General features: G+C 39.5%; 1 protein-coding gene and 2 pseudogenes across 4 annotated transcripts; 2 read left to right on the top strand and 1 right to left on the bottom strand.

The window, feature by feature from the left end:
• Positions 1 to 74500: 74500 nt before the first annotated feature.
• Positions 74501 to 237370, bottom strand: AUH (AU RNA binding methylglutaconyl-CoA hydratase). Of its 4 annotated transcripts, XM_019936294.3 has the most exons (10): positions 237075 to 237370; positions 218877 to 218944; positions 218680 to 218767; positions 182103 to 182189; positions 152902 to 152994; positions 151171 to 151227; positions 85698 to 85885; positions 82366 to 82416; positions 80769 to 80816; positions 74501 to 76566 (listed from the first exon to the last, which is right to left on the bottom strand). In XM_019936294.3, exons 1-10 carry the CDS (start codon positions 237331 to 237333, stop codon positions 76489 to 76491), a joined length of 1017 nt encoding a protein of 338 aa, XP_019791853.1. In that variant the 5' UTR covers positions 237334 to 237370; the 3' UTR covers positions 74501 to 76488. The 4 variants fall into 4 exon arrangements, with proteins under 4 accessions (XP_019791853.1, XP_073661978.1, XP_073661979.1 ...); XM_073805877.1 differs by lacking the exon at positions 82366 to 82416; XM_073805878.1 differs by lacking the exon at positions 182103 to 182189.
• On the top strand, positions 188930 to 189018 carry LOC117312841 (small nucleolar RNA SNORA70; annotated as a pseudogene).
• On the top strand, positions 189072 to 189161 carry LOC117312838 (small nucleolar RNA SNORA70; annotated as a pseudogene).
• Positions 237371 to 288358: the final 50988 nt, after the last annotated feature.

The raw sequence follows: 288358 nt of genomic DNA, 5'->3' as shown, positions 1-288358 counted from the left end.
GTGCACCGCGATGAAGAGGGGCCCCCGCTTGCCACAACTAGAGAAAGCCTTCGCACAGAAACGGAGACCCAACACAGCAAAAATAACTGAATTAATTAATAAACTCCTACCCTCAACATCTTCTAAAAAAAAAAACAAAAAACATACTAGTGTCCTGAACAAATTTAAAAGGCACTGTGCCTGGCGCATCCCTCTGCTGATGGCGTTGGGCTGGGCATTGGCATATATAGATGCATGGGCTTTAAACGTAATGTTCCTCTTCATGCTTTCTTCAGTTTGCCATATGTCTTGGTGTTCACTACATGTATGTATGTATCTTTTTCCTTAAGTGTGCGGAATACAATTTACTTAACATTTCTCCTGTGGATGAACATTTAGACTGTTTTCAATCCAATGGCCAAAAACAAAAAAACCCCAAACAAATTCTCATTTGAATATGCAATTCTCTGAGACTAGGTTTTTTTTTTTTTTTTTCGGTACGTGGGCCTCTCACTGTTGTGGCCTCTCCCTTTGCGGAGTACAGGCTCCGGACGCGCAGGCTCAGCAGCCATGGCTCACGGGCCCAGCCACTCTGCGGCATGTGGGATCCTCCCAGACCGGGGCACGAACCCGTGTCCCCTGCATCGGCAGGCGGACTCTCAACCACTGCGCCACCAGGGAAGCCCGACTAGGTATTTTTATATATGTTTATTAGCCACCTGTATTTCACTGTCTGTGAATCACCTATTTATCCTGCATATGTTTCTATTTCATTGTTTGCATTATTATATTACGGTTTCATAGGCACTCTTTATATATTCTAGATACTGATTCTTTGTTTACTAAATATTTTCTTCCTATCTGTCACTTGTCTTCTCCAAATGTTTCAGAACAGTTCTTCTGCACTTTCTTTTAAACATAAAGTTGAGATTCAGCTTGTCAATTTCAACCAAAAACAAAAAGAAACTTACTGGGATGGGAAGAACTAAAATCTTTATAATATTAATATGTCTTTTGAGAAGAAGGGTATGCCTCACCAGGTATTCAAAATTTTTTATGCTCTTCTTTAAGGTTCAACTGTAGATTTCTGAGAGATGGCCTCTAAGGGTTAAGCAAATATTTTCTATCAAGTTAATGAGGATTGTTTACTTAATTAGGAAAGAGTGTTAAATATTTTAAAATATGTTTTACATCCATTGAGAGAATATACAGTTTTCTCCATGTCCACTAAGGGGATAAATCATATCAATAGATTTTCTGATACTGAACCATCCTTACATTCCAGGTATACACCCTAATTTTTTCATGATATTTAACTTCTTTAATACTCAAGTAGAACCTGTGAACAAGTATTTTATTTAGGATTTTCACATATAGATTCATAAGTGAAGTGTATCTGTGAGGTTTTTTTTGTATTGTCTCTACAGTTTTAGATAAAGATTATACTAGCTTCCTACAATGAGTTGGGATGCATGTCTCATTCTCCATTTACTGGAAAAATATACATAAGATGGAGATTATTCCTTGCAAGTTTGGTAAAAACCCACATGTACCATCTGAGTCTGGGGCTTTTTGGTTTTTGGCAAGGGGGTGTCTTAGTCCATTCAGACTGCTGTAACAAAATACCACAGACTGGGTGGCTTAAAAACAACAAAAATTTATTTCTCACAGCTCTAGAGGCTGAAAGTCTGAGATCAGGGTGCCAGCGTGGTCAGGTGAGGGCTCTCTTCCAGGTCACAGTCTTCTCAGTGTATCCTCACATGGCAGAAGGGGTGAAAGAGCTCTGTGGATCTCTTTTATAAAGGCACTAACCCCATTTATGAGGCTCCACCTAATGACCTAATCACGTTCCAAACGCCTGCCTACTAATACCATCATATTGGGCATTAGGATTCCAACATGAATATTGAGAGGGCACAAACCTTCAGACCTTGGCATGTGGTGCCCTTGAAAGGAGGTTCTCGTAATAATCCAAGTAGTCTAGTAGGCCACTTTCTTTTATACTTTTTCCTGCTTCCATGATTTAAAGTGAATATTTACTACATGTCAGTAGTGTTTTTCCCCAAATTTGCTTATGACAAGTGTACCTGTTGCAATAATCTTATTTAATTTACTATTATATAAGCCAATGGAAAAAGTACAAAAAAAAGAGTTTTCATTTTTATGAAGAATAAAGTAAAGCTTTAGGAGGACTAGATAGAGATGAATCACTAAGATAAATGGTTCAGATTTAAATGTGCTAATACAACTAGAAATGATGGGTGGAGGCAGAAATACCAAACATCATATCCTGGCTACTCAAAGTGTGGTCCATGGACCAGTAGCAGCAGCATCACCTGGAAGCCCATTAAAAATGCTGACTCTCAGGCCCATTCCAGACATACTGTCATACTTGGCATTTGAACAAGATACTGAAGAGATGCACAGATACAGTAAAGAAGCTCTAATGTCAAAGGATTCCACAATCAGATTACATTTACTGTCTTAACATTCTTGCTCTGTATTTTAAAAATTGAAACTGGAAATTGTTGACAGTGAATTACAGGTGTGGTTTATGTAAGAAAGATGATGTCTATTTCCACTCAGCAGACCCATTTTCAAAGAAAAGGCTGTGGCCCTACATTAAAAGATTGGTAAATGAATACATGTTTTTATGTTTTCAATTAAAGTAAAATATTTGTGGTTTGACAATTTTTTGTTTCTTTGTTTTTTGGGTTTTTTTTTTTTTGCGGTACGCGGGCCTCTCGCTGCTGTGGCCTCTCCCGTTGCGGAGCACAGGCTCCGGACACGCAGGCTCAGCAGCCATGGCTCATGGGCCCAGCCGCTCTGCGGCATGCGGGATTTTCCCAGACCGGGGCACAAACCCGTGTCCCCTGCATCGGCAGGCAGACTCTCAACCCCTGCACCACCAGGGAAGGCCCGGTTTGACAATTTAATGATTCCTCCCATTAGCACATTTTTCTCACTTAGCCAACTGACTACAGGTCTGGACTGTGATGGATAAAAGGGATTCTACTATAATTTATGTTTTCTTAGATTATCATGACTTTCATCTAGAGTCTCAAAAATGTTGGCATAGACTTTTATTCAATTATAGTCTTTTTCTTATGGATGCTTTTCCACTTCTATTTATATGTATCTTGTTTTTGCTGTTTTGGGGTTTTTTGTTTGTTTGTTTTGTTTTTGTTTTTACTTGTTCAGAGTGGCCAGAGATATATTTAAATTATCTTTTATTTTCAAAGCACTATCTTTCATTGTTTTTTGTTTGACTTTATAATTCTTTTTCTGTCTCTCCTATTTTCTAATGCCAGGATTGAAACCTAGACATTTTCCTCTGACATTTTCCTCTGATGTTTTCACGGACATTCACTTCTAAATCCACAGCTTATAGATTTAGTTTTTATTTTCTCTTTATTTAAAGGGTATTTTTAAATCTAAAACAAGAACCATTTTGCCAGTCTTTTGATTTCAATGCCTAATTTTTTTTTTATTTTTTCTTTTTATCTTTTGCAGCTTGTTCAGATAATGTGGCCTATGTAATTTTTGTATTCTGGAATTTATTGAGATGTTCTTTGTGTTCTACTTTAGCTACAATTTTTGTGAATGAGCCATTTGTGTTTGAAAAGAAGGTATGATCTCTTTTGGCGTAAAAGCAATGTGTCTGAGTGCGTAGATTTATATACAGAGCTAATCAAGCTTGTTAATTAGGCTATTCCAATCTTCTATTTTTCTCTACCATAGCAAACACAGTTAACTGCTCACCCAGCCATTCCACTCCACTTCTATTTGCCCACATACCCTGATTTTTCTTTGGGGGGGGTGCGGATAATAATATGCCCAGGCTAGGAGATGAGTCATGAGTAAGTCTAAGCTAGCATTTCTCAACAGAGGCTTTGCTGACATCTTTGCTCCTGCTTTGGATGCTAGTATAAGAACATAAGACCTAGGGCAGTGGCAGACACTTTGTGGCCATCAGGCAACTTTACACATTATACAAGTTCCTTTGCTCACCACTCCTTGGATAGTGTTCATGTTTCTCTTGTGTTTATTTTTATTTGTTCTGGTGTATGTTTCTTTTTTAAAGAATCCCTCATAGATGGTGGTCTGTTTTCTGAGTCCTTGGTGCCTAACAATGTCTATTGTTTGCCTTCTGTTTCACATTATACTGACCTTGGGCATGAGCTCCCTAAACCCTCCTGTCCTCACAGCATCTTCTGTATTTGTGTTGCTTCAGTTTTGTTTTTCCCTAGCATCTGATACTGTCTGCCCATATATGTCTTTCAGAATTATTCCAAAGCTCTCCTGCACTCATGGCACTCTTTTGTTTTCCTGTATTATTAAGAATCTGTTCTTTTAAAAATTTCTTTTTTACCATTTTGTGGGAATTGAGGCTGAAATGAGGGTAGATGTGTGAACTCAGTCCATCATCATAATTCAGTATCAAAATTTTGGCACGGAAAAATCAATAATTCATTCTTTAGAAATTTGTAGGGAAATAATAGTCACCAAATGATACCACCATTTGGGCTCAGGGATATACTGATGGCAGTTCTGTGTTGTTTTGGGTTTTTTTTTTCTCCCCCTCAGCTATGTTTTACATTCCTTGTTCTGTGGACTCTCTTCTGGTAACATCGAAAATGTATGCTTTCTTCTGAGCAGATCCTCAGCCTAAACAAAGGAGAAAAACACAAACACACATCACACCTGAGAATGGGCCAGGCTTGGTGCCCAGAAGCTCTTCAATACAGATTTGCACGGCAGTCCACTGGACAAACTGTCCCAATTCCCAGGCAATATTATCTTCAAGGAAAAATTTGATCTCACAGGTGCATTCCAGGCAGCTCTTGTTCAAAGGAGAGACTATTTCGAAAGTAAATGATAGAGCCACGATGTAACTCAGGGGAGTGAGACCTGTTTCCTGGTTCTAAGCAGAAAGCCCCAGACTTTACGGTCAGGGCTTAGAAGCAGTCTCATTAAGCAGGCTAGTGGCTCAGAGCCCACGTCCCTCCTCCCTGTGTGACTCAGAGCACACTGTGGAGCCTCTCCAGACCTCGTGGCCATAACAGTGAGACGATGAAGTGGTAGTCTACTTCATGGAGCCACTGTGAGGACTAAATTGCACACACAGCACTCAGAGCTGTGACTGCAATCACTGCCTGTCCTTGTGACCAGCCTCAAATTTCAAGCTAAAGCCTAGAAGCTTCTACCTTCAGCATGTGCCAGGATCAACATGAGCCCTTACGTAAATTTAAGTCTTAAAATGCAGCTGTTTACAGGTACACAAAACACACGTACACACTCCTCAAACTACATAATGGTATGTGTGTGTCCATGTCTTAGGTGTACCTATGCTTCTATACAGGTGTTTGTGCTTATACGTGTGTGTGTTCATGTCATACATGTATATGTGCTTATATATGTGTTTGTATGTGTGCATAGATGTGTGTACATGTATGCATATGTATGTAAATGTGTATAAGGGCATATATGTCTGTGCGTGTTTATGTACATGTGGGGAGAGTGTCTCCTTCCTACAGCCCAATCTATGTCTCATGAAGCTTCTTGCTTTACAATAATCACTGTAACTCTTTGTCAAGTGTAGCTATGCTGATGCTCACTCACAGTGTCCAAAGGGATGTTCCCGCTGTCTTTACAGGGTTTGCATTAGAATAAATATTACATTTGTGGGACTGTTTAGAACATGCTTATCTCTCAAGAGACTCTGCAACACGATCTTGAAACACTTAAGTCTGCCATATGTGTATCATATTTAAATAAAATACAGAGACAACTTCATTATGTGAATGACAGCAGGGCAATGGGAGGCACAGATTAACATTTCTTCTAAAAGAAAAACAGTTATTCCTAAAATATTTATGGATTCATTTCTTAAATTGCTTTATAATTTATAGAGGAAGTTGTCCTTTAAATGTCTTCCATAATATTAATGTCCTCCTAAAGCCATAATCAATTTTCCATCAATTTCATCAATTTTCCAAGTTGGCATGAGATAGATACTCTCCCCTAAGCTCTTCTCTCTCCCCAAATTATTACAATTATGATCTAATATTCAGTGCTCTGTGTAATTGAGAAAGCTGAACATAGAAAGTCAGACAGAAATTTGAGTATTAGCTTTATCCTCTATATAGTGACACAAGCTTTCTCAGCAAAGCAGGTATATTTTAATTGTAAGTGCAACCCAGATCATCATACAAAGCAGGCAGGTGTATGTGAGATGCCATAGTCTTGTCACTATTTTAATGTAGCTCTCCACCTCCTGTGCATATATATAACTTAATGTCAGTAGAAGGTACTGTCTTACTCTGTTTCGGCTGCTGTAACAAAGCCCCGAAGACTGGGTGCTTATCGACAACAGAAATTTATTTCTCACAGTTCTGGAGGGTGGAAGTCTGAGATCAGGCAGAGAGAAGCAAGCTCTCTCATGACTCTTATAAGGGCAGTAATCCCATGGGGTGGGGGGGGGGGCACCCTCCCGAATGACCTTGGCTAATCCTAATTTTCTCCCAAAGGCCCCACCTCCCAATCATCATTACATTGGGGGGTACAGTTTCAATATGTGAATTTGGGGGACACAACCATTCAGCCCACAACAGGTTCTAGGTGTGTTGTGGTGTCTATGTTGCAAAGAGCAGCGTTCACTCAAGCCACCTCAAGTAGGTTTGGATGTATGACAAGGTTAGTGGGATAGCTTCCAGAAGCAAGCTGCCTAACCTAGCCTGGCAACGGAGCTGCTGACGCCTCTACAGTTAAGAGTCAGAGCACACTGCCCCATCTGGAAGCCCTGACTAAGGCTGCCAGCTCCCGGACATGCTGCACTTGCCATTGTCTGCAGCTACAAGATGGACAACACCCTGCCCATGACCCCAGGGAGCCAGCACCAGATAAGGTGACCTTCACCAAGATTGCCACAGAAAACCAAACTCTTCCCTGCTGGCCAGCAAAAATGAGAGCTCACTTCACTTCTGCTTCCAATGCTGTGAGAGAGCCTCTGGACCCCCAGGTGCATGGGCACCTAGGGAATGCAGGTGTTAGCCTCCCAGCCTCTGTCCTCCATGGGAGGATGGAGTGGAGGTCGATGTGGATCCATCCTACTCACCTTAGCTGAATTCTGGAAGCCACACAGAAGTGTTGCCCTCCAGGAGACCACCCACTCCTACGTGGATGCCACTGTAACTTCCAGGAGGGAGTGCTCAGTCGAGAGAATCTAGAATCACGGTGCCCATGCACTAGCTGCTGGCCACATGTGACCTTGTGCACCTAAATGGGGATGTGCTCCAGGTGTTACAATACACGCTGGACCCCAAAGACTTGGTACAAAACAAAGAATGTAAAACATCTAGTTAACAACATTTACATTGATTACGTGTTGAAATGATCATATTTACATGGCAACTGGGGTTAAATAAAATATATTCTTAAAATCAATTTTACATCTATGGATGAGTGGATGAAGAAAATATAGTGTATCTAGACAATGGAATATTAAAGAGAATTAAAGGGAATATCCCATTCCCTTTAAAAGGATGGGAGTTCTGGCACACGTTCCAACTTGGATGTACCTCGAGGACAATATGCTAATGAAAGAAGTCAGAAACAAAAGGACAAACACTGTATGAGTCCACTTAGATGAGGTACCTGGAGTAGTCAAATTCATAGAGACAGAAAGTAGAATAGAGGTTAGTAGTTAAAGAGGGGAAGATGAATGAGGTACAGAATTTCAGTTGGGAAAGATGAAAATAAGTTCTTCAGATGGATGGTGGTGTTGGTTGCACAACAGTGTGAATATTTAACAGCACAGAGCTATACACTTAAAAATGACTAAAATGGTAAATTTTGTGGGATTTTTTATCACAACAAAAATAATCAAATTCACCTGTTCCTTTTTTACTTGTATATTTTTTACTAGCATATGTATATATTTAAATTAAATTTTATATATCATTTACATATATATTAAGGTTTTATAAATATTCTACTAGAACATTTAAAATTATCTATGTAGCTTGCTTATTTCCACTGGACAGCCTGGGCCATCCAGGCTAAGACATCCAGCACACGTTTCCTTAACCAAATGACCAAGGTTAACATCACCAATAATAACACATGGTGACATCATGTACCCCTGATATGCTGCCCAGAGGACAAGATATCACCTTTCCGTCAAATCATAAGAAAACATCACACAAATTGAAACTGAAGGACATCCTACAAAATAACTGGCCAGTGCTCTTCAAAAGTGTCAGGGCATGAAAGACAAGGAAACACTGAGGAACCATTGCAGATTGGAGGGAGTGAAGGAGAAAGAGCTAAATGCAATGTGGGGAACGAGGAGATCTGAATAGTCTGTAGTTTAGTTCACAGCGCTGTGCCATGTTCTTTCTTAATCTTGATCATGGTTATGTAAGATGTTGACATTAGAAGAAACTGGGTAAAGAATATACAGTTACCCTGAACTATTTTTGCTACATTTCTGTTAGTCTAAAATTATATCAAATTTTAAAAGTTAATACAAATAAAGTCACCCATGTCAGATGCACTCAGGTAAGCTCTCTCCTTACCTGCACAAAGCCTGAATCTACATTCTCTCCATCCCCTCCTCACACCCCAGGCTTCCTGGGGGCTCCAGCCCAAGGTATTGAAATGAGACTTTTTGTTTGTTTGAGAGGTACATAGAGAGGTTGTTACTGGATTGTGTTCAATGATGAAAGTAGTGTGTGTTTATTGTAACAAGTCAAAGAAAGAGCATGAATAAGGGAAATGGCAACAAATAATTCATTTCTCCCAACACTTCATTCCCACCCCAGAGGCAACCAAGTAGCAACTGGATGGCAGCATCTCTGTCTGTCTCCACGCTCATCAAACAGGGGTACACACATTTCTGTGGTTTTCTTTCCTACCTTTACAAAGGAATAAAATCATCTCATAAGTGTTACTCTGAAACTTGCTTTTTTTACTTAACAATTCATCATGGGTATTTCTTAGATATAGAGATATATAATTGGACCTAATATTTAAAGAGCTACATAATATTCCAACATTCTATATTATGATTGTACTATAGTTTCGTCAGCCATTTTCCTATTGATGGATTCATATCATTTCCGATTTTTTTTGCCATGTAAACAGTAACTATAGCCTTATCTGTTGGTACTCTTCTTTTTGAAGAATAGTCTCTGAAAGAAAGGGATGGCTAAGACAAAGGACATAAACATTTTTTCTTTCATTGAGGTAACATTGGTTTATAACATTATATAAGTTTCATGTGTACCACATTATATTTCTACTTCTGTAAACTCTACACCATACACACCACAAAAAATTTATTTTCCATCTATCACCACACAGTTGATCCCCTTTGCCCATTTCACCCACCATCCCACCCCTTCCCCTCTGGTAACCACTTCTCTGTTCTATCTACATGCTTGTCATCTAGTTTGTTTGTCGGTTTGTTTGTTTTCTATATTCTACAAATGAGTGAAATCATACAGTGTACGTCTTTCTCTGTCTGACTTATTTCACTTAGCATAATACCCTCAAGGTCCAACCAAGTTGTTGCAAATGCCAAGATTTTATCTTTTTATGGCTTAATAGTGTTCCACTATATATATATATATATATATATATATATATATATATATATATATATATATATATATATATATGTATGTATAGTATCTATCAATATCTGTCTATTTTTCTCACACCTTTTTTATCCATTCATTCATTGATGAGCACTTAGGATGTTTTCACATCTTGGGTGTTGTAAATAATGCCATGATGAACATGGAGTGCATATACCTTTTCAGATTAGTGTTTTCATATTTTTTTGGATAAACACCCAAAAGTGGGATAGTGGAATCATATGTAGTTCTATTCTTAATTTTTTGAGGAAACTTCATACTCTTTTCCACAGTCATTGCACCAATTTACATTCCCACCAACAGTGCACAAGGGTTCCCTTTTCTCCACATCCTCACCAACACTTGTTATTTCTTGCCTTTTTGATAATAGTCATTCTAACAGGTGTGAGGTGATATCTCAGTGTGGTTTTCATTTTCCTAATAATTAGTGATGTTGAACATCTTTTTCATGTGCTTGTTGATCATCTGTACATCTTCTTTGGGAAAATGTCTATTCAGCTCCTCTACCTACTTTTTAATCAGCTTATTTGTTTATTGTTGAGTTGTAGGAGTTTTTATATTTTTTAGATATTAACCCCTTATTGGATATATCATTTGCAAATATATTCTCCCGTTTGATAGGTTGACTTTTTATTCTGTTGATGGTTTCCTTTGCTGTGAAGAATCTTTTTAATTTGATGTAGTCCCATTTGTTTATTTTTGGTTTTTTTTTCCCTTGCCTGAGGACACATATTCTAAAAGATATTGCTAAGATCAATGTCAAAGAGCATAATGCCTATATTTTCTTCTAGAAGCTTTATGATTTCAGGCCTTACATTCAAGTCCTTAATGTAAAATTTGAGTTGATTTTTGTGTATGGTGTGAGATAGTGGTCTATTTTTTTTACATGTAGCTGTCTAGTTTTCTCAACATTTATTGAGACTATCCTTTCACCATTGTATATTCTTTGCTTCTTTGTCCATGTATGCATGAGTTTATTTCTGGGTTCTCAATTCTGTTCCATTGATCTATGTATCTATTTTTCTCCCAATGCCATGTTGTTTTGAGTACTATGGCTTTGTAATATAGTTTGAAATCAAGACGTGTGATACCTCCAGATTTGTTGTTTTTTCCTCAGGATTGCTTTGACTATTCTGGGCCTTTTGTGATTCTGTATAAATTTTAGAATTTTTTGTTCTATTTTTCTGAAAAAATAGACATTTTGATATTTTTGACATTTTGATAGGGATTGTATCTTGTCTTTATCTGGTTTCTCTCACTGCCTTGTTCTGAGTACGGCCAAGGAGTCTGGAGCTAAGAGTGGTGTTTGTGCTCCAGTTTGTGACTATAGGATTCTAACAGAAACCTTGTTAGAAACGCACAGAAAATGAACTAAAACCAACCCTGAGAATGAGTATCAGAAGGGTATCTCCTCTGATTGAAAAACAAAATGCACAAAGAACGGATAAAAAAGATGTGGTGTGTATATATATATATATATATATATATATATATAGTGGAATATTACTCAGCCATTAAAAAAGAATGAAATAATGCTGTTTGCAGCAACATGGATGGACCTAGAGATGATCATACTAAGTGAAGTCAGACACAGAAAGACAAATACCATATGATATCACTTATAAGTGGAATCTAAAAAAAAATACAAATGAACTTATTTACAAAACAGAAATAAACCCACAGGCATAGAAAACAAACTTATGGTTACCAAAGGAGATGGCGGGGTGGTAGGTGAGGAGAGATAAATTAGGAATTTGGGATTAACATATACACACTACTATATATAAAATGGGTAAATAACAAGGATCTACTGTACAGCACAGAGAATTATACTCAAAATCTTGTAATAACCTATAATGGAAAAGAGAATATATAAATTATATATATATATGTATATACATATATATATACACACACACACACACACACACACACACACATATATATCTGAATCACTGCTATACACTTGAAACTAACAAAACTTTGTAAATTAACTATACTTCAATTTAAAAATATTGATATGAAAACAAAAAGCAAATAAAAAAGAAAGAAAAACAAAATGCATAGACTTCAGGACATGGATTTTAGTGACATTGATTTGGTGGCTCAGATGACCTTTTTGGACTCCTACTTGCTTTTGGATAATTAATTTTATTCCTAAGTGAATCCTGGGTGAGTAAATCATTTACTATTTGCTTAAAGAGTACTGGTTCGTTGCCATATCTTTGAAGTTCTAAAATTACTGGTAAAGTTCATATTTATTCCTTTTTTCAGAAGACCTTTTCCTAGACCCCTCTAACACTTTTCCAGTTGCATCTCTTTCTTGCCCTCCATTAATTGTCAGCAGATCCCAGCTATTTTTTTCAAGGGCTAGGTTTTTTTTTTTTTTTTATATATGTCTACTTATTTTTTTTAATTCAAAAATTACCGAGGGCTTCCCTGGTGGCGCAGTGGTTGAGAGTCCGCCTGCCGATGTAGGGGACAGGTTCGTGCCCCGGTCCGGGAAGATCCCACATGCCGCGGAGCGGCTGGGCTCGTGAGCCACGGCCGCTGAGCCTGCACGTCCGGAGCCTGTGCTCTGCAACAGGACAGGCCACAGCAGTGAGAGGCCCGCATACTGCAAAAAAAAAAAAAAAAAAAAATTACCGAGCACTGGAAAATCATGTGGGGGTAGGAGGGAAGCATCATTATGTTAACCACGAATTTCAATTTCCTTTTCTGAATTTTTCTGGATTTTAATTTTTTTAATGAGTATTGATTGTTTATATGATAAAAAAAAAGTAATAGAAATAATACTATGGTCATGGCTCCCAGGGTCAGCTTTAATTTTGATTCCTGTATAGTGTAAATAATTGGCGTCTGATCATATATCACTCCTCTAAAATGTTCAGATCTTCGTTTATTCCAGACTCTAGGGAGCTTTAAGAAATGGAGCAGAGCTTAGTTGACAGTAGGAAGTTATACAGCAGGGTTGCCACTCAGAGCAGGAAGCAAGCAAGTACTGAGTTGAGTCCCACTCTGCTCTGTGTCCACTGAAACACAGACAGAAACTGTGGACCAACAGTTTTGAGAAGATATGTACATGCTGACATGTGTGAAGGGCAAAGGAGAAGATACATGAAACGTGCTTATGGAAAAATTCAGTACCCTTATTAAGGTAACACACTGAGCCTCTGATCAGGTACACCTGGAAGCTGTCTTAAACGATGCTGAGAAAATGCTCTCACACTGGAAATCGGCTTTCTTCTGAAACCCTAGGTCTGGAGCTGAGCTAATGATCATGGTCTCCATCCCTGGCATTACACAGGCCAATTATTTACCTGTTGACTCTCAATCCTTTCCATCCTCTTGTGCTGGCCTCTGTGGCTAAAGGGATGGAAGTCTGCAGACCACCTGTCCTGGACACCTGCCAGCTGGCTTCCTGATGAACCATTGGTGGGAGATCAAAAGGAAAGGGGAAACAAAAGGCCCTTTTGTTCTGCTCCTGGCAAAACCTTTATATGGGTTGAATAGTGTCCCCCTCAAAATTAAAGTCCACCCAGAACCTGTGAATATGACCTTATTTGGAAATAGGGTCTTCAGATGTAATCAAGTTAAGATGAAGTCATGCTCAACTAGGGTGGGTCGTAAATCCACTATGACTGGTGTCCTTATATGAAGAGGGAAATTTGGACATAGAACCACAGAGAGACACCATGTGACTATGGAGACAGATTGGAGTGATGCCAAGGATTGCTGGCAACAACCACAAGCTGGAAGAGGTAAGGAAGGATCCTTCCCTAGAGCCTTCAGAGGGTGCATGGCCCTGCCGACAGCTTGATTTCTGACTTCTGGCCTCCAGAACTGTGGGAGAAGAAATGTCTGAGGTTTTAAGTCACCCTGTTTGTGGTACTTTGTTCTGGCAGCCTCAGGAAACTCAGCCTCTCACAGCAGCATGGCTCAAAGCAGGACTCCAGCTGTAACTACAGGTGGCTGCACTCAACAGCGCTGGGGAGGTTTCAACAGCAGCTGCTGGACTGTGGGCTCCTGGGCACATGAGCAATAGCAGTAGATGTTCAGGACAGCTTGTAGCCCATCAGCGACCAGCACAACATTGGCGTCTTGGGAACACCCTTCCTTACAGGTGATAACTGAAGTTCAAACAGCTAAGCAAGTCAGCAAGAGCCCCCAGGTAAGTAGAGCAGAAGTGTGATGCAAAGTCCACACTCTCACCACCTTGCCATGCTGCCTCTGAAAACACTGGATGCAAATGTAGTCTCACCCACAGTGTAGACCTCCAACAGTAACTCACATCTCAGAAACCCTTGGTGTAGCTAAAAGGTTAGTACACGCTTGTTGCCACTTAGTCAGTCAACAACTGATGGCACATTTATGAAGTGACAGACATTTTGCTAGATGCTTGGGCCATACAGATGAATCATTTCAGTTTCTGCTTTTGAGATGCTCATGGATGAATTTAGTTAGTAACTGCAGGTACTAGGCTAGCCCCTAGGATCAAACCAAGCAGGTAGGGATCAATGCTGGTCATCAAGTATATCCCCAGCTCTTACCCTGGAGCACATGTTAGGATGGCATTTCTTGATCCCTCCTGACCACTCCTTGGCGATGGCAGCATTGAAACAGTGGCTGTCCCATCAGCCTAGGTGACCAAGTGACTGGTCACAATGAACAAAGTTCCCCTTTAACCTATGGTAGACATGCAGCATGAGCCATCTGAAGTGGCTAAGACTTTGGGCTACTTGTCACCGTAGCATAACCAGCGTATTTGACTGGCCCAACAAGTGAGATCAGTATCTGCTTTATAGATGCTCACGGTCTGTGAAGGAAAATGTACTCCTTTATTCAACGGGAGTCAGTAGACATTGCAGTCACTGGCATAGCAGTCTGCTGGAGAGAATGGGATAGCATTGCAGGATCAGTCAGGAAACTTCTAGAGGAAGGTCCCACTCAATGGACCTGAGGAAGAGGCAGACACATGAACCACCAATTGCAATACAAGTTGATGGGTGCCAGAACAGAAGGACAGGCAGAGGGCTGTACTGCCACAGATGGAGCATGACGCTGTCCGAGAGGCAAGGAAAAGTCTCCTGGGGACCAGCATTGGACCTGGGTCTCAACAAGCAAGCCATGAAGTTGAGGCAAAGGGGAAAGGACACTGCACTGCACCTTTTAACTGAAATCGCTCCACTGTCTAGCAAGGTGCCCGTAACGTAGAAAGTGCTCACTAAAGTTTTGCTGGCTGAACGCATGGATGGAGCGTAGGCAAATTTCAGAGAGAAGAGAGACGTGTGTGAAGAGCTGGGGCCAAGAATGGGTGTGACTGTTCAGGGAAAGAGCGACCTTCATCTACAGACCTCTCAAACTCAGACCTTTCTTTAGTGTGTTCTGGGCACCACCCAGGAATCAGGACGTGAGGTTATTTCCTCCTTGATCCTCACCCTCCCTCTGATCAGCGCAGGCGCTCCAGAGAAACAGAGCTAATAGGAGATCTATATCTGCATCTATATCTGCATCTCTTTCTATATCATCTATATCTATATATAGATATATAGAGCCATATAGAGACATACATATATATATGTATATGTATGTATATGTATGTAAAGAGATTTATTTCAAGGAATGAGTTCACAGGCTGGGAACTCAGGCAGGAGCTGACACTGCAGTCTTGAAACACAATTTCTTCTTCTTTGGGAAACCTCAGTTTTTACGGCCTTCAGTGGATTGGATGAGGCACACCCACATATCAAGGGCAATCTCCTTAAAGTCAGCTGACGGTTGATGCTAACTACATCTCCCCAATACCTCCACAGCAGAACCTAGATTGGTGTCTGATTGAACAGATGATACTTTAGCCAAGTTGACACAGGAAACTACCCACACACCCTCCAGACCATTTCTCCTGCTTCCTCCCTAAAACCCCGGCTCCTTGGACAACCACGCCATCCCTTCCCTTGCTGCCCACACGTGACTAATGCCTCCTCGGCTGTCCACAGCAAGACTTCTGCTCCTGGCTCTCTACCCTCCTCTCCATGCCTGCTCTTGCCATGATCCTCAGATGGTCCACAGTGGTGCTGGCTGAGTCACCCAGGTGCCGGTTGAGTCAGCTGTCCAGTCCATAGTCGCTTGTTTCCAGGCTCCTTCCCCCACCACAGAGGAGACCGTAGAATCAGACTAAACTTTTTGTTCCTGGATGCTTCCCATCAGCTGTGTATCAGTGCACATATACAAGCCACAGGTGGTGAGCTGATATCCTAGGATCTCTAACTAGATCAGCCTCAAAAGCCTAACCGCTCACACTTCAGAAGCCAAACCAACAATAAATAGGGTCCCAATACAATGACGACACTCCTGAACTGCCTAAACCCCAAAAGGGGAACTCTGGGGATATGCCTGAGCTTATACTATTATGAAAGGGAATCCTAACAAAATAATTATCTTTGAAGAACTTAGTTTGGGTATTTGCCTCTGGGGTGAGACTCACCAAACTAAACCCTGAATCCACCACAGGATAAATATTTTCGGCAAAAAATTTAGAGTTGATTTTTCAGGCTTTTGCACGTTTGGAGGGCTGGGACACAAATCAGTAGGTAAGTTATTCATTCATTTTATAGGAGCCAAAATATCTAGGATTAATATACACAGCTGTATATAGCTGGATCTAGATCTACTTATATCCAGTCATCCATCCACCCATCATCCCTCCATCCATCCATCTATGCACAAACATGTCCTTTGGCTCCAGTGCTGTCTTACTTGCCAATAAAAATAAGGTGTTCATATTTTACCTCGTTGACACACCACATAAAAATTATCTTCTACTCAGCAATACAAATAAAACCTCACACTTGCCCCAAGGCTTGAGGCAGTCCCCACCCCTCAAACTCAGAATTGTTAGAGGTATCTGAAGGCCTTTCTGTCACTCTTCCCGGTCCAGACTTGTTTGGCCCAACTCAGAGGAGGACTGGGGCCCTAAATCACCTCCAGAAGACGCCAGCTGCTCATCTCTCCCCACTCCAGAGGCTTTGGCAGCACCTTGCTGCTGTCACAGAGCCAGCCCTGCTTTTCAAAATATACAGAAGGGCAGGTTCTTGAGTCACGTATCTCCCCAGACCACAGCCAAGGGCAAAGTAGCGTTTCACTTCTGCTGCAAGTTCTGCTGCTGTAGACCATGCATGTGCTGGGTACTGGGCACACAGTATAGGCCCCCTGCCAGTTTCCAGTGTATGGAACCAAATGTCTAGTATGTTCTGAGAAGTAAACGCTTTGGGGGTCAACGTGACAGCGCCCAGTTAGGAGCGTGACTGAAGACGGGCACTCCCAGCTGAGAGAACAGTGCAGGCAAAGACCTGGCAGAAATAGCAACAGCATGATTTCAGGCCGGTGGGAGAGGCCAAGCATGGCAGGCCCGGTGTGAGGGACAGAAAGGCGAGGCTGTCAGCAGGCCAGGCCAGGCCAGCCTAACACATTAGGACCCTGAGGCCTCTGAAGGTTTCCAGTCCTAGGAGCAGCAGGCTTTCTTTTGCATTTTATTTTTCCCCCAACATTTTACTGTTATATAATTTCAAGTATACAGAAAAGTTGAAAAATAGAACCCAAAGACTATGTGAGTGTAGATTCAATAACTGCTTACATTTTCCTGCATCTATTTTTGTGGGCATTGGGGGTGTGGGGGGGAGGTATCTGTTTGTTTGTTTGTTTACTGTCATTTGCAAGTAAGCAGCAGACATCACGGCCATTTACCTCTTTTTTTAAAATCTATTTTATTAAAGTATAGTTGATTTGCAATGTTGTGTTAATTTCTGCTGTACAGCAAAGTGATTCAGTTATACATATATACGCATTCTTTTTCATATTCTTTTCCATTATGGTTTATCACAGGATGTTGAACATAGTTCCCTGTGCTATACAGTAGGACCTTGTTGCTTATCCATTCTGTATGTAATAGTTTGCATCTGCTAATCCCAAACTCCCAGTCCATCCCTTCCTCACCCCCACCCCCCAACCTTGGCAGCCATAAGTCTGTTCTTTATGCATGACCATTTACTTTAAACGCCCAGCACGTGTCACAGAAGAATAAGGAGCTTCTCCCACCTTAGCACTCCCCGCTAACATTATGCTGCCCAGTCCATGTTCAAACTTCCCCAGCTGTCCTCAGAATGTGCCTTAGAGTTAAGGAGATGTGTTTCCAGGATGCCATCTAAGTTCACCCACTGCCTTTGGAGGTCACAATCTAGAACCACACTCTTATCCTAATACATTGACTTCCTGAAGAGTCCAGGTCACTGGAACATAGAAGGATGCACCACATTCCGTCCCACATTCTGGATATTTCTCACCATTTTCCCGTGGTGCCATTCGGTTTGTTTCTTTATTCCTTGTATTTCTTATAAACTGAAAGTTAATCTGGAGCCTTCATGAGATTCAAGTTAAACATTTTTATCCAGACCACTTCATAGACGATACCGGAGCCTTTGTGTCACGTCATTCCAGAGGCACACAATGCTGGTGCCACTCAGTGATGCTAACTTGATCAGATGGACAAAGAGAGGCCCCAGGACCGCTGTGTAGTAGAGGAGCATGCCCTTGTAAGTTACAACAGTCATGGTTGGGATTCTTTGGCACTGAGTGACCATCTGATCCACAACGTCACTTTCACAAATGGTACAAGCACCCACTGACAACCCAGATTTGCCTTGAGGATGAGAATTCTGCAGCATGGCTGGAGGATGAGATGGGAGGAAAGGAAGCCAGTGTGGCAGCCCGGCATCCTCCGCCAGAGATATGATGTTGGTCCAGGCTGGGGTGGGGCTGGGCAGAGAGAAGAGGATGCATTCCGTGAGGGACACCAAAGAGGTGAAAGAATGAGATCTGGTGAGGGTTCAGTGGAGATGGAGAGATCTAGGTTTGGGTGTGAGCAACTTGATGGATATTGTGGACTTCTTGCCAAGTGGGAGAAGGCAGGAGGGGAAACAGGATGGCCAGAAAGAGGTGGCGCTCAGATGCAGACCCCTTTGGGGCATCCAAGAGACATGCGTGAGGCTGCTGGATGCGTGGGGCTGGCCTCCCGAGAAAGGCGGGACTGGGGGACTCCGGGGACTCAGCTCACTGGCCAGGATCAGCAGGCCAAGAGCAGAACTAGAAAGGGGAAGACAGCCCAGGAAGAATCCTTGAGCACAACATGGAAGGAGAGAGTCAGAAGTCCAAGCTTGCCCATTCTAGGAACTAGGGGGAGAGCACCCGAGAGAGAGAAGATACCGGAGAAAATGAGAGAAGAGAGCATCTCAAGGTACACAAAGCTGTAAGACTATCTCTTTTAGAAACAGATATTTTTATTTTTGGGGGGTGTACGCAAGCCTCTCACTGCTGTGGCCTCTCCTGCTGCGGAGCACAGGCTCCGGACGCGCAGGCTCAGCAGCCATGGCTCACGGGCCCAGCCGCTCCGTGGCATGTGGGATCTTCCCGGACCGGGGCACGAACCCGTGTCCCCTGCATCGGCAGGCGGACTCTCAACCACTGCGCCACCAGGGAAGCCCTAGAAACAGATATTTTGATACAATGTGATAGAGATGATGATTGATGGAGAAAGCAGAAAATGTTAAGACAAAAAACTTACCATTAGGCAGTCTATTGTTTTTAATTTACTTAATTTGTCCCCAGTTTTATTGAGATATAATTGACATACATCACTGTAGAAGTTTAAGATGTACAGCATAATGTTTTGGCTTACATATATTGTGAAATGATTACTATCATAAGTTTATTTAGTATCCATCACCTCATAAAGGTATGAGAAAAAGAAAACAAAAAGGATAAAAATGTTTTGTCCTTGTGATAAGAACTCTCAGGATCTACTGTCTTAACTACTTTCCTACATATCACACAGCAGTGTTAGCTCTATTCATTATGTTGTGCATTACATCCCTAGTGCTTATCTTATAACTAGAAGTTTGTACCTTTTCACCACCTTTCTTCAGTTCTCTCTCCCTCTACCCTCTGCTTCTGGTAACCACAGATCTGATTTCTTTTTCTGAGTTTGGGGTTTTGGGGCTTTTTACTTTTAGATTTCACGTATAAGTGAGATCATACAGTATTTGTCTTCTCTGTCTGACTTATTTCACTTAGCATAATGCTTTCAAGGTCCATCCATGTTGTTGCATATGGCAAGATTTCTTTTTTTATGGCTGTTTAATATTCCATTGTATATATGTATATATGTGTATATATATATATATATATATATATATATATATATATATACCACAACTTCTCTATCCATTCATCCACTGATGGACATTTAGGTTGTTTCCATGTCTTGGCTATTGTAAATAATGCTGCTGTGAACATGAGGGTGCATATATCTTCTTAAGTTAGTGTTTTTGTTTCCTTTGGATATATTCCCAGAAGTGGAATTGCTGGATCATATAGTAGTTCTATTTTTAATTTTCTGATAAAAAATATAAAAAATAAAAATAATTAAAACTTTTATTTTTAATTTTTTTTAATTTTCATACTCTTTTCCACAGTGGCTGCACCGATTTACAATCCCACCAACAGTGCACAAGGGTTCCCTTTTCTCCACATTCTCACCAGCATTTGTTATATCTTGTCTTTCTAATCATGGCCATTCTAACAAACAAGAGGTGTTATCTCATTGTGGTTTTGATTTGCATTTCTGTGATGACTAGTGAAAATGTCTATTCAGCTCATAGCCCATTTTTTTTAAAGTCAATCACAGTCCACAAATTAATTTCATGGCCCATTAGTGGATCCCAATCCACATTTTGAAAAACACCACTGTGATAAGTCCCCAGACCATCAGTAAACTCTGTCTCCCTCCTGAAGCTCTCCCATGAACACCACCCTCCCACTTGGGTAAATCTGAAAAAACATGTGAGTCCTCTGGCTGGGTCAGGTGGGCACAGGGAGGAAAGATGCAGAAAATGAGAGACCATAAGAGGGTGTGCCCACAGGGGTGGGAGGACGATCCAGGAACGGGGGTGTGTCCAGGCTGATCCCTAGGTCTCGGGACCCCTTCGTGCTGTTGTTTCACCTGAGATCACGAGTCATCCTATATCACATTCACCAGTGTTCCCCAAGTATGGCAAGCCCCTTCTCCCAGTCACCCTGGGAGCCTGTTCTCACTCCAAGTCCTGGACAGCAGGGACCCTCCTGTACACTAGAGCTCGACTCCCTTCTCTACCTCCACCTGGCTCAGCCATCTGCCCAAACCTCCTTATATAAAAAGCAAAACAGGAGTTCATGTACTCCCTAACCCCAGGCAAATGGGCCTTCTTACCATATTTTTTAGCTACAAGGAAGGTATAATGGCTCCTTTGCAAGACAAAGGTGATCCTTCTGCCTTTCTGGTTGGTTGGTTGGTTGGTTTTTAAAAAGGCTTGCTGTTGATCTATAAGAAAGTTTTGGGGAGATTAAGAGCAGCATGGAATTTAGATGTTGGCCTGATCTTTAATGCATTACAGACACACAGACACACACGCACACACACACACACACACACACACACACACACACACTGCATGGACATGACAGCCAGCAACTTGGGAACCACTTCAGAAACTCTTCTGTGAGGCACAAAGTGCTCACCAGGCAAGAGATGAATCATCAAGCATCAGAAATGATCACTTAAGATTTTCAGTTATACTTTCCTGCGTTCCATGAAGGTAAATGTGTTCTAATAAGTTCATGTGTGAATGTACTCATGGGGCATCCAGGATATGTTTCAGTAAAATACCTAGGATCTGCTTTTCCTTTTTTTTCCTTCTCTCTCTCTCTCTCTTTCTCCTTTGTGCTAGTGTTCTTTCAGGAAGGAGCATTTGATCCAACTAGGAGAACTAGGGAGGACTTCCTGGAGGAAGGGGCATTCAGGTTGGGATTTGGAGAATCATCTGCAAATGTGGGAAGTGACTGGAGGCTTGGACTAAACTTGAGAAAGCAGAAGGGTTCAGGATCCTTGGGGAATACTGAAGAGTCCAGGGCAGCATCAGCATGCACTGGAAGGGTGGGAAGGCAAGTAAAGTGGGGATACAGAGGGCCTGGAGCACCAACCTCAGATGGAGCCTATGTTCAGGTGGTAAGGAACAGTTAGGGATTTATCCAAAAGGGAGCGGCATGATCCAGTATGTTATAAAACCAAGCACATAGATGGCACTGCAGTGGTGGGGGGACAGCTGGAGGCTAGTCAGGTGAGACTTGTGAAACAGTGCAGGCAAGAGTCAGGGGGCTTCCCCAGGAGCCTAGAGACGCTTAGCCCTCTAACAGCTGCTCCTTGGACACCTTATTATCCACACACTAGCCTGGGGCACTGAGTAACAGAGGTGAATCAGGAGGAGGCAGAACACAAGCAAGGTCCATCTGGACCCCAACAAAATACGATTGTCAGGGAGGCCCAGAGGGCTGCAATCTCTGAGCGTAACTGTCACCTAGGGTTTCTATTTCCTGTATCCAAATACAAAAGTAATCAGCTAGAGGAAGGGGCAGACAGGACAGCATTCTCACCATGAAACTGGGTGATCTAAGGTTCTTCCACTTGGTAGTGTAGCACTTAACGGTCATCAAGCCCTGGAGTTTTCATTCTAGTAACTCACAGTAAGCAACACATGCCACAGGCTTAGAGAATGCTCATTCAACAGGTGAATTCTGTTCCTTGGTTTAAATATGAGGATTGCACATACCAATGTTTCTTTACAATCAGTCACCAAGGGGGACCCTTGCATCTCCTTGCCCCTGGGGAAGTGTGCCTCCAGGGATGCCCAGGGACCCTGCCCCCTACCCCCTGCAGTAACCCCCCCCCCCCCCATGAAGGCGGGCTGTGCCAGAGCCCAGCCCAGGCCAAAGAAGGCTCATCGGTGTCTTCTTTCATGTTCTCAGGAGTCCTGGGTGACCGTGTAAGAGAGGAGGCAGCAAACTACGGCCCCTGCTAAGACTGCCCCCCCACCTGTTTTTGTAAATAAAGTTTTATTGTAACAAAGTCATGCCCATGTATTTATGCATTGTCTTTAGCTGCTTCTGCTACAGAGTACTGATGACAGAGGCCATGTGGCCAAAAGACCTAAAATATTTACTATCTGGCCCTTTACAGAAAATTTGCCAAATCTTGATTTAAGAAGTCCACCTGGGACTTCCCTGGTGGTGCAGTGGTTAAGAATCTACCTGCCAATGCAGGGGACACAGGTTCAATCCCTGATCCAGGAAGATTCCACATGCCACGGAGCAACTAAGCCCATGGACCACAACTACTGAAATCCACACGCCTAGAGACCATGTTCTGCAACAAGAGAAGCCACCTCAATAAGAAGTCCATGAGTCGCAACGAAGAGTAGCCCCCGCTCGCTGCAACTAGAGAAAGCCCATGTGCAGCACTGAAGACCCAATGCAGCCAAAATTAAATTTAAAAAAAAAGTCCACTTACCCACTGGAGAGACCCCACGGAGGGGCCCTGAGGCCACAAGGAGAAAGAGAGGCCCAGCTGTCACATGTCCCTGTCATGTGATTTGCCAGGTGATTTGGCCATGAGCTGCCAGCACAGAGGTCCCAAGGGAGGTGGCAGGAGGACCTTGCGGTTGGCCCTGGCCAGCTCTCAGGGCTAGTTTAATAGAACGGTGGATTTAAGACATCGAGTTTGGGGTGATTTGTTACACAGCAATAGATAACTGAGATCTGCTCCCCCCTTTCTCCAAAAATTGTTGGGCTGTGACCATGAGGATGGAACAAAAAGACAGAGTACCACGAAGATCAGACATGAAACCACGGCTGAATTAGTTCCTGAGGCTGCCCAATAGCAAAATGTAACTGACTGCAGAGTTTTTCTGGAGAAATAACATCACTCATCATGAAAACAGCTACCAAACCACAGACTTCTGTTTCCTTCACCTCGGACGTCACCTCTACTTTTGGCAACAGTTTGACCACATTTGAGTTTGTGGGTTTTTGCCTTTTAAATGAATCTTATCCTTACGAAGGCAATGAGCACTGGAATGGTCCCCCAGGACAGGAACTTCTCATCCCTCTAATGCACACTGTCCACACATGTGTTCTTTTAGACACAGAGGCTCCTTGTGCTGAATTCTAGTGTCTTTCTAAAGAGGCAAGCCTGTCCTTTCAAAATAGCTCGAGCTTGAAAGAGATGAGGCACGCTGTGAATCCAGCCATGACTTTCATGATTTGCTCATCGAAAATCCATCCGTTATATTTGTTTCTCAGGGAAAGTGAACATCAACACTCATTCTGTTTGTCACATTTCCTCAACTGCATCTTGAGAGAAGGCTCAGTGCCCTCTTCCCCCTTCTACTGGATTAACGGCAGGGTCGTGGTAGATGGTGCAGGAAACTCCCCTGTAGAGGCCAGTCAGTGCGGCTGCCTCCCAGACAAGCAGATGGAGGAGGGAGAGGCAGAAGGCCCCCAAAGATGTCTGCAAATGAGTTGCACTGCATGGTGAAAAGGACCCTGTAGGGGTGAGTATGGTTATAGACTTTAAGAGGGATTAGATCAGATAAGAGATTGTCCTGGGTTATCCAAGCAGGCCCAATCTAATCACATGCGCCCTTAAAAGCAGAGAATTCTCTCTGGCTGGAGGCAAGAAGAGATGTGGCTGAAGGTGGCTTCAGAGAGATGGGAAGCATGGAAGGACTTGGTTTGAAGATGCAGGTGACAACATGAAGAAGTAGGCGACAGGCCTTCAGGCACTGAGATAGGTTCCAGCCTGCAGTGGACAAGGAAGACCTGAGCTGGGCTGGGGGCTCCCAGGAGTACTTTCCCCCAAGCAAATCTCAGTCAGCTTTATTTTGGGGAAGTGAAGTCTCACTACCCCTTCATCAGGCTGAAGAAAACCTTCACTGTTGGAGCATCCTCCTCTCCTTCCAAGGAAATCCAACCTATTCCTGTGACTGCAAGCACCATTGCTTCTGGTTCTCATGAACTGGCCTCGAAGGAGTGAGTTAGTTCTTTTAAGAAAAAAAAAAGAGTGCCGGGCTTCCCTGGTGGCGCAGTGGTTGAGAGTCTGCCTGCCGATGCAGGATACATGGGTTCGTGCCCCCGTCCGGGAGGATCCCACATGCCGCAGAGCGGCTGGGCCCGTGAGCCATGGCCGCTGAGCCTGCGCGTCCGGAGCCTGTGCTCCACAACGGGAGAGGCCACAACAGTGAGAGACCGCGTACCAGAAAAAAAAAAAAAAAAAAAAAAAAGAGTGCCAAACTTCCCTCTTGCTGCTGCACACCCACCCACTGAAGCCTTTGCTGCCCACGTTCACCTGCTCACCAAGGTGTTCCCTCTTCTAGAAGTTTCCATCCTACATTGTGTATAAATGTCTCAGCTTTCAGTCAGCAGGTGGTGGCCACGCCATCACTCGAGGGGATCAGCACTTTTCTGTGGCCCAGGGGTGCCATTGCCGGGACAACCAAGAAGGACTCCAGAATGACTCAGGTCCCACCTGTGCTTCTCCAACCATACGGAGGGCATCCAGATCCCTCTACACTTCTCCACCTGTTGCCTTTGTCCTCTTCCACTCTCTGGCTGCCCTCACACCCAGCTGTCCCTACCGGCCCGTCCAGCCCTGCGCCAGGGCCTCAGTCCTTACGATGCCTCTCCATCCCTCCCTCCTCCCCACCGTAGCCCCAGGAACCAGGCAGAGCAGACAGGAGATGGAGTGAAGGCAGCAAGTGGCCCAGGGAGGCAGGCTCAGTATTTCGTTTATCACAGGGGAATCTCCTCTCCGATGCTAAGTGCTCTGCCCCCCTAGCCAGCAGGCACGAAGCTTCCCTAACAGCTGTTCCCCAGTCTTGTGTCTGTAAACATTTACCCAGGCCTCGCCCAGTCCTGCACTGAGCTCCAGGTTGTAGGTGCATTATTTCTAATCCTTACAGTGGCCAAGTAAGGGGTTCCTCAGTCCCCTAGTAGGAAACTGAGGCAGGAGGGGCCGAGAGGGATGGAGGAGACAGAGTTCGTTATTTGCCGGAGCCACACAGCTGATGGATGCAGTTAACACTGGGTTTTACTGTGGTAAAAAATGCTATTATTTTACTTGAAAGTATGTGCTCATTAAAAAAAAAAAGTTAATTCCTATAATAAAGTACTGATGAGAAAGAACAATTAACCTCCTAAAATTGTAGTACCTCAAAATGCATCCAGTCCAAGAAGGTCTGTTGGGCAGATGCCTGCAGGGCTGTGTGCCAGCCAGCGAACCTTGGCTCCGTACCACCCCCGACGCCAGGGCACCTGGCAGACCCTGCTCCGATCTTCCCGGCTGACCCACTCTTCCCACCGCAGGAGAACCGGGCAAGGACCACCTGATGCTGCAGCAGCCCAGGGTCCCGGCAGGGAGGGGCGTCCAGTAGGAACCAGGAGAGGAGGGAAGCCTGGACATCAGAAGGGCCTCCAACCTCCCTGGGTGACAAAGTGTTGTCTGTATGAGAGCTGGGAGAGAACAGAGCCTGGGGTCTGCCGTGTCTTGCTGGTCTCAGCCAGACAAGCCTTGAAAGATGCCAGTTATGTGGAGGCGCCCATGTCCGGCTGCACCATCGCTGCACGCCCAGCAAGGCCTGTCTTCAGGCTGCGGTCATCAAGGGCACAAGTGGCCCCAGCCCCGAGACTTACCCCTCATGGTTATCCACAGACTGAAGGGGACAGAGGGGTCCTTCTGGCACAGGAGGAGAGACCCCACAGTCTGAAGTAGAGGGAAGAGAGAAGAGGTGTCGTGACCGGCCCTGACAGCTGAAGCCGGGGCCTCCGTCACCCCACATCGGGCAGGTCAGCCACATTCCACATTGCACCTTCCAGAAGTTTCACCAAAAGTGTGGAGAACCCAGAGAGGAGTGGATCTCATATGTCTGGTGGGAGGGGAACCTTGTTGGTTGGGTGAGGAAACCAACAGCGGGCTTCAAGCAGCATGTCTTGGGTCAAGAGCAAATTCCTTAAATGACTCCACCTAGGCCATATAGCATGAGTTCTTAGCTGTGAAATTCAGAGCGAAAAGGGTCAGTGTAGGCTGACGTCTTCATCCTCCACCGCACATTCACCCAACACGGGGACCCTAAAATTCTCCAGTCCTGGCCCCAGACCATGATGTCAGAAGCTCTGCAGCAGGGACCCGTTTCATAATTTTACAACGTCCCCTGGTGATTTTAAGAGGCACTGAAGCTGAAGAACAACTCAAGAGTGATGAGTTTCCAATGCTACATGCCTACGCCTCCCTCGGGATCTTGTTAAATGCAGCTTCTGAACCTGGGGCCTAGGGGCCACTGAGCTTCTGCATTTCTAATCAGCACCCTAGGCATAGCTGCTGCTGCTGGTCTGTGGACCACACTTTAAGCAGCAGGAAAACAGAACCATAATTCTCAGTCTTGTCTTGTCTTTTTTTTTTTTTTTTTTCACTCCATGCCTCCCACCGATTAACATAAAAATCTCATGTCTTCCTTTAATAAGATTTAAAGCTAGCACAGGATGTAAGTGTTACATCCAAGCCAAGTCTCAGTACGCGAGGATAAAGCCCTGCTATGTTTGCACATCACACCTCTGTGGCCCGCCAGGGGAGGTCCCCTCACACCCAGGATCTGGGGAAACAGCCTGGTGCAAAAACAATACGGAGGCTCCAGCAGCTGGGTGGCCCAAAGCCCACGTACCCTTGTGGGGCCTTGCTCCCCCCTCACCAAACAAGGGAGCAGCCAGGTGACCTTGAAGGGCCTTTCCAATGTGACTGGAACTTTTGATCTTAAATCATCTTTTAATATTTTCCATCAATGGCCAAAGGATCTTTGGCCTCCTCTGTGACTTCCAGGAAAGAGGCAGGCCTCCAGGGGTACTTTGTACCAGGGGCATCATGCCAGGGGACTTTCCCGACAAGAACAGGATCAGGTACAGCGGGGTCAGAGACCATGCCATAAAGACCAGAAGTATCAACTGCCCAGACCAGGGTCGGAAACTCTACTGTTAAGCGCCAGATGGTAAATATTTCAGGCTTTGCCAGCCTTAAGCTTTTCGTGAAAGAGGTAAGGGGGGCTTCCCTGGTGGCGCAGTGGTGAAGAATCTGCCTGCCGATGCAGGAGACACGGGTTCGAGCCCTGGTCCGGGAAGATCCCACATGCCGCGGAGCAACTAAGCCTGTGGGCCACAACCACTGAGCCTGTGCTCCACAGCCCAAGAGCCACAGCTACTGAGCGCACGGGCCACAACTACTGAAGCCTGTGCGCCTAGATGCCATGCTCCGCAACAAGAGAAGCCACCGCAACAAAGCGTAGCCCAGGCTCCCAGGCTCACCACAACTAGAGAAAAGCCCACATGCAGAAACGAAGACCCAAATGCAGCCAAAAATAAATAAATTTATTTAAAAAAAGAAAGAAAGAAAGAAGCGCAGGAAGAGCCATAGACAATGTGTAACAAATGGGTCTGGCCGTGTCCTAATAAAACTTTATTCAAAAAACCAGCAGTGGGCAGGATTTGGCCCACAAGCTGTAGTTTGCCAACCCCTGGCCCAGAGCAGTGCTTCTCAAACTTTCATGGCTGCAGATCGCACAGGGAGCTTGCTAAAATGAAGGTTCTGAGCCAGGAGGTATGCGTGTAGTGCTGTCCAGTAGAAATACCATGTGAGTCACATGTGTAATGTAAATTTTCCTGGTGACAATATTTTTTTAAGTCAAAAGAAGAAGATGAAATTCATATTAACAGGATATTTTATTTACCCTAACATGCCCCAAGTATTATTTTTCCCTTGTGTGGCATGAGCCAAGTGTGGCTGGCAGCTGGGGTCATGGATGGCAGAGTTCAGTGCAAGGCCTGAGAATCTGCATTTACAACAAGCTCCCAGGTAAAGTTCTGGTTGGTTCCTAAGAGCACCATCTTCTACCTGGGCAGCCTTGACACAATTTTCTGCAGAAGATTTGGCAAACTGTGTACCTATTCTAAAATGCTTGAAGTCATATCTTAAGGAATATCCAGCTCCAAGTTTATTGATACTATAATTGTATGTTATTATCAAGTAGTGTTTCTCAAATGCTCTCACCTGTTGGTTTTACATAAAGGCCAGTTAAACAGAGGCCCTGGCTCCTCTGCATCCTACAGAGGAGAAGCTGTGCATTGATAGAGAATGCAGGAGACAAAGATTATGATCATCTGTGTGGCAGACCCTATACCAGACCCTTTACATCATGTATTTTTCAGGATTCTCCAGAGAAACAGAACCCACAGGAGACAGGTAGATAGATAGATAGGTAGATAGATAGATAAATAGCTAGCTAGCTAGCTAGAAAGATAGATAGATAGATACATAGATAGATAGATAGATGATAGATAGATAGACAGATAGATGATAGATAGATGATAGATAGATAGATAGATAGAGGTACGATTTATTATGAGGGATTGGCTCATGTGATTATGAAGGCTGAGAAGTCCCCCATTCTGCCGTCTGCATGCGGCAGACGGGAAAGCCAGTGGTGTTCTTCTGAGAACCCAAGGGCCAGCGGTGTAAGCTCCAGGGTGAAGGCAGGAGATCGATGTCACAGCTCAAGCAGGCAGGCAGACAGAGGGACAAATTCTCTCTTCCTCCACTTTTTGTTCCAGCCAGGCCTTCAACTGATTAGATGAGGCCCACCACACTGGGGAAGGCAATCTGCTTTACTCCGTCTACCAAGTCAAATGCTAATCTCATCTGGAAACCACCCCACAGACACACCCAGAATCGTATTTACCAAATATCTGGGCACCTGTTGACCCAGTGAAGTTGACACATAAAATTAGCCACCACTCGTGGTTCTCTCAATGAGCTTCACAGCTCTGTGAGGGAGCGCTATGAATATCATGGAGGAGAAAACTGATGTTCAAGTTTAAGAAGCTGCAGCTGACAACAGGCAAAGCTATGCCTGGGATCTGTTTCCATTCCGGGGTCATACCCAAGGGGTGGGGTTCACATGCAATTTTTAGGTGAGAACACACAGAGGTTGTTATTTCAACAATTTTAATAATATATCTCCAGCTTGGCTATCTCCATCATATCAAGCTTAAAATATCTCACAGATAGAATAGGAAAAGCTGAGGTTTATTTCAAGAGTTTGTTTAAAAGTTATTTTTCAAAAAAAAGGTTAAGTGATGTCACCCTGTGGCAAAGTGTGCAAAAATGACACTCAGAAAAAAGACAGAAAGAGCCAATAGAGGCTGGTGTCCCCAAACAAACAGTGAATGTTCCTTGGTCATTTCAGCCTTTTAGAGCCTTGCTCTAAAGACCGTAGTCAGTTCCCCCAGATTCACATGTCACTGTCTGCCCAGAGCCCTCCCTGACTTTCACTTTGGCATTTCAAATTTGCCCATCCCAGAGGAAATTCTAGGAGCCTCTGCTCTCCCGTCTCGAGGAACGATCGCCCACACCATAACCCTAACCCAGTTTCTCAAACCAGAAGCCAGTGGCCTTCCTGGACCTCACCTTCCTCCCTGCACCCCCGCCTCCAAGTCTCTTCCTGCTGCCTCCAACAGGAAGCCCCCTCCACGGGCCCTCCTCACCCCAGCCACCCTGCCACTCCTGTCCTCATCCAGGTTCTCAGAGAATTCCTTGTGGGAGGAGATAAGTCATATAACGCCTGCCCATCACACCCGGGGTAAGGGTGTGTCCTGCGTCCTGCCTCCCTCCCTGATGGCATCTAGCCCCACCCCCACTGGGGTCACCCGACTTCCAGGTCACTCCCTGGCATCGCCCTTGCACATTTGTCACCTGTGTGTTCGCCAGTGAACCCCAATTAATGTGCTGTCTTGCCTCCCTCAGGGAGGCTCCCCCACCCCCAGCTGAGCTCTGCACCACCCCTTCCCCCCATCACTGTTTTGCTGCTGCCCTTTAACCCCTCTCAGAGTCTGTAATCACCCTAATTACAGGCTTAATTATTAACGTATGTCCTCCCTTTGTGTCTCCCACCAGAATGTTAGTGTCAGGGGTGCAGACCACGCGGTATCTCAGTGTCCACCCAGCCCAGCCTGGAGAGGGGCGAGTGCTCAGCGAATATTTGGGGACAAATTCAGGTACAGAGTAGGAGTGAACAAACAGAGACCCAAAGCCTGAAGCAACAGTGAAGGGTGGATCCATCCCATCCCAACCGACTCATAAAAGCAGTTATCCTGCTTTGAAAAGCTAGAAAACCTTTCGGCAAGGTTTTATCCATAGGGATTTTGACACAAAGAAAAATATCTGACAGCCTCTGGCAGTAGCCAGAGTTCTGCTCGAGGCAAGAGGCCTGAGAAATAGTGAGTATTTCTATTCTGCCCACCCAGTGAATAACCTGCGCCACCCCAGGTTCCCTGTGCCTCGGATCTAGAACACCCCTGTCCCCAGCACACACCTTCCTGAGGAGGCCTGTCCCCCAGCGCCTGGCCATGCTTGGCCCATTCTCCTCTCACTGGATTCCTCTCAAACTCAGCCCAGGCCTTACACTACACTGTGTCTGCAGGACCCCAGGGCACATCCTCACACGTGAGCCTTTTGCATCCTGCCCTCCCTGGACATGCCCTCTCTGCCCACTTAAAGCCACTGTTTAGGGCTCTTCTAGGTCCCCCTACAAGGTCAGGAGCAGGGCTGCCTGAGGTTCCCCAGGTTCCTCAGCAGGTCCTGAGATAAGGGTGCATGTAATGAGGCAGGGCTCCCAGGAGAGACTGTGACGGGAAGGCAAAGCATAGCATAGACAAAGAACCAAGCTGGGGGAAAATTGGGCCAGTCCCCAGGGAACGGGGGAGTTTTCAGCCTGGTCCTTGGAGACCCAGAGTAGAAGTGGCACCCCACAAGCCAAGGGCATGGGCCAGGGAGGGGTAGAAATGGAGACCGCAACTCCTGGGCCCTTCCAACAAAACATCTCCAGCGGCCCAAGGGCAATTCAAGAAGAGCTCAAGGACAACCTCTCCCAGGAAGTGCTAACCAGGAAAGCAAAAGCACACAGAAGCCCAGAACAAGGAGCAGAAACAGTAGTGCAGCCCAAGGGACCCTGACTGGAGTAGCCACGGTCAAGAATTTCCCAGGCCTCTCAGCACAGCAGTAACTCCATCATCTGGGGACCAGAGGAGTCTGGTCATGGCCGCTGCACTCTGACCCACACTCAGATCCCAGGAGCTGGTGGCTCATCCGCCTCCATGAATATCCCTCTGTGAGCATCAATATCTAAGCCTGCGCCATGCCCCTCATTGCGTCACCCCTCTGATGTCGATGTCACGCTCCAGAGAACTCAGTTTCTCATCATCAAATATCTTTATCTCAGCAGAGGAATCAAAACCTCTCCTCCTGGTAAAATGCTCCATAGAAAATATCAGAGTCTTATATTGATGTCACCCGGGGAGATGACCACGTAAGATGTGGTCAGTGCTCGTGGCTGGGCTGCCCCTGCCTGGCTGTCCTTCTGGACAGGGGTAGAAAGGAAAGCCACCCTCTCCCAGGGTTTGGGGGACCCAGATGCCCCCCAAAACCGGAGGGTGCTGCGCTGGGCTGAACCTCCCCATGCCCTCCGCTCTGCCAGGTAGCCTCTCTGTCCCTCCCGTCACCGTTTAATGTTGTTCATTTACTTCTCTGCCCTTGGGGTCTCTTCCTTCCCTATCTGCAGCTGGACTATGGGTCTCAGGTTGCCAAGGGGAGCCCAGGGCAGGAGGACAGCAGGAGTAGCCGGCAGGGGGACAGGCATGGGCCTCCCACCCACCTCCCAACACCAGCACACCAAAAACTCTGCAATCTGTGAACCCCAGAGTTTAGGGCCCAGGCACCTAGGGGCCCCGATTCTCAGGGGCCTGCAATTATTTGGTATTTAAAAAAAAGAAAGGAGACGCTCCAAGCCCTGGGATGGATGTCACGCTGTAGTTTCAGGGGAGGAGGTGATGGCGGGCACGTGGGGCCAGGTTCCCACCCTGTAGAGGCACCCAGTGGGCTTCCTGCAGACTAAGGAGCCTGACGAGGGGTGCATGCTGGGGACACCGTAACCCTTGAGGGTTGACTGAGGGAATGAACATGTTTATAAGTGAGAAAAGTGGAGGAAAGGGGAAAAATGGATGGCTCCCTCTGAATGTGACTCGATGATCTGGAAGCCTTTGCCTGTCCCCCACCGACCCAGGATTCGTGGGACCCATGGAGAATGTCACCAGGCACTGGGCTGGTCATCGGGGGCTGCAATGTCCTGCCTGAACAGACTCCTCAAGCTCGGGTGGCTGCTTGAGAGCAAGGCCTACCCCACACACCTCCTCTGTCAGCAGGAATTGGGAAGACACACCCCACCAAAAACCCTTGTTTAAAAACTGGGTTTCTTGCCATCCTTCACTGTGCTGGTAAACGGCTCTCTGAGAAAGGAAGGGGGAAAAAACGATTTGATTCCTGGTGTTTGCTGATTTCCTTGGGGTAAATATTGACACTTGGCTCATCTGGAGCTCCCCCGTCTCAGGAGTAGGAGGACGACAGCTCTGTGCTTTAGGAAAGATCTCTATCGTGGGCGTTACTGATTCATCCTCACCTCACTCAGGACGACTAGAGTTTCACAAACATTTACTGGATGTTAAAGAATTCTTTGTGGTTGATTTCCTCAAATACAGGAAGCTGACTTTTCTCAGCAGTGAACTTCACTTACCAACCTGACCAGGGAAATGATCTTGGCAAATGAGAAGTTAATGTCACCCATCACTCTGCACAGCTGGCGGCTTATTCTCTACTCAGGCAAAAAGAAGGTTTCCTTTACTCTCTCTCTCAGTTACTAATTCTCCATAGATGGTCATTTGGCATCCAAGCGGCGGAGGATTCAGATCAAAGACAACTCCGTGTCTTTGAAACAGTATGGTTCTGGGAAGGACACTGGCGTAGTGCTTACTGACTCTCGGCTGAGAACAGAGATTGCCCTGGGTTTCCTGTCTCTTTGTCTCATCAGAAGGATAGCACAGGTGCCACCTCTACCTGCTAGAGTCCCTGTGAGATTTTAAACAGCCTAACCCGAGAGAAAGTTAACGTGTTAGCCACGAGGCGCTACACCTCGTACCTATTGATTTTCTATCAGGTGGAAATAGAGGGAAATTCAGAGCTATTTGTTGATGCTGTTGGTAACAAAAATCAAAGAATAAAAAATACAAACTGCTATTAATTGAGCAGTTGCCCTATGTCGGGCACCATGCTATGGGCTTTATATATAACATTACACTTTTAATCTGCATAAACCCCTGCAGACCCCCATTTACAGATGTGACCACAGAGGCTCTGTGAGGTGACATGTATTAGCTTGGCTTTTGCCTGTGAGGTCCCACAGCCCTTGTTGACAGAGCAGAAGGGCCAGGAGAGAGTTCTTCTCATTTGAGTCCAGTATTCCGTCTGCTCTAGTGTCTATCCTACCTTCTCCCCTCCCCCACTCCAAATCCCCTTTCCTTTGGGATTTCTGGAGGTTATCCCTGGGGCTGCCCCAGCTCACCAGCAGACCCGGAAGCTGGAGCTGACGCTTTTTTTTTTTTTTAAACATCTTTATTGGAGTATAATTGCTTTACAATGGTGTGTTAGTTTCTGCTGTATAACAAAGTGAATCAGCTATACGTATACATATATCCCCACATCTCTTCCCTCTTGAGTCTCCCTCCCACCCTCCCTATCCCACCTCTCTAGGTGGTCACAAAGCACCGAGCTGATCTCCCTGTGCTATGCAGCTGCTTCCCACTAGCTATCTATTTTATATTTGGTAGTGTATATATGTCCACGCCACTCTCTCTCTTTGTCACAGCTTACCCTTCCCCCTCCCCATATCCTCTAGTCAATTCTCTAGTAGGTCTGTGTCTTTATTCCCATCTTGCCCCTAGGTTCTTCATGACCGTTTTGTATTTGGTTTTTTTTAGATTCCATATATATGTGTTAGCATATGGTATTTGTCTTTCTCTTTCTGACTTACTTCACTCTGTATGACAGACTCTAGGTCCATCCACCTCACTACAAATAACTCAATTTCGTTTCTTTTTATGGCTGAGTAATATTCCATTGTATATATGTGCCACATCTTCTTTATCTATGCATCTGTCGATGCACCTAAGTGTCCGTCGACCGGGAGCTGACTCTTGTTTCTTCAGCCCTTCCTCCCCTCCTGCCTTCCTACTGCTTAAGGAGAAAAAAAAGTGTGATCTGATTCCCTTTCTCTCTTGCCCCTCTTACTCTTCTGCCCGGCCCTGTGTCTTTCTCTACAACAGTGACGACAGGGGCCTCACCAGCCACTTCCTGGAGCTCAGGCTCGCCGTCCAGAGCAGCCTGTGGCCTCGGACCTCTGTTTCTGGAAGCTGTGGTGTTTCCAGGGTGGGATTTTCCCTTCTGATTGAATCACCTCCAAGTCCTTCCTTCCATCGCAGACATCTGGCAGTGCAGATATCTTGGGTGACCCCCGAAACCATCTCAGCCTATAAAAAGGGGAAGAGACTCAGCAAACGGGCCATGTCTGGCAGTGGGCACCAGACTTCCCACAAGTCCTCCTCCCCGCAGCCAGGTCCCCTAAGAGAGGTCCGTCACACAAAGGCCCATCTCCAGCAGCCCTCACGTTGTGAGAGGCCTGTGCTGGAGGACAGTCCAGGCTGAGTTCCCACTCACCTCCCATCACGTGTGGGCACCACAGAAGAGAGAACAGGACACAGCCTGCCAGCATTCAGAAGGGAGGGCAGAACCCACGCTCTCAAACCACAGCCCTGTTCTAGGAGCCGAGCGGTATATTTAGCAAAGCAGGATGTTTGTGGGTAAATCAACATTTTGCTGTAAATAAAATTCTGCAAACTAGGGAGTTTAAGCTGAGGATGGCAGAAACTTATTTTACCACATTCTCCTAAAACAAGCTCAATGTGACCCTTGTTTCAGAGATGCCCTTCACGCTGAGGGCTTGGGTGAATTTTGGGTACTGTCAGGGGCTTGAACCAGAGCTTGGAGACCTTGGAGAAGCTTCTCCCTGGGTAGACCAGCAGGCCAACACTGTTCCTCCTCGCGTCCGTGGGGGGTGCCCCCACTGGCCCACCTGGACTGCAGCATCCTGGCTGAAGTCTTTTTGTGACAGGCTGCCACTCCAGGATGTCCATTAATGGAGTTCACAAGTCCTTGGAATCAGGAGCTCCTATAGATGGCTGACCCCAGGCTTTGGGGCTGACCAGTGAATGACTCTGCCTTTACTTCAAGCCTTGTTACATACACAATAAATACACATCACACGTAAGGTTCTTCTGTGTGTCTCCCACTGTGCCTTTCCCCCGATTTTGCTAAACTGTATTCTGACTCATTCCAGCAGCCAACAAATATGTGTGAGCAGGTGCCGGGCACTGTGTTTGGAGACAGCCCTGAGGGAGATGGCCCACAAGCTGGAGGGGATCCTCAGTGGAGAGACGATTGTGATGACCATGGCATGTGGTCCCATGTGTGAGAGGAAACGTGGCTGCATGTTCTTTGCTGCTCTCACCACTGAGAGGTGGGGTCCAAGTACCCTCCCCTTGAATCTGGACTGGCTTGTGTGACTCGTTTGACTAATAGAAATGAGATATATGTAACCTATGGACATTCTAGACTAGGCAAGAAAAAGCTTTGAGGCTTCTGCCTGTGTCTCTCAGAACACTTGTCTCAAGACACCCCCTCCTAGAATCCAAGCACCATGTGTGAGGAAGTTCCAGCCATGGAGAGAGGCCAGCTGTGGGTTCTCCAGTCAAAGCCTGGCCTGAATTTCCAGCCGCCAGCCAGCAAGGTGAGGGTACCCTTGTGGGTGGCTGGCTCAGTTGATTCTTTAGGTGGCTGTAGTCCCAGATGACATCTGCTACCTCTCCATGGGAGAAGCCAAGTGAAAGCACCCAGCCCAGCCCTTCCCAAAGTCCTGACCCAAGGAATCGGGAGCAAAATAAAATGGTTGTTTTAAGCCACCCAATTAGGAGTGCTTTTGTGCTGCAACAGATGACCAAAGTACCATGGAAGCAAATACCAGGGGCACCTCACTGGGAGGCTGGGAGGGGAAAGTCCAGGAGGGCTTCCTGGAAGAAGTAGTATCTCAGGTGGTGAGATGGGAGGGGTTTCTCAGGAAGAGAAAACAGCGCCTGTGAAGGGTCAGATGTGAGAGGGGGTTCAATTTCCCTAGGGATGGGTAGTCTACCGGAGGAGAGAGGAGAGACGTTGAAGATATTAGCAGAGATGAGCTTATACCAGAGATGCTCTGACTCACAGCCCTTGGAATTCCCCACTGGGCTGACCACAGCACACATGTGAAAGAGCCACCCGTGCCATCCCCGTGCCCTCTATGAGGACCACTGAAGAAAATATGTGAAGGCCTGGGAGCTGTCACAGTGGGACTGCTTGTCTCTGGCTAGCAGAGACCACAGCTATCAGCAGCAGCAGCTGGTGACATGTCCCACATGCTTTTCTGAGGTGCTCCTCAGATACACACAACTAGGGCTGGGGGACATTGAATTCCCCTGAGAAGGAATTCTCACAGGAGCTGGAACACACAGGTCCCACTCCAGTGGACAGGATGCAGCACACAAGGTACAGGTGCTGCTCGGGTGTCATGACTGAGACTTAGATCCTAAAGAAGGTTCAGAAGCCAAGAGGAAAACTAACTAGAATGAAAAGTCTCTTGTGTAAGAGCCCAGGGATTCAGACCCAGGTGCCAGAGTAGCACCACCATTGGCGGGGGGTCTAGGTTCCAGACTTGGCCAACAAAGGTGATAATTGGGGGTTTAGAATCCATAAGAGGGCTTCCCTGGTGGCGCAGTGGTTGAGAGTCCGCCTGCTGATGCGGGGGACACGGGTTCGTGCCCCGGTCCGGGAAGATCCCACGTGTCACAGAGCGGTTGGGTCCGTGAGCCATGGCCTCTGAGCCTGCGCATCCGGAGCCTGTGCTCTGCAACAGGAGAGGCCACAACAGTGATAGGCCCGCGTACTGCAAAACAAAACAAACCAAAAAAAGAATCCGTAAGAGCCACACTCTGCAACTTCAGGGCAACTGCTTCTCAAATTTTAATAAACACCATCTCACCTAGGGATCCAAGGGAAGTGTAGATCCTGCGTCCGGAGGCCTGAGAAGCAGCCCTGGATTCTGAGTTCCTAACAAGTTCTCAGGTGATGTCTGTCCTGCTGCTGGTCCAGCAGCCACACTTTGAGCAGCAAGAATTTAGAAGCACTCTCCCAAGAAGATAGACCATAATTTACCAGCACGCTAGCAACAGCTTAGAAAATGGACCTTGTCCACAGCCAAAAAAAAAAAAAAAAAAAATAGAATCACTTTCATTATTCCATGAAACAGCAATAAAACTGGGAACAAATTTATTTATCAAATGATTTATTACTGTGATTGGGTTATCATTGCTGTGTATTCGGGTTCTATTACTACATAACAACTAACCATGAACTTAGCAGCTTCAGGCCACACCCATTTATTATCTCTCAGCTCTGTGGGTCAGAAGTCCAGGCGGACTGGTGAGCATCTCTGCTTATTGCCTCTTGAGGGCAAGGGCGCAGTCAAGGCTCTTACCTGGGGGCGCTGGGAGGAATCACTGCCAGGCTCATCCATTCCTTGCAGCTGCAGGACTGAACGCCCTGCTTTCTTGCCGGGTGTCAGCAGAACTGCTCTCAGCAGCTAGAACCCATGCCCAGGTCCTTGTCCCCTGTTGTGTCATCTCAAAGCCCCCAACAGGGAACCTCCCTCACGTCAAATGTCTTCAACTGCCCCCCTCCCCAGTGACCAGCCAGAGAAAACTCTCTGCTCTTAAGGCTCTCAGATTAGTTGAGTCCCACCCAGATAATCTATTTTCAGGTAAACTGATGAGTAACTTTAACTATATCTGCAAATTCCCTTTTTCTATGTAAAGGACCATAACTCCAGGAATGACATCAGGAGGCTCAAGTCCTAGAACCATCCTAGAATTCTGCAGCACAAACTGGAAATGGTGGTTCCAGCAAAAACTACCCAACAGTAATGCAAAAGCAAAGGAAAGTGGGCAATGTTTCATCACCTGATCAGAAAAGACCCAGAGAATAATTTCCCACTCAACAAAGAGAAGCCAACAAAAGGTAGGTCCTCTTACTTTAGCAATGCAAACCAAAAGCCCAAGGTCAATTTGCATGATCCTTAGAATGTACTGGCAACTTTCCCTGAGATGCCAACTGAACACTTAAAGAGATGCAGCTTTCATATCCTTTCCTGATTAATTGGTTTGTACCATTCTGAGCAAATCCAATGGAGGAAACCGAATTCAAAAAGAAAATAAGTTTTCTTTACAGAAAAAAAAAATCTCTATTGAAAATTTGTAGGAATTATCCTTGACCTAAAACACTACTCAGTGTAGTTCATTTCTGACAGTTAACAAGGATTTTTTCTTTTTTTATCAAGGTATGAAATTGACATATTAAAGTGAGTGAAATACACTGGTCTAAGTTTCCACCCCTGTGGATCCGTGTATACATAACCATGCCGCCACCACCCAGCTCTTCCAGGGTTCTTGTTCTACGTTCCAGTACTCGGTCACCCCCAACCTGAGGCAGGGCTGCTTTTTCAAAACTTGATTGAGGATATGATTTACATCCAATAAACTGCACCCATTTCAAGCTTACAGTCTGAGGAATTTTGACACATACCGTCTCAGAACCATAGCTGCCGTCGGATACAGGACATTCTCAGCATCCCCAGAAGAGTCCTCAAGCTTCTCTGAAGCCCCTCCCTTCACCCTTGGCTTCAGGCCACCACTGATCTGAGTTGTGTCACTACAGATTAATTTGCAAATTAAAATCTGTATATCAAAGGAATCATAAAGTATGTACAATCTGGCTTTTCCCACTCAGCAGTAATGAGTTTGAGATTCACTCATGTTGCATCAATAGTTCATTCCTTTCTTTTTTTTTTAACATCTTTATTGGAGTATAATTGCTTTACAATGGTGTGACAGTTTCTGCTTTATAACAAAGTGAATCAGTTATACATAAACATATGTCCCCATATCTCTTCCCTCTTGCATCTCCCTCCCTCCTCACCCTCCCTATCTCACCCCTCTAGGTCATCACAAACCACCGAGCTGATCTCCCTGTGCTATGTGGCTGCTTCCCACCAGCTATCTATTTTACGTTTGGTAGCGTATATATGTCCATGCCACTCTCTCACTTTTTCCCAGCTTACCCTTCCCCCTCCCCGTATCCTCAAGTCCATTCTCTAGTAGGTCTGCATCTTTATTCCCGTCTTGCCCCTAGGTTCTTCTGATCATTTTCTTTCTTTTTTTTTTAGATTCCATATATATGTTTTAGCATACAGTATTTGTTTTCCTCTGACTTACTTCACTCTGTATGACAGACTCTAGGTCCATCCACCTCACTACAAATAACTCAGTTTTATGGCTGAGTAATATTCCATTATATATATGTGCCACATCTTCTTTATCCGTTCATCTGTTGATGGACACTTAGGTTGCTTCCATGTCCTGGCAATTGTAAATAGAGCTGTGATGAACATTTTGGTACATGACTCTTCCTTTCTGTTGCTGAGTAGTTTCCCATTAGATGCATATACACGCGTACCTTGTTTTACAACTCTTCACTTGATTGCACTTCTCAGACATGTTTCTTACAAATTGAAGATTTGTGGCAACCCTGCATCCAGCAAGTCGATCTGCACCATTTACCCAAAAGTATTTGCTCTCTTCTTGTATCTCTGCACCACATTTTGATAATTCTCGTAATATTTCAGACTTTTTCATTATTACTGTATTTGTTATGGTAACTGTGATCAGTGACCTTTGATGTTACTATTATAACTTTTTCATTTTGTATTTTTAAATTAAGGTATGTACATTGTTTTTTGAGACATAATTCTATTGCATGCTTTAATAGACTTCAGTATAGTGTAAACATAACTTTTATATGCACTGGGAAACCAAAAAATTCACATGACTCCCTTTATGGTGATAATTGCTTTATCAATCTGGAATCAAACCCACAGTATCTCCGAGGTGGGTCTATAATACAGAATGATGATCCATTCAGCTGTGGATAGGCTATTGTGAATGAAGCTGCTAGGAACATTCACATACAGGTCTTTGTGAGGACATGTTTTCATTTACATTGGGCAAATATCTAGAAGTGGAAAAACTGGGTCATCTGACAGGTATATTAAGAAACTGTTAGCAATGTTGACACCACTTTACATTCCTACTAAGACTGTCTTAATTTTAGCCATCTTAGTGGGAGTGTAGTGGTATCTCACTGTAGTTTTGTTTGCATTTCCCAGACACTTGATGTTGAACATCTTTTCGTGTGTTTATCAGCCTTTTATATGTCATCTTTGAAGAAGTGTCTGCTCAAATCCTTTTCCCATTTATAATTGTATTGTTTTCCCTTTTAGTATTGAGGTTTATATTCTATTTGTAAAATATGTTTACAAGTCATGCATCAGATAAGCCTTGCTAATATTTTCTCCTATTCTGGGACTAGCATCTTCATTTTCTTACTGGTGTCTTTCGAAGACCAAAAGTTTTAAATTTTGATAAATCCTGTTTACGACTTTTTAACGTTTTATGATTTTTTTGTGTGTTCTATGTAAAAGTATTTGCTTACTCAAGGTCTCAAAGATTTTCTCCCAGGAGTTTTATGTCCATGATCATTTCAAGTTCATTTCATGTATGGAACAAGGGTAGATGTGGGTTTTTTCCCCCAAAGATATCCAATTGTTAAAAAAACCTGTATTTTCCCTATTTAATTGAGTGGGCATATTTATTAAAAATCAACTGACCCTCTGTGTGCGGGTCCCTGTTATGTCCAGTTTATGGACCGGTCCATCCTGGCTGCAACACTGCACCACTTGCTTACAGCAGCTTTGTAGGAAGTTGAAACTCAGGTACTACCTATCTTCCAACTTTTAAAAAATTGCTTTGACCATTCTAGGTCCTCTGTATTTTCAAGCAAATTTTAGAATTAACTTCTCAATTTCTACACAAAACCCTGCTGCAATTTTTATTGGAATCACATTGAAGCTATAGATCAACTGGAGAAGAACTGATGTCTTGGTACTACTGAGACTTCCAATCCATGAACATGGTACATCTCTCCATGAATTCAGGTCTTTTTAAAAGTCCCTCTCAGCAATGTTCTGTAGCTTTCTGTGAACAGGACCTGTGCATCTTTTGTTAAATGCATTTTAAATATTCTATTTGGTATTATAAATGGATTTTTTTAATAAATATAATTTCCAGTTGCTCACTGCTAATATATACATAGGCAATTAATTTTTTATATTAACCTGTATCCTGCAACTAATGTGAGTGGTTTTGTAGATTCCTTGAGACTTTCTATGTAAACCATCATGCCATGTTCAAATAGAGAGCTTTATTTCTTCCCCACCAATTTATGTCTTTCACATCTTCTTGTTTTACTGCCATAGCTAGTTTCTCAGTGCAACACTGACCACAAGTGATGAGAGAGAACGTACTTCCTTATCTTGTTCCTGATCTTAGAAAGTATTCAGTATTTCGACAGTATAGACAGTATTAACTCTAGGTTAACTCTAGGTTTTACAGAGATGCCCTTTATCAGATGAAAGAAGTCCCTTTCTCTGCTTAGTTTGCTGGAGAAAGAAACAATCATAGTAAGAGATTTTACCATTCCTTTCTCAGCAATTTATTAATCAATTAGAAAAAAATATCAGTAGATACAGAGAGGAGCTGAACATATCATTTGCCTTAACCTAATTTCTATTTATATATCATTAGATAGTCTTTGCAAGTGACATAGAAAATTACACATAATGCAAATCTCAAAAAATTTAAGACTTGAAAATTTATGGTGCAGTTTCTTTGACTGCAAAGAAATTAAATTAGAAATCAATAACAATAATATAAACAAGGAAAACTCCAATATTTAGAAAGTAAACTACCCACTTCTCAATCATGCATGTTTCAAAAAAAATCAGAAATAATTTAGAAAATATTTCAAACTGAGTGATAGTGAAAATACAACATATCAAAATGTATGGCATACAGTTCAAGCAGTGGTTAGAGGAAAATTTACAGCTTTAAATATTTACGTTAGAGGGCTTCCCTGGTGGCGCAGTGGTTGAGAGTCCGCCTGCCGCTGCAGGGGATACAGGTTCGTGCCCCAGTCTGGGAAGATCCCACATGCCGCGGAGCGGCTGGGCCCGTGAGCCATGGCCGCTGAGCCTGCGTGTCCGGAGCCTGTGCTCCGCAACGGGAGAGGCCACAACAATGAGAGGCCCGAGTACCGCAAAAAAAAAAAAAATACTTACGTTAGAGAAGAGGAAATGTCCATCTCAAGAGGCTAAAAAAAGAAGAGCAAAGTAAACCCAAAGTAAGTGGAAGGAAAGAAGTAATAAAGAGCAGAAATCAACAAAATAGAAAACAAACAATGCCAAGAAATCGTAAAGCTAAATCCTGGTATTTAAAAAACAACAAAATAGATAAACCCTTAACTAGACCAATTAAAAAATCATAACAGGACACGAATCATTAATATCAAGAATGAAAGACTGGTTATCACTTTAGATATTATAATAGATATTCGAAAGATAGTAAGTCAATTTTGTGAACAACTCTGTGCTGATCACTTTGGCAACTGAATGAAACGGGCAAATTCCTTGCAAAGTACAACTTACCAAAATTTACACAAGATAAAGGAGAAAATGGGAATAGCCCTATATTTACTCATGAAATTGAGTTTCATCATAAACCTTCCCAGCAAGGAAACTCCAGACCCACACAGTTTCATAAGTGAAGCCTGTCAAATATTCAAAGAATTAACAACATCAACTGTGCACAAACTCTTTCAGGAAATAGAGGGGGAGGGAGCACATCCTGACATGTTTTCTGAGACAAGCATGACATCAGCACCAAAACATAACAAAATATTACCCCCCCCAAAATGACCACTTTTTAAAGCACTAAAGTTAACAAGCTAACACTCTCATGAGATCTCAAAGTCGAAGTCAGCTCCATTGCAATAGAAATGACTAATTCAAGCCAATGAGAACCAACTTCAACTCCCATCATAATATTAAACTACATTCCATGATGTCTTTCAAGAGCTTGCCATATTTGGTAATAAAACATTGTTTTAAAAGAAAAGAAAAATGAACTCTGGTCAAAGAAACACAGAAAAGCAAATTACTGGTTTAGCAGAAACCCCAATATAGTAACTAGAACCCTGGAAAAACTATGTGTGTTGGGAAGGGATTTGTAGAATGATATAGAAAAATCCAGGAGGAAAATGGGCTTATGCTCCTTGTAACTGGCATGTGCTGGAGAACCTTATAAATGTGTAAACGTGAATTCTTTGAAGAAAGCATTGTAGTTTCTATTTTGACAGATGTTCTTGTGGTTTCCACTATGTAGCTAAGTGACCTTCCTGTTCAGAAGATCTGTGATAATGAGAAATGAGAACTTCTTTAACTAGTTATTAAGAGCCAGCGTGTTACCTAGAGGATAAAACTCAGTTCAACAAGTGACTGACCAACTGAATATCCTCAGGGACCACAAGATACCCAGGAGTCAACATGGCCAAGCGTCCCTCCACAGAATAATTTCATTAGGAGTCCCCAGAGAGGGAGACACACAACAGCTATAGGAAATCAATGGTATAACCACATTTCCCGATTGAAAATTCAGGGTCTATGGTCTGACAAAAGACTTTGTGGCTGACAGCTTGACAGCACCAGTAGTTTATAAGAACAACAGAAAGCTTGTTCACGAACATGCACAGAGAATCTGGGGTGTGGGGCTGCCAGCGCCACCCCAGTGTGGTCTGTGGCCCGAGGTCCATTTGCAAACTGCCCACCCTGCTCGATGACTAGATCCCTGAAAGCAGAGAGTGAGGGTTTAGAACCTTTACAGCAATTTGACACTGCAGCATCATCCAATGTGTGCCCATTTTCTAGTAATTCATGCTTATTGCCTCTTACAAAAGTACTAGTCCAAGAGAGATTGGGGAACAACCCAGAAGATCCGGTCCTTCACCAAAGATTGCGTGTGATGCACTGTCCTAGAAGAGCAGCCAGGAAGTGTGATTTTACCGCCGTCAGTTCTGGAGGGAGTTGCAGGTAATTAGCTACTGATGCAGGTAGTGCTGCTGACACTCAAAGTGTCGTACTTCCCAGCTGATGTTTAAAATAGACATGAATGGGGAATTCCCTGGTGGTCCAGCGGTTAGGACTGCCGTGCATTCACTGCTGAGGGCATGGGTTCAATCCCTGGTCAGGGAGCTGAGATCCAGCGGGCCACACAGTGCAGCCAAAATAAATAAATAAATTTAAAAATAAACTAGACACGAATGAATGCAAGATTGTCTCTCTGCTGATCTGTTCACACCCTTCACCTTCCCCTGTGTTTCCTGAGAGAAAAGTGGGGCTGGCATCTCAGTCTCTGTGCCCAGAAATGCCAGGTCCGGGACGTGCCTGGCAGCTTGACCTGAGTGTGAGATCATTCCTGGAGTGATGACAAAGTGGGAGAAGGATTCTGGCCCAAGGTGAGGAACAGGGGCATTCCCACAATTCCAGGGCTGGGGAATTGTTTGTTTCGGAGCAGAAGCCCTGCTAACCGTTCCTGAGCGTTTGCTGGGCTGGCAGCAGTGTCCTCAGTGGGATGCTGAGAGCACAGAGGCTTGGCTGGCCTCAAATGTTACAAGAGTGCTTGAAACTCCTCTGTTTTTCTGAGTCAGCCCCAAGCTTCACTTCAATGTGGTTACTTCCAGCAGCAAACTGGAAATAACATGGCCCTTTCTTCTTTGGCAACCTCCACAGTGAATGTGTACGAGCCCCGTGTCCTAGAATCCTATCCCCACTGGTGATTCGTTTAATTTTCCAGGTCCCAGAGGTTTTATTTTACAAAGTTAACAGTCTGCAACCTGCTTACACTGCTCTGAAACAGGCCGACCCCACTTTACTTCACATTTTCAAGGACAATGAAAAAACCCAGTGAACTTCAGTGTAATACTTGATTTCATGATAAACCCATCTTTGGGCTCGTCAAGTTTGCCTGCAGAAGGTGTGTTTGCCAGGAAACAAGCCAAGTATTGTTTCTGTGGTTTGGCAGGGGAAATTTCTGAGCTGGGTGAATTTGGGAAACGGGGGAACAGAGTTCAGGCCATGAGTGGGTCCAGCTGCATAAGAAAGGGTGCTGAGGAGAGGTCTGGGGCTCAGAGAGGCAATGCAGCAGCCAGCAGAGGTGTGGGTAGCTGCTGGGGCCTGGCCAGAGACTCTGGACACTACACAAATGCTCCTCAGGAAGGTCCTGGCTGCATGGCTCTGGCCCCCATTCCCATCAGCCCTGGGCTAAACACCCCCAGAGGAAGGAAAAGCTGAGCTCTTCAGGGTGTGAAGTGGGCAGAGGGGTAGAGGCGGCCAGCTAACACCGGCCTGTGTCCCTTGGGACGGACACCTGCCTCATGCCCCACCTGACACTTGGGATTTGCCAGTTACCCCTCCCTCACCCCGCTGGGCATCTCGGGCCTGTCAGGGTCCTTGGGGTGGTGCACGGCCACACCATGGGGCCGTTTCAGCAGAGGCAGGCAAGTTCCTCCTGCTTCCCTTGGCAGAGGGCCAGAGGTCAGGTCAGTCCATAGGCAACCTTGTTTGTGACAAACTGGGAGCTACTGGGTGTGGCCCAAGGCTTACCGTTGTCTAAGAGCAATCAGGGATTGGACCAGAGCTGCTCAAAATCAACATTATTTGTGTAAAGTTCTGCAGACAAAGTGAGCTGCCATGTGGAGGATGGGCTGTCACTTGCAGTCTCTGGGGGCTCTTGGACCCCCCTCACCACTGTGCCATCTGAGAACAACTGTGCATTCCCCTGCACAGGGGTGGCTCTGTCCCTCGCCCTGACGCCCAGCAGCTGGCCCGCTCGCCACGCACCTGGTAAGACTTCAGCAGTGCAGGTGCAGGGCAGGAGGGGGCACTGAGGGGTTGACAGAGACATGGGTTTGTTTAGACATGGTCCTCAAGGAGCTTAGAAGGGGAAATCCATCACTACCGGTGGTCACAGGATGGGGGGTGGAGTAAGAAGCCTCAAACTAGCAGGTGGGTCTCATGGGCTGTGCCCCGATGGCTTGCTGAGGACCACGTGGGCCAGATTCCCAAGGATCCAGGGTCAGGCTAGTGAGCTTTATCCTCCCAGTGTTTATCCAGTTTGGTCCCTCTTCCCAGTCATACCGTCGCCCCCAAGTTCACTGTCACCTGTTAGGCGTTCCTCCTCCAGTCTCTCTGGCCCTGGACTCCACACGGCCCCCGGCCATGCTTGCCCACTCTGCACGATCAGGTGGGAACAGTCAAGGTCTACACGTCCCACCACTCTGCGCTGCAGCCAGCGCTGTGTCCCTCACTCCGGCCACCCTGGCTGGGATAGAGTTCCCCACAAGGACCCACGCCCTCTGCAGAGTGGCCGACACTGCAGAACTAACCGGTGCAGATCTGGCCAGGTCAGCAGCGGGTCAGCTTGACTCTCAGCAAGGAGTGGGCCGTGGGTGGTGTGTGCTGCCCTCTTTGCCTGGAAGCCCCCTCCCACCGTCCCTGCCCAGAGAATCAGTACATGTCCATCCAAGGGGTTCCCACCTATGGTCAGCTGAATAGCCCCCAAAGATATCCATGTCCTAAGCCTGGGACCTGTGAATGTCACCTCATATGGCAAAAGGGACTTTGCTGATGTGATTAGGGATTATGGGGTGGGCCCAATGTCATCACAGGAGTTCTTACCCGGGGGATACTGATGGCAAAACAGAAGATGGTGTGATGATGGGACCAGAGACTGGAGTGATGTGTTTTGAAAATGGAGGAAGGAGCCAAGAGTCAAGGAACACAGGCAGCTTCTAGAATCTGAAAAAACAAGGAAATGCGTTCTTCCCCAGAGCCTCCAGAAGGAGCCAGCCTTGCAGACACCTTGGCTTCAGCCCAGTGAAACTGATTTCAGACTTCTGGCCTCTAGAGCAGTAAGACGAAAAAACTGGTGTTTTAAGCACCAAATTAGTAACTATCAGTAACAGTGGCCCCAGAAACTAATACACTGCCCATCTCCATCCTCAGAAGCCCTGCCGGCTCCTACAAGCTGGGCGTTTCCCCCAGGACCTCCTGGCACCTGTGCGGAGCGCGTGTGTGAACCCCCTTCCAGCACAGGCTCCGTGAGAGGAGGGTGAGGCCTTCTGCCACCCACATGTCGGTGGCCCCATGGCTCCCCACAGGCCACGGGGACCACTGCAGTACTGGGCTTTGCAGACCCCTGTGACCTGGTTCCCTGTTCAGGGGGAGGCCCTGAAGATGTGGAGGATTAAACCTCAACCACACGGTTCAGCAACAGCTGCCCCCTGGAAGCACGGCTGGCTTGGTGACAAGTGCCACCCATTGGGCCATGGCTGCTCTGGTCAGAGGGAAAGGCCTCGGCCAAGGACAAGCCACTGAAGTCCCTTCCTGGGGTGTTTCAACTGGGAGCTGAGGGCGCAGAGCCTGCCCTCACAGATTCGTGCAGGAGACAGGCCAGGGGCCTGGCCCAGACCCAGGGCTGGTCCCTGCAGGCCTCCGGGTGCCCCTGCAGCCTGGCTTGCCCTCACCAGACTCAGCAAATCCCAAGACACTGGCTCTGTGTGTACGGATTCAAAGCAGCACGCCTGATGAGTAGGTGCACGATCACACGCTTCCTCCCTGGAGCTTCTCTCAGAGAACGGCAGGAGGGGCGGGCCTACACCCGGGGGCTGGGCTTCGCTCTCTCACCCGGATAGAGAAAAGCTCCGGTGCCTTGAGGAGCCATTGGCCCATCATGCCTTCTGGCCTCCAGGGCATCTGGAGGGGAGGCCCATCTGCCCACCAGCCCACCTGTCCTCCCTCACAGCCCAGGGGTGGAGGTGGGGGACAGGAAGCAAGTCGGGGGCCCCAACTCAAGGCATCATGGGCTCCAGCCTAGAGCAGCCACCTCCTGCCTTGGGGCCCTGATCTCAGTTCCCACTTGATCTAGGATCTACCATAAATTCCACACAAAAGGGTTTTTAAAAAATTTGTTTACTGATGTAATCTAAAAATCCAAATACATCATGACCTTCACACAGATAGGGGCTCAGTAACCAGTTTTTGAATGAATGACTTAATACGTAATGATTTGGTTTATAGAATGAGCACTTCAAAACTATTACCATTGGAAACAATGTTAAAGTTCCAAGTTTAGAACTCTTCTTTACCAAAATGTGCTAATTCGGCAAATAACAGGTTTGAATAAGTTGTGGATTGTCTGTACATGTTTCTTTTTGTTTCTTTGTAGAAAAAGGATCAGCTATAAAACAAACCGTGAAGGCCAAAGAATATATTGACATTGTTCAGAATGGTGTTTGCACGTTGCACAAGACAAATGAGAGGGCATCACACAAATAATAATCACAGAAATGCAAATTAAAACAAGGACAGTGCATTTCTCAACGACTGGGCTGGCAGAGTGCAGGGCCGTGTCCACTCCCATCGGGAAGTGGAGAGAGAGGCCCCCGCTGTCAGTGGGAATGCAAACTGACACAAATCTTGGTGAGCAGCAGTTAAAATTGTATATCCCCAACCCAGGCCAAGCCTTGCAGCAGTACGTGTGTGGCAAGAAAACCTCCGAACAACCGCATGTCCACCGGGAGAGGAGAGGCAGCCCCAGAGGAAGGCGGATGTTGCTGACTGGGAAAAATGTTCATGATTATTGTGAGGTGAAAAACAGAGCAAGCTGCAGGCCTGCACGGAGATTATGATGCTATTATTTGCGGGAAAATGTGTGTGTGTGTGTGTGTGTGTCCACAGGTATGTGTGTGTGTGTCCACAGTTATGTATGTGTGTGTCCATGTATGTATGCGTGAGTGTGCATGTGTGTGTAATTGTGCACGTGTCTTTGTCACACACGTGTGTGCATGTGTCTGCTTTTTTAAGCGTAGGGTGCAGTCAGGAATAATCATGATGATGATCATAGTTAACTGAATTCCACCCTGTGCCAGGCACTGTTCTGAACACTTTACACATATTCATGCATTTAATCCTCCTAACCATCTACAAGGGGGTTACACTTGTGACCTCCACTTTACAGATCAGGAAACTGAGGCAAGGGAATAGCCACATGACCTACCTAAGGTCCCACGGCTCAAAGGTGGCAAATCTGAACCCAGGTGACCCGGTTCCAAAACCCAGACCAGAATCCCTTTGTTCTGCTTCCAAGCCCAAAATATGAAAGGCAGGGCAGATTATGGAACATTTTAAGTAGTGGGATGTTTTTCACTTTTCTTTTTTGTATTTTTAAAGTATTTTAGATTTAAAGTTATTCCTTTAAAAAAGGAAAGGAGTGACAAATTTTCCTTCAGGGTAAAACAGTGCTGTGGGATTTCTCCTCCTCCGCCTGAGATGATGTAAGTGAGCTTGATGAAGAAACACAGGTAATATCATGCAGTTATGCAATCAGGTGTACATTTCACATGAATTACAACGCACCTGGAGACACTGATGAAATCCAGGATGCCTAGAGCTGTCAAATGCGGTTTTTTAAAAAAAGGAGTACACCAGCCCACACCCTGACTTCACAACCTATAATTAATTCGGGAAAAAAAGAGAGATCTGTCTGGTTTCGTGACTTCAACTTTCCACCTCAAATATAAAGTTCTAAGAATATCATTTGACTTTGCTCCTTGCTGCCTTTTCTTCTCACTCTCTCTAACTTTTTGATTTCTATTTTCAGTGCTGCTACCAAAATGAGAATGCAAATATATTCTGCATAATTCATAAGCTATACTATGAATGTTCAAGTGCTACTACTTGTGTCACAGCCACAAACGTAAGCACAAGTGCGTCCAGACAGCTGCTCTGTCTCTCGCTCCCAAGCCAGCCAATAGTGCCTAGAGTTAAACCCAGAACGTTTGTCCGCAATTCTGGTCTCAAATTCTACGTTTACTTAATTAACTAGAGAAGGCTAAGCTGTTCATCTCATGTGCTGAAAAATTGTGAAGCACTTTTCTAGGGAGCCTGGCTCCTTTGCTGGTGGAAAACACAGGAATTCTCTCACTATGCTGGCACCCCGTATCCTGTACCCCTTCCCATTCCCAGTACCAGTACCTTGTTGTCTACAGTTAGGTTTTTTAAAAATACTCATTGATTGAAATCCTAGCACATGTTCATTCACTAAATCAATGACTGTTATTTGTGGCTGGACCAGGACAATAACTTGCATCCTACCACCAGAGACCCTTGTCTAAGCTGCTTGGGTGGGCTCAGGCATGTGGATTTCAAAAACCTCCCAGGAGACTGCTGTATGCAGTCAGGGTTGAGAGCTTCCACACAAAGGGCTCCGTGAACAAACCCTGTCCTCAGAACCTGGCCTCTGCAAGGCTGTTTCCTCTGCCCTGAGCTCTGGCCCTTCCTCCAGGCAGCCACCGGCCTCTCTGGACTGGGTGGGAGCCCTGGGATGCCCGCCCATAGCGCTTGGTCCAGGGGAACAGCTTCTCGTGTTACCAGCAGCCACCCGAGACCCTCAGGGAGGACCTGCCTCTATTCAGGGAAGCCCCTAGATGCACCCAGAGAAAAAGAGGGCACTGCTGGGGAAAGGGTGATGGGTAATGCACCTTTAGGCAATACACAGGCCAAACTACCCTGCCCAGAAAATGAGGGGCCCGTGGGAGGGGGAGTAAAAAGGACGAAAACTCAGTCCCACAGAGACAGAGAGCCCTGGTGGCTGTGTGGTCTCACAACCTTTAAGGACCAGGATATCCATAGGTCCCTGGTTCTATGACATCACTGCCACTCCAGATGCTCTGGGGCTGTTGTGCACTCTGGGTGGCACCCTCGAGTCCGGGAGGATGAGGGATACAGTGTGGGTGGTGCCCCACTGCAGCTGTGCAGAGAGGCAGCCTCAAGGCACACACCTGAGCAAGGTCACTGTGCACATCTGCAGGGCTGGGGGTGGGCAGGTGTCCTGCTAGGATGTGTGTCCGTACAGACTGAAACATTTCAGGGGAATTGGGGTCCAGAACGATTTCAGGGATTTGCATAACCTGGGGGGCCAGGATCTGGCCTTCCTCACAGTGTGGGGTGTGGGCTGCATTGTTTCTTGATTTCAAGGGAACGAGAGGTACCACGGATGTGTGACCATGCCCACCAAGCACACTCTGCACGCATGCCACGTGCAAGCTCCCTAGGACAGGGTGGACACAGGGGACCACCCTGAATACCACCTGAGGACCAAAGGGCGTCACAGCAATGCAAATGGCTGCTGTGTAGGGAATACTGACCAATACTGGCACATGCTGCTCTTTATCCAAACGTGACCTCATTGCATCCCTGCTCTGGCCCACAGGCCTAGAGCCACTTCCTCTCCCCTTGAAACTGGACCAGGCTGGCTATTGCTTTGACCACAGACTACAGTAGAACTGACCTTCTGAGATTTTGCATCCAGTCCTTGAGAGGGTTTGAGCATCTACTTTCTCCCAAGTAGAGAAGGGGCACTGTGTTGCCAGGAGGTGCAGGCTGGACACATGATTGACCAGTGGCCCCTGAGGAGAGGCTCTGGAGACGGGACACCTTCCAGGACATTCCAGCCGGTGGAGTTCCCAGCTGAACGTAGCCCCACAGGCACCACCCCAGCCGATGCCACCGGAGAAGAGCTGCCCCGCTGAGCCCTGTCCAAACCCTGATCCACAGAATTGCAAGAAATAAAAGGTTGTGCTGTGCTGAGCACCAGATTTGGGGATGGCTTGTTTCCTGGCAATAATTGAACCACACGCAGGCACCTCTGTACTACAGGGGCTCTGCTGACCCCGAGTGCCCAGAACACAGGCACGCATGTCCCTTGAGGAGGCTTGCAATGTGGAGGTGTCCTGGGTGACATTCTCGAGAGCCCTGCAGGTGAGCGAGATGGCAGCACAGGGGTGACCTTCAGAGGGAATGGCTGTCTCACCTTCAAGATTAAATGACAGAAAACAGATTTTGACTCTTAATAGGACTGGTTGAAGCTTGAAAAAAAGAAAAATACTGCTAAACTCCTTAAACTCTGGGGTGGAAAGAGAAAAATCCCAAGTGCTTTATTTTAGATATACTATTTTTAAAATCCCACAACAAAAAGCAAGCCCCCAAAAGGGATTCATAAAACCACTTAAAATATGGAATTAGCTGCTCTCCTAAGTGTACACAGCAGCCTAGTTTCTATGAAGCCAGCCTGGGCCACAGCAAAGGGCCTCATCCTGTGACCTCGGGGTTGTTCACCACTTGCCAGGGCACAGAGCTCACTTTTCTGTCTTCCAGGCATCCTAGACATTCTCAAAGCCGCTGTCTCAGCACAGTCATCTGGAAGGGCTGAAGGTTTAGGCACCAAGGCCGTCAATGGCTTTCGGGCAGGAGGTTACCTTGGGCCACATCACAGGTGGGCTTCTCCACTGACAGAAGGAAGTGGCCTTGCGCTCAGCAAGCCAGGTGGAGGGGTTCCCTGCCCCTTTGCTTCAAGCCTCTGTCTGGCTCAGCAACTTTATATACATGTATTTAATGTCTGCAAAGCCTGAGTGTCTCCAAAGAAAAGCCATTTCTTCCCTTCAGAGGCAGGGCTTTCTGTTAGTAAGAGTTTGAAATGAATTTAGGAGCAGCCTTGTACCCCCTCCAACAGAGAAATCATACTTTAAGGACTAGAGTTCCATCGATGAAGTGAGAAATGAGAAAACACAGCTTCTCTGGTCGAGAAGATGACCCGGGGTCATGGTCAGTGTCCCATCTTGGAAGTGCTAGGTTGAGCCAGATGCTGGGACTTTATTCACGGAATGATCTCCAGCAGCCTGAGGTGATGTGTCCTCACCCCACCAAGGTGAAGAGCCACTAGGGACCAGGCAGGTATGCCCTGGTCTGGACGTGCACCTGTTCTCTGATTACCTGGACCCCAGACCCATTTTCTGTCCTGCTTTGTGTCCCCAGAGGCTGTCCCACGGAAGTCTTGTGCTTTTGTGCCCCCCGGCAGGGTGCATCAGTAAGTGGCATGAGCAGGAGATCGGAGGGCCAAACACGGCATTCTAAGGAGCCCTTTGACCACGGAAGAGTCACAGCTCTGCTAAACCCTCAGCGTCCTCTGCCCTTTCCTCCTCGGACTAGGAAGGGAGTGAGAGTAGTGGGTGCAGCCCAGAAACCCACCGGGGGCCATGAAGCTCTAAGGAGGGGAGGCCTCATCTCACCCTGAAATGGTGCACACTTTGAATTCCTCAACCCAGCTTGGCATTGACTGGGCGGAGACAGAGGGGCGTCTCTAACAATGTGCTGGTTTTGTTTTCTAGTGCAATGCTCTGAGGGGCTTATGACGACACCTCTGCGGAAGGCCTGTTGGGGGGTCTGAACAGCATCTTACCAGCAGCGTTTACTGCCACTAGCAGAAGAAACTCTCCTGGAGGATACAAGAGGGAAACAGGTGTGCCCAGGAACTGCAGACCCAGTTAAGTCATCACTCTAGTCAAACTCAATAGACATACATTTCAACCTCACCTGGTTTCAGGAAATACAGAACCTTTTAGGAAAACAAAAATAAAATAAAACTGCCTGACCAATCAAGAACCTAGAAATGGAAAAGCCATGATATGAAATGAATGATGATGAGATCGAATTAATGTCCATTTAGAACTAGAGCTGAGAACCATAGGATTTATGGTTACAGAAATGAAAGTGAATCTTTAAAACTGGGAGGAAAACTAATACAAAGTGCCCAGAGCCTCCTGCTTTTCTGGGCTCTTCTTGGCTAATTACAGTAAAGTACACGTGTTGTGGTGAGCAGAATACCGGTATCTGCTCTAATCTTGGGAAGATGTCTGTGCCCTAATCTATGGAACCTGTAAATACATTAGGTTACGTGGTAAAGGGGGTAAGGTAGCAGATGAAATGAAGGAAATTAAGATGAAGGATGCTAATCAGCTGACCTTAAAATAGGGAGGTTTTCCTGGACAGCCTGGGTGTGTCCAACTTGGTCCCAGGTCCCAGCTGTGGGTGAGGAGGACAGGAGAGACCACAGGTGCAGGAAAAGAACTTGACCTGCTGTTGCTACTCTGCAGAGGCGGGTAAGGATGCGAGCCCAGGAGCGCAGGCAGCCGCCAGCAGCTCGAAAGGCAATGAAGACAGCCTCCCCTGGAGCCTCCAGACAGAACAGCCATACTGACACTATGATCTCAGCTCCGGGAGACCCACGTCAGCCTTTGGAACCACCGAACCGTAAGATAACAAATGTGTGTTGTCTGAAGCCACCAAGTTTGTGATGATTTGTTACAGCAGCAATAGAGAACTAATACAACTGTAAAAAAATTGGAAAAGGTATACGTATCGTTATGTGAAAACTGGATTATACTGTGCCAACTGAATTGTAACTGTTTTTTTCAACGTAACAGCACACAGTAAACATTTTTCCGTGACAGTTATATACATACTTCTACAACACGATCTTCAGTACAGGGAGTGCAAGTGCTAGAATGTATTTGCCCCATCTTCCTATTGTTGAGGGTCGTTTCAGAGATTAACATTCTATGCGCACATCCTTGATTGGTTTCTCAGGACGAATCCCCAGGACTTCAATTGCTTTGCCAGAGCACAGGATCTTCTTCTTTTTTTTTTAACATCTTTATTGGGGTATAATCGCTTTACACTGGTGTGTTAGTTTCTGCTTTATAACAGAGTGAATCAGTTATTCATATACATATGTTCCCATATCTCTTCCCTCTTGCGTCTCCCTCCCTCCCACCCTCCCTATCCCACCCCTCTAGGTGGTCACAAAGCACCGAGCTGATCACCCTGTGCCATGCGGCTGCTCCCCACTAGCTATCTACCTTACGTTTGTTAGTGTATATATATATGTCCATGCCTCTCTCTCGCCCTGTCACAGCTCACCCTTCCCCCTCCCCATATCCTCAAGTCCGTTCTCCAGTAGGTCTGTGTCTTTATTCCTGTCTTACCAAATACCGTATGCTAACACATATATATGGAATTTAAGAAAAAAAAAATGTCATGAAGAACCTAGGGGTAAGACAGGATCTTCTTTTCTAAACGTGTGGCTTTAGATATCTAACATCATTGCTATGCAACCACTCCCTCAGCCCTGGATCCTCGCTGACACAGGGTGGTGACCATATACTTACATGACATTTTAGGGGGCTCAGCGAGATGCTTTCTTCTGAGAGGTCCTCCTCCCATGCCTCCTTGTTTCATTGCCAGATACTTTCTCTTGGGGATCCCATTGCTGGGGGCACAGCCGGGTGAGCTGGGGTGCAGAGCTCTCTGGACCCCAGGAAGCAGCCCAAGGGTAAGACAGTCCTTCTTCCAAGGTTTAAAGGCCATTAAGTTTCATCTGTCTGTTCCACTTAATTTTTGAAGTACTGCACCCTTCCTATTCCCTTTAAAACTTCATTCCCTTTCCAGACAATGCATCTGGGCCCTAGACTTGTCACTAGCACCCTTTCAAATTATTTTGAAACAGTCAAAACCTTTGATTCTCCAAAGTGCTTTTGGCCAGAAGAAAGTGCTGTAAGAATTGTCATGCAGGGTCAGAAACACACACGCAAGTTCACCATGGTCTTTCTTAGAGTCCCCTGCTAAAAGCCGGGGAGTGCACCCCTTAGTGTCCTCGGGAATCTGGAGCCTCTGTTTGGCAAATGGACTGATGCTCCCTTTGAAAAAGTGTGCGCACAGTGGAGAGGCGGGGCAGTTGCGAGGGCTTCCGTCCCAGCTCAGCCTTCGGGGAAAGTGCTAGTGGGAGTCTAGCCTCCCCCCTTAGCACACACAGGCCACATTAATTCATGGGCTATTGAGATCGTTTCATCAAACAGAAACAGGCCGGAAAGTTTCCCAGAGCCTCCAACAGTGTCCTGGTCTGACCATCCCCTGCACCCTCTGTGACAGCCTGATGGAGCCGGGCTGGAGGTTCTTAGAGCCCCTGCAGTCCTCTGACACTGGCCTGCCCAGGCTTGCTCTCTCCATACCCTCCCGCCCCTGGGGAGTCTCGCTCGTCTTCCTTTTTCTCCTCTGATACGTCACCATCCCCATCCCCAGAGAAAGCACTCTTCTCCTCAGCACAGAGTGTGTGTGCGTGCATGTGTGTGTATATGTAGAGTGTGTGCTTGTGGTGCGTGTGTGTTTGGTTTGTGTATGTGTGGTGTTTGTGTATAGGGGGTATGCGTGTGTTTGTGGTGTGTGGGGGCCACTTGTGAGGTAAGAACTGGGAGATGTTTCCCTTATTTCGAGAAAGCATGTGCAGGTTAAAATACAGTGAAGACTGAGCAGAGAAAGTTTCTCAGCAGCAGAATCCCAAATCCTATTGGTGAGTAGTCTGGATTTGGGGGAAAACCGTTTAAAAAACTGCTTGGCATTGGGAAGTGCATGCTCAGTGAGCAGAGGCCGAGAGGGCTTCCTGGAGGTGTCCATTCCCTTCCTGCGCTGGCAGAGCCTGCTCCCTGGCTGGGTACCACTCCCTGGGGACCACAGCGAGCGCTCAGCAGGGATGCACAGCCCCAAGAGCCTGCGCTTGCTTGGGCCTAAACCGAGTCTGGGGACCACCAGCACAATTCTCCACCAGGAGAGGTGCCGTTTCCAGCTTCATTTTATTTCTCAGATTCAAGCCGGTCCCTCCCAGGATGAGCAAGGGCTCCATCCACCCCCTGACTTCTCTAGGTTTTACATCACCCTGTTAGCGTGAGAGTCATTTTACAGACAACAGTGCTGCACAGGGGCGTGGAGAGCCTCTACAGGCCTGGCGCACATCGCCCACCAGGCAAGGCAGCACCAGGTACTTTGTGAGGGAGGCTGAGCGCTTGGCGCATCCCCTCAAAGTCCAGTGCTCTGGCCATTTCTCCCTAAATCATGACAGGCATCAGGCCTCCCCAGCCACCTCATCTCCAAGCCCAGTGTCTTCACCGAGGGGGTGACTGCTCCCGGCATCAGGCTTCAAGGGTTCTGGCTGACCTCGAGATCCTGCAGCCAGCCCCGCCAGGGGCACAGCGCTGGTCCCCGTCCTCAGGCCCCATTTCTCAGAGGGGCAAACGCTTGCCCCCAGCTTCAAGCTAGGAGCAGGACTCATCAGCTTGAAAGTCTCCAGAACAACAGATGGTAATTTGTTGAAACTGAGAGATTTAAGGGGACTCAATTGCAGTCCTACTGAAAAAGCTTTCTCTAAAATAAGAAAGCACACAGATTCCTCAATGCACAGAAATTGCTGACAGCTTTGTTTTCAACCCAGCAGGAGTAAAAAGAAGCTGACAACTTATTTTTGCAGGTTATACTCATTCAAGTCTATTTTTAGATCTTTTTCCTAAGTAAGTGCACCAGAATAGCATTCCGTTTGAAAAATCACCATCTGTTCCGAGCAGTAAGCCCCGTCTCATGGGGTCTGGGGTGGGCATGCCTGGCTGATCAGGGCCGTCCCCGTGGACAAGAACAAAGGGTATTTTTTGTCCCCAGAGTGGTGCGGAGAGAGCGCCCTGGCAAGAGTCACTGGCAGTCGGCATCGTAAATGTCCATCAAACAACCCCTAATCTATTTTATTTATAAATTGAGCACCACAAAAAATGCCCTTGGCTTTTAAAAAGAAGTTCAAATAATCCTTTGTATTTAAATAGATTTCTTATGAAAAGACCATCCAACCTTATCTTGGTTGTTAAGATAAAAATTAACCTATGGAAAAAGAGCCAACGCTTGATGCTATAAAAGGCCCCTTCCCCGCCTTTTTCCGGTTTATGAGATCCGTTCCCTGCCTCTCTAGCCGAGTTCTTTCTCGAAGCCCCACTTGGGAGTGACTCACGCTTTTCTGTGGAAATGCAGTTGGTGCATGCAATAACATCACGACAGTGGGAATCTGACATATGAGTAACGGGCTCTGGAACCAGTATTGGCATGTGGCACGTCCAGGGAGGGCCAGGGTGACAGCAGGCAGTCCCCAGGCCCACAGGTCTGACCAGGCCGGCTGGTCTCTGGCTATTTTTAGCCTCCACTGGACTTAGCTCACTCCACCCTCTGGAATAACCTAGATCTAAATGCCATTTTTCTCCTACAAGCCAGAAGACATCTGCAAGGACTGTAGATATAGGTGGTCAGTACAGGCGTGGAAGGCGTGACAGCAAAGATGATAAACCCATCCCAGCGAGCCCACCCCATGGGTTCGGGGACCCCGTGGTCACCATGCAGTGGCTCTTGCGGTTTCTCAGCAGGACTGCCCATGTGCCCAGCACCGAGGGTGCTGTCTGTCTGCACAGAGACCCCGAGACCCGCACGGAGCACAGCGAGGAAGCCCCCTTGCTGGTCATTATTTTTGGCCTCTCTGAACGTTTTCCAAAATAAATACTGAAAGGAAGTCATGCTTGCTCACATACACTCCCTTTCTCTCTCTCTCTCTCTCTCTCTCTCCAAATACTGAGTCCTTCTTGGGGAAACCAGCACTCAAAATCCTAAGTGCAGTAGTTATGACATAGGATTTCCTTACCCACAGTGGAGTTCAACTGAAACTTAAGCACAGCAAGTTGCCTCTTATCAGCACCTTGTTCCAGGAAGCAGCTCTGTCCTTGTCACCACCCTCTCCAGAGACGCCGGGCACGTAGGCAGCATCAAGGCAGCCCGGGGACCTGCTTCTTGTACCTTTGCACTGGCTCCGGGATGACTCCTAAGTCAATGTTTACCCACCCTCTCGGCTTTCGATGAAGCCAGAGTGTGGGAAGTCGCATGGACTGGAACCTCTCCGAAGCTCGATTGGTGGACAAATGCGTCCCCTTAGCAATGAAGCTAAAACTAGAACATGCCAGGCTCCCCAGCTGAAGTGGAAAGAAAGGGCCATGAGAGCAGGGCTGTAGCCTGAATTTCACACAGCGCGGGTCCCGTCTGCATTAAGACACTTGCCTGCCACCGCCATCCCGTGAAGCGAAGAGAACAAGGTTATTGTACCAACTGCTCTTCGCAGAGAAGGGAATCAGGGCTTTGGAGGAGAGTGTATGGACAGTGGGGAGGCTGCTAGATTCCTGCTTCACCTCCCTTTCCCTTTTCTCATTTTTCTCATGAGAACATGTGGCTGCACTGTAGGCTAACTAATCTTACATCCCTTCTAAGTGTCTCATCAAACATGCAGGCACTGTGTAAAGTGTTCAGGAGAAAGAAAACCAAGCATTCTCTTCTTTAGAAGTTTTATTTACAGAACAGGACGTGTGATTTATTTATTTATTTATTTCTCTCTCTCTCTCTCTCTCTCTCTCTCTCTCTCTCTCTCTTTTAAATTGAAGTACAGTTGATTTACAATGTTGTGTTAATTTCAGGTGAACAGCAAAGTGATTCAATTATACATTTATATATATCTGTTCTTTTTCAGATTCTTTTCCCTTGTAGATTATTACAAAATATTGAGTATAGTTCCCTGTGCTATACAATAGGTCCTTGTTGGTTATCTATTTTATATATAGTAGTATGTGTATATTAGGACGTGTTATTTAGAAAAAATCCACTGGTGTTGCCTAGTCATCCTGCAGCAGAAAATTGTAGAACTGCTCCAAGTGCAATAAAAAACCGGGGCTCCTGTGTCTCTGAGTGTGGACATCATCATATTTTGAGGAGCCCTACATGAAAGTAACTGGACATTTATCATCCTCTTAGAAAACAAATAAAATGACGAATAACAAATGTGGATTAAGTGGTGACTTAAGATGAACCAACTTACGATGAACCAGCACTTTCTTAAACACAACAACTCTTGAAACACTGGGGAAGCATTGGCATATCTGTGCCAAGCATATTTACCCAGTTGGTGGCAACATGGATTTGTAGACCCTTGTAACAACCAAGTGGTTTCCTGGGTGTTTGACCACAGTGCAGGTGCAGAGGTGAACAAAAAAATGCATTAATAATTGGAGACATAGTCACAGGGACCTGCCCAATGATACTCCACATGGCCGTCTGCTGTCATTAAAACCAAGTGTGGTGGGGTTCTCCTGCTTTGTCTCCCCGACTCCAAGCATGGAGTCCTAATGAGGGCTCAAGTCCTTCCCAAAATATCTTCCCAAAATATGGAGGTAAGATCACCCTCCACTTTGGTAGAAAGGCTGGGAAGATGCAAGCTGGGGACCACCAGGGGCACATCCTCTCCTGCATGGAGAACCAGTTGGTACGGGAGAGGGAGAGACCAGAAGAGACTGAGACTACAGGTCTAGTCGTCACAGAAGCTGTCTGGTCAGCAGATTCTCTTTTCCTGTCTAGTTTAGTTCAAGCTGTGTTTGTGTTTCTTGCCACCAAAAGAGTTCTGACACAGGCCTGGGTGTCTTATCCCGACTGAGCCCCCTCTGTCACCTGACCCCTTTGCCTGCCAGTAGATTGTGTTCTTTACCTACCTGGCTAATTTAGGTCCTTGCTGACAGGGCCACACGCTGGAGCTCGTTAGTCACCATCACCCTCTCCCAAGCCTTTGATATGCTGTTGGTCTAAAGCAGATGTCGTTAAGCTGAGGTCTAGAGAGAGCAGAATCCCCAAGCACACAGCTTAGGAGGCAAAGTCCTTAGATTCCACCCAGTCCAGGTCCCAAACTAGTCATTTGACCAGGATCATGTTATGAGTTATTAATGGACTGCCTCCCCTGCATTCAATCTATGAAAAGCCAGACGCAGTCTTCAGGGGTCTATCCCCAGCCTGTGACAACCTCCAGGACGCTCTACAACAGCACTGACAAAAGTGAATCAGTGAGGGATAAAGACCCCCATGATGTTCTCTCCAACCATCCTTCAGGAGAAAAGCCTATCGGGAGGAACCTGGTGGGAAGATTGCCTAAGGGGCTTAATCTACTGTCAGGGAAGGGGGTCAGAAAATGGACGTCTGAGACCTGTCAGCCCCGTTATGTCCCCCCTGTGACATAGATATTGTGGGGATAGAGAGCTCAGTGTGCTTTGTCCCCATTTGTAAACGGGTTCCCTCCCTCACTGGGTACAGTGTGCTGAGGTGGCTGAACAGTATGGAGGCCACAGGCTACCTGGTTCTGTGGAGCCAAACCTGACCTCGAGAGCAATGGACGTGACCTAGAGGTAAGAGGTTAGAGCTGGGCGCAGCTGCTGGGCAGAACCTGGGGTTGCTCTTAGCAAGACACCTGCGTTTGTGGACACACAAGGAGGAATGCTTTAATATAAATTGTAGATGTAAAGGAGAAAATGCTTTAAGGCAAGTTGTGGATTGACAAGGAGGAAATGCTTTAAGGTGATTTGGGGGCATCATGGTGAACGGATGACCAGTTGGGTCAAGGTTGACCCTCGGTGGCTGCTGTGATCTTTTGGGCCAGACAGCAGCCCTCCCTTCTGTTGGAGAGGTCCCCCTCACCCACTCATAATGCCCACTTCTGTGGCCATAGAGAGTACATGTGATCTGTGAGGCCCAGCAGAGGCCACTCCTGGGAGATTTTGATTTGGAACTGAGCAAAGAGGGTTCCTCTTCCTCCCTGGTGGTAAGGTCAGCAGCCTGGAGCTGAAGTCAGGCCCAGAGGATGAAGCCACATGCCCGAGGACACTTGATGAGAAATGGAGAGTGTCCCTGCAGCTCTGAGACCCTGGCTCTCCTGTCCTGTCCACGCTGAGAGCCACGAAGCTCCCTTGTGCCTAAGCAACTTCGGTTGATTTCCTGCCACTCACATCAAAGAGTCCTAATACACCAAGCATGTCATACTGTACTCAACCAAGATTCGAAAATCTTCAACAAAATGTAAAATTTTAATTTACCATTTTAGTCATATGAAATCAATAACAACCATCAGAGTAACACTCCATCATGCATGGGGATATAAGAGGCATAGCTTTGTGGCCCAAAAATGTTGAATAAAAGCAACTGTATATTCATACTACTATATGTAAAATAGATAATCAACAAGGACCTACTGTATAGCACAGGGAACCCTACTCAGTACTCTGTAATAACTTATATGGGAAAATAATCTGAAAAAGAATAAATATGTGTATATGTATAACTGAATCACTTTGCTGTACACCTGAAACTAACACAATATTGTAAATAAAATACACTCCAATATAAAAAATAAAGAAAAGTAACCTTATGTTCAATATTGAGCTCACAGGATGGAGTACTATAAAGTAGATCTGACTTTTTCCACAGCCAACTAGAATACATAAAGTTAAAATTAAAATATGGTAGAAGAGTATTCACACATGAACCAATCTCACGAAACCCCCAATCCAAACAAAAATCCCAAATAGGTTTCTCTGTTTTACTCAGTGGCTTTAAAGCAGTTGTTAATCACGGACCCATTAAGGAGCCAAAACACATTTGGTTATTTCTGAAGCACATGATCTTGGAGCTCTGTTAGAATCTTCCATAGTTGTATGATGAGAGTTATGTCACAAAGTTAATCATTCCCAGGATGCTTGCATTCAGGGTAATGAAAAACTTCTTGTGCAAGCGACCATGAATCAGTGAGCATCACATTGCATAATGGGCTCTGAATCACGTGTCAGGGGATCCGAGCCCACGGCTGCACAACGCAGGCCAGGGTTTGTGCCTCTTATTGACATTTTCTGAAGCAGAACTGGCACCACGTGATGCAGGCTTCCTGCCAACCGTCACTTATTGCCAATAATTAAGTTGGATGATATGGAGAAACAGTGCTTCAGTTCCTTCAGAGTTCTCAAAAGAAGACTCTTTGAAGTCCCTGGTTTCTAGCACAGTGTTGTGGCTGGCTGGGATGTGTTACACTTGATCATTGTAAAAACTACCCAATAAAATGAAAATCAAATATTTTGCTCAAATAGTTCCTGGCATTTGTGTTAGAAACAATAGACATAGCCCCACCATAAAATTATTTTACATGTGAGAAAAGTAAAAGGTCAAAGATGCCAGGAGCCAAAGACATACCCGTAATACATCAAATCTCAATCCAACATGTCTGATGTTCTTGAGAAATACTGTTAGCGAGAAACTATTACTTAATCTTGCCAGTATTATCCAAAGAGAACATTTGTGAAATACTCAAGACAAATAAGCTGTAATTACTACATGAATAAAGAGTCTGTGTAGCCTAAACTGTTTCTGTAACATCAACGCAGACTCTAGTGGAGCACACCAGTAATTAGCCACATTAACAACATTGGCCAATGTGTTTGAGGAGCTCTGAGAGTTAACAGTGCCAGTGGAGGTGTGAGGACTCCGCGAAATGACCTGTTGTTCTCAACAACACCGTAACTGAAAAATTCTTCTGAAACTTAACTGAGGGCCAATTATGCATTCTAGGAACCAGCTAGAATATATCTGGCTCCCTAGCCTATATTAGAAATAGTCAATCATCAAATTTAATCTTCATTGTTTTCATTTTACTTTTTTCTTTTTAAGAAAAGAACTCTTGGATTCCATCACTAGCAAACTCTTACTGTATTTGAAATCCTGCCCAAGATCTCTAACAAGTTCAAATTAATAAACTGTTTTGTCATCATAGTCTTCATGTCCAGCAATGGAACATGAATTTAACAGCATGGAAGAAAAGTTTATACTTCTAAAACATAAAACACTTATAAATGCTAGGACTATAATAATTAACTTCTGATTTTTACTCCTTCAATTCTGCATTTATGGATTGATTTGCTTTGATCTATGGCTTTTAGTTTAGCCACTGGTGGTTGAATGAACACAAATCCTCCACAGACCAAGACAACCTTATGACTAGGCAGGGGCAGCCTCAGCTGGAGCAGCAAATTTCTGTTTCCTGGGTCCACCCTCAGAGAACACATTTAAAAGATAACACAGCAGTAAAGCCTATTCTTTTTGGACTAAAAATAAACTTTACATTTTGACTGAAAATATTTTGGGCTGTAATAATAATAAATTTTATATTAATAATAATTATTAATATATTATTTATATTAACAATTCATGATCTCTCTCTATATTTTTGGCTATACTGTGCAGCTTGTGGGATCTCAGTTCCCCAACCAGGGATTGAACCCAGGCCACAGCAGTGAAAGCTCAGAATCCTAACCACTAGGCCACCAGGGAACTCCCTGGTAGAATAATAATAATAAATATTATATTAATAATAATGATAAATATATTAGTAATAATTAATGATCAATATATTATCATTGTTCTATTATTACCATTATTCAACAAACATCAGTTTATTCAATAGACATCAGTTCTGATGTACCAGAAGTCAGAAAGCTACTCTGAATACCTTATTTATCAATAACATCCCATGATACACATGGTTGCACTAGAATCAGCTGGGTGTGTGTCATCAGTGGGAATGGTGCAAGGAGAATCTCCAAAAACCTGCTCCTCTATGTAAGCAATAATTATCAAAATCAACTTTTACAGAACGCTGGAATTCAACCAAAAGCTTGTAACAATCTAAGGAGCATTTATTCAAGAAAAATGACTGAATCTCAATAAGAACATCAAGCTCTGTGGTTTTTTAAATTGCTGTATATCGAGCCTCCTTTCCAAACTTCTTGTACAGCTTGAAATCCAACAGCCTCAAAGTCAGTGTAGCCATGACCAGACTACCACCATGACAGAGCTCCCCACAGCTCTATTCCTAGGAATTTGTCATTATCTGACCTGTCTGGCAGCTCCTTGGAGAATCAACTAGTGGGAAAACCCCATTCAAATCAAAGGTCTTGCCTTTATCTGACCTGACTCAGAGCTCCCTCACTGTGAACAGATTTGTCTCTAGAGTATTTGTGGAAAACAACCATTGACAATTGTTTGGCATCCAAATTGTCTGAGGCAGTGATTACAATTGGCATAAACAAGAAGCTGACCAAAACACTGAAAAGGAGAAAATGGGGAATGAGATGTCCACAGGGGCTATGAAAAGCTCTAACATATTCCTAGGAATCTAGAAGGCAATATGCATGTGCAGGGCTGTATGTACACTCAGGAGAGACCTGAAAAGGCCCTAACTCTTACCTCTGGTTGACCTTGAGGCTCTGAACAAATAGGAAGTGAAGACTAAACCAAGGTTGCCAATTCCCTGAAGCATTGATGACATGCCCCAACATGCACACAGAGCCCTTCTGCAAGAGCTGGAGACTTACTGGTTCAAGGAATTTAAAGGAATATCAGTCCAGCTAATAGCTGACCACTGAACTAACCAAGCAGAGATTTCAGTGACCACACATAACAAAGAATACATTATTATTTCAGTCAAATCTATAAATAAACAAATAACAACAATAATGGACAGCAACTATAAATACGGGAAGGGGATACAAGGATCTGATTTTCAGAGTTGGACATTATATGATTTTAAATGTCCATAATTCAACAAGATATTATGACATGCAAAGAAATAAGAAAGTGTGACCAATACAAGGAAAAGAAGCAACAAATAGGAAGTGTCCCTGAAAAAGCCAAGACTCTGAACTTACTAGAAAAGATTTTAAATCAGCTCTTTTAAATATGTTCAAAGAATGGAAGTATGAGAACAATGTCTCACCAATCAAGGACACTTAATAAAGAGATATTGTAAAAAGGGAACTAAAGAACCGTTCTAAAGTCAAAAATATAAACTGAAACAAAAAATTCCCTACACAGTTTCAAGAGCAGTTTTGACACAGCAGAGGAATCAGTAAGCTTGAAAACATATCAGTAGAAATCATCAAATTTGAAAAGTAGAGAGAAAAATATCAAAGAAAAATGAACAGACTCTCAAAGACCTGTGGGATATCATCAAATGTACTAATATATATATAATGAGAGTTCCAGAAGGAGAGGATAGAAAGGGATAGAAAGAATATTTAAAGAGATAATGACCAAAAACTTCTCAAATTTGACAAAAGACATGAACTACACATCCAAAAAGCTCAATGAAATCCAGTTAGGATCAACTCAAAGAGATCCACACCAAAACACATTATAATATGTGCCAAAGCCGGAGAATCCTGAAAGTAGCAAGAAAGAAAGAACTTGCCATTTACAAGGGGTTCTCAATAAGATGAACAGCTAATTTCTCATCAGAAACCATAAAGGCCAAACGGCAGTGGCATGACATATTCAAAGTGCCGAAAAAAAAGACTGTCAACCAATAACCCTATGTCTAACAAAATTACACTTCAAAAATGAAGGAAAAATTAAGATATTCCAAGACAAACAAAAACATAGATAATTTGTCACTAGCAGAACTTTCTTATAATAAATATTATAAAGGGAGTCCTTCAGGTTGAAATGAAAGGATACTAGAGAATAATTCAAATCCACATGAAAAAAATGAGGTATACTGATAAAGTTAATTACATACATAAAAGACAGTAGAAATGTATTTTTCATTTGTAACTTTTTCCCTCCAATTGGAATTCAAAGACAACTGCATAAATTAATCATTATAAAGCTATTCTCACAGATTTATAATGCATAAAGATTTAATTTATATGATAATAATAGCACAGAGGGAGGGAAGGGTACAAAGCTACATTAGAGCAAAGTTTTTATGTACTGTTGGAATTAAGTCGGTATCAATCCAAAATAGATTTATAAGTTAAGATGGTAATTGTACTTCCCCAAAAAACCATTAAGAAAACAAGTCCAAAGATATATACAGCAAATGAAATGACCAGGGAATTAAAATGTTACACTAGAAAGTATCTGTTAAACACAAAGAAGTAAGAGAGAAAAAAGAGACGTGACATGTAGAAAACAAATAGCAAAATGGCAGATGTAAATACTACCTTATCAATAATTACATTAAATGTAAATGGTTAAACTCCATCAAAAGGCAGAAGGAGCAGAATGAATTAAAATAATATAATCCAACTTTGTGCTGTCTACAAGAGACATGCTTTAGATTCAAAGATATAAGTAGGTTGAAAGCAAAATGATAGGAAAAATATGCCATGCAAAGAACAACCAAAAGAAAGTTGGAGTGTCTACACTAGTATCAGACAAACCAGATTTTAAGATAAAAACAGTTACTATAGATAAAGAAGAACATCTTATTATGATAAAAGTGTTAATCCATCAAGACATAATAATTATAAATATATACACATAACAGCAGAGTCCAAAATAAATGAAGCAAAACTAACAGAATTGAAGGGAGAAATACACAATTCAACAATAATAGTTGCAGATGTGAATACCTCAGGGGAGCTATTAACATCTGACAGGAGGGGGAGGAGGGGGAGGAAGAGAGGAGGAAGAAGGGAACACTTTCACACTTTCTAAATCATTCTATGAAGCCAGTATTATGCTGACATCCAAATCAAAGTCAAAGACATCACAAGAAAAGAAAACTACACAATAATATTCCTTATTAACATAGATCCCAAAATCCTGAACAAAATACTAGCAAGACACATCCAGCAACATAAAAAAAAAAAAAAAAAAAGGGGGTATATACCATGACCAAGCAATTTATCCCAGGAATACAAGGTTGGTTTAACATCTGAAAATAAGTCAATGTAATAACCATATAAATAGAATAAAAAACTGTAACCACATGATCAAATGAATAGATGATGGCATAAGGAGAGGCAATGAAATAGAATTGAGAGTTTAGAAATAAACCCTTACATTACAGTTAACGTATTTTTGGCAAGGTTACCAAGATAATACAATGGAGGAAAGAACAGTCTTTTCAACAAGAGTGTTGGGACAACTGGATATCAATATACAAAAAAGGAAGTTGGGTCTTACGTGGTATACAAAAATTAACCAATGTGGGTCAAAAATCTAAATGTAAAAGCTAAAACTATAAAACTCTTAGACAAAAACTTAGATCTTCACCACCTTGTATTGGCAATGGTTTCTAGATATGATACCACAAGCACAGACAAAAGGAAAAATTGATGAACAAAACTTCATCAAAATTTAAAACTTTGCAATGTTAAAGGACACCATCAAGAAAGTGAAAAGGCAACCCACAGAAGAAAGACTTACTTACAAATCACATATCCAATAAGGGACTTATATCCAGAATACATAAAGAACACTTACAACTCAATAATAAAATGACACATAACCCCATTAAATATGGGTAAAGGGTTTGAATGGACATTTCTCCAAAGAAGATATATAAATGGCCAACAAACACACGAAAAGATGTTCAATATCATTAGTCCCTAGGGAAATGCAAATCAAAAGCACAATGAGATACTACTTCACACCCACTAGGATGGCTATAAACAAAAAGGCCGATAACAAGTGTTGGTGGAATGTAGAGAAATTAGAACCCTCATATATGCTGGTAGGATTGTAAAATCATGCAGCCACTCTGGAAACCAGTTTTGTAGTTCCTCAAAAAGTTAAACGTAAAGTTGTTTTATGCCCTAGTTAAACATAAAGTTGTAAACAAAAAGTTAAACATAAAGTTGTTTTATTCCACTTCTAGGTATATACCCAAGAGAAGTGATAATATATATCCCTACAAATAGTTGTACAGATAGGCTCATAACAGCATTATTTATAATAGCCCAAAAGTGGAAGCAACCCAAATATTCACCAATTGATGAATGGATAAAAAAAAATGTGGTATATACATAAAGTGGAGTATTTTCAGCCATAAGGAGAAATGAAGTACTGATACATGTTACACCATGGATATGCCTTGAAAATATTATGCTGAGTGAAAAATGCAAGACATTAGAAGGCTATATCTTGTATAATTCTATTTATATGAAATATTTAAAGTAGGCAAATCCAGAGACAGAAAGTAGATTAGTGATTGCTAGGGCCTAGGGGGAGGGGCAATCAGGGTTGACTGGTAATGGGTACAGAGCTTCTTTTTGGCGTGATGAAAATATCTACAATTAGATAGTGGTCATGGTTGTACAACTCTGTGAATATACTAAAACCACTGACTTGTACAGTAGAAAGGGTGACTTTTTTTTTTATTTTTTGAAAGGGTGACTTTTATTGTACGTGAATTATAGCTCAAAAAAAAAAAAAATTTACCAAGGTGGCTTTTATCTCAATAGCAATTTTAGGGCCCCAAACACAGAATCAATTCAGAAGTTATGGGATGGAGTCCCAAAATATATCTTGAGTACTTTTTCCAGGTGCCAGCAGCTTTGAGAATCCCTGCCCTCAGGTTAATGAATAGACAAGATGAGGTCTTTTTTTTCTTATAGATGTGGCCTCCCTCCATTCTGCGTCACGGCCAGGTAGGACTGGTCCAGGCCAGGACTTGGCTGACTCCTTTCCCTGGTTCTCTTAAACACCACACTCCTCCTCACATTCACTTTCTAAGACTAGCTTTTCCTGGGATAGATTAAAAATGTCAAGTCTATCGAGTTTTTCAGGAAATTCAACATATATTTTCAGATCTACACAGATGAACTTTTTTGTTTTAATACACACATAGCGAATGAGAGCTCACGCACTCTACCTGAACTCAGGAGTACCAGGCCTGCGGATGGTCAGTCTTTTTAGAAGAGTGGTTGGACAATCACAAGTCACATACACATTCCCACAAAGACCAGAGCAAAAGAAAGTACCTTTCATGTTATGTGCAGACTTCTGTTCGTGTTCTGCAAACATCTCATAGTCACTGACAGGTAATACGAATAAATATACCAATTACACCTTTCCAATAATTACAATTTCTTTCCACCAAGTCAGATGTGGGCTGTCATTTCCTGTGTTTTGTGGCGCATCACACATTTCTTGTATTTTTAAAGCACTCAAATTAGGGCCACTCATGAGCAAGTTCTAGGCTTCGTAAAAAGTCCGTTTCAGAACAGTGTTAATAGACAACTCAAAAGAAATGTTACTCAGTGTAGGAGAGGCTGAGGAGTTGGAACTTTTCTCGGTTGCCAAACCGCTCTTCACTTTCTGTAAACTGCACAAAGATTCATTTAACATGCTTCGGAGGCTGAAAGTGAAAGTGACTCAGACTATTTTCAGAAAGGTCAAGAAGTACATTTGCCCATCTTCCAATTCCTCCGAAACCTTGGCCTGTGAACATCACAACTAAGAGAACACAGTTCCCTCCTGAGCTGTCACTCAGTGCCATGGTGATTTTACTATTTCTCTCAGAAGAGTTCAGGCCCCACTCTGTGAAATGGGTTCACGAGTGTGTGATGTGAATGTGTTTGGAAAATGTGTTGGAAGACATTGGACGGGCAGTCTTTGGAAATGTATTAGGACCGAAACTTGGCAGTGAGATGTGGGGAGCGGACGGTGCAGGCAGCCCACCTTGTTCCTGGCCTGGTCACGGCTCACTTGCCACAGGGGCTGCATCCTCCAGCATCTCCTCTGGGACAGGGAGGCCACCAGGCAGCCATGTGAAAGCCAACAGGGTGATGAGAAAATGGGCAATCCTTCCTTCCCACCCCTCAGAATTGGTACCATAAACATGGCATTCAGGCCTAAGGATAATTTTTCTTAAAATATTAAAAGAACTACTGCTTAAACTATGGATTATCCCAAGGACCAGAGCTGTTATTAACCACAGTCCCACTTAAGCAGATTACTGCTTTCTGCGCTTCTTTATGACCCAGCCCAACAAGTGAGCTGCCTCTGCAGCCATGTATTTCCCATCTATTCAGCCCGTGTGGGAACTGAAGGGGTGCGATCTGGATGACTTCAGGGACAGAGATGAGTTAGAGGAACTGTCCTCTGTCCCACCCCCTTGCCCACTTTCTGCTTCAACCTCAGTGTCAGGGAGCTGCTCCTGGTCCTGGGAGAGTGGAAGCAGCTTCCCCTACTGACCATAGCCCTCATCTCTGTTTGTGGACAGACACAGAGCAGAGCAGAAGAGGGGTTTTGGGAGTGGGGGGGCCTGTGTGGCTTCTTCTGGCCCCTGGCAGCCTCGAAGTTTCCAGTTTCACACTGTGGTCCTAAAAAAGACAGCCACCAGGTTTCCCCTGACCTCTTGTCTCCTGAGTGAATGCCCAGGTTCCTGAACATGGCCCCAAACTGGACGTGGTTGTGAGACCCACCTCCCTGTCCCAACAGTTCTCTTCCAAAACATGAAACAAGTAAAACATCACCACCACTTCTGTAGAAGGCGACCTTACTGATTCCAAAGCCCTTTTGCCTGGACACATCCAGTCTGTCTTTGCAGTTATCACAAATGACTACGATCTCTTTACAGATGAAGAAACAAGGCTCAGAGGGAGGAGATGCTTTACCTGGTCTCATCACTGGTTTCGGAAGAGTTGAAACTTGGGCAAAGAACACCTGTGTGACTGGAGAGAAGCCCGAGCGCTGCAACTAGAGAGAAACCTGAACAGACCCCCAGCTGACCTCGCACTCTAACACAAAAGGATCCCGCATGCTTCAACAAAGATCCCGTGTACCGCAATGAAGACCCAACGCAGCCAAAAAATATAACGAAAAAAAAAAAAAAAGAACTCCTGTGTGCTTTCCAGAAAAGCACAGAGGGAATCTACAGCCACCTGGAACTGTGACATTGAGAAGTGAATACAAGACTGTCGGTGAGCCTGACCAGTGCAGAATAGAGCAAGATGCACATTATGCTTCCCCAAAAGAAGCTTGGGGTGCTCTTCACCCACACATGCTTCCTTTCTGATGGATATCCCTGTCAAACATGAGTCCTCAGACTCACTGCTCACAGCTGCCAAGATTGGCTCTGTATTCTCCAGGTGTCGTGATGAACGTCGGGGCTCTGAATTCAGAATGCCTGACACAAATCCAACTCTGGCCTCAGCTTCTTAAGCTAGAAAATGACAAACCCATTTCCTAAGTTTTTTGAGTATTGGATGTGAACATGCAGGCAAAGGGCTTGGTTTAAAGGAGACGCTAAGCAGGCATCGCTGTAACTGTCACACTGCCTGCCCATCATCAGATCATTCGATACGCACACTATCTCTTGCCAAGTCATGAGAAAACTAGAACCAATCTGGGCAAAGGTTGACATACACATGTATCGGTAGCCTTTGGCTGTGTTGTTCAGCTGTTTTCAGGCTTAAGAGTAATGACAGGTCAACAGCTCCAGGTTCAATTCCTGACTCCACCACCCACCTATAATCAGGCTATGCTCCAGCCTCCTGCTCTAGATCCCAGGAATAACCAGTGCCTCTTCTTTCCTGGATGCTATGAAGAAGAGTAAATACAATAGCGCATGGAAACACCTGGAAGTATTTAGGGCTTCATAAATGGTAGTCATTATCATCATAACAATACCCAACCCTGATTCTCTCATTGTATTCACATCAGTATCTTCAATGATATTGTCAAAATGTTCTCGTGATCAAAACATATAATACTGTGTTTTCTATACTTTTAAGATAGGATTGACAAGCTGGTGGCTATGAGCTCACTTTGCTGGTTCCAGGGAATTGTCAGCTGAGGAAGGGCTGTATTCCTACCTTGCCTCCTTTAAGCTGGTGTGTGGACGACTGTCATGAGGGCTGGCTCTGACCACTCGAGAGGTGCCATGTCTTGGTCTGTTCTTGGGGTCCTTTATTCTGTCAGGTGCCCAGCTGGCTCACACTGCCCTGAGGATTGGTTTAGGAAATATGGCACACCAAATTGTTTGATTAGGAGCTAACCCTCTGAGGGGTAACTGAATTTTGGGAGGTTCCCAAAGAAAAGGCATTTCAAACAGTGAGTTTTTAGGGCTTGAGACCCACAAATATTTTGAGCAGAGTGTTTGATCCCCCTATCTGCCAAAATACCCCCAACCACAATCTGTAGCATCTCATCTATGCAGAAGAGTGGCTCTCATTTTACCAAAATATTACCAAGTAACTTTAAACTGCTCTATTTTTTCTTTTGTGACACATGTACACATCCTTGTTAAATATAAGAAAATTTCTACTGTCTTTTGATAAAGCCCAATAAATGCTGACATACATTATTTAACTAGGTAAGTAAACAAATAATAACGTCAGGATTAAACATTTAAGAAGTCTGCCTGCCTGCCAGGATTTTTGGACCCCAAATCAGAGCAAATGCAGGGCCTCACTTAACCAGAAGAGAGAGTTAAGATTAAGTGAGGAAAAGGGTCAATGGGTAGCCAGCTATGAGTCCATATGAAAATTAAGCATTTTCTGTAAGTATGGTATACATGAAATGACACCCCACTAACCTAGTCCATGTCCAGAGTGCTATTCTAAGTATCGTCAGAAAAGTAACACTGTGTGACAAGCCAGATTTCTTGACAGCTAGAGGGGAAAAAAACCCCAGGAAAACCATGTCTATTTTTTATTGAAAACAACACAAACTGGAAATGACCCTTTAAATCACAGAAAATGAATCACAGGAAATCTGAGTCTTCTTTTGGCCATGATTACAAGTCCTCTCGACTCAGAGTCTCTGTCACTTGGAGACCTCTCTTTCTTTCAGAGATAAGTTATAAATTAACCAGCACTACATTACCTCAAGACCAGTAGGTCTCCTGCTCTGAGGTAACATGAAATATTTTTCCCCTGAACTGTAAGTGTGCCCGGTTAATCATCCTCCCTCTTGGTCGCCTTTAACTCATCTGAACATATGGATACATCCACTGTGTTACCAGCTTGCATCATGTGGTTTCAGTGTGAGGACTCGAAAACACTCCAAGCCTGGGAGGAAAACAAAAGGAGCTGCTGGCCCACGTGCTGGTGCAGGCACTCCCTCAGGGACGAGCACCCTCCCCACCCCCGCCAGCACCCAGTCACTGGGCTTCGACCCATGGGGTGTGTTAGGACCACCCCCCCAGCAAGACTGCCCTGCTGAAGAGAAAACCAAGGGAAAGGCAAACATCTATACAGACAGCTGGGCAGACACGTTGAAGTGACTACAGGATGAGGTCTTTGCTTTCAGATACACTCCATTGACTTAATCACTCCAGGGACTTAATCAGAACTTGTTAGGAAATTAAATGGCGTTCAATCAGCAGCAGACTCCGAATCCAAGTTAGGAGAGACAAGTCACTCAGCACACTCAATATTTTTCCCCGTGAACATAATTATTTCCTACTCAGAATGGAAGTGGAATTTGCACATGTCACGGACAGAGCCAAGGGGTCCTGAAACGTCTGAAGGATCATGAAAACAAGGACCAGCACTTTATTTGCAAATTATCCTGCAGGAAATGAATGGTACAAGTTTATCAGCAAAGTGTACACACCATCAGATACAATCACCACAGAGCCCAATGTAAATTTTAATAAGCTCCTTTCATATGATGGCGATCAGCTGAGCAAACATCATAGTCTGCACAGTGTCAGCAGCAAAGGTGACAAAGAGCACAGCACTTGCTGTAGTACAAGGACGCACACAGTAAGCAGGCCTGCCCCCTGGCACGGTGCCCATCAGCTGAGGTTAAGTCCACGCTTACCTCTTTCAAGGATTTTAGAATTGAGATTAAGAGTTCAATTTCTCAAATTAAAAAACAAAAGTTTCGGTGATTTAACAAATTCCAAGTCTATATCCTTTAAAGAGCAAGGAGGCTGTGGTGCAGAGCATGGGAATGCATGAAACAGGCAGTCACCCATGTGTCGAACTTGACTTCACTGCAATGAAGCACAGCTGCAGCGTTTGGGGACAGTGGGGGACCCCTGGAGCTGGAAAATAACAGGCGCGGGTCCTGGAAAAGGGGGACTTCTCCAGCACTGCTGGACTCAGCCCTGGATGCAGCCTCAAAAGGCAGTGTGGTTTGATCAAATGAACACAAAATAAAGCTAGCCCAAATTCTTTCAGGGAGCTGTACTGTTCCGCTCCCTTTTGCACACTGAATTCTACAGCTATTTCCCACACACTTCCTATCTGTCCCGCAGGCAAGGCTATATAAACTCACATACCCCTGGAGCACCTCCATTTCTAGTTGCTTGCCTGGCCAGGGGTAGAAAGGCATGACGTTTGTTAGAACGGGGAGAGAGGGGTGATGTGTTCACCTCCTTTCCTTACTGAAATCAGCTGCAAACAGCTTGGGAGAAGGAAGCAGAAAACAGGCTTCACTTCACCCTTAATCCAGGACGAAGCCACTTCTAAGGGCCAACCTTGGCTGCACCATTTTTTTTTTTTTTTTTTGCGGTACGCGGGCCTCTCACTGTTGTGGCCTCTCCTGTTGCGGAGCACAGGCTCCGGACGCGCAGGCTCAGCGGCCATGGCTCACGGGCCCAGCCGTTCCGCGGCATGTGGGATCTTCCGGGACCGGGGCACGAACCCGCGCCCCCTGCATCGGCAGGCAGACTCTCAACCACTGCACCACCAAGGAAGCCCAGCTGCACCATTTTATTTCTGGGTTAGGCCAGGGGGCCAGGCCACTTGCTAGGAGGGCTTACAGGTACAACAGTTCCAGGCCTCCAGTTGGCCTCCACAAGGCCTTTGGTCCCAGTCTCTGACTGGATTAATTCTCCACCATCCATACTGTATTCTAAGACTGACTACGTAAAGAGGTCACCTGACAGAATCAGCAATGGAAAGGTGGTTTCTTCTAAAATCCAACATGCAATGATTTACTCAATACAAAAAGAACGGGGTAAGAGAAAAATTTCCACATTTCCTTTTCACTAATTTTACTTATATTTGATAATTTTCACTCAGAATTCTATCAGCTCCTTTTTCAGTATGAGATGTATGTGTGTGGGGGCATGTGTACAATCCCTTGAGAACTTTATTTGGTATAACTTCACATTTTTGGTACATGGAAATAATTTTATTTTCATACTGCAGCACAAGAGACATACAATCAATATTTTTTCCTAGCGTGTGCAATATATAAATTATTCACATTAAGAAAAATTAAGAACAGAAAGCTTCATATGCAGGAGGTATTTAAAAATGTATACCTAATTTTGAATTGGCGTTTTTGACAGTATACACTATTAGCTTTATAAATCTGAATGAAAATGACGATATACATTTGAACAAGTACACACAGGGGTCCACTCCAGATACTTAATTCAGTATATGGATAACTCGCTCTTCACTTTGGTCGCTGGGATTCCAGATGCTGAGGCATACGTGAATCTGAAAGATACTTCCAGAAGTATATTTATTACACTGGCATTTTGAAGATTTCTCTTTCTTCTACTCTCCTTTATAACGAGGGGTCCTTTTCTCTTTAAAAGCAAGAAGACCTTCAAGTCTGTCTTTTGTTGGAATAGTCTAAGAGAAGCAAAACATTGTTATCTATGCCAAACAATAAAGACAATTGTAAAAGTTTAATAAGCTTTAACTAAGGAAACTAATTGGAAGACAATCTAAAATTTTGAAATCATTTGAACAATTTAAATTATGTGACCAAATTTATCATTCTAACTCTAAGATGCTTTTTTTCCCATTTCAAATATACTTGAATAAAATTGACTTTACTTTTTTTAGACAATTTTAGGTCTACCAAAAAACTGAGCAGAAAGTTCAGAGTTCCCATATACTCCCTCAAGCCCCCCCACTGTTTCCCCTATTATTAACATCCTGCATTAATGTGATACATTTGTTACAACTAATGAGCCAATATTAACACAATATTATTAACTAGTCCATAGTTTACATTAGGGATATTCCATGGGTTTTGACAAATGCATAATGTCATGTATCCACCATTACATTATCACAAAGAATAGTTTCACTACCCTCAACATCCCTAATGTGTCGCCTAGTCATCCCTCATCCCCCACCCCACTGTCTTTTCCAGAATGTCATATAGTTGGAATCATATAGTATGCAGGCTTTTAAGACTGAAATCCTTCATTTAGTAATATGTATTTAAGGTTCCTTCCTGTCTCTTCCTGGTAGGATAGCTCATTTCCTTTCATTGCTGAATAACACCCCACTTATACATGTACTACAGTTTATCCATTCACCTACTAAAGGACATCTTGGTTGTTTCCAAGTTTTGCCATTAGGAATAAAGCTGCTATAAACACCGGTGTGTAGGCTTTTGCGTGGACACAAGTTTTCAACTCATTTGGATAAATATGTAACAACATGATTGCTAGATCATGTAGTAAGACTATGTAAGAAATGGCCAAACTGCGGTATCTTGTTTTTATTTGCATTTCTTAATGACATATGATGTGGAGCATATTTACCTATGCTTATTTGCCATCTGTACATCTAATTTGGTGAGGTATCTCTTCAGACCTTATACCCAGTTTTTAATGGGTTATTTTCTTACTGTTGAGTTTTAAAAACTCTTTGTATGTCTTGGATACATGTCCTTTATCAGATATATGTTTTGCAAAGATATTTTTCCCAGTCTGTGGCTTGTCTTTTCATTCTCTTCACAGTGTCTCTTGCAGAGTAGAAGTTAATCTTAATAAAGTCAAACATCAATTTTTTCTTTCATGAATTACACTTTTGGTGTTATATCTAAAAAGCCATGGCCAAACTCAAGGTCTAGAATTTCTACTATATTATCTTCGAGAAGTTTTATAGTTTTTCACTTTACATGTAGGTCTATGGCCCATTTTGAGTTAATTTTTGTGAATGGTGTAAGGTCAGTGTCTAGATTTTTTTTTTTGTAGTTGAATGTCCAGATGCTTCAGTACTATTCCTTTTTAAGACTATCTTTTCTTCATTGAATTGCCTTTCCTCTTTTGTCAAAGATCAGTTGACTATATTTGTATGAATCTACTTCTGGGCTCCCTATTCTGTTCCATTGATCTATGTGTCTTTTCTTTTGCTAGTACCACACTATTTTGATTATTGTAGCTTTACTGTAAGTCTTGAAGTCAAGTAGTGTCATTCCTCCAACCTTGTTCTTTAATAGTGTGTTGGCCAATCTGGGTCTTTGGACTTTCCATATAAACTTTAGAACTGGTTTGCCAATATTAAGAAAATAACTTTCTGGAATTTTTATTGGGATTGCATTGAATCTATGATCAAGTTGGGAAGAAGTGACATCGTAATAATATTGAGTCTTACTATCCATGAATATGGGATATCTGTTTTTTTTTTTTTTTTTTGCAGTATGTGGGCCTCTCACTGTTGTGGCCTTTCCTGTTGTGGAGCGCAGGCTCCGGACGCGCAGGCTCAGCGGCCATGGCTCATGGGCCCAGATGCTCCGCGGCATGTGGGATCTTCCCGGACTGGGGCACGAACCCGTGTCCCCGGCATTGACAGGCGGACTCTCAACCACTGCACCACCAGGGAAGCCCCTGGGATATCTATTTGTTTAAATTGTGATTTCTTTCACCAGAGTTCCCTCTTTAGCCTGTTGATATGATGAATTATATTAACTGACTTTTGAGTGTTGAACAAGCCTTGCATATCTGGGAAAAAATCTCACTTGGTTGTGGCATATAATTCCTTTTATATATTGTTGGAGGCAGCTTGCTAATATTTTGTTGAGGATTTCTATATCTATGTTCATGAGAGATAATGGTTTGTAGTTTTCCTTTCTTGTAATGTCTTTAGTTTTGTTATCAGGCTAATACCGTCCTCATGGAATGAGTTAGGAAGTATTCCTTCTGCTTCTATTTTCTGGAAAAGATTGTAGATAATTGGTGTAATTTCTTCCTTAAATGTTTGGTAGAATTCACCAGTGAAACCATCTGCACCCGGTGTTTCCTATTTCGGAAGTTTGTTAATTATTGATTTAATCTCTACAACAAACATAGGACTATTCATATTATATTTCTCCTTGGATAAATTTTGGTATATTTTGTCTTTCAAGGAATTGGTCCATTTCATCTAGGTTATCAGATTTGTGGGCATATATAGTTCACAGTATTCCTTTATCTTTTCAATGTCCATAGAATCAGTAGTAATAATCTTTCTTGCATTTCTGATATAATTTTTATCTTCCTTTTTCATTGATTATCCTGACTAGAAGTCTGTCAATTTTATAGATCTTTACAAAGAACCAACTTTTGGTTTTGTTTTCTATCTATTGTTTCCCCTTTTTCAATTTCACTGATTTCTGCTCTAAAGTATTATTTGTATTCTTCTGATTTGGGATTTAATTCGATCTTCTTTCTCCACTTTTGAAAAGTGCAAAGTTATTATTGATTTTAGATCCTTCTTCTTTTCTAATATATATATTTAATGCTATAAATTTCTCTCTAAACATTGTTTTTCATATATTCCCACAAATTTTGATAAGTTGTGTTTTCATTTTGATTTAGTTCAAAATATATTTTAATTCCTCTTGAGACTTTCTCTTTGACAAATGTTATTTAGAAGTATACTGCTTAACCTTATTAAAAAGATTACATCTCACCATTAATAGGTGGGGTTCCATCTATCTTTCTGTGATTGACTTCTAGTTTAATTCCATTGTGGTCTGATGGAATACTTTGTATGATTCCTGTTACATTTGATAAGATGTGGCCAAATATGCTTTTAAATATTTTCTTCAGACTCTAAGGTTGTCCATTTGTAAGAGGTTTGTAATTTAGTTCATTCATGGTATGTGCTCATCAATGACAGGTGGTAATTTATATATACAGACCAGGCGCAGAGTAACACTCTAGCTGTTGCTCCTAATTCATGATACTGCCATGCTTAAATGGGAGCTGACACAGTTTCCAATTCTCAGAAAAGGTAGAACAAAACTCTTTTGCTACTTTAGATGCCTTAAAACAAGCACCTAAAGTATCTTTCATTTTAAAAAGGATGGAAGGGGCTTCCCTGGTGGCGCAGTGGTTGAGAGTCCGCCTGCCGATGCGGGGGACACGGGTTCCTGCCCTGGTCCGGGAAGATCCCACATGCCGCGGAGCGGCTGGGCCCGTGAGCCATGGCCGCTGAGCCTGCGCGTCCGGAGCCTGTGCTCCGCAATGGGAGAGGCCACAACAGTGAGGGGCCCGTGTACAGCAAAAAAAAAAAAAAAAAAAAAAAAAAAAGGATGGAAGAAAGGAAGGGAGGAAGGAAGATTTGTTCCTCTATAAAAAGCCCTATTAATTTGTGAACAAAAAAGAAAACTGTATACGTAATCAAACTAGTGAACTTTCAGTGGGTAGGAGGAAAGGCTCAGAACATCAGGAAAAGCCAATGAGTCTCAAATACTGACGTTTCCTGGAGGCACGTGCTCACAGCTGCCGTCTTCACACCTCTCTACCCTGGAGTGAGGGTTCAAGACCACACCCAGAAAATACAACATGAGCCAGAGAGACAGCTATAGCACAAATGGTACTAACTTAACTATTCTAAGCATTTTCTAAATTACATAGACAGGAGTCATTAGTATGTGGAACAGAATCAGTCATAACAGCTGGTAACAGTCAAACAGCAGAAATAAATAATTTCAACCCATCTGTATGATTTTTTAATAGTGTATATATATCATGGTTCAGTGATATGTAATTTAGTTGACTTATACAGAAGGTAAGGGGTATCTGCATTGAATTTGTGGTTGTATTACATACCTGAGCATAACAAGCTTCTTCTATGGCTAATCCTGTTAGTAAATCGACCTGAGGATAAAAATATAATTCATTTCAGCAAGAATTACTTTTAAAAATATGGTATACTCATAAATATAAATTCAAATTTAATAACTTTTTTCCAAAAGAACAGAATTCTTTGATGTAATACAGCAAATCAGAAGTACGACCAGCACGAGAAACTCTGGAACCAGGTTGCCTGGGTTCAAATTCTGACTCTACCATATGGGAGCTGTGTAACCTTGGTTACCCAGGTTATTTAACCTCTCTTGCCTCGGAGAAGTGTATCTGAACAGGGAGTTAATTACAGTATGTATCAAATGGGGTTACTGTGAGGATCACATGAGTTAATCTAGGTGAAGTCTTTATAAACTACATAAGCTATACATTGGGTTGGCACATAGGGTCATATAAGGTTTTTGCTATTAGCATTGTTACTATTTTCTCTTTTTAGAGAAGTTTTTTAAATTAATTCATTTTATTTATTTTATTTTTGGCTGTGTTGAGTCTTTGTTGCTGTGCGTGGGCCTTCTCTAGCTGCGGCGAGCGGGGGTTACTCTTTGTTGTGGTGCATGGGCTTCCCATTGCCGATGGCGTCTCTTGTTGCGGAGCACGGGCTCTAGGCGCGTGGGCTTCAGTAGTTGTGGCACGCAGGCTTAGTTGTCGTGGCTCGCGGGCTCTAGAGCGCAGGCTCAGTAATTGTGGTGCACAGGCTTAGTTGCTCCACGGCATGTGGGATCTTCCCGGACCAGGGCTCGAACCCGTGTTCCCTGCATTGGCAGGTGGATTCTTAACCTCTGCACCACCAGGGAAGTCCCAGCATTGTTATTACTATGTAAGAATTTTTAAAAAACAAATACTTTGTAAATTTTTAAAAATGTATTTATTACTAACATATTTAACCTCTTTTTACTGCTGTGAAGGCCAGGAAAATATAGTGGCTCTGGGTCTGCAAGGAAGAAATATCTTTCTTCAAAATTCCTGTAGTTAATTTATCCAAAATACAACTGCTGCAATGAAAAGCCCAATGTAAATGGGTACCTGCATTGCTCCCTTGCCCTGCTTACTTCTCCCCTGTCCTGGGGCCTCCACTCCTTTGGAGCTATCTCTCCAGAGTAACCCCAGGGCCCCCTGCAGGGTTTATGTGTGTCTCACTGCAGAAAGCACATCAAGAAGTTAAAGATGGTCTCCATCTTTAGGAGGAGCTTTGAGCCAGGAAGTTCTCCTTAGAACATTTTTTTATAATATGATACTGGTGCTGAGAATACACAAAATGCCCTTTTCCTTTGGTTTTCTATGAACTACTAGCCAATAAATCTATTAACTCAATGGCATAAATAATAAGCATGTCATATGCTGCAGTGCATCAGTGAAATTACTGAATTCTGTGATTATGATACTGAAGCAACAACAGATATAAGCAGAATGCAATCACTGATGTAGCTAAAAAGAACCTCAGTAGCTTTCAGTAATCACAGCAGTGAAACAGCTATATTTTAGAATATTAAAAAATAATGGTTCATTTAAGTTAAATCTCCACTACCTATTCCAACAAGAAACTCAAACTTAAGGCACTCACCTCCATCCCTTGATTAATTGCTAATTTTGCCACTCTCATTGCAACAGGTCCCTAAAATTCAAATTAAAGAAACATATTTTAATTATTTATGCAAATCATGTTGTACATCTCAAATTCAGAAATTCCCTTTGCTGGATCCATGGCATAGAGGCAACAACGGCTGTAAGATAGCTGACGGAAAATTTATTTTAGGAGCCTTGCAAGGCCTTAATTAAACAGCAATTGTAATAATCTATTGCACCAGCATGTTACACAGATTTCACAACATGCTGTAGCACAGCAAACTATATGCTTGGAGGTCAGCAGGTGGTATGTGTCCAGTAGGGCTTTTAATTGTTCAGCAAATTTCCCTACAAGTTAAGTAGGAAAAAGAAAAGGAGATAAAGTGTTTGGCACAATAATACACCCATGAGTGGTTCGACAGAACCCTGGGCTTGAGATGAGGCTGACACTATTGATTAACATGGGATTCAGATATCATCTGTTTCAGGCAGTGGAGCTGTATCTTTCTTCCCTGAGCATCAGTAACTAACCACGATGATGATGTATTAGTAAAGATGCGTCCTCCAGGCAGTGCTCCCACACCACACAAAAGCTTCAAGTCCAAATAAGTCCTTCAGGATCTGTGAGGGTCACAGAGGAAAGAATTGGGAGTCCTCTGCGAGAAGGGACAAATAACTTTGTCTTAGAAACCATAATCCTCCAGATGGAATTTGATTATTTGATCACATTTTAAATCCCTGATAATTGTTTATTGGGTGATGAATTAAAATTCAATGGCATGTTTTTTTTTTGTTTTTTTGCGGTACGCGGGCCTCTCACTGTTGTGGCCTCTCCCTTTGCGGAGCACAGGCTCCAGACGCGCAGGTTCAGTGGCCATGGCTCACGGGCCCAGCCGCTCCGCGGCATGTGGGATCTTCCCGAACCGGGGCACGAACCCGCGTCCCCTGCATTGGCAGGTGGACTCCCAACCCCTGCGCCACCAGGGAAGCCCCAATGGCGTGTTTTAAAGCATCTTTTGAATTAAAATGCAAGAGGCTCTAAATAACAGGCACAACAGAGGACTCCAATAAGTGAATGGATAAATGTATGATGGCATGAAAAATGCCATTTTTTGGTTATCTACTTTAACCTATCTAAATTCTCTTCCTAAATCACATGATGAAAAATCTTTTTCAGAGACTGCAATTTTCCGAGCCTTAGGCCTCGGATTCTTAGTTAGAATCCTTCCAGATGTGATTTGTATGTATGTTACACATACTAGTTTTTTTTATTTCTTTCAAGATCATCAATTCATTTTTTTTTTTTAACAGAGTGCTCCTCTCACCAAGAAACTTATCCATTCACTTTTATTACCAGTTGACCCAGACAAGTGCTAGTCAAACTTCCATATGCACACAACTCCCCAAGCCCCTGGTTAAAATGGAGATGCAGATTCAGGGGTCTGGCATGGGCCGGGGATTCTGCAAGTCTAACATGTTCCCAGCGGATGCCTGGACTGCTAGTCCACAGACCACACTTTGGGCAGCAAGGTTTATAAAACTGGAGAAACAGGAAAATGAAAATGCTATTAGATATAACGATTAATTAGTTTCTCTTTTAAAATAAAAAACCAGTGCCTCTTCTTTATATACAAACTTTTTTCCTAAGATAGAAAAATGGAAGTAACATATAATACAGAAATCACCTAGAAATACTAATTTTATAGAAGCTTTCTAATTATTTAGAAGACTAATCATTTAGTAACAAGGTCTGTAAAAATGAAGATTATTCCACCTCAAATTCTGTTTTGTAACTTTTGTATACAGTTTCACAGTTACACATTTTCCAAAGTCATTTGACATCTCCCTTCACCTGGGGAAAAATTGATTTCAGCAATTAATGTTCTCAGAGGCATGTCCTTCAGATGAAAGAGACGATGAGTTCTGCCTGGTTCACCACGTGGTAGGGTGCAGCCAGATGTCAGGTTGGAGGTGGGGAGAAGGGGGCTCTCGGTCGGGGTGAGCTGTGGGCAGTGATGGCATTAACAGCGCTGCAGTCACAGGAGAAAGAGCCAGTTCCCAGGAGTGAGATAAGGAACCTGAACCACAGAGGTGCCAAGGGGCTAATGAGCCACCTGGGCAGAGCTCTGGAATAGGGAGCTGAACGCTCCCATCCGAGGATCAGGAGAGGCTGTGAATCTCAGAACTCGGGAGCTGTTTTTTTTTTTTTAAAAAACTAGTAAAAATCTTTTCTACTTGCTCTCTCTCCATCAATTCAGAGTATAAGACTCTGTGTTACCTCATATGGGGAATAAACTATATTATATAAGGTCCCTGCCCTGAAAGAGCTTATAGCTCATAACTTAACTGAGAAGGACTGAGGTAGCATCAACAGCAGGCAGTGTGGTTTTAGAAACCAACTCAAATGAGAGGACCCGTCTGACAGCTCTCAGGGGACAGGTACATCACAGCAGCCCTGGGCCTTGTCTTACAACAAAGAACTCCAAGGATGCCTCCCGAAACTGGATGCGAAACTCCAGACAAATGTGGAGGGTGCATGCATTTTTCTAGAGAGAGATTTCATGAGATTTCCCAAAAGGACCCATGGCCTTCGGTTACAAATACTGAGAGGTTACAAATACTGTTTGAGTTAGAGAGGAAGTAATTTTGACTCCAGAAGTTATAAAACTTTACACGCCATTAGGAATAAAGACAAGTCACTAATTGTTTACATAACAAAAATCCTTTAATCCATGATTTCAGAAGAAAGGAATATTTGAAAAATACTCCTAAAAGAGTGAGAGAACCAAGAAACCCCTAATACAGGCCCCTAGATGCGCTGTTATTAATATTACTCATGAGGATTATGATCTGTGAGTAAATGTGCAGTGAGTCCCAGATTTGAAGTCTAATTGTGAGGAAGCATATTGTGCACAAAGGAGTTAAAACAATGCCTACATCACCATAAAAACAAACACAATAAGACACACAACTGGTGCTGTTCAAGCAGGTTATCTCAGGTTATGGGATCTCAGTGAAAGCTCACTTGGCATAATCGACTCTGGGCTCCTTACTTGTGTTTCAGTTTGGGGGCGATCCAGTGTGACAGCCCATCCGTCACTGTTTCTCTTCACGTGTACAGTCAGGTCAGAAGGGCTAACTTAAGTTGCTGGCAAGTTCTGTCCCACGTGATAAACATGTATGTGATATATTATCAACGTATGGCTACAATAGGGGACTCAGATTATCTTCAAATCTTAATTTTAATTCTGAAGGCTCTTAACATTAACCTAGTCAATTTGTTATAAAGTTATCTAAAAAGAGTAAAAGAAGGAAATGCAATTAAAGTACCTGAGGTAAAAACTCTCTTGCTAGGTCCAAGGCCTTTCTATAGGCAGCATCACCCTCCTCGTTCTGTTCCAGAACATGGCTGATCAAGCCCACTGCTTTGGCTGCTTGGCCATCGAGCACACGTGCAGAGAAGATGAGCTCTTTGGCCAGGGACATCCCAATGGCACGTGGCAGTCGCTGCGTGCCCCCTGCACAGGGGATGAGACAGAAAATGCAGGCAATGATTTGTCACCCTTTCAACACTTCAATGTTTCATTTCTTCTTTTATAAAAACAAACCAGGGCCAGAAGTTTATATGTCAAAATTAGTAACTGGAAAACTATTTCAAGACAGAACCTAATTTCTTAATTCGTTTATAAAATTATTAATATCCCAAAAGTACTTAAGAACCTTATATCATTATTAAGTGATCCTGACACTGACCATTACTTGCACCATGGCTGGTGTGTTCCTGAATCCAGTCCACAATCATTACCAAGTCAGGAACCACAGGGTGCACCGCAGTTGAGGGGGTCAGGGGCTGGCGTTTTCTCTCCCTCAGAAGGTTCACCAGAGGAATGACAGGTCCATCAAGCTTGGTATTTCGCTTTCAGTTTAGATAAAACATCAAATTCTGAGCAATTCAACTCATGTGCTTTTGAAGACTCATTTACAATTTACAGTAAATGAACCATAAACTAATTTTAATTTAACGAAAATAAAAACAGATAATTACTCATGAAAATAGGCTTCGTCCCAGGGTTTTATTTTTCCGTGCAAGTGCTAATCATCCCCTGATGCATTAATCCATTAGATCCATCTATCTGCTCACCCCAATATCTTTGAGTGAAGAGATGGGGATCTCATTAAATAGAAAGCTGGACAAAAGCAGGTAATATTCTGACTCGGAGCTTCAATTTCTACCAATAAGAATATGAAAATAGCTGCAAATCCTAAATCTTATCTTATAAGTCTTATCCTTAAAGTGGCGGCTGGACTGCCCAGAAGGCCAAAGAAAAGCTGACTGCGAAGGTTCAGAAGACAAAAAGCAAACTGATGGCCAAACATCGGAACAAGCTCACTGTGTTTCTCTGGCCCCTAAAGTTTAAACTTTTTTTTTTCTGCACTAGTTACCAACATTTATAAACTGGATGGGTAATTTCATATAAAAGCTAACTTGTACCTGGAAGTTAACTGCAGCTGCACCTTTTAGATGCAATGCACTCGAGTCTGCCACAGCCTCCACCACTTCCTGCTACTCCAGTACTACAGACTGAGAAGTTTTGATTTTCTTTAAGCAACACTAAAAGGCAGGCAAAATATACTCTTATTCACATCTCAACCAAAAGTGGGGGGGAGACAAGTTTCAAGAAAGCATATTTCCCTTCAATAATTAAGTACATTCCTACATGTTTAACAAACAAAGCATGCCAGCATTGGAAGAACATAGCTTATGATGCTATTATTAAGCAACCATGTTGAGAACGATGACCATGTTTTGAAAATATAGGTGATTAGAAAAAAAAAAAGAAACAAAAATAAACCTCAAAAGGATTGACATTTTCAGTAGGGATTGTTTTTGAACATTAAATGAGTACTGCTTCTGTAAATTGCAGTTACTTACTGCTCACACAGCCCAAGCAGTTATAGATGGTAAGTTTAAAGGTATTTTACACAACGTGGCAACAAACACGTGTGAAAAAATGAAGCACTAACAAATTTAAATCTAACTGTAAACAATGATGTTGCTCAGTATAGTAAAGATAGGTCTGAAAACTTACGGAACAAGCTATATGGAACAGACAAGTTATTTACAGTGTTTCCAATGGCAGCTGATTAGAACAGAGATATAAATAATACAACCCAGATAGCTATATTTACTCATGGAGCTGATGAGGATTTTCATGAGACTAAAGTACTTACGGATATAGTATTCATGATAAGCACATGTTAGGAAATGATTCTCTGTTGTGTTCTGTGAAAAGTTTAATGTAGATTGGTCGAAATCAACAAATGTGACCCTCAACAGTCATTGTTAGTGCTGCACTTTTTATTCAAAGGAAACTCAATATTTTGCAAGTCCACTTAAGCCCATTCATCATATTATTTTGTTTATGGAATGATTCTCCAGGAATAAAGATTGTATAAATATTTAACAAAGGAACAGTCATGAAACTAACACCATGAAACAGAGCTGAATGGCACTGAACTCTAAGCTTTGATGGATGAAATGGATGCAAACCTAACTGTCTGCTGCAGGGCATGATGTGAGTGTGAGAGGCTTGGTGCTGAAGAGACCTTTCTGTTCTGTTGAAAACCCTGCATCATAGGATCCAAGGAAAAATCCTCAACTTGGCTCACCAACTAACACTGCATCCAAGATTTGGCTTTTTTGGTTGACATCACAAGCTATCTACTCTAGGAACCTCATGTAAGTGCAATCATACAGTATTTGTCCTTCTGTATGATGGACAGAAGGTATGTGTCAGAACTCCATTCCTTTGTAAGGCTGAATAGTACTCCGTTACACGAATATGTTTTGTTTATTCTTTCATCTACTGAGGAACACTTGGGCTGCTTCCATCTTTGGCTATAAGGAATAATACTGCTATGAATACGTGTACACAAACATATCTTCAAGACCCTGCTTTCAATTCTTTTGAGTAGATACCCAGAAGTGGAATTGCTGGAACATACAGTAAATGCATGTTTAATTTTTCTGAGAAACAGCCACACTGTTTTCCATAGCAGCTTCACCATTTTATACTCCCACCAATAGGGCACAAGTGTTCTAACTTCTCCACATTCTTACCAACACTTGTTACTTTGTGTTTGTTTTTTGATGGTAGCCATCCTAATGGGTGTGAAGTGGAATCTCATTGTGGTTTTTGATTTGCATTTCCCTAACAACTAGTGATACTGAGCATCTTTTCATGTGCTTATTGGCCATTTGTATATCTTCTTTTTAATTGGGTTGTTCTGCTGTGGTTGAGTTGAAGGAGTTCTTTATATATTCTGGATATCAATTCCTTATCAGATACATGACTTGCAAATATTTTCTCCCAATTCCTGGGTTGCTTTTTCACTGTTGACAGTATCCTTTGAGGCATGCAAGTTTTTAATTTTGATGAAATCCAATTTATCTATTTTGTCTTTTGCTGCCTTTGCTTTTGGTGTCACGGCCAAGAAATAATTGCCAAATCCAACGTCATAAGTTTTTCTACTGTTTTCTTCTAAGTTTTGTACATTCAACTCTTACATTAAGGTATTTGATCCATTTCGAGGTAATTTTTGTATATAGTATAAGGTAAGGGTCCAACTTCACTCTTTTGCGGGCAGAAATCCAGTTTCCCTAACCCTACTTGTCAAAAGGGACATTCTTAAATAGTTACACAAATATGTGATTTAATTTGCTCATTCTTACCAAAACTTTATCTTTAGGAAACCTGTTTGGTAAGAATTTATCTGGCCCACTTTCATATGCTGCATTCAGTTTGCAGAAATCAAAGACTGATAGTTTGAACTATATTTTTACTTTATGGAATTAAAGGTAACTGACCCTTCACTGGCTCCAGGTATATAATTTCAACCTTTATAAAAATGATATGACCTGTTCAGTTTGCCTTTGTCAATTAATACTGATAGTGTGAGCAACGAGCCGTACAAATGGAAGTTACTGAACTGCAGCGCAATACGACACAAAAAACTGAATATGATTGATGTGGAATCTCAGACTTCTACAACCATCTCAGGAATAGTTACTCCAAACAGAAAATATTTTTATGCCAACATTCCAGTCCAGTTTGGAAGTACCTCTGCTTATGAACAGCTATTTTCTATTATGAAATAAAGCAATTAGCTCATTAGGGAAGCAAGGTTCACTATAGCATTGCATCCTGCAACTCGAGAGACAAGATGTGCCACTGAGACCTGGTGTGGAAGAAAAGGCATCAGATATTTTAAGTTCCAAATACAAAAAGAAGTACTAGAGAGAATTTATTTCAATTCATCTATTATTAATTCTGAATACTAAATTCCAATATTAGCTTTGAGTTAGGTAGAAGTGAAGACAGTGTGCTGTATTTCTGTTGGTTGATTTCCTTACACCAGGCCTGCTTCTATAGATCACACAACCTGCTTAGTTCCAATAGGGATTTGAGTTCAGGATCACTAAAGTGCCATCTCTAGATACAGTCTTGATGATGGGAGAAATTAACCAGTAGAACTAAAAATAGGGTTGTCCCCAGTGGAATTAAAATCATTCCACTCTGACAGCCACCCTAATGTATTCAAAATCACACAGGTCTGAGACTCTACTCAAACTTACACTGGTGTCCATCCCAAGAGCTTCCAGCATGGAGCCCTGACTCCTAGTTGGGCCCTGCTCTGAGACTCACAGAGTTTTAGTAACTTGCCCAAAGTCACAAAGTTAGGTTGTAGAAACAGGATCCAAACCTACCTCTGCCTGATTCTTATCTACTATGTGGTAAGACAGTAAAGAGCAACTTATGAAATAAGTTTGTAAGCTGCTTGATAAAAGGTATGGTATATATAAGTAGGTACATAATCTAAGTAGGCATATACATATATCAAATGTATCTAGAAAGTTGTCTCTGTGGGATCAGCTGATAGATAATGATTATTTTTTATTCATTTTGCCTGGTTGTATTTCAAAACTGTTCTGCAACAGTAATATGACACTCTAATAGGAATAAAAGTGCTACACTAATTTTGAAGAGCACAGTACAAGGAGACAAAGAGCCAACCACCAGGTAAAAGCCTCTCAAGCCACTTCCTGCCTGTGTCCCCAAGAAGTTCTCCAGGATCTGGGAAGCCTCAGCTCTCCTGGGTTGCAATGTTAACACTAAGGGACCATGGTATCAGGAGGTCATACACTCCCGTGACACTCTTGGCAGGTACCCCACAGTACTACCAAATACGAGAAGTATGAACGGAAGCTGAATCAGCTGTATTTCTGTCAGTTTTCACAATAACTCACAAGGCTCCTGCTAAAATACAAGTAATTTAACCCTTTCCAGGGGCAGTAAATTCAGAGCATGTTTTGCTTCCACAAAAAACAACTACTGTTGAGTCACTTCATCATCTACCAGAAAAAGGCATTCTGTGGTGGCCCATGAATCCTCATGAAGATCCATCGGAGTAATAAGCAGAAACAGCGTGCCAAAGCCACATTACTAGGAAGAGGAAGCATCTTGGACACTGACCCTTCCCTTGCTAATGTGGGAATGCTCAGAAAATGCCAGTTGTTTTCTAAGGCTTTTTGCTTTGGCTCTGTCATCAAGGAGATTCTGATTCCGTGGGTTCTGCTGACCCACTGCTATAAAACATGAGGTAGGAGATGATTCATTTTTAATGAGGCAACAGAATTTACATAACCAAGTGAATATGCACCATTTCAGAATAGTCCCCCCAAACGCTGTATACTTGTTATTCAGGACCATTTTGGAATTCCTCTTTTGGAACTCATTTCCAAAATGACACATTTATTCACTCATTCAAGTAGTTATTGCAGCTTCCTGTTCTGGGCAGATGGATACAGCTGTGAACTAAACAAACCCCGGCTCCCAGGAGCTGACACTCCTGTGGGGAAGCCCACACTAAGCAAATAAATACATACTGTTAGTTGGAGAGTAGAGTGTATCAGGGAGTGTGTGTGGGGTGTATACAGTTTAGACAGGATGGCCAAGGAGGGGCTCGGAGGAGGTGACACTAGAGCCAAGAACAAAAGGAACCAAGGAGTGGATACTGCACAGGTCTTGTGGAGACCATGTCTGACTCACAGAGCAGCACAGGGAGACCAGAATGGCTGGAGCAGGCCCAGATCCCATAGGTCCCCTGGGCCTGGAAGGACCTATGGACTACTGTGAGGATGACAGAAAGCCACGGGGCATCTGAGAGCATCTTCTGAAAACAGTGGTGTGGGAACATCAATCACTAGTGAAGATTTGGGTTTGAGGACAAGCTATGGTCATTATGAGCCACGAAGATGGAGGAGGTAGGTAGATGTTCACTACTTGTGGCAGGGCTCCAACAGGCTCAAAGAGAAATTTCAGAACAACTACCCACATGCTTTCGATGTCTGTCAAGTTTCGGCTGCCCAACACCCACTGCCCCCATTAAAATCCTGGTCTTGCTTTTGGAGAACACTCCCCCACATACACCCTGCTGTATTCAACCTGGGACAGTAAAGAATCCCTCCAGTGGAGACCAAGATCCTCCTTCTCTCTGCCCTGGAACAGCAGGGCAGGCATCCGAGTCACGTTTGGTCCACTGGATGTTATTTCTCAGGACTAGGAGTCCTGAATGGGTGATCTTGTAACATGGAGACTTTCTATGCTTACAGGCAATGCAGGGGCAGCGATGTGCCAACCTGGTGATTCTTGTATTGTGTTCTTGCAATGGTGCAGACTGTGTGTTTCCAGGGCTCCTAAGGTCTAGTTTGGGCTCTAAGCCTTATTCTCTAGCCAGCTATTGATTCTGGGAACCTTGCAATAAATTTCCTCTTCATGTAGGGTAGCCAAAGCCAATTTCTACTGTGTGCCTTCCAATATCATGAATGATACAGTGACATACCAGGAGTTTTGTTTTTCTCTCTCTTTCAAAAATAGTTAGATGAAGCTGGATGGGAGTTTATTTGTTCTGCTTTTCCCAGGTAAAATCCATTCGTTCAATCTCTTAATTTATTGGTCAAGTGACCCAGTATGTGCCAGACGCTGTCTCAGGTGCTGAACAAACAGTAGTGAACCAGATAGGCCGTCCTAGATCTTACAAAGCTTACATCTTACATAAAGAAAGGGAAGAACAAGAGCAATAAACAAGCACATGGACAAGAAAGAACTGAGGTTGTGGTGAGTGTTACGAAGAGAATTTAAGGCCGGGAAAAAGGTTCTGAGATAATCATAAGATGACTAATTTAGATTGGGTGGTTGGGGAGGCTCACGTCTGAACGCTAACAGGGCAGCGACATGATCAGACAGAATACCCAATGATGAGATCAGCCATGCAAGGGCCCTAAGGGGAAGCCAAGCTCAGCACTGAGGAAGAGAAGGAGGCCACTGTTGCTATGGCAAGAAGGCTGTGAGGGAAGTGGCAGAAGTGAAGTTGGACAAGCAGGGTTCAGATCACACAGACGCAGTGTAGTTTTACATCTTACTCTATGTGTTATGTAAAGACACCGGAGCATTTTGAGTGGAAAGTGACATAATTCAATTTGTGTTTTAAAAGATCCTTTGTAAGGCTGGCAGAGAACAGACTGTAGGGGCAAGATCAAAGTGGGGTGCCCAGTTGGAGACTACTGCTGTCCTCCGAGTGAGGTATGATAGCAGCTTGGACTGAACTAGGGTAGCATAGGCAGGGAGAGGGGGAGGGATTTGCGGTGAGTGTCCAAAACTGCCAGTAAAATGGATGTAGGGAGAAAAGGAAATCAATCTAATGCCTACATTTCTGGTTAGAGTGTAATTAGTAAGCAGTGCCGTTTACTGACACTGGGAAAAAGGAGGCAGCAGGGGTGTACTCTGGCCATGTTAAGTGTGGGGTGTCTTTTACATACATAAATGGAGCAGTCGAGCATGTGACTGGATATGCAGTCTAATGTTCATTAATAATCACTATCATACAGATGGCATTCAAAGCCAGGGGCCTGGATGTCACCTAGGGAGACTGTTTAGATAGAAAGGAGCAGAGGAGGAGTCAGCAAGACGCTGAGAAGTGCCCACTGAAGTGAGTGAGGTAGCAGAAATGCAGGAGGAAGGTGGTGCTCTGCTGGACACCTACCCCCACCACTACTCCCGAGCCTTCTTCCACTGAAGTCAAGTCTGTAGGGGTCTTCTAGGAAAGACTTTCCTCACTGAAATAAAGACTCCCAGGAATAAACAGGCCTTCTCCCAGTATGCTTCCATGTCTACATGTGACACCTGGAGCAATGACAGCCACCTTGTGACCATAATGGAAGCCAGCAAGGGCAGAATCATCAAACTAAAGATGGCACAGCAGAAAGACGTCACTAAGCTGCTGAACTTACCAATCCGGAGACTGCCCTATGCTGTGACTTCCTGTGATATTACACTGTATTTTCTTATTGTTTAGGCCTCCTGAAATACGGTTTCCTGTTATCTGTACCAAAAATGTCTGCAAGTGTAGATGGATTAAGCAAAGAGATCTGAACACACATTTTGGAGAGTAGAAAGCAAACACACTAGGGAAGTAATGGCAAGACTGCTGGGCAAAACCAATTACACACTGGAGATTTGTGGCCATGAGATGACTAGCATGTTTTTTTCTAGAAACTCCAAGCCGACTGGGGGCAGGCACAGAGCAGGCATGTAAGCTGGAGCTTCACGAGACAAGTAGAAGAAAAGACGAGCTAGGTCATAGCAATAGTTGACATGTACTGTGCAGACACTATGTAATAATACCAGGTCAACTGTCCTAAGCACTTCATAGGTATTTAATTAGCTCATTTAATCCTTATAATTCCCCTATGAGGTGGGTGCAAAGGTAGTTAAGGTCATTTGTAAGTAAGTCATGCCACAAAAGACCATGAAATCTAAACTGGATGAGGAGAGGAAGGACTTGGCTGAGAGTGAAAATGTCCATGGACGTGATGATTCGATGAGATCCAAAAAGAACTGGAAAGTTAGGATGTTGCAGAGTGACATGCAGGGATCTAGATTCAGAATGGAGCCATTACTGATGATGCTGAAATCTAGGGTACAACCATGAGGGTACTGGGCTAATAAGATAGATGGTAGGAGGTGAGTTAAGAGGTAAGTTGGGTCGTGACAGGAGGAAGAGCGAGAGTCACTGCTGCCACCTGATGAGCGTGGAGGTCAACAACAGCGTGCTGATGACGAGCAAGCAGACCTGCAAATGCCTGGGGTTTGTTCACGTGCAAATCTATTCTCTTTTTGGCACTCAGATTTGGGAAGCAGGTAGCTCTGAACCACTGTCTGAAGCCACAGACAAACTAACAGGATGAAAACACTCAAAATGGTGTCTGTCATATCTTTTGCATGTGACCTATCAATAATACAAAAATGAGTTTTCAAGATCAAAAGGCGGTTCCCTGGCATCCTCCAAAGGTGACCAAGAAATTTTTAATCTTTGAAACCACCACAAAACTGACAACTTTTAACACAGTTGAAGTATTAGACTCCACTGCAGTTTTTAATCTTTACTGATGCTCAAACTACCCCATCTTTGGTCAGTGGGAACTTACTTAGATTGGCTCTAGGGTCCTACTGACATGACCTTAATAGTCTTTGATAACTTGTTACTTGGTATCACAAAAATGTTCTAAGCTCAACTTGAACATCTCCTCCCCAGACCTTGAATCAGTCACTTTCCCAGAGCCCTGATTCCTTTCAGTGGAGCTGCATTTAAAAATTTAACACTTCTACTCATATCGTGACCAAGCTTACCTAAAATAGCCATGATTTCATATGCATGTTCTGTATATTCTTTTAATGATTTTGCATTGAGTTTCAAGATTCTGCTTCTTCAAACAAATGAGCATCAAGGATGAGCATTAACAAATGAACACGGGAGTGAGTTCTTTGGTAGTCAGGAATTCGCTATGAATGCTAACAGATCTTTAACATTTTCACTGTCCACTTTATTAAAGCCAGCCTCTTTAAAAAGAGCTTTAATTTTATTACTTTGATCTAACCACTTCCTTGATACCATTAGAAGTCAACCACAAAACCTGGGGGCCAGTTTTCTCAAGGCTGCACTTCTTGCGGAGTGTTTGCCATCGCATAGGGAATAAAACTGGGGCTCTATTATAATGAAAAAATGAAAATGGGTGCTAACTCAAGTGGTAAAACTGTTTTAATCATGTAACAAAATGTTTTCATCTCTATGTATTATTTAGACAGAATGAAAATATATTTGAAATATCATATTCCTTTTAAAAAAATTTCCATCATTTTAATCTATCATTTTGAGAAGAACCATCGCTCCCCCCCAACCCCGCCCCAGGCAAGGTAATCCCCTCCTGGGATTATAGCACTTTTATTAAAATAAGCTTAAAGTAGCAACCTCTATATCAGCAGTGGCTTAAACACAGAAAGCCTGTCTTTGCAGAGAAGACAAGAAAGGAAAACTATCTGGTCTCCTCCCACTCCTCTGTATTCCCTGCTGGCAACAATCTGGGACTGCCACCCTTTTCCTCCCAGACCAAAGTTCTAACCTGATTAAGCCAAGTACAGATGCTATTTTCCTTCTGCATATTTACATGTATTTAAATAATTTAAAGCAAGCTTTGACATTTCACAATCAATTACAATGTAATATGTAAATAACTGAACATAATTTATAGTTTTGGATTATAAATTATGTTTTAGTAATATGTACAAGGTAGAAAATTCCAAGTTTTTTTGTTTTTGTTTCTGGGTTTCCTTTTAGTCTTTGTGTTTCCCTCCTCTTATGACTTCATGGAGAAAGAAGCCATGCTAATAAAGGGGGATGCTTACAACAAATACTTTAAGTTGAAAAGTTATATAGATACTGCATTCAGGGCATTTTGTTGATACAATTAGAAGTGATCTCTGACTCTTACTTCTTAAGTAAATATCGCTTTTGATTTATTTCTAAATCCCCTCTCATAAATAGGATGTTCCACTTAAGGTTGTATTTTCCTTGAATTGTGGAGGAAACATTACAGTAAAATGTTAACTTTGGATTAAAATGCCTGTTTCAACTGATTACTGTGGAACTCTGTCAGAGGGCTTTAGGCAAGAGCTTTCTTGACAGATCTGGGCTAGATGCTTTACAAAACTGACTTCCTCTCACTTTTACAAAGAAAGAGAAGTGTGCTATTGAACAAACATGGCATGATTACTGGTCTCATAATAGATCATGTCACAATCATAAAAAAGCATAAAAATATCTATTCTTCAATTTGTGACCAATGTTTAAAGTGTTGTAATACTTTGTTTCCTGAGGCTTTTTACTTTTTACCATGTTGCAAAACAATAAGAGAACACACACACACACGCACACACACACACTCTCACACACACACTCTCTCTCTCTCTCTCTCTCTCTCTCTCTCTCTCTCTCACACACACACACACACACACACACACACACACACACAGAAACAAACAGACAGGAATAAATGAGAAGGAAAACCTGACTGGCTAAACCCCAGCAGAACCTACCTAAAATACATCGGCTTGAGCTCTGCTTGGCTTATGCTAAAGGAGCACTTAGCAAAATCTTAAAGACTTTTTAAGAACTGGGGCACAGAAAGAAAAATTGTACATCAAACATTTTTTTTTCCAGAGCAAATTAAGCTGACTAGCAACAAATTAAAACCTTTGCGATATAGCTTTCATTAATATTTATTCTAGAAAGTTTTCTTGACTATTATCCCATTCACTGTTAGAGAGACAGATTAAGAACAAAACTTTATTTTTAAATGTTTATATATACTTTTTTTTTTTTTTTTGCGGTACGCGGGCCTCTCACTGTTGTGGCCTCTCCCGTTGGAGAGCACAGGCTCCGGACGCCCAGGCTCAGCGGCCATGGTTCACGGGCCCAGCCGCTCCACGGCATATGGGATCTTCCCGGACCGGGGCACGAACCTGTGTCCCCTGCATCAGCAGGCAGACTCTCAACCACTGCGCCACCAGGGAAGCCCTACGTATACTTCTTACATCAAGCATCTGAAGCATTATTATATATTTTTTAACTTCCAAAGAATATATTGTTATATACTGCATGAAACAAAGTACCTTACTTTTTAAAATGACTTGCCCATTTTGGGCCACGCAGTGTCCACCAACAGTGCTGCATGCTCCTCTGCCACTCTCTGCAGCTGCGGAGGTTCTGAACTCAGGTCCCCTGGTGGCTCCAAGGGGGTTGCCAGAGGCTTCCTTTACAGGAAACTGTCTCCCACCCCGGCATAGACAAGGGGTAGGCAAATGACTTAAGTCAGGCCAATCAAATTATCTCTCACAACTTGGATCACAAATGGAGCAATGGAAGAATGGAGGAAATGGTTGGATACATCAACTCAAGCAAAGGCTTCCAGGCAAGCTTATCTAAAGTTGTGCTGCCAGATATAACTTTCTGTGATGATTCTGGGCTGTCCAACATGGGAGTCACTAGCCACACATGGCTACTGAGCACCTGAAACGTGACTAGCTTCAATTTTAAGTTTTAATTTTAGTTCATTTTAATCAATTGAAATTTAAATAGCACATGTGGTCAGCAGCCACAGTACTGGAGAGCCCAAGTATAGAGTTTCCTGCCCTTTAGCTTCTCCTGAGCTCATTTTTGGTTGCAATATTTGTTTCTGTTGCAAAACCAAAGGAACTTTGATACAATCTACGGTTCATTGCAACATGTACAGAGTCTTAGTGACTGCAGCTAACGTGCAAGGTCTGCAGACTTCCCCACAGCTCACCTTTCCCACAGGAAGAGAAGAGGTAGCACATGGCTAGTGAAAGACGTGTGTTCTACAGTCTAGGTAACCTCTGTCATGCCAAAATGAGCCAGAAACCAAATGATTCATCTGTTCTTACAATGCTGTTGAGCCGTATGCAAGAAAAGTGGGTATCACAAATGAGATTGAAACAGATATATTGCTAACAGCCTTCAACATAAACCTATCCTAGGCTTGATTAAAGTTAAATACAGTAATTGCTCAGAGAAAATAAAACTAGAAGAAAGAAGTGATCCAATGAACTCTTCCGTATTTTGATTTCCATCTCGTGGCATACATTTATTAGACAATTTACTGTTGCCACAGTAACAGAAATTTCCTACCTATAGTAAAAATTTTGTGCCATAATATGCCACTTATGCATGACTGTTCTATATGTAATATATTTTCTATTTTATCCCTAGTTATTTGTATAAGTATGCTTTATATATTATATATGATAAATATATTCTATTTGGTTTAGCCATAATAGTTATTTACAAGTATATCACAAGGATTATGACTAGGCTGGATATCTCCTCCCTCTTGAGATTACTTATAAATATATGTATATAATCGTGGTATCAAATGAATATAAATACATATATATATATATATGTATATATGTGACAGCCTTAAAGAAAATTCTTGATTAACTTTCCTTAATACAGTGATATTTACTAAAAATACAATGTTTTACATTTACTTCAGTGGATGAATCATGTAATATAAATTAAATCAAGTATAAACAAAATCAAATTTAACAGCTTGATATCTCTCAAACACTGAAAACAAACCAATTACGCAGTAACGTTCCCTAACCCAAATGGATGGTGACTATGGTAAAGCATAAACCAGGTAGTCTGCATTTAAGAAGACAGAGTTTCATCATCTCTAATGATTAAATATAGACTATATTAGTTATTTCACGTGCATTGCAAGTCACCTCAAAACTCAGTGGCTTAAAACGACAAACATTTACTCTTTCTATGGGTTAGGACTGGCTCTGGGTCCCTCGTGAGGCCGCAGTTCTCTGTTTCCAGGCTCATTCACGTGGTTGTTGACAGACTCCCTTGGTTCCCTCTACATGAGCCACTCCACAGGGCTACCTTTTGACAAGGCAGGTGGCTCCACCCAAAGTGAGTAATTCAAGAGAGAGAATGCACAAGATAGAAGCCACAGACTTCTAATAACCTACCTGAGAGGTGATTTCCCACCTCTTCTGCCATATTCTATTAGACAGAAGTGAGTCGAAATGCCCAGCCTTCACGAGGAGAGGAATCACACACGGCATGAACATTTAGAGGCTGCCTACCACAGGGTCTAAGATTGATTGAGCAACACACATTGTAAAAAGGTCATCTTTTCTTCTGCCCATCTTTCCTTTACCAAAAAGCAGTTTTTTCCCAGAGCACATTCAGACCATTTCCCAAAACTTTAAAATCATCTTTCATTATTTCAAAATCAAGGAGATGAACAGAACATGTTAACCATTATCTTGAAAAAAATAAGGGGGGGGCTGGGGAATAAGGAGAGTATAAAATGGAAGATGTTCGTTCTGTAAAGCTCACTCCATTAAAAACAGTCTCTGCCAACTACGATCAGCAAAGAAAGTGACACCCACATATCAAAGGTATTTCTAGACTTTCTAAAATGCACTGATTTATTAACTGATCAGCAAAAAGAGTGGACACTCTGTACTTCATAAAAATTGGACCCTGACATTTTCATTAAATGGGGGGGGATCTAATAAATGGCTTAAGATCTTCAATAACCAGATGTTTTCTCTCTGGATAACAGAAAACTTCTGGACAAGTAAAGTAGAAACTTATTGATAAAAGAAACAATATGTATAAATATTTGACTAAATGACTAAACAATGGAGTGAACATGAAGATCTGAATACTTTTGATTTTTCTTATCAAAAGCAGGTCACATGATAAAAATTTGAAGATTCTGGCACAGCAGCACCATTATTTACTGAGAATTTACTACGTACTATGTAATTTAACAAATTGTTTCTTATAATTTTTGCAAGAATCCTAAGAGGCTACTACTATTACTATTCTTATTTGATAAATCAGGAAATCAGAGGATCAGAGAGGTAAAGTAACCAGCTCATGCCCACTAGAAAACCAGTGGGTGTGAGTGAATTAGGTATGTCTGATTCTGCAGCCCACCTGCTTTTCCTAATGGCAAGCTACCTCCCCCTAGAAGAGACCAGATGCACAGCTCCTCAAATAGTTATCCTTTGGTAACGCAAGGCCTTGGTGGGAGTTAGTCAGCGTAACAATATAACTGGGTAACTGGAACAAAAGGAAAAATGAACCCACTGGGTCTGGTATCAGAGGCAATGAACAATGGCAGAAAGCTTCAAATCAAAAGCACCACACAGTGGTCAATTCCCAGTGGGAAAATGTGGCTGAAGAGAAACTAATTACAACACAAGGCCCACAGGACGGAAGGCACACACACTTCTGCCATCCTTCCATTTTGGTGGCAGATCTTCCTCCCCCTCACTCTCTGCTCTCTGATACTGGCCTGTCTCTACTTTATCCTGTGTTTTTTAGGGCTAGTGTTACATAGGAAAAGGCCAGAGGCATAAAAGATGTGGAACTGACCACAAGGCACAAACCCTGAGATGAAGGTGCATCGGCCAGTGTGGCCATGCCTCCACCCTGGCCCTTTCTGAGGTCTCCTGTAGGGAACAGCCCACTTTTTTTTTTTTGTTTGTTTGTTAAACTGAACAGAAAAAAAGCATAATGAGCAAAATAAATTAAAAAAAAAAAAGATATTTCATAGTGGCTAAAACTATAAAGATGAACTAACTAGCATTATTCCTCACTGGGAGAACCACGAAACATTTTGTGAAATGACAGTATAAGATTTTATTATTTAGAGAACTAGTCAACAACTGTTTCATATTAAGAAAGTGGGATGAACCATTCTTCAGAGCATATCCAAGCAAGATGAAGCAACTCTAACTTACTGGAAACAAATTACTTTTACAAAATATATCCAACATCTAGTCAGTTTTTCATAATTCTGAGTCATGTCGCAAGAAAAACAGAAAACCTGTAAAAATAAATAACCTTCTCCCCACACCTGAAACAAAATAAAACAAACATATGCTATAAAACAACTAAAATCCCTCCCTAAATGAGGGACAGAAACTACACACAACATATTATAATAACAGATATGTATTCACTCACATCTATTGCTTTTTCATGTCCAGTAGGCTAATTTACAATTATCTGATATGTACTTTTTAAATGGTCACTATATAGGATCAGTAGAACGTCAATTAAAATAACAAATCTGTCATAATAAAATACTGGGGAAACCCCCAAACACTGGCCACCTGTAGACTTCTTGGTTACCCATCTTGCTCGTAGTTACTCAGCTCTTTCATAAATGAACAAAAACCACAGCTGCAGTTTTAATAAACATGTTTTTTACATATTAAAAACATATTAAGTTTCATATTTCAAACTACACTAAGGCACCGCTGGGTGTAAAATATATGTGAAATTAACTTGTCTAAAGGCTGACACTCCTTTCCTTCTTACCTGCATCTCACAACTAGCTTCTTATGTGCACTGCTGAGTATGTGGGCAAATGACCAGGATGAGACAGGTTGGCCACTGCCCTTTACTCCCTCTGGCATGTCCTGATTACATGCCCACACATGGGAGGCTCCAGAGGTAACCTCTGTCCTCTCCCTGTTCCAGGAGAACATTTGAAGGGAACTTTCAGACAAAACAGGTATTAACTGTTGCCATCCCAGCAAGAACAATAAAAGTTCTGTCACAACCACTCTACAATACGTGGCTTATGTCAACAATGGATTGACACAGGTGTTGTTCTGAAAAACTAAGTTTGGGATACAAATATTAAAATTAAGCCATACTGTCAGTATTTTAAATGAAAAATTCTATACACACTGGAGATATAATATGCATTGATTACAAATTAATATACATTGCAGATTTTTCTAGGGTAGATATTTGGCTAGCTCAGAGTTAATTCCTCAACTCTCTTTAAAAAGCAACAAAAACAGTTGAAAACCAGTGAGGGAGGGAATGAGAAGTGGGAATGGAAAGACCAATGAGAGAGAGGAAGTGGCACAGTCACTGAAAAGCAGAGGCCAGGCAATGCACACTACAGATTTCAAGTATGGCCGCAGCAATGGTGGGACTCTGAACAAATCTCAACATAGAAGCCATGTGGGGCAATGACGGCAAATGGACAAAACCTTGTGTCAATACTACCACAAACCCCTTTCCCATTAGAAGAAAAAGCACCCCAAGAAAATTTTAAAAATCTAATAAGCACTTTTTGAGGGACAGGGTCCCTCTTCTCATCAGGCTATCCTACAGAATAGGGAGATAGCCATTTTGGTTTTTATCTGATAAGAGGAAAGCTGGAGAAAGAAGGCAGGAATTATCATGCTCATCTAACCATTAATCACCTTCAACAATTAGCAAGGATTTAGTAAAAAGGAAGGCAAAAGTGAAAATAAGATCAGAGAGATCAGGATAACTGAGTAGGAAAAGTGCCGAAGTGAGAAATCTATGAGATATCAATTTCAGGTTTACCGGCTATCCAGAAGTAGAGTGTTCCCATGAGACCTCTCATAAGCCAAAATGGCTTCATAAAGCAAAGAAGCAGTTACCTTAGGACACATTATGCTAACGGATGCACAAAATCAATCAAGATAAAGCACAGATGCTCACAGACACAGCTGAAAGCTATGGCAGCTTGATGCTGAGTGAGGTTCCTGAGGAAGGAACTTGGCGGGGCCACTGTCGCTGCTCGGGGTACATGCCACCTCTGTCACGACTGCTGCAAAACAAACCCTGAACGCTATTTTCATTTTTCACCTTTTTTCACAAAAGTGAAAACCCTCTTCAGATTTCTTTTTGGTGAGTGAAAACAGGTACTAATGTAGGTCTTTCATAAAAGTGAAGTGGCATAAATGGAACTTTCAAAAAGTGGGGTATACCTGTACTTGGAGTTGACACCTGCTCAGAGCAGCAAACTCTGGTGTTTAGTGACTTACAGGTATTATCTCATTTAATCCTTCCAACCTCCTTATGAAGTAGGACTATCATTATCCTCCATGTAGACAGGATAACAGAGGCCCCAAGTCAGGGCTAGTAAGGCAGGAGTCAGAAAGTAAACCTGGGCAGCTGTTCCACCTACAACCCTCTCACTCCATGTTATCTCACTCCATGTGCACATGTGTGGTTTTTACCCATCCTCTCTATCTCAAGCTGGAAAGAGAGTACACACAGGGTCTGGGGGTGGAGAATGGGGACAGGAGCAGAGCTGGTGTACACCGGGGACCTGCTGTCCTAAGATTCCAAGGCCCCTGTCTCTAGCTGGGGAACAAAGGGTGTATCTCATGGGAAACAGTATGGCCCTGAGTAGGTGGAGGGAGCCCTGGGAAAGGACTTTTATAAAGCTGCATAATGGACTGCCTCCAGCCCCTGGTGGGTGAGTCCTGCCTCCCCTCATCTTCTCCTTTCATTCTCTGAGATGAAAGGAAAAAACAAGCAATACTCAGCCCTCAACCCACTGTGTAACCGAACAACAATCCTGATAGAGACTCATGATAAAAAAACATGTGGAGATGAAAAAGACATGGCATTCTAACAATACAAAAACATACCAGCATCCTCACTGCCCAAAGGAAACCAAACAAGCCACCTGTGGAAGACAGCAAAAGCACACAGCATGCTTAAAGACACAGTCTTTAAGGAAGCCCGATGCAAGCACTAACGGAAAGTTTAGATAATTTAGAGAAGACATGAAATCAACAGATGAGACTCAAAGAACGATGATAAATCAAGAGACTGGAAATGAAAAGTGAGATTGCAGAGCTAAGAAAAATACTGAGGAACAAAATTAACATTATTACAGAACAAATGCATTAGAAATAGCATCATAAAAGAATTAAGGCTAAAGACATATAGCTAAAGGCAAAATGCTTGCAAAAAAGGTAGTATATGCACAAGAAGAAGTTAGAAGCTAAACAAATAAATGTAGACAAATATAATAGTGTCTAAACAAATAGACAGTATTTAACAAAGAAAAATGCTGTTCCTAACACAACATAAGACAACGAGGCTATGGATGAAAAGCCACATGATGGTGGCAAAATAGAAAGCTGGAACAAGTGTGGAACCTCAAAGTCATCCATAAGCAGCTGAACGATGCCACCAACCGCCTCCCCCAAACTTCTTACATGAAAACATCTAAGCCCTCATTTAAACCAGGTTCTCTATCACCTGACTGCTCCTCTCAGCCCTCCCCACTCCTTCAGCCTCCTCACACTGTTCTTCCTTTCCATGCGGCTACTCTTCCCATTGCCAGAACCCTTCAGACACATTCTTGCCAGGACCCTTAATCTTACTGTAAATATTCTCCTTAATCTTGCCATTCCCTTAATCTTTCATTGTATCCAACTGGCAACTCTCAACTGCGCTCTAAGCCACCCTGTTACCTTCTCTGATTCTGCATCTGAACAGTACAACACCCTGCACGGAATCATGAGATCTATGGAATGGTATTCAGAGTTCAGTCCCCAGTGCCAGAGAACAACCCTGGTCAAGGGAAGTCCCGGTGGGCAGCTAACTCTCTTGTTCCTTTACAGATGGACCCACATAGCACCACTCCCTTACCCCGCCTCAGCACAGGCAAGCATCTCTCATCTCTTCTCTCTGGTCACACACAGACCCCGAAGGATCTCCTCCCTCCCTCTTGGTCACACACACACACACATGCAGGCAATACTTCAATTCCCGGCTTCTCCATCTCCTGCCCCTTTCCTCATCCACCGACACCACTGGTCTCAGAAGGAGGAAGTACTCCTTCTCCAGTCTAAAAGGAATCCCTCTATTTCCTCCAGGATCGGAGACCTAGGGTCACCATACTGGAATTACTCTCTCTGTATTATCGACCCCTCCTGCTTACTGTGTCATCCTTCTCTGACGGTAAGCACGGTCCCTTCATTTCCACAGATGAAAGATTTGCTAAAGCACTGTCCTTCAGTTACAGGAAACCTGATACTTAAAACATAATGGCACAAATCAACATTTCAAGAATGATTTTTGCTTGTCTACCTGACAGCAATATCACACATTTTCCTTTAAGTAAGCTAATTTACTAAACGCTAAATTCACGTGTTTTAAATGTTGATTTTAATATATGATCTGTCATGATAACAAGACACATGAAATATCTCAGGTTGAAAGAAAGCACCTGTTTCAGGGACAGGAAAATGTTGGCTAAAAAAAAAAAAGTTTGTTTTTTTGTTTGTTTGCTTCTTGCAGTACATGGGCCTCTCACTGTCGTGGCCTCTCCCGTTGTGGAGCACAGGGTCCGGATGCGCAGGCTCAGTGGCCACGGCTCACGGGCCCAGCCACTCCGCGGCATGTGGGATCTTCCCGGACCGGGGAACGAACCCGTGTCCCCTGCATCGGCAGGCAGACTCTCAACCACTGTGCCACCAGGGAAGCCCCCGTTTGTTTGTTTTTTTAAATTAGATTTCTCAAATAATTCTGAAAAGTTTTCCCTCAAAACAAAGAAGTATACCAACAATTAACTCTGGATTAAAAGCAAGAATGGTGTAAAAGAAATGTTTAATAAGGAGTGTCCAAGTAAAAGAAGTAAAGTAAAAGAACTTCGGCTGCTATCCTGAGGGTCTGAGTCCAAGCGCCACACCTTCCCCACCTACCCCCTCTGCCCTCCACCCCAGGCAGGGCCAGTCCTGTGACCTACATTGGCCAGTGGTGCAGAAAGCAGGGGATTCACGAGCACCTGCAGGTCTCCGCCTACACTCAGAACATGCTGGAACCAGCCAGCCTGCGGAGGATGGAAGACGAAGGATGGAGGGGAAAGACTGAGTCACCCTAGTCATCCCAGGGGGGCCATCCTGGACCAAATAAGTGGGCTAGCTACCAGGCATGTGGGAGGGCCTGCAGGATCAGACGTGCCCAAGTCTCCCAACCTAAATCACTCACGCGCATGGGCACATGAGCTAAATAAATGGTTATTGTTCTGAGCCACTTACTTTCCAAGTGGATTGTTACACAGCATTATTGTGGCAAAAGACAGCTGGAACACAGATAAAATCTCTTGGAGGAACAATCGCTAGATATAAAGAGAGGCACAACTGTATTTAATTTTTCTGAAACGTACTGAGAATATAGAGAGTAAATCCACAGTAAGCAAGGGAAGTTTTGATCCATCCTATCAGAAGCCAATAGATGAAGAAGACAAAACACTGGTAAGGACATAGACAGAGTCCCGATCTTCACTGCCACCTGCTTTGAACACTTTAGTCTTACTGGGACACAGTCACCATTAGCAGCTGAGACAGAGACTGCATGGCCTGCAAGGCTTGACGAATTTACCACCTGGTCCTTCACAGAAAAAGTCTCTCCACCCGTGATATACATCATTGGAAAAAATACAAATAACAAGTTTGATCCAAAGAACACTGCACCCCATTTATTACTTTCCAATGTATAGGCAATATGTATGAAAACTAACTGTATGCTAGGTCACAGAGAAAATCTTATAAAATACAAAGTAATTCATACTAGACAGTCTGTATTCTTTCAGAGATCAGATATCAAACAAAAATAGCCTCCAAAGTCATCTACAAAGCATACAGATACACTAAATGACAGCTAAGTATAATAAATAAGACAGTTAAAAGCCATATAAAACTTCTAAACAACTGACTTACGTACGAGAAAGTACCTAATATGGTGATATCTCAATCCTTCTAAAATTTATCTATAAATTTAATAAAAAAACAAATTTAAAAAGTATAACAGGTTGACTATAGCTCTGAGATAGGAACTAGGTTATTTGGATCAGACAATTTTCTCAAAAAAAAACAAACACACAAAGATGTTAGGTTTCCGGTTAAAAAAAAAAAAAAAAGATTATCAAGTTAAAAGCACTGGAGAGCCAAAAGAACAGCAATGAACTTTCAGGCCATTTTAGGGATGAAAACCAGGAATCACAGAAGTGAGCAGAGTACAGGAGCCCCCAAGTCACGTCTGTCTCAGGTAACTTACAGCTATTACAGTTCAGGCTCTGGTCCCAAGGTTCCAGGGCCACAGGGATGGGGAAGAAGAGAAGTCAGGGCTCAGAGCCTGAACAAGGAGGCTAGAGGAGACCCACCCACTACAGAGGTGGGACTTCAGAGGGTACTGTTCCAAGGGGAAGGTAAACCAGATCTCTATCCTTATAACCACCAAGGACTGCATAAAAGGCTGCCTTGGTGCTGAACGGAGCAAGAGAGGGAGGGGAAAAAGAAAGAGAGAAAAAACTCCCTGCCACTGTGTAGTTCTGTATACCAGTGCCACAGAACTTGGATACTTGTGTACCCTGAAGAACTGAATGTGATCTGAGGGATCTAACTGGCATTGTCCTAGGGCAAATGGCAGAACAGATGCAAACCTCTGGGAGGAGGGGAGGACAGGGAGACACACATTCATTCTCCATCAGAGAGCCTATGAGTAATTTTTCAAGGGGAATGGTCAGCAAGCAGTATAAAATATTCAGACACAGAAAGAAGAAGATATGAATAAGAACCAATAGAAACAATAAACGGAGTAAAAAGACTAACACACACTTCAGAAACTCAATGATCAGATACATACTTTAAAGCAACTACATTTATCATATGTAAATAAATGACAAACTTGAACATATTCTTAGGGAACAGAAAACTAGAAAAAGTGACATGGCAGATTTAAAAATGAACCAAACAGAATTTCTAGAAAGTGAAAACTTAGGAACCAAAATGAAAAACTTGACAGATGTATTAGGCAGCAGACAGAACACAGCAAAACAAAGCATAAATAAACTGGAAAATGGATCTGAAGAATTATCTAAAATGCAGCATAAAGAGAAGAAAGAAAAACAGTGATTAGGTCTAACATAAATTTGATCAGAGTATAGGAAGAAATGAAAGAAGGAATAGGCAGAGACAATAATTCAAGAGATAATGGCTGGCTATTTCCAAAACACTGAAGGATACCAATTCGCAGCAAGAGTGCCAGTGAATTAGAAGCAAGATAAATAAAATGAAAATCCACACCTTAATAAATAAAATGGAACTCCAGGAAGGCAGACATGGAGAAAAAAATTGTTAAAACAGCTAGGCAAAAAAAAAAAAAAAAAAAAAAAAAAAAAAGGTAGATTATCTTCAAAGGAACAAAAGCTAGACCAGAGCCAACTTCTCTGGTATGGTAGGAGCCAAAGGAGAGTGGGATATCTTCACTGTGCTGAAAGAAAATAAATGCCAACCTAGAAGCCTATACTCCATGAACACATTCTTCAAGAATGAAGGCAAAAACATGAGAAGAAAAGATAAAACTGCATTGATTTCTCTCAACATGTATCAGGTTAAATTCCAAATAGATTGAGATCTAGAAGTAAAACATGAAGCCAACAAAGGGCTAAAAAAATAGGATGAATTATTAATAACCTGAGGCTATATCTCAATATCTATAGGTAATAAAAAACATTACTGCGTTAAAAAAAAAGAACTTCATAAGGAAAAAAAGAAAAGAGAAAAATCCTAAGGAAAGTTAAGAGACAAATGGCAAAAAGAGAAAAATAATATTTGCAATTGGAAAAAAAATCACAGCTAAAGAGCTGATTCTTAATAAAAATCGAGACTGATAATTTAATAAAGGAAAAAGGCAAAAGTTAGACAATTGAAAATTCAAATGGCCTGAAGGAAACCAGAATATACTACTCCAAAATATGTCTCTTTGACATAAGGACTATTCTGAGCTGAAGGCAACTGAGGAACAGCAGACGTAAGAAAGATCTAAAAATAAAGCGCACGTTTTTCTTTTGCAAAGGAAATGTATAGTTATAAAGGAAATTTCCATTTGTAAAGATGCTTCCCTCTCCAGTACCAGGAAAAGGAGGACCACCTTTAACAACGCTTACCAGTGGAGAAGGCACAGACTTAAATATGCATTATGAACCTGACCAAACAACCTCTGTTTACCACGCATTTCCTGATCACTTTCCATAACCTAACCCCAGCCCCCACCAGAAACCCCAATCCCCTTTTCCTTTTTCTAGGAAATAAAACGAAAATCCACACCTTAAGAAATAAAATGGAACTCCAGGAAGCCAGACATGAAGAAAAAAATTGTTAAAACAACTAGGCAAAAAAAAAAAAAAGTACCATCTTTAGGCTAAGATGGTACATATGTCCCCAAATTCTAACTGCCTCCCTGAGTTACTCATCACTGAGTTTCTCCTACATGTATGTGTGCTGCACATGTTAACAAACTGTTTATTATTATTAGAACTGTTTGTTCTTATTAATCTTTTATTAATTTCCAGGACCCTAGCCAGAGAACCTAGAGGGTAGAGGAAAAGTGTTTCTCCTCCCCCACAGGCCCTTAAACATGTGAAAACTACCAACCCTGCTTATAAAGAGAAATGCAAGTTACACAGCCTCAAAATGCCCTACCTCACCTGTCTGACTGGCAAATATCCCAAAGACCAACAATTCCGTTAGTGAGGGGGGGTTGCTATCCTGCAAACTGTTATAACCCCTATGACAGGAAGGTTTGGCAATATCTATGAGTAGCTACCCTTAGCTCCAGCTACTATCTCACTTCTAGGATTTTACTCAAAGACAGTCTAATAAAAATGTGAAATGGCATGACATATGCATGAGGTTTTTCATTGTGACATTATTTGTAATTACAAAAGAACAAAAACAAGCTAAATGTTTATCAATAAGGCACAGGCTGAATGGATTACAGTACACATACACAATGGTGGGGAAAACAGGAAGACATCAATGCAGCTGCAAAAATAACAGATATATATATATATATAACTGCTATCATGTCTTACCATATGGGTCATATGGTAGGTGTATACTTAACCTTTTAAGAAAATGCCAAACTGTTTTCTAAATTGACTGTACCATTTTTTTACATTCCTATGTGTGGTGTATAAGAGTTCCAGATGCTCCTCAACCTTGTCAACACTTGGTATAGTCTTTTTAATTTTAGCCATTCTACTAGGTATTTAATGGTGTCCCATTATGGCTTTAATTTGCATTTCCCTTATGACTTTGAACATCTCTTCATGTGTTTATTTGCCATTCATACATCTTTGGTGAAGAGCCTTCTCAAATAACTTGACTATTTTTTAATTAGGGTGTTTTGTTTTCTCACTATTGAGTTCTGAGAGTTTTTTTACATATTTTAGATACAGGTCCTTTATCAGATATATGATTTGCACATATTTTCTCCCAGTCTGGGACTGGACTATCTATGCTATTAATGGTGTCTTTTGACAACTAATACTCTTAATTTTGATCAAGTCTAATATTTCTTTTTTTTTCTCATATGGATTGTGCTTTTGGTAACTTCCCTAAGAAATCTTAGATATTTAACCAAGAGCATAAACCTTCTTTTCCTAAATTTGTTGTTGAAGTTTTATATGCTTAGTTTTCATATTTTGGTCTATGATCCATTTTGAGCTCATTTTTATATATGGCAAGAGATATGGATTGGAGTTAATTTTTTGCATATGGACAGTCAATAGTTGTAAGACCATTCTTTCCTTCGATGAACTGCCTTTATACCAAGCCTTATTTTTAAGGGTTTAGATTTGTATTATTTATTATTTTTGTCTTTAAGGGGCCTACTGAGAATGTCTCAAATACATATCTCCTTCCTAAAAATGTGTAGAAATATAGTAATATAAGAAAGAAAAACTACAAGCATAACTTCTTAACAATGTTGGATTTTTGACAAAGGACACCCTAGCCTAAAAGCTATAATAAAAAGGACACCTGTGGGAGTTGGGAACTGCTCCAGAGGTAGTAGATATGTAGCCTAGGACACTGTCAGGACTATGGGTTAGGACACAGGAATTTCAAGAGCTGCCAGGTAAGCCTTACGTTTTGACCGCCTCTCACACAATACTATTGTCTTCATTGCTTCACATTAAAATGTAGCTATACACTTGTACACGCGTGTTATAATTAGCAGGCTAGCATGGCATTTTTTTGCTCATGGTCAATAGTGTAACAAAGCTCTATGCCTGTAGTGGAGAGCTCCATGTAACTGATGAAAGAGAGAAAAATAGAAATAAGTAAAGAACGCAATACTTCTGAACACAGGCCTAGAGTTCTGTAAGAGCTCTGGTGGCTCTGGGAAGACTAAAGCCACAGTGGCTCTGTGACACAACTAAGGAAACAATATCTCACAAACCATCATGTCAATCCCCCTCTTCCTGTTACCTTACCCCTGAGGCTATTCTTTCAGCTGACTACACAAAAGCTGTTTGTTCAGTAGATTTTTTTCCCTAGCAGTAACATAAAATCAGCAATGTAACAAATATATTAATATATACTTAATGCTCAAATATCTTTTATATCTTTGCTCATGATTATGACTGTGACAGATAAAAGTATGCTTAATGACCATGTTCAAAATATGTTTATCAACCACTCTTTTTCTTAATTTTAAACAAGAAAGTTATTTAAATTTAAAAAAAAATCAGGGGTTCCTTGGGAGTTGCAGTCCCCACTAACCTCTTCTTTCAAAAAGTGGGGAAATAAAAATATTGTCTCCCTGAGAAGGTAGGCAATACATGGCCACCCCACCACGCGGTGACCCAGGGCACCCTTCAAAATTCAACCTCCCCAATGTGCCCCACCCCCTCCTCAGGACTGGCCTAGCTCAGCCTGTCATGGTGTACAGGTTTTCTCACTCCTCTGTAAAATTGTTTTAATACCACAATCATATCAAAGCATTCTACAAAGGGACATAAAGGTTACTGTATCACTTAGCGAACATTTATTAAGTTTTTAAAGTTCTTTCTCTGCCAGGTCTGGTGTAAGGATCAGAAACAACAGGAGAACTTTCTCCTCACTGTTTCCACACACAGATGCAGTCGAATCTCCTGATAACCAACCCCCGCTCTCCCCCACTCCCCTCTCTTCCCCCCCGAGCTGCCAGATGCCTGACCCATGCTTAAAGAGTATGTGATTTTAAATCACTAAAAATCTAAAAGAGAATGTTGATAGCATATTCATTATGCTTTTTTCTCTCTGGAAAACAGTATCTGTAACTTTAATCGCATTAAACAGGATACAATTGCAAGTTTCCAGTATCTAATGAATCACTGATTTTCTCCTCGATGGCAGACTGACAGTCACCCCCTAAGACAAGCCTATCAGACTGTGGACTGACTGTGGACTGACTGTGGACTGAGATGTGCTAACATGCCACCCAAGAGCTCTTTGTTTCCATCAACTCAGAAAGGGATACAGATTTCAGTTCTAGAGGACTCCTAATATGATACATCAACATGCTCCTCTGGGTGAAGGCCAAGCTGTGTCTCATAAAAAGAAGAAATCACTAGTAAACAAAATGATGATTTTCCTCAGTATATGGAGAAGCTGTGAGCTCATCAACGTGTCTGCAATGACCTAAGTGAAAGGGCACTGTCCTGGGGTCTGGGGACAGGGGGTTGCAGGGTCCCCGAAGGGATGGCATTTTACTTTAGTGAATCTCAGTTTCATCATCTTTAGGGGAAGAAGATGGATGACCCTGCTGCTGTAAATATTTTGCAAGATCAAACACATCGGCTCCTGGCCAGTCACCCTAAGTGTAGCAGTGGTGTTCCAAGGCCCCACAGCAACAGGAAGGGTCTCGCAAAGTTTGGGGTGCACCAACACACGTGTAAGTGCTGGGCTCTCAGCCAAAACATGAAAGTGAGTTCTTCTAATTCCATCTCCAGTACAGAACTTTCTCCTCCTCTCATAGGTCCTTCTATAATGCAGAGGCTGCCAAGGTGTCATGCTTTTTGGAGTATGAATACTCATAGATATACTCATGTTGGATCTTTACTACTTACAAAGTAGCTGGGTTTCTGAGAGGAGTCACTGGAGAATGGGAAATACAAGTCAGTCACTGGCTGATCGTGTATTCACTATAAAAGCCAGAAGCTGTGGTTTCCACTGATATAAGCTCCCAATGAGCCTGTAAAAGAAAAAGGAAAAGGGAGCCAAATGTCGACTGCAGGCCAGGATAGAGTCAACTTTCCCTGTGTTTCTGCTCCTCCTCAACATTCGACTTCTTCCCTGATAATCCTACAACCCCCGCATACATTCCATTCAGTAAATCTTTTGATAAATTCTTATACTGCTCAAGCAAAGAATATTTCACACTGCCCCGCTAAGTGCCATGATTATGCAACTGTAATTGGTAAGGGGTTATATAAATATTGTCACTATTCCAGTTCCTTCAAAGTCCTCTGTGCTCTTACTTAAATGGTTCTCTGATGGCTAGGGGCTATTTCCCTATCTCTTCTGTGTCTATCATGGCCACAAAGACTGGGCAGCTGTCCTCGCTGGTCCGATGGGCTGCAGGAGCACAAAGGATAGAGGACACCTGAGGTACCAAGGAGGTCACATACTGGAAATAAAAAGCAAAAGAATATTTGAAGTCAACATTATCAGGAATAAGATACCACTGGATATGGATATAATACATGTTTTGACTAAATTGGAACAAAGGTATCATAAAACCCTAAAGGCAAAGAAATAAAGCCATTAATATTGACCTTTTAATATGGAGGTAGCAAAACAATCTTTTACTTTTCACATTTTTACTACAGGACTATACTTTAATCACATATGGTACAGATGAATATTTAATGAGAACAGTCAAACTTTTTGTTTCTATACCAGTTTTTATTACTAGTCGTTTTTTTGTTATTTATTTATTTATTTCCTTTAAATCCACTGTACGATTTATAATTTTTAAAAGTATACCAGGGTCTATTACTCTTCAGAAAATAATTCATCATACAATTCCTTAAACAAGGTCCTTTTCATTGCTTGAAATTATTAAGTTTACAAAGACTACAACAGACCTTCAGAAATACAGAATGAAAAGCAAGCCTGTACTGAATGAACATTTCAACCTCAGGTTACATGTAAGTGATTTCTTCTCCAAGAGAAATTTGGAAAAATGAATTTGGCAGGCACCATTCTCATGTTCCACAGAATGCACACGTTAGGGCTCTCCACATGGTATAATGTGAAGTGAGCAATCTACAACTCTCAGAATTTATCAGCTATTTTGATTTCAGATATTCATACTTATCAATAAATCATGACTTATACCTCCTAAAAACTAAGTCTGTAAATAATATCTTCCTCTGTATTATGTTAAGTTTATAAACACATTTCACAGAACATCTGTCAAAGCAGAAATAAGTTATGGGGTATGATCAAAGATGCAGTAAGACGGAAATCCGTGAAATTATTATTAACGGGATGGAGATGGCCCTGTATGCCTTATCACAGTGCCTCCTCACCCAGAGCAGGTATCTCTCTGCTTCAGTTGAACCAGATTCTTGTCAAGTATGGTGAGGAGTTGGCTTTCGGGACTTTGTGGCTCTTCTGTGATCCTAAATCTTGGCGCTGGAGAGCCAAGGAGGACTGCAGGCAGCAGGCAGCAGGCAGCTTTGTAAGCTGCTTACTAAAGCAGTTTCCTTATCCCCATCCGAGCTGTGTGTGAATTAACACTCAGAACCTCTTTTCTGACCAGCCCATCAAGGCTGTCTAAATACATCACTATACACTGGATAATCTTTGTGTTCCTTAAAGTTAAGTACAAGTAATTCTCCTGCATATAAATCACATTTCAATAGTATTAAATAAAGCATAATTCAGAGAAACAAACTATAAAGATGTAAAAATATTAGCATAAGAAAGTCAAGAAGCTAAAGAGTGAAAAGAATTACATTTCAAACTAATTAAAATGGAAATAAAACTAATGTCCTTTTTGGTATTCTTAAAGGTCCATACACAAATAAATTAGTGGAAAGGAGGTAACAAAAGAAATGTGGTTTGCCTTAAGTGCACAGGCCTATAGTAGAAACCAGACAAGAAAAAAGTGCAGAAGTGTGAAGAAGGTAATCTCTGGATGGTGTGCACACACTTATTCTGTTTACCTTAATTTCCTAGATTTTGTGATTTGGAGCTAAAATTATTAGGTACTCTAAGAGGTATAAATCAAGCGCTATGTCAGGGAGCAGGGAAAATCTTCCGGGAGGAGGGGGCAAAGGGGCTGCGCTGACATGGGGAGCAAGGAGGGAGGTCATCCACCTGTAGCTCAACTCAAGGCCCTCCCAACAACAGGTGAGGTCTCACATGGGGCACAGATATGGGATGGGAAGGGCAAAACTGAGAAGCAAAATTCAAGTCTTCAGTGCCAGGATGAGTTTCTCCTTCCTTTGATTAAGCAATGTGAGGTACTGAAGGTTTTGGAGTAAAATTAATCTGCCAAACGTCATATGGACATAAACATACCAAAGAGAGGCTAGAAACCCAGAGACTAATTACAAAATGCTGGATTAGCTCAGGTGGCAGGTAATGGAAATCTGAATTAACAGAGCAGCAGCAGAAACAAAAATGAATTAAAAGATGGTTAATCTAAAATAGCAAATTGTTCAAGTTATCTCTTCAGTTAATACAAAAAGTAAAGACCTGTCTATATTGATGACCATTTATGGGCTGTCAATGCAGTATGTTTCCACTGTGAAGATTATTTCCTGAATATCGGAGAACTTCTCTTAACTAACAACAATCCTAAATGATGGAGTGAGGTAATCAATACATTTACTAGGATCAAATATCCTTAATTAGCTATGTGACCCTGGAGAAGGTTCTAAGATTCAGTTTCCACATCTATGATATAGGAGTAATTTACCTCTTAGGCTTGATGGAGAAATACGAGACAATGGGATAATGCCTATCCCATTTGTAGATGCCACAAATGGACCTGGAATCTAGCACAAACTCAAAGGTCAACTAAATCTGATGTTTATGCAAACAGTAATGTTTCAAACTGTCACACAAAAGTTTCCGTGAGATTTTAAGTTTAGGCTTATAAAGAGTTTATATATTCTAAAAGTTCCCATTTGGGCCAAAGGTTTGGAATTTTAGACTTCTGACAGTCTTATAAATTCACTAAATGTATAAACTAATATGTATACATTTCTCAGTATCAGAGTAAACTAATTAAATGTTGGCATGCTATTAACTCTCAGAATAGTAGATACAGTCATAGTTAAACCCAGCATAAGAAGTTTCATGGTGGAAAGCACCTAAGAGTGATAATACAAAATCCTGAGTATATCTTTTGTTATGATTAAAAAAAAAATATTATCTTCAACTTAACTGGCCCGAAAGAGTAGTTTTTCCAGGAAGGTATGAATTATACTGACATCATGTATTTCATCTAGTTCTACAGTTTACTTGCCTTTAATTTGCTGCCCAAATGTGTAATATGAGTGATGGCAGCACTACAAAAGAATGTAGTTTTTAAAAGAAAAAGCTTTACACAGCTGCTTGTAATAAAATAACAAAACCTCCCAGCAAGGGCTGATTAGATAAAGATAAATATAGTAACACATGCATAAGTCCGAAATAGATCTGAGAAAAACTGTTACAGAGGACATTTCCATGACTATCCTGACAAGCAATTTTTAATGATTAAATATGCCTATGCATGTATATGTACATATTTTGTACCTAAAAGCTATTTATAATGCTCCCTTACAGAATCATAAAGTAGAATTTCTTATTTTAAACTATCAAATGCTAACTTGATACATGTTGAAGTTATCATTTAGAAATAACCTTTATTATTTAAAACCAAAAGTATAATGTGACAACTTAGAAAATGTCCTTTTTTAATTTCCCAAAACAAGTTAACTGCTCATGAATTAAAGCACTATAAATTATGCAGCTCTATTTAAAAAATAAATGAAAGACAAGTTCTAAGATCTGGCATTTTATCTGCTGTTTTACAGAAACTAAATATAATTAAATTTAAGTAATGTCATAGATACATTTTATTTCACTTTCATCTTATTTTAGAAACAATAAGGATTGATCATTTGTAATATATGGAAGTATTTGAAATTGCTTTTGGCTAGTCTATTAAGTCAGTTAGTGAGGCTTAAACTGTAAAACAAATATACATCTACCCAGACTGCAGCAATTAAGCTTATGATTTATTTAGTGGAATAAAATAACACTTCATAAAATCCATCCTAAAATAACATTTGCTAATAAAACTATGACCAAGATTATTCTGAAATTCTACACTTCTTATAATGAGATGACAAGTGGAACTTCTATCGCTGCCCCTCCCCACTTCTGTTCCCTGACCATGTATGTGTGAGTCTATTTCTGGAATTTCTATTCTGTATGTCTGTTCTCATACCAGTATCATGCTGTCTTGATTTCTTTATAGTAAGTCTTGAAATCAGGCAGTGTAATTCAGCCAACTTTGTTCTTTGCCTTTCCATATAAACTTTAGAATCACCTTGCCATTTTATTAAAAAAAAACAAAAAAGCTGCTAGGATTTTAGCTAAGATTGACCTAAGTCTATAGATCAATTTGGGGAGAAGCGACATCAAAACAATACTGCATCTTCTGATACATGAACATGTTATGTCTCTCCATTTACTCCAGTCTTCTTTCATTTCTCTCTACCATATAGTTTTGAGTGTACAGATCTTACATATACTTTGTTAAATTTATTCCTAAATACTTCATGTTTTTTGATGCTACTATAAATGGGAGTGATTGTTAAATTTCATTTCCCAATTGTTCATTGCTAGTATATAGCACAACTGATGTTTATATGTTGATCTTATATTCAGCAACTCTGCTCAATTCGATTACTAGTTCTAATAATGTTTTTGGTAAACTTCTTAGGATTCTCTCTGAACATGATCATACGGCACCTCTGAATAGAGAGTTCTTCTTTCCAATCTGTATGCCTTTTATTTCTTCTTCTTTTCTTACTGTACTGGCTAGCACCTATAAGTACAATGTTGAATAGAAGTGATGAGACTGGACATGCTTGCCTTGTTTTCATTATTTGTGGGAAGGGGTTCAGCTTCTCATCATTGAATATGTTAGCTATAGTATTTTACAAAGGCCTTTTTTCAGAATGAGGAAGTACCCTGCTATTCTAATTTACTAAGAGTTTTTTTTTTAAATAATGAATCAATATTGAATTCTATCAAATGCTTTTTCTGCAAATATTGAGATGATCACAGAATTTTTCTTTTATTCTGTTAATATGAGGAATTGTATTGTTTTATAAATCGGATTAAATTCCACTTAGTTACATTATCTTTTCTAAATTAAAAAAAATTTTAATTAATGTTTATTGACTACTGACTGAGGACTGGATCCATGTAGAACAGTCCATGTCACTTAGTTCAATATAATGTTATGCAATTTAATCAGGGTGGGTAAGTGATGAAGCTACAGTTCATACAACAAAAAAGTGGCAGAGCAGGGCGGATAGGAGGTCTTCAAGCTCCTGTAGCATTACATCAGAGTTGCTCAAGTCAGAGTCATATCCCCCTACTCCCGCACATTTCCCCCAGCCTCTTGGCATTTCAGACACAGGAAAGCAAAAGATAGAACAAACACAACCATAGATTCCTGACTCCGAGAAGCAGAAGTCCTTCTTCCCAGCATTCGCAGTAACATTCCTGAATGGAACATCCATCAGGGGCTTCTGTAACAGGCAGTTTACCTCCTATACCCAACTTACCTTTTTATATATTATTGGGTTTAATGTGCTAAAAATTTGTTAAGAATTTCTAAGTCTGTGTTACTATACATAGAAAAAGATGCCATCAGAAAACTACTAGAGCTAATCAATGAATTTGGTAAAGTTGCAGGATACAAAATTAATACACAGAAATCTCTTGCATTCTTATACACTAACAATGAAAGATCAGAAAGAGAAATCAGGGAAACAATCCCATTCACCACTGCAACAAAAAGAACAGAATAAACCTACCTAAGGAGGCAAAAGACCTGTATGCAGAAAAATATAAGACACTGATGGAAGAAATCAAAGATGACACAAACACATGGAGAGATATACCATGTTCTTGGATTGGAAGCATCAATATTGTGAAAATGACTATACTACCTAAAGCAATCTACAGATTCAATGCAATCCCTATCAAATTACCAATGGCATTTTTCACAGAATTAGAACAAAAAAATTTACTATTTGTATGGAAAAACAAAAGACCCCGAATAACCAAAGCAATCTTAAGAAAGAAAAATGGAGCTGGAGGAATCAGGCTCCCTGACTTCAGACTACACTACAAAGCTACAGTAACCAAGATAGTATGTTACTGGAACAAAAACAGAAATATAGATCAATGGAACAGTACAGAAAGCCCAGAGATAAACCCATGCACCTAAGGTCAGCTAATTTATGACAAAGAAGGCATGAATATACAATGGAGAAACGACAGTCTCTTAAATAAGTGGTGCTGGGAAAACCGGACAGCTACATGTAGAAGAATGAAATTAGAACATTCCCTAACACCATACACAAAAATAAACTCAAAATGGATTAAAGACCTAAATGTAAGGCCGGACACTATAAAACTCTTAGAGGAAAACATAGGCAGAAGATTCTTTGGCAGAAATCACGCAAGATCTTTTTTGACCCACCTCCTAGAGTAATAAAAATAAAAACAAAAATAAACAAATGGGACCTAATGAAACTTAAAAGCTTTTACACAGCAAAGGAAACCATAAACAAAATGAAAAGACAACCCTCAGAATAGAAGAAAATATTTGCAAATGAAGCAACTGACAAGGGATTAATCTCCAAAATATACAAACAGCTCATGCAGCTCAATATCAAAAAAAAAAAAAACCCAATCAAAAAATGGGCAGAAGACCTAAATAGACATTTCTCCAAAGAAGACATATAGATGGACAACAAGCACATGAAAAGCTGCTCAATATCACTAATTATTAGAGAAATACAAATCAAATACAAATGTGTCACCTCACACTGGTCAGAATGACCATCATCAAAAAATCTACAAACAATAAATGCTGGAGAGGGTGCGGAGAAAAGGGAACCCTCCTACACTGTTGGTGGGAATGTAAACTGATACAGCCACTATGGAGAACAGTATGGAGCTTCCTTAAAAAACTAAAAATAGAACTACCGTATGACCCAGCAATCCCACTCCTGGGCATATACCTAGAGAAAACCATAATTCCTAAAGATACATGCACCCCAATGTTCACTGCAGCACTATTTATCATAGCCAGGACATGGAAGCAACCTAGATGTCCATCAACAGAGGAATGGATGAAGAAGATATGGTACATATATACAATGGAATATTACTCAATCATAAAAAGGAACGAAACTAGGTCATTTGTAGAGACGTGGATGGATCTAGAGACTGTCATACAGAGTGAAGTTAAGTCAGAAAAACAAGTATCGTGTAATATCGCTTATATGTGGAATCTAGAAAAATGATACAGATGAATGTATTTGCAAAACAGAAATAGAGACACATAGAGAACAAATGTAGGGATACCAAGGGGAAGGGGGGGTAGAATGAATTGGGAGACTGGGATTGACATATATACACTACTCTGTATAAAATAGATAACTAATGAGAACCTACTGTATAGCACAGGGAACTCTACTCAGTGCTCTGTGGTGACCTAAATGGGAAGGAAATCTAAAAAAGAGGGGATATATATATATGTATAGCTGTTTCACTCTGCCATACAGCAGAAACTAACACAACATTGTAAAGCAACTATACTCCAATAAAAATTAATTAAGAAAAAAAAAGAATTTTATGTCTGTTTTCATGAGGGATACTCGTATATAGATCCCTTTCAATACCTTTGTTTGGTCTGGCAGGAAAGTAATGAGGGCCTCATAAAATGAGTTGGGACCTGTTCTCTCCTTCTCTATTTTCTGAAAGAACTTAGGTAGGATTGGTAATCATTCTTCAACAAATGGTCGATAAGCCATCATGCCCAGAGTTTTCTTCCTGGAAAAAATTTTCATTACAAATTTAATTTCTTTAAAAAAAAAAAAAGTAGAGGTATTCAGATTTTCTATTTCTTCTAGTGATAGTTTTGGTGTGTTTCCTGGTATAAACTTGTTTATAATATTCTCTTATAATCTTTTAATATCTGTAGGATTTGTAGGGATGACCTATCTTTTAATCCTGATATTGGTAATTTGTGTCTTCCTTTTTTTGTTTCTTTGTTTCTTGATTATCAGATTAGCTAGCAGTGTTACTGGCTTTTGGTTTTACTGATTTTTCTCTGTTGTTTGCACAAAGTCTTTTTCACTAATTTCCTCTCTTTATTAGAAGTAGAAGTTCAGTTCACTGATTCTAGATCTTTCTTTTTGCTTTCTAATATAAGCTTTTAAAACTGTATTTTCTCTCTAAGCATTGCTTTAGCTACATCTCACAAAATTTAATGTTGTTTTCATTTTCTTTAAGTTCAAACTATTTTCTGATTTTCTCTTGTGATTTCTTCTTTGACCCATGGATTTACTTCGTATGCTTCTAATTTCCAAGCATCTAGAGGCTTTTCTCATATTTTTCAGTTACTGATTTCTAATTTAACTCTGTTGAGGTCAGAAAATATAGCCTGTATTATTTCAATCCTTTAAAATTTATTTTATGGTCCACGTTTCTGTCTATTTTGATGAATATTCCATGTACAACTTTAAAAAAGGATGTGAATTTTAGAATTGTTGGGGGGAGTACTCCGAAAAGAACAATTAGGCCTAGCTGTTTCATAGCATAGTTCAAGTTTTCTATATACTGACTGATTTTCTTTCCATTTGCTTCATTAATTATGGAATCTCCAGCTAAAAATAGTGGGTTTCTTTACTCTCCTTTCTGTTTTGAGGATTTCTGCTTCAATTATTTTGAAGTTCTGTTATTATAAAATGTCCCTCTTTGTCACTAGTAAGATTTTTCACTCTGCAAACTATTAATATAGCTATTCCAGCTTTCTTATCTATTGTTAGCATATATCTTCTTCCATTCTTTTAGTTTTAACCTATCTGTATCTTTATAGTTAAAGCATGGTTCTTATAAACAGCATATAATTGAATCTTACTTTTTTAACCAATCTGTTTTTAATGACAATATAAAGAAAATTTTACATTTAATATAAGTATCAATATGGTTAGGTTTAAATTTACCACCTTGATATTTGCTTTCTATTTTTCTCATCTGACCTTTATTACCTATTCTTATCTTCAAGACTGAGCATTTTAGTATTCCATTCTATCTTCAGCACTAGTTTATTAACATTTAATTTTTTTTTAAGTGGGTGGTAGCCTTTCTCAGGTAGAGTTTTGTGAGAGAACAAAGCTAACAGGAAGTGACATGAATGAGTGTTTTTAAATGTCCCAATGACAGTACACTGCTCTTAGATGCAGAGAATAGAGGTTAATTCATTATGTACAATACACTTTTCTCTGCCCTTCCACAACTCACCTTGGGTCAGCTATACTTTTTCTTTAACGAAATAAAGACTGTACATTCATATCTTGAAGTAAACAGTAACCAAACCTTCTTTACCACAGACTGGTTCTAAAAGTTGAAAATCAACAACCAGCATCTACATTATGATGTATAAATATTATTTAATGTCAAGCCAAGAGGTCAGCTAAAATTACACTTCATTCTTTATAAATCCAATGTCATGATCTCCTGACCACGCCAAGAAATTTAAAAAATTCTAGTTTTAAAATTAAATAGACCCATTTTTCTCACTGATTGCTTAAAAGCATGGCCTTCCCTCCCATATTTAGGCCACAAGAGGAGTTTTACCCGGGGTTTCTAATTGTTTTCTTTCTGGGAGGGTTGATTTGGTGGGGGCAGGAGAAGGGGGGCAGTGACAGAGGTTATCCCCAAGCTATCAATCCTTGCTTTCCCTCATGTGTCTTATATTCCTCTAATTTGTAATGGTTGTTGTCTGGACCTATTTTATTGCCATTATTTGTGGATTTGCTTTGATGCCCAATTAGGTTGATTCCTCTATTTCCTGAAGGCCAAGTTATTTCTTAATAATGGTATTTGGGAAGCTAATTTTTCTAGTCCTTGTACATCTGAAAATATCTTTATTCTGCTGTTACAACTGAATGGTAGTTTGTCAGGTACAGAATTTGGGGTTAAAAGTGTGTTTGCCTTTGGATTTTGTCGGCAATACTTACAGCATCCAGTGTTGAGACTGATAAAACGTTGATGTGAGTTTGACACTTCTTCATACTTGGACAATCTGTTTTTCTTCCTCTCTGAAAATTTTTACAATCCTCTCTTAATCCTTGAAGCACTGAAACTTCACAAACATATACCCATGGGTGACTTGTTTTCATTATTTGTGCTGGCTCTCAATGGGTCCCTTTAATTTAAAGACGTGTCTTTTCTGCCTCTGGGATTATCTTCCCTTCCTTTTTTGATAATTTCCTCCCCTCTTTTTCCTTTTTTCTCACTTCTATTAAGCCAAATGTCAAACCTCAAAGATTAATTTCCCATGCATCTCTTCTTACATTTTTTTGGTCTTTGCTCTACATTTTGGAAGATTACTTCAACTTTATTTTCTTAGATTTTCATTTCAGCAATCCTTTTTAAAAATAAATACATAAATCTAATAGCCCTTTCTTGTAATATCATTGCTTGTGTATTAGCTGCTTCCTTAAGGCTCCATTTTTTTTCCTCTCAAATTTTCCTCATAAACCCAATGACCCTTTGGTTGTCTGTTCACTTAAGATGGAAATACAGGAAGATGGGAACTGCTCTCCTCTTCTCTGTCAGTTGGTCTATTTTTTTTCTTTTGGAAAGGCTTCTTCGCTAATTGGAAATTCTAACTCTATGCTTAACCAGGATAGGTAGGCTTTACTTGATGTGAACAGAAAAGAACCTGACTGCTGAGCAGAAAACCCCCCAAAATACGGAGAGCTTTACTGTGGTAAAATCCTTATCAGAAGTCTTAGTTTTCTGAATTTAGTTTCATAACTGAAGCAGAATCAGTTTTTGCCTCTTTTGCCTAATAGTACATGCCAGCTGTTTTAAGTGTGTGTGTGCACGCGCGTGTGAACGTGTGCACGTGAGCGTGTGCACTGTGCATTGGGAGAGTGGGGCAGGGGACTGATCTGTACTACAATTTAACAAACAGCCCTTCAATTGTATGCTGTTTGTGGAAGTCTCATATCTAAGTTACAACCTCTGAAACAGCTGCTGACTCTCAGCCCCTCTGGGATTCCCTTAGAAAGACTGCCTTCCACTTCTTTGGAGGCACCCCTGTAGTACATCTAGGTTAGAGTTTTTCAATCTGCCTCATCTCCTACATTACAAAAAAGTTGTTAAAATCTCTTGTTTGTTGATGACCCCTCTCTCTTTGCTTTGCTATTTATTGGTTAATGATTAAACGTTTTTTTCTCTTTTACAGTCTGTGCTTTCATTTTGATGAGGCCTTACGGGCAGATGGCAAATGATAGTGCTCAGTGCCTAGTCTACCTTCTTGACCAGAAGGCTTAAACATTTTTAAGCTTATGTGGAAAGTTATACTCACATACAAAAGTAGAGAGACCAGCATAATGAAATGCCATGCACTGATGACTAACTTTCAAGGATATTTTAAGCAAGTAAAATTTGATCATTTGCAGCTTCTATAATAATAAATTTCTGTTGAGCAAAGTCCTCTGTGACTGGCCTATATGGATAAGAATTACACAATATCTAAAAAACATTTTGAAGAATGAGTTTGTCATATAATTTGATTTTGTAACCAGGGCAAGAGTTCCTTACAATATCTGCTACACAGGATTTCACAGAATAATTGCCCAGAAGGGGACATAGGCCCCCACAGAGTCAATCCTCTTCTTTTTCTTTTTTTAAATAAATTTATTTACTTATTTATTTTTGGCTGTGTTGGGTCTTCATTGCTGCACGCGGGCTTTCTCTAGTTGCGGCGAGTGGGGGCTACTCTTTGTTGCGGTGCGCGGGCTTCTCATTGCGGTGGCTTCTCTTGTTGCAGAGCACGGGCTCTAGGCGCGCGGGCTTCAGTAGTTGTGGCATGTGGGCTCTAGAGTGCAGGCTCAGTAGTTGTGGTGCACAGGCTTAGTTGCTCCGCAGCACGTGGGATCTTCCCGGACCAGGGCTTGAACCCGTGTCCCCTGCACTGGCAGGAGTATTCTTAACCATTGCACCACCAGGGAAGTCCCAATCCTTTTCTTTAACAAGTAAGAGGAACCCAAGAGTTGGGTATGTGTGCTATGTCTGGGGACACGCAAGTCACAGGCTGGGGCAACCCCATCTTGCCCACAATTAATAGAACAGGAAGGACCCCCTCCCTCTTCTTAACATCTTATTCATAGGTAACTTAAAAGGTATATCTAGTTTTATATATTGTATAGGCTAAACTGCAAACTTTACATAAAACTATAAAATAAAATGAGATTTTAGAGAAACTATGAGCATGTGACAGACTGTTTGGGAGCCCTGAGTGCATGTATTCCCTTTTAGGTCCACTTTGGTGGGAAGTTTTAGAAGCACAAAGCTAGTCAGGAGTAAAACCAGCTCTCCAGCATCACGACACAGGTCTCTTTAGTATCAGTCCAGATAGCAGAAAAGGAAGTGCCCCCCTAACCCACTGCTGTATCACTAAGACTCAGAGTTAGCAATGCATGTGCTACAAAGGTACCCAGCTTCCAAATGTAAAACTCCATGGAACAACTAGCATTTGCATGGCACTTCGCAGTGTACAAAGCAAAGGTAAAAAGGTAACAAATATAATAAACCTTACAACAGCTTTGTAATAGAGATTTATCATCACTCTCATTCACAAAAGAAGAAAAGCTCAGAGATCTAAGTAACCTGCCATAATTAATAACCTGCCACACAATTAGTAAATGACTTAACCCAGTCTCCTTTAACTCCAAACCTTCACAATGTAGAACATAGCCTCTCTTTCCCTTGACTGTTCACCTGCTCCCTTTTCGTGGTGTCTGGTTGTTGTTTAATGGCTGTAATAGCCAAGTAGAATAATCCGAGGTTTTCAGATGTGTATTTTCAGTTGTCTGCATTTTTTATTCCTTTGGCCCTCGTCTACTTGCCCCACACAGTCCTCCACAAGTGGAAAGCGTATGTGAAGCTAATGCTAGGAGCACACACCCTCCTCCCTTGGTCGTGGCTTCAACTGAAGTGATCAGCACCTTCAACTGCCATGTCCCATTCCTGCTCTCAGTGGTTCAAGGGAGCCCGAGTCTCACATGGGTGATATTTGGTCACCCCTTCTCTGGTGCAATGGGTACTCCAGGCAGGCAAGATAGAGGAATGATAAAAGAAATCACATCCCCCTTCCTAGTCTCTTTTCCCTACTCTATAAATGCTTTCCTCCCCTAAGGTTACTACCACCTTTTCCATACTAGTTCTCAGAAGACAGACAATAGGGTAGTTTGGCTGGTTCTGACCCTCCACCCACAAATATCACATTCCTGCCCGAACCCCTATTCCTGGACTCACAAGTCTGCCCACTAACTGCCAGCTTTAGCTACGAAAGTTCTGGTCACCAAACATCAACTCCAGATGACTCTGAGGATGCCCTCCAGGAAGGTAAAATGAAGACTAAGTCCATGGAGTCAACCTCCTCTTGACAACATTACCATTGAAAGTTTACTCACAGAACACTGTTTTCTTTTATACTTGAAAGCACAAAGTACTTCATCCAAACTTTGGATTAAATTAGGCTTTAACACTATACCATGGGCCTCCTCATCCCATGTAACATTTCTACAAAAAGAACATCCTCTGGGTTAAAGTCATTCCAACATAACTCACTCTTGTATCAGGAAGGGGACAAAATGTAAAGTGTGTGCAAAACCTATGAATATGCAAAGAACAGTGCACTTACACTGAGAAAAAAATGACACTCCATATACATATTTTTTAAAACCCCAAGCTTCTATTTTTATGCTAATATACCAGTTGCAACTATTTCGGTTTTCTTTTGAAAGCTGGGATACCTTTCTAGCATATGCATTGCTAAATCTAGGTCTTTTGAGGTAAACCCATACATATTCAGTTGTGATGAGTCTATATTCAAAGCTATTGTGCATAATACATCTAAGCATAGAGAAGAGAAGAGAAGCATATATTTAATAAACAAGAGTACAAAACAAGATGCTGGTCTGACTACCCTTTCACCAGGTTTATCCTATTAAGGTGATATGATTCAGATAATTAACCCTTTCCAAATGCTGAGAAACTTCCCTCCTAAGAGATGGATTAGCTACAGAAATGCTTGAATATCCAGAAGGCCTAATGTGAAAGGATGTGACAGAGTCAGAGAGTGATCTAATACAAAAACCATGTAGTGACAGATCTAAATATAAATGCTCAAATCTTCCATTTCACTAGTTCACAGTGACTGAAAAAAGTTCAATTTCTTTTCAATACATAATTCACCCAGCAATATTTTAATTTTTATAGAAAACAAATGTCTTCAATGATAAAAGTATATTTTATTCTATATGAGTGAATTTGAAAATGTAATGCTTCAAGTTTAGCCATCTTCTAACCCTGAAACTGTCACTTTAAAATTACGAGAGAAAATGAAGTACTTATTTTGCTTATCTTTTTTAAAAACCTACATTATATAAAAATCAGTTGAGGAAACATTTTTTTCCGGCTGCCCTTTTACGACATACACCATCCAGTAACTAACTGGCTTTAAACACTAGGGCACTGGGTAGCACTCCTACGATTTTAAATACAATTCAGCAAACAGAAAAATACTGCCAAATACCTTTATAGCCTGCTATCCAGACCTGTGCAAACCATGCCTTCAAACACTAACTAAAAAGAGACAAAAAGTGATCACCTGGCAGGGTCTACAGGGCAAGTGTTAGGACTGTCTCTGAGCAATGGAGTCTGAAACTGCCACCAACTGTATAATACGAGAGAATGGGACACATTTACTAAAATTAAAATATCACTTTAGACTTGAAAAGGATATGCTTCTTTAGCCAATTAAAATTCTGGTGAAGGTGATAAGGAACTAAAATTGACTCCGATTAGCATAAGGAAAAGGGGATTTCCGGAAGGCTCTCAAGGGAGGCTCTGAAAGATAACAGGCAGACACCAGTCAAGACCAACTGGCAATGCCACAGTCAGGGTCATGCTGCGGGAGCTCCACCTCCCCCTGGAGAGTCCTGTGGGAGGGAACCCATGCTGCAGGAGCTCAAGGTTCCCTGCCCAAGGGAGAGGAGGGGGGACTCTGGCTCCCTCCCTAGTGGGAACAGGCCCAGTGATCTCCTCATGGAAACTGGAGTGTTTTCAGAAAGGAGAATGGATGCTAGGCAGCCAAAAAGCAACAACAGTCTACTGCAGATCATCAACAGTCTAGCAATACTGAAATATTTCTCAGTGATATTTGATGAATTTAAGCCATATTCACACGGTTATGGCTCTCGGAGGATTCACACTCAATGTTCCCTATAGGGCAATAAAGGAATAAACACCTTCTGTTTGGGCTCTACATAGAATTTTTGTTCAATTCAGATTATGATCAATGTAAATAAAGAATCAACCTGTGACAGACCCTAGTGAGGCCTATCTGGTGCCATATACGGTACCTGTCAAATCAAACACTGTAGCTATTCAGCAGGAAAATATACTTGTAATTTCCAAATAAATACGCAAACTATTCATCACTTTGATATAGAAAATAGGTGTGCCTCAACACTTTTCAAAAGACCTAAACTTTACGAAGATTAAATGTTAGTATTTATAGAAAACTCAATTGAAGGTTGCTACCTTCCAACTAAAAAGTATAAAAAAGAAAGTAAAAGTAAACATTCTAACATTCTAAAGTAAACTACCTTAGTGAAAACATATTAATGTATTGGGCTTCCCTGGTGGCACAGTGGTTGAGAGTCCGCCTGCCGATGCAGGGGACACGGGTTCGTGCCCTGGTCTGCGAAGATCCCACATGCCGCGGAGCGGCTAGGCCCGTGAGCCATGGCCGCTGAGCCTGCGCGTCCGGAGCCTGTGCCCCGCAACGGGAGAGGCCACAACAGTGAGAGGCCCGTGTACCGCAAAAAAAAAAAAAAAAAAAAAAATGTATAAATTGGATTTCATATATCTAGAAAAAGTTAAATATTAATAGTTCAAAAAGGGTAGATACATAAATCTTTATCAGAAAAATGTTTCAAAACACTTCTTTAAAATAATAATATTTATAAGTTCCCCTTCTCTAAATACCCAGCATTATGAAATTTGGAAACACCACTTCATAGAGTACTTAGAATTTAACTGAAAGGACTTCTGTTTGTTTGTTTGTTGGAAATGATGCAAAAAATAAATCAGAAGTTACAGCAGCAGTCATCCAAACTCAATCATGAAATACTTTACAACAAATTAAATACCAAAAAGGATGCTCCCAAATGGTGGCTGTGTTATGTGCATTTGCTCAGAGACAATTAATGCATGCAGCTGGTGCTAACCTTCAGTAAGTTTCAATCAAAGCTTGACAGCTACCAGTTATATTTCACACAGGGTAATTATAGCAAATGGCATTTAGGCTTAATGTTCTGCCATTTCTTCTTCTTTCCGGAATGTAATCAACAAGATATTAAGATTGCTTCTGCTTAGCTTTTCTTTAATCTTCACACTGACAAAAATAAATATTCAATCATAAGGCATTTAGTGAAAGTATAGGTGGGGAAAAAGACCTGACATTCAGTAGAATTTTTCCTATGATAATCACTTCAACAAATGATATATTTATAGCTTTTCTGCATAATAAAATATATTAGTCCTTTCAAAATAAAATATATCTTCACTATGCTTCTCATTTTCTACAATGCCCAGACTTTTCAACATATATTGTACTAGCATATAAGCATCAGTGTGAAATACTTTTGTATGTTCACTAAGGAAAAACTATAGCAGCTCCTCCGGAGGTTATGCTATTCTAAAACCCCATGCTCTTATACATTCTTTGTGTGTGGTAGGACAGCTAAAAAGACACTAGGATGATGAGCATATGGTCTAGATTTAATAGAACAGGTGCTTAAATTTTTATAGTAAAGTATTTCAAATGCTAACTCATATCTGAATGTACTTTTAAAACAATATTCTACAAAAAACTGCATATATATATAATCTCATTACGCATATACTTGCTGAAATGAATTTAGACTGCTCTTTAAAAATTCTGCCTATCTGCTATCTGTGCATCTGCCATAACTGTCCTGGACCAACCAGCACATCTCAAGAATCAAAGTCTGTGCATCTGCCGTAACTGTCCTGGACCAACCAGCACATCTCAAGAATCAAAGTGGTCCAGAAGCTATGAGTGCTCTTAGTTGAGTCTTGCTCTTTCCTGGGCCTCCAAATTGTTCCACCAGAAATGGAGCTGGGGTGCCAGCACTCTCCCTACCTCAGTTGGTAAGACCAACCAGGACATCTCATTGTAATGGCCTTTTGGTTCAGAGCTCCTTCTCTCCTCTCTTGCTTAATTTTATCATCACATTTATCACCATCTACATAACTACATATTTTATTTATTCAACAGTCTCCTCAAATGTAAACTACATGAAGGCAGGGGTTTGGTCTCTTTTACTTACTGCTATATTTTTTCAGTCACTACAAACACCTGGGACATAATAAGCACTCAATAAAATACTAAAAAGATAAATAAATGAATACGTCTCACAGACCTATAAACCAGAAAGAATACTTACTGGAAAAATCAGGTCAGACATACTAGCCATAGAATATATTCTGAAGAAAAAAGAGAACAAAATTCTGAGTACATTAACACTTGCACTTGACCATCAACTATACCTCACTGATGTGGAGGTAGATGGATAGAATAAGGGTAAACTGTATCAGTCAGACTTCTTAGCTGTTGGCAATGCAAATGAACTTTGGCTGATTTGCACACAATAGAAATTTACAGAAAGCTTTCTGGACCACTCCAAGAATTACTAAGAACGCTAAAGAACTATGTTTAATAAACAGAACCAAGAGTCACCGTTAGCCAGGATGGCAGCCCCAGCCCACACCAGAGAGGCTTGCAACTAGCAAGGACACTGTCTCCCAGGACTTGGACAAAGCCCCCACCATTGCCAAAAGGAAACCTTCACTGTCCCTACCTCTGAAGGTCAAATTTCAACTTCAAACTCCTCGGCAGAAACCTCTGCTAGCAGGGACCCACAGACTTCGAAAGAAGGGTTCGTACGCTGGGAAGGCCAAAAAAAACAGATAAAAAGGTACATTAAAATAGTGGTGTAAAACAAACTTCACTTGGTATAAATACCAAAGGAGAAAGTTCTTCTCTGGAACGCATGTATCTCCTAATATCTGCGTTAAAAAGGACTCTACTATACTGGTGTGAACATGTGAGGTGGCTGTTCGTTAACACTGTGTGTGGCAATAGTTTAAAACGAATATGCTAAACTTCACATATTTGAACAATTTAGATTTCTGCAATATCAACTGGCATTAGAAATGTTACACTCACTTAAAAGTGCACAAAATAAAGGCACCAAACTCAAGTATTTTAAATCCTCTACATCCCTATAACTCAACTGAAATGTTTTTTAAGGCATCAAAAATAACATGCATGTGTGTACGTTCATGAGGCAAATTAGCAAAAAATAATTGCACAGTGACCCAAATAACAGGGATTGGGAGGGGCTGACTGCTCTAGTTACAGAGCAACCACTGACTCATGAAAATTCAGTTGTTTGCATTTTAAAAGGGTCTTAGCTCTTTGACTAACACTCTGGTTTTTTTCTGCAGCTTTATTTTGTGCAGCCACAACATTTTTAAAAACTCCTGAATCTTAATCTACTTTCTTTTCTCTCTTCTCAAAGGTGTGAAAGTGCTGGCCAGGTATGCCTGAGTTTTAGAAAGACAATCTGTTCCTTTCTTCTTCAGCTTCCTTAGGCTCAAATGATAGGCATTTGAAGTCCCTCTCACGGTCTGCTATTCAGAGCAGGGAAACAGTTTTTACAAGCTCCCTGGAATCTGAAGAATTTGTCCCCAAAGTGCACTGAAACACGCCTAGTTAAAAACAAACTACGATAAGGAAAGCAACAGAAGCCAAAAACAAATGTACTAAACACACTGTTAACCAGCAGAAACACATCCAAAAAACATATAAACATAATTTCTGGGTATACTGCCTAGAAATAAAACATTCAAAGAAAACCAATTTATTTCATTCAAGGAATATTTACTAAGCACCTATCATTCCACAAACACTGAGCTAGATAGCTGTTGCTATCTAGCAACAAAATCGAACAGTTCCTTCCCTGGTAGCAGTTGGTGCTGAAGATGCACGGAGTACATAATCAAACCAGCAAAGAGATATAACTTGTTAAATTAAGTAAACAAGGAGCCCATTAGACTAGGTGGTTGTAAATGCCTTGGTAGCCTATGTAAGCAAACCAAAATCTAAGCCGTAAGTGCCTCAAAGTTACAAAATCAAAAGGCTAAGAACAACTAATCACAAAAAGCCAACTAGGCTTTCAGCTATATAGCCAATCAATAATTTCCTTCCACCTTTTCTCTATAAAAGTCTCTCCCTAACCTCCTGTTGGTGGAGCACTCCTAACCACTTCTGGCTTGGTGCTGCCCAATTCAAATTGATTTCTGCTCAAATAGACTCTTAAAATTTTAATATGCCTCAGTTTATCTTTTAAAAATTATAAACTGGAAGAAGACAGGATATTATAAAGTTCTTATTTCAATACCTAATGATGTGATTGTATACAGGTTATATAAAAACATTCAAATCCTTTCAGATTTTATAACTTATTTTTCACTGAATTCTCAAAGTTGTGAAATTTATGAATAAAAAATTAACAAAACTTTTATAATTGCAAAGTGTATGAAAACGAAGGGAGAATGAAGTAAATATCAGATTGGTAACTCTTCATGTTTCTGAAAAATAAAGAACTTAAACTCATATTAAATAAATCTACGTAAATTAACAATAAGATGAAAGTGGATTTTAAATAATGCAGAGAAGAAAAACATCTACTAAACAAATAATGAAACTGAAGCACAGAAAATACCCAGATCTGCAAACTTCCTTACCAAGCTTTACCCTTTAATTCTACAGTTTGGAAAAGCTCCTGCTCAATTAAGCTAGGCTATATAGAAAATCCTACTGGAATACATTTCCTGAGCAGGTCAAATGACGCTACTCCCAAGACTTGCCCTCTTGGCAGAATTAAAGTGAAGCAGGTACCCCTCCCTAACCACACGGAACAGAGTGACAATATATCTGGCAAGGAAGGGGCAGGGGTAGCAAGAGAAAAAAGGACATTTATAAACACAAACACATTAAAAGGATACTGATGAAAATGAATGTATTGCATGCTCATTATCTACCAGAACACTTTTAATGCATGTCCATTTACTGTTTTCATCCCCATAATGCCGTTATAAAATACTCATGACTATTATCACAATTTATGCATTAGGAGATGAAAGCACAGAGAAGCAAGCCATAAACCCACTCCAGAGTCCACACTCAGTGAGGTTTTCCTCAATCTCTTTCTCAAACACTGAACTGATACGTAACTGACTTCAAAGTAGCTCATTTTAAATTTCAGAACCTACAGATAATTAATTTTAGAGGAGTCCTATGGTTACCCCTTATTTTTCAAGTACTTGCTCCTGTCCAGTGAATGGAACAGGGAACTTCCCCAATTGTGTTTAAAGTTGGTCAAGGTAAAACAGAGTTCAAAAATACATACATTAGATGAGTTTTCTCAACCCCTGGAGACAGCAAATCCTACCATGGCATCAGGGAAAAGTTTGTTTAATAAATAGCTCCTTGTTTTTCATAAGATAACAACTACTTCAACAAGCCAAACCTTCAAGCTGAACAGAAACCCCATAATTTATCACCTAACAGGGTGACTATGACCATTTCCAGATACTTCCTCTGCCTCTGAAATGCTCATGACCAAGTGTAACTATAAACAGGTCAAGAAATAAATTAATTCCAGGGCACTGGAAATTATGTTCATGAAATGAAAAGTGGCCTTGCTGACATTGCATCACTATTTCTAGACAGTGCACTTCAACATCAAATAAATATCACATCATGGAGATGTGCCAAAAGCCAGTGACCTAGTTTCATTAGGGTGGGAAAGGAATAGCAATCTGTCCTTTGAGACTAGTACCAAAATAGCTTCCTTAAAGCACAGCTTCATGCTTTTTAAAAGTTTTAAATAATCTTTTCATACAAGGGCAAAAATAACAGACAGAGCCAATATCAAATATGAATTTCCTTTATGTACCCCCATAAGTTAATGCTAGCTCTCATAATGTTATCAATATTTTCAAAGCTTGGAAAAAATTAAGGATCAGAAAAATTAAGTAAGAAGTTGTTTCAACATCTAATAATTGCCTAATAGAGGCAATCATACCACACCAGTAGAGTAAGATTATTTTTGAGAAACTCCATAAAGATAATTGGCTGACTCTGCCAGTGCCACACCCAAAGAAAAATGCAAGTAATAAAACACAAAACTTTTTTTAAAAGAAGTATCTTTGTATTATATGTATTTAAAAATATAAAGAAATACTGAACTTATGCACAGTACCATAGAAACAAAATCTGGCACAATATACACTGGCAAAAATGAAGAACAATTACTTTAAGAAGGGTTGGGCACGAAACAAGTCTGAAAGACGCTGGGCCTATGAAACCTATTTACTATGGGATTTTCTTCCTGAAATAAAGAATGAGTTAGGGGTTCACAGTATCACAACCAGGTAAAACAGAATTCAATGTAAAAACATTTAATGGGAAAATAGGGGTATGTCATACTGAAGAAGTGGTATAAACCATAATGAAGATACACATGACCTCTTTAGGCACCAAAAATGGAACTGAAATATATATAATACAGTTGACCCTTGAATAATACAGTTGACCCTTGAATTGTATGGGTCCACTTACATGAGGATATTTTTTCAATAAATGTGTAATACAGTATTACACGATCCGTGGTTGGTTGAATCTCTGGATACGGAACTGTGGATGTGGCGGGCCAACTATAAAGTTATACGCAGATTTCTGACTGCATGGGGTGTTGGCACCCCTAACCCCTGAGCAGTTCAAGGGTCAAGTGTTCAAGAAAATCTGAGAAAAAAACAAGAAACTGACAGAAATACAATAGCAGTGGATACATTAACATACCTCTCTCCAATCTGACAGACAAAATACAGAAAAACTAGAAAATAATGTAATTAATAAATATATTACATAAAACTATGTCTAAACCCTACAATCAAAAAGGATACTTTCTTTTCAAAGGTCATGCAATATATTTACAAATACTGGCCAATGTAATTGTTATATACAAAATGAAACTGCAAGCACTTCCTAAAAGTAGTACTACAGAAAACATTATCTGAATATGTTATAATGAAACTAGAAAGTGTTAATAGAAAACACCAAAAATAACTTGGAAACTAAAAAAAAAAAACAAAAGACACACACACAAGCAAACAAAAACCCTACTCTTAGGTTAATATTTAATAAGAATAAAATACAAATCTAGAAAATAATATGTGCTATATGAAAATGAATGTTAAACATCTAAAATTAGCTTTAAAATACAAACTTTTTCATCACTAAAAGTGAAGATAAACAAACTAAATTTTTAAGTTAAAAAAGAGCAATGAAAGCACTGAGACAAAGAAAAGGTAGAATTATCACAAAAGCAGGAAGTCATACATCAGAAAAGAAAAAAACAGTAAAAGGGGGGGAAAAAACAGTAAAAGGGGGGAAAAAAACCCATAAACCTAAAAGCTGGTTCTTTCTGTGGAAAAACAAATCATGAAAAAGAGAAGAGAACAAAAGTACAAATTAAAGAATTAATAAGGGCAAACACCCAAATATGAAAGAAAATTAAAAGAATTATAGGAACACATGATATACAAGTCTATGTCAGTGTATCTGAAAATCTGGGTAACTATATTTCCCAAGAATTGTGAATTATTAAAAGGGAATTTTAAAATCTCAAAATATATCAGGACACAAAAGTAAAATTAATATAAAATTTCAAGGGTATTATTTAATTCCAGTATTATTTCAAGTATCCCAGAAAGCAGAAAATTAATAAGGCTTCCAAATCATTTTTAAGATGCTAATATTTAACTGCTACCAAAGTCTCACAAGATAACATACGAAACAAAACTTCAAACTAATCTCTTCTATAAAAATGGATGCAAAAAGTACCATTTCAATATAGGTATACAGAATCCAGAAGAATCATTAAGCATGAAAGAATAATATACCATTACCAGAGTAGTTCATTCTAAGAAAACCAGAATCTCTCTATAATAGAAAATCTATCTAAATAATTCAAGTATCAAAAAATTCAACACTATCAATATTTCCTTCATAGGATTATGGATACATATCTCAGTTAAAGCCAGGAGAATGCTTTATAGTGAAACATCAGAAGTTTCTCTGTACTAGTTATAAATAAGACAGGAAGGAGCGATTATCTAAAATATACCATTAAATCAAAAATAGCAAGTCACAGAACAAAATGTATAATATGATCATACTTTTAGGGGAAAAAATCTACGCAGATCTGTATTAATACATTGGTAGATGCACTTTTAAAAGTCTGAAATGACAGGCAACAAACCATTAATAATAATTACTTATTGGGACCAATATTTCCCTATTGTTTTCATCAAAATTATGTGACATGAAACAACATAAGCAATTGCTTTTAAGAAATCTGTCAACTGCAAAAAGATTAATTCAACTTTGAAACTGCCCCAAACTGCTTCCCATTATTATTTTTATTTCTAATCATACATTATTAGTGATTATATGTTTTCCTTTTAAAAAAATAGCAATATTACTTTTGTGTTCAAATGCTCTAGGAGTTAAATTTTAAAGTAATACCATTACTTTCTTATTGACTGAGGTTATACCACCTCTCACAGAAGACTTCCCCAAAGGGACATGGGCTCTGAGGATGGGGTAGTTCAAGATTTCTCAACTGGAGGAGGCATGGTGGAAGGAGTAGGTGATTTTCTAATGGTGAGATATCAGGAAAGAGACAGCAGAAGGTAGAAGGGGAAAAAAGAGTAGGAAAAGAACAAACCTGGCTGCTGGCAATTGGCTACACGTAATAGGATCAACAAAAGAGATGCCACTAAAGGTTGCCATAAATAGTGATCAAAAGGGTCAAAAGGGTATATTCACAAAGTGCCACGGTAAAATGAAAAAGAAAAAGCACAAAGTGAGACATGTGATTGTGAAAACACATCCTAGTTTAGCAGTGTAATCCTACATGCAAAAAGCTTATTTAATAACAGCCAATTTTACAAAGATAAGACATCTGAATGTTAACAGGACGTTTTTCAGTTCAACCACAATCATGACAGATGGTGCACATCTCCGAGTAACAAATAACTATAAACATTGGTGAATCTGTTTCACCATTTTCACCATAACAACAATGATTCTGGGTGTATAGAACTTTTCTGATTATGCTTTCAGTCGTTCAACCAAAATAATGCAACTGAGTTCCAGTTCAAGATGACAACATAGGAGGATCCTGAAACCACCCCTTCCCATAGACACACCAAATCTACAGCTAAATAAGGAACAATGTCCTCTTAACAGAAACCCCAAAACTACCTGAGCAATTAATTCCTCCACATTTGGCAAATTAGGAAAAAACCCACATTGAGACAGGTAGAAGAGGCTGCAGCACAATCTCACCATTAACCCCACCCCCAGTGCGGTGATACACAATCCGGAGAGAGCTCAAAAATCCAAGCTTCTCCCTGAGGAGCAAAGCGTTAGAATCCCACATCAGGCACACCAACTTTTAAGACCTGCACCTGAGAAATGAAACACAAAATATCTAGCTTTGAAAGTCAACAGGCTCATATCAACGAGAGTGACAGCTACAGCAAACTGAGAAGCAGTTCTGAGCTCACACAGACTCACCTGGCTACCCCCTACCAAAGCCAGCACAGAAGCAGCTGCCTGAAAAGTGCCCAGTCTTTCTGTGAAGGAGGCCGATTTAAGGAACAAGCATCTAATTCAATACACATCTAGAGGCCTACTGAAATACTATCCAAAGACAGCTGAGACCACTGGGCGCCATCTTTGCACTCTCCCTCTGCCTCACTCCAAGTCACCAGAATCTCCTAAAAATGAGTTTGTAGACACAAATCTGGCCCCCTAATTTTTGCTGCCCAGGAGATACCCCTTGATCACTAGGCTCTGGAGGCCAATGAAGCTTATATTCACAGGTCCCACGAGACTATAACAAATGGAGAAAGAGTTTTTAACCAGCTATACACCCCATGGCACAATGGAGAGGTAGCTGAATAAAAGGCCTAGTATTTCTGTGAAAGAAGCCAATTAGCTTACCTTCATAGCTGGGCCCCGAGGGGCAGCTTCTAATTAAACACACATCAAAGGACCTACTACAATCTTCTCTAGAGATAAGAAAGCTGCATACCTTCCCACCCTCCATCTGCCCTGCCCCAAGTAGCTGTCGTCCCTGAGAAAGAACCTTGTGCGCACATCCGTCACTCCAGCTTTTGTAGCTGCTGCCTAGAGGACACATCCCTTGATAGCCTGGATGTGCTGACCAGCTGGTCTTGTGTTAATGGTTGAAAAGGACAACAGCAAACAAAGAAACATTTCTTAACTGGCTATCACCGAAGGGTCAGTGTAGAGGGAACAAACAGAAATGCCCATCTCCCAGTCTTCCCCTGAAAGAAATATGTTTGCATACCTTAAAAGCTGCTGCCTAAGGGTCTGGCTTCCAATCAGCCTGAATCCAGATGCTGAGGTCCTCCCCTCTGAGACACAGACAGGTCCTGGCACACCCTCAACTACTGACAGCCACTTAGAATAAAACAGGATACTCGCACAAAACCAAAGGTTTGACGGACAATGAAGAGCTAGGGCAGGGCTGAACAATAAGGTTCATCTCCAAGACTGGGAGAGTTAGCTGTTTTATCTAATGCATAAAAACTAACACAGAGAATCAGGAAAATAAAGAAACATAGGAATATATTCCCCAAAAAAGGCCAAGATAAAACCTCAGAAAAAGACCTTAACAAAACAAAAACAAATGATTTATATGAAAAGAAGTTCAAAATAACAGTCATAAAAATGCTCACTGAGGACAGGAAAAGAATGCATGAACAAAAAGGAATTTCCACAAAGAGACATTTAAGACAGTGCAAACAAAAGTGACAAAGTTAAAGAATACAATAACTGGACTGAAAAATACAATAGAGGGGTTCAACAACATGCTAGATGAAGTAGAAAAAAGAATCAGGGAACTCAGAGACAAGACAGTGGAACTCAACCAATCAAAGCAACAAAAAAGGGCTTCCCTGGTGGCGCAGTGGTTGAGAGTCCGCCTGCCGATGCAGGGGACATGGGTTCATGCCCCGGTCCGGGAAGATCCCACGTGCCGCAGAGCGGCTGGGCCCGTGAGCCATGGCCGCTGAGCCTGCGCGTCCGGAGCCTGTGCTCCTCAACGGGACAGGCCACAACAGTGAGAGGCCCGCGTACTGCAAAAAAAAAAAAAAAAAAAAAAAAAAAAAGAATGGAAAAGAGTGAAGCTTAAGAGACTTATGGGACAACATTAAGTGTACCGATATTCTCATTATAGGGGTCCCAGAAGAAGAAGAGAATGAAAAAAGGGCAGAAAACTTGTTTGAAAAAATAATGGCTAAAAATGTCCCTAACCTAGAGGATAAAAAGACATCAAGATCCAGGAAGCCCAGAGAATTCTGATAAAGATAAACCAAGAAAGACTCACACTAAGACACATTATAATTAAAGTGGCAAAAGTTAAAAAGATCTTTTTAGGAGTCTCTTCAGAGAATCTCAAAAGCAGCAAAAGAAAAACAACTTGCTGCATACAAGGGAACCCCCATCAAGACGCTGAGCAGATTTTGTAGCATGCAAATAAGGCTACCTTGAGTACAGCTGGACAACAGGAAAGTAACATGCTGCTCACAAAATACCAAGTTACTAGTTATTAAAAAAAAAAAAAAGAAAAAAGAAAACAAAAATGAGAACGACAGACATCAATCTGAGGTCAGTCAAAATCACTGATTAATTCAATCCCATTACTTATACAATTTGGATATATAAAGCAATAAGGTGAATTTTAATGAAGAAAAGCATGCAGTACAAGTAAACAAAATATTCCTGTAATAGTTAATCTCTAATTTACTTTGTGTAACCCATCTTTGAAGTTAATTTCATTCTATCTCCTCCAGGAGCAGTACAATGGGCCCTCCAAATCCACGGATTCATCCAACCTTCTCCAACCAAAAGTATTCAGAAAAAACAAATTCCAGAAAGTTCCAAAGAGCAAGACTTGAATTTGCCTCATGCCGCCAACTAGTCATCCCTTGGTATGCAGGAGGTATTGGTTCCAGGAGCTCTCACGTACACTAGAATCTGCAGATGCTCAAGTTCCTTATATAAAATGGCATAGTACAATGAATACAGTTGGCCCTCTGTATCCGTGGGTTTCACATCCTCGGATTCAACCTACTTCGGGCAGAAATGTCCATACATAGTTGTTGAATCCATGGATGCAAAACCCACGAATACAGAGGGCCAACTGTATATTTATTGAAAAATATCTGCATATAAGTGGACCCGTGCAGTTCAAATCCATGTTATTCAAGGGCCAACTGTCTTTACATAACCCTTACATTGTATTTATAACTATTTACTTAGCATTTACATTGTATTAGGTATTATAAGTAATCTAGAGACGATCTAAAATATATGGAAGGATGTGCAGAGGTTATATGCAAATACTACACCATTTTATAAGGTGTACCATGCCATTTTGAGCATCCATGGATTTTGGTATCCACAGGGGGTTCTGGAACCAATCCCCCTTGATACCAAGGGACAACTATAATTTACACATTTAGTAATACTCGATGGATGACTACCGGACCTGTGGTTTCAAACTGTGGAAATGAGAGAGACAGTCTCTGGCTTCATGAAGCTTCAAAGATTTGTACCGTTTTATATTTTACATTTAAATTTATGATTTTGAGTTCATTTTGTACAAATTGTGAGATTTAGGTTGAAGTGGTTTTCTCTTTTCTTTTGCATATGGATATACAACTTTTCCACCACCATACTTTCTCCACTGAATTGCTTGTGTGAATTATCAATTATCAACCAGCCATATTTGCACAGGTCTATTTCTGGATTCTGTTGTGTTCCACAGATCAAAGTGTCTATCTTTTCCCCAATACCACACTGGGTCTGCAGGCCATAAATTCTCTTAGTTTTCCTTAATCTGAGAATATCCTTATTTCACCTTCATTCCTAAAAGACACTTTATCTTGATACAGAATTATGGGTTGACAGTTCTTTCCTTTTAGCAATTTAGAAATACCATTCCACTTATTTCTGGAATCCATTGTTTCTGATAAGGAATCTAAACACTCAAATCATTGTTTTCCTATAAATAATGTTATTTTCCTTTGACTTTAAGTATCATTATTAGTAGTAGTAGTATTTGGTCTTTAGTTTTAAGCATTTTGATTATGACGTGCCTGGTCCTGGATTTCTCTGGACTTATCTTGTTTGGGTTCACTCAGTTTCTTAAATCCTTAGTTTATGTCTTTCACCAAATTTATGAAATCTTCAGCCATTATTTCTTCAAATATTTTTTTTCTGAACCACACTCTTTCTCCTTTCCTTCTGAGACTCTTGTGACACAAATGTTAAACATTTCAGTATTGTCCTATAGGTCCCTGAGGTTCAGTTCATTTATTCAGGTTTTTTGTTTGTTTGTTTCTCTGTTACTTAGATTGAGTAACTCCTATTCATTAATCACAAAGTTCACTCACTCTTTGTTCTGTCGTCTCTATTCTGAAACTTTCTATATTTCCATTTGTTCATGTGGGTAAGGCCTAAAATTTTGAAGTCCCAATATCACGTGCTGCCTAACACCTAGGGATATCAGGTGAACCACAAATGGCCGGACTACAAGTTCTCCTCTCAACTCTGCTCCAATAAATTAAGTCCCCTAGACAAACAACCTACCTCTCATCAGGAAAACCAGACATGGTTCCTACTTATTCCTGGGGAGAGGGTTCCAGGTTCCTGCCAGATTGTGAAATTATTCAAACAAAACCAATCACATCCTCCCTAAGGAACCAGGGGGCACACCACCCTCTCATCACTACAAAGCCTGCCTCCCACACTCTGTTTTTTCACTGTTCCCAAGCACAACCTCCATGTGGTCCTGTGTGCCACGTGGTGGCTTCCCCTGAGCTGTGAGTACATGTGACTAACAAACTGCTATCAATCACATCTGTCTAGTGTCAGGCATCATGTCATGTGTTTGGCCATCCCCAGAGTCTCCAGTGATCTTTCCATGTTTGTTTACGACTACATACCCAGTGTCTACACCAGTGCATGGGTCAACAAGTATTTGCAAATTAACTGAATAAATATATCTGGAACCCAGCGTGTGAGCAAAGGGGGCAGCAATAGGAGAGAAGGTTAGAGAAGTGCTGGGGACCCACGTTGCATGTCTTATAAACTGAGGCTTATAGCTGACAGAATCCACACTATTTTCTCAAACTCACAATTCCCAGTTTCAACTGCTTTATTCATGTTTGATTCCAACAACTTTATAATAGAGCAGTTATGATACTTGTACACATGTTTAATATCTCCTACCAGATTTCAGATGGGCATTTTAAAGGAACACTGCTGAGTCATCTATATCTGTACCTGTATCTACATCTATTGATATATCTGTTTCCTCTACAACAACTAACAATATGTTCTGTCGACAAATAACTTCCAAAATCCCCTAATTAGAAAAAAGTAAAGTGGTCACTGAATACATTTTAAAAGTACAAAGAAATGAGACTGCATGAGACTGTATGAGGTGTGTTCGTAAATGTACTAGACTTCACAGAGCAGAACGAGTGCTGGCCTTTAGAGGTCACTTAGGAATCAGTCCATTAAATCCAGCAGTGCTATCCATTGCATACAACACTGGTAAATGTTTGACATTATATAAGCCTCTTAAGAAAAGCAGTCTTATTTTTATTGTTCTACTTTTCTTCTTCCGGAAATAGTATGACCTTATTAATCAGATTTGGCACCGAAAGGTCTCTTGCTATTTATGAAAATCAAATTCACCCTCACAGGATCAAGATGAGTCACTGCTGATGATAGTCAAAAGAATAAGCTCAGATTCTGATGTATGTTCTAAGAAGGTTTCAACAAAAGTTATAAACAAAACTTTCCAAAATGACTACTGTGTTCAAGACAACACACACACTGGATTTAAAAATCTGTCATTACTTCACAGACGCACCTTAAAATAGAGTTCCTGGACACCATGCCAAGATATTGCCTTATTGCTAAACACAGCCTACAGTGAGACATGCAGTGATGTCCCAAACCCCTCACCCTGGGGAGGAGAAAAAGACAAGACTGGGGACTCTCATTCTGGTCCTGTGAAAACTGAGTGCTCTCATTTCCTTCCTTCCTTTTTTCTTTTCATAAAAAACTCATTTTTCTTTCTTCCTTTCCTTTTTAATTTGGGAAATAGTCAATACCAATGATAATTATTAAAGATTCTTTTCCTGAAAACTTTCCAAGAAGAGAATACTAAAAGTATACCCACAGTTAGTCACCACTTTAACCAAATGATCAAAGTTATTGTCACCCAAAATGGGACAACCTAACTTTAAGTGCCATCAAATGAAAAGAAAATATAGAGTGTGGCCCATTTAGTATTCTTGGCAAAAATTTTTTATCATAAACTTAAACGTGAGGAAATACCTCAGTCAAATCCAGAATGCGCAAACTTCAATAATTTGCTTGACTTCTTTTAAAAAAGATTAGTGTTAAAAAAAAAAGAGAGATGGAAAACTTACTGAGATTAAAAGAACAAACAAACAAAATTGCAATGTGTGACATTTAAATGAATCCTGAATTGGAAAAGCAAACCAAAAAGACCACTACAAACATTTTGAACCTGAGGTAATCTGAATATTAATAATAATGTTAATATGTTAGGTGTTATAACAGTGTTGTGGTTATATGAGTCCTTTCTTATTCTTAGGAAAAGCATACTGAAATATTTAAAGGTTCACCTTGTTATTTTGAAATGGTTCGGCAAGAACACAATGGATGTACATATGAGAGAGGGAGGTGGAGAGTGGAAGGAGAGGGAAATGGGCGGGGACAGATCTTGGCAAAGGGTATAAAAAGTTTCCTTTTACTGCCTTTCACATTTCCTAAAGTTTGAATATTTCCGAAATAAAAAGCTAGAGAGAATGAAAGAGAACCACAGAGCAATGGAAATACTAGATATCTTGTCCACAGTGATGTATACCCAAGCAAGAAGCCTTAACAGTTTTCTTAGATATAATAAGGTTTCTTGACATGTACCCCAAATCTTCTAGTAGAAGATGTAAGAAACAGAGGCCAGGAATAAAAGAATCTGCCACCATTTTCTGTGCAAACTTACAGAAATTTCCTAAACTGTCAAATAACAGAATTCTAATCCTCTGAACTTGTTTTTATTGCATTCTTATAAATGTGTTAAAGGGTGGTATTGTTTGGGGAGCTATTTCCAAAAGAGAATTTTATTTTCTAGTACTGGAGCATTCTCTCAGTTGGGAAGAAGATAGGAAGTTTAGCTGCTTTCTTAAAGGTGAAAATAATAAAGAACAGAGTAGGGCTATTTAGTGTATAAAAATCCTTAATATAATTTAAGAATATTACAGGAAGGTCCTAGGGTAACAATATTAAGGATTTTTAAACTGGCTTTAAACCATTAACATGGTATTTTATATTTTATAATATCTGTCTATACTTAAATATATATATATATAACAAATAAAAGTACTGGTTTAAGTATATGACAGTCAATTACATTCTATTTTTATTTTACCTGATATAATACAACTTAAAGAAGTTCAATTTGGCTCTAGTATGTTTCCACCTTCCTTCACATCTTACTTTTCATTAACTATGTAACTTTAATGATCAAGTAAAAACTGAAATTTAGAACACTAATCTAAAACTTGCATTATAGTAATGGTCCATTAATATGCTCATTAGGACTATTACTATATCTGCAAAATAATCGCTTTATAATTTAACTTTTTGATTTTAAGAAAATTTACAAAATATACCTTAAAAATAATCACATTGTTATTCAGACTCAAGTTCAAGTAAAAAAAAAAGCAAGAAAGAAAACTAAATGCCAGGTTTTGATTACAGTTTCTCAGTAAACTGTTATCACAAAAGTGCAGAAGTGATAATAATATGACAACTAAGAGCATCAGGTTAACTCTTTTGTGGCTGATCAAACATACAGTAAATCCAAATGGGGAGATAGTTTCACTTGGATTAACATACGGAACCATGAGCCTGTAATAACTTAGAAGAGCATTCTTTGTTAGACTTACAGACATATGTCTTCTAGACTGGATGGAGTTCACACATTTTCCCCGAAAATATTTATTTCATCCATAGTATTAAAAAGGAAAGCAAAGCATTATTTTTTCCACACTACTCTCCCTGTATTTGAATTCTCCCCACTTACATTCTACCCATCTTCTATTCGCAACCACCCTTGTCTGAAATAGATGAAAGGCTGGGACCACTGACAGTGAAGAAAGGCTCACTGATGGGGGTTATGAGCACCTGGCTGCTCAATGAGCATCTACAACAGGAAGCAAGTTAGGCACCACCAAGAAGGGAGAAAAAAAATTCAGTGTAGTCTACTACGTCTATTATAGTAAGCTCTTTATAACACTTAACAGCAATGTTTACAGTCAAAAAAAAAAAAAGAGGACATCTCAGAGATCATTTTAGACATAGCAAATTCACCAATTTAAAAACAGTTTTAAGAAAAAAATAAGCAGTATTTTCATATGAGGATCATCTAAGACAGCAGTTCCCAACCTTTCTGGCACCAGGGACTGGTTTCGTGGAAGACAATTTTTCCACGGACCGGGGATGGGGGAGATGATTTCAGGATGATTCAAGCACATTACATCTATTGTGCAGCTTTATTTCTATTATTATTACATTGTAATACACAATGAAGTAATTATACAACTCACCATAATGCAGAATCAGTGGGAGCCCTGAGCCTGTTTTCCTGACACTAGATGGTCCCATCTGGAGGTGATGGGAGACAGGGACACCCAAAGTGTGTTGCTTATGCCCAATCTACTCCGTAATCTCTTTTTGGTTGCTGTCACTGCAGAAAACCCTGCTTCACAAAGATAGGTTGTTGGAAATGGAAGCAGGGTTTTCAGTGTTTTTGTGGCAATCTCAGGATATTCCGCCTTGACTTTAATCCAGAATGTATGGAGATTTGAAGTTGTCTCAAAAATACTTTTGAGGCCACCCTCATTTGTGACCTCAAGCAGCCGATCCTCTCCTAGCACGCACAAAGTCAATTCACCTGGCTTATTCACAAATGGTTCGCGGATCTATTCCTTCCCAGTTCGGGGGTCTTCTGTGGTTGGGAAGTAATGCTCAAACTCTTGTGAAAGGTGAGATAGGTGATCATGCACCAGCTAGGAGAAAGAAGGCCCTGGCTCAGTCTCTTTCAAAATCTCTGCTAATGTATGAAACATGTCAAAAATCCCAAAGTGCACTCGTTGCCCCCATAATTCCAGTTAGGCTTTGAGTGCAGCCACTTTATCTGCTGACTTGAACACAGTTGTCATTCTCCCCTGAAGTGACAGATTGAGTTTGTTGAGGAGGTTGAATATGTCACACAGGTAAGCAAGTTTTGCGACGCATTCTGTGTCACTGAAATGTGCCGCCAGTGGTGACTGTTTTTCTAAAAGAAATCTCTGGAGCGGCTCTCGTAACTCAGAGACTCTGGCCAGCGATCTACCTTCAGAAAGCCATCTCACTTCTGTGTATAAGAGAAGATGTGTGTGCTCTGCGTCCATCTCCTCACAGAGCTGCATGAACAGACGTGAGTTAAGGGCACGTACTTTAATGTGGTTGATAATTTTAATCACATTCTGCAAAACATTGTTAACTTCAGGTGACATTTTTTGGCTAGCCAGCATTTCTCTGTGGATGACACTGTGCGTAGACTCACATTCAGAAGTGACCTCTTTGACCCGAGCAGTAAAACCAGAAAGCTGCCCAGTCATGGCAGCCACTCCGTCCGTGCATATACCAACACAAAATGACCAATTCAGTTTTCCTGATATGTAATCATTCAAAGACATAGTTCTGCAGCTGTGGTGTTGGTTGGCAACAAAAGTGCACATAACATATCTTCATGCACATCCTCCTGAAAAATATGTCACATAAAAACAAGCATTGTTGCCTTGTTGTCAACATTAGTAGACTTGTCAACCTGGACTGCATACCATGGTGACTCATTAATCCTCTCTAACTATTGTGCTTCAATATCCTCTGCTATTTCATCAATTCATCTAGTTATGGTGCTAGCCAAAAGAGGAACATGTGTCACCTTTTGAAATGCAGCCTCTCCTGAAAGTTCACGACAAATGTCCTCAGCAGCAGGCAGGATCAACTCTTCACCAATAGTAAAGGGCTTCTTAGCTTTACCAATGCAGTTAGCCACTAAGAATGGTGCTCTCAGAGCAGACACATTTGTTGAAGTGGTGGCCTTCAATAATTGCTTCTGTTCTTCGTGTTCACATTTTTTTTTTCCTTTGAAAAATTCCAAAGGCTTGTCTTTTGATGCAGGGTGCTTGGTCTCCATGTGGCGAAGCAGTTTTGAAGGTTTCATGGCTTTGCTGGATAGCCAGTCACCACATATTATACAAAGCGGGCTTGGAGAATGTGAATCACCTGTTGCAATGAACCCATAATTTAAGGACTCTTGGTTATTTTCTTTTAAATGCAGCTTTCTTTTTGTTGGCAGTCTTAGGCTCTTCTGCCGTCTCCTCATTAGGTCTCTCCCCCTTTTCAAAGAAGCTCTCCAGTGACGTTTGTTTTTTACTCATTTTGGCTAGGGTTAGCTTGTGGGCTTACGTGTGACTGAGACAAGTGCGCAATGTGGCAAAGAGGCGCAGATGGAAGTGGTAAATAAAATAATGGGCAGGCCACACACAGACTAAAATAAGTATCAGATTCAACTTCAAGCCTGCCACCAGATACAGCTGAAGTACATCAACTCACTTGCCACTATAAAGCCTGCTACCAGATGCAGCTTAATTGTCACTTGCCACTCACTGATAGGGTTTTGATGTAAGTCTGCAAGCAACTGATTTATTATGGTCTCTGTGCAGTCAAACCTCTCTGTTAATGATAATCTGTATTTGCAGCCGCTCCCCAGTACTAGCATCACCGCCTCAGCTCCACCTCAGATCATCAGGCATTAGATTCTCATAAGGAGCGCGCAGCCTAGATCCCTCACATGTGCAGTTCACAGAAGGGTTTGCGCTCCTATGGAATCTAATGCCATCGCTGAGGCAGTATGCGAGCAATGGGGAGTGGCTGTAAATACAGATGAAGCTTCGCTCGGTTGCCCACTGTTCACCTCCTGCTGTATGGACTGGTTCCTAACAGGCCATGGACCAGTGACGGTTCATGGCCTGGGGGTTGGGGACCCCTGATCTAAGAGAAAGGGGAGGAGAGAAATGAAATTGAAGAAAATATCTGTGGATTAAAAAAATTCTTCTATGCATAGGACAGAAGAGGATTTTCTCCATAAAATTTTCAGAAATAGCTCCTTTAGATACACTTAAAAAAAAAATCCTTACTTAAAACAAACTGTTCTGCTATTATTTAAAAAAAAAAAAAAAACAGGCTTTACTTGGGGTACTTTAATAGCCATAATGCTAATATAAAACTGAAGCAAAAATTGTGCATGCACCTCTTATTATCTAAATGTGAGTATGTGGCCTTATACAAAATTAGATTCATTTTCAATAAAAAATTCAGTACTACATAATTACATGCACTATGAGCTATAAACTTGAAAACTTCATTATATTAAAGGAGCAACTAATATTCCTTCAGACTCACTTAGAAAAAAAGGAAAGAAAACAAAAAGAAAACTATCTTTTATAAACAAATGGAAAATGTTAAAACATTCTGAGTTTTATAACAAATAAATTTGTTAAGGACCCCAGAGCACTTAAGTACACTGTGAAGAAAATGCTAACTTCTAGACCTAATATGACACAGGCAGCTCCCAAGGGAAGATGGAAGGAGCTAAAGCTACCACCCTCATTTCTTAGTATAATCAATTAAGCTTTTTGCATCTAATCAAACCCAACTATACTCTCACACAACAGTATTATCTTCTGGTGGTTTTAATACAAAACATTTCATATCTGGGACTTGGTAAATATTCAAATTATCAAGTTCATTTTCCTTCTATCCCCTATCTCTGCCACCTACTAATTCCCTTTCCAAAAAACTTACTTAAACATTAAAAACCACTGTATTAGTTTCCTAGGGCTGCTGTAACAAAATTACCAAACTTGGTGGCTTACAACAACCGAAATTTATTCTCTCATAGTTCTGGAGGCCAGAAGTCCAAAATTAAGATGATGGCAGGGTTGGTTCCTCCTGGAGGCTCTGAGGAAGAATCCCCTAGCTTCTGATGGCTGCCAGCAATCCTTTTTCTTCCTTGACTTGCAAATGCATCTCTCCAATCTCTGCTGTCTTTGTCTTCACAAGACCTTCTTCTCTTTGTTTTTTCTCTTTTTTGAATCTTCTCCTCTTCTTAAAAAGATACTTGTCATTGAATCTGAGGTTCATTCAGACAATCCAGGATGAAATCATCTCAAGATCCTTAAGTTAATTACATCTGCAAAGACCCCTTTTCCAAATAAGGTCACATTCGTAAGTTCCAGATTGACATATCTCTCAGGGGGCCCACCATTCAACTACAGTCACTATCTTTCTAGGCTCAGTCATATCCTAATTATGAATAAATGCTTACTTCTTTAAAAGAATTTCAGAAACATGTCATATCATCCTTTTTCTAAACCTTGTATTATTTCACATATTTTTATCTGATAATTCTTTTCAATTGGGTCTATTTTCTTATAAATCCTTTTAGGGTTTTCATGAGTCACTGTGAAAAAGATTGGCATGGTAAAACAGGTAGATAGTAAATGCTTTTACCTACAAGAATATTATTTTTGTGGATTACCAAAGTAGAAAACTCAGTGAGTCTTATATATTGATCTGGGTAGTCTTCAGTTTCACTGAATTATGTTTTTATCTCTACCTATACACCTTAACCAGGATAAATATTCTTATAATGATAAGGTTAAACATATACTTTTAACTTAGGAAGTATTCAAACACTGCCTTTAATTTTTACATTATTACTGTTATTTCATTCATAAACTAATGTTATCAATGTGCACATCCTTAGGTGAAGTCAACTTTTTGAAAGAATGACTTCACAGAATGAGAATGTCTCCAAATTCTCTGCATCAGATGAAAGAACAAAAATGTCAGATTTATCTGGTGATGCAGATTTCATTATCAATGGTGGAAAAGTACTTTCTTAAATGAGTCTTCCAACAGAAGCTGCTCACCTTTTTTGTAGTAACAGAAGAAACAACACTTCCTCAGCTCAAAATTCAGGCTACCCACCAACCCTAACCTTTGTCCAGCTGCAGAGAAACACAGTAAGCTGGCACGAAGCCTGGGAAGCCCTGCCCCCTCCTCCACTGGGGTCTGACTGTGTGTATAAAGCTCTCTGAGGACGCACACGTTTACATACTGACATAAAAGTTTCAAAATATCGGTGTTATCCTTCAAGAATAATGTGACTGATGCAATAATTTTAAAGTTCAGAAATCTAACAGAAAAGCACAGGACACAGCACAAAAAGAGAGCAACAGGCAACAGGTCTGCAATCTTCACACCTACGGAAGCTAAAGAATGCATTCTGAATAAGGACTCTGCTACAGAAGCAAACAACACAGCATTAGTCTCTTTACCCAAAATGTTGCCTTTTCAACTAACACCTTTTTGCCTTATGCTCTGTTTTGAGGAACAAATCAAGATGGGCGTGAACAATCCATACCTCCACCAGGAATAATTGCCAACTTTGTTTCAACCAGGCCCATTTTTGCAGAAGAAGCTAAAAAGGAAAGAAGAAAATTAAGTAACATCCACATCATCAAATTCAAATATGATGACCTGAAAAAGTTAGGAAAATAAGCTACAAATATTGTTTACTAATTAAATTTGTGTCACAAATCTTTTTAAAAATCACTTCAGAAGGCATTTAGTTATGGAAATAAGTAAACATTCTAAATGACATATATTAAGAGATTCACACAACATTTTCTGTTAAAAACTGCTTGGCAGAGAATTAATTTTTGATGCAGAAAGACCAGGGTTGTGACTACATAATTTGACCTGATACTGCCAAGTCATGTTTGAAGGCTTAGATCTCATTAATTATTCAGGATGAGGAGAGAGGCTGTGTCTGACAAGTATGAATTCTTTAGCTGCCTGAACAGCCCTCCAGATCAAACAGCTTAATATATCATATCAGATATGGCAACTTTTCAAGACCAAATCTCTAGTTACTTTTGACAAATGGCTTTGCTGTTCTGACAGCTGGACAGGGTTCCTCTTTCCATGTTTGTTTTCACGGCTACTTTAAAACATATTAATTATTTCTTTATTTGCATATCCAAATGTTCTTGGACTACTTCCCATATCCTGATTCCCAGAACTTGCATTCTTTCAAAAATGGATTGCGTGTAACTTGGCTTTTCAGTTTAAAACCCAAAAATCTCAGTCAAGAAAACAGAGATCTAAAATAAAGTGAAATGGGGGAAAAGTACACATGGATTAGCAAATGCAAATTCCAAGAGCCAGTTACCATAAAATTAGTAAAAACATAATTATATTGACTCTACATTTAACAGGCAGCTCCATCAGAAGAGACAGTGGGAACCAGGGGAAGAACCATAACAAATACTTGCTGCCTACCTCGCCCAGTCCTTGATCCCAGAGCCCCTGTATGTCACTCCTATGAGGGACAAGGATACAGACAGCACTGTGACCATACAGAAGATAGTGTTGAGGACAGCACTGGCAGCATGCAGTACGCTGGCAGGATAACAGAAGTGAGAGCCGTGACGCCAGACTGCCTGGGTTCAAATCCAGCTCATCACTGATCTGGGTCTTGTTTCTTCACCTGTCTCTGCACTAGCTTCCTCAAGCACCACAGTATGTACCTATCTCACAGGGATGTTAGGCAGATTAAGTGAGCTAATATGTGTCAAGTATTAGCTGAACACCAAGTCAATACTCAGCACATGGTTAGCACTAATTGTTTCCTTCATTATTTTCATAAACACTTCATCCAGTCTTCAGAAAACCATGCAGGAAGAAAGTGTGCCTCAAAGAGATTAAGTTATTACTACTATAGCTAACAATAATTATGTGCTTAGACTAGTCACATGCTGCACACAAACTCATTTAATCTTCACAACAGTAACCGTCATTTCTCCCATTTCAGAGGAGGAAACTGATCTAAAAAGGGCAGGACCTAAGATCCAAATTCAGTCTGTCTGACCCAATTCCTGTTCTCCTTTCCTCCTGCTAAGACTGAACAAGATACTACAAAAGACTGTTTTCTTAACTGGGAATTTTAAATACTTCATTAAGCCCAGGAGGTGATTTTTTCTACATGTTCTATTCAACAACAGGAAAAAAATAAAATATTTGGAACAATCTGAAGAGTAGGCACAAACCTCATTTTTAAAAAGTTATGTTTTTATATAGGATTAATTCTCACCTGCTACTCTTATATCACATGCTAAAGCCAGTTCAAGTCCACCACCTAAAGCGAGTCCATCTATTGCTGCAATGGTTGGCACTGGAAGATTAGCTGAAATAAAAAGAAAGATTTTATGCTCCTTCAGTAAGAGTGTTACCTTACTATGCAATATTTTACATTTTTTCTGTGAATATAATTTTAAACGAAATATCGTCTACAGACTTTTATATCCCTTTTACTTTTAACTAAATAAGCATTTCATTCTTCGTTATTCTAGAAAATGTAATGATTGTATAGGGTTTCATCACATAAATATGCAGTAATATCTTTAAATCTTACCATATTATTGAAATACATTCATAAACATTTTCTGTTGAATTAAAAGAATCATAGTTCTGATTCTGTATTCTTCAAGCCTGAAGCCTTTTATGAGATGTCTGGTTCACACAAATTTCAAGTTCAAATGACTTAGGTATAATGCAAAATTCATGACCCTTTATAGGTTACCCTGGTACTCAGAATGATAGAGCCTCATTTAAAGAAGTAATACATCTACTCAAACAAGACAGAAGCAGTCCAAGTGGCTGCTGGGCGTCAACTCACTAGTTCTACCATTTGGCAATGAGTATGATGAACAGTAGCTAGAAAGTGATCAGGCTCTATCAAATACCACACACTTCAGATGGAAGAGATACTGAGAACCTGCCCAAAGGCATGACTGGGAAGGGGTCAGCCAATCACAGAACTCAAAGCCAGATTTTCTTTAGTCCAGAAACACTATTATTTTAATGAAACTTCTGTAAATATACAGATTTCATTTTTTACAAGTAGTTCCAAAACTAACTGGTTAATTATTCCGTGAAGCAGAATCCTTTCTATAAATTTTATTTTGACTATGGGAATGTGAAGTAGGCTGAACAAGTTTAACATATGAATAAAATGTGGATATTAAAAAGGTACCATCTCCTAATTTGTTCTCACCACAAAAAAGAAATAATAATTGTGTGACATGATGGAGGTGTTAGCTAATGCTACAGTGGTAATCATATTACAATATGTAAATACATCAAATCAACACATTCACCTTAAACTTACACAAGTTATATGCCAATTATATATCAATTTAAAATAAATAAATATATAAAATAAAAATGAATAAATAAAATTTAAAAATACCATCTCTAGAAGTCTCTCTTCCATAGGTATTCTGATATGTGAAATTCCTCAGATAGAGAGCTTTATTCAAATTTGTTGAAGTACACTGAGTTTTCTTCATACATGAAGAAATTTATTAAATTTATTCTAAGAGCAAAGCTGAAATGGCTGAGATAGAGCACATATAGATGCTGCCACCTGAGGCAAAAGCACTACTGATAGAGCAGGGATGAACGGGGCTTGGGAACAGGGCATATTTCACTATTTGCACCTGTCTGAGCATTTTGCGGGGAGGTGGAAGCTTGAAAGGACAGGACAAATTCAAAGGTGCTCCACACAATGTGCTTTACAACACACCTGGTAAAAAAATGAACAGACGGCTATGTCAGTGTTTACAGTCAGGAAATGAGTTTAATGAAAAAATAAAATCTACTTATTTTATCTGACAAAAAAGAAAAATTAATAAAGTAATATAATGGCAAATTAATCCAACTGGCTCCCAAGGTCACCTCAAGCCACTACAAGTACAATGGAATTACTGTTACACAGCTCCCAATTCTCCTTCCTTTCTACAAAGCTAGCTATAGAAATTATCATATTTCTAGACTCCTTCAATCTGCTACCTCCCCATTCTCAAGTCTCTCCCATCAAAATTTTTCCCTAGGCCTCACTATGGCCTTGGCTCACCTCCATCTAAGACAAGCATCTAGAGGGAACAGAGTAAACGCATTTCATCACTCCCACTCATCTCCACCTCACAGCTCTAGTCCCACTCATCTCACCGAGACCGTTCTTGCTCTGCTTACCAGTGACACTATGATATTGTCCCATAACCAATGGGCACCAGTCCCTATTAAACTCGTTGCCTCTGAATATCAGAGACATAAATCCTGAACACTCCTCCTCCTTGAATTCCTCTCTTCATTTGCCTTCTGGATTCCTCCCGCTCATTTTTCCTGCCTTTCTTTCTGCCTCTGGTTATATCTCAGCCTTCTTCCTCTCTAAATAGAAGCTCTGCCCAGTAGGTCTCTTTCCTATCCTTAACTTTTCCCATCTGTAATACCAATGATATACAAATCACCACTTCAAACCCAAACTTCTCTCTAAACTGTATCTCTACAGTTACCTGTCTGTTGGACATCTCCACTTAAATACTTTATCATGTTCAAATCAACTTCCTGTCAATCCTTCTTCTAGATTCTATCTCACATTCACCAAGCATCTCCATTCACCAAGTTACTCAAGACAGAAACCCAGAAGTCATTCCAGATGTCCTCTTTTCCAATGATCTTACATCTAATTGTTTTCTAAGTCCTGTCTAACAGGTCACAATTTGGCAAATCTCCCTCCCTTTCATACAGCCAAAGTTCTGGGCCCCCTCATTTTGCACCAGCAGGAGATCTCTAATTGACCTCCTTCACCTGCAATGTGCCCCTTCCAATGCAACTTCCATATTTCTTGCAGGATAATCTTTCTAAAGTGCAAACAGGGTCATGCTCTTCCCCTACTTAAAACAGTACAATGATTTATTCCACATTCAGGGTAAAATTTGTGAAAATTTTAGCATGGCACAGGAGGCACCTGATGAACTAAGTCTGCCCACCTGCCCAACCCCTTCTCCAACCTCACACACCTACTCTGTGTTCCAGCCCCAAATTACTTAAAGCACCTTCAGAAGTCATTTGCATCCAAACCTGTGTACAAGCTGCCCTCTGCCTGGAACGCCTAGCTAGTCCCTAATTATCTTTCAAGGCAATGCTCAAAAGCCCCTTGCTTTACGCTTCCACGGCACTCTGTACACACTTTTCCAGGAGAGCATTCACATTCACCTTCTGAATGGACAGTTCCATTCAGAAGTAAAGATTAACATCACATCAATGCTGGTCAATAACATCCTTCCTACCACTCTGGAACAAACCGCAAGATTTTTCATTGCCTCTTCTAACTCCATTAATTCTGGTATTCTCTCTACTCTTCTTCTTGTTATTAACTTCTTTCATTTAATACTTTAATGGAACAACATGAATATATGCAGCCCTATGGAGCTACAGAAAAGAAAAACTGCAGAGTTCCTAAGATGGAGAGAGCAACAGGAAGAGTGGGGTATTCTCTCCTTGCTGTGTGAAAATGCTGGTCAACAGTGAGTGTCTTCAGCACTCACTAAATATCTGCTGGAAGCTGACGTATCAGAAAACAAATTAACAAAAATGAGTTTAAAGGCTTCCAAAATCAAACCCAAGCCTGAAATATGTGTACCACCAAGTTCCAATTTCTGAAAATTTCAACTCATGGTAAATAGGAGTTATTTCATATTCCTTAGATTTTTTTCCCCTAAAAATAGCAACAAATTGATGTGATATATATGGAAAAGAATTTTTCTTCACATCAAACTGTGCATTGAAAATGTAGACTAAATAGAAGGGTAAAAGGAATAAAATGAATGTAAATTACAAAAGAAATACTCTATCACTTCATAATTTCTAAAGCATAATGGAAAGAACACAGGAAAAATTCCTGGTCAACTGTAATGTTCTTAATACTGCAACACAACGATTGCCTCAAAAAGACATAAAGCTGGGCTTCCCTGGTGGAGCAGTGGTTGAGAGTCCGCCTGCCAATGCAGGGGACACGGGTTCGTGCCCCAGTCCGGGAAGATCCCACATGCCGCGGAGCGGCTGGGCCCGTGAGCCAAGGCCACTGAGCTTGCGTGTCTGGAGCCTGTGCTCCGCAACGGGAAAGGCCACAACAGTGAGAGGCCCACATACCGCAAAAAAAAAAAAAAAAAAAAAGACATAAAGCTTTGCTCTACATTTTTATTAGTTAATATTCTCAAATAAATATTACACTTAAAAATCACACTTAGCCAATAGAAAGTTAAAAAGCACCATTTTTTCAGAAGTATAAAATGTCACTAAAAGAAAAAAAGTAAAAACACAAATGAAATTAATGTATATATACCCTTTCCCTTCATTGTGAGAAGTCTATAACAAACATTACTTTGACAAAATAAAATGATGGGGGAAGGGGCATGTTCAACAGACAGGTTTCAGGTTCTACATGACTTGAAGTATGAGGATGGAGTTTATATAATGCAGTGGTAGGAAAGGAGAAGAAATAAACAAATGCAAACATGCTGACCTGGGAGATGAGGGCACTGGTGGGAAGGGGCTAAAATGAATCATCTCGTGCTAAAGTTTTTCTTAATTCTGAAGTTAGAAAACAATACTTTTCTGCTATATGCTTTACTTTCTGGAAGTAAAGAAAATTATTTTTAAATGTGACAGTTAAGAACTTAAGGTATTTTCTCAAGGAGATAAAAGTTTTTAACATTGCAACTTATATAAAAATATATAATAAAAATGACAAGAAATGTGGGGTCCTTATATTACAAAGAACACAGAAAATAGGGTATTAATACTCTCAAATCATTAAATAGGTAAACTACTTGGTACTTTTGAATATTAACATAAATTAGCATTCTGTAAAGCTGACTATAAAATTTTTCCTACTAAAAGAATTATTTAAATAGAACTGAATTAGCATTCAATGATAATTAAATTTCAATCATTTTATAATATTGTAAGTCCTGAAGTTCTATATCATCCTAATTTTTCCCTGAAAGATGTTTTTCTTGTAAACATTTTTCAGGAAAATGTAAGTGACCTCAAAGTACATGCTAGTTTCATAGTTACCTAATATGCTTGTTTTTATACATAGTGTTTCTTCTACTTGGGAGCAGTTAATAATCTTAGAGAAAACTCAATAAAACAAACATCTGAAAGGCAGATTATCAGTTTCAAAGAACCAAGAAATATCAAATTGGCAGTTGTATCAGAGTGAGACTGAATGAAACGGGAACCGCCACGAGCAGTGGCTATTCCCAACAGCAACAGGAAGAAATGATGACTCAATGTGTTATGCAACCAACAGGATTAGATACTATTTTGAGTTTAGCACCAGGAAATGAGCCAGGTATGACAAAGAAGATAATCATCCTTTGAATTCTCCTAAAAATATAATTAAAGCAAACAATTAAAGTGTTACTATTTTAAGAGAAAATAAATGAGCTACAAGGCAGGCCCTGTCTACTCCAGAGTCTGCAGGACACCCTCTGCGAGCATAACGAGTCAGAGGCCACGAACGTGGGGGAAAGGCAAGTGAGGGGCTCCTTTCAGCTCTGAGATAAATACAGTACATAATGTAGGTTTTCAGATGTTTCTAGAAAAACATAAACAGTGCGATTATTAAGGGACTGCTAGTGTCACTCATGAGTTTTAAATTTGGTTTTGCTTGAAGAATAGTGTTCTTATAGAAAACACAAGAATTAAATATTTCAAAACAAATGCCCATTTAGTAATACCAAAAGTCTGACTTTATTGAAATCATTGAAGGAGAATAGAAATAAAATCAAGGTTAACTGAAAGTTATAATAAATTCCAAATTATCCCTAATTTCAGCTAAAACTTTACCTTCAGGTTAAGCTGCCATCATCAAGTTTCAAAGGAACCACAAAAAAACAAAATAAAACCACTCCTGCCCAAAGCCTGCATGCTGGCTGCATGTTGGCTCTCCGGAGGTCCAGTCTGGGCCACTGAGAAAGGAACAGGCCTGACTAGACGCCAACAAACACACTCTCGTCACCACACCGGGGGCTGGAGGCCCACAAATGGGAGCCACCCTTCCCAGGACTCAAAAAAGTGACCACTGTGCAATCTGAGTAAAGCTGCTTGAATTTTCTAAGCTACCACTTATGCACATGCCTTCCTGTCTTTCTACGTAGCTACCTATGGATCTAGCAAAATAGTAGAAAGTGCTTACTATGTCTGGCCACTCTCCTAAGCACCTCAGAAATATTTAAACCTCCTACCAGCCTTATGACATCAGAACTATTACTGGGTTGAGGAGTTGCTGTTAGTTGCCCAGGATAGCCACAACTAGAGCACAGGTGGTCTGGCTCCAGGCTCTCCCCTGTACCCATTATTGTCTATCACCAGTTCTTACAGCCCAGACCCAGAGTCCCTGAGGAAGGACTCAGCATTGTTAGCCATCCTTTCCAAAGGATGTGCAGCCATGTACCTGAGGAAAGGGAAATGCTGAGACTCCTAAGAAACTCCGACAAGCACACTGGTTCTATGCTCTTCTAACTCTTGGAAACCTAGAGCAACACCACAGTTCAGTGGATCCAATTGGGGAAACCTCAGGAGCCAGATGCAAGGCACCAGTCAGTTGACTGTAACAGAGTTCTGACTCGAGTTTTCCCTGGGAACCCCCAACCCAGACTGTCCCTAGTATATGACTATATAGGTTATTAAAGTAGGAAGAGCCAACACCTGAGCATCCCCTTCCTACCAAAATTCCAAATCAAATAAAGCCTCCCTAGGGGAAATGCAGAGAGGGGATGCTGCTGAGGTTAAATCCCCACATGCTCCCACTCAACAGCCTTGTCTGGGAGATTATAATAAGTGTAACTGAGTAATGACTTCCACTGTCAACTGCTACTTCAGATAGAATAGAGCCCCTGGCACTTCAAATGCTGCTTGACAGGGCAAATGTAGTTATTTTGTTGCTAATAAAAGTATAACACTAGAAGTAGTTTACTTCTTGACCTGTAGGAAAAAAACAGCTTTACTGCCTTGCTTCATTAACTCTCAGGGTCTATATCCTTGCCCTTCAAAGTGGGGTTGTGGACCAGCAGCATTAGCATCTCATGGAAGCTTGTTAAAAATGTAGAATTCCAGGTCTCACCCAGACCTACTAAAACAAGGATTTGCATTTCAAAGAAGATTCCCAGGCAAAGCTCTGGACACCTCCTCTAATCCCCAGAGAACCTGACAATCTCATCAATCCACAAAACTGACAGAAAGAAGCAGTAAGGGCCTTAATTCTTTGGGGAACAGTAGTAAAGGTAAAGATGGTCAAGATTTACATACAAATATGTGTAGCAGCTTTATGTGTAACTGCCCCAAACTGGACACAACCCAAATGTCAGCATGTGGTACATCCATACAAGGGAACAATACTCAGCAATAAAAATGAACCAACTACTGATCCATGATAAACATGGATGAATCTCAAAAAAGCGTATGCTGACTAAAAGACAACATACAAAATTAATGCATACTGTGTTCCATTTATAAAAAATTCTCAAAAGTGAAAACTAGTCTCTAGTGTTACGAAGCAGTTCAGTAGTTTTCTGGGGACAGGTGCAGGGCAGGGAGGTGAAGAAGAAAAGGATTACCAAGGGCCATAAGGAAACTTCTGGGGGTGATGGATATGTTTACCATCTTGATTATGGTTATGTTTTCACAGGTCGCAGTTACCACACTGTACACTTCAAAGTTGCAATTTATTATATGTCAATTATACTTCAATAAACCTGTTTTTAAAAAGCATATGACTTGATTAATATAAAAATGATAAACAAAAGAAAGTACACTAGTTCCCTGATCTTTTATAAACAATAGAGATATAATTTAAAATTGATAAATCAAGTAATACAGGTATGATTCAATTTAGAATTATAAAGAAAACAGTAAGAAAATATGATGGGATAAGAGAAAGGTTGGAGGAAAGAATTTAAAACTGGAAATATGCCAATTCCATCACTGCTCATAGTAAGAAGTCAACAGAACTTTCTAAAGGAACAGAGGACCAAGTACACTACATAAAGTTCTAATAATAAAGATAACCAGGTGACACAAAAATACAACCCTTTCCCATTACTAGAATAAACCTATACACAGAACCATGAAAACACACAGCATATTTAAGATTATTTTTTTAAATGTAAAATCACCAAAATCAGAAGGCATGGAAATCGTAATGACAGACCTAACACCAAACATATCAATACAGTTAAGAAGCTATAACCATCAAGTAAGAAAACGACTCCAACTGGATCACAAAACGAAACCCAGCTAACAAGCAGAACAACAGAGAAACATCTAAAACAAAACAGAAAATAATATTTTAAAAATATGAGATGTCAAATACACAGTCAAATACAAAGAAAACATCTCATAACCTTAATAAATAAGGGCAACACTGGGGTAAAAATTAAATAAACAAACAAAAAAGGTACTTATTAAGGCTTAATAAAGCAAAAATCCACAAGAAGGATCTAGCAGTGATAAAATACCTATACACCAAATAACACAGGATGCACAAAGCAAAAACACAATAAATTCAAAACAGTACAAATGTCACAGCCATTCTCTGACCAATATGCAATAAGTAAACTAGAAAATAACAACAAAACTACTAGCTAATTATAGACAAACACATATGGGTGGCCTGGAGGCACATTTTCTTCCCCATTTTAGTAACCTAGCAGACAGTTGGCTCAATGTGTGAGGATCAGTTTAGCAGGAGTGCAGGCTCCAGCCACCTGTCTCCAGAGGTACTTTCTAACAAAGCCACTCACTTTCCCAACTGGAAAGTGTCCAGTGTACATGGTCATACAGATGTTCTCCTCTCCCCTGACATACTAAATATATACAGCATTAGAGAGGTGGGTTCTACTCTCCTATAACTTTTGCCCCAAAATTTCTTCTACCCTAACAAATTATTTTTTATCTAATTGGCTAATTCAAAAATGAATAAATGGGCATATTCTTGGCTCAACTATTCCCTCCTTCTTCCTTCTTTTGGAAATGCACCTGGCCTCCAAGAACACAGGTTCTCCTTGATGCCTACGTGAAAAGTGCCCTGTGAGTTATGCGACGCTGCATCTGGGCCAACTGCTGTAGGAGGTGGCCAGAGCTTCAGTGTAGCTCTGACTGGGGTAAGCTGGTCTAACGCTGGCGATCCAAATGAGCAAATCTCATCAACAGATCTAAAGCCACAACCTTCAACTGAACGGTAATAAAGTAATAAAGATCATATCAGTAATAAAGATAACATTTTGCCTTTTTTGCTACTTTTTATTTTATTTTTCAATTTATTCCAAACCTCAGAGAGAAGGATGATTTCTATTTATTAAGGCTCCCTCAGATACCCTAGTAATATGTATAATGATATTTTCTGCATTGTTGTTTATAATAGTAAAAAACTAAAAACTACCTATAAGCCCATCAATAAGGGAATAATTATACATTATTAATTAATACATTATGGTATATTAATTAATACATTATGGTATATACATTATGGTATATTATGGTAATTACATTATGGTATATACATTATGGTAATACATTATGGTATATTAATTAATACATTAATTAATACATTATGGTATATCCATAGCAAACAATACTAGGAAGTCATTTTTTAAATTGCAGTGATAAAAATCCACATTGGCGAAAACTAGATTCTAAACTATTCCCAGAAATAATTTTTCAAATACAGTGTCTATCACACAGCCAAAGAATAACCAAGGAAACAAGATACAGTAAGAACCAGTAGAAAAAAACAATTAAGAAGAAAAATATCCATGTAAAATTGAGATCCAAAGTCATAAAACACTGATTGTCAAAGACATAAAGCCAAGCAGGAAACTGTAAACTATAAAAAGTGACAAAACAGATTTTTTAAAGAACGAAAACAAAATGAAATAAAATAACTCAATGTTTATAACAAATCAGGTGCAGCTTACAAGAAAACTAGTGAGCTGGTAGATGGGTGACAAGAAACTATTCACAGACAGGTAAGGAAAAACAAATATGGAAAAGACAGAGATAAAGGATAAAGTAAGAAGGTCTAATATATGTCTAATTGGAAGAAGATAAATGAAATAAAGATCCACCTGAATGAGTTTAAAATAAAGCAGTGGTTTATATCTACTAATCCCAAACTCCCAATTTATCCCTCCCCCACCCCCTTTCCCCTTTGGTAACCATAAGTTTGTTTTCTATGTCCTTAAGAATAAGAATACACACACACACACACACACACACACACACACACACACACACACACACACACACACGTGTATATATTAATATATAACTGAATCACTTTGCTGTACACCAAAAACTAACACATTGTAAATCAACTATACTTCAATTAAAAAAATAAATAAACTAAAATAAAGTAGCAAATTAAACCTGAATAAAAAAGAAAGGAATTAATAAAAACCAGAATAGGGATTAATAAAACAGAAACAATAGAGAACAAAGCCCAATACAGATTTTTTTTAATGTATAATGAAACTGAAAAGCGTCTGGAGAGACTGATCAAAGAAAAAGAGAAGACATGAATTACCAATATCAGGAATGAAAAGGGGACATCATTGTTGGTTCTTCTGATATTTAACAGATAAAAGAATATTATGGATGACTTTAAACCAATGCATTTGACAATCTAAATGAAATGGATAAATTCCTAGAAAACTAAAAATTTCCAAAAATAAAATTAAAAAACCTGTTTATGTGGTTCTTTTCATATATACATATATGTTTGTACATAATCAATGTACATTATCAATGTATATAAATATACATTATCAATGTATATAAATATATATTCAAGTAAAAGCCAGGAAAAGGCCCCAAAATATACATATTAAATTAGCATATTAGCAGTAATTACTTATGTGGAGAGAAAGGGAATGAGGGAAAGCTGCTGAAAAGGGTTTTAAATTTTTACATTAAACACATACTTAGATATTGCCTGTGGAATTAAAAGCTAACAACCATGAAAAAGACATAAAAAAATTTTTTAATGATTTTTTGGGGGGAGCTTGTCAAATTCTAGAATATTCTAGGTAATATTTTAGAGTAAGTGACAGAGCTTGGTTGAGAAGCCCATTACTCCTGCTATAGTTAGGAAAACATTGTAATTTTCACAAAATTACAGTTATAATGTAATTAACACCCAATGAAAGTCAGCAAAGGCAATAAAATTCCAAAAAGAGAAGAAAAACCATCAGTTGCAAACTGTGATGTGTAACTACTCTATTCTAGATTACAAATCAATAAATAGGGGATGTTAACAACTCATAAGGGAAAACAACTGATTCCTAGATACCTGTGTCGGTTTTCCGTCATTCTTGGCAAGAGGATAAAGGAAACTAAAATTGAGATCTGTAAGTTACTACTTGGAAAACTAATAAAGGTAGCTAACTAGAGTGTTTCATTAATCAATCTTTCACATACTATAATTCAGTACTTCCAATTTCTAATTTGTAATAACATCAAATGGGGGGGGGAGAGTAAAATATAAACTGGATTGCATCCAATCTAACTAAATTAATTACTGATTTTTAAACAGCTCAACCCGCTGACCAACAAACAATTCTGCAAACTTTGAAAATGTTCTTTACTAATCAATTCTTAACACACTACATATAAAATAAAAATCAAATAATCATTTAGGCAATAGCAAAGAAAATATAACAAGTGCATAATCTCTCAAATTGTATTATAACAGTCACTGTGGTAACAATTAAGTATTTTCAGAATCAGCTTTATTTCAGATAAAGTAAAACAAAAAAGAAATCTGAAAAAGCTTTGAATTCTATAATTGTGAAAACTTAAACTGCAGGAAAAAGAAGAATAAAAGGAACCCTCTGGATTTTTCGTGAACAAGTATCAGATCCCTCTAAATCAAATGGAAAGCTTAAAACGGATATACCTAGAATTTATGAAAGCTCTTTTGTATTCATTACTCAAGAATCTCTAAATCCTGGGAATTCCCTGGTGGTGCAGTAGCTAAGACTCTGCACTCCCAATGCATGGGGCCAGGGTTCGATTCCTGGCCAGGGAGCTGCATCCCACATGCATGCTGCAACTAAGAGTTCACATGCCGCAGCTGAGGAGCCCGCCTGCCGCAACTAAGACCTGACACAACTAAATAAATAAATATTTTTTTAAAAAGATCCATTTGCTTTAAAAAAGAATCTCTAAATCCTAAAATGGGATACTAGAAAGAGTTTTAGGTGGATTTATAGCTTTACAAGCACATTTCTTAGCTTAATGTTTTATGTAATTAAAAAGAATATAATGACTAAATGTATGAAGTGACAAATACAACACTTTAAACTTTGGCAAAAAATTATTCATACTTTATTCATATTCAAAAACTCTGAATTTACACCAGAGATTATTATTAAACCATGATAAATTAGCATCAGAGACTAATATTAAGCCACGATAAATCAGACATTATGTTTCACAGAAAGGTGTATATATATATATATATATATATATAAATTTATATATATATATGTTTTTTTGTGGGTTTTTTTGAGGAAAACTTTTCCAAATACTCTCATTTGTAGTTTACTTACAAGAAATCAAATTATGGGAAGTATTGTCCATAACCAGGATAAGTTTCAGATAACTAGTTTTTTCTAAACGGATTTACAACCAAAAAGTCCAGCAAGTCAAATTAGGATGCCTCCCAAAATTGCTTTGGGAGCTTTGCTAAGGCGATGGAGCTTTTTCATCGTTTGCCAGCAAATAAGCAGCTGCCCATAGTAGCCTCAACACTTGTTTCCAAAAGGGTACATGGTGAAAGTCACCAGTAACGACCATGTTGCAAAATCCAAGTCAACTCTTTAGCATTCACCTTACCTGACCTATCAGCAGCTTTTGATCAATCAGTCTTCATGAAAGACTTTCTTCGGTTGGGTTTTCAGAATACTGTTTTCTTCCTACCTCCCTACCCTGGCTGATCCTTCTCAGTCTCCTTCATGGTTCTTCTTTTTCATCCCAGACTTGACACATTATAATGTCTCAGGTTTGGCAGACTTCTTTCCTCTCTACAGTAACTTTCTAGGTGCCTCACCCATTATCAAGTCTTCACATAGCACCGACATTCTGATGACTCCAAAATTCACAACTCAAGCCTGGACTACTTTCCTAAACTCCAAACTCCTATCTTGTTGCCTCCTTGACATCTGCACTTGGTAAGCATCAACTAACTTCACATTTCAAACTTGAACTCCTAAGCTACACCTCCAACTCTAAACCAGCAAATTGGCACTATCCTAATTTACGAATCACAATAACTAATCAAACTGCTCCATCCATGTTCCTTCTATCATCCTCAGTCACATCCTGGAAACAACATGAACTGGGATGGAAGAGGCAGAATCAAACTCAGGCCAGTACAGGCATAATTCTTTGAATTTTAGGTACAGGCAGACAGAAAGGTATTCCATGAGAGAATCCAATCTGAAGATGAGAGGAAAGCAGTACAGCTTGGGTCACCTGTCTACACCAATGGGATCCCAGTCAATTTACTCTTTCAACTGGGGATCTACCATGCCAGTTATTATGCTAGATACTAGGTACAGGTGGAGGAAAAAACCCACTATGTTCTCACAACAGAGAGGAGTTAGGAAAAGTACCATACAGTAGAGAGAGGACTAGAATCCACATCTTCTGCCTCTACATCAAGAGATTTACAAATGGAATGCCTTAATAAACATATATCAAAACAATTCATAGAAACTCACTAGATTTTACGAATGTACAAAATTTAACTTTTCTACAACAAAATAAGCATCTATGGCAATGTCTCTGAGAAATGTTATGCTGATCTGATATTCTTACAGAAGAAAAACTTTATATTATGAAATAGAATGTAACTTCTAGCTTAAGATAAAGATGACAGAAAGAAAGATAGATCATGTAGTTACCAAAACATTAAAGAATACTCTCTTGTACAAAGCTAACTAGGCTGGGACAGGCAAAGAGTTTGATTCCAATAACAAACCCCTGCAGAAAGGCAGCAAAGATAAAAGTCTGACAGAAGAGTGTTTCCACTATATTGTGGTGGGTTTTTCTTTATTTTCTTTATTTTAATTATGAGTGACTTGTTTTGTATTGCTTCGAGGCTTTCAATTCTAAAATTCAAGTGAAGTGTGTCTCAATTCTAAAATTCAAAATCATGCCAACAAAAGTAAAATAAATGAGAAGCACTACTTGAGATGAGGTTTATCCCATAAAATTTACATAAGATTTTTCATACAAAATTTTTCTCTTCTGTTGTACAAAAATATTTTCTATGTATTTGACACAGAGAGACAGTTTTTTCTGATAGAAAAATGCATAAGAACAGGAGATTTTTCAATCACATGAAGAAAAGCTAATCAGAGAATTTGAAAACTTTCAAAATTAAATTATTTCCTTTTATAAAACATTACAGTATAACAAAATCTTAAGAAAAAAAGATGTTTGTTAGATAGATGAATTTTGTGATCCAGCCTTTTAACATAATTACCTGTATTTCAATGCAAATTCAGCTCTGTATTTACATAGCTAAATAAAAGCTTTTGCAATTTTATTTCATCAGAAAAAAAAGGAAAAGGAAGCCAGAAATGCCTAACATTTTAAAGAATTACTGTGGAAGATTATTTACAAAAATATCATCCACATCACACTAGACTCTACAACTTAAAATTCTGGTGAGAACCTATTTTAAATATTTATTTTTTATTAGATAGCAACTCCTTGAGGCCTCAACTTGAGAGAACTGGGTCTGCCCCCTCAGAGTTTCTACTTCACAAAGAATTCTAAAAATGTTTTCCAGCTCTTCATGAAATACCATCTAATTACAGAAAGACTAGTCAAAAGTAGATAAACACCTCTGTTCTAGAACAGCATATTCTATACTGCTAATTTGCACAATGGAGGTCCCAGTAGTGAGGTACCCACATCATGCACCCGGAGGAGGGATGGTAAGTTCAGGAACAACAGCCGTTATTAGATTGGGATCATCTCATGTTTGTGCAACCATGCTGACTTGTTCATGCCTAATATTTCAAAATAGTCAGTTAACTGCTTTCAACCTACACATCCCCTACCTGAAGGGGGGCAGTGAGGACTTCTAACAATGAGAATTTGTTTAGAATAAAACATCTCAAAAAAGAGCCATAAGAGGTTTTTGGGTTTTTTTTTCCTTTGAAAAGAGCAAAAGACCTAAATTTTGTTCTAGGATTTTGGAGTTACTTTTTAAGAAGACGCTTTCCAAGAAGCTAGGAAAGGTAAAGTAAGGAATTTAGTGACTCAAAACACAGAACTTCTTTCTGACCTCTATTTTAATAAAATAGCTTTCAAATGAGTCTAGTACCTCTAAGTTCCTTATAGACTCTCTTTTATTAAAAACAAGCACAGCATAATAGTCACTATGGCCAAGAATAAAGTTCATTCACCCTTCAGACCACAGAGAAAGATACTCTAAATGTGGAAAATGACAATATAATGAAACAAAAGGGGAAAGTGGTATCAAACAGGTAGGATATATTCTGATTTGTACTATTACTGATACTGCTACAATGACCAATTTCAAGATATGTATGGTTGTTGAAAACCAGCTCACAAAATTCCTGAAAATTTAACAATCCTCGAGTCCATATGAACAGGCGCCAGCACATGTACATATAGAACAGTCCCAAGAGTACAATGCAGGATCCTCCTCCACCAGCATCCATTAACATCCACCAGACAAACCATTTCCTCCCATGGGAAAAATAGCCCCAGGAAGCCCTTCTCTAGGAGAACTATAGCATAAGGACCAAAAAGAAAGCTGGAGGCCTATGTGCAAATCTGGTCCATAAACCAATTTTGTTTGTCATTCAAAGGGTTTCTTCTCAAGAAAAACCTTAAAACTAGGAGATATTTTCTAAAAATCTAGAATTCTGGCTTCTCTTGAAAATAAGAAAAAAAGAACATAAGAAAAAATGCAGAAAATTATTCAAGAAATAAAGTAAGAAAGGTTTGCAGAACTCAAGATATATGAAGCTACTAAAAACACTGATCTAATTTGACAAATATAAAGAATATATGTAGCATGTATATATAATGAAGCATAATAATAACAAACTCCCTTAAAATCACCAAAGTAAGAAACAGGTCAGAACTAATACCCTATCTGCCCAGGTGTTCTTCACCTATTCTTCCACCTGCCTTCTCAAACCCAAAGTTAATCACCGAAGTCTGTGTTTATCATTCTCATATTTTTCCTCTGTGTGTGCATGTATATGTATGTGATTTCATTGCATTTACACATCTCTAAACTATATACTGTTTTGTATTGCTTTTAGTTTTACAAAATATTATATGTTGTTTTAATTCAACATTTTTCAAAGATTTATCTTTGCTGCTACATGTGTAAGTTATTTATTTGCAAGGCTGCCCATGTCCAACTGTACAAATATACCAAAACATCTATCCATTCCCGTCATTGATATTTGTTTGTTTTTAGCTTTTTACTATGAACAATATTGCTACTATAAACAGTATTTTTCTTATATCCTAATATAAGTAGTTTCCCTGGACACGTGCAAAATGCCTATAGCATAGTGCTGTTTCAAACTCTAAGTAGCAAACCACTCATTAGAAGACCAAAATCAGGAAGTTTTAAAAATAAAATAGGATAGTATCAAACTGCAATGCACAAAGAAAGGTGATTATTTCATGAATCTTTGATACCCACCCACCCCTATGTGTTTACTGGACCAAATTGTAAGTATATTTGTTACTGTCTAGTAAAAACAGTCTTAAAGTCACCCTTCTAGGTAAATACCCCATAAAAATGTGAACTATTGACTCTTTTGGGATGTGGATGCCCAACTTTGTAAGATAGCACCAACAAACTTTTCCTAACCAGTTACACCAATTTATACTCCCATGGAAAATGTATAAAAACTTCCTGGTGATCCACTACCCCGCTAACTTTGGTAATGTCAGGCATAAGAATTTTCGGTTAATCTGGTAAATACAAAATAGCATCCCACTGTGGTATTAATCTGCATTTCTGTGATTGCATATGAGGTTGATCATCTTTCCATATGTTTACTTCCGATTTCCCTTTCCTCTTGTGTGAAACATTTTTCTGTCTTATTGACTTCCTGGCTGCATGTATGTATGCACGTGTTGATCCATGTCTGCATGTATATATACACGAATCCTTTGACAGCTATGTGTTTCAAGTCTTTTCTCCCAGTTTGTGGCTTTTCTTTCTCCTTTCTTCACAGTGTCTTTTAATGAACGGATGTTCTTAATTTCATAGAACTTATCAACCTTTCCTTTTGTTTTGTATTTTGTGTTTAAGAAATTTTTCACTCCATCAAGATCATATAAGTTTGTTTTACCTCATAAATGTAGTCAAATCTTTGCCGTCCCCAGTGTCCTCAATGCCTTCTCTCTCCTTATCAGTTCCCCTACTTCTGTGGGTCTGTTTTGGGTTCTATATTCCACTCCATCGGTCAATTTGTCTATCCCAAAGTCAGTAATATACCATCTTAACTTCCATATCTTTAAAATAAGTCTTGAGTACTAATAAGGCAAGGACTCTCATTTTCTTCTTCTTTAGAAATGTTCGGCTATTTGGGGGCCTCTTTTTATTTTTTTTTTGCGGTACGCGGGCCTCTCACTGTTGTGGCCTCTCCCACTGCGGAGTACAGGCTCCGGACGTGCAGGCTCAGCAGCCACGGCTCACGGGCCCAGCCGCTTCACAGCACGTGGGATCCTCCTGGACCGGGGCACGAACTCGTGTCCCCTGCATCGGCAGGCGGACTCTCAACCACTGCGCCACCAGGGAAGCCCTGGGGCCTCTTTATGCTCATCAAGTTTCTCACAAAATTAATGTACTTTTAAGTTAAATCTGTACATTGAATCATTTGTGAGAATCATCTTTTAGATACTGAATCTTCCTATTCAAGAAGATAATGTCTCTATTTAATTTTTTAATGTCTTACAATAATGTTTCATAATTTTTCCATACAGCCTGCATATGTTTCTAGATACATTTTTCTTCCTACTGTCAATAATATCTTTTTCTGACTGATATCTTTTGTCTGTTGCTATTGGAAAAAAGGCAATTGATTATTTTTTAATATGGATCTTATATTCAGCCATCTTGCAATACTCGTTATTTCTAATAATTTGTGGATCCTTTTAGATTTTCAATAGAGACAATCACTTGAGAAAGATAGTGTTACATTTCTTCTTTTTCAGTCATTATTTTATTTCTATTTCCTGCCTTTCCACAAATGCCAGGATTTTCAGAACAATGTTGAATAGAGGTGGTGATTGCAGGCCTCCTGTCTTTTTCCTGATTTTAGGAGACCACTTTTACATTTTACTAAGAAATACCAGGCTAAGAAAGCTCCCTTCTATTCCTAGTTTACCTTTAGTTTTATCTATGATAGATTTGACATCTCTCATTCTTTTTATCAATCTACTGAGAAAAACACATGACTTTAATGTGGTATCTTTGTCTGGTTTTGGTATCAAGGTGATGCTGGCTTCGTAGAATGAGTTCAGAAACATTCCTTCCTTTGCAAATATTTTGTAATAGTTCACAAAGAGTAGGTGCTAGCGCTTTTCTAAATGTTTGGTAGAATTCACCTGTGAAGTTGTCTAGTCCTAGACTATAGTTTGTTGGGAGTCTTTTTATTATGGATTCAATATCATTACTGGTAACTAGTCTGTTGATATTTTCTATTTCTTCCTGGTTCAATGTTGGGAGATTGTACATCTACAGGAATTTTTCCATTTCTTCTAGGTTGTCCATTTTATTGGTGAAAAATTGTTCACAGTAATCTCTTATGATCCTTTGCATCTCTGTGGTGTCAGTTATAAATTCACCTTTTTCATTTCTGACTTTATTGATTTGGCCCCTCTCTTTTTCTCTTGATGAGTCTGGCTAAAGGTTTATCAATTTTGTTTATCTATATCTTTTGACTTACATGTAAAGTGATTATTGATGGGTAAGTAATTGCTGCCATTTTTAAAATTGTGTTTGGGTTGTTTTTGTAGTTGTTTTTTGTTCTTTTTTTTTGCTCTCTTCCTTGTGATTTGATGATTACCTTTAGTGTTATGCTTGGATTCCTTTCTTGTTTTGTGTGTGTGTAACTATTATAAATTTTTGGTTTGTGGTTACCATGAGGTTTATGTATACCATTATATATGTATTAAGTAATTTATTTTAAGCTGCTCCCCTCTTAAGTTCAAATGCATTTTAACAACCCTGCATTTCCATCCACCCCAATATTTACTGTTTTGACATCATATTTTACATCTTTTTGTTTTATGTATCCCTTTACTACTTATTGTGGATATAGGTAATTTTACTACTTTCATCTGTTAACTTTCCTACTAGTTTTGTATTTGGTTGATTTACTACCTTTACTATATAGTTGCCTTTACCAATGATATTTTTTTCTTTCATAATTTTCACATTTCTAGTTGTGACCTTTTTTTTTTAATTTATTTTGAGGTGTGTTTATTACCCTTTGGACAAGTAAGCAGAACGTCCAATTGACCAAGATTCAAGGAGGGATGGTCAGAGCTGGCTTTAGAGGAAGACTGCGAGTCATATATGGAAATTTAACAAGGATCTAAGGAGGCTCCCTGGAGTGACAATGTTCATGGATCAATGAATATATGGGCCTGCTGGTCGGGTCTATTTTAGAAAAGTAAATTTGCTTTCTTGTAGGTAAATTCCAAAACCAGCTAATGTGGTCTCCAGGATCGCGGGGATATTATTAGAATCCCAGACAATGCTAAATTAGCAACCCCTTTCCCTTACTAATCTATCTAAAGACAAAAAAAAAAAAGTACTGCCCAAAACCCTCTCCTCATGTTTTCATTTTTCCCAGTGTCTTTTCAGGATGAGCCCTGACAGATAGTTGAACAACTGCCCTTTGGACGGTGGCTGCAGAGAGCTGAGCAAAGGGTCTTGGAATTCTGAAATACAGATCAGATGACGTTCTTATAACTTAATTATCTTGAATTCTCTAACATTCTTTTACCTGTTGACATTATCATATTAAAATTTTATCATGCCTGAAATGTTTATTCTTGCAGTGAAAATCACTCCAGGTTACAATTTTTCCCCTTCTCAAAAATACTGCTATTTCTCTAGATGGTTGTTTTTATTCCATCATCCATCATGATAAAAACTAGATAGCTAGTGGGAAGCAGCCACATAGCACCGGGAGATCAGCTCGGTGCTTTGTGTCCACCTAGAGGGGTGAGATAGGGAGGGTGGGAGGGAGACACAAGAGGGAGGAGATATGGGGATATATGTATATGTATAGCTGATTCACTTTGTTATACAGCAGAAACTAACACATCCTTGTAATCAATTATACTCCAATAAAGATGTTTAAAAAAAAATGGCCTTTTCTTTTTCACTTACAGAAATCCCTTTAACGTTTCTTGTGAAGTTGGTTTGGTAGTGCTAAAAGCTTTTCTTGTCTGTAAAAGTTTTGACCTCTACATCAAATCTGAATGAAAGCCTTGTGGGTATTTTAGGTTGTAGGTTTTTCCCTTGCATCACTTTAAGTATATCATGCCACTACTTTCTGCTCTGCAGGGTTTCTGCTGAAGTCAGCTGATAATCTTATGGAAGTTCCCTTTTAGGTAACTTGTTACTCTTCCTTGCTGCTTTTAATATTCTCTATTCTCTCTTTAGTTTTGGTTTTTACCGTTTTAATAATACAATGAATTGTATCTTGGTGTGGTCCTTCTTGGGTTGATGCTGTTTGGGGCTCTCTGTGCTTCCTGGGCCTGGGGATGTCTGTTTCCCATCCCAGGTTAGGGAGGTTTTCAGCTATTATGTCTTCAAATACGTTCTCTTCCCCTTTCTCTCTTCTCCTTCTGGGACCCCTATAATGCAAATGTTAGTATGCTTGATGCTGTCCTACAAGTCTTCTTAAACTGTCCTCATTTCTTTTTATTCTTTTTTTCTTTTTCTTCAGCTTCATTGATTTCCACTACTCCATCTTCTAGCTAATTTGTTCCTCTGTATCATCTAATCTACTGTTGATTCCTTCTAGTGTATTTTTTCTTTCAGTTATTACATTCTTAACCTCTGTTTAGTCATTTTATATTTTATACTCTTTGTTAAAAACGTCTATGTTTTCACTCTGTTCATCCAATCTTCTCCTGATTTCTTTGCTATGTATCAATATTTGGTAGTTCGGTTACATTTCCTGACCTTGGAGAACTGCCCTTTAGTAGGAGATGGCCTATCTGTTCCAGCAGCACACTCCTTCCTATCTGGTCACCAGAGCTGTATGCTCCAGGGGTGCCCGTTATGGAGACTGCGCAGGCCCTTCTGTTATAGCAAGCTGACCACTTTGAATGGTCTGGCAGGCATGGCTGACCCCCAGTTCAGTTGGTTGCCAGGTCCTGCCTTATGTAGAGGCTGTCAGCTGCTGCTGGGTAGGGCTGGGTCACAAGGCAGCTGGCTGTGGATCCCCAAGGGGTCCCGAGGCTAATGTTGGCTCACTGGTGGGCAGAGCCAGGTTTCAGGGTGGGTGGTTACAGGACTTGGGTCCTTGGATCTAATGTTGATCTGCTGGTGAGTGGCGCCAGATCTTGACACACCTGGCTACAGGGCCCAGGGTGTCCCAAAGATGGTGTCGTCCTGTTGGTGAGTGGGGCTGGATCCTAGAGAGGCCTGCTGAGGGGTCCAAGGTGTCTTGGAGCTGGTGTTGGCTTGCTAGTGGGCAGGACCAGTACCAGGGCCTAGGGTGGGATGGGGGGTGGGGTGCACCAGGGCAGGTCCTGCAAACGAGTTGGTAAAGTCGGTCTGGGGCTAGTGCCGGCCCACTAGTGGGCAAAGCCAGGTCCCAGAGTCTCTGGCTGCAGGGTCCTGGAGGTCCTGGAGTTGGTGTATCAACCTGCTGGTGGGCAGGGATGGGGCCCAAGGTGACCTGGGGCTGGTGCCTGTCTACTGGCTGGTAATGTTGGTCTAGGGTTAGTGCTGGCCAACTGGTGTGTACAGCCAAGTCCTAGGGTCTCTAGCTGCAGGGCCCTCAGGTGGAGGGACTAGTGCCGGGACTGTGCAGGGCTTGGTCCTGGGCCCTCTGGTGGACAGGGCGAGGTCCCAGGATGGCTGTGGGCTCAGGGAGTCTTAAGGCAGCTGGCAGGCTGGTGGGTGGGGCTGTGTCCAGCCCAGCTAGTTGCTTTGCCTGAGGCATCCCAGTACTGGTTGTGAAAGGCTGGTGGGTGGGGCCAGGTCCTGGAGCTAATAAGCTAAAGGGAGAATTCCAAATTGGTGCTTGCCAGCATCAGTGTCCTAATGGTAGAATGAGTTCCCAGAAATGTCTGCCACCAGTGTCTATGTCTTCAGAGTGAGCTGCAGTTGCCTCCTGCCTCTCCAGAAGGATCTCCAAGATCAGCAGTTGCATCTGAATCACACTCTTCTCAAACTACTGCTTCTGCCTTAGGTCCTGGAGGATGCAAGATTGTGTGTGTACCCTTTAAGAGTGGAGTCTCTATTTCCCACAGCCCTCTGGCTCTCCCAAAAGTAAGCACTGCTGGCCTTCAAAGCCAAACATTCTGGGGTCTTGTCTTCCCAGTGTAGGATGGCTGTACACCAGAAACTAACACAACATTGTAAATATATATATATATATATATATATATATATATATATATATTCTTTTTTACATTCTTATCCATTATGGTTTATTACAGGGTACTGAATATAGCTCCCTGTGCTATATAGTAGGGCCTTGTTGTTTATCTATTTTACAAACAATAGTTTGTATCTGCTAATCCCAACCTCCTAATTTATACCTCCCACTCCCTTCCCATTTGATAACCATAAGTTTCTCTTCCATGTCTGTGAGTCTGTTTTGTAAGTAAGTTCATTTGTATCATATTTTAGATTCCACATATAAGTGATACCATATGATATTTGTCTTTCTCTTTCTGACTTACTTCACTTAATATGATAATACCTAGGTCCATCCATGTTGCTGTAGACTGCATTATGAAATTTAATGAATATTTTAGGATCCAGCACATGATACCTTTTTATAAATATTTCACATGTTCATGAGAAGTATACATACACTCTAATCTGGGGTTAAGAGTATATTAAACCAAACTTGGTACTCAGGTTGTTCAAATCTTTATTTTTAAGGTCTTTTGACCTCATTGATAAGTTGGGAGAGATGGGTTGCGATTATCCACAATGACAGAGGATTTGACAGTTTCTCCTATATACATCCAATATAGCTTTATTTGTACATTTTCAGATCTTTGTTTTCAGGTGCATACAAGTTCAGTATGACATTTCCTAAGAAATTTAAACTTTTATCATATGCAGTGACTATCTTACTAATAATCCTTTTTATCTCAAAGTATATATCTATATACCTCTTTCCTTTGGTTAGTCATCTCCTGGCATAAAAAGAACTATACCAGATGTGGCTATTATTAACAATACACAGCCTATTTACATTTTTTAATTAGATCTAAACATCTCTGTCAACAGCAAGTTTAATCAACTGACATTAATGGTAATTACTTTACTTATTTCAACATCTTACTATTTAATTTGTCCTAAGATTATGCTTCTTTTTATATTTTTTATGGATCTGATGAACTTTCTTTTGGTTTTTGTTTTGTTTTGTTTTTCTTACTACTCCCTTCACCCTCCAACTCATCTGTAAGCTTTATGCTCTGTTTCCATGAAGAATATCTTAGGACCCCTATCAAAGGATACACAGGCCTTAAAACCTTTCATCTCTGAAAAGCAAAAACCAATGAAAAGCCCTGAGCCAAGCGTGAAGCAATGTATCCAAATTAGAACTGAAAGTCAGTAGATTTTTTTAAATATATAAATTTAAAAAGTGGAAGACTAGAATTAATTCTAAAAAACAGAAAAAATAAAAAAGCTAGAAGACATCTGAGATGGATGGATAGATGGATGGCAGTGAGGGAGGGAGAGAGAGAGAGAAAGGGCAGGTGAGAGGGAGAAAGGAAAGAAATCAGGCCATGTGTCTGCTTCAGCACAACCTGTGAGCTAATATGGTTTTTCTATCTTTAAATAGGTAGAAAAAAATCTATTTAAAATACTATTTCATAATCTATAAAAATTATATGGAATTCAAATTTCACTGTGCATGAAATTTTACTGTAACAGAAAAACACACATTTTTTTACACATTGTGGCTGCTTGAGCACTGTTTGTCAAAGTTGAGTAGCTGGTACAAGACAAGGATGTCTCCTGTCACTAGTCCTTTTCAACATCATGCTAGAAGTCCTTACTAATGCAATTAGACAAGAAAAGGAAATAAAAGGTAATACAGACTGGGAAGGAAGACATTAAACTGGCTTTGTTTGCAAAATATATTTTCATGCATGATGTGCAGAAACCTGAAAGAATTAACAAAAACATTCCTGGAACAAATAAGCAATTATACCAAGGTTGCAGGACACAGGGTACATATACAATAAGTCAATCATTCTTTTATATACCAACAACGAACAAGTGGAATTTGAAATTAAAGACACAATATCACTTACACTAAGACCCCAAATAATGAAATACTTAAGATATAAATCTAACAAAATATGTACAAGATCTATATGAGGAAATTAAACTAATGCTTGAAATCAAGGAAGAACTAAATAGAAGAAATTCTGTGTTCATGGATAGGAAAACTCGATATTGTCAAGATGTAGATTCTTCCCAATTTAATCTATGCAATGCAATTCTCAATCAAAAGCACAGCAAGTTATTTTGTGGATATTCACAAACTGATTCTAAAATTTATATGGAGAGGCAAAAGAGCCAGAATGACCAACACAATATTGAAAGAGAACAAAATTGGAGGACTGACAGCAACCAATGTCAAGAGTCACTATAAAGCTACAGTAATTGAAGACAGTGCGGTTACTGGCAAAAGAATAGACAAATAAATAAAGGAACAGAACACAGAAACAGATTGCATACACACTGTCAATCAACTGATCTTTGACAAAGGAATAAAGGTAATATAATGGAACACTGATAGTCCTTTCAACAAATAGTGCTGAAACAACTGGATATCCAGAGGCAAAAACATGAATCTAGACACAGACCTACACCCCACAACAATTAACTTAAAATGGATCACAGATCTAACTGTAAAGCACAAAACCATCAAACCCCTATAAGATAACATAGGAGAAAACCTAGAAACCTTGGGTATGACAATGACTCTTTAAATACAACACCAAAGGCACAATCCATGAAAGAAATAATGGATAAGTTTGACCCTAATAAAATAAAAAACTTCTGCACTACGAAAGATAACGTCAAGAGAATGAGAACACAAGCAACAGATTAGGACAAAGTATTTGCAAAAGACATACCTGATAAAGGAATATTATCTAAAATATACAAAGAACTCTTAAAACTCAACAATAAGAAAACAATCCAATTAAAAACTGAGCCAAAGACCTTAATAAACACCTCACCAAAGAATATATACAGATGGTAAATAAGCCTATTTGAAAAGACACTCCACGTCATATGTCATCACGGAAATGCAAATTAAATCAACTACGATCTACCACTACACACCTATTAGAATAGCCAAAATCTGGAACACTGACAACGCCAAATGCTAGCAAGGATGTAGAGCAACAGAACAGAAACTCATTTACTGCTGGTAGGAAGGCAAAATGGTACAGCCACTTAGGAAGACAGTTTGGCAAATTCCTATAAAATTAAACAGACTCTTACCACATGATCCAGCAATCGTGCTCCTTGGTAGTTACCCAAAGGAGTTGAAAACACGTCCACTCAAAAATCTGCACACAGATGTATATAGCAGCTTTATTCATAGTCGCAAACACCTGGAAGCAACCAAGGTGTCCTTCAGTAGGTAAATGGAGAAACTGTGATACATCTATACAGTGGAATATTGTTCAGCAATAAAAAGAAATGAGCTATCAAGGCATGAAACGACATGGAGAAAACTTTAATGCATGTTACTAAGTGAAAGAAGCCAATCTGAAAAAGCTACATATTACACGATTCCAACTATATGATGGAAAAATATGGAGAAAGTAAAACATGGTTGCCAGAGAGGGCAGAAGGGACGGATAAGTCAAGCACAGAGGATTTTTAGGGCAGTGAAAACACTCTGGACAACACTATAATGATGGGTACATGTCATTTTACATTTGTTCAAACCCATGGAATGTAAAACACCAAGAGTGAACCCTAACATAAACTATGGACTTGGGTAATTATAATGTGTCAACATAAGTTCATCAACTGTAACCATTGTGCCTCTCTGGTGTGAGATATTAATAATGGGGGGGGGGGGGAGACTATGCATATTGTGGTGGCAGGGGATATATGAGAAATCTCTTTACCCACCCCTAAATTTTGATGTGAACCTAAAACTACTCCTGAAAAATAAAGTCTTTAAAAAAAAGAAAAGTTGAGTTACTGCAATAGAGACCATAATACCCCTGCAAAGCCGAAAATATCTGCTATCTGTCCCTTTAAGAAAAAGTTTCCTAGTCCCTGGTTTAATGTACTAAACGAACAAATTTGATCAAGACAGTTTTTACCTGCCCTTCAAAGTCTCACTAAGTCACCACCAAAGACATCTTAAAAATTTTATGTCCATTGTAATGCTGTAGTGAAAAGTATCATTACCTAATATTAGGGAACTCATGGAATAGGAAAAAGAGTACTGGATCAGGATCCAGAACAGAAATAGTACAGCTTCAACCAGTGAAAAGAAAAATCTACTACAAAAAAAGTAGTTCTTCATTTAAAAAGCATCAGAAAAATTCCAATTTCAGATTCAATAAAATAGAAAGAGGCTGGGAACAAACATCAACGTAATGTTTATAACTGAACCAGTCTTAGCCATTCATCCCAGCATATATAGAGAGTTACAGATAGCATCAACTTCTACTTCCAAGATCAAGTTCTCTGACCAACATGGAAACCAAATCCATGCTCTGCCTCAGAAGACATCTATCTCACCATATGGTTGAAGCTGGAGAGAGAAGCAGAGGAGAGTCTTCAATAACACTGGCAGAGGATAAACAAAAGTCATGAAGGTGACAAGAAACATTCTAGAAACCAAAACACATATATTTTTTAAAAACTTAGCTCTAAAAAAAAAGGAAACAACAATAACAAAACCACACAAGACCCCAAAAGATGCCACATGGTCAAATTCTAATCTTTCAAATAACAGATGATTTCCCTGTATAGTACAGAAAAAGGTGAAAAACTTTTCACTTCATTCTATGAAGGTTGTATAAACATGATACCAAACCAGAAAGGGTAACACAAAAAACAAAATTAGAAGATTCCCATCTCGTTTATGTTTATATCAAAATATATAAAATTAAATCCAGCAGTATATATTAAAAACCACCATAACCACGAACCACAATGACCAGGTAGTGTTTATTCTACTAATACAAGGCCAGTGCAGCATCAGTAAGACTATTAATACAATTCAGTATAATAAAATCTGAGACAAATTTTAATATATACCATCCTGACACATAACAAAAAGGCAGCTGACAAACTTTAACCCTTATTCTCGATTAGAAAAGAGTAGCAAACTCCTAAAGAAGTTGAAATAGTAGAAAACTCTCTGAACTTGATATTTATCGGCAAAATATTAAAAGCATTCATTAAACTCAAATAAAGGTAAGGATGAACATGATCCCTTCAACAGCTGAATATTGTACCAAGAACCTTAGCCAATGTGAGAATATATGAAAAATATGTTAAGATTAAAATGCTGGAAACAGAAGAGATTAATATTGCATTTTTTATATATAATGAACTTTTTTTGTTTTCTGGAAAACACAAGAAAATTAATTGAGAAAAAACAATGGCTTATACAAGTACAAGCACATAAAATTTACCAAATTTCCTACGGACCTACAACAATAACCAGACTTCATCAGAAGTACGGTGAAAAGATCCCATTCAAAGGAATAAATGCTATAAAATAGCTAGGGATAAATCTGAGGGGGAAAAAAGATACAAGACAAAGCCAATGTGAAGAAAACTTCTTTGACGAACATTAAAACATGAATGACCACCCACTCAAAATAAGAGCCATGCATATCATGGATGGAAAGATTTAGTATCATAAAAATGTCAATTCTTTATAAACAAGATTTATAGAAATTCCAATCGAAGTCTCATAAGAGTATTTTTCTTCTTCACTTTAAAATTAATAATTCTAAACTCATTTGGAAGAGTTGATGTGTGAGAATTAGCAAAGAAAATCTTCAAGGAAAAAAGAAAAATAATAATGACGGGAACTTTGTACCCTCTAGATATTAAAGCTCCTAGAAGTGAATTAGGGTGGAACATTAAGAGGCAATACCTGTAATAAATTTAACAACAAAAGATTAATACAAAATTGGCTTTAGGTAAATAGTTATTAAATAATGCTATAGAAAAGAGGATAAAGAATGTGAAAAGGCAATTTACAGGAGGGGAAAAGCAAGTCTAATCTGAAAAGATATACTAGCATCTGAGAAAGTGAAAATTAAAATGCTAAGATTATTTTTTTCTTCAACTCTGGCAAACTTAAAAAATAACAACATTAAATGCTACAAGACTATAAGGAAACAGGTACTGTCCTGTGATTGATGGGAATATAAATTATTACCATCTTTTTGCAACATAATCTGGTAGGATTTATTAAAATGTAAAATGAACACATGATACTTAGAACTGCAATACCATGTTTAGCAATCTTATAAATATACATACTAATGTTCTAAAAGACTTTGTACAAAGATAATCACTGCTTTACTATAAATAACAAAAATGGCAAAACCCCACAAAAACAAAACAACAAAAACATCCTAAGTGTTCATTAATGAAGAAATAGTTTCAAATTTTGGATAAACTATGCTATGGATTACTATGTAGTAATGTATTAAAGAGTATTAATAATAAATTGATATATACTGAAATATAAACACTACACAGAAATTTATAATTCTAAGGAGATAGTATGATCCCGTTTATGTAAAAAACAAAAAAAATCCCAATCTATAAATATGTCTGTGTATGCAACTATTTAAGAAATATAAATACTTATGTCAAAGGCTTATGCCAAATTATTCTTTGTTTTCTAATAATTACCTCTATATGCCATGTCATCATAAATAGGAGGCATCTTTAATTATAAAAAAAATTTTCACAACTTTTCAAATTAAATATATTACATGCTGTTTTACAACCAGCTATAGGTCATGACTATCTAACTATATAAATATTTTAGCCAAAGCTTATACATAAAGACAATGTGCAACTTTTAGAATCTGACATTTAAGGTCACCTTCAGCATGCTAAAAGGAGAATTTAATTGTGCTTACCGATTTCATTAATCACTGCTCTTATTTTGGAGACAAAAGGACCAACTTCACTGGAATTCATTTTGACTCTTTCCTTAAGGTCAGCACCTGCAAAGTATTTTATTTACAAATATAATCTAGTTATAAACAAAATTTTAAGGCAACAAACTGAACATTTACTTAAGATTTATATATAACTTGAAGACAGACTAGATTTATCTATCAAAGGAATTACAATATCTAAGTTTTCCTTCCCAAAGACCAGCACCAGATTGAATATATTTGTTTGTTCATGTATCTACCATGTGCTTAAAGTAATGCTTCTCAAACTTCATGGTCTCAGAACCCCTTTATACTCTTAGAGAAGGAGGCATTGTTAACATTATATATATCTACCAATAGTTATTCTATTAGAAAATGAAACAAAATTTTTAAAATATTTATTTTTTCATTGAATAATACAAATAAACCCATTCCTGTTAACATAAATGATTACAGACTGATGCCACTTTCTTGGTTCTTGAAAAGATGCTGGCTGTTCTATCCACCACTGCTGCTGTCCCATCAGTGCAAATGCCAACCCAATGAAAAGGGCAAATCACACCTTCCTGCTATGAAAATCATTGTGACTTCATGGATGCCCACCCTGGTGACTGCAGATCACATTTGAGAATCACTGGCTTGAAAGTATATGCAAATAGACAATTTCATAATTATGACTTTATCACAGAATCATAACTTTGGAACAGATAAAAATAAACATAAGGAATTCCTTAAGGGATTAAACTGTTTACTCCGTGGCTCAACAAAGACCTTCTTTTTAATAAAATTAAACTCACTGAGAAAAGGTATCCCCATTAAAATAAATAAACAAAAAACAAAGTAAAATTACAGCATAGATAGTATATACTCAGCTACTTATTTTCTTATTAGCCCATTATAAATTGATCATGACTAGATGTAACATCAAGTAGCAGCTGATTCTGAGCCCATATACTTCCTGTGGAAGTGACAACTGCAGTTGACAAAACACATATCCTACAACCCATCAGTTCTTAGGTATATATACCCTAGAAAATCTCTCAAATATATGCCCAAGGAAATACATACAACATTCAATACAACATGTATAAAAATAGCAGAAAAGTGGAAAAAACCTAAATATCCACTAAAAGGATTAATAATAAAACTGGGACATATTTATACAACAAAATGTTATATGTGCAGCATGAAAATGAAGGAATTAGAGTATAAATATGGATAAATCTAATGATGTTGCAGGATTTATAATTATATAAATAAATACAATACATATTTATCATTATATATAATTACTGAAAGATACACAGGATAATAACCATTTAAATAAGTTTTTAAAAGAAGAATGCTATGTAGGGATATAAAACATACATGGAAATGATAAATTCCAAATTCAATTGGTGGTGACCTCTGTGGGGGAGGGAGAGAGATGTGATTGGCAATAGACACAGAGAACTTCAATCTTATTTGTAATACTGTGTTGCTTAAGTTAAGTGGTGGGTACTCAATATGGTAGGTAGTCATGATTTTTGGATGTCTGATACATGTCTTCATAATTTTTTCCATGGAGAATTAAAATTTAGCATGGAAGAAAAATGTTAGTAGTGTCAAAAGAATTCTAAACTAGTAGGATGTATTTGTTAAAGAAATAATGTTTCAACTCACTGTCATTTAACATTAAGAATATAATTTTAAATTGAGAATATAAAATGTTGCCTAGTGCATGTTAGCTAACACATATAGGTTAATAAAAGTAGCTAAATGTAGTGTGGTATGGGGGAAGGCAATAGACGAAAGAGGAGCCAAAGCAATGAGGAACTGAAAGCTGATGGGACACATAGGGACTCTGGATGAGGTGGTCCTGAAGGAGCCCCTGTAACTCTATCATGGGATCCATCACGTCCTCTGGCCTCAGGGCACCATTAGGGTACCCTCTAACACAGCTCTAACTAGAGCTCCAATAGGGGGCTTTCACCAACATTCTGCCCCTGTGACCACACAGCAGGCTTTGAAAACCACACTCAGGTTAAAGAGACTAGGCTGCTGGAAGCCATGCCAGGACCTAAAGGGAATCAAGGTTTGCTCTTAACACGTGTGGCCCATTAACTGCACACTAGTCCCAGCAGAGAAGTGTAGAAGATGTGTCTCCTTATGGAATGCAGCTTTATCCACACAATGGTATGAGACAGAAAATAAGTATCTTTAAAGTGAAGAAAGAAAATAACTGCCAATCTAGAATTCCAAACAAATCAAACCTATCCTTCAAAATGATGGTGAAATAAAGACATTTTACACACCCACTCACAGACACACACACCCACAAACAACAATTTGTCACCAGCAGACCCACGTGAAAATAAACGCTACAGGGAATTCTTCAAGCAGATTATGAGAGTAGAGTTTTAAAGCTTATTTTATACTCCTTACAAGTGATACGTCTTAAAATATAAGGGCACAGACTGGCTAAAAGGGTAAAAAACTTGCAAACATTAAGCAAAAGAAAACTTGTAAAGTTATCTTCATCTCTGACAAAAGAGAAGTAAGGCAAGAAACATCACTCAAACTAGAGAGTTATTTTATAATAATAAATATGATGATCCATTAAAAAAGCCATAAGAATTCTAAATTGGCATACATAAAAAAGACAGCCCCAAAATACATAAAGCAAAAACTAACAGAACTAAAATGAAAAACTGCCAAGTCTACAACCACAGTGGATTTTAACAGACTTTTCACAGTAACTGATAAAGCAAGCAGTCAAATATCCTTTCAAATATTCCTATCAAGAAATAAAAAATCGGAAAAAATTAATCCCAAAGTAGAAACTGGAGCAAAAAAAACCTTTTAAATAGAAAACAAATGTGCGAGAGAAAATCAAAATAGTTGGTTCTTTGAAAAAAAACTAAAATAAATAATAGACCTTTTAGCAAGACTCATCATAGATAATCAGAGAAGGCACAAGTCCCAATCGAGAATGAAAAGGAGGGTAATACTAAGGATTTTACAGACAATAAAACAATATTATTAAAAACTTTGGCCCAAAGGATTTGAAAAATGACAGGAAATGAACAAATTCCTAGGAAAACACAACTTATTAAAACTGACAAAGAAATAGAAAATCTGAAAACACAAATACATATTAAAGAAATTGAATATGTAATTAAAAACTTTCCTACAAAGAAAACTGCATGCCCATATGGCTCCAATAGTAAATTCTTCCAAACATATAATGAAAAACATTTACCATCAATCTTAAAAATGCTGACATGGAGAACAGCAAAACAAAAACTTGAACAGAACATTGTAAGAAAAAAACATGACGGGCCAATTTTTCTCATAAATAAAGTCTCAAAAAATCCTAAACAAAGTATCAGTGTATCATACCTAGTAGTAACATAAATAAAATATATCAAGACCAATTTATACTCAGTCAAGATTTATGACTGGACTTACATTTTTAATATTAATTTTTTTAATTTATGAAATTTTTAAATTTATGTAATTGAGAAAGGTGAAAAACATAAATTTTCAGTAGGGTCAGAAAAGTAGTTGATAAAATTCAACACTCATTCTTTAACATCTTCACTGAGGTATAATTTACATAAAATAATATTCAGTCATTTAAAATACACAATTCAATATTTTTTAAGTAAATTTACAGAGTTGTACAACCATCACCACAACCCAGTTTTAGAACATTTCCATTATCACAGAAAAGGTCCCTCACACCCATATGCAGTCACTCCCTGTTCTCACTTCTAGCCCCAAACTAATCTACTGATATTTTCCTATAACTTTGCCTTTTCTGAACATTTCATACAAATAAACTCATATAATATATGGTCTTCTGTTTCTTTCTTTCACACAGTGTAGTGTTTTTCAGGTTCATCCATGATATAAAGATGAATCAGTATTTTTTATCTTTTTATTACCAAATAGTATTTCATTGTAGGGACAGACATTTTGTTTATCCATTCATTGGTTGATGGACATTTGGGTTGTTTCTACTTTTTTGGCTATTATGAAAAATACTACCATGAACGTCTGCATACAAGTCTTTGTGTAGAGAAATTTTTTCACTTGTCTTGGATAGAGTGAAATTGCTGGGCTATATTGTAAATTTCTATTTAACTTAAAAAAGAAAAGAAGGAAAAAAACCTGCCACTGTTTTCCATAGTGGCTGCACCACTTTACATTCCTATCAGTAATGCCTAAGGGTCTCTATTGTCCTACAAGGTCACCAACACTAGTCTGCCCTTTTATCATAGCCATTTTAGTGGACATGAAGTGGTATTTATTATGGTTTTAAATTTGCATTTCCCTAATGACTAATGAGGTTAGCATCTTTTCAAGGTGCTTATTAGCCATTCATACAGTTTCTTGAGTGAAATGTCTATTCAAATCTTTTGCTCATTTTTTTGATGGATAATTTATTTTATTCTTACTGGGTTGTAAGAGTTATATCTTGCATGCAAGTCCTTTTTCAGAAATATGATTCAATATTTTCTCCCTGTGGCTTACCTTTTGATGATTCTTGATGGTTTTTCAAAGTTTAATTTTAATGAAGTCCAATTTATCAATTTTTTGTATTTTATTACTTGTACTTTTGGTGTCCTCTCTAATTAACACTCATTAATTAAAAATTCATAGCAAAGAAAAGAATCTTTTTGATTTTATAAAGAGTAATTACAAAATACCTATAGCTAACACCACCTTTAATGGTCAATTACTTCCTCTCAGAGACCAAGAATGAGAAAAGGTATTCTTTATCACTTCTACAGATGGGAACAGATGTACTAGTCTGTGTAATAAGAAAATTTTTTTACTTACAAGGAACAGAAGGAAAAAATAAAACTGCATAATTAGCAGATGACTTAATTATACATGAGGAATATCCAAAAGAATTTACAAACCATAAAAATAAGTGAATTTAGTAAGGTTGCTGGATACAGGTTCAATATTAAAAAATCAACTTTCTATGTACTAGCAAAAGAAATTTGTGAAATTTTAGAAAGATACCATTTATATTAACATTCAAAGATCAAAGAGCCAAGGAATAAATCTAATAAAAGATGTACAAAATCTTGACACTAAAAACCTACAAAATCTAAATTAAAGTCCTAAATAAATGGAGGAATATATCATTTCATGTGTTAGAAGATTCCATACTAAAAGATGTAAATTCTCTCCAAATTAATAGATTCGGTGTGGTTCCAATCAAAATCCCAATGATTTTTAGCAATTGACAAAGTGGATATGCAAAAGCCCAATAATAGTCAAGATAATCTTGAAGAAGAAAAAGCTGGAGAATTTATATTAAAATAAGATGTATTATAAAGCTACAGTAATTAAGAAAATGGGACACTGGCTCAAAGATAGAGAAACAGAGCAATGGAACAGAATAGCAAGTCCAGAAAAGACCTGCTTGATTTATGACAAAGATGGCACTGCTGGAACATTCCAATAAATGGAGCTGGGACCACTGAAGGTTCATATGGGGAAAAACAATTCTTGACCCTTCATATCATATACACACACAAATCAGTGCATTACAGCCTAAATCTGAAAGGTAAAACAAATAACTTCTAAATGAAAATATCCAAAGATATCTTTAAGATTTTGGTATAGACAAAGATTTTTAAAAGGTTTTTCCAACACTTTTAAAAGGAAAACACTAGAGTTCTTTAAAATTAAAAACTTCTGTTCATCAAAGGACATCATTAAGCGAGTGAATATGCAAGTAAAAGAGTGGGAAATGGTATCTTAAATACATGTGTCCTGTGCATGTAAAGAACTATAAATCAGGAAGAAAAATATAAATAACCCAACTATAAAATATAGGCAAAAGATTCATACAGATAATTCACGAAAGAGAATATAACACTGGCTAATAAAGAGATGAAAAGGAATACAACATGACTAATCATCAAGGAAACACCGATTACAAACACAGATAGTTGGGGCTTCCCTGGTGGCGCAGTGGTTGAGAGTCCGCCTGCCGATGCAGGGGACACGGGTTCGTGCCCCGGTCTGGGAAAATCCCACATGCCGCGGAGCGGCTGGTCCCGTGAGCCATGGTCGCTGGGCCTGCGTGTCCGGAGCCTGTGCTCCGCAACGGGAGAGGCCACAACAGTGAGAGGCCCGCGTACCGCAAATAAAAACAAAAAAAAAACCACCACAGATAGTTTTATAAGCAGTACAGTGCTAAAGTGTTGGTGAAGGTATAGAGCAATGAGAACTCTGATTTAATGCTGCTGGGAGTAAAACTGGTAAAAAAAAAATCACCATCCCAAGTATACACATCCAACAGAAACACATGATATGTACACTAAAGGACACGTATAAGCATATTCACAGAAGCATTATTCAGAATAGCTGAAACCAGCAACACCCCAAACATTCATCAACAGCAAAATGAATAAATTGTGAAATATTCCCACAAATATGAATATAACTATTCCTAGACGAACAGTACATACTGAATCCCACAAACGTGTTGAGAAGAAGTCAACCTTAAAAGATACATGCTGGATAATTCCAGTTACATAAAGTTTGAAAACAGGCAAAATTAGTATTTGGTAATAAAAATCAGAAAAACCTCCACTATCTTTCGGGTGAGAGATGGTTAATGATAGGAAGAAGCATAACGGATGAATTATGGTGTGCTGGTAATGGTAGTGTTCATTTCTTAATTTGGGTGGTGATTGCACAGGTGAGTTCATTTTGCAGAAATTTAACTTACAGTTTGTGCAATTTTCCCTATGTATATTATAATTCAATTTAAAAATTTACGTTAAAAAAAATTCCTTCTGCAGCTAATCAGGCCTCTTTTCTCTGTGGAGGCCTGGTGTGCAATGGCTGCAAAAAGCAGCCACACACACACCATTGTAAAGCAATTATACTCCAATAAAGATGTTAAAAAAAAAAACAAAAAAACAGATAACTAAGGCACTAACGAAAAAAAAAAAAAAAGCTGCTTCCTTGGTAGTGCATGCAGCCTGTTGCTTATATGAGTTGCCCTAAAGGACCTTCGAGACAGCCCTTACCAGTGGACATTCATGTCTGACATCATGCTCTGCCCAATCTAGGCTCCAGACAGGTATACAGGGTGCCTTTGGAAAGCCCCAGCACGCAGTGGCCAGGGTCCACACTGGCCAAGTCATCACGTCCATCCGCACCAAACTGCAGAACAAGGAGCAAGTGATTAAGGCCCACACAGGGCCAAGTTCAAGTTTCTGGGCCCCAGAAGATCCACATCTCCAAGTGGATGAATCTGAAGACATGGTGGCAGAAAAGTGGATCATCCTGGATGACTACGGGTCAAATACATCCCTAATCGTGGGCCCCTTGGACAAAAGGCAGACCCTGCACTCATGAAAGCCGTGGTGCTTTCCCTTCCTTACTCATGCCCACCAATAAATCCAACTTTCCTGCCCAAAAAACAAATGGAAAAAAATGACAAAAAAAATTCCTGACTTCATACACATTACCTGCTCCAGCTACCACCAATTTCTCTCCTCTTTTTTTAAAGCCGAACTCCTCAAAAGGGCTGTCTTTCTGTCTCCCACCCTCTCCTCTTACACTATGTCTCTAAACAAGGGGGACAAAAAGATACTAAAAAATAAATATAATAAATAACCAAGATAAAAAGTGATAAATGTTTGGGAGTAAAAATAACAGGAAAGTGTGACTCTAGAGTGCAGAGGGAAGTAAAGTTGTGAACCACGTTACAATATTAAATAGTATGATCACACTGGTCTTACTGAGAAAGTATAATAAAATTCAGTAAGATCTCTGTAGTCCATATATTCCTGATAATTTAATATTTGGTTCTAAGTTACATATTTTTAATTATTTGTATTGCTTTTGCAGTATCTACCGCAAACTCTTTTCAACTAAATATGTAGTAATCAGAAACATAACACCCCAAGTAGACAATGCATGGAGTTAATATACCATTTAACAATTCTATGAGAATATAGTTCATTTAAATATTGCCCACTAAAATGGTCCTCTCCTAAAATACTTGGACCTTTTTTTATAAATTCCTTCTTTTGAATATGCTTTAGGATTACTATGTAGTAAATTTCTACCTACTTATGTTTGTCGTGGACTAGTCCAGTGAGTAGAAAAGTTATGTAAAACAATGATAATATTCTTTGTTGTACACTGCAGGATACCTAGCTTTCTTGGCCCCCAGTAACCAAATGATAGTAAAGCCTCTCAGTCATTGTGACAAGCAAAAATGTCCCCCTAAATTCTAATATCTTCCCCAATGAGTGTTACCATCCCTCTTGAGAGCTAATGCTCCAAGTCAGTGGTCTTCAACATTTTTTGTTCCCATTACAGCTGAAAAGAATTTTGAAAAATGATGCATTCCCTTGAACAGTTTTATACTGACATCTAAAATTTTTCATAATTTAAATAGTTGCAAGGATTGCCGTGCACTATAAACACTGGCACCTTAAAATACAACTGATATATATCATTGTCAATGCATCCAGTGGAATCTACATACCAGCGACTTGACTCTCAAAATCATTCATGTCTAAAACAAGAAACAAATCCTTGCTTAACGATAAGAAATACTATGTCATTTATTTTCTTTATGAACAACTTTATGAAGTGTTGTATTTCTACAACACTTTGCTGCAATTTTTTTCTGATGCAATCAGCTTTTATGCTTAAAATTCTTCTTTTGACCACTGTCACATTTCTTTGCAACAAAACATATATATTGTATAAACTGAATTAATTTTTATTAAATTCCCTGTAACCATGAAGCACTAAGTTTAGAAGTTTTCCTCTGGACTAACTTTTAATTACAAGCATTATTAGCATAAAATTGATTAAATATATTATAAATCTGATAACAACTAGACATTAAAAGTAAACTTTTTTGGGAAAAGTATCTCAATGAGATAGATAAGACGACCTCCCCTTCTTCCATTACTTCATATATCTATGCATGAAAATCATTTATTGCTAGAATACTTCAGCAATGTCACCCAATTCTTTCAACTCCTTTAAAGCCAGCTCTTGAAAAATCACATAGTAATCAAGAAGCGTTTAAAAATTCCATAAAAACTTTACTGTCCTTAAATTAAGCTGAAAGCAATGAATTGGAAACTGCCAGAATAAGAATAGGATCCTAGTTAAAATTCTCAACATTAGCATTTTAAAATACCCCTTTTATAGCAATTCAGACCTTTCTTCATCCCTGGGTCAAGGAAGCAAAAAAAGGCAAAATCAGGATTGACTACTGTAAAGTGCAAGAAGAGCAACTATGAAAGAGAAGATGGTAAAGAGTAACTTAACCTGCAGATCAGCCTGAAAAGTTCTACAAAAAAGTACATATAAGTTATCAGCTAGGTCCCTTTTAAACAATCTGTATCTCCTGAATGCCTAGAGGAGAACCCAACCTCAGTCTGGGGGATAATTGCTTTAAGTCATTTCCCTCGGAGTACAGGTGCTGGAATTACCTGTTCCATGAAATGTCTGGATAGAATGTTCCTCTGCAGTCATGGAGACCAAGGGTTTTCATTGTTATGGGACCAGTCAGGTTTTCTATTTAAGTCAGTTTTGGTTAAGTTTTATTTTCTAATAATTTACCTATTCCACTTAAAATTTCAAATTCACTGTTATCAGTTATTCTTAATATTATCTTACCAGATTAATCTCTGTAAAGTTTATACCTATGAGATCCTTTTTCAATTTGAATATTGTTTAGTTATTCCCTCACCCTTGATAAATCTTGTCAGAAATTTGGCTATTTGACTTTTGAGGAATCAACTTTGGACTTTATTATCCTATTACTTACTGTGTATTTTTCCAACTCATAAGTTTATGTTCATCTTCAGTTCTTTCCTTCTACCCTATCTGGGTTTATTCTGTAGTCACTTCTATCATTTTTAAAAATTGGATTCTTAGTTTATTCATCTTGAGCATTTATTCTTTCTTAAAGTACAATCTAAACTATATTATACAACTTTTAAAGTATTTTGTTAGAATTTAGTTCTGAATATGTTCTAATTTCCATTAAGATTCCTTTGTTGAGCTGTAAGTTATTTAGAAGTTATTTTAAATTCCCCACGTAGGGGACTTTTTCTAATTACCTTTTGTAAATGACTTGTATCTTATCTGCCTGTAGTCACAGAATTCAGCCTTTGAAATCTGTGCAGGTTTTACAGCCAAGCAGATGGTTAATTTTCATGAATATTCCACATGTGCTTAAAAGAGATGCACAGTCATCAACTGCTGAGGGCAATGATCCACACAGGTACATTACATTAACCCTCAGTAGGCCAGGAAAAATAATCAACACCCTTTATCAGCTGGGCTGATAGACTCTTTGTATTAATATTTTATTTAAAATTTAGGTCATTTTATAAATAATTTACAGAAAAATAAAAGGATAATAAAAAATCAAATTAGTTGGAAATTTCAGTCAAAATTTAAATACATAAAATCCATATATTTTTATATTTTCCTGGTATGTGCATATATGTGTATTACACATATACATACCTACAAATGCATAGTGTATGCATATATGCACTCACATACTTACATATATCACATACACGCACGAACACATATGAAAAGGGTTATATCATTTGAATGAAACTGGTCATCAACTGACACATATGAACCTGGGACACACAGTTTTATAAAATCTGATTCCAGATTTCAAATATAGCTCTACTAAATGATCATTACTTCTGCTTCTTCTTGAACTTGCATTGTAGACATGCTGTGCTTTTGAAAATTTGGATGGCCCATAAACTTGTTGAGGACAGCCATATTCATTGTTCCCTGATTGTAAATATTCATTTTTAGATTTATAAATATCCATCAGAATGATCAATGATTTGTTTTCTTTTCTAAACCATAGAGTCCCTTCCTGTCACCTCTGTATACACACCTGCCTTCAACACTCTTCAATTACAAGCTGTATCAAGTAAATGCTCATGTACATCATCATATGAAATGCAAGAATATGTCACATATCCTTTTGGAAAAACTGAATAGTCCAACTTCTTGTCACAAAATACTGCATGGTGAAGTCCTTCCTACCTAATGACTAACTGGATGCAGATTCCATACTTTCTTTATAGAAACCACAGAAATATACTGCTCACTCATCAATTCTTGAGTTCAAGAAAATTAATCTAGGATATTGTCATCTGATGACTCACAGTCTAAGATTTCACTCATAAGATCAAGTTCACCATCATGATTAGGGCCTACAGTCTGCTGTCTCTTTTGACCATTATTTTACCCATCTAATAACTGTGAAATGTCTTCCTCTGTCAACTTTTCTACTCTTGTACCATTATGTGTAGAAAATGAAAAATTCTAAATTCTCAGCTGTGTTCAGTGATAACTAAAAGAATGACTACAAAGATGGTACTTCCAGACTTCAGTTATATTTTCTTAAAATATGTGCAACTCTTGAGGCAATGCAATAAAAAAAAAAAGATAATGCAATAGCAATGATTTGACCTCTACAACATCTTTCTAGACAATTCCATCTTTCTTCCATTTTCTTATTTTAGTTTTTCATAGCATAGTTGGGAATAATTAAAGAGTAATGATAAAAATCATTCTTAGGATGATGAAATTACCAATATAAAGATACAGTGATATGAGATAAGAACCCACAGCATCTTAGATTCATAAAAAGCTCCAATGAACCCATACAGTAACTGCAAGAGAAAAGGAGTTTTAATTTTCTTTTTTAAATTTTCTGTTCTTCAGAAGACCTCTAAGAAAGAATGAAAGCCATAAAACATCAATCCATACAAGCAAAATTGTTCAAAAAAGAAACTAGTAAATTAAATCTGGGTCCAGGGGACTCTGACGATATAAGGGTTAAGTTTACTAACTGACATATTCAAATCTCCTATAGACTTACTTTTTCCTTGTTTAATCTATCATCAACTAAGAAAAGTGCTAAAAATTCCCATTATGGTGGTGGATTTGTCCATTTTTCCTTAGGGTGATATCAATTTTTGCACTGTATATTTTGAGGCTGTTTCTAACAGCAAAAAAGTTGAGAATCATCATATCTACAAGGGAAATTGAATCTTTTATGATTACGTAGTGACCTTCTTTAACTCTAATAATTACTATCTCTAATAAAAATTTGTTTTAAAGTCTATTTCATTTGATATCAATATAGTTATACCAGCTTTCTTTTAGTCAGTATTAGACTGGTATATCTTTTTCTACTCTTCAACTTTCAATGTCCTTATGCTTTAGGTGTTTCTTACAAGCAGCTTAGTGATAACTTTTCTTAAGCCAGCCGTTGTTTGTGTTCTAATTCAAGAATTTAGTACACTTACATTCACTATGATAGGTAATAAATTTGAATTTATTTCTACAATTACATTTTAGGATATTTAGCCCATTAGTTCTTTTTTTTCTCCCTCCATCTCCCTCCCTATTTTTTAACCATCTTCTGGATTGACTGTTTTACTTGTTCTTATTTCATTTACTCAGAAGTTTAAACACCACCTGTATACCAATGTCAAAATTTTTACCTCACGCCCAGACCTCTACCCTGAACTAACTACAGACTCCTAAATTCAGCTGTCTATTAGACATATCCAGTTGAACGTCTAATATGCATCTTATAAACACAATAAACCCTCCCCTCCCCCAACTATTAAATTTCCTCCCCAGAATATGCTCCTCTTGCATTCTTCCACGCCTCAGTTAATGCTAACCCCATCTTTTCAATGTTCTGATCAAAACAGAATCAACCTTTATTCTTCTCCCTCATACCCCTTCCTTTTCATCAGTAAATCCATGTCTCCACCTTCAAAATACATGTAGAATCCAATAATTTTTCACCACCTCCACTACTACACTGGTCCAAGTATGATCTTACCTGCAGGGGATCAAAGACAGAAGTTCTGGAACAGTCTATTCTTGACACACAGCCAGAGCAAGTCTTTTAAAATTTAAGTCTTTTCAGGTCACTCCTTAGCTTAAAACACCCCAGATTCTCTTTTCACTCAAAGTAGAAGTGAAAATTCTATGTCACTTGGACTCCTACTACTTCTGTGACATCACCTCCTAGAACTCATCTTGTCCACTGGGCTCCAGAGACACTAACCTTCTTGCTCTCCCATTATCTTGCAAAGTGTGATGTTGCCTCCAGGCTCCATTCTTTTTTTATTTTATTTTTTATTTTTTAACATCTTTATTGGAGTATAATTGCTTTACAATGGTGTGTTAGTTTCTGCTTTATAACAAAGTGAATCAGTTATACATATACATATGTTCCCATATCTCTTCCCTCTTGCGTCTCCCTCCCTATCCCACCCCTCTAGGTGGTCACAAACCACCTAGCTGATCTCCCTGTGCTATGCGGCTGCTTCCCACTAGCTATCTATTGTAGTGAGGTGGATAGTCCTAGAGTCTGTCATATAGAGTGAAGTAAGTCAGGAGAAAAACGAATACCGTATGCTAATACATATATATGGAATCTAAGAAAAAAAAAATGTCATGAAGAACCTAGCGGTAAGATGGGAATAAAGACACAGACCTACTAGAGCAGGCTCCGTTCTTGCTTACCTCTCTGCCTAAAACACTCTTCCCCAGGTATCCACAAGGAAAGTTTACTTCTTCCAGTGAACTTCTTCAGGACTAGTTCACTTCTTCCAGGACTCTACTTATTTATCTCCTTCTCAGAGAGGTTTTCCCTCTTCACCATATATGAAACAGCAACCCTCTATGCCAGCCACAAGAACTCATTCTTCTTGCCCAGTTTTATTTGTATTCAGAGCATTCATCTGACACAGTACACATTTACGTTAATTTTTTTTTCACTGCCTCCCCTACCCCCATGCCTATGGAGGCTTCACAAGAGCAGGTGATTGCTGTCTTACTTACTGCTGTATTCCCAGATCCTAGAATAGTCCCTAGCCCATGACAGGCTCTCCTCCAAGAAATATGATGAATAAATAAATGAATAAATGAAAGAAATCCATGTGTTTTCTTTATAGCTGGCCCTAATGAAGACAATTTATAGTAGGAATTTTAAAACTCATGAATATTGGCTGTCTACTTAGTATCTATCGCCCTCTTCCCACCTCCTAAAGGTGGCCTTATTTTTGTTGTCTGCCTCTACCGTCCCCACCCCCCACATTCCATGTACTTTGAAAGAAGTTAAATCCATTCCCATAGCACATCAGCATAGTTTCTTCCTCTGAGAGGTCAAATCAAGATCAATCTGAGGGTTCCAGCTTGGATTTGGGCAAAAGTGTTCTCTTCTCTTCATTTCAACATCGTCATACATGGATAGGAGGCCCTGAACTACTGAAGCTTCAGGCTACCAAGCTGGATGAAGGTGGCATATAGAAGACAGTGAAGCCAAAGGAATTTCGTAACAGCCCAGAATCACTGAATTAGAGCAATCCTAACTACCTTGTAGTTTAAGTCAACTTGAATCAATTTTTCTGTAACCTGAAGCTGAGAGATTCCCATCTGATGCTTATTATCTACTAGATGATATATTACAAATGATAACAAATGGGTCAGATTCACTCTACATCTGTTCTCAAGGAATGGGACTGATTGATGAGGGCACTGGTTAGCCCTAATTATTACATGGAATTTCTAGCCAAGGTTTAGCGTGGGAGAGAACCAAATCAGGTTCAGGAACATAATCTTCTTGTTATGACTACCTTCATAGGTTCTAAAACTTTAATAGCAACACTAAATTCTCAAGTACTTTTAGCTTAGATTTCTTCATCCTGGATCTGAAACCACCTTTTATCCAATTAAACATAAAATTTCAATCTATAAAAAGTTACAGGGACTTAACAGTTTCTGGTTCCACATACAAGGAGCTTAGAAGTTGTCACTCTGTCCTAACAACAAGTAAAAAGCTGAATAGACTGAATCAACAACTCTTCTAGGATCTGAAAGAGAGGTGAGGAGGACACAGGGCAAACCACTGCTCCCAAGACTGAAGAAACAAACAGACAGATACAGAGAATCACAGCATACCAGAGCAGAGACTCAGGATGAGTGGAAACCAGTGCCAGGGTCAGAAAACCTGAACTGCAATTGATGAACTGCTGGAGGCTCAGTAGGAACAACTCTGAGGGTTAAAAACTCTAGGGGTACCCCACAGTTTTCTGAGGTTTACCTCCAAGAGCCTAACCAGCTTCTCAAAATAAATACTGGAGAAAAATCCCCTCCTCCTTCTAACAGAGGAAGGGGCAAAGGAACCATTTTGAAATACCAGAGCACTCTATTCTTAACAAGGCCTGCCTTCAGGGAAAACTGATAAACCAAAGCCTAACTGACCTGGAGGAAGGGAAACACCAAACTCCAGCCCACTCTAGTCATCCAGTCCCACCTAAGGGGGCAAAAAAACCCTGAGAAACACTTGTGAAGTTCACAGAGGCATAGGCTCACTAAAAGCCTGAAACTAATCATAGCACAATAGAACACTTCCCCTCCCCCCAGCACCTTACTGCATTACTACAGGCCTATTCACAGCCTTTACCCAGTACATCATGTCAGGCTATCAAGAAAATATTAAAAGGCATACCAAATCACAAAAACACAATTTAAAGAGACAGACCAAGCACCAGAACCAGACGTAGCAGACATGTTGGAATTATAAACCAGGAATCTGAAACAAATTGTTAAGGGCTATAATGAATAAAGCAGACAGCATGCAAGGGCTCCAATGAATAAAGCAGACAGCATGCAAGAACAGATGGGCAATGCAAGCAGAGATGGAAACCCTAAGAAAGAAAAGAGATGCTAGAGATCAAAAACTTTGCAAAAGAAATGAACACTGGCTTTGATGATCTTCTCAGTAGACAGGACAGAGCTGAGCAACCAATCTCTGAGCTTGAGGATGTCACAATAGATTCCAAAGATGAAAAAGGGAACAAAGACTGAAAAACAAAAAACAAAAACACCAACATCAAAGGACTGAGGGACAACTACAAAAGGTATAATATGTGCATAATGGGAATACCAAAAGGAGAAAAAAGGGAAAAAGAAACATAAGAAACATCTGGAACAATAATGACTGAGAATTTCCCCATATTTATGTCAGACACCAAACCACAGATCCAGAAAGCTCAGTGAAAACCAGGCAGAGAACACCAAGAACACCAATGCAAAAACCAAGCAACCAACAAATAAAAAATAAACTACCTAGGCATATTTTCAAACTACCAAAAGTCAAACATAAATTCTGAAAGAAGCCAGAGGAAAAATACATCTTACCTATAAAAGAACAAAGGTAAGAATTACATCTGGAATCTCCTCAGAAACCATGCAAGCAAGGAGTGGAGTGAAATATTTAAAGTGTTGAGAGAAAAAGAATACCAAACCTAGAATTCTGTACCTGTGAAATTATCCTTCAAAAGTGAAGGAGAAATAAAAACTTTATCAGAGGTGCTTCCCTGGTGGTGCACTGGTTAAGAATCTGCCTGCCAATGCAGGGGACACAGGTTCGAGCCCTGGTCCAGGAAGATCCCACATGCCACGGAGCAACTAAGCCCATGTGCCACAACTACTAAGCCTGTGCCTGTCTAGAGCCCATGAGCCACAACTACTGAGCTCGCGTGCCTAGAGCCAGTGCTCCGCAACAAAAGAAGCCACTGCAATAAGAAGCCCACGCACCACAACAAAGAGTAGCCCCCACTTGCTGCAACTAGAGAAAGCCCACGCACAGCAACAAAGACCCAACACAGCCAAAAATAAAATAAAATAAAGTTTTGATAAACTTTATCAAAAACAAAAAAAAAATAAAAAAAACTGAGGAAATGTGTTGCCAACAGACCTGCCTTGCAAGAAATATTTTAAAAAATATTTAGAGGGAAGGAAAATTATATAGTCAGAAACTTGAATCTACATAAAGAAAGTACATCAAAGAAGAATAAGTGAAGGTAAAATAAAAACTTTTACTTTTCTTATCCTTAATTGACCTAACAGGTAACAATGTGTTCAAAATAATAATAGTATTTGATTATGTTTACCTATGGATATATCTTACATATATATGAGTATGTGTGCCTATATGTGTATAAACATATATAAAAGAAACAATTAATAGCTATTGTAAAGGATGGAGGGGAAGAATTAGGATTATTTTGTTATTATAATGTATCACACTACCCATAAAGCAGTATTATTCTAAAGTGGACTTAGATTAACCATAAATGTATATTGCAAACTCTAGAGCAACAATAAAAAAAAAGGAAATATAACTGACATGCTAAGAAATGAGAGAAAATGGAATTACATAAAATGCTCCAATGCCTTTTGAAAACCACAAAAGGCAAAAAAGAGAAGAAATAAAAAGGAACAAAGAACAAGGGCAACAAATAGAAAACAGTAACTAATATGGTAGATATTAATTCAACTATATCAATGATCACTCTGAATATCAATGTCTAAATGCAGCAATAAAAAGACAGAGATTGTCAGAGCTGATAAAAAAAAAACCACTGAACTACATATGACTACAAGAAATCCACTTTAAATATAAACACACATATAAATTAAAAGTAAATGGATAGAGAAAAACATACCATGCTAACACTAATCAAAAGAAAGCAAGAATAGCTATATTAATTTCAGATACACATACTTCAAAGCCAAGAAAGCTATCAGCAATAAAGAAGGACATTACATAATGATAAAGGGGTCAAATCTCCCAGAACACATACCAATCCTTAACACATATAACAGCCAAGCATCAAACTACGTGAGGCAAAAACTGATAGAACTGAAAGGAAAAACAGAAGAATCCATTACCATAATTAAAATTTCAATATATCTCTATCAGAAATGGACAGATCCAGTAAGCAGAAAACCAGTACAGACGTAACTGAACTCAACAACACCATCAATCAACTGGATATAACTGACATTTATAGCCTACTTCATCCAACAACAGCAGGATACACATTCTTCTGAAGCTCACATGGAACATTCACCAAGATAGGCCCCATTTGGGGCCATAAAGCACACCTTAACAAATTTTAAAGAAAAGAAATCATACAATGTCTACTCTCAGTCCACAAGAGAATTCAACAAGGAATCAAGAACAGAAAAATAACTGGAAAATCCCAAAACACTCAGAGATTAAACAACACACTTCTAAATAATACGAGTCAAAGAAGAAATCTCAAGCACTATAGAATTTTAAAAAACATTTCATTCAATAAAAATAAATGAATAAATAAAAGAAATCTCAAGAGAAATTTTAAAATATTTTGAAGAAAATGAAAACACAATTTATCGAAATCTGTGGTATACAGAAAAAGCAGTGCTTAAAGGAAAATTTATACACCACTGAATGCATATGTTATGAAAGAATATCTAAAATCAATACACTAGAAAAAGTGCAAATCAAATCCAAAGTAAGCAGAAGAAAGAAATAATAATAAAACAGAAATTATGAAATTGAAAACAAAAACAGAGAAAATCAACAACAAAAGAAGCTGGTTCCTTAAGATCAATATAATAAATAAGCTTCTAGCCATACTTATGAAGGAAAAAGGAAAGAGGACACAAATGATTTTCAGTATCAGAAATGAAAGAGGTGACACTGCTACAGATCCCACAGATGTTAAAAGAATAACGAAAAAGAATACTATGGGGCTTCCCCGGTGGTGCAGTGGTTGAGAGTCCGCCTGCCGATGCAGGGGACACGGGTTTGTGCCCCGGTCCGGGAAGATCCCACATGCTCTTCCTACATGCCACGGAGCGGCTAGGCCCGTGACCCATGGCCGCTGAGCCTGTGTGTCCGGAGCCTGTGCTCTGCAATGGGAGAGGCCACAACAGTGAGAGGCCCGCATACCGCAAAAAAAAAAAAAGAAAAAAAGAAAAAAAAAGAATACTATGAACAATTCTATGCCCACAAATTTGATAACCTATATGAAATGAACCAATTCCTTTAAAGATGCAAACTGCCCAAACTCACACAAGAAGAAACAGATAATCTGAATGTGACTATGTCTATTTCAAAAATTGAATCAATAAATAACCTTCCAAAACAGAAAGCACCAGGTCCAGAAGGGTTCAGTGGTAAATTTCTACCAAAAATTTTAGGAAGAAATACAGTTGACCCTTGAACAACACAGAGGTTAATCTGTGTATAATTTATAGTCAGCCCTCTGGACCCACAGTTCCTATGCATCCATGGATTCAACCAACCACGGACCACATAGGGCTTTACTATTTACTACTGAAAAATATCTGTGTATAAGTGGATCTGTACAGTTCAAACCCGTGTTGTTCAAGGGTTAACTGTATTCCAATTTTCTACATCTCTTTCAGAGTACAGAAGCATAAGGAATACTTCCTAACTCATTCTATGAGACCAGCAACACCTTAATAGCAAAACCAGAAGGACATTACAAGAAAACTACAAACCCATATCTCTCATGAACACAGATGCAAACATCCTCAACAAAGCATTAGCAAATTAAAACCAACAGTGTATAAAAAGAATTAAACAACACAACTAAGTGGGATTTACCCCAGATATACTAAGCTGCTCAGCACTCAAAAATCAATTAAAAGAATCCATTACATCAGCAGGCTTAAAAGAAAATTACATGATCATATTAATAAATGCAAGAAAAGCATCTGACAAAATTTAGTACCCATTCATGATACCCAATCTCAATAAACTAGGAATACAAGGGAACTTCCTCAACTTGATAAAGAATATTTATTAAACACCTACAGCTAACATCATAATTAAAGATGAGACACTAGAAATTTCTGCACTACGATCAGGTAAAAGGCACTCCTTTTCAATGTCATACTGGAAGTCCTTATTAATGCAATAAGGCAGGAAAAGGAAGTAAAAGGTAATACAGACTGGGAAGGAAGACATAAAACTGTCATTGTTCAGATGATACGATTGTCTACTACATAGAGAATCCAAAATAATCAACAAAAAAATTCCTGGAACTAATAAGCAATTATACCAAGGCTGCAGAATTCAGAGTTAATATATAAAAATCAACTGCTTTTCTATATATCAACAATAAACAGGTGAAATTTGAAATTAAAAATGCTTACATCAGCATCTCAAAAAATGAAACACTTAGATATAAATCTAACAAAATATGTACAAGATCCACACAAGGAAAACTACAACACTTATGAAAAAAAATCAAAGAAGAACTAAATAAGCAGAGAGATATTCCATGTTCATGGATAGGATGACTCTGTATGGTTAAAATGTCAGTTCTCCCCAATTTGATCTATAAATTCAATGTACAGATGTGACATCAAAGGCACAATCCTTGAAAGAAATAATGGATAAGCTGGACTTCATTAAAACGAAAAATTTATGCTATGCAAAAAACAAGGTCAAGAGAATGAGAAGACAAGCAACAGACTGTGACAAACTATTTGCAAAAGACACATCTGATAAAGGAATATTATCTAAAATATACAAAGAACTCTTAAAACTCAACAATAAGAAAAAAAAATTCATTTAAAAACTGAGCCAAAAACCTGACACCTCACCAAAGAAGATATGTACATGGTAAATAAGCCTATGACAAGATGCTCCACATATATGTCATCATAGAAATGCAAATTAAAACAACAGAGATACCACTACACACTCATTAGAAGAGCCAAAATCTGGAATACTGACAACACCAAATGTTGGCGAGGATGTAGAGCAACAGAAATTCTTTCATTGACAGTAGGAAGGCAAAATGGTACAGCCACTTTGGAAGACAGTTTGGAAAATTCTTATAAAACTAAACAGACTCTTACCATACAATCCAGCAATCATGCTCCTTGGCAGTTACCCAAAGGAGTTGAAAACTATGTCCAGTTAAAAATCTGCACACAGTTGTGTACAGTAGCTTTATTCACAATCACCAACACTTGGAAGCAAACCAGGTGTCCTTCAGTAGGTAAATGGATAAACAAATTGTGATACGTCTATACAGTGGAATATTATTAGCAATAAAAAGAAATGAGCTATCAAGGCATGAAACGACATGAAGAAAATGTCAATGAATAGTACTAAGTGAAAGAAGACAATCTGAAAAAGCTGCATACTGTATGATAACAGCTATAGGACACTCTGGAAAAGGTAAAAGCATGAAGACAGTAAAGAGATCAGCGGTTGTGAGGGTGAAAGGGATGAATAGGCAGAGCACAGAGGACTTTTAGGGCAGTGAAAATACTAAGTATAATAATATAATGGTGGATACATTTCATTTTACATCTGTCTAAGCCCATAGAATGCACAACACCAAGAGTGAACCCTTGTGTAAAGTTACTCACTTATAACCATGTAGGTTAATCAATTGTAACAAATGTACCACTCAGGTGGAGGATGTTGCTAATGAGAGAGGCTATTCATAAGTGGAGGCAGGGGGTATATTGGAAATCTCTGTACTTTCCCCTCAATTTTGCTGTGAACCCAAAACTGCTCTAAAAAAAATTCAGTTTTTTAAAATCTATATAGCAAACTTTCCTCAAAGTCATTTATAGCAACTCCCCATTTAAAGAAAAGGATTTTATCAGAATTCAAGGCTCTAATAAACAGGGCTTCATTCTTCCTCACAGTGAAGCATTTGGTTGGTTTTCATCAACCAAAACCCCAAACCTCCATTCTGCCCGGCATCCCAGGACCCCTGGCTTGCTTAAAGACTTCTTTTTTTTTTTTTTAAAGCTGCGCCGCATGGCATGTGGGATCTTACCTCCCCCACCAGGGATGGAACCCGCGCCCCCTACAGTGGAAGCACAGAGTCTTAACCACTGGACCACCAGGGAAGTCCTTGAAGGCTTCTCTTCTAAAGTCATGTCATTTCTCCCTCTCAACAGGATCAGGATCAGTTTCATCAGCAAGCAAACTGGGAGAGTATCTCCATCTTGAGAAAGTCTCATTAACCCACTTCTAGCTATCATGACACTTCTACGAACTAATATGGAATGATTTCTAGGATATACTGTTAACTGAAAAAAAGTAAGTGCAAAAGAGTACATATAGAATCCTACTTGTACAAGAATGGAAACAGGTAAACAAGTACATCCTTAATTTTGCAAAAAGAAACATAATGGATAAACTAGAAACTAATGAGATTCATTAACACCCTCAAGGGTGGGAATTGGAAGGGATTAGAGGGAGGAAGTGAGTAGTGATACTTCCATGAATAGTTTTGACTTTTGAAATTGTATTGATACTTCAAATACTCAAACAAGAGTGAGGAAATCTAATTTTACTTCATATGAATCAAACATAATTAACTGAAGGGGAAATAACGTAAATAACTTTTCAACACAGTATTTTTACTCTATACCCTCAGTCTAAAGACATAAATACTCTAACAAACTCTAGTTAGAAAGTGTGTTTATCACAGTGGTATGGATCAGCAATTTTGAAATTATTTTCTGCATTACAATAGGACTGAGCAATTGAGTAAATATACTGTATATGATACATATAGAGAATAGGAAAGAATGAGAATGAATCCTGTGGTGAACTGGAAATGGAGTTATCAGTATGAATTCATGGCTTTCAATATATAAATACAGACCTTGACATAAGTATGTGTGTATATATATAAAAAATCTAATTTATTTATCTACATATTTCTTAGTTCTGCCCAGTAAAAGGGCCAAGAAGCAGACACCCAAGGAACAATGAGCATGTTTAGCACCCAGATGTTGGTTCTTAAATACCATTCCCCATTAAAGGAACTGGATACTTCCATTTCTGACTATGGGGAGTGAGTGGCACTGGACTACTAGCCCTTCTTCATTCAATATATATGAAGTATCTTTCAGATGTTGATCAACAGGTAGTGACAGACTGATCTGGGAGCCCACTGACTGTTCCAGCTTTCTTTCTGAAGGCACTTTACAGGCTGGGGTGCAAGGCAGGGAGATCTAAACAGAACAACACTCGTCTTGCTTGTATCACACGGACATGAGAGGGCAGGGGAGGCTGGTTGGCTGGAATTTGCAGGACAGGGAACCAGAGAGGAGAGAGCCTCTCACAGAGAGAGTGCTAATAATCTGCATGGGGTTCCCTTAAGCTTTAAACTAAGGCAATTATCATTTCATAGGTAATTATCAAAGAAAGAACATCAACAGGGAGCTGTGGTCTGAACAACTCCTGATGTTCACGTATGACCAGCAAGAAGCAAGAAAATGTACAGAACACCCCAGGCATTTAGTAAAGACATCAGAAACTTTAAAAACAAGCCTCAAAAGGGTCAAGCAGATCCTCCAGGAGAATAACTGCCTGCTAGAACAAAACAACACTTTAAGAAAGACACCCAGTGAAGGCTGTCCTATCTGTAGAAAAACAAAACCAATTTACAGAAGTATTTCATAGAATTCAAAAGAAGAGAATGACCAGAGGTTTACAGTTAGGAAGAGATAACAAGTCTATAATAGTACTACAGATATTAAAATGAATAAATCATATTGTTACTTAATGTGTTAATCATGTTGGCTTTATTTTTATTTTAGAGAATACGAAAATACTACCTCCATCTCTCAAATCTTATTTTGCCCTCCAAAGTCCTAAGTTATTCAAATGGAAATTCTAATCAGGAGGTTTCCAGGAACCCTAAACCTCAAAATAATCCTAACTGGTAGTGGCCTTCAAATCTAGCATTCATCTAAATGATGATATCAGTGAACAAAATATTTGTACAACTGTGAGTTGCAGAGTTGTCTGCAGGATCATTCATCAATCGCGCAAGAGAAAAAGGTACTTTTAAAGTACGTTAAGAGACACAACACAGCTTCCACAGGTCAGGCATCTTAACATCTTCCTGTGGAGCTCAACGGAACTCAGCCTGGCTTCTCCAGCTACAGGTGAGGGGCCAGGTCTCAGGAAATGGACTCAGCCAAGCAGAGGAGAAAAAGGAATCAAGTCTGGACCAGGGGTAAGAATAGTACAGCCTGCAGACCACTCTGCACCCAGTTGTTGCTTGGCTCTCAAGCTAAAAACAGTCTACTTTTTTCTAAAGCACTGTAAAAAAATTTTTTTTAATTCTTTTAAATAAAGTATGACAAAGACTGTAAGAGGTCCACAAAGCCTAAAATATCTGGCCCTTTACTGAAAAAGTTTCCCTAACCCTAATCTAGACTAACTCTGGCTCCCAAGGGACCCTCTCAGAAAGCAAACTGTGCTGCTAAATATCAATTGCCAGAAGCAGACTGATAAAAATTCAGTTTTCTTTCTAATATTTCCAGCTCTGCCTTTCTAGCTGCTGGTGCTCTACCGAACCTGACCCAGGGTCACGGGCGAATTTTATACTCCCCTGGCCCCTCCCCTGTAGAAGAGGGGCCTTCTACACTGAGGACCTCTTGTGGCCTTCAGTGCCTTCCAATGCCCCCACCCCACCAAAGGCTGCACGACCTAACTGGGCAGGCCTGGAGAGGGGGGCTAAGGGAGAACAGCCAAGGCCAACTGTCTCTTCATCCTATAAGCCACCTGTATATGTACTGAATCCAAAAATAAGCTTGTTTTATTTAATCTTTGCCAACATTACTTTCTCAACAACCAAAATTTTTCAATTCTTCATCCCATGAACTATTTGTCAATGGACTAGGCACTCTTCTGATAATGGGCACCTGCCCCAATTCCAGGGAATGAGCTTATCTGCAGAAGAAGCAGATTGATGACAAACAAGTAAAAAATAAATTCAGGAACTAAGAAGTACAAAGATGAGGCTAAAATACGAAATAGTAACAGAGGGTGAGAAGTAAGGAGGCCTGTTTTGGTTAAAATGACAAGGTAACAACTCTCTAAGGAGATGACATTTGAGCAGAGACCAAGCAAAGGGAACACTGAGTAGTCTGAGAGGAGAATGAGCACTGTCTAACAGAGAACAAGGGCTGCAGGATCAAGTGGGATGGACAAGGGCAAGAAAGGTGAGAGATGGAACAGGAGAAGGTGAGGCAGCCAGAGCAGCAAGACCTTATACATTTGGTATCAGTTTCCCTACAAATAACTACAACCTTAGTGGAATTATCCTACAGTTCTAGGTCAGAAGTCTAAAATGGGTTGGCAGGGCTGTATTCCTGAGGCTCTAGATAATGAGTTTCCTTGCCTTTCCCTGCTTCCAGAAGCTGTCCACATTCCTTGGCTCAGGGCCTCTTCCCTGCAAACTTCTTCCTATCCTCATTTCTCTTCTCAAATTCTAATCCTCCTGCCTCTCTCTTAAACAGAACCTTGTCTTTATATTGGCCCCACTACATAATCCAGGATAACCTCTTCATTTCAAGATCTTTTATTTATTCATATCTGTGATGTCCCTTTTGCATTGTAAGATCACACATACACAGGTTTCAGGGATTAGGACATGGACATCTTTGGGAGTCACTATTCAGCCCATCATACTTTATTTCTGAGAATTATTTGAAGTAGGGGAATGAAGTGATTCACACTTTATTTCTGAGAATTATTTGAAGTAGGGGAATGAAGTGATTCACACTTTATTTCTGAGAATTATTTGAAGTAGGGGAATGAAGTGATTATTTTTTAGATTACTTGGGCTGCACTGTGGGGAATGTACTATATATAGTGGGGCAAGAATGGAAGCAGAGAGATGAGTCAGCAGGTTATTACTAACATATACTTCCTGTTTCTTAAAAAGAAAATAATATCTACAGAACATAAAATATTATTTCGGTAGTATTTTTTAAAATGGAAATAAGGTCAGAAATGAATTAGCAACAACCAATAATTATTAGTTCCACAAAAAGGCCATGAGTACTCTGAGTCATTTTTAATGGCATCTCTGGCACGCTGAAATGAAGAAATTAAAATAATAATACTAAAAGTTTGTATTAGGAAAGAAGAACTAAAATCAATGATCTAAGCTTCCACCTTAAAAAGCTATAAAATGAGAAGTAAATTTAACCCAAAGCAAATAGAGGAAAGAAAATAATAAAGAAATTAATGACACAGGAAACAGAAAAAAAAAAATCAATGAAACCAAAGCCAGTTCTTTGAAAGGATCAAGAAAAATAATAAATGTTCTGACAGACTTTTAAGAAAAAAGACACGCATTATCAATATCAAAAATGAAAAAGGAACCATCATTATATTTAGATTCAACAGACATTAAAAGGATAATAAGTGAATATTATGAATAACTTCATGCCAATGAATTTGGAAACTCAGATAAAATAGATGATTTCCTTAAAAGACATAATTTATCAAAACTTAAAAAGAAATGGATCACTTGAATAGTCCTATATCTACTAAAGAAATTAAATTCATAGTTAAAAATCTTCCCACAAAGAAAACTCCTAGACCAGATGGTTTTGTTGGTGCTTTTTACCAAATAAAGAAATAATATCAATTCTACACAAGTTCTTCCAGCAAAATAGAAGAAACAAAATTGCAACATTTTCCAATTCATTTTATGAGACCAGCAATACCTTGACACCAAAAACAGACACAAACATTGCAAGAAAAGAAAGCTACAAACAAATTTCCCTTATGAGCAAAGTTGAAAAATTCCTCAACAAAATTTTGGCAAATCAAATCTGGCAATATATAAAAACAATAATATATCATGATCAAAAAGGGTGCATTCCAGGAATACAAGGTTGTTTCATATTTGAAGATCAATCAATTCACCATATTAAAAGACTGAAAAACTATATGATCATCTTAATAAAAGCAAAACAAAAAAAGATTTGATAAAATTCAACACCAATTCATGATTTAAAAAACAAACAAACAAAAAACCCTCACAAAATTGGGAACAGAAACTTTTTCACCCTAGTAAAGTACATAAGTGAAAAAACTACAGCTAAATTATACTTAGTGGTGAAAGACTAAATGCCCTCCCCCTAACAGTCTCACCACTTTTATTCAACACTGTAATAAAGGTCCTAACTGATGTAATAAGAATAAAACAAAACGCCAACATAATGGAAAGGAAGAAGTAAAACTGTCTTTTTATTTGCAGATGACTTGAATATCTACATAGAAAATCCCAAGGAATCTACAAAAAAAATTCCTAGAACTAAAAAGTGAGTTTAACATGGTTGCAGGATACAGTCAACATATAAAAATCAATTGTATTTCCATAGCTTAGCAATAAAAATCAGGAGTCTAAATTAAGAAAGGTCATTTTACAGTATCATCAAAAATATACAATATTTAGGAATAAATTTAGCCAAGCATGTTCAAGACTGTACACAGTAATTGAGACAGTGAAGAGCATAGAGAGCCTGGGTATAACTCAAACATATATGGTCAACTGATTGTTTTAGAAAGGTCCTAAGATAATTCAATGGATGAAAAGCTAGTCTTCAATAAATGGTGCTTAAAGAATTGGATATACTTTATAATATATAATAAAAATATATTTGGTCTTTGTCATGGGATCCTGGCACAGAGCTCTTAAAACCCTTGGAATTTCCTGAGTTATAGAAGTATTTTCTATTTTTATTCATACTGAGCCCCTCTCAACCACACCTGAGCTTATGTTAATGAGCTAACTGCTAGAGGGCCCCTTAATAGTTTTACCATGGAGGCTGGTCACCAGAAGGACCAAGCCATGATTAGAGGTTGGAACTTTTATCCCTACCCCTCAGTCTCTGGGGAGGGTAGAGGAACCAGAGATTGAATTCAATCACTAATGGCCAATGACTTAATCAACTGTGGCTATGTAATGAAACCTACATAAAACCCATTAACAATTGGGTTCAAGAAGCTTCCAGACTGTTGAACACATGTTTGGGAGGGTGTCATGTCCAAGAGGGCATGGAAGCTCCTTAACCCCCTCCAGCCCAATCTTGCCCTATGCATTCTACCATTTTGGGTGTTCCTGAGGTGTAGCCTTTATAATAAACCAGTAATAGTAAATAAAGCACTTCCCTGAGGTCTATGAGTCAGTCTAGCAAATCCTATTCCTGACACTAAATGCGGTAGGGGGGGGGGTAGTCCCCTACACCAATTCACCAATTCTCTGACACCAACTGGATGTCCAACAATTCAATTCAATTCTAATGCTAATGCCCTAAATTAGCATAGACCCTACAGGTTAAAGCCTCAGTCCCATGAGACTTCTTTCACTTTAGATGCCAGTTATAAGTCCCAGAGATCACCCATACTTCTGACCAACCAGCTATAAATTCAAGAGTTCCCCACACACCCCTCATCAGATTCAATAATTCATTAGAATAACTCACAAAACTTAAGAAATCACTTTACTTACATTTTCCAGTTTATTATTAAAATACAACTCAGGAACAGCCAAATGGAAGAGATACATGGTGCAAGGTATGGGGCAGGAGGGACACAAAGGTTTCACCCTCCCAACACTTCCATGCGTTCGCCAACTTGGTAATTCCCCCAAACCCCATTGTTTATAGGTTTCTATAGAGTTTTCACTCTATAGGCACAATTGATTAAATCATTGGACAGTGGTGACTGAACTCAATCTTTGGCCCCTCTACTTTCTTGAAGTTGGAGGACTGGGGCTGAAAGTTCTAACCCTCTAATCCCATGATTGATTTTTCTGTCAACCAGCCCCATCTGAAAGTTATCTAAGGCTCCTGCTTTGAACCATCTCATTCACTTGCAAAAGATACTCCTATTACGCCAGAGAAATTCCCAGGATTTTAGGAGCTCTGTGCCAGACACCCAAGGCAAAAATCAAATACATATTTTATTATACCACATTACCTAAATCCACACCTTGCAACAAAAATTAACTAAGAATGCATCACAGATTTAAATATAAAACGTAAAAACTAAAAACGTTCTGAAAGAAAACATAGTGTGAGAAAGTCTTTGTGACTTTGGAGTAGGACAAGATTTCTTAGGTACAAAAGAGGAACAAACCATAAAAGAAAACAAATTGAGTAAATTGGACTTCAAAGAAAAACTTTTGTTCTTCAAAACAAACTGTTAAGAAAAAGACAAGCCAAAGAGTAGAAAAAAAATACTTTAAAAACATGTATCAGCAAAAGGTCTTGTATTAAGAATATATTAGAAACTCTATAACCAACACAACTTTTATTTCTATTAAAACATGGGCAAAAATCTGAATAAACACTCTCCAAAAAAGATATACAGGTGACAAAAAAGCACCAGAAAAGATGTTCAAAATCATTACTCATTAGAGAAATGATATCTAAAACCATAATTATATATTGAATATAACTACGTACCCATTAGGTTGTTTAAAATTAAAAACTGACAATATCAAGTGTTGACAAGGATGTGGAACACCTGGAAGGCTCATACATTGCTGGTAGGAATGCAAAATGGCTAGAAAACAGTAGGAGTTTCTTACAAAACAAAATGTACAGTTATTATAAAACCCAATAATTCCACTGTTAAGTATTTATCCAAGAGAAATGAAAACATGTTCACAAAGTGGCTTATATGTCACTGTTCATGGAAGCAGTAGTTATAAAAGCCAAAATATTGGAAAAACCCAGATGACCATTAACTGCTAAACAGATAAACAAATTGTGGTATATCTATGCAATGGACTACTCAGCATATAAAATGAATACTCAGCAATATAATGAAAATCATACTCAGCAATAAAGTGAAACTACTGAAACATATATCATGGGTGAATCTCAAAGCATTATGCTAAGTGAAGGAAGCAAGATACAAAAGGCCACCTACAGAATGATTCCATATGTGGGACATTCTAGAAGAGGGAAAACTATGGTAAGAACAACGAGATCAGTGTTTTAAGGGGGTCAGAAAAGACTGACTACAAATGGGCAGAAGAAAGATTTTTACAGCACTACCTACCAGCAGGCTAGTGCGAGCCCTAGGACAACCTGGCCCTGAAACCAGCTGCCTCAGAACCCAACCCCACCCATGAGGCAGAGCCTGGCAGCCAACCAGGCCAGAGGCCAGCACCACCTACCAGCACAGTAGTTAGCCCTGCCACATAGGGAGCATCCCTTGAACATATAGCTCTGGTGACCAGAGGGGAGTGTGCTGCTGGACCCCATAGGACATTGCCTACATAAGGGTACTTATCCAAGATCAGGAAATGTAATCAACCTACCTAATACACAGAAATAAAAATAGAGAACTGAGAAAAATGAGCCAACAAAGGAATATGTTTCAAAGAAACAAATTAAAATGCCAGAAGAATTAAGAAAAGTGGAGATAAGCAAACTATCTGATAGAGTTCAAGATAGAACATAAAGCTGTTCAGTGAACTAAGGAGAACAGATGTAAAGAAATGTACTGTCACTGTTTGCAGATGACATGATACTATATATAGAAAGTCCTAAAGACACCACCAAAAAACTATTAGAACTCATCAGTGAATTCAATAAAGTTGCAGGGTATAAAATGAATATACTGAAATCTGTTACCTTTCTATAAACTGACAACAAACTATCAGAAAGAGAAGTTAAGAAAACAATCCCATGTACAATTGCATGAAAAATATCTAGGAATAGGGCTTCCCTGGTGGCGCAGTGGTTGAGAGTCCGCCTGCCGATGCAGGGGACACGGGTTCATGCCCTGGTCCGGGAGGATCCCACATGCCGCGGAGCGGCTGGGCCCGTGAGCCATGGCCGCTGAGCCTGCACGTCCGGAGCCTGTGCTCTGCAATGGGAGAGGCCACAGCAGTGAGTGGCCCGCGTACCGCAAAAAAAAAAAAAAAAAAAAAAAAATCTAGGAATAAATCTAAACAAGGAGGTAAAAGACCTATACTCGGAAAACTGTAAGAAGCTGAAGACAACACCAACAAATGTAAAGATATACTGTGCTAGTGGATTTGAAGAATACTGTTAAAATGACCATACTACTGAAGGCAATCTACAGATACAGTGCAACCCCTATCAAAATCCCCATGGCATTTGAACTAGAACAAATAATTCTAAAATTTGTATGGAGACACAAAAGACCCCAAATAGCCAAAACAACCTTGAGAAAGAAGAACAGAGCTAGAGGTATCATACACTCTGATTTCAAACTATATTACAAAGCTACAGTAAAACAATATGGTACCTGCACAAAAACACATACACAGGTTAATGGAACAGAACAGAGAGCCCAGAAATGAACCCACACTTTTATTAGCAATTAATCTACAACAAAGGAGGAAAGAATACAAGATTTAGGAATAAATGGTGTTAGGAAAACTGGACAGCTAATGCAAAAGTATCAAACTGGACTACATTCTCACACAACATATAAAAATAAACACAAAATGAATTAAAGACTTAAATATAAGACCTGAAACCATAAAACTAGAAGAAAACATATGCTCTTTGACATTGGTCTTAGCAATATTTTTTTGGATATGTCTCCTCAGGTAAAGGAAACAAAAGCAAATATAAACAAATGATACTACATCAAACTAAAAAGCTTTTGCACAGTGAAGGAAATATCAACAAAACGAAAAGAGCACCTACTGAATGGGAAAATATATTTGCAAAGGATATATCTGATAATGGGTTAATATCCAAAATATACAAAGAATTCATACAACTCACATCAAAAACACAAACACCCTGATTAAAAATGGGCAGAGAACCTGAATAGACATTTTTCCTAAAAGATATACAGATGGCCAACAGATCCATGAAATTATTAATGATTAAGGAAACATAAATCAAAACCACAGTGAGATATTACCTCACACCTGTCAGAATGGCTATTATTTAAAAAAAAAAAGAAAACAAATAACAAGTGTTGGTGAGAATGTGGAGAAAAGGGAACCCTTGTGCGCTGTTGGTGAGAATATAAATTCATGCAACCACTATGAAAAACAGTATGGATGTTCCTCAAAAAACTAAAAACAGAACTATCATACCATCCAGCAATTTCACTCCTTGGTATCCTTCCAAAGAAAACAAAAACACTAATTCAAAAACATATATGCACCCGTATGTTCATTGCAGTATTATTTACAACAGCCAAGATATGGAAGCAACCTAAGTGTCCACTGATAAATGAATGGATAAAGAAAATGTGATACATATACCTATATGTTCAGCAGAGTATTACTCAGCCATGAAAAAGAATGAAATCTTGCCATTTGCAAGAACATGGATAGACCTAGAGGGCATTATGCTAAGTGAAATAAGTTAGATAAAGAAAAATACTGCATGATTTCACTTATATGTAGAATCTATAAAGCAAATAAGCATAACCAAACAAAAACAGAGTCATAGATAGAGAACAAACAAGTGGTTGCCAAAGGGGCTGAGGGTAGGGAGATGAATGAAATAGGTGAGGGAGATTAAGAGGTATAAACTTCCAGTTACAAAATAAATGAGTCACAGGGATGAAATGTATACCATGGAGAATACAGTCAATAATATTTAATAACTATATGGTGACAGATGGTAACTAGACTTATCATGGTGATCATTTTGTATATAGAAAGAATGAATCACTATGTTGTGCACCTGGACCTAACATAGTATTATAGGTCAATTATACTTCAATTAAAAAAGAAAAAAGAAAGCTTTTTAAGGGATGAACATGTTCTATATCACAACTGTCATCATGGTTTAAACATGTCAAAACTAATCAATTACATATGTACTAAAACTGGTACATTTTACTGCAAGTAATTCATACCTCTATAACACACATTTTTTTTTTATTTCCAAGAAAAGAACCCTATGTTAAACTAATACAAATTTGTGGATTATCTATCCTTTCTGTTTACTTATCAAACTCTCTAAGGGACTAACATTCAAATATACAAATGTAACTTAACCTAAGATTCTGAAACAATACTGACTAGATAACTTTGTTAGTCAGAGGCCTCCATAAATCCAACCATGTCATGACATCTACAACCATTTGAACAATACAACATTCAATAAAGCACACTGACATTTTAGTGAGAAGTTTTTAGTCAGAACATAATTTACTAGAACTCAAAAGCAGAAGCAAAAGTACCTTTACTTTTTAAAAAAACCCACACTAGTATAATTCAGTGAAACACTCAATTTAGAGTTCTACACACAGGAATCAATTACCAAGAATTGTTTATACTCTATTTCAGGAATTTCAAGAGAAAAAATCCTCCGTCTCAGAAATTTCTCATAAAATTTTCATGATAAAAGCAATGCATATCTACTTTGCTACTTAGTGTTAGAACACTGAAAGAACAAAAATAAACAGATGACTAGGATTAAATGTTTAATTACAATGCAATAGCCTAGTCAAAAGGTCTTTTTCATAATTTCATTATAGGTAATATATTAAAATTTTGACTCCAAAATATTTTGAAATAGCAAAATTATTTCAGTTTTTCTTTGTGTGTGTATGTGTTTGTGTGTATGTAAAAAACAAGATAAAATTTTTAAATGAATAAAAGAATAATTTCTAGAGTATGCAGGGGAGACAGCACACATTCAGGCCAATCTCTAATACAACCTATGTAGCCAATGCTTCACAATGAGCTTTGACTATCAAAATGATATTTCTCAGCATTCTAAGAGAAGTATAGGTAAGCTATAAAACCCAAAAGCAATGTTCGAACCCACAAGAAAGAAAACGTAACATCGATTCCCAACCTGGAGTCATGCCTAGGGTATGGAATGGTATCTGAAAGCATATATGTATAGAAAACTTCGTCTACAGCCATGATAACTATGATACAAATTTTTCTGTATCTAGATTATCATTGTGGTTAGTAAAAGAAAATTCATTTAAATACATTACTGTAACCAAAGTGGCATTCTGACATTACACATCTTCTCAATCAACATAGGACCACTACAATGTGTAAGTGCATGAAATTTTAAGAACTTAAAAAGGAGACCTCATACCCCGAAAGATTAAAAATCACTGGTATTCATGACCCAGCAATCCCACTATTGTGCATATACCCAGAGAAAATCACAATTCAAAAAGACACACGCACCCCAATGTTCATTGCAGCACTATTAACAATAGCCAGGTCATGGAAGCAACCTAAATGCCCATCAACAGACGAATGGATAAAGAAGATGTGGTATATATATACAATGGAATATTACTCAGCCATAAAAAGGAACGAAATTGGGTCATCTGTAGAGATGTGGATGGATCTAGAGACTCTCATACAGAGTGAAGTAAGTCAGAAAGAGAGAAACAAATATCGTATATTAACGCATATATATGGAACCTAGAAAAATGGTACAGATGAACCAGTTTGCAGGGCAGAAATTGAGACACAGATGTAGAGAACAAACGTATGGACACCAAGGGGAGAAAGCGGTGGGGGCGGGGGGGGGTGACGAATTGGGTAATTGGGATTGACATGTATACACTGATGTGTATAAAATTGATGACTAATAAGAACCTGCTGTATAAAAAAAAAGAAACTGACGTCTGTGTTGATAAAAGAAAACAAATGTCAAAAGAAAAAAATTAGAATTTTTATACTACTATTTTTATAGGCTATAATAAGTTTAAATATTTGTTTTAAGTATGTAAAGAGATTCTGTGTATCTAAACATACAATACACTTAATGTGTACATATTAATAAATATTAATATTAAATATAATATTAATAAAATATTAATAAAGACAGACATACTAAACTGCCTGTTTCAAATATACGTAAGAAAACCTTTCAGAGAAATTTGAAAGAATGGTTTTATTTATATACTCTAAGTTACTAAAATGATTTGCCCCAATTTTTCTATAATTCACACTTTTTTTTGGACAAAATACGGCAAAAAATCTTATGTTAAAACATAGGAAAAAATTATCCTGATCATGCAAAAGCACACAGAACAAAGAAAATAGATTTGATAAGCCCTTGGAAAAAAGTATTCAATGCTAATTTGTTAATCTGATAAAGCATTTGGTATATTACCTAGTATGTCCCCAAAAAGGCAACCTATAAAAGATAGTTGTAACCTGTGCTAAAGCATTAAAGCCTTTTCCAAAGAACATCGGTAATGTGGAGACACAAAACCAATGGGCAGCAAAGGAATAGGTAAAACAAGAAGAATTCTACCAGTCATTATAGTGTTATAATTACAAAACCCATTACCAACAGAAAGACAGTAATGCTAGTTATAATCAACTCTTTCTTTCTTAAGCGTTATTCTGCCACTATCACTATCACTCCTCAAACATTCACATAATTGGGCCTTCCTTAAAAGCCCCCAAACTGCTCAACGTCTTCCCAATAAGCCCCTCACCAGCCCTCAGAGGACCTGAGTACAGTGACCTCAGAGCCATTGGTCACGAAGTTAGACTCAGTCACCCAGTCACCTGATCCTAAGGTCACAGATACAAGAATTTTAATTCTCTCAGTGTAAGTTTTTCATACTGTTTAAGAAAAAATGTTTAAATATATGTAAAGCCCTTATAAAAACTATTAACAGCTATAATTTATTGACTACTGCACTGTGTTTTATGTACATTGTCACAACAAGCCTCCAACAATCCTACCAGGAGGATAGTGTTACTCGAGTTGGACAGATGTAAAAGCAGAAGACTGTACTGCAAATTGTCATCACCCAGGCAGTTGAGCATAATAATCCTACTCTCTTTGACTGCCAAACAAGTTAAAACTAATCCTTTTACGTATGGTACATTATATCAAAAGCTAAAATATAACTCATTTACACTGAATGTTCCTAAATACCATAAAATTTTGCAATATTTTAAGGTGGAAGCTATGGAGTTCGAAGCTTGGAAAATCTGAGGACCTTTAACAATGAAACTGAAGAACATCAGCCTCAACTAAGACACCTCGAAAAACATTCTGTCTAGAAATGCTCCTCCAAGTCCCAGCATTGCTCTGGGTATACTCTAAATGCTCAAAAAATACTTGTTGAATGAATAAAATACTGTATGTTGTTCCCTCAAATGTCTGATTATCTCAAATGGATTATCCCATTTATATTTTTACTGAAAAAAATTTTTTTACGCCTCAGTCAACGTCTGCCTTCATTTACTTATTAGTAAATTATAATGATCCGGTATATTGTCAGCATTTTTTATCTTTTATCATTTAATCATCTACATTTTTCACTAATTGAAACAGATTCATTCAATCTCATGACTTAGAAATATTTACAAATATGGAAAATGCAAGACAACTTAATCTTTGGCTTTTGGTAACACAGTACAAGCAGAAAAAACATTTCGCCGCTGTAGATACCAATTTAAAAGTACAATTCGTGGACACATACTTGAGTGGGCACTACTACAAACACGAAAGCATATGTCTATATTTAACATTCCATACTGGGGTAGCTACTGCTAGTCAATTAAAGCATTTTTTAATACAGAGCACACTTGTTGAGTAGGAGATGTGATTTTTCCTGCACAGCTCATCTTTCATAAATATTATTCATGTACTACAAACATATATTTTAATGGCTCAAATTATTTTTCAACTTCCAAAACAACTTTTTCCACACGCAGCAAAGGTTTCTTTCTAATACTGACAAAGCATTTTTTTTTCTTGTAAAACAGTAAAAAAAAAACCAAAAAGGAATTGTTGGTAATGGAATTCAAACCACAGAACACTTTATAATGGAAAATAGGCTACTACTAAGGAAAAATTAGACTCGTTTTAAAATTTTAATCTATTTACATACCAGCACAGAATATCCCTGGGACTTCACTTCTGACTATTATGGTCCGTACTTTCTTATCAGATTTTAAAGCATCCACAGCTTTTGAAAGCTAAACAGAAACAGGAGGGTAAGAAGGAAAAGGGGGGAAAATCATTTTCAGATTGATATCAACACTGTATCTTAATATTAGAAGCAAATAGTTTAATCTTTACACTCACCATTTTTATAAGATTTGTACTCAATGAATTTTTGGCATAAGCTCTGTTTATTCCAAGCACCACAATTCCTGGTTAAGGGGAAAAAAAAAAAGTCATCTGAGTTAGTGACGTATTCAGGATACAGACTCCCGTCTACACAGCTAGTTGACTTGGGACTTAGGAATCTACTACCACCTTGAGGTTCACTTCAAGAGCTTTACCCTAATTTTCATATTTACCTTCCTTTTCAAGCATAATTTTGAAGAAGTGGTATATATATTTATAAAATCAATCTGATGCCTAATATTCACCACTTTTCTACAGCCTTTTAAAGAAGAACTTTATAACAGCATGTTCCCTTCAACTCCTCTCTCCTTAAACACCACCAAGGTAATCTGCCACATTTTACTAAATTTTACATCATTAAATCAGACTAGCTAGTTGAAGGCCACGCTTACTGGTGAAAATTCTAAGTTACAGAATACTGTTTAAAATATGGTTTTTTATCTTCAATATATACAGAAGTACACAATAGCTAACAACTCCTTCTCACAGGCAAGCATTGTGGGATCAGCTTTTTTGCTAGTACACCAGGTGTTAATACTCTTTTTGTCCTACTACATAGCTTTCAGTATTTTCATCCTAGGTTTCTCTCCTGGCTCTGTCCCATGTACTTAACCTGAAGCCACCTCCACTTAGAACTCCAAAAAGCAATTCAACCTGAATCTACAGGAAGTTCATTCTTTCTCCTACAAAGCCAAGCTCTCCCTCCTAACTTCCCTAATCTTATCAGAGAGCATCATCTAAATCCAGCCTCCCATTCCAACTGCTGTAGTCGGATCAATTTTCTAAAACCAATTCCATGCGCAGAATTCACCCCGTTTAAAATCCTTTATTTCTTATTTCCAAAATACCCGAGTTCAAAGACCTTAATTTGATATTCGAAGTCCTCTAAAATCTGTACCCGACCTTCTTGTTCCCCAAGGAAACTCAAATTTTCCTTGTATAACAAAAATGCCTTCCACCAGGTGGGGCGAGGTGGGGGAGGGGCGGGGGTTGAGGGAAAGGGGTAATCCTTATTTGTAATTGGGTTAAACGAAAGACAACAAAATGTGCGCATGCCTTCTCTATGCAAGAAACTGCTCAAACCCATTTTTCAACGAACTTAGGCTCATAGCAGAATAAATATACAAGAATTCCCAGTGATCTCAGCAAGGAGAACATCATGAAGGAGAACTGGTTTCTAGGGCAGGCTCTGCATTAAACAGCTGAATGACCTTGGGTAGGTCCCAATACTAATGACAACAGCTACCACTAACTGAGTCCTTTATTATGTGTTGAACACTGTTCCCAGCGCTTTACATTTATTGACTTACGTAATCCCCAAAGCAACCTAAGAGGTAGGTACTGTTTTTATCCTTGTGGAACAGATAAAATAATTGGGACTTGAGGAGGTTAAATAACTACCTTCAGCTAGTAAATAGCAATCTAACTCCACACTTGAAGGAAAAATGAGACTTGCTACACCGTTCATGCTTTAGTTTCCTCAGAAGAAAACCAAGTGGTTAAGACTAGATATTAATTCATTCAAATGTACTGAGTACACATTATGGCGCTCAGCCCTCAAGGAACTATAGTCTAAAAAGGAAAGACAAACATCAATTAAAAAAATCATAGAAATATACAATTCAAAATGCTTTACATGCTCTGAACGGTGCTACAGTAATTTGTAACCAGAACTGATATGGTCTGGGGGCAAACAGGGATAGTCAGGGAAAGCTTATCCAAGACAGTGCTATCTGAGTTGAGATTGGGAAGATGAGTATTGGGGGAGAGGGGGGTGCTGGATTACAGACAGGAACAACATAGGAGAAATCATAAAATAGTCATGCCAGAAGGAGGAGAAGAGTACCCAATGAGAGGAGAGGTCAGCACCAGCCAGATAGTGTCATTACAGGCCCTGTTAAAAAATAAGGAGTAACCATTGAGAGAGTTTTAAGTATTGTATAAACACACATATACAACCAGTGGGGAGGATTCGTTTCTATATTTGGAGACCATGCCAAAGTGTACAGGGCTAGACACTTCCAGGCACAAGCTGCAGTCCAGTCAACAGATAATAGGTTTGGCTGCGGTTAGCTGAGTTAGAAGTAGAAGGAAGTGAAAGGACTCAAGAGCTATTCAAGAGGTAAATGTAAAATGAGTTAATGATTGACTGGATTGAGGACTGAATGCATTGCAAGGAGGTATTAAGGAGTGTCTAATAAAGTTTTGGCTTCAGCAATTGGATGAAAAGAAGATGACATTCAATGAGACAGAGAACCATAAAAAACACCAAGGTGAGGGTGCCGGGGGATAAGGTTCATGAGTTCAGTTTTGAATTAAAGTGAATCTGAAGTGCCTTTGAGACACCCAAGCTGGTTATCAACTCTAAGGGTACAGGCTAAGAATGCAGACTCTGAGGTCGGACTGCTGGAACTGAAACCCCAGTCTGCCACTAGCTATGTGACACTGGACAGTCACTTAACCTCTCTGACCCTCGGTTTCTTACCCTGTTAAGTGAAGATACTAATAGGTCCAAACTCCGTGGGACGGTTGTGAGGATCATATGGCAAGACATATGTAAAGCTTTCAACATAAGCATTTAATTATTATTGTCCCTTCTGCAAACACTTTGATGCAATAATTAAAGTGTTACCATAATGAATAGATGCTAGATAGGATACTGTTGACAATATTACTAAACTGTAAAGTGCCATCAAAATGCTTCTACCATAGTTAATTCCAGTGGTTTTGGTCCCATGTTTGAGGCCTGATGTTTTGAGCACTTCTACCTCAGACAGTTGGAAATCAGCTCTGTAATTTAAAACGAATCATCCTGTGCCTAACAACTGTCCCACCAAATGTATCAGTAAGCTATTGATACCCTAAAATGGAATAAAACCTTACTTTATTCTGCAGGGTCTATTGTTTTCATTTTGTAACTGCCCCACTTTATTTCACATTTAATAGCTTCTCAATAACTCAATTATCATGCATCCTCATCACATAACCTAGCCAGGAAAAGTTTGCTAGGTTATTAAGGTTATTAAATTCCTGTTTCAGACTTTTCCTGTCTTTTGACAAAATATCATAAAATTCTTGGTGAATCTTCAACAAGTTCATATTACAGCATCAACCCTGCCCTACAGAGCTCACAAAACTGAAAGATGAACAAAGTGACTCAGCTGGGACTTAAAATATATATATATATATATGAATACATTTTACTCATACAAAATTGAAGTGATACACCCCAAGTGAAAGTCCTCCTTCCCTGGACCCATTCCATTCTCCTCCCCAGAGGTAGCCATAGTTATCTGCTGATATGTAACCTTCCACAAAATATATTTACATACAGAAATAGAGTTGTGACTATAGTTTTGCTTATTGTTGCTATTTTACATAAATGGGACCACAGAGTATTTTCTGTTGGCGCTGTTCTACGTAAATAGGTTCATACATATTTCCTTTATTTACTTAATTTGGCCTTAAAGATCTTTCTATATCAAGACATTCCTTTTAATTCATAATATTATCTGAAATGAATTTCCATTATTTAGTTTCCTTTTCATTAGCATTTTCCTAAAATACTGCAATGCTGCAATCAACATTCTTGAAGATTTCTTTTCTGTACAATAAATATCTCTCTGACAGGTATCAAGAAGTGGAATTTCTAGGTCCAACAGAATGTGTATTCTTAAATTTTAACAGATAACTCTCAAAAATACAGATACTGTCCAGCCAAATCACCAGTACCTATTTATTCACAGTAGCACATCTTAATAGAGCTCCAATTATGTGTATTACCTGCACAAGGACACTTCCTTGCCCACATATTTTAATATTCATATTATCACTAATTCTCAAAAAATATATAAAATCAATCTGAAATTAAGATCACTTCTAATATATTTTAAAACTACCTCTACATTGTACTAAGACACAACTGTACCACCAAATTAGTCTTACATTATACACGTTAACTTATTTATAAAGAAATAAAGAAGTTAGGACACTGGAACTCAGCTCCTTCAGGCCATTTAGAACTTTCTGTGGCAATTCTGTGTACCACTTTGTATGGAACCACCAGACTTTGTTAGACAAGATGCATGAGATACACTAGCATAGGATCTATTACACTGGAATACACAAAATTCATAACTTTACACAAAGATACATACACTCTTTTCGAGTACAAGGTTTTTGACCTAAAATTAGAGGAATTTTAATATATTCTGTTTTACATGGTACCCATCAAACAGAGAAAAAAAAAGTTATGTTAAGTCTAATTACATTCACTGCATTTTCAAGTATATTACTGGTAAGAGAGAACTTCCGTTTGACTTGGTGTCAATGAGAACTGAATCTTACAATTTACTCTGTCACCACCCTCTCCCACATCCCAGTAGAGAATTATTTTGACCCAAAATAAATAAATAAATAAGGCATGGCTCATTTGTGAGAATACCACTTCCGCTCAGTTGAAAATTTACCTTCGCATATTATCCTTTTTTCAATTAAAGCTATTGTCTCAGTCTCTTATCATATACAAATAAGTTTGGTGTGTTATTACTAACCCAATACTAGGTTTTATTCTAATATCCCCTTATACCACCTGTTTTTTATTTTCCGCTACTTACTTTGTAGAATGGCTTCTAGTCTTCTTACTTCTCTTAAATCCTAACTTATTTATATTTTAATGATCACAGCAGAAAAATTATATATTGAAATAAGTTATTTTGCCATAAATTACCTTCCTTTTGTTTTATTAAAGATTTTTTTAATTATGTGTGTGAGCTGCTTACATTATCTATACATTTCATCTCAGGTCACTAAGGGGACCTCATTAAACATGTCATTGTGAATCACTGGTCTACCACCCAACACTGAATATTATAAATCTCTGACAATATATGGGAAAATAACATCATTATGTATCAAGTTTCACCTAATCTTATGAACCAAAGTTGAGTTAACTAAGTTTAATAATCATTTGTCATTTGTTTTCTGAATTAACTGTTCTCATTGTTTGCCTATCTTATCAGAGTTGTCTTTTGCATTTCAATTAATAAATTTTTAGATTACAGACATTAATTCATTATTTATAAAACAAACCTTTTCCCTATCATTCACTTTTAAAGTTCAACTTGTTTATGGTAATTTTTGGCACCATAGTTTTAACTTTTTATATAGTATATTATTGCCTTTGCAACTTTCGGGCTTAGTATCTTCCTTAAAAAGGGTTTACAATGAAAACACACATCCACACAAATGCACCAAAATGATCACAGCAGCATTATCCAAAATATTCAAAACGTGGATACAACCCAAATATCCCTCAGCTGATGAATGGATAAACAAAATGTAGTATATCCACGCAGTGTATATTTGGCCTAAAAAAAACAACGAAGTATCAATACATGTACAACACGGATGAACCCTGAAAACATGCTGAGTGAAAGAAGCCAGTCACAAGGGAGCACATACCTTATAATTCCATTTATATGAAATGCTGAGAGGAGACAAATCAGAAGGGACAAAGAAGGTCAACTGGTGGTTGCCTAGGACTAGTAGAGATGGAGGGATTGAGCAGTGACAGCTAAAAAGTGTGAAGTTTCTTTTTGGGGCAATGAAAATGTTCAATAATTGATTGTGGTGATAGATGCACAACTCTGTAAAAATACTAAAAGCCATTAAACTACATTTTAATAGGAGAATTTTAAGGTATATGAATTATATGTCAATAAAGCTATTTTTTTAAATTTTTTAAAAAACATGGCAACATTCTCTTAGACCTAGAAATAGAGCGAAATTACCAGAGAACCATGGAATGAGGATGAGGGCAAAAGAGAAGGTACACATTTGTGGTGGAGTGTGAAAGGGAGCCAAACCCTTATCCTCCATTGCAAAAAGTCAATAGATAGGTAATACCTAAATTTGAAAATTCCAGTAGAAACACATGTATGTTATTTCAAATGAAATAACATATGAAATAACATATACCCCAAAGAATCAGCCAAAGGGTTTTAAATAACTGCTTCTGGAGTATAGGAAATGGGGTGGAGGAAGGCACTGCTAGTTCTCAAAACAAACCATGTTAAATATTGCTCACAATACTAACTGTATAGATAATTAAGAAAAAGTAAAACTAAACCAATTAAAACAAAATAAAGGATCTCTCTACCCTAATGTTTTGAAACAATTCTCTAATACTTTCTCCTAACATTGATTACTTTCATTTCTGCTGTTCTCAACTCCGCAGGTATCTTATCTTCTCTGAAATGCATAAACATTTTTGGCTAGCACCATTTATAAAATAGTACCCTATTTTCTTTCTGATTTCAAAAATCAAACAACTGTATACTAAATAACTATAAAAATCACTCTCTGGACTCTGTTTTACTCTCAATTTCCTGGGCCACTCCTATTCTAATGTTCTTCCTACTTTAATTATTATAACAATATTGTATGTTTTGTTATCTAATGTACAGTAAGCACCACGTCTACCAGCTATTATTTTTCAAAATGTCTTAAATATTCTTAAACACAACTCTTTTCAATGAAATTTAAAATACACTGTTAGGATATTTGTTGTTTAATATTTAGGAAACTGACATATTTAAAGTATTAACTCTTTCCCTTTATAACATGGTACAATGCTGCAAATTTTCAGGTCTTGGTTTTTTCCTCAATAAAGACTTAAGAGACTTCATCTTGCACATCTTCAAAGGCTATCTGTTGCCCCTTGTGAATGCTTTTATTTCTATATCATTTATATTTTCTAATCACATATTGAGAGTACGTGGTAAGTTTAGTGTTATTTTATATGAACTTTTTCTGGCAAATTTATTAAATATTAATAGACTTAATAAGTGGTTCTCTTCAATTTTCTAAGACAACAATCAATCATTATCTGGAAATATTGGCAGTTACATGTTCTGCTCCAATGTTAATTTCTCATTTCCTTCTCTTGCTGTTTTACTTTAGCTAGGACTTCAAGTCCAACATAATATTAGCAAAAATAATAAGTTCCCTTATTTTATCAATGCCTTTAATGAAAATGTTTCTAAGTATTTCACCATTTAGTATAATGTTTGCTATGCATTTCTAATAGCTTTTTTCCAAGTTGGGGAAATTTATTTCTACACTCAAACTTGCATTTTAAAAAGATCACTCAGGCCACAGTGCAGAAAACAGATTAGAATAAAGCAAGAATATACTAGAATATACTAGACCAATTTCCCTTATGAATACAAATGTAAAAATCCTCAACAAAATACTAGCAAGCCAAATCTAGCAGCCATGACCAAGAGGGACTTATCCCAGGAATGCAAGGGTGGTTCAGCACAAAAATCAATCAAAGTTACACACCACACGAACAGAATAAAAGAAAACATTTGAAAGCTACATGATCATCTCAACTGATGCAGAAGAAACACTGGACAAAATCCAACATGCTTTAAATGATTTTTTTTTAATGATAATTTAAAAACCTCAACAAACTAGTAACAGAAGGAAACTTCCTCAACCTAATAAAGGGCATTTATAGAAAACCCACAACTAACATCATACTTAATGTTAAAAGACTGAAAGTCTTCTCCTTAGGATAAATAACTAGATAATGATGTCTGTTTTCACCACTTCTATTCAGTGTTGTACTGGAAATTCTAGCCAGGGTAATTAGGCATAAAAAAAGAAATAAAAGGCATCCAGATAGGAAAAAAAAAGAAGTAAAACAATTTCCATTCACAAATAACATGATCTTATACACAGAAAATCCCAATGAATCCACCAAAAACTATTAGAGCTAATAAATGAACTCAATAAAGTTGCATGATACAACATCAATATATAAAAATCAGTTAAATTTCTATACACTATGAATAAACACTCCAAAAATGAGATTAGGAAAACAATTCAATTTGTAATAACATCAAAAAAATACAATACTTAGGAATAAACTGAAGAAAGTTCAAGACTGTACACTGAAAACTATAAAACACCACTGAAAGAAATTTAAAAAGACCTAAGTAAATAAAAATTTATGATCAATTGGTTTTTGACAAGAATACCAAGACCATTCAATGGTGCAAGACTTTTCAACATATAGTGGTGGGACAATTAGATACTCACCCACAAAGGAATGGAGTTGGACCCTTTCCTCACACAACATACAAAAATTATCTCAAAATGGATCTAAGAGCTAAAACTGTAACACTCTTAGAAGGAAGCAAAGGTATAAATCTTCATGATCCTGGATTAGGCAACAGTGTCCTAAATATGACAACAAAAGCACAAGCAACAAAAGAAAAAACAGATAAACCAGACTTCATCAAAATTACTAAGGAAGTAAAAAAAACAAGCCACAGAAAATATCTGCAAATCATACATCTGATATGGGGTTTATATTTAGATTATATACAGAATTCTTACTATTTACAACAAAAAGACAACCCAACTGAAAAACAGGCGAAGGAGTTGAATAGATATTTCTCCAAAGAAGATATATAAATGAAATGAGGCTCAACATAATATGTTATTAGAGAAATGCAAATCAAACCACAATGAAGTATCACTTCATATCCAATAAGATGGCTGTAATTTAAAAGAGGAAACAAATAAGCATTGACAACGATGTGGAGACTTAGGAACTCTCAACCATACTCTCATATTCTCATACAGTTTGGTGGTTCCTCCAAACACTAAACATAAAATTACCACATGACCCAATGATTCTACTCCTAGATACCCATCCAAAAGAATGAAAACCTATGTTCAAACAAATAATCGTACACAAGTATTTAGCAGCATTACTCATAATATCTAAAAAGTAAAAATACAACATGTCCTATATCCAGTCAATGGAATATTATTCAGCCATAAAAAGGAATGAAGTGCTGATGCATGCTATAACACAGACGAACTCTGAAAACATTAGGCTGAAAGAACCCAGACACAAAAAGCCACATATCGTATGATTCTACTTCTGTGAAATACCTAGTATAGGCAAACCTGTAAAGACAGAAAGGAAATTAGTGGTTTCTGGAAACTGGGGGGAGGGGGAATATGGAGAAACTGACTAAAGAGCATGGGCTTGTTTTGAAAGTAATAAAAGTGTTCTGGAATTAAGACAGTGATGATGGCTATACAACATGGTGAATAACCCAAAAACTACTGAATGTACACTTTGAAAAATTAAAATGGTAAACTTTGTATTATGTGAATTTCACCTACAGTTACAAAAAAGAAAAAAAAAAGTATACTGGAGGATACCAAACAAGAGGCTACTGCAGAGATCCAGATGAGAGATGACAGCACACAGGCTTCAGGCTGTGGAGTGGAGATGGAAAGCAGACTGCTTCTAGAGATATACTGAAAGCAGTACCAACGTAACTATTACCAATAATATTCTAAACCCTGTTTATATTCAATCTATAGATACAGCAACGGACAACTGTAAGAAAACAAAATGTAACTATCATAAACTTTGATGATATAAAGTTACAAATGACAGAAATTGTATGGTTAGAAGATGAAGGATATAGAACAGCAAACATTTTCTGAACTTACACCAAAAAAGTCCAGATACTGTCTATAAAAATAATTATAAAGGTAACACAAACCAGAAAGTGAATAAAATTATGATTCACAGCAAAGACTCAAAATATAAGTTTAAGGTCTTTACTTTTGATGAAACAGTTTGAAAGTGAAGAGATGACATCCTTCCATAGTGTTTTTGTTTGTTTGTTTATTTTACCATGAGCATATATTGTTACTTTAGAATTTTGTAGACCTCAATAATTTAACTATTTTTACTAACAAGTCACTTGTAATACACAAAGAACTGAAAAGCACTGACAGAATACTTTTGATAAACCATATATAATTCAGTCTCCTTAAAATACTACAGAAGTAATAAGAAGCTACAATAAAAACATAATGAACCCAGAACTCCTTCACATGAACAAAAGGAGATATGCAATTTTTATAATACCCAAATTTTAGAAACAATGTGGAAAATCATTAACAGATGATGACTGTAAACCTAGAAAACCCAAAACAATCAAATGAAAAACTACTGCAACAAAAGAGCATTATTTAAAAGACATGAAATTAAATATCCAGATAAAATAGCCTTCATATAGAAGGAAGGAAGGAGAGAGAGGGAGGGAGGGAGGAGGCGGGGGGAGGGAGGAAGAAAGGCAAACACACAGAAGATATACTGAAAGAAATCATCTCATTTTTATGAACAACCAGACAGGAGGCAGGATGACCTGGGGTACACTTAACATAAATGTGCAAACCCTACTGGTGGGCACTTCTAAAACTCCCCTTAAAAAAAAACAAAATAGAATTGCAAAAATGGAAACACATTCTGTGTTTTTAGGTAGAAAAGAAAGCAGTATCATAAATATTTCCCTAATTTTAAATCCAACACAATGTCAATAAAAATACCAACAAGCCTTTTTCTGAAACTATACATGGATATTCCAAAACTCATGTGGAAAAATAACCAGGCAGGAAGAGCCAAGAAAAAAAAAGAAAGAAACAGCAAAGGTGAAGGAGGGAATACCTAGCCCTACCATACACTGAAACACAACACAGCTTTAATCATAAAATAATGTAGAAGTGCAACATCTACAGAGACCATAAAACAGAACAGAAAGACCAAATTTAGCTTGTGATAAAAATGGCCCTTCAAATCAGTGGGGTAAAGATGAATAAGTGGTGTTGGGACAACTGGATACCCATTTGGAAAAAGATAAAGGGTCTGTATCTCACACTGCCATGATAATTCCTTTATTTTTACATTGGTGGTTTCAAAAGTGGTTATTTTCTATCATTCCTACCATTCTTCTATAAAAACATCTTCTTCCCTACCCCACCATCTTGAATAATCACCATGGCTTCACGGATTCTTTACTCAAGGTGCTATAATCCATTATCACTGTATTTTTTAATGTTCAAAGCCCTTGTAAGCTTATATCCTGACATGTTCCTTTTAGTATTTAACATGTTTCTATGTCCTTCTGACATGTTCCTTTTAGTATTTGAACATTTCCTTGCTTTTTGACTCACAAAGATATTCCAGGCTCACCTTTCACTTTCCCTGCTCCAGACCTGAAATCAGACATTTCTCCAAAGAGCTCTGGCTTCTTTCAGTGGGGGAACGGTCTTTAGAAACCAAAATCTGGACATTAGATATGTTCACTGCTACTGTGGTATCATTCCTTTTAGACTGTTTCAATGGTCAGAATAGGAAATAAATATAAACATGTTTGTATACAATATACTTATGGTTTTTGTAAGTTTGTCCTGATAACTCTAATTCAAATCCAAGGTAACAGGTTTCTTCCTCACCTTCCCATATTTCTTCCCATATTTCTTCCTCACCTTCCCATATTTCTTCCCATATTTCTTCCTCACCTTCCCATATTTCTTCCCCCATCCCATATTTGTACTTTCTCTCTCCTACCACAGTGAAAAGTCTGTTTCCCAAGAACAACATTTTTTTCATTTACTCTATCCTATAATAAAAAGAAAACATATTCAGAATTATTAAGACCAACTACTGCTAACAACAGACTACTAAGTAAATTTCAAGATTCTTTTTGACTCAAAACTAATTGATGTCAATGATAACAACTTATTCAAAACAATAATGCCAACCATGTATGGGGTGACTGTAACTTACAGAAAAGGGTAATAAATGACAGTAATGTTATAAGGAATGGGAGGAAAGAAATAGGAATATGCATTTATACCATTACCACCATGAAACAGTATAGTGTTATTAAAAAGCAGGCGTGGATTAGTTGTAAATATATATTGCAAACAACAGGGTAACTGATAACAGTTACAAATACATAATAATCCAACTATTTAAATAATCACTTTAAGTATGAATGGTCTAAAATACATTAAAAGACAGATACTGTCAGAGTGGATTAAAAACAAGACCCAGGGCTTCCCTGGTGGCGCAGTGCTTGAGAGTCTGCCTGCCGATGCAGGGGACGCAGGTTCGTGCCCTGGTCCCCCCGGTCCGGGAGGATCCCACAGGCCGCGTAGCGGCTAGGCCCATGAGCCATGGCCGCTGATCCTGTGCGTCCAGAGCCTTTGCTCCGCAACAGCAGAGGCCACAACAGTGAGAGGCCCGCGTACCACAAAAAAAAAAAAAAAAAAAGACCCAACTATATGTTGTGTACAAAAAATCCACTTTAAACATAAAGACACAGACTGATTAAAAATGAAGAGATGAAGAAAGATAAACCATGCTAACACTAATAAAACCTGGAGTAGCTACATTAATTTCAGAGACAACAGATCTCAGAACAAAGAACAGTCTCAGGGAGAAAAAGGGGCATTACATAATGCTGGAGGGGTCATTTCTGCAACATAATAACCCATGCATATCCACCTAACAATAGAGCATCAAATTGCATGATTTAAAAACTGATAGAATTACAAGGAGAAATAAACAAATCCCCTAGCATAGTTGCAAATTTCAACTCACCTCTATCACTTATAGATCCATCAGACAGAAAATCAATTAAGGGTATAGCTGAACTGAACACAAACCAAAAAATCAACTAAATCTAACTGAATACTAGATCTACTTGAATATAGAACACTGCATCCAACAATAGCAGACTACTCATTCTTCTCAAGGTCATACTGATATTCACCATGACAGACCACATTCTGGGCCAAAAACACACCTTAACAAATTTAAAATAGAAATCAGGGCTTCCCTGGTGGCGCAGTGGTTAAGAATCCGCCTGCCAACGCAGAGGACAAGGGTTCAAGCCCTGGGCTGGGAAGTTCCCACATGCCGCGGAGCAACGAAGCCCGTGCGCCACAACTACTGAGCCTGTGCTCTAGAGCCCGCGAGCCACAACTACGGACACCCGTGTGCCTAGAGCCTGTGCTCCGCAACAAGAGAAGCCGACGCAATGAGAAGCCCACGCATCGCAATGAAGAGTAGCCCTTGCTCTCCGCAACCAGAGAAAGCACGCACGCAGCAAGGAAGACCCAACACAGCCAAAAGTAAATAAAATAAATAAATTAAAAAAAAAAAAAAAGAAATCATACTGAAGTATCCTCCTAGATGACAATGGAAATAAACCTAGAAATCAATAACAGAAAAACAGCTGGAAAACCTCAAAATACTTAGAGATTAAATAAGGTACTTAAGTAAAATATAAGTAAATGAAGAAATCTCAAGAGAAATTTAAAATACTTCTAACTATATGAAATTGAAAATACAACTTATCAAAATACATGTGATGCAGCAAAAGCAATGCTTGGGGAAAACTTACAGCGCTGAATGCACATATTAAGAAACGTCTACAATTGGTAATCTAAGCTTCCACCTTAAGAAACTAGAAAACAAACAACAAATTAAATTAAAATAAGTGGGAAGAAAAGTAAAAATCAGCAGAAATCTATGAAATTGAAAGTAGAAAATCAGTAAAGAAAAATCAATCAAATCAAAAGTTAGTTCTTTATTAAAAATATCAGTAAATTGATAAGCCTCTAGCCAGGCTAGCCGTGAAAAAAAAGAGAGAAAACAAATTACTAATATCAGAAATGAAAGAGAGTATCAATTACTAACATCAGAAATTCATCACTACTGAATCCCACTGATACCACAAGCATAATAAAGAAATATTATGAACAACTATATGCCAACAAATTTGCTAACTTACATGAAATAAACCAATTCCTTGAAAGGCACAAGCTAACAGGACAAGAAATAGATAAGCTGAATAGGCTAAATCTATTGATATTGAAGAAACTGAATCAGTAATTAATAAGCTTCTAAATCAGAAAGCATCAGATGCAGATGGTTTCACCAGTGAATTCTATTAAAACATTCAAAGAAAAAAATGATGCAATTTCTCTACAATCTCTTCCAGAAAACAGAAGCAGACGGGGCACTTCCTAGCTCATTTTATGAAGTCAGCATTACCCGTATACCAAAACCAGACAAAGACATCACAGGAACGGAAAACTAAAGGTCACTATTTCTCATAAACATAAATGCAAAAATCCTCAACAAAATGTTAGCAAATTAAATCCAGCAATGTATAAAAATAATTACACCCCAAAATCAAGTGGGATTTATTTCAGGTGTGAAAGACTGGTTCAATATTTGAAAATCAATTAATGTAATACATCATATCAATAGGCTCAACACGAAAAGGCATACAATCATCTCAATAGATGCAGAAAAAGAATCTGACAAAATTCAACCAGATAAAAACACTTGAACTATGAATAAACAGAGGCTTCTTCAACCTGATAAAGGACATCTACCAAAAAACCCATAGCTAACATCATACTTAATGGTGAAAGACTGAATGCCTTCCCCTCAGATCAGGAAAAAGACTAGGATGTCTGTTGATACTTTTAGTCTACACTGTAACAGAGGGTCCAAAGGGGGAGATTACAGAAGAGAAAGAAATAAAAGGCATCCAGTTTGGAAAAGAATAAGTAAAATTTCTTATTCTAGAGCACACGGCCAATAAGCACATGAAAAGATACTCAACATCCTTAAATATTAGGGAAGTCCAAATCAAAGCCACAATGAGATATCACTTCCCAACACACCCGATGGCTATAATCAAAAACCAAACAATTACTGTTCATGATGTGAAGAAATTAGAGCCCTTATACTTTGCTGGTGGGACTGTAAAATGCTGCAGCCACTTTGGAAAACTTTGGCAGTTCCTCAAAATGTTAATCATAGAAGTACAATTACCATATGATCCAGCAATTGCACTCCTAAGTGGAAATAAAAAAGGATGCCCATAAAAATTTATACATGAATGTTCTAAGCAGCATTGTTCACAAGATCCAGAAAGTGGAAATGATCCAAATGTACATCAATAATGAACAGACAAAAAAATCCAAACAATGGAATACTACTCAGTCATAAAAACAAATGAAGTACTGATACATGCCACAACATAACAGAATCTTAAAAACCAAATGCTAAGTGAAAGAAGCCATAAATAACCACATATGATTTCTTTATGTGAAATGTCCAAAGTAGAAAAATCTATTGAGACAGAAAGTAGATGATAAATGGGTCTTAGTCTGGGGGGAGAGGGAGTATTGAGAATGGGGAGACACTGCCAAAAAGAACAGGGTTTCTTTCTAGATTGATAAAAATGTTCTAAAATTGGATTGTGGTGATGGTTGCACAACTCTGTAAATATGCTAAAAATAATTGTACATTTTTAATTTTATATGTGAATTAATCTCAATAAAATTTTAAAATATATACATCTAAATATATAGCTTTATTGAGATAGAATTCACATGCCATAAAATATATGGAATTAAAGAATGTATTCTTTAAAACATGAGAAAAATGTGAAAGGAATCAACCTGGTTTTTTTAAAAAAAAAAAGGATGTAGTAGGAAGATGAGCTAGCTGACCTCTTCAACAGGCCACCTGAGACATGATACAGGCTTGGACAAGAGCAGTGTTGGTAAAGAACATGGATAAAAATGGAAAGACTACAAAGGCACTCGGGAAGACCTGATGATAAGCCAGATGTGAATGATGAGGTAGGAGTGGGCATTAAGAATAACTTGAATTATTCATTTGCTTGTTTGCTCTACTTCTACCAGAAGTTGGTATAAGGTTCACAAAAATGGTCTTTAAAATGGGTCACAATTATGAGTAGAAGCCTGCAAGACTGGGAGAAGGTTGGTATGGAGAAGGGAGAGGTCATTCCAGAAGATGTGTGCAAAAGCACAGACACATAAGAGCAAGAAAAGGTAAAGCTTAGGTGCAGCAGAAGGGAGATGGATGGTCTGTAAAGGCCTGCAGCTGTGAGGGCTTGTAGGCATTAGAGACCACTAGAGGTTTTTAACTGAACAGAGATGTGATTCTTGCTTGGCCTTGAAAAAATAACCCCAGCACCAGTGCAAAGAACAAACTGGGAAGGAGAATGACTGGAGACCAGTTGACCTATAAAGGCAGCCACTGCAGGAAACCAGGAGAGACCTCTGTAAACCATGACCAGGACTGCTGCTCTAAAACCCTGAGGAGGCTGGACAACAATGCAAGAAATAACGACTAAAGAGAGTTGGTTGTCTAACTGTGCTTCCACAACAAATTACAAATATGGAACCCAAGCAACCTATGAGTACGGATGTATTCTGCATTTACCCACCTCCACCAGCCTAAAGAGGCCTACAGGGCAGAGAGCAGTCTGGGGCTCCTCTGACCCAGTGGAGTTGTCATATTCCCTGCAGGCTGCTAAGAGCACCAAATTTTGGACTCGCCCCTGATAAGCAAAGGCACCAGGGAGATTCCTTCACCTGCACCAGCCTTGAACTCATGTTTTTCTTTGCACTGCTTATTGCTGGTTTGACAGTAAAGCAAAGCAAAGTAAAGCATATATAATGTTAAACAAAACTGAGTTGTCACCTTTCCAATCCTGAAAGGAAGCAGGTCAATTTTCTTTAGAACCCGTATTCCCCAATAGCTGATTTTTACATTTCAAGTGACAAAACATTCTGAATTTATCAAATTGACTTATATTCTGATTTCTTCTCCTTGACCCACTTGAAACCTAACTGAAGGACTTTCCATACATTTTATAAAAAGTTACGTTCAATATGCATTCATTTAGGTCAAAAAAATACAGAATATGGTGCACATTACTAGCTGTACCTGCAATGCATTTGAATCTAATGTACTGCTGGTTCACCTAATGTAACTGAAATGCTGGCAAGACTAAGCTTACCCAAAAGATGGTAGCGTTCATGGCTCTAATCACTCCAGTGCCAATCTACTTTCCAGCTGAATTTCTCAAAATTCTGCCTGTCATGCCACTACAACCACACTTGCCTTATGCCATTTCCCCAAAACACCACACATGTTCCCATGCCATGCCTTTCACCATGCTCTTGTCTGTATGAAATAATAAACAAATAAAAGAAATAACTCATCATACTACAGAAGACCCCCTATGAGCTAGATCGATACTCAGTGAGCAATTTATATTACCCTCTCGTCTAATCTCCACAGTAGGCATACAAAGTTGGTATTATTTTTCCTATTTTTGCACGGAAGAAAATTGAAGCACAGAGAAGTTTGCCTAGGAACCCTCACTAATGTCACATCCCATTGCAAAGAATGCCTTGGATCCCTTTTCATCTGGCAAAACCCTAACTTAACCCTCAGAATCCCCTTCTGGAGTCTTCCAATCTCCCCAGATATAGCTATCATATGAACCTTGGGGGTACTACAGCCCTTTGCTGTCGCCAAGCCTTTAAAGTTAGCATAACCTTTTAATCACCACTATCTTCCTCGCTATACTGGGTGCTGCTTAAAGATAGCAATCATGACTTAACTCGTTTCGCACTTCTGCTTAACCGATTATAGGTGCTCAATAACTGCGTGTCAAAATTCAATGACTACTCTTCTGGCAAACTGCTATTTCCACCTTTCTTGATCCATTTAACTTCTCCCAACAAGGCAAGTGAAAGGAATTGAGCTTTAACAGCAATCCCACCGACTGGCACACATCCTCTATCACAACCCTTCCTCCCACTGTATTGTACTGCTAATGCATCTATCTCCATCCACCCAAGGAGGTAGCTCAAGGGCAAGATCAACATCATCCACAACTGTGTCCCCCAGAGCTCAGCAAGGGAATTGGAAGACCAAGAAAATGCTCAAAATTGTCTAACTGAACTGAAATAGTCCACAAAACTAACCTTCTAAGATAAAATGGGCAAGGGGAAAAATTGTTCCAGATGCACCGCTTTAAATTGAAGAAGACTCAGAATAATAAGGTGCATTGTCAAGGCAGCTTCCAAAACTCTCCGCCTGATAGCTGAGTTGACAGAAAGGAATCACAGAGCAAGAACAAAATCTGGAAGCAAATATCACACACCCGGTTTATTGACCTTGGCTCGTCTAGAGATGAGGACGTAAGCCGCATTTCTGTCTTCGGCGCCGAGTAGGGCCACTTTTACAGGTAAGCTGCTCCGAAGGACACCTTCAGGCAAGGAGAGCACTATACAGCTGCAACGCTTGGGAGGGGGAGGGGAAGGCCCCCCAAGCCTCTCGGCGGACACTGACGTCAGCCCGGACACTCGACCTTGCAACCCCTTCCTAGGACCGGCGGCCGCCCGCGTCGCGCCCCTCACCTCGGTTCTCCTCCTCCAGATACCGCACCCGCAGTTCGTCCTCCGTCTTCACCTCAGAGCTGTAGCCCCTCCGCCAGGCCGCCCCCCCGGCCGCGGGTGTCCAGCCCCGAGCCCAGGTCGCCGGGTCGACCCGCGGGACCGTCCAGGAGCCGGACAGCCTCCACCCAGGGCCAAGCCGCGCACAGCAAGCGGCCACCAAGCGAGCGCGGCCGGCCTGCAAGATACCCAAGGCCCCGGGTGCCGTTGCCGCCGCCGCCATGTTGACTGTTTACGGCGTGAGCCTGCGGCTGCTGCCCCGCCCCCGCCGCGCGCAGGCCAGCCCCCCGCACGCCGCAGGGCATGCCCAGGCCCCGCCCCCAGCTCGCCCCGCCCGGCCACGCCCCTAAAGCCTCCCTCTCGCGCCAGGCTCCGCCCCCGAACCCTCGCCCCGCCCAACACCGATGACAGAGCGTTCCAGGTTCCACTTTCTCAGGCCTCCCTTGCCTGACAGGAGGTGTAATGGCTTGTACAGCAAAGGAAGGGAGAAAGTAATTCTCCAAGGCTGTGGAATATTTTAGGGGGAACATATTCTATAAGAACTCCCCGGAGAGGGTCGCCTCCCTACACTCCCTGGGCCATGCCCTGGGGTCATGAGTTAGCGGCAAAGGTGAACTAAAATGTTTGGTCTCAGGTTTGGCTGACAGGGTAGCAGCTCTGCGTGGGACTCCGGTTTACTCATATATATAAGGGCCAAGGGTTATCGGTTAAACATGCCTATAAACATACATGAGGCTTACCATACAGAGTACAGGAAAGTAGTGAGAACAGCCAATAAAAACAAGGGTCCTCAGCCCACCAACTCAAGCAGGTGGCACGGCCCGTCCCGGAGTCTAATCCTAATCAGGAACCAGCATCTTAACAAAGAGGCTCAGCCAAACCTTATGCTGAGGTGGGATTTAGAGCACAGAGGCCCTTCCCTCAACCAGAAACGCAGAATATCAACTCAGAGTGTAGGTGGCCATCAAAGCACACTGTATACAATTTTCTCCTACCTAGCTTTTATCAAATCTCAACGGAGAAAAGGCGTGTTTGGGAATATTGTTTGAAAAGCATGCTGCTATGAGAATATTCCCACTGCCACACAAATTTCTGCTGTTATGCACTGATTACATTTTTGAGTATTAAGCAAAACTTCCTCCAATGTTAGACCCTCAGCTTTATCCAAAATGAAAAGAAAAAGGCAATTGGGTTCCATTTCTGTGTCTCCTGTGAGAACGTTGTTGAGGGCATCTTTTATTCTATCTTCTGTAAAGTGCCACTTGTGAAATCTCTTGAAGTTGAAGACAAGGAAAAACTTTGCTTCCTCTTGTATCTTTCCCCTTTTCTTATAATCATGTTCACTTTTTCTCCTAAGAAACTCAGAATTCTATTTACAGTTCAACTACTGCAATAATTGCAATATTTATTTACTGTTTAAATATTTAAATATTAATTTAATATTTTATTATTTAATCAATAGCTATTTAATTAAATATTTAATTATTGTTCCCTTGTATTAGTTGCTAATTGTTTTGATATCTTTATGTTGGCTCATCAATAGATTGTAAATTCAAATAAAGGAGTTACAGAACACTTGACACAGTACTGTTTGAAATAATATAACCTCAGAAAATACTTGTGATTGATTAGGACAACTGCAGAAGGCTAATCATAGATTGTTTATGTTATATTAGAAATCGGAGTAAGAAGGATGGCCAATGGTTTTGACGAGCACAGAGCCAGTTGAGAAAACACCACTTAGGGACACTTGCTTCTTCCCTAAGAGTTGTGACTCTGGTCTTTATTGAAAGGAGTCATGTGGATATGCCCATCTGTGAAGAAAATTGATTCTTGAAAGTTAGTGCAAATAACAAATATCACCATGACTGTGACAACCTGTCAGGGGTGACAACTAATAGAGAATTGCCAAATATCAGGTCGGACATGGCTTTGGATCGTCTCTCCGCAATTGCTTTGCTTTGAGACATCCATGAGTTATTTAAACACTCCATGCTTCCATGTCTTCATCTGCAAAATAACTAATATGATATCTATTTCACCTCAGAAATTCTTTAACTTCAATTTCTTCATCTTTAGAATGGGAAGGATTATGCCCATTTTATAGGGTTGACAGCATAAGTATGCGTGAAAATTAATAAAAGGAAACCGCAACTAAAACAGGAGTCTGGAAGGCCTATGGAGGGAACTCTCACATCCTACCATTCATTGTCAGTTACCCCAAGCAGGAAGAGGACAATTACCCCAACAGGAAGCTGGTCAGTTATTTACCCCAGGAAGTAACATGCACTCCCAAACAGGAAGTACTACTACTTACTACCACAGGGGAGGAAGGAAAACTTCCTTCTTGCCCAGCAACAAGCCCAGCCAATAGAAAACACCATAGCTCAGCCAATGAGGAGCCAGTGTCACCTGACCTTTTACTTTACTGCAATGAAATTTTATTCTTTCTTTGCTAATAACTTCTTTTCCTTGTCCCACCCTCCTTACTATAAAAGCCTTCTTTGTTGTGTAACCTCTCCAAGTAGCTCTTGGTTTGCTAGATTTCATAAAGCCAATTAGATCTTCAAATTTACTCAGTTAAATTTTGTTTTTTAATACGTTATGCCCATTTTATAGGGTTGATGGCATAAGTATGTAAAGCACTTGACATCAAGAAATGGGAACAGAACAGATAATGTTAATGACCATTTATCAACTTCCTTTTTAATCCATTCCAGACTTTAGATATGTTATTTAATGTCCAGAAAACTTCAAAGTTGGTTTATTATCTCAGTTTTGCAGATGAGGACACTGAGATTAAGTTACTTACCGAACCCTACAGCTAATAAGTCATGAAGCTGGAATTTGAACCCTGATATATCTGACCTCAGTCCTCAAGTTCTTAATCACTGTTTTGCACAACCTCTCAATAAATCTTAAGGTGTCCAATAAAATTTACTTTCCTGTGGTTCCTTCTACTTTTCAGTGAAAGATGTGATCTGGGAACAATGAGTATCAGTTGGGAGAGGAAGGTAGGGCTGGTGTTTGCAGAATTCTGTTACTACTACAATTACTACCATTGGTTTACAGGATTTGGGATCTTGCCTCCAGCTAGCTCTCAGCTAACAGTCTTTTTATTCTGCCACATCCTGACATTTTTCTAATGCTTACTTCTATGTAATATTAAACGTGTGCAATACAGGATGACCAACACTGAGCTCCTGGAATACAGCCAACCCCCAGTGGCAGGAGCCATTCCTCTTAGAATACAGCCCTGTGCACAGAACACATAGGAGGGCATAGGTGTCACCAGTAAAATGAAACACTTACCAACATGTGACCAACCACAAGTGGAGAGACAAAAATAGCTTAGCAAACACTATGTGAGGAACAAAGCAAAACTTTTGGGCATTTTCAGAATGAGGGTATATTTTAAAACTGTCTTACCTGAAACAATCAATGGGAAAGTGGTATATTAGAATAAAGGCTGGACCACCCATGAATAAAATGGCTTAAATAAGAGAGAATGTTAACCGTCCAGACATGGTAAGATGGCTCTGCCATCTTCGACATGGGACTTCACTTCTGGCTCTGGGTCTAGAGTAGCTGCTCCCTGCCACCAGCAAGACAGAAAATATGAAGGGAGCACCCAATTCTATCAAGGCATCTGTTCCTTCTACACACTTCCTGCAACCACACAGTCTCCACAGCAAAGGGGGCCCAAAAATATAACCTTGTGCTAGGCAGCCATATACCCAACTACAATTCTATTACTATATAAAAGGGGGATTACAGATATTCGGGAGCACAATCTGCTACAGAGTCTTTTTTCTTTTCTTTTCTTTTTTTTTTTTTTTGGCTGCATTGTGTCATCGTTGCTGTGTGTGGGCTTTCTCTAGTTGTGGCAAGCGAGGGCTACTCTTCATTGTGGTGCGTGGGCTTCTCATTGCAGTGGCTTCTCTTGTTGCGGAGCACAGGCTCTAGGCATGCGGACTTCAGTAGTTGTGGTGCATAGGCTCAGCAATCGTGGCTTGCAGGCTCTAGAGAGCAGGCTCAATAGTTGTGACACACAGGCTTAGTTGTTCCACAGCATGTGGGATCTTCCCGGACCAGGGATCGAACCCCGGCAGGCGGGGATCAAACCCTGCGCCACCAGGGAAGTCCCTGCTACAGAGTCTTTTCATTTTTCACTTTTAAACCAAAACTTTCATGAATCCTAAGATTCAAAGCCCTAAAGTATGATAGGTTTCACAAGAAAGCTGGAACTACAAACTGCAGACTGTCTTTCCACATAAGCTATCTAGGAGCAATTGCTAATTATATGTTTCAGAATTGAATGATAATATAAAAGACAAGTGTATGAAATTGTGTATACAATTACAGTCATGTTAAATCTATGAGGATCTACGTATACAGTGACACATGGGAACAATTGTAATCTATGTGTTCTATGATATAAAACTATGAGAAACTGTGCACATTGACAATGATCAGAAAATGATAGAAATATATACATATAATTATATTCATGGTAAGACAGTTGTCTGTGTAATTTTCTATAAAGCTTTTTAAGTATTAAATAGGCATTTTAAATACTTGTAACTTTAAGGTACAGAGAATGGACAGGGTACATTTCAAGAAGGATGCAAAGTTTTACTCATGGTTAGTCCCAAAATAAAAATTAAAACAACAGCCCCCTGAATTTCTTTGGGTCACTTTTTAATCCCCAGACTCTTGGAGGTTTTTAGTGAACCTCTCCCAAGGACATTGTCCCCAGAGAAAAAGTATGGCAGAGGACAGCCTCTTTCATTCTGCCCTGAAGAGGTCTCCTTGACCAGACACCACACTCTATCCCCCACCAAGATTATGTAGGTCACATTTATAGGTGCCAACTACAACCATGTGTGCCTGTGAGTTCCTGAGACCTATGAGACAGAGAGTGGGTGTTGCATAGACATGGAAACTGAGGGTTTAAATCACTGAGAGTTACATAGCTATATGTTACACAGCTGAGACTCAAACACCTGACTCCAGAAACTGAGTTCTTAATTATTACCTTGTATTATCTACTTTTCCCAAATAATCATCAGGGCCTTACTCTACCCATACCTACCCCTACTCCCATCTGTGAGGAATTTAGCCAATCCCTTCTGATCCTGTCATTTGGAAACTTCACCCTCTGCATTAGATCCTGTGTGATCATGATTTCCCAGATATTGCCTCTTTCTCCTGCCAACCCCATAATCAATGGCATATGCACTCATACACACAAACAGACATACACACCAGACTCTGAGGATACATGCCATTGTTGTCTAGGGATGGGAGAGATGGGGACATTGGGGGATGATAGATAAAGAATATATGGCTTCTTTTGGGGGTGATGAATATGTTCTAAAATAGTGGTGATGGTAGCACAACTCTGAGAATATACTAAAAACCATTGAATTGTACATTTTGAATGGGTGAATTGTATGTGAATTATATCTCAGTAAAAGCCTGGGTAGATTAGGACTCCTTGAAGACATGGCTGGTTCTATATCTGAGACAGAGAAAATACAAGGAGAGTCCAGAATATCTTCTTGTGCCAACAATGAGTTGCTCAAAGATTGGTGGATCTCCATCAGTGAAAGGACACGGCTTGAAAGGAATCCCACTGGCCAAACCTGAGACAACTACAGCATCAAAGGGAATAATGCCAGTAACGATACTAACATTTCAAATTTTTTTTAAGCCAATGAAAATCTAAGTAAATGGATGGCAGATGGTGGCTGCCAGTTTCTCACTCTTGGAATGGGAGAATACAGATAAGCCAGGGGAGGTGCTAGAAAGATGTATGTGATAAGGAAATAGAGTTGGAGACATCAGTATAAACTCATATTTAGCTTAGTATAGATACAGATGGTTACATATAGAAATATTTAGAAAAGTTTATGTACATGGGTTAGTATACACACATATATTTCCTTGCTCTCTCAGCTGAGTGACTTAGAAGCAATGACATCCCAGTAGCAATGAGCACACTTAGTGCCCAGATCTTGGTTTCTAATACCATTCTTCAGTAAAAGTGGTCCCTGTTGAAATGGCTGATTCTAGGACTGGGATAGCATAGGAAATATACAAGATAAGCCTGAAGGATGTTGCCAATAGCCAAATCTGGATAGAAAGAAAGAGAGCGAGCGAGACAGAGAGAGAGAGAGAGAAAGGAAGGAAGGAAGGAAGGAAGGAAGGAAGGAAGGAAGGAAGGAAGGAGGGAGGGAAGGAAGGAAGAAAGGGGTATAGGATTATAACTCAATATCCATGAATACTCACTGATATAAATAAATAAATAAGGAGAGAAGAGACATATCACCCAAACAAAAGAATTTCAAATAATTTATGTACATACTCTGCCCTCGAGGAGGGAGAACATTACTCTCCACTACTTAAGTGTTGGCTGCATGTAGTAACTTCCTTCCAAAAAGTACAGTACGGAAAGGGGAATAGAAAGACTAACCTTGCAGTGGAGAAACCTGACAAACACCACCACAGCCAAGTGATCAAGATTAACGTCAACAGCGATAAGCCATGTTGATAGTATGCATTCTTTTATTGTTTTCTTTCTGTCTTTTTTGTTGTTTTTTTTGTTTTTTTTTGCGGTACGCGGGCCTCTCACTGTTGTGGCCTCTCCCATCGCGGAGCGCAGGCTCAGCGTCCATGGCTCACGGGCACAGCCGCTCCGCGGCATGTGGGATCTTCCCGGACCGGGGCACAAACGTGCGTCCCCTGTATCGGCAGGTGGACTCTCAACCACTGCGTCACCAGGGAAGCCCGATAGTACGCATTCTTGATATGATATGATGAAAATGGCATCTTCCCTCCATGGTCTTCCTCCCAAAATCCATAACCACATTCTAATCATGGTAAAAAATATCAGACAAATCCCAGTTGAGGGACATTCTAGTAAATACCTAACCAATATTTCTTAAAACTGTCAAGATCATCAAAAATAAGTCTGAGAAACTGTCACAGCCAAGAGGAACCTAAGGAGACATGACAGCTAAATGTAGTGTGGGATCCTGGCTGGATCCTGCAACAGAAAATGAACATGAGTTTAAAATTAAGGGAATCCAAATAAAGTATAGACTTTAATTAACAATAACATGTCAATGCAGGTTCATTGGTTGTAACAAATGTACCATACTAATGTAGGATGTGAATAATAGGAGAAACTGGGAGTAGAGTATATGGGAACTTTCTGTCCTATGTTCTCAATTTTTCTGTAAGTCTAGAACAGTGACAGAATTTTAAAAAAAATTATTAAAACAAAATAAAAGATAGATGTCACAGTCCACCTGGACCCTAATTCAAAGCCAATGAGCCTGTGCTGCCCTGGACTGAGCTGGAAACCTGCCTTGGTCAACTGGGCATTGATGCTTCTGGAAGAACTCCATGCCTCTCAGCCAGCCTTCTCTTCTAAGCCACCCGTTTGCCTTACCCTGCCCCTCAGATCCTTTGAAGTTCCCTTCCTCTATCAAGTTCCCCCAGACAAACCCAGGGAACGTTTGAATAATGGTGCCTTCCCCACTGAGCCCTAAATCTCTGCTTGGCTATGAGCATGTCTAGGATGAGAATTGGCCATAAAATTCTAAGATTTGAAGGCCAACACCATTGCTCTTTACCTCTTTTAGCCCTTAAAGTTATAGTGTCTCTCAGCCAGGTAAAAAGGGTTCCCACTCTGTCAGAGTGTAACTGGAAAGCTGTGATTTAGCCCATCCTCTTCAGGTCTTGGGGTTCTTGTGCCTTGTTCCTTACACACTTTTTAAGTAGGTAGGAGTTTATTCTGTCCTCTACATCAGTAAAGGAGTCTAAAGAAGTTTTATAAGTCAGCTTGGGCTGACATAGCAAATACCACAAACTGGGCTCGAAGTCCGAGATCAAGGTGTCAGCAGGTTTGGTCTCTCCTGAGGCCTCACTCCTTGGCTTACAGATGATCATTTTCTAGCTATGTCCTCATACAGCCTCACCTTTGTGTGTATGCTTCCTTGGCGTCTCTGTCTCTTCTCCTAAGAACAGCAGTCCTATTGAATTAGGGCCCCACTTTTATTATGTTATTAATCTTAATTACCCCTTTAAAGGCCATATATCCAAGTACAGTTTCATTAGAGGTTATGGCTCCAACATATGAATTTGGGGAGGCACAATAGGGTCTATAACAGAGACTCTTCTTCCTCAGTTCCCTGTAACCAGCTCTGCTGACCTACGTCCCCTTAACCCAGCTCCTCACCAGCCTCCTGATTTTAAGCTGAAGATAATTTGAGATTCAACAGTTGCAGAAAGAAGCCTTCTAAGAACTTCCTTTATCTGACTAAGCAGGAGCTGCTGAGAAATGAGGCTGTCATAAATCCCCTTTTGGAGGCGGGTCTACTCCCAGGAGAGAGACCAAGATAAACATACTGTAAATCCCTTCCTTGGGAAGTTTCACAGCCATGAAGAAGAAAAAACCACTCACACCTGCTTAAACAAACATTATCAAAAATGTTCTTATCTTTGGTTTGTTCTCCTTAAAACCCATTTGTGCTTCTTAGTGAAATTTTTTTGTTCTTCTCATAGAAGTCCCCTCCCTTTCCCCTTCTAAGTTAGGTCTAAAGCCTCTAACTTTAACCATTTAGGGAACTAGCTACTTCTTTTGTTAGTTCCCGTATGCACACACATAGAAATAAACCTTTTTTCTCCTATTGATATGTCTTTTGCCAGTTTAATTTTCAGGGCCCCAGGCACTAAAGTAAGAGGATAGAGGGCAAGTTTTTCTTCTCAAACAGTGCCACCAGCTCTCCCCTCTTGTTCTCAGAGCAAGCGCAAGAGGAGGACACTGACACTCTCAGAGGAGGACTCTGGCTTGTAAACCAATTTGTCGAAGGTCAAAAAACTAGTAAGCTGCAGAGTCCTGTGCAAATCAGCACAAGGAATTTTGTCATAATGTCCTACCTCTCTCTTCAAGTTCTCTTCTTTCCCCAGGACACCTAGCTATCCTCATTAATGTCCTTGTTATATTTAGGCAGGTGGCAGTGATAGTGGAGGCGCTGATAGCTTAATACTTTCGAAGAATAGGTATTAGCTAAGCCCTGGCTATTAGGGCTTTCAACAGCTTCAGAGGAAAACAACGGATGACAGTGCAGTTCATCTATCTTTTTGATTAGTGGCTATCCAGAAACAAAAAAAAATTTTAAAAGCAACCAAACAGATACTACTTCTCAAGACTTTGTGGTGTTGCTCTTTTTGCACTGTCGTATCAGGGTCATAAGGGTTTCTTCGTGGACAGAGAGGCCGTAAGGCAAGTAATATATATTCAGAGCACTGTGTAGTGCCTCTGAGTGTCCCAACATTTGTGAGGATAGCCACCAAGCTTTTCAGAGGCCAAGTCTCCAGTATGTTAGAAGAAGATTTTTCTACCCTCAGAAAGTGTTTTTGAATCACATTTGTTCTTGTTATTTTCATTATGCTAATGATATCTGAATACAAGCTTTCTGTAAGAAGTGATCAAAGCAAACAGAGGTTTGTAGTAATGAACTCACAACTGATATATGTGTTTTTTTTTTTAATCTGTTACTCTCTTGACTGAAACCAAGGATCAGTACACCTTATTTTATAACTTTTAAAACATTTATATTTTCTCATCTGTCATATTGGGGTAAGAAGAGCCCGCCTTTCCAGGTGACAAAGAATAAATGAGATAACTTACATAAAAGACCTGCATCATCGGCATTCAAAGTGCCTTTTCACTTCCCCCACAAAGATGCTGGTTACATGGTCAATATGTAAATAGGGGCGGGGGCTAGTTAAGCAGTTTTGAAGGACGAAAAGGCTACTTTGCTCCCATGTCTCTTTTCTCATGCCTGTCATTATGCCAGCACTATTCCTTAGATTTAAGGGACTGGATATTAGAATTGGATACACTGAGTTTAAATCCTGTTTTTAACACTTTAACTGTAAACATGTAACTCAGTGCATATGTGGCAGGGGGGACACACCTTATTTTTCCTGATTGGGAAATGTTAACAGTTACAACGTCTGCCTCATAAAGTTCTTGGGGAGGACTGAATGAGATGGCACCCGTGAGGTGCTTAGCACTGAGCATGGTCCTTCTCTAATTACTAAATAAATATTAGTTATTATGATTAAGACACTGGCTGCCCTTGTTACAGCTGTGCCATGGAACAGTAATATATTATTAGTGAATAACACATTAGCTTGAATTATTTTATGAAATTAAGTAATTCACAGACAGCTGGACTTGGAGATACTGAAATGGAACAAAGCTACACCCAGCAGAAGCACAGAGCATAGCCTGATTTAAGTTAGAAGGCAAAACACAGGAAGTGGGCTTTTGGTTGGGTGGGGATTGGGGGAGCACTCAAACAGGGGTGGACAGATGCCACAAGCAAAGCACACTTTTGTCTTAATTTTTAACTATAGCCAGTTCTGCTGGTTGTCAGGGTTTTGCTGCAGAGCAAGGAATCTATAGGGTTTATTATTCTCCTGCCCATGTAAGAAGGTAAATTATACCTTCAAATGTTGTAAACAAAAGAGAGATACTTAAGATGTGTCTCTTGTAGACAGCAAATAGTTGAGTTTTGCTTTCTTAAAATCTACTGTAACAATCTCTGACATCAAGTAGAATGTTTGCTCCATTTATATATTTTTAAAATTAATTTATTTTATTTATTTATTTTTGGCTGTGTTGGGGCTTTGTTGCTGCGTGTGGTCTTTCTCTAGTTGTGGCGAGTGGGGGCTACTCTTGGTTGCGATGCATGGGCTTCTCATTGAGGTGGCTTCTCTTATTGCAGAGCGTGGGCTCTAGACGCACGGGCTTCAGTAGTTGCAGCACGTGGGCTCAGTAGTTGTGGCTCATGGGCCCTAGAGCGCAGGCTCAGTAGTTGTGGCACATGGACTTAGTTGCTCCTCGGCATATGGGATCTTCCCGTACCAGGGCTCGAAACCATGTCGCCTGCATTGGCAGGTGGATTCTTAACCACTGCGTCACCAGGGAAGCCGCTCCATTTATATTTATTGTAACTATTGATATGGTTTGATTTAGGCCTCCCATATTGCTACTTGTTTTCTGTTTGTTGCATCTGATTTTACTCCTCTGGTCTTGTTTTCCTGCCTTCTTTTGGCTAATTGAATTTTTTAGAATTCCATTTAAATTTCCCTATTGGCTTTTTAACTGTACTTCTTTTTCCCCCTAAACAGTTACCTATGGATTACAATATACTTTCTTCATATAGTCTATTTAGAATTAATTTTGTACTGTTTCAAATAAAATGTTTAAAAAAATTGCAACTATGTAGGTCTCTTTATATCTTTACTTATCTTTTATGCTATAGTTGTCATACATATTACATCCATAACAAACACACAATACTTGTTTCAATTTTTGCTTTATACAGCAATATGTATTTTAAAGAAATCAAGAGGAAAATAGTTTTTTATATTTTCCCCCATATTTATTATTTCTGGTACTCTTCATTCCATCCTGCAAATCAGAATTTCTACCTAGTATCATTTCCCTTTGACCTAAAGAACTTATTTGGCAATTCTTAAACTGTACATTTACTAGTCATGAATACTTTCAGCTTTCCTTTATCTGAAAATGTCTTTATTTCAGCTTCATTTTTCAAGGACATTTTCACTGGATATAAAATTCTGGGTTGAGAATTTTCTTTTTCCTTCAGCATTTTAAAAATGTAGTTCTTCTATCTTCTGGTTTTCATGTTTCTGATGAGAAACCCATTTTCTTTTGTTATTGTTCCCTGTACATAGTGTGTTATTTCTCTGACTGCTTTTAAGATTTTCTCTTTATCTTTTGCTTTTAGCAGTTTGACTATCATGCACCTAGGTATGGCTTTCTTTGTATTTATACTTGGGGTTCTCTGAGCAACTTGAATCTATAAATTTATGTCTTTCCATAATCTTTGAATATTGGGCCATATTTACTTATATACTTCTCTCTGCCTCATTCTCTTTTTCTTGGATTCTAGCTACAAGTTTGTTAAACATTTTGATGTTGTCTCCTAGTTTTAAAGTCTTGTGCCTCTGTTCTTTTTCTTTAATCTTTTTTTCTCTGTGTTTTAGATTTGATAGTTTCTATGGATTTACCTTCCAATTACAGACTTTTTCTTCTTTCCTTTCCAATCTGCTATTAAGCCCATCCAGTGATTTTTTTTAATTTCAGAATTGTATTTTTCAGTTCCATAATTTTCCATTTGGTTCTTTTGAGTAGTTTCTATTGCTGAGATTTCTTATTTGATCATTCATTTTGAACATATTTCCATTTTAAAATTTGAGCATTCTTTTGATAGCTGCTTTAAACTCATGGTCTGCTAATCAGAACACCTGGGTGGTCTTGAGGTCAGTCTTCATTGTTTATATCTTCTCTTCTGTGGCAGTACTCAAAGTATAGTTAGCAGACTCCTAAGGTTCCTAAGATGCTTTCCAGGGGTTTGAAAGGTCAAAACTATTTTCCTAATGATACTAACATGTTATTTGCCTTCTTCAATATGTCAACATTTGCAAAAGCAAATGGTACAAAAGCAGTTGTCAGTAAAACTCCTAACATTTTAGAATGAATCAAGGTAGTGGCCCCGAGCTGTACTAGTGGCTAGTTATTTAAGAATTGCCTTGATGAAGCCAGATAAACTATGACTTTCTTCAAATCTCAACCTTTAAATACATGTCTTCTTTTTTTTTTTTTTTTGCGGTACGCGGGCCTCTCACTGCTGTGGCCTCTCCCGTTGCGGAGCACAGGCTCCAGACGCGCAGGCTCAGCGGCCATGGCTCACGGGCCCAGCTGCTACATTGCATGTGGGATCTTCCCAGACCGGGGCACGAACCCGTGTCCCCTGCATCGGCAGGCGGACTCTCAACCACTACACCACCAGGGAAGCCCAAATACATGTCTTTTTAATATTCTCTTTAACAAGATGTGAATCATGCATAAATCACTTTTGCTGCATAATGAAGCAGATCGAAAAAGTACTTGTGTGGTTGGTTGAGTTGTGAGCAGAACTAGCTGATTCTTTCATGAAACACCATTTTTAATGGAAAGCACAATGAGTAGACACACTGGTTATTCAGAATTCAGTATTTTCTAAAAAATGAATGAGAGTTTGTCACTTCAAGAAAATTGACAATATTTATTGCCCACAGTAAAATTTGAAATTTCAAGTGAAAATTGGAATTTTAAAAAACTTGTATCTACCGTTATGAGCGTAAGAGTTTCCTGGTATCTAAAGACTTGCCTAATGAGATCAGTAATGACATTAATGACTGTGATTTTTAGTATTGAACAATGAAATGAGTCAACATTTGAAAGGTCTGCATAACTTAATGAACCAGGATTTTATAAATGACCAAAGCTAATGTTGTAAAATCATGCGTGGATTAAAGATCCAATAAAAATACAATATAGAACAATGGATTTTAATATAATAGAACATGAAATTTAACAGACTATGGTATAGATTCAGATTCCACAGTGCAACAAACCTTTGAGAAACTATCATTTATCAAATTTTAGAATAGTAGTAAAGAATATCCACAATTATCTGTGAAGGCTATTAAAATATTTCTATCTCTCCAACTATGTGAGGCCAGATTATCTTCATAATGTAAACCAAACTATAATATTGCAGTAGGTTGGATACAGAAGCAAACATAAGAATCTTGCTATTTTTCTCTCATCAGACATTAAAGAGATTTGAGAAACTATAAACAATGCCACTCTTTTCATTAATTGCTTTTATTTTGAAAAACATAGTTATTTTTCATGAAAATATGTTACTTATGTTGACATGTATTGGATTTATTAACTAATACATCCAATTTTAAAATAATTAATAAATTTTATAAAATGTCAGTTTTGATTTTTAATAAGGTAATATCAATAGGTATAATATGCATAGTAAAACCCTGTTGAGGTCCTCAATAATTTTAAAAAGTACAAAGAGATCCTCAGACCAAAATGTTTGAGAAGCACTGCTTTTAGTATGGGTCATGTATCTCTATTTCTTCACACATCTAATAATTCTGGATTGTATTCTGGACATTGTGCTGATATATTATAGAGACTCTGGATTCTATTGTTGCTCTGAATAGCACTGATTATTTTGTTTTAGCAGGCGATTAACTTGTCTGAACACAAACTCTGCCTCTCCTGCAGTGGGCGGTAGCTGAGATCTCCTGTTAGCTCTTTTAGCCCAACCTGTGTTGCTTGGAGTCTGCCAAGCTCATGCAGCATTCAGAGGCCAGCCAGAGATTTGGGCAGTGTTTACACAGATAATTTGGGGCATCTGCTCTGTAATTCTCTCCTTTCTGAGATTTCTCCCCTTAAATTTTAGCTTTTGTGGTTGCCCCAAACTTTCTCCTCTGCTTCCTCAGCCAGTACAGGTGCAGGTTTCTGAGTCTTATCCACCATACAAACTGAGGCTTGCCCTAGGCAGAAACCCATAAAAGCAGAAGAATAACCCAGTACCTTTCTTCTAAGTGTCAATTCCCCTCCAGTTTCTTTCTGTTCTTAACTCTCCAGTGCTTTCAGTTAGTTTTTTTCTGTGGGTTTTGTCATTGTTGTTGTTGTTGTAGTTGTTTGTTTGTTTTTGTCCAGAGGTTACAATTATTATCTGCAAGAAATTTGGTCCAATATGAGCTATTCTGCCATTAACAGAAACAGAATTCCAAACAAGAGGCAAAAAAGACTCAATTGTACTTCTGAGGAAAAAAATGCTTCCTATGTTTCATATCAGAACACCTAAGATCTTTTAGCAAGTCACTTAGAAAATAGAGTTAGGAGGGAGGGAAAACTTTTTCTGTTCCTTTTGTATATACTCTACCCTTAGGGTTTTAAAAAATCATATTAATTTATTATTTGATAATTTTTAGATGTAAGGGAAGAAAAAAATAAAGTGAAATTTAAAAGATGTTGCAGAAACTAAGGTCACGTTTGCAGGTAGCAGCATGGTGATTGATTAAAAGTATGGTCTCTGGACTCAAACTAAATACATTTCAGTCTCAGTGATGCCTCTTAGCAGTGTGTCCTTGAGAAATGGAGTTTCATATGTAAAATGGGAGGAAATAATATTATTTGCTCTCTACAGTTGTTTGAAGATTAAATGAGATAATATATGTAAAGCACTTAAAGCACATTATGAAAGAGCATATTATAAAAATTCTATAAACCTTAGCTGTTATTATCACTTTTAAGATACAATAACTTTAGCATTGAACAATGATGTCTAAGAGAATATATAGTGTGGTAGGAAAAAAAACATTAGGACCTCTGCTTATATTTTTACCTCTTCCTATAACTTTTATTTGTGTATGTTTACATGTATGCATACACACATGTATATATATATGTATGTATGTACATACACACAAAAATTACATGTTTAAAATTTTTACCCTATTCCTAATGGTATGTGTGATCTTTTAAAAATTGGAAACTATTGGCTCAGAGATTTAACCAAAACACAGAAGCATATATTTACAGCATTTTCATTTTCAAAACAAAGTTTCTTTCATGCAGACCACAAAACATTTTCAAATCATTTGTTAATTATATAAAGTTTGTCACCCTGTAGTGGGTGAGATGAGAATATTCCCATTTTGGACCAAGGCCACAGAAGCCAGCGTGCTACATTTATCTGCAACCCCAACACTCAATGCAAGTTCCTGTTTCTAACCACCACACCAAGGGCAGTGTGTTGCCTGGGATGCTTAGTTTATGTTAAGCAACTGAATTTATCAATTTATCAGAAAATGAGACAGACTTTGTTTTGATCAGCAATTTTACTCTAAATGTGTCCTGTAGAAAAACCGTACATGTCATCTCATCTGAAGTCATTTGATAATTATGTACCTCCAATATAGAAAACCCAGTTAAATTAAATTGGGCCTTGGGAGACATGAAAAAAAGAACTCTTGACTTTCAATCCCTGATAAGCAGCAACAGTGCGGGACTTTCTGTGTTTGTCCACAAGTTTGTCATGTGTTACATTTGTGAAAGGCTACCACTCAGGAGGCTGCCCCAGAGTACCCACCGTGGTGGAGCCTCTGACTTTTTTCTAAGAAAATGGCACTGCCTGTTGTTTAGGAGAAAAGGAAGATATCATCAAAGTTTTGCTGGAAATAAATTAATCACATTGAAAGGGAAAGAGAAGGAGCAAAACCCAAGAATATCATACATATTACACACATTATTTTTTGAGACAATAGAGATGTTCCCTTCAAGTATTAGGTGCTTTGGGGTGTGGATCCTAAGGGAGGGGGTGGAGAGTCTGGAATCCCTTGTGACTGACATTAGTTCTGTGATAGTCAATCTACCAGAACCCAGCAAATACCCTGGAATCTTCTGGCCTTTGGAGTCAAAAGGCATTTTCAGCTCCAAAGAGAAAGCTGACTTGTTTCATAGTAAATATGAGAGTAAGAACATGTGTTTTTAACAAGCACACCACTGAGGTTATGCTACTGGTGCAGATGTTTAATTACAGAAAATGTAATCCAGAGCCACATGTCAAATTTCGATAGTTGGGGCTGAGCGCTCTTCTTTTTCAAGTGTGTAGGCCAGGACTGAATTCTCAATTACTTTGAAGACTGTCTGTGGCCTTTATGTATTCTCCCAGGATCAACACCAAATTACTGCTACATTGTAAGATCCAGGAGAACAGCGCCTTGTACATTTTATTGGCCGTGGTATCCCAAGGTCTACTACAATGCCTAATACAAATTAGATTCTTGATAATATTTGTTCTTCTTGTTGAACAAATAAAAATAAGGTCTATAGCTTTCCATGAAGTTACTTAGAACTAGGATCAAACCCCCCAAAATTACTAATTAATTTTAGAAGTATCTCAAGATTCAGCATTTGATTTTTCAATTAGAATTGTAGAGCAGATAATATTAATCTGTTACTGCTGTACTAATCCTTATAGAATAAATAATTATATCATCATTTCTTTAGTCATATATTTTAAATACTTCATTCTTCAATGGGATCCATGAATTAAATGACAATATTTCAAGTTAAAGAACGTCTCTGGGTCTCATTTAAATAAACTGAAAACCACCATTTCAAGCAGGCAAGCATGGGCAAACTTCTCATTTTAAGGTATTTTTAAGTTAAAAAAATAATTTAATTTTTTAGTTTTAATATCACAGATTTGTTTACCTATAAGTATGTCTGACAACCTAAATTCTATCGTCAGTATATTCTTCTAAAAGTAATTTAATAATGTGATCTCTCATAATAAAATTGAATTGCTCAGAAAGTTCTGCTAAAACTTTGTTGCTAGAAAATGCAACAACTAACCATCTCAACGTTATGTATGCAAGCAGAACACGGGGCTCCAGTACCCAGGTACAGATGGGCCTCACATTCAAGAGCTCAAGCAGATCAAAACACCACTTATTAATATTAAGAATGTCTTTCTACTCTCAATATTGGGTGACTTTGCAAAACTGATGGGCAATTCACACCTTACGTCAGTAGTTCTCAGCCATAGCTGAACATAATAATTACCTAGGAAGCTTTAAAAGAAAAAAAAAAGCATAAGACACATGACATCTCTTTCTAGATAGAAAGAGTCCTAGAAATCCTAACTGTCCCTTAGGAAGTCTGTTTGTTACCTGGTAACATTTTCTATTGAGTTTTTTTTTCTTTTTGCCAGTTCTAGAAAACTCATTTTTTGATCTGTAGTTTACGAAACCACCTGTGGGTGATAATACTGAATAGCTCTGATTAGTTGATGGTATTTAAATCAGAATGTAGAAGAGTGGAAGCCTCTATTGGTGTATATCTAGCCAATAATGATCCAGAGAGAAGAAACTTGCAATCAATGAGGATACTGACAAATGTCCAGGACCTTTAATTTTTTCATGAAGTACGTATTATAGTTGTTACCAAATTACAACGGTTTTGTGTCTAAATAAAAGCATCAATTTTTGAACAGTTTTGCCTCAATCATTATACATGAATCCAAGTATGTTCTATTCAACCTGAAAAGTAAACAATTACTAAAACATATTGATAACATTTTATCACCACATAATTAATCAGACTTCTCTCTTTGCATCTGAGAGTTTTGTTTTAACTGTGGACTTAGATTAAGGAAAGGAAATATCAAAAGAAAGTGGTCAAATATTTAATTACAGTAGGATATGAATACATGTCATATTTTTTAAAGACAGGAAATTATTAAGCCAGAAAACCAAGGTTTTAGAAATGAGAGATTTTTGTTTAAAAAGATTCAAGAAATTTAGTGCAAAGCTACCAATAGAGAACACTTTCTTGGAAGGTTGACTTTTTGGAAGATAAGAGTTAGCTGTGGGTTTGTGTCCTCCACAGAACACAAAGAACAAAATTGTTTCCTTTTTCTTTAAAGAGTAGACTGTATATTCAAAGATCAAAATAATTTTTAATCTGAACTATTTGCTCTTCTCTTTATTATTCATAAGCTTTTTCAGTTTAAAACATTTTATATGCATTCTTGTTGAAATACACACAAATACATATATGTAGTTAGTTAAAAATTTTAAATTTTAACTTCAGCTTTTTAAGATAAATTAACTTTATGAGTGTAGTATAAAAGGTAATATATTACACATAAATTTACCATCTTAATTGGAGCTTTGCAGAAAGCAAATATGCATTATAGAGTGATTGATCACTTTTATAATCCATCTATATTTATACACTCTAATCACCAAAGATTTTGGGTGACAATGTTATTCATTAACTTAATTTAATATTACTCAGACATCTTAAAGTCAGTTAAAGATCTCAAAAATTGGGAGAGTTCCTCAGATGGCAGAGTAGAAAGACCCTGAGCTCATCTCTACTCACTGGCACACCAAAATTACAACTATTTACAGAACAGCTATTGATGAAAAAGACTGTAACCTACCTGAAAAATCTACAACTAAAGATATAAAGAAGGAACCATAACGAGACAGGTGAGAGGGCCAGAGACTAAAAAGAAGTGAGGACAATTTCAGAGATCACTGGGACAACATCAACTGTACTAACATTCACATTATAGGGATCCAAGAAGGAGAAGAGAGGAAGAGGTAGAGAACATATTTGATGACATAATAGCTGAAAACTTCCCTAACCTGGGAAAGGGAACAGACATCCAAGTTCAGGAAGCACAGAGAGTTCCAAACAGGATCAATGCAAAAAGGACCACACCAAGACATATTGTAATGAAAATGGCAAAAAATTAAAGATAAAAAAGAGAATATTAAAGGCAGCAATGGAAAGCAACAAGTTACAAACTAAGGAACTCCCATAATGCTATCGCTGACTTCTCAGCAGAAACTCTGCAGGCCAGAAGGGAGTAGCATGATATATTTAAAATATTGAAAGGGAAAAGCATAACCAAGACTACTTTACCCAACAAGGCTCTTGTTCAGATTTGATGGAGAGATCAAAAGTTTTACAGGTGAACAGAAGTTAAGAGAGTTCAGCACCACCAAACCAGCTTTACAAGAAATGTTGAAGGGACTTCTCTAAACAAAAAAGAAAAGGCCACAACCAGAAACATGGAAATTAGGAAAGGAAAAAAGCTCATCAGTAAAGGCGTATATACAGTAATGGTAATAAATCAACCACATACAAAGCTAGTAGGAAGGTTAAAAGACAAAAGTAGTAAAATCATCTATATCCACAATAAGCAGTTAAGGATTCACAAAACAGATATAAAATGTGATGTCAAAAACAGTAATCATGAAGGCAGGAGAGTACTAAAACAGGGTTGTTAAAATGTGTTTGAATTAAGAGATTAGCAACTTAACCTAATCATATATATATATATATATATATATATATATATATATATAAAGATTGCTATATTTAAAAAGCACAAATATGTGGATACTAAAAATTATGCTACTAAACAACCAATGGATCACTGAAGAAATCAAAGAAGAAATAAAAAAAAAATATCTGGAGACAAATGAAAACAAAAACACAATGATCCAAAATCTGTGGGATGCAGCAAAAGCAGTGCTAAGAAGGAAGTTTATAGCTATACAAGCTTACCTGGGGAAACAAGAAAAATCTCAAACAACCTAAGCTTACCCTACATGAATTAGAAAAAGAACAAACAAAACCCAAAGCTAATAGGAGGAAAAAATTATAAAGATCCAAGCAGAAATAAATGAAATAAGTACAAAACAAAAATAGAAAAGATCAATGAAATTAAGAGCTAAATTCTTTAAAAAGATAAACAAAATTTATAAAACTTTAGCCAGACTCATCAAGAAAAGAAGAGAGAGGGCCCAAATCAGAAATGAAAAAGTAGAAGTTACAACTAACACCACAGAAATACAAAGGATCATTACTACAAACAACTATATGTCAGTAAAATGGACAGCCTACAAGAAATGGACAAATTCCTAGAAATGTGCACTTGCCCAAGACTAAACCAGGAAGAAGTAGAAAATATAAATAGACCAATTACCAGTAATGAAATTGTATCAGCAATAAAACACAAACAAACAAAAAACCCCCCAGCAAACAAAAGTCCAAGACCAGATGGCTTTACAGGTGAATTTTACCAAATATTTAGAGAAGAGTTAACACCTGTCCTCATACTATTCTAAAAAATTGCAGAGGAAGGAACACTTCTGAACTCATTCTATGAAGCCGGCATCACCCTAATACCAAAATCAGACAAAAATATCACATGAAAAAGGAAATTTCAGGCCAACATCACTGATGACCACAGATGCCAAAATCCTTAACAAAATATTAGCAAATAGAATCCAACAACACATTAAAAGGAGCATGCAGGCTTCCCTGGTGGCACAGTGGTTAAGAATCCGCCTGCCGATACAGGGGACACTGGTTCGAGCCCTGGTCCAGGAAGATCCCACATGCCACGGAGCAACTAAGCCCGTGCGCCAAAACTACAGAGCCTATGCTCTAGAGCCTGTGAGCCACGACTACTGAAGCCCATGTGCCTAGAGGCCATGCTCCGCAACAAGAGAAGCCACCACAATGAGAAGCCTGCGCACCGCAATGAAGACCCAACACAGCCAAAAATAAATAAATTTTTTTAAAAAAAGAGCCCTCTTTAAAAGTCATGAGGGATGCAAAATAATTTAAAGAAAAAAAGAAAAAGGATCATGCACCACGATCAACTGGGATTTTTCCCAGGTATGCAAGAATGATTCAATATCTGCAAATCAATCAATGTGATACACCACATAAACACACTGATCATCTCAATAATGGCAGAAAAAGCTTTTGATAAAATTCAACACCCATTTATGATAAACACTCTTCAGTAAGTGGCCATAGAAGGAACATACCTCAATATAATAAAGGCCATATATAACAAACCCACAGCTAACATCATACTCAATGGTGAAAAAGCTGAAAGCATTTCTTCAAGATCAGGAACAAGACAAGGATGCCCACTCTCACCACATTTATTCAACATAGTATTAAAAGTCCTAGCCACAGCAGTCAGACAAGAAAAAGAAATAAAAGGAATCCAAATTGGAAAGGAAGAAGTAAAACTCTCACTGTTTGCAGATGACATGATACTACACATAGTAAATCCTCAAGATGCTACCAAAAACTACTGGAGTTTATCAATGAATTCAGTGAAGTTGTAGGATACAAAATTAATATACAGAAATCTGTTGTATTTCTGTACACTAACAATGAACTGTCAGAAAGAGAAATTAAGGAAACAATCCCATATACAATCACATCAAAATACCTGTACTGGGAAAACCATAAAATACTGATGAAAGAGATTGAAAATGACACAAACAGATGAAAAGATATACCATGTTCATGAATTTGAAGAATTAATATTATTTAAATGAACTTACTCCCCAAGGCAATCTACAGATTTTGTACAATGTCTATCAAAATACCAATGTCATTTTTCATAGAACTAGAACAAATAATCCTAAAATTTATATGGAACCACAAAAGACCCCAACTTGCCAAAGTAATCTTGAGAAAAAAGAACAAAGTTGGAGTATCATGTTCTCTGACTTCAGGCTACACTACAAAGCTATAGTAATCAAAACAGCATGGTACTGGCACAAAAAGAGATATATAGATCAATGAAGCAGAATAGAGATCCCAGAAATAAACCCATGTACTTATGGTCAATTAATCTATGATAAAGGAGGAAAGAATATACAATGGAGAAAAGGCAGTCTTTTCAATAAGTGGTGCTGGGGAAATTGGACAGATAATGTATAAGAATGAAATTAGTCACACCCTATACAAAAATAAACTCAAAATGAATTAATGACCTATATGTAAGACCTGAAACCATAAAACTCCTAGAGGGAAACAAAGGCAGAATTCTCTTTGACATAAACTGTAGCATTTTTTTTTTGATCTGTCTCCTAAGGCAAAGGAAACAAAAGCAAAAATAAACAAATTGGACCTAATTAAACTTAAAAGTTATGCACGGCAAAGGAAACCATTGATAACATGAAAAGATAACCTACTGAATGAGGGAAAATATTTGCAAATGATATGACCGATAAGGGATTATTATCCAAAATATATTAACATACATAAATATATTAACAGCTCATACACCTCAATATCAAACAAGCAAACAACCTGACTAAAAAATGAGCAGAAGACCTGAATAACATTTATCCAAAGAAGACATACAGATGGCCAACAGGCACATGAAAAGGTGCTCGACATTGCAAATCATCAGAGCAATGCAAATCAAAACCACAATGAGATATCACCTCACACCTGTCAGAATGGTTGTCATCAAAAAACAAAACAAAACAAAACACAAATAACTAATGCTTGCAAGAATGTGGAGAAGAGGGAGTCCCTGTACACTGCTGATGGAAATGTAAATTTGTGCAGCCACTGTGGAAAAAATATAAAGTTTCCTCAAAGAAACTAAACATAGAACTATCATATGATTCAGCAATTCCACTCCTGGGTACATATTTGAAGAAAATGAACACACTATTTTGAAAAGATACATGAACCCCAATGTTCATAGCAGCATTATTTACAATAGCAAAGATATGGAAGTAACCCTAGTGTCCATCAACAGATGAATGGATAAAGAAGGTGTGGTATATATATACAATGGAATACTACTCGGCCATAAAAATGAATGAAATTTTACCATTTGCAACAACATGGATGGACTTATTTTATGCTTCATAAAATATGTCAGACAGAGAAAGACAAATACTGTATGTTATCACTTATATACATTACCAAAAAAAATTAAACAAAATAGGGAATATGACAAAAAAGAATCTAGCTTACAGATATAGAGAACAAACTAGTGGTTACCAGTCATGAGAGGGAAGTGGGGAGGGACAAGGAAGGGATAGGAGCTCAAGAGGTACAAACTACTACATATAAAATAAATAAGATACAAGGATATATAATATATTCACAGCACAGTGAATATAGTCAATATTTTATAATAACTATAAATGGAGTATAATCTATAAAATTTTGAATCACTATGTGGTACACCTGAAACTGATATAATATTATAAATCAATTATACTTCAATTTTAAAAAGATCTTAAAAAGTACATCTAAAGTATAAATATAATCATTGTTGATTTTAAAAATCAAAAGGATGATGTTTAAAAATCATATACAGATAGTGGAAGTGAAATAGCCAAGTTAAAATGATTGGCACTATTATTTGAAGTTTATAAGAACGAATTCTTTTATAAAACAACAATTATTCTTTAATTTAGTTAAATATGTATGTTTATATTTTCATGTCTTAAAATATTTTTGGTAAACAATAATTTATCTGACCCATAAGACCAACAGAGGAAATTTAGAAAGTTTAAAATAATAAGATTAGAGATATGATATGCAGCAATTTTTGAACCCAAATTTGCCAAACTAATAAATTTGTCCAAGGATTCATGTAAAATAGGAGTATTATTCATGCAATTTTCAGTACAATTTATAAACTTCTGCATTTACAGACCAAATTTTAGAGCCGATTTAACCTATGTTTAATAGTACTAACTTTTAAAAGTTTTTTCTCTGCTTTTTGATTTATCTAGCTATGGAATGAATTTGTCATTATTATGGGCTCTCTCTTGGCCACTTTTGTTAGAGAAAGGCTTATCTTGAAACACCAGCACTCTTCAAACCTTGGAAGTTTATTTTGTTACACACCTTACTTTTTATTTTTGTTTTTCATTTTTGTACTCTGACCTATTTTTAATTGGTGCTTCTTAAATTTCTATTGGCCCAAAATACAACAAACTAGTGAAAATTAAAAAAAGTAAACAGGGCTTCCCTGGTGGCGCAGTGGTTGAGAGTCCGCCTGCTGATGCAGGGGACACGGGTTCGTGCCCCAGTCCGGGAAGGTCCCACATGCCGCAGAGCGGCTGGGCCTGTGAGCCATGGCCACTGAGCCTGCATGTCCGGAGCCTGTGCTCCACAACGGGAGAGGCCACAACAGTGAGAGGCCCTCGTACCGCAAAAAAACAAAAACAAAATTAAAAAAAGGAAACATACTCACAGACATGGAGAACAAATTAGAGGTTGGGTTCGGAAAGGGAAAGGGGGAGGGGCAACATAGGGGGAGCAGAATAAGAAGTACAAACTATTATGTATAAAATAAGCTACAAGATATATTGTACAATACAGGGGATATACCCAATATTTTATAACGATTAATGGAGTATAACCTTAAAAATTGTGAATCACTATATTATACACCTGTACCTTATATAATATTGTATATCAACTATACTTCAATTTAAAACCAGCAATTTCTAAGAAAAAGAAATCTCTATAGACAAATGAGTCAGAGGAACTTCATGTACCTCTTGCCTGGAAAGGAGGGGAGGGAGACGCCTCATCTGAGTGCATGAGCCAGGTTCTCTGTCCCTACCTGCACTTGACAGCTTAACTGTCCAGTGTGTCTCTGTCATTTTCTGTGTGTCAGCGGGTCCCATTACTGGAGAGAGATGGCTGGACACCTGCAGAAGTGGCCTTGACATTGCAGACCTAGTGGGACAGCAATTGCTAACCCTGAGTTTATAGCCACCATGGTGAGACAGTATTCCTTCACTCTGTATGGTATCTGTCTGTAATCTGTCTGCTGTCTCTGGCTCAGTTTACCTCCTCTGATAATTTCATTTCTCCCTTGACGAATGAAGGGCTTACTTCCTTAGAGAGCTGTTAATACAGCTTCCGTGTTTAGACAAGATGGGGTGTGTTCAGGATGGTGCAGCCCTAGACCAGCTTCTTTATTTAAAGGAATGTGTCTGTGTTCTGCTCTTGTTATCAAAGAATTTGTTCCTGAGTTTCCTAAGGCTTTGGGAATTCAATTTGTTATTTTCTTGGAGATAATGTGTTCTTATCTGATTAGTGTACTTACTTTCTGAGTTACTTTGACCATTACTTCCTATTATATGGCTCCAGATATTTCCTTTAAGGTGTTAATTGGACTACCCTACCATTACTTGGAACTGTTGTGATTTTTAGTTATACTTCTCTACCCTATTGCCATCAGCTTCTCAGTTTATAGTCTGCCAGTTGCAGACCAAATAGTGACAGAGCTTGGTATTGTTTAGGAATAAGCGTAAATATGTTGCCAATTACATCTTCAATTATAGCTTGTAATTGAGCAAACTTGATACATTTCCCCAACCTTTGGTTGACTGTGGTCTCAGTGGTGGGTGGAGAGCAGGCGCCTTCCAGACAACCCCGTGGGGTATCAGCCCAGCACTTCCATCAATAAGCCAGGCCAGAGAGGGCCCAGGTGCCCAGTGGGCCCTCCCCTCTCCCTCTATGAGCTCTGTGAGACAGCAGCAAGGCCCCTTTCAGGGAGGACGTGGCTTCACACAGGAATGCAGTGGCCCAGGTTCTGGTTTGGCCTGCTCTATGAGGTACCTCTTAATTTTGTATGAGTAAAGAGCCTGGCTCCCACCAAGTCTGGACTGGGGTATATCTAGCCCATTGCACTAGCATTTGTCAGTGTTTTGGATAGTTTCAAGTTATCGTCTCAGGTTGTTCTAACACCCAATATGTTGTCAGAGCAAATGTGCACACATGTAAGAAATTGGTGTCTATTTAGATTCAGAGCGGGACAGATTTTTAGTCCTAAAGCCTATTTGTTGATGTGAAACCGAGACAAGAAAACATGGTTATCAAGCATAGTGTCTTCCAGCTCAAGGGAAGGGACTGGTGGGGGTGAAGGGCTTGCTTAGATCATTCAAAGGCCATCTTGCTGTTGTGAGGTTCAAGTTTCCTGGATCTTCCCATAACAGAGGGGTGGCCAGAGGTTAGATATATATCTCCAACATCTGAATGTACTGTTGGCTTTGTGTGGTCTTCTTGTCAGAGCGGAAGAGCCCTCATTTTTATTTTTATTGTATAACATCTGGTAACAAACCCCTTCTTCTGATGATGTCTGAAATTTTTATTTCTGTTTTGGTTGTTTGAATTTTTTTTTGGGGGGGGGGGCGTGTCGGATCTTCGTTGCGGCACTCGGGATCTTCGTTGCAGCGTGCAGGATCTTTCGTTGCAGCGCAGGCCCTCTTTGTTCCAGCTCGAGGGCCTCTCTCTAGTTGAGGCCCACAGGCTCAGTAATTGCGACATGCAAACTTATTGCCCTGCAGCATGTGGGATCTTAGTTCCCTGATCAGAGATTGAACCTGTGTCCCCTGCATTGGAAAGCAGATTCTTTACCACTGGACCACCAGGTAAGTCCCACTTGTTTGGATTTTTTTCCTTCAGTCCCTTTCCATTCTTTTTCTTCCAGGTATGTAATAAGTGAAAGAGTTTTTTTTTTTTTTTTTTGATGACCAGTGGATCTCCAGAGTTTCCCAAGAAAGAGAGAAAATGAATAAGAAGGAACTACTATATACCTATTAGAATGATTGAAATAAAAAATACTGACACCACTAAGTGCTGGTGAGTATACAGAGCAACTGGAACCCTCAGACATTGCTAGGGATGCAGAATGGTGCAGCTGCTATGGAAAAGGGTTTGACAGTTTCTCATATAGTTAAACACATACTTCCCACTCCTGGCTGGCAACCTCAATCCTGGTTTTTTACCCTAGAAAAATAAACACTTCTTTTCACACCAGAACTTTCACAGAGCTTTACCTGTAATAGTCAAAAACTGGAAACAACCCAAGTGTCTTTCAGTAAGTGAATGGATAAACAGACTGTGGTACAAACATACCATGGAATTGTGCTCAGCGATGAGAAGAAACACATGACTGATACACACAGGACTGGGATCAATCTCAAAGGCATTACGCTGAGTGAAGGTAGCCTGTCTCAAGAGGTTAACTATGGTGTGATTCCACTTGTAAGACATCCTTGAAAAGACAAAAACTATAGTGATGGCTTGACTTGGAGTAGAATTTGTTTCTTTCACTCTGCTAACTCAGTATGTTGCTTAAGATTTGACTAAATTCTTTATGCATTTAATTCTGATCTGGTATAAGTTCCTCATTTTTCTGATGAGTGATGGGTCATGAGCAGTATTTTCAGGTTTTGCAGAAGCTATTTTGCTCGATCATAATGTTCCTCCTTGTGTGTTCTGGGGAGCTGGGAGGTTGGGTGTAAGAGTCCTCCAGGGTCGGCTCCCAGGGGTGGGCAGTTGCAGCCTCAGCTTGATTTCTGCCACGCACCTCTGCTTATCCACATTAGTCACAGCTCCCACTAACACCGAAACCATGTCCTTTGATTTGGGATTTGAGTTTTTTTGTTTTTTGTATTTTTCCTTACAGATTTGACCAGGCCTCCATTGAGTTTTGACCTGGATTTATTTCTAATCTCTTGTGTAATGCCTTTTCTACACTAGACCATGAGTCAGTTTTTCATAGTCCCCTTAGGTTGGAGGTTTTCCTCTTAAGTATTGCTTTAATTTCAGAGAACATTTCTCCAGTGTGAGCTGGTTAACTTCATGGAGAGTCATCCCATATTCATTGCCAACTGGATACGACCAGCCAAGTTGTCCCAGAGGTTCCAGCACAGGCGGTGCCAAATGTAACTACTCCAAGCACTTCATTTATTGAGTCAGTTTAAAACACACAGGGAGAAGCAAGGGGGAAGACAGGGTTAGTTAACGGACTCGGGGTAAGGAGCAAACAAGTTGGGAAGGCCACACTCTGAATCCTGCTGACACAGTGTTCACGTTGCCTGTCTCTGTGGTGTCAGTGTCCCTGTTGTGATGCTAGAGGACTGGAATCGAGAGTTGAGCAAGGAGGTGCAATCAGAGAAGGTGGCTGTGGCCAGTGGGACAAGGATGTCTGGCCCCATTACTGTTTGCCAGTTAGTTTGCTGAGCAGCTACAGGTTTTAGCTGCATTTCTTAGACTGAGGACACATAGAGCTATAAAGCTGTAAAACCTCATGAATCTTTCATGCCTCAGGGCCTCATGGATATTTATAGTCATGAATTTTAGGTTTCTCTGAGTTTTTCCATTCCTTCTCTATCTGTGTTTAGCACACACAGACTCTGCTTGGGAACTTCTTCTCGTTATCTACATATCCTAGGAAGTTTGCCAATATCTCCCACTCTACTTGCTTACTACCTACTTAACTATACTTATGTCTTACATCTATACTTACTTGTCTATCTTACAGCTTTCCTCCTCTCCATTTACTTTCTTGTCTTCTATAGCATCATTGAATATTAACAAACAATACAAAGGTGCACATTACACTACATTACCCCCAGCCCCACCTGTTGAGACATGGGGCAGGGGCTAGGGAGTCAACGTCCATGTTCGCGTTATCTTGGGTTTTCCTCTGTTACAGTATTCTGATCACTGTTAGGGCTATTAGCAAATATGGCTTTCCATCTGCAGCCCAATAGGCTTGCCAGTGCTGGGCTCCAGAATGGGACCTACTTACCTGTCAGTACTGGACAACTGGTTGGCTGTTATAACTATTTGCCTCCCCATCTTTGGGGGGACCTGGTCCCCTAACACTCAAGGAACTGAGAAGCAGAGAAAGCACACTTCTCAGATAGGTAGATCCTAAAGAGAGACAGAAAAGGAAGGGGCTAAGCCACAAACCCTTAGTTTCTTCTCCCCAAATGACCATCAGATGACTTTCCTCCTCTTCCCTGGGGCAAAGGAAAGAGTGGGGAGGTGAGAGAGGCCAGGTGTGTTGTCCCAGTGAGCTCCCTCCACATAGAGACCAGAGGAGTGATGATGGGAAGTGTTTGCTTCCAACTTCTGGCCCTTAGTCACCACAGAGTCTTATCAAATCATATTATTCCACTGAGGTATTTTATTGATTGCTATTTATGTTCAAGTATTTCATTTATTGCCTTAAAATAGCATTCAAGTCCTATTTTGACATTTAAAATAGCTCCAGCTTTCTTCTTAAGAATAAGAGCTTTCAACATCACTAATCATTAGAGAAATGCAAATCAAAACTACAATGAGGTATCACCTCACACCAGTCAGAATGGCCATCATCAAAAAATCTACAAACAGAGCTTCCCTGGTGGCGCAGTTGTTGAGAGTCCGCCTGCCGATGCAGGGGACACGGGTTCGTGCCCTGGTCCGGGAAGATCCCACATGCTGCAGAGCGGCTGGGCCCGTGAGCCATGGCCGCTGAGCCTGCGCGTCCGGAGCCTGTGCTCCGCAACGGGAGGGGCCACAACAGTGAGAGGCCCGCGTACCGCAAAAAAAAAAAAAAAAAAAACTACAAACAATAAATCCTGGAGAGGGTGTGGAGAAAAGGGAACCCTCTTGCACTGTTTGTGGGAATGTAAATTGATACAGCCACTATGGAGAACAGCATGGAGGTTCCTCAAAAAACTAAAAATAGAACTACCATACGACCCAGCAATCCCACTACTGGGCATATACCCTGAGAAAACCATAGTTCAAAAAGAGTCATGTACCACAGTGTTCATTGCCGTTCTATTTACAATAGCCAGGACATGGAAGCAACCTAAGTGTCCATCGACAGATGAATGGATAAAGAAGGTGTGTCACATATATACAAGGGAATATTACTCCACCATAAAAAGAAACAAAATTGAGTTATTTGTAGTGAGGTGGATGGACCTAGAGTCTGTCATACAGAGTGAAGTAAGTCAGAAAGAGAAAAACAAATACCGTATGCTAACACATATATATGGAATCTAAAAAAAAAAAAAAAGATTCTGAAGAACCTAGGGGCAGGACAGCAATAAAGATGCTGATGTAGAGAAAGGACTTGAGGACCCGGGGAGGGGGAAGGGTAAGCTGGGCCAAAGTGAGAGAGTGGCATGGACATATATACACTAGCAAATGTAAAATAGATAGCTAGTGGGAAGCAGCCACATAGCACAAGGAGATCAGCTCAGTGCTTTGTGACCACCTAGAGGGGTGGGATAGGGAGGGTGGGAGGGAGATGCAAGAGGGAGGGCATATGGGGATGTGTATATATGTATAGCTGATTCACTGTGATATAAAGCAGAAACTAATACACCATTGTTAAGCAACTATACTCCAATAAAGATGTTTAAAAAAAAAAAAAGAATAAGAGCTTTAAATAGCCTTATCTTTCTAAGTGTACCATGTACTGAGTTCTCCCCTCCGGCTCTGTGCCTCTTCGAGTGTTTGTAGGCACTGGTTCTTCCTATGGCATATTATTTCTGGCCAATGTCTTGAGATGGTAAAACAGAATTTACTTGCTCTTCTCCCCCTAAGTTTCTTAGAAATTTGTTCCTTAAGCAGTGCATCTACGCAAGAAATAAAGTTAATACGATCAAGAATGAAATTTAAGTTCAAGGAGAAGGAAACATTTAAAATCAACTGTGAATAATACATGTGTATATGTGTATATTCACTTAAAAATAATTGGTATTAAGTACATAAATTGTTTAGTCATACCATTTTGTAAATGGAAAGTACCTTAGGGGCTGTCTTGTCTAAACTCTTCATTCTTTTTTTTTTTTTTTTTTTTTTTTTGCTGTACCTCGCTGCTTGCAGGATTTCAGTTCCCCCAACGAGGGATCGAACCTGTGCCACCTGAAGTGGAAGCACGGAGTCCTAACTGCTGGACCATTAAGGAATTGCCTAAGTCCTTCAGTTTATAAGGAAGGAAACTGAAATCTAAAGAATCTGATTCTTGTCAATCAGAATAAATTTGAGAAGCAGTATGTGGTCCTGACTCTTTCCAATTTACCAAAATATTTACTCCGACAATATGGAGTGGCTCCAGCATCACAAAACAAGACGTGAATAAGCAAAAATCTCAAAAGAATTAATGCTAGTGATATAGACACTCATTTTCAAAGAAAGTTATTATTTAGACTTTTTATTGTAAAAAATTTCAGAAAAGTAGAGAGAGTAATATAATACACCCATCACTTAGTTTTAATACTTGTTAACTGTAACAGTCAGAAAAGGCTACCTTATACTTTAGTAACAAACAACGACAGTGGGTTTACAGTGGCCTTTAAAGCACATTTTGCTATATGTTTAACATAGGTTGGTGGGAAGATCGGGGCTTTGTATTTCATTTAGGCATCACTTGGGGGCCCAGGTTGACAGAGGCTCCATAATGTTGTGATACCAGCATTAAAACAAGAGGCTTCTGGGTTTGCTCTGACACAGGCTAAGAGCAGTCTGGAGAGTTGATACAGGTGATTAAATGTTTGTCCCTGAAGTACCTCATTACTTCTGCACACTTTCCATCTGCCAGATCTAATAACTTGGCCGCTAATATATTAGCTTCAAGAACGTGGGGGAGTGTAATTCTCCAGGCATTAGAAAGTAGGGGCAACCAGATATTGGTGAACATTAGTGCTGTCTGATTACGCTCTATTTGCTTTACTAATTTGTTGGGAGCAGGTTGGAACATTTTAATGTAAGCTATAGACATAGCATTTACCCCTAAATATCCTACAGAATAAGGACATCTCCCCATTTTTTTTACAGTATTACAATGTGAATTATAGTCATTATGGCAAGTCACCTCTAAATACTTCAGTATGCATTTTTTTTTAAATTAAGCTTTCACTTTATAATCACATAATTATTATCATACCTAACAAAATTAGTAACTCCCCAGTATCTCCAATATCAATTCATAGTTAAGTTTTCCAATTATCTCAAAACCTGCCTTTTTGGGTACACACTAGGATACAATTAAGGACTGTACATTACATTATTATGTCTAGAATAATCTCTCTTAATAAAACATAGACCCCTCCTGTGCCCACCCCAACCCCTTTTCATACAACTTTAACTTTTTGAAGGGACAGTTATACTGTGTTCTGTATACTGAATACAGTTGTACTGTAGAAGGTCCCACCTCCTGATTTCATCTGTTTGTTTCCTGTGGAGTCACTTCCCTTTCTCCTTTACCTGTATTTATCCATAAACCAGATGGTAAGTAGAAAGGCTTCATTAAACTCAGGTTAACCATTTTGGACAAGGACACCTCCCAAGTAATAGCATAAAGTTCATATTGTTCCACCAAAGGAGGAGCCACTGTCTGGCTGCCCACTCTCAGCGATGCTAACACAGATCACAGCCAGGTCCTTCCATTGAGTGTTGCATTGCGCCCTTTCCAAAAAGAAATCTGCACAGCGATGTTTTGGCACCATGTCCGTTCCCCACTAAGCCTCACAGGAAAACATTTTAAGATGCAATATTCATTTCCATTTCCAACTCTCCCAGGGAGTGACATTTCAAAGAAATACAGAGAAGCTGTATTTATTTATTTGCTGAAAATTAGGCAAGTCAAAGTAGAGAACTCGCTGTTTGAAAGTCTCAAGTCAGCAAGGGGAAAGATCTAAATTCTGTTTAAAATGCCTCTCTGTCCAGTGTTCTCATGTGGTTGTGCCCTGGCTTTTGTGACACCCGGGCCTCTTGGCTTTGCTCCTCCCTCTCTGGCCTCTCCTTCTAGTATTATTTACAGACTTCCTGCTGATGCTGAGTGGGCACCTCAGGGTGCTGCCCTAGGTGCTGTCTCTTTGTTCCTGACATACCCTTTTGGGAAGATATTATCCATATCCATGGCTTTAACTGCAGCCTTTGCACTGCTAAGTCACACATTTCAGTGTATTAGTCGGGATTCTCTGGAGAAACAGAAACAGAACCAATAGGAAGTATATGTATGTATATATATGCACACATATACACACACATATGGAGGGAGATAGGGATTTATTATAAGAAGTGACCCACAAAATTATGGAGGCTGAGAAGTCCCAAGATAGGCTGTCTGCAAGTTGGAGACCCAGGAAAGCCAGTGGTATAAATTCCAGTCCGAGTCCAAAGGCCTGAGAATCAGAGAAGCTGATGGTATAATTCCCATTCTGAAGACAGTAGAACAACTCCAGCTCAGGTAGTCAGGCAGAGAGCAGATTCTCCCTTCCTCCTCCTTTTTGTTCTATTCAGGCCCTCAATGGATTGGCTGAGGCCCACCTGCATTGGGGAGGGCAATCAGTAAAAAGATCCGTGGTTTTCAGGGGTTAGGGGATAGGGAGCAATGAATAGGTAGAGCACAGAGGATTTTTAGGGCATTGAAACTATTTTGTACGGTACTATAATGGCGGATACATGTCATTAGACATTAGTTCAAACCCACAGAATGTACAAAACCAAGAATAAGCCCTAAGGTAAACTATGGACTTTGGGTGATTATGATGTGTTCATATAGGTTCACTCATTGTAACAAATGTACCACTCTGATTGGGAACGTTGATAGTATGGGAACCTGTGCTGTGTGTGGTCAGAGGGTATATGGGAAAACCCTCTGTACTTTCTGCTAAATTTTGCTGTGATGTAGCTGCTCTAAAAATCTGCTCTAAAAAATAGTCTATTTTTAAAAACTAGAAAAAAAATTAGCCCAACCCAATAATTTGAACAGCCCTTCTTAGCCTCTTGGTATTACCATCTCCTCCTTTCTGCCAACATGGCATCCAGTGTGGGGAGAGATCTCCAGAAGTCATGGCAGAGGAAAGCGCTGAGGTTGGCCGTGGTAGTCCTCAGTCCCTCCTGGTGTTTGCAGTAGTGTTCTCTTCCAGAAACTGGCTGGCCTTCTCTACTGTGCTTTATGTGGGTGCCCTTGTTGACCTCCTAAATTCCTTCTTGGAAAAAAAGAAGGTATCAGGCACAAGATATGAACGTAATCATGCCATGGAGCAGCCATACCTGGATGACTATGTGTTACCTCACTTCATCTAAAATATAACAAACTGAAGAGAAGGCTAAAAAAAACCCCAAACTGAAGAGAAAGGTGATCAGCATGTCAAAGGGATGTGGTAACTTGCAGATGCATTTTTTTATCTTCTCAGCATCTTTCCTATCTAAAATCTAATGGAGAGCTGGTCAGTTTTTGTTTTAAATAAAAAATTTTGAGACAGAGGTCATCTATCTTATCTATGTCTTTTCCCCCACAAATAAAACATCTTTGCTGTTTATATATGAAGGTAAAAATTCTTACTTAATTCAATCAATCTTTTTTAAAATGATATAACATCATGAAGAATGTTTTATACGTATTTGTTCAGATTTTAATAAAAGTTGCTACCATTTATTCAGGGTATTCATTATTTTAACTTCTTAGGCACCCCACAAGAAAACCGAGACTTGGAAAGATGAAATAAGTTACCCAAAGACACATAAGTAAAAAGTGATGGAGCTAGAATTGTATCCCAGACCTGTTTGATTACCCAGGTTGTACTTTCCTCGAATACCCACCTTTCGATTACGATTTCTCCAGGCTGTCTCTCCCACCAGGCAGGTTATTACCTTCATTTGATATAGCTTGCATGGAGCTGTAACTCCAGAGAAACCATTTCTGCCTAACTTTGTAAAATGTATCTGTGATCATAACAGCAGTGACTGTTACACACTTATGATTCAGGGTACTTTGTTAAGTGTTTGATGTACCTCTCTCAGCAACCTATGGATATTTGTATTTTAATCCTCTTTTTTGATAGAGAAAAGGAAACTGGAAAAATTAAGGGGAAGAAACGTGCCCACAGTTCTGTGGCCAGTGAATCCCAGAGCTGGTGCCTGAGCTCCTGAACTGTGCTGCTTCTGATCACTAAACATTTTCAGTGGTAGTTTTCCAGAGTACGGTACTGTCTCCTTCTCGCTTAGCGTGAGAGCCCTGTGCCTCTGTACATGCATTTGGGATCTGTTCTCACCTTCTCTCCTCTGCCTTTATCCATTTACTTGCCATCTTGTTCCTTCTCTGGTTTTATACCCCATTTCTCTACATTTTGCTTCATTTGATCAGAACATGGAACTCAGTCATATATTTGGCCCTGTGAAATATTTCTCAAATAGGGTGTTATGGCCCATATTGTTTCTAAACCATATTTATTTTTTAAACTAAGTTTTATTTTTAATCATATGGTGCTTTGAGATTCTTCTTTCTAATTCTGTTTTGAAAAATTTAAAATCTACAGAAAAGTTGAAAGAAGAGTACAACAAACACCTGAATAAAGTTGAAAGAAAAGTACAACAAACACCTGAATATACCTTTTACCAGTTTGTTAACTGGTAAAAGGTATATTCACCAGTTGTTCGAATTTGTTTTTCAAAGTAAATTATAGACATTATGACACTTCACTGCTAAATGTTTAAACATGCATTCCTTAAGAATGAGGAAATTCTTCTGTCTCCATATATGTATCCAATATCACATGTCAAACCTAATAACTATTCCAAAAGATCATATATACTTAGAATTTCTGAGCATGTCATCCATAGCTTTTTCCTATTTAAAATTCACACATTGCAATTGGTGACACCTCTTTAGTCTCTTTTAATTTAGAACGTTGACTTTTTTTAAGGAGTCCAGCAGGCCAGTTGTCCTGTAGAATGTCTGGATTTCAGTTTTCACTGGTTATTTCCTGAGGGTGAAGTTCAGGCTGCGTATTTAGGCAAGCATCCTACGGCAGTGCTGTCATCTGGGTACTTGCTTTCGGGTCGCATTAGGAGGCTCATAATTTCACCCTGCCTCACTCTGCTGCTGCTGTTTGACCACTTGACTATGGGAGGTTTATATTTGCTTTTTGTTGTGTTGCTAGATTGGCATTCCTTTGATAGAAGCGTAAACATTTCTGGTTGATAAAAAGCTGGGTTGTAAAGAGAACAAGAGAGTGGTAACATCAAGAAGCAAAGACAGCAAATCCAGCTTCACCCAGAGGAGGCTGTGCTTGCCACCTCCTGCCAGGCACAGCATCCTTTTTCTCTTTCCTACAATAGTGCTTCTCACGGCTCTCCCTACCAATCTCTTCCCCTTCACCACCACTCTGGTTTATCCTATGGTCTCTTACGGCCTAATCACATCACTCTTCTGCTGAAAAATCTTTACCAGCTCCTCATTTCTTACAGCGCAAGTTCAAATATTTTCTTGGGGCACAAACTTTCCCTCCTCTGTTTTTCAGTGTAGTGTCTTTATCAGTAAACTTTGTTAGTTGAAGTATAACAAGTGTATAGGAAAGTGCAGAGTAATAAGTGCACAGTCTATCAGTCTTCACAAAGTGAACCTACCCAGGTCAGGAAACAGAGCTTTGCCAACATCCCAGAAGCCCTCCTCATTTCTTCTCCCAGGTGCTACCTCTCCTTCCCCCCCAAAGTCCGCCACCACTCTCCTGACTTCTAACACCATAGAGTAGTTTTGCCCCTTTCAAAAGAAACTATATGTAAATGGAAATACACAGGATGTATTTTTTTAAGTCTGGCTTCTTTTGTGCAATAGTATGTTTGTAAGTTTCACCCAGGTCATTCATGTGTCTTCATTGTATGAATATATTGAGATTAATTGATCTGTTCCACTGTTGAGGGATATTTGGGTTATTTTCAGTTTTTAGGTGATGTGAGTTGTGTTGCTATCAACATTCATGTACAGGTTTTTTTTCTGTGGGTGATGTCTTCATTTCTATTGGGGATGTATCTAGGAGCACAATTGCTGGTCATAAGGTATGTATATGCCCATCTTTAGCAGCTACTGACAAGTCATTTTCAAAGTGATTGTACCAATTTACAGTCCTACCAACAATATATGAACGTTTCGCTCGCTCCATATCTTTGTCCATATTTGGTATTTTCAGCTTTAAAATTTTAGCCACTCTGGTGGGTGTATAGTGTGTCTCATTGTGGTTTTAATTTGCATTTATCAGATAACTAAGAACTTGAGCCAATTGGATATCCTCTTTTGTGAAGCCTGTCCTTTTTCTTATAGATTTGTAGAAGTTTTTAATATATTCTATGACTGTCTTGTTGGTTGTGTGTGCTGATAGAAATCTTCCCCCCCTGTGGATTGACAGTACATTCACTTGGTGTATTTTAATGAACAGACATTCCTAATTTCAACATAGTGCAATTGCTGGGGAACTCTTCTTTTGGATGTCAGAGCATGACTGTGGTTTTCCTGGCCCTCCCTCCGGGCCTGATAGCCTCACAAGACTTTATCTAATGACAGGGAAGAGCATTTGTGGGCACCTTCCCTTTTATCAGGAGGAGAAACAGATCACTCTCAGCAGTATAAGTGACTTCCCTTACATTTCACTGACAAATCAGGTCACATCTCCACCCCTAGCTGCAAGGGAGTCTAGAAAAGCGAGAATCTCTTATGTTACTGACTCTATATTCTGAGGATGGCAAGAGGGAAGGGACTGGAAATAGGCATTGGGAGGCCAATGGGCAAAGTCTACACAAGAAAGGAATTGAGTGCTGGGGCTTCCTGCTGTTACTGGCAAGTGGAAGGCACATTATTTGCCCCTCCCCCCCACACTGAAAAATGTTGATTGTCTGTAATGTTGAGCCATTAAATGAATTCCACTGAAATTACATCATGAAACTGGGATACTATGATGGGTTACTGATGAAAGTGAAATGGGTGTGAAAATACCTCCATATGGAATCTCCATATATGCATCTCTTTTAGTGTAAATTTTCATATAGAAGCATTTTTAATATGAAAAAATACGAACTTAACATTGGTCATCTTAGGAGGATCATATTAGTGGAGGGAAGCCTTAACATTTTCTTTCTATACTTCTATATTATATTTAATTTATATTTTTATAACTTTAAAAACATTGTGAAAACCCATACATTTGAGTCATGTTAAAATCAAATCCCGTTTACCAAGGATGAACTGCCTTGGCTCACCATTGTTAATTTAACATTGCCTGTATTTCTGAAATGACCTACTGTTGGAAAAAAATTAGAAACTCCAACAATTGGCTGGATTTGTGGAGTGGATAAACCACATAGGAGATACCTTAGCTTTATTAAAACTCCACCAAGTTCTTACTATGCAAAGTTAAATACGTCATTTATGGGCTGAATGGTCTCAAAATGCATATGTTGAAGTTCTAACTCCCAGTACCTGAGAATGTGACTGTGCTTGGAGATAGGGCCTTTACAGAGGTAATAAAGTAAAAATGAGGTTATTAGGGTGGGTCCTAATACAATATGACTGGTTTCCTTACCTGAAAAGGAAATCAGGACACAGACATGTACAGAAAGGATCATGTAAAGACACAGGGAGAAGACGCCATCCACAAGCCCAGGAGAAGGGCCTCAGAAGAAACCAACCTTGTCTGCACCTTGACTCAGACTTCCAGCCCCCAAAACTGTGAGAGAATAAATTTCTGTTGTTTAGGCCACTCAGTCTGTGGTGTTTGTTGTGCAGCCTGCCCTAGCAAACTAGTACAGTTACTTAATATGCATATGTAGTATATTTCTATTCTTTTTTTCCCAGCTTTATTGAGGTATAATTGATAAATAAAATAGTAATATATTTAAAGTATACAATATGATGATTTGATATTCATATACATTGTGAAAGGACTCCCACCATTGAGTTAATTAACACATCCATCACCTTTCATATGTACCTTTTTATTTTTTTTCTTTTTGGTAAGAACACTTAAGTTCTACTCTCTTAGCAAATTAAAAAATTATACAATACAATATTGTTAACTATAGTTGCCACATTACTCATTAGATCCTCAGAACTTATTCATCTTATAACTGAAAGTATGTTCCCTTTTCCCAGCCTTTCTCTATTTCCCCCGAACCTCCAGCCCAGGCAACCACTTTTCTACTCTCTGTTTCTGTGAGTTCAACTTTGGTACGTCTTCATCCTAGTGGGATGATAAAAGAAAGAGTACTGCTTAATACTTACATCTAACTATGTGTTTAATGTTTTAGCTTCTTTTTTTTTTTTTTTTTTTGCGGTACGCGGGCCTCTCACCGCTGTGGCCTCTCCCGTTGGGGAGCACAGGCTCTGGATGCACAGGCTCAGCGACCATGGCTCATGGGCCCAGCCACTCTACGGCATGTGGGATCTTCCCGGTCCAGGGCACGAACCTGTGTCCCCTGCATTGGCAGGCGGATGCTCAACCACTGCGCCACCAGGGAAGCCCCCTAATGTTTTAGGTTTTAACTTAAAAAAAAAAATTTATTGGTGTATAGTTGCTTTACAATATTGTGTTAGTTTCTACTGTATAGCAAAGGGAATCATCAATATGTATACATATATCCCCTCTTTTTTGGAATTCCTTCCCATTTAATGGTCACCACAGAGCAGTGAGTAGAGTTCTCTGTGCTATACAGTAGGTTCTCATTAGTTATCTATTTTATACATAGTATCAATAGTGTATATATGTCAATCCCAAGATGAATTGGGATGAATTAGCTTTTAACTTTTAAAAACTCTTTCATAATTCTTTGCTTTTCCCTGTCAGAATAATTCAGTGAAGCGAGTTAAAGCGGGTATTCTTGCCTTACAAATAAGAAAACTGAGGCACAAAGGGATTAAATGATTCAACCAAAGTCACGTAACAAGTGAGGGTCAAACAGAGACCAGATTTGGAGGCTTGTTCTCCTGGACCAGTAGCCTTTCCATTAAACATTTTCTTCTTATCGAATGGAATATTTAATGATAACTGTCTCAAATGGGGCTTATTTCCAAGTACGTCAAAGCCACCCAGCAAATGCATATTGAGCACGTGTGTGTGTCAGTCTTTCTTAGGAGCTGAGGGGACAGTGATGGAGAGAACATGGTGTCTGCTTTTGAGAAGCACGCAGTCTAGATGTGTTGACAGACCCCTAAATGAGCAATATTCTTTTTGTTTTTGTTTTTGCGGTATGCGGGCCTCTCACTGTTGTGGCCTCTTCCGTTGCGGAGCACAGGCTCCGGACGCGCAGGCTCAGCGGCCATGGCTCACGGGCTCAGCCGCTCCGCGGCATGTGGGATCTTCCCAGACCGGGGCACGAACCCGTGTCTCCTACATCAGCCAGCGGACTCTCAACCACTGCGCCACCAGGGAAGCCCTAAATGATCAATATTTTACACAGTGTGAAAAGTACTACAGTAACAGTGTGAGTAAAGCATTGTAGCAACACCATTGAGGAGGACTTCACAGGTGTGGTGGAATTTGTTCTGCGCTTAAAGAAAGTGAAGGAGCTTGTTAGATGGAGGTCAGGTTTCCAGCAGAAACTTCACTTGGGGAGTTGAGAGTCGTGTGATGTGGAGCCCAGAACATGGTGGCTGGAGAATAGACTGAAGGACAGTGGTGAGGGGTTGGGGGGTGGTCGGGGAGGGGTGACAATTCTAAGAGCCTTCTATGCATGTGAGGGAGTTTGGCCTTCAACCCATATAGCAGAGGTTCTCAAGACTGTTGCACGTCTCTTATGAGGTAAAGAATTAATGGAAATCTGTCATAAGATTGTTGAATTTTTATTTTACTAAGTAAAAACCAAGCTTCTATCATCTGAAATTCAACATCATTTTATACAAGGAGCAACACCAAGAATGTAGGCGAGTCATATTTCTGCTAAAAAAAAATGTTGAATACATTTAGCTTTATGAAAAACTGTATTCTCCATTTTTTTACTAATTTCACCAAGACAGAGTTTTGGGGGGGGGGCACCCTACAGATCACACTTCTCAAACTTTAATGGGGATACATGAATCACCTGAGGATCTTGTTAGAATGCAGATTCTAATCCTGGGTGGGGCCTGAGAGTCTCTGGCTCTAGAAGCTTCTATGTCAGGTCCTGGCTGCTGGAGCCTCAACCACACTTGAGTAGCAAAGCTTAGTCTACACAGCAAGAAACCAGAATATTGGCTTGATCGCACTTGTATTTTAAGAAGTTAAACCAGAAGTTAAACCGTATGTAAAATTGGTTGCAAATGAATTGCTACTTCAGTTAATCACACAACAAAAGTTCTGCAGATATTTGTCCTGTATGTTATAAAAGATAACTTTAACTTAGATTTCTGGTCCGCTGATTCATTGTGGGAATTCCTCAAGGAGGCAAGATTACCTCAAATAGTCACAAAAAATGCATCCTTTGAATTTACTATATATGTCTACCCTAATTTAATAGCTTAGCCTTACTATAGAAATGAAATTTTGTGGGATTCTTATAAGCTGTATGTTTCAAGAAGAGAATATCTGTAGCCAAAAATAAAGTGACTTAAAAATTGTATAAATTGAAGCAGCAGTAGTTGATTTGGTGCCATCTTTTCTCAGAGACTCAAGCAGTGATTGAGTCCCGTACATGAAGAACAGATTGTTACATGTGAGGCCTATTAGAAGTTAACTCCAAAGCAGATGTTCCTGAAGATTCTGTTACCATTATAGGCAAGCTGCTCTCATTTTATAGAAAAACAAATATGTAATAATAAATTATCATACTTACCTTAATGGCTTAATAAGGCTTCCTTAGTAAACAGTCACAAATGGGGATAGGAAGTTTAAAAATGTACTATTTAAAGTAACTAGTATTTTTATGACATCAGAAGCCTAACGTATAGTGAACAGTAACAGATGGTGAATCTTACAAATATCTTGTAATTATTGGGAAGGCTGCTGGAATCCAAGGCAGAAAATAGCAAAGGAGAATGACTTTGGGGTCAGTTGTCATTTTACAGAAGCTCTAAGTTCAGAGACCAGATGGTATTCTTTAAGAGATTAATTCAGAGATGCTCCCCACAAAAATCTTTAATAGGTGATTATTTTCCCAAAGCCTATTTGAGCACCAGCCCTCAGAGGACTTACAGCTTTTAAAGGGGTTCTTATATTCTTTGGCCTTTTATTCCATAATTGGGTGTCCAGTACCTTGAATAAACACGACTCCTGATGAATTCAAAGCCCAACTTTATGTAGTTCCCACTGCCTCATTAAATTTCTCTCAGTGATTCAGCCTTTCCCTGACCCCTGGGAGAGACTCAGGCAGGCCCATGACTCTCCTGCTCACTTTAGTAACAGACCACTCTTAGGCACCTTATGAAACTCAGCCTCAGTTCCAAGATATAGTATAGGCAACCAAAAGAGTTCAAACTTTTAAAATATTTATAAGGCTATATTACCTCCTAAAATCCCAGCTAGTGAGAAGAAATAGAGGGAAGAATAAATAGGGATGTGTGTATATCTTTAAAATTCAGAACATCGAAGAGTTTGAACTGAGGTCCTAACATATACATTAAACAAAATTAAAAAGAAACTCCCAATTGGTTCACCAAGTAAATGAAGGGCTATTATTATCCCTCTACCTCTGTGCCCCCTCACGCAGAGCACTGGTCTTTAAGTGGGATCATAATGCTCAGGATGTTACAAGATTATCCTTTGTGATGCAGGGAAAATATTGGAATTTTTTTACTTTTATTTGTCCAAAATGAGTTACATTAAGCTTCACTATCATTTAATGTTTTAACTGACTCTAGTACATGCATTCTGAGTGTGTGTGTGTGTGTGTGTGTGTGTGCGCTTGTGTGTGTCTCGGAATTGGATCGATGGACGGATGGATAGACTGATAGATAAATGGATGGATGGATGTACATTTTTTTAAAGCTAGGACTGTGAGATAAACAGAAATCTCTGGTCGAAAATATTGGCTTGGCCAAAAAGTTCGTTCAGGGTTTTCCTTAGTCTGGAAAAACCTGAATGAACCTTTTGGCCAGCCCAATACTAGAACAGTTCTGTTCTGCATTTTCAGAGCCTGATCGGTTTACTTAATTTACTCAAGTTTTCCTTAAGGGGTACAATATCAAAGAATTAATTTTTATCTTTTTTAAAATAAAATTTATTTTTTATTGAGATATTGATATAATTGACATATTATATTAGTTTTAAGTGTACAATATGAGACCTAATTTTTAGATGGAAAAATCAGTAACAGCAGTAACAGTACATCATAGATATTATCTAATTTACAAAGTGATTGTCTTGAAAACTTAGTTCTGATTTTCTTGTATCAGAATTTATTTTGAATAGTGCTGACCTATAATGAGATCTGTTTTACAGCATGAATGGAAACATATAAGGATATCTGTTTCACAAAACCAGGCCTACTCTTATACATATGATGTATTGATGTTATGTTGTCTACTCCTTCCTTTGAAACGTTGACTAGTTTCTATTAAATTAATGGTACAATCTATTATGGTTGCAACCCACAGTTTGAAATTCACAGGGCACCTGTGGGACTTCTCAGGTCCCATAATTTCATGAGCCAATTCCTCATAATAAATCTCAATCAATCTCTCTGGATAGATAGATAGATACATAATACTAATGGCGTTGTGTGGAAGCCCAGAGCGTCCTTACTCTGGCCAGCCACATTTCCTGAGGCAAAACAATTCCTGTCAGTACAGGCAGAAAATGCCTCTGAATGGAGCTTTGGCATCTGCTGTCACTGAACCCTGGTTTCCTCATCACCTTGTTCTCCAGTCTTGGTGGGAGTGAGGAAGGATGAGGTGGGGTTGAGAAAGGAGGGTGCAGAGGAAATTCTGCTTGTGCTCTTAGCTTGGCACACACCATAATTTTATATGTTTAAAGCACACCCTGAGTTCTTACAAAGGCATACTCAGGAAAATGACCTATTATTAGTTCTCTATTATGCTTTCATCATAAATACATATTACTGTATTTTTAAGGCAGAGTTCAATTTTGGCACCCTATTCATGTTACTTAGGCATCAGAGAACTTGGCAAAAATGGTAGGCAGTGACAAACAAAAAGTAGTAGTTCTAGTAATTGCTTGTATTTCCTTCTGCTTAGCCATTGTTTCTTTCTTTCATCGGTTATTATATTACATTTTTCTCCATCACAGAACATTCTGGCCTGAGGTTAATTTACTTTCAAACTCAATGAACACAAGAGTGACACTGTCCTCCTTTCTGCTTTATTGCATGACTCTAAGGAGGTGCTAAAATGATTCCTCCTCCTTGAGGAAAATGAGTTTTCTGTGTGTTTTGCAAGCTTTAGGCCTAATTTGCATATTCATGGCAAGGCAATTATCTTGATTTTTGAAGAAGACATTCATTTACAATAACAAAAAATTCAGAATCCTTTCACTTGAATTATCTAAATAATTATCACAATTTCTCTCAGCAGTGATGTAGATGTGATCCCAGATGCCACTTGGCCTACAATACAAAAGCAACTACAAATCAAAGAAGCAAAACATAATTTATTGTGACATTTATCCTACTTTATAGAAGACCAAGACTAGATTCATTGCAATCCACCTTCTCAGTAACCCTGGTTGGGTCAATTCATTACTGGTGAGGCATCCAGAAAATGCTGATGATATATGTGGTCATGTCAGAGATTTTCAGCTAAATTTCTGACTTGTATTTGTCATATCGTTTGGTGATGTGATTTTAAGATTGTAGGAGAAAAAAGAAGCGATTTTATGACTGCCTGCTGGAAAAGGCTGGTGGTGTGGCAGCTTAGGAGTTCTGGGTAAGTTCTTTTTCAAAAAAAAAATTTATTAGTTATCTATTTTATACATATTAGTGTATAAATGTCAATCCCAGTCTCCCAATTTATCCCACCCCTCCCCCACTTTCTCCCCTTGGTGTCCATACGTTTGTTCTCTACATCTGTGTCTCTATTTCTGCCTTGCAAACTGGTTCTTCTGTACCATTTTTCTAGATTCCACATATATGTGTTAATATACGATATTTGTTTTTCTCTTTCTGACTTACTTCTCTCTGTATGACAGTCTCTAGGTCCATCCACATCTCTACAAATGACCCAATTTCATTCCTTTATATGGCTGAGTAATATTCCATTGTATATCTGTACCATATCTTCTTTATCCATTCGTCTGTCAGTGGGCATTTAGGTTGCTTCCATGACCTGGCTATTGTAAATAATGCTGCAATGAACATTGGGGTGCATGTGATTTTTGAATTATGCTTTTCTCTGAGTGTATGCCCAGTAGTGGAATTGCTGGGTCATATGATAATTCCATTTTCAGTTTTTTAAGGAACCTCCATATTGTTCTCCATAGTGGCTGTATCAATTTACATTCCCACCAACAGTGCAAGAGTGTTCCCCTTTCTCCAAACCCTCTCCAGTATTTATTGTTTGTAAATTTTTTGATGATGGCCGTTCTGACCAGTGAGGTGATACCTCAGTGTAGTTTTGATTTGCATTTCTCTAATCATTAGCAATGTTGAGCATCCTTTCCTGTGTTTGTTGCCAATCTGTATGTCTTCTTTGGAGAAATGTCTATTTAGGTTTTCTGCCCATTTTTTGATTGCGTTGTTTGTTTTTTTGACATTGAGCTGCATAAGCTGCTTGTATATTTTGGAGATTACTCCTTTGTCAGTTGCTTCATTTGCAAATATTTTCTCCCATTCTGAGGGTTGTCTTTTTGTCTTGTTTATGGTTTCCTTTGCTGTGCAAAAGCTTTTGAGTTTCATTAGGTCCCATTTGTTTTTATTTCCGTTTCTCCAGGAGATGGGTCAAAAAGGATCTTGCTGTGATTTATATCAAGGAGTGTTCTTTCTATGTTTTCCTCTGGAGTTTTATAGTGTCCAGTCTTACATTTAGGTCTTTAATCCATTTTGAGTTTATTTTTGTGTATGGTGTTAGGGAGTGGTCTAACTTCATTCTTTTACATGTAGCTGTTCTGGATAAGTTCTGAGGAGGAAATCTGCTGTCACTGACCTCACCGACTCCATCCCTGCTGAGCTGCCTGGTGTCGCACGCAACTGCCACTACCTCCTGGAGTGCAGGACCATAGCCCCCTTCTCCTACCAGGAGCTGCCTGGTCCATTTCTTCTTGGCAGGTCCGGACCAATTGCCTCACAGAGAACCTCCTGCTTTTCTCGGGTCTCTGTCTGTCCTGCACTACTTTTCCTCCCAGCACTGTCAGGTTTTCTAAACTTTCTCCCATCCTTTTTCTCGAGAGAATTCAGTGCACACCTGGGCAGGACTAGGGGACCTGCGGGGAGAAGCTATGAGTCCATACTTCAAGAGTGAGTGGAAGTTGGAGGCTCCGCAGCGCCCTTAGGACATTTCCAACGTGGCGACACAGATGCGTGAAAATGCTCTGTCACTTTCAATCCCTGCCCAGGCTGGGCACAAGGGCGGCTCAGAGCGGCAGGTGAGGTCAGTGACTTCGGCAACTGCTCAGGAGCAGGGAGGGCTCACACTGTCCACTCTGACCTGCCCAGTGGACCTCTGGGAGCCCACATCCCAGCTCTGCAGGACTTCAGCCCAGGCCCCAACCTGGGAGCTTCGGAGACCTCTGCTCGTGCCTATCCACAGCATCCTTTCCTGCTCACCCTTTACACACCGACCGTGAATCCCTCTCCCAGATTCATCCTGGCCTTCCTCAAATCTTTCCCTTCACCCCCGCCCACCTGCTCTCCTGACCTCACACTTGAATTTGTCTTTCAGTGGGCAGTTAGGAGATTACGTTTTCCTCCAGCCATTCCTAAGTGAATCAGGGGTAATTCCAGGACCGGAACTCAAAGTCCTTAGGCAACTGGTTCTACACTTACCTTTTTTTTTTTTGCGGTACGCGGGCCTCTCACTGTTGTGGCCTCTCCCATCGCGGAGCACAGGCTCCGGACGCGCAGGCTCAGCGGCCATGGCTCACGGGCCCAGCCGCTCCGCGGCATGTGGGATCTCCCTGGACCGGGGCACGAACCCGTGTCCCCTGCATCGGCAGGCGGACTCTCAACCACTGCGCCACCAGGGAAGCCCTCTACACTTACTTTTGACTTTTATTTCTTACCAATCTTCTAAATGAATCCACTTCTCCAGGGATGCAGAATACCTGCACACACACACACACACACACACACACACACCCCAATGGCGGTAATGATGATCCCTGCTCTCAGCTTTTCCTGGTGGTCCAAGTTCTAATTCCCCCTTCAGCCTGTTCTTTTCTTGCTGGGATGTCCCTCAGGCCCTCGTGGTGGCTGCAGTCCACCATCCACCTTCTCTCACAGGCATACTCTTTCCCACACATTCTACCTCTTGGTAATGTCTACCGGTTGTTTCCACTTTCAGTGTCTTGGTTTTTCTGTTACAAGCAAATTCAAAACTCTTCAAGAGGAGATACTGTCTCTTTTTGCTATGTTTCCTCCATAGTACGCAGCAGAAAACTGGGTGTCTAGAGGCAAATTGTATTTATTGATAATTAGCAGGGCCTCCATAACCCCCGAGATCCCAGTAAGGTGGTCTCCCAGCCTCAGTTACGTGGGTGGTCAAGGTCCAAGTCCCCTTTTAGATTCTGCAGGTTCCTGGGGGCATCAACCTTCCCCATCCCCCTACTCCCAGGTGAGCTGCCTTGCTCTGCAGAATGCTGATCCAGATACAAAGTCCAGCAAACAAGCAAAAATCCATTCACAAAAGCATCTGAGAGCCTAGTAGGACTTACTGACAATTTGAGAAGGAAATGTTAGAAATGTTTTTTCTAACATTTTTTCTAACACACATATTCATCAGTGGCCTACCTGGGCCTCCTCTCTCCTCCCTCCCTCCTCTTTTCTCTCTACCCCCATCCTTTCAAAAGTAGCTCCCTGAGAAGTGCAAACCACTCCCCACCCCATCTCCTTTCACTTTCTCTGCAAAGCAACCTACCTCTTTCTCTTGGTGCCCAGTACCTACTGACCATTGCTTTTAGGGCTTCCCTTGTGACCCCAGTAGTGCATCAAAGCTATTTTCTCAAGAAGAAAGTTCTATCTCTCCTGGGAAATCTGGTACAGCTGTTAGAATAACTTTTTAAAAAAACTTGTTACATTGAAATATCTGCTCACTTCATTCTGAGGCTTCTGCTGTTCCTCCTTTCCCGTTTGTTAAATTGCCGCGTATTGTTACTGAATGACCTCCTCTCCCCCACCTTTCCTACCTTCAGGATTTCGTTCCTGTGCGCTTTCCAAAGGGCCTTATTCTTGACCTCCAGAACCTTGGACTTCATTCAAGCACTTTCCCCAAAGTAACCTTTTCCTTCTCAAGTGGATAAGGCTGACAAAATGGAGATATCAAAAATGGCAGTGATACCTGTCTGGGTTACTTCGCTTATTTAGTTTACTTTATGAAGTACTCAATTCGTCTGCCAGTAACATTATCAATACTCAACAAGATTGCCTTGGCAATCTCCAACATGATGACTCAGTGGAGATAGCTGCACGCCCTCCTGACTTTTTAAGTAATGCTCTTTGTCACCTTCTAATGTCACCTGTTCTCCTTTGCCAAGACTGCTACCACTTATCTCCATTAGTTCTTGAATCTGTTTTTTCCTTACATCCATTAGAATCAGTGTAAGCTAGCTCTGCAGAAAATGCCACCAAAGTCTTTAAACTATCTTACCTTCCCATAAGACGTCCTAGTTCACGTTCCTAATTCAACTATAGCTCATAATTCTAAATTGTTTCTTATTTCTGTCTTCACTGGAATCTTGAGTATCGCATAATTTCACAGCCTTGGTAAGTTTTTCTTAAATTTTTCTGGTGCGAGTAGTTCGAGGACACCGTACAATGTCACTCCAGTGGTTGTACTACTTCCTAAACAAGTCCCAGTTCCTGCCCCTCAAAGCGTGCACACGCACGCACACACACACACACACACAAAATCAAATGGGTGCTGCCAATGATTCTCATTTTTGAGAGATAATTTCTAGTTTTCAAAAGTGAGTTCAATAGCTACCATTTTTTAAAAAAATCGAGCATAACTTTTTAGCCCTACCCAGATGTTAGCTGTTTTTATTTGGGAATATTTGCCCCTTGAAGATTTGCCCCTTGAAGATGGAAAAGAGTTATTACACAGCTATGATGCCGGACAAGAGTAGATGCTTACATAGCACTTTCACTAATTTGCAGAGAAAAGGCACTTACAGCTTGGACACCTCCTTAGATTGCTCCCTTCTTTCCAGCAGGCTAGAGAAACTCTCTAGTCTCATCTCCCTTGATTATATCAGGGGAAAAGCTAAAGTGTCAGACAATACTTGGCTGGCCTGCCTCGTGCTGGTCCCACGGGGCCTGGGTTCTGGCCACTGTGAGAGCTTTTGGCAAGTTAACCTCTCAGAGTCTCAGTATTCTCCTTTATAAAGTCGGCACAATAATAAAATAAGAAGAATAACGAGATACTGCTGGACACAGGAGCGATGTGCTGTCTGCATTCTACGTGTTGGCCCTGGGACATAGCCTGCCTCTCTGAATCTGCCCCACCACAGTCCCTGCTCTGGCTCACCTCGTCCTGGGCTGGTAGAGGGGAGATTCAGCTGTTTCTGCTGCAGCCTCCCCACCAGCCCCACTGCTAACCATTCAGGCTCCCCTCCCTCTGCTTGTGTCCAGTGACTCACGTGGGCCTCTGTGTTTTCCTGGCTGCAGCTTCCTCCCTATCCAAGCCTACCTGAGAGCCATCTTTCTGGGACTTCCTACGAAATCATGGTGCTCCAAGGCTTCCACCTCTTACTTTTTTAGTACAGTCAGATTTATTTGGCTTCAAACACATTTTCTATCATTCTGGGGAATGATGTGAGTGGGAGGGTGAGGCGATAGCATTTCCTCAGTTGACATCGTGAAACACAAGTGTCACAGTATAGCTGGACTTTTTCTTTGGTTCCTAGTGAGTTTGGAATTGCTTATGTCATTCTTAATTTTTAAGGAGTAACATCTTAAACATCATCCAAGCTACATCTTAGATCCTTGAAATTATAAGACAGAATGACTAAGGAAGAGGGCATCCAAATGTAATATACTCACCACAATAGCTAATATTAGCAATTAATAGGGGAGGTACTATGTCCTCATAGGCAGGGTGCTTTGCTCCTGCACTGCTCTGACGGATGCATAATTCTTCCTGAAACAACTCAAGATTTACCTTTTTTGCTATTATCCACTTGGACCCTTACAGTAAGTACCACACAGTGTAAGGTTTGTCCATTTTCGAGGCAGTTTTTCAACAGTTTTGTTCATATTTGCTCCTTTTTCATGGCTGCAAAATCTTCCATCTCTGATGGGTTCCTTTGGAATGTTGACTACTGCATCTCTTGACACACGTGTGCCCAGGAGAGCAGGACAGTTGTCCATGTGTTTGGACACTGTGTTGACACAATCCAGCATTCCACTGGGCACCGATTCACATTAAGCTGGAGGGAACTAAAGCTTTTTCCCCTCCATATGTAGTTATTGTTTTTTGCCAGTTGTGAACTTGGACAGCCCCTTGTTTTGCCACTTCGCATAGGAACCTGACTTTACCCTCTATCCCTATTATAATTCATTGTGTTAGATTCATTCCATCCATTCTAGGCTGTGAAATGCTTTTGGATCTCAACTGTCTCCCATATCTTAGCCCTCTTCTGCTTTATAACATTTGCAAATGAGATGGGTTTCCCTCGGGGCCTCACCCAGTCATTAATAAAAAAGAAAAAAGGCCGAGGGCCAAGACTGGTAACACATTCCTCTGAGTCAGGAGACTTCAGAGAGAAAACTAGTCACTGTGTCCAAAAGGACAAAGTGGATGGCGTGTGTGCGTGTTCTAGCATTCCCTTTAACTCCAAGGATTGTTTTTTAAAATATAAAAGTGCAGGAAGTTTAAGATATCAAAAATCAGGCTTTTATTCAAACCAGGCAGTCAAAAATGCTGGAGACCCCCAAACTGGGATGTTATAACTGGGCCCTTCTTAGGTGCCACCACGAGATACAGGTGACAGAGTGAGTGTTAAGTCATCCTGCACGTTTTAAATTTTATTTATTTATTTATTTTTGGCTGTGTTGGGTCTTTGCTGCTGCGCGCGGGCTTTCTCTAGTTGCGGTGTGCGGGCTTCTCATTGTGGTGGTTTCTCTTGTTGCGGAGCACGGGCTCTAGGTGTGCGGGCTTCAGTAGTTGTGGCACGTGGGCTAGAGTAGTTGTGGCACGCAGGCTCTAGAGCGCAGGCTCAGTAGTTGTGGCGCACGGGCTTAGTTGCCACGGCATGTGGGATCTTCCCAGACCAGGGCATGAACCCATATCCCCTGCATTGGCAGGTGGATT

Source organism: Tursiops truncatus, chromosome 6, assembly GCF_011762595.2.
Source record: "Tursiops truncatus isolate mTurTru1 chromosome 6, mTurTru1.mat.Y, whole genome shotgun sequence".
Lineage (NCBI taxonomy): Eukaryota > Metazoa > Chordata > Mammalia > Artiodactyla > Delphinidae > Tursiops > Tursiops truncatus.
Note: the sequence above shows the minus strand (reverse complement) of the source record. Positions and strands in the feature narration are given on the sequence as shown.

Coding starts and splice junctions, on each gene's coding strand:
- AUH (XM_019936294.3), bottom strand. CDS start 237,333: ATGGCGGCGGCGGCAACGGCACCCGGGGCCTTGGGTATCTTGCAGGCC. Junction 152,995..182,102: donor AGCAGTGATTAATGAAATCG/GTAAGCACAATT, acceptor TTTTTATTTCAG/CTAATCTTCCAGTGCCAACC. Junction 76,567..80,768: donor AAGAAGCTTGTTATGCTCAG/GTATGTAATACA, acceptor TGCTTCTCTTAG/ACTATTCCAACAAAAGACAG.